This window comes from Geotrypetes seraphini, chromosome 1, assembly GCF_902459505.1.
Source record: "Geotrypetes seraphini chromosome 1, aGeoSer1.1, whole genome shotgun sequence".
In the NCBI taxonomy this organism is placed as follows: domain Eukaryota; kingdom Metazoa; phylum Chordata; class Amphibia; order Gymnophiona; family Dermophiidae; genus Geotrypetes; species Geotrypetes seraphini.
In genome coordinates, this window is record NC_047084.1 from 116,050,427 (window position 1) to 116,338,784 (window position 288,358).

General features: G+C 45.6%; 2 protein-coding genes across 3 annotated transcripts; both read right to left on the reverse strand.

The window, feature by feature from the left end:
- Nucleotides 1–17,348: 17,348 nt before the first annotated feature.
- IL11RA (interleukin 11 receptor subunit alpha) lies at nt 17,349–223,326 on the reverse strand. 2 transcript variants are annotated; one of them, XM_033936489.1, is made up of 12 exons: nt 223,196–223,326; nt 112,936–113,032; nt 111,656–111,716; nt 103,674–103,840; nt 98,390–98,504; nt 61,764–61,927; nt 52,432–52,595; nt 50,800–50,941; nt 47,608–47,700; nt 45,321–45,420; nt 22,993–23,072; nt 17,349–18,631 (listed from the first exon to the last, which is right to left on the reverse strand). In XM_033936489.1, exons 2-12 carry the CDS (start codon nt 113,030–113,032, stop codon nt 18,615–18,617), a joined length of 1,200 nt encoding a protein of 399 aa, XP_033792380.1. In that variant the 5' UTR covers nt 223,196–223,326; the 3' UTR covers nt 17,349–18,614. The 2 variants fall into 2 exon arrangements, with proteins under 2 accessions (XP_033792380.1, XP_033792390.1); XM_033936499.1 differs by lacking the exon at nt 223,196–223,326 and adding an exon at nt 152,733–152,862.
- Nucleotides 223,327–261,690: 38,364 nt separating this feature from the next.
- LOC117352667 lies at nt 261,691–272,148 on the reverse strand. Its single transcript, XM_033929246.1, has 2 exons — nt 269,049–272,148; nt 261,691–261,865 (listed from the first exon to the last, which is right to left on the reverse strand). The coding sequence occupies exon 1, from the start codon at nt 271,718–271,720 to the stop codon at nt 269,672–269,674; it is 2,049 nt and encodes a 682-aa protein (XP_033785137.1). The 5' UTR covers nt 271,721–272,148; the 3' UTR covers nt 261,691–261,865; nt 269,049–269,671.
- Nucleotides 272,149–288,358: the final 16,210 nt, after the last annotated feature.

Below are 288,358 nucleotides of genomic sequence, written 5' to 3' on the forward strand. Positions count from 1 at the left end.
TTGGAATGCGCTACCGGAGGAAGTGATCAAGCAGAGTACGGTACAGGGATTCAAACAGAGACTGGATGGATTCCTGAGGGATAAGGGGATCGTGGGATACTGAGAAAGCTAACCAGAAAATATATGCAGAAACCCAACCTGGTCGTGCAGGCAAGACCGGAGGGCTAGGACTTTGATAGGAAGATAGGACTCAATTAGGAAACCAAGGAGGCATGGGGGCCCCTTCTGGTGATTTAGACAGGTCGTGAACTGTTTGGGCCGCCGCGGGAGCGGACTGCTGGGCAGGATGGACCTATGGTCTGACCCGGCGGAGGCACTGCTTATGTTCTTATGTTCTTATAGAAGAAATTGCTCTGGCATTCCTGCAAGAGTCTACAGTATTTAAAAATCTCTGGTGACTCCAGAATGAGGCTTGGAATGCACATTTGGAGCACCAGCACAAGGCTTGGAACTTATGGAGAGTGACAATTGGAACACCAGAATGAGGCTTGGATTACACAAAAAAGCAATTGGAACACCAGAATGAGGCTTGGAATGAACAAAGAGGTATTTGGAGCACCAGAATAAGGCTTGGAATGTATGACGGGTGATAGTTGGAATACCAGACTGAGGCTTGGAATGAACAAAGAGAAATTGGAGCACCAGAATGAGGCTTGGAATATATGGAGAGTGACAGAACACCAGAATGAGGCTTGGATTACATAGAAAAGCCATTGGAGCACCAGAATAAGGCTTGGAACGTATGATGGGTGATAGTTGGAACACCAGACTGAGGCTTGGAATGAACAAAGAGATAATTGGAGCACCAGAATAAGGCTTGGAATGTTTGACGGGTGATAGTTGGAACACCAGACTGAGGCTTGGAATACAGAGCGAGGCAACTGGAGCACCAGAACAAGAATGGAATATATGGAGAGTGACAGTTTGGAACACCAGACTGAAGCTTGGAACACTCGGTTGAACAGTGGGTTGGGAAAAAGACACAGAGGACTGTGAGCAAGTAAATAATAGCATCCCCTCCTGTGGGTTTGAGTGGGGATGGAGGAGATTAATTGTGGGGATGGGTTGAGATGGAATGGATCTGAGAGGATATGGTTGTTGATGGTTAGGTTCCATTAGGAATGGGTAGGGTTACCAGATGTCCTGGAGAACCTGGACATGTCTACTTTGTAGAGGACTCTCCGGGTGCCTGTTGGGGTTTAGCCAGCTCTCCTGACTCCCCCACCTACCTTTTCCCCGGGCCTGGCTGCTGTAATTTAATCTTCGGGCAGCTAGCAGCAGCAACGAGGTGAGCCTGCTGCCCGGAAGCTCCTTCTCAGTAGGTCCCGCATACGCAGGAATAGGAAGTCACTGCAGAGAGGTGGCTTCCAGGGTAGACCGGTAGTAGCAGGCTCACCTCATTGCTGCTGCCAGCTGCCCAAAGATTAAATTACAGTGGCTGGGCCCGGAGAGGAGGTAGGTGGGAGAGTTGGGAGCTAGAGAGGTTATGAGGGGAAGCAGCATTGACTGCTGCTGCTGACCAGCCTGAAGATTACATTTCAGCGAGAAGGTAGGTGGGGGAAAGGGGAGAGCCATAGAGAAAGAGAGAAGCGCCATCTGGCAAGATCCCACCAGAGTACAATAGATTAAAAGTAAAACCTTCAAGTTGCATTGGGTAGTCTGGGGTGGGGGGTGGGGGAGTCAGGGTCTGCCAGACCTCCACAGACATTTTAGTTTGAGTGTTGAAGGGGGGGGGGGGGGAGAGAGGGAAGGAAGGGCAGGGGTTAGACCATGAGATATTTTTTTAATGTTTTGAATGTTGGGCGGGTGGGAGGTTAGAGGATCATCTCTGGAGGCCCTTGGTGGGGATCAGAGATCTCAGATGAAGTGTTTGCACTTGCACTTCATCTCAGATCACCCTCTGCTCCAAAGCCAGAAGGGAGTTGCAGGCCCTGGTTTGGCATTACAGTCCCAGCAATGTACTCAGCCATTCACTCTTCTGGGGACTTCTCTGCATCTGTGCTGAACAATGACTTCGTCTCATCATGTTTTAAAAATGCCTTGCACTGGTGTTTACTCCTTTTTGATATATTTATTTAAAACACTTGTAGCCCGCATATCAACCATCTATGCAGATAACAACAATACATACAGAATTAAAACAAAACATTACATACGTACTAAAACGGAACATATGTCTTAAAATAAAAAGCCAAGCAATTACAAGATTACAAAGTAACCAAATTTGAAAAGGCAAGTCGGAAAAAAATGGGCTTTCAATTTTTTCCTTCAGTCCATAGCCCTACTCCCCACTTCCTTTCTTTTTCCGGACAAGCTCCAGCTGTGTCTGAAGGGCCTGGAGCATGCACGGATGTGTGTGACGTCCTCCACGCATGCTCAGAGGTCCTCCAGACGCAGCTGGAGCTTGGTACTTTTCAAAACCCGGACAAATGCTGGGTTTTGGAAAGTCCGGGGTTTCCTGGACATCTGCTAACCCTACCCCTAACTGTATCCCCCACCCTGGCATCCTGTTTGTCTGTTTAGATCAGGGGTCTCCAAAGTTCTTCCTTGAGGGCCGAATCCAGTTGGTTTTCAGGATTTCCCCAATGAATATGCATTGAAAGCAGTGCAGGCACATAGATCTCATGCATATTCATTGGGGAAATCCTGAAAACCTGACTGGATTCGGCCCTCAAGGAGGGACTTTGGAGACCCCTGGTTTAGATTGTAAGCTCTTTCAAGGAGGAACTGTGTCCTTCGTGACTCTGTACAGTGCTGCGTACGTCTGGTAGCACTCTAAAAATAATATTAGTAGTAGTAGTTCAAGACTTTCCACAAGGTAAATGTGTGCGTAAATTCCCTTTCTGCATCTTACACTTACAAAATTGGGTACTAAAGCCCTGCCAATTCTGTGCAGAGCCTGAGGGCACTTTACTGCATGGACGATTCACTCATACTGAGCTAGAGCAGTTTTTACACCAGGGATAGGCAATTCCGGTCCTCGAGAGCCGGAGCCAGGTCAGGTTTTCTGAATATCCACAATGAATATGTATGAGATGGATTTGCATGCACTGCCTCCTTGAGATGCAAATCTATCTCATGCGTATTTATTGTGGATATCCTGAAAACCTGACCTGGCTCCGGCTCTCGAGGACCGGAATTGCCTACCCCTGTTTTACACCTATGTCAAGATGTTCTGGAGTCCTATCGATGTGTTCTTGATTCTGCACACTAGAGGGCACTGCTGACTGTACCAATGGAGACTCCTATTAATAATAATAATAACTTTATTTTTGTATACTGCAATACCACAAAACAGTTCAGAGCGGTTTAAAGGAGAAGAGACTGTACATTTACAGCGAAGATGCAGAGTCTGATTAACCAGGGTAAAGTAATCAGTAACAGTAACAATTAAAATTAAAAAGTAAGATAGGTACTTAGAAATTCCCTTACTGTCCCGAAGGCTCACAATCTAACTAAAGTACCTGGAGAATAACCAAGAAGTGAAAAATAGAGATAGAGGAAAAATAAGAAATAAACATTCTAACAAGACTACATTGATCTAAAATACTAGGCTTATGATTATGGGGATTCCAAAGAGGCAACAGCCTCATTCAGCCTGTCGGCAGACTCACTGATCTTTCGTCCCTTCTTAAAAAGTAACTGCCTTTTCACGGTAGATAATTTTCTGCAAACTTAGTAGCCCAATGTGAATTGCAGAGACACTGTGACTAACTGACTATCTATTAAAATCATTTTATTTCTGATTTAGAACTTCAGAAACATATGAGCGGAGGTCTAAACATGCATGTGTGTTACTGAAGGGCACAGCACTTTTAAATCACTTGGGCATGAGGACTGTCCTATTACATTTGTGTAGGCTGAAGCACAGGGAGTGTGAGACAAGAGGCATTGCTGGCATTAGGAATCGGGCACGGGAAATTAAATGACGTCTCAAAATGGCTAAAAGCAAGCCCATCTGCTGAAAACATCTAAATGTTGCGCTCTAGTCTACAAGTCTATCAACCATCACGTATGTTACATTCCATGGATGGGGCAAGATTGATGGTGCCATCCTTGACCTTTGCGAAGCTATCTGTGACTCGCAAAACTATAGGCTCCTTTGACTAAGGTGCGTTAGGGCATTAACGCGCGGAAGAGACGAGCAACGAAGCTAATGAAAAGTATGGAGAACCTGGACTACGAGGAACGACTTAGGAGACTGGGGTTGTTCTCCCTTGAGAAGAGGAGACTGCGAGGGGATCTGATCGAGACTTTAAAAATGCTGAAAGGATTCGACAAAATGGAGCAGGAAAAGCAGTTATTTACAATGTCCAATGTGACACGGACAAGAGGACATAGACTGAAGCTGAGGGGGGACAGGTCCAGGACCAATATCAGGAAGTTCTGTTTCACGCAGCGAGTGGTGGACACCTGGAATGCTCTCCCAGAGGAAGTAATTGCAGAATCCACCATTCTAGGATTTAAGGGTAAACTAGATGCACATCTCTTTAAGAGTGGCATAGAGTGATACGGGTAAGGGTAAATTAGATGCGCATCTCCTTAAGAGTGGCATAGAGTGATATGGGTAAGGGTTAAATTAGATGCACATCTCCTTAAGAGTGGCATAGAGTGATACGGGTAAGGGTTAAATTAGATGCACATTTCCTTAAGAGTGGCATAGAGTGATACGGGTAAGGGTTAAATTAGATGCACATCTCCCTTAGAAACATAGAACATGACAGCAGAAAAGGGCCACGTCATATCCAGTCTGCCCACCCTAATGGCCCACCCCCTAACTACCTCCATGAAGAGATCCCACATGCCAATCCCATCTTTTCTTAAAATCTGGCACGCTGCTGGCCTCAATTACCCATTGTGGAAGATTATTCCAGCGATCAACCAACCTTTCGGTGAAGAAATATTTTCTGGTGTCGCCATGAAATTTCCCACCCCTGATTTTCAACGGATGCCCTCTTGTTGCCGTGGGTCCTTTAAGGAAAAAGATCCTCTTCCACCTCAATACGGGCTGTGACATATTTGAACGTCTCGATCATGTCTCCCCTCTCTCTGCGTTCCTCGAGTGAGTACAGCTGCAACTTACCCAGTCGTTCCTCGTACGGGAGATCCTTCAGTCCCGAGACCATCCTGGTGGCCATTCGCTCCTTGAGGAGCATACGGTGATATGGGGACTAAAACTATGCCAGGGTACACCTGGCGGGGCCTCCGCGTGTGTGGTTCACCGGACTTGATGGACCCAGGGTCTGATGGCAATTCTTACTATTATTAGATAAGAGCTGCACGCGCTAGACCTTAACGCCAGCATTGAGCTGGCATAGTTCTAGCTGCTTAGCACACGCTAATATCCTGAGTGCGCTAAAAACGCTAGCGCACCTTAGTTAAAGGAGCCCCATGTTTTCTGTTCAGGGTCCGGTTTGCTGGGATGCTCTTCCTCTGTGGTTAAGGCAGGCTCCTACTTTGATTCAGTTTAGGAAAGGTTTGCAAACAGCCTTCTTTGCACGTGGTGGGTCTTATCGAATACCTTTCTTTGAAAGCTGTATGACCTGCTTTTCATGTTATGATGTTTTAAATTTATTTGAGCATTGTTGGATTTGCGGGATATAAATATTTTAAATACCGTATTTGCCGGCGTATAAGACGACTTTTCAGTACCTTAAAATCCTCCCCAAAGTCGGGGGTCGTCTTATACGCCGGGTACTGTTTACATCACAGTTCTTCAACCGGTGCCGGTCCGCAGAAAATTCCTGCCGGTCCGCACAGGACCGGCGAGATGGACCCGTTAAAATTTCTGCCCCGATGGTGTTTGCAGAAATCTTCTGTTCCTCCCAGCCTCGGGCGATCAAGACAGGCGGTCATTCCCTCTGTGAGTCTGGCCTATGCGGAAACAGGAAGTTGAAACAAAATAGGCGGGACTCAGAGAGGGAAGGTCCCGACGTTTGCAGCCTGTCTTGATCGCTGCCCCTGCTGAGTCGCCGAAGAGGGCCGCGGGGAAAGTGCAGGCAGAGAGAAGATGGTCAGCGTGCACGGGGAGGTCAGCGTGTCGATTGGGGCCATCAGCAGCGTTTGTGCTGAGTCTGCCCACGTGCAGGATGCGGCGGGTAGGGGCCTCCGACTCGTCTTGAGCGGCTGGGCCTGCGGTGCAAAGCTGTTTTTGCCGGCTTGGGGGGGGGTCGCAAATCGGAAGAAGGGGTAGTCTTATACGGCGAGTATATAACAAACTCTATATTTTAACTGTAAAAGTTGGGGGGTCGTCTTATACGCCCAGTCATCTTTTACGCCGGCAAATACGGTAAATAAAAATTGTGATTTTTGAAAAGGAAGAATGTGGACATTTTCATGGGGACAAATTTGTCTCCATCCCCGCGGGATCTCAGTATCCCCATCCAGTCCCCGTGAGTTCTGTCCCTGTCCCATTCTTGCAAACTCTGCCTTAACTGCACAAGCCTCGAACACATGATTTTAAAGTGTTCGAGGATTGGGCAAATGAGAGCAAAGCTTAGGCATTGGTGGAATGAGGCATTATGACATCACAATCTGAGCTCTAGAATGTTGCTACTTAGGATTTTAAAGTGTTCGAGGCTTGTGCAGATGAGGACGGAGCTTAGGCATTGGTGGAATGAGGCATTATGACATCACAATCTGAGCTCTAGAATGTTGCTACTTAGGATTTTAAAGTGTTCGAGGCTTGTGCAGATGAGGACGGAGCTTAGGCATTGGTGGAATGAGGCATTATGACATCACAATCGGAGCTCTAGAATGTTGCTACTTAGGATTTTAAAGTGTTCGAGGCTTGTGCAGATGAGGACGGAGCTTAGGCATTGGTGGAATGAGCCATTATGACATCACAATCGGAGCTCTAGAATGTTGCTACTTAGGATTTGAAAGTGTTTGAGGCTTGTGCAGATGAGGACGGAGCTTAGGCATTGGTGGGATGAGGCATTATGACATCACAATCTGAGCTCTAGAATGTTGCTAATTAGGATTTGAAAGTGTTTGAGGCTTGTGCAGATGTGAATGGAGCTCAGGCATTGGTGGGATGAGGCATTATGACATCACAATCTGAACTCTAGAACGTTGCTACTTAGGATTTGAAAGTGTTTGAGGCTTACGCAGATGAGAACTGAGCTTAGGTATTGGTGGAATGAGGCATTATGACATCACAATCTGAGCTCTAGAATGTTGCTACTTACGATTTTAAAGTGTTTGAGGCTTGTGCAGATGAGGACGGAGCTTAGGCATTGGTGGAATGAGGCATTATGACATCACAATTGGAGCTCTAGAATGTTGCTACAAAACCTTTAAGAAAGAAACTAAAACCCTACTCTTCAAAAAATACATAAAACCTATTTAACACGACCAGTTCCTACCAAAACCCCACCTACCCATTCTATACCCATAACAAATCTAATATTCTTCTTATTACGCAACATGTATCACCTTAAGGTCTCGACAACTCTTATGTAATTGTTATGTAACTCTTACGACAACTCTTATGTTATGTTACAATTCTTGTAACCTCCTGATAACTCTTATGCAATCCACCTAGAACCGCAAGGTATTGGCGGAATAGAAATCACTAATGTAATGTAATGAGGCTTGTGCAGATGAGGACGGAGCTTAGGCATTGGTGGAATGAGGCATTATGACATCACAATCGGAGCTCTAGAATGTTGCTACTTATGATTTTAAAGCGTTTGAGGCTTGTGCAGATGAGGACGGAGCTTAGGCATTGGTGGAATGAGGCATTATGACATCACAATCTGAGCTCTAGAATGTTGCTACTTAGGATTTTAAAGGGTTTGATGCTTGCACAGATGAGGACGGAGCTTAGGCATTGGTGGAATGAGGCATTATGACATCACAATCTGAGCTCTAGAATGTTGCTACTTAGGATTTTAAAGGGTTTGATGCTTGCACAGATGAGGACGGAGCTTAGGCATTGGTGGAATGAGGCATTATGACATCACAAGCTGAGCTCTAGAATGTTGCTACTCTTTGGGATCTTGCCAGGTACTTGGGACCTGGGTTGGCCATTGTTGGAAACAGGATACTGGACTTGATGGACGTTCAATCTGTCCCAGTATGGCAATTCTGATGTTCTTATATGCATTTCACTGCTTAAAGGCAGGATCCAGACACCTTATTAAATGTGCATTATCATCCAAATTGCCATTATTTGTCTCATGCACAACCTCTGATTATGGTTTTAATTCCTTTTTTAATATTTGTTCACTCTGCTGGAATAGAGTCTGTTTTCTGACCTCAAAGAGGGTGAATCAGGCCCTGGGAATGCAGTCATCAGAGTCCCCTCTACACCCGTTTTCACGTGACCTCCTTCAAACTTAGTCACAAGGGCAGGGGACCTCCATCCGGTTGTCTTGTACAGGGCAGTGTAACCCGTGGGCACTGCGTAGACACAAATAAGTCACACTGAAGAGCAGAGTAGTATTCCAGCAGTCACCCAAAAAAAACATCAACTTTTCTACATTTTATTCAGAAATATAACTTTAATAGCTGCTATTACAAAATATTACATAGCTTATTACAAACCAAATAGATTTATTATACACAACATGTAAAAGACAAGTTTCCTATGTACAAAGAAGTGGGAAACGATGCCCACCCCCAGACCTGGGATTCTGAGGTCCCAGGGAAGTTGGGGTTTCTCAGGTGAGATTCCACTGAACGCATCTCGTTGCAGAGAGAGCGTAAAATGAGGCTGACAATTATACTTAAACTTCAGGGGACCAGTTTTCTTTGTGAGGCAGGAAGAGGATATGGCTGTTGCTCCAGGAAAGAGCTAATTTCATTCACAGCTGGCAGACGCTTCGGTGACAAGGAGGAGACAAGACAACATTCTTCATGATAGAGAGCTAAAGACTGCAAGATCAAAGCAAAACAACCCCAGCGCCGCTATCGTACCCCTTCCAGGAGGGTCCTGGATTTCTACCAACCTCGTTCTGGTGCATTCTGGGTCCTACAGCATTGATTTCAATGGATAGAATCAGGGTCTTTATTTGCCGTCATCTACTATGTTACTATATTACTTCGGGATTTAAGTTTAAAGTCAGGACCGGCCAAAAAGTCTCCCTCCTGGAAAGGGTAACTTGGCAGCTCTGCGACCCTAGGGTTGCCCCTTCACCATTAGGATCACCAGATGTACGGATTTCCCCGGCGGCTTTTCAAAACCTGGCACTTTGTCCAGGTTTTGAAAAGCTTCTGGCAATGTCTGGAAGGCAGATGCAATGCAGTGACATAATCGTTGCTCGTGGAGGTCTAGGGGGTGGGGCAGAACAGGGCGTAGCTGGCTGGAAAAGGGCGGGCCTGGGGCAGGGTCATGAGTTCGGATTTTCAATTTAGAAAGTCTGGTAACTCTACCTTCACCCCACTGTACAAACAATTCTGTAACTCAGCAGCACCTGCGCTATTGCGCCACCTACAGGCCTAAGCGTATCAAGCTCACAAATGCTTTTCTATAAGGCATTCCCCAACCCAGTCCTTGGGACACACCTAGTCCTATCGGGCTTTCAGGATATCCACAGTGAATAGGCATTAGATAGACTTGCATGCACCACCTCAGCTGTATGCAAATCTCTCATGAATATTCATTGTGAATATCCCGAAAACCCGATGATGTGCCCTGGGGTTAGAAATGGCCGCAGGTACGTGTAGATGCAAGGGAGTGTTCACATAGGTGGAGCTTGAGTGTGTATCTCACCTATGCGTAAAACTGTGCGCATCCCTGCTGCATTTAACTTCCCAGTTATACCAGCTCTAATTGAAGGCACATTAGTTTTGTATAATGCCCGAATAAAATAGACATAGTGTAGCCAGCAGGGTGCAGTTGTACCCCCCTTAACCAACCAAAAACGAACGCAATGCTAAATGCATAGGGTCAGCCCCTCCAGGGCCTTTTCTCTGCTGTGTCACTTGTGAGGCGGCAGAGGAAAGTCCCTGGCAGGGATGGCCGCAAGCAGCCTATGTACAGCATTTCCTCTGTTGGCTGGCCACTGCTGTTACATTGGGAGGGTCCGCAGGTAGGAAATACCAGCTCCACATGGGAAGGGAGGTCGACTGGAGGCCAGACTCACACGGGGGAAGAAGGGGGTTGTCAGGTCAGCAGTAGGAAGGACTGGCTGATCCACTCCAGGACCTGCTTTAAAGCATGCAGTAAGATGGAGTTTTTATGCTGTAGGCAATAGCGGTGAATCACAATGAAAGGGATGGTATGGTTTAACCTCCCCTAAATGCCTTCTATATCAGTCGTGTTTACGGCCCTCAGAAGTGCCACCAAATGTTCAATAGACTTTCATAACAGTTGTCTTTATGCACCCTGTCGTCATCGGGTCGCTAATTTAATGGTATGAAATCTTCAATAAGTTAGATAAAACCGTCAGCTCAACTAAGTGATAAAGTTAATGGTACTTAGCTTGGGTGGTTGGCCAAGAGGGATAACGTCGCCAACATGTTTCACCCTTAGGGGGTTTCCTCGGGGCACAATCCCTCAATTTAACTCGTTACTTGGCCATGTGATCATATACCGGGTGGCCACGTCGTGAGTAACGAGTTAAATTGAGGGATTGTACCCCGAGGAAACCCCCTAAGGGTGAAACATGTTGGCGACGTTATCCCTCTTGGCCAACCACCCAAGCTAAGTTCCATTAACTTTATCACTTAGTTGAGCTGACGGTTTTATCTAACTTATTGAAGATTTCATACCATTAAATTAGCGACCCGATGACGACAGGGTGCATAAAGACAACTGTTATGAAAGTCTATTGAACATTTGGTGGCACTTCTGAGGGCCGTAAACACAACTGATATAGAAGGCATTTAGGGGAGGTTAAACCATACCATCCCTTTCATTGTGATTCAGAGCTATTGAACTTGATTGCACAAGTCTATTTGGCAATTTAGTAGGCAATAGCAGTGGCATAGCAGCTGCAGGGAGTGGCTGGAAAATTCCCTGGGCCCCTGTGCCTGGGGGGGACCCCTAACCCAGAGCTTGACAAACCCCTAAATGTCCCTGCCCACAGTCCTTTTCTCTCTCCCGCCTGGGTCCAGTCAGCTTCTCTCTACTTCTGCTCACCTCCAGTCTCCCATATCCCCCCTAGTCCAGGTCCTCGGCCTGTTTGTGTCAACACTTGAAGCAGTGGTGGCAATTAAGGCACACTGCTCTGGCTGCTGTCGGGGCCTTCCCTCTATCGGTCCTGCCTTCTCTGAGGTACCTTTCTGCTTCCGCGAAGGTGGGACCAGCAGAGGGAAGACCTTGACGCTGGTCATATCAGCATGTCTTAACTGCTGCTGCCGGCATTGACACAAGCCAGGCCAGAGGACCCAGGAGGAGGGTGTGTGTGTAGGGTTACCAGATTTCGTGAAGCCAGAAACTGGACTTGTGGCCAAACCTCTTTCCCTAAGCTTGGGGGCCACACCTGGAAGGCCTTCAAGCATGTGTAGATATGACACGATGACATCACGTGCATCGGACAAACGGTGACCCGTCAAATGAGCGCAGGACAATTGAGCGCAGGGACTAGTGCGTGGACAATTGCGACGGTGGAAACTTTTTGTCTTTTTTTTTGAGGGGGGACCCCCCCCCCCCACTACTTTAAAAATTCACTTACTATCTAGTGTTAGGGTAAGGTTTATATCATAATTATGGGAACCCTAATCATGATATAAACCTTACCCTAACATGAAGGCCCTGATTTGCTGACACTCCTCAGGCTCCGTCCCTTGGGAGAGGCTTGAGACGCCCGGGGACAGGACCTGAGGAGTCGTCCTGCGCATACTTCTCCCTGCATGCAATTGTCCTGCACTCATTTGTCGGCGTACCCGGATAAACAGCTATTTTTTAAAAATCCGTCCAGTCACCTAGACAGCCTCTAAAAAGAGGACATGTTCCGGTTTCCCTAGATGTCTGGTAACCCTAGGTGTGTGGGACAGGGAGATGGGCTGGACCTGAGAGGAGGGGGTTGGAGAGAGATGTCCTGGACCGGGAGTGCTGGAGGCTGAAGGTAGATATGCTGAAGCGGGGTATAGGGGCTGGAGGTAGAGATATTTATTTTCCTTAATATTTTAAGGGGGGCCCCTCAATATTTTTTCCCAAGGGCCCCTGATGTTCTAGTTAACGTCATTCGGCAACAGAATTTGTTCAGCCTGACCCTGATGACCTGAGGAGTCTTACAAACACATACTACGGACAAAGTTGCTTTGGTGCTTGGTTGACGGCCTGAAGCCAGGAACAAAAGAGCGGGCAATATCGTTCTGTTTTCCATGCAGAGAAAATCCCCCGAGTGCTTTAAAATGGGAGTTGTAGAAACTGGGGCTGTCTCGCCCATTGCTTAAGCCATGGAGCTACCAACACTCTCTCTGGCTCTTGCCCACTTCTTCGTGAATGTCTGCTGTTATTTCCTGGAATTTTTTTTATTTTTTTTTTTCCCTCCTACCACTTTACTGCCAAAAAGTCGTCATTCCGAGTTTCCATGGATCCGGTGGAATCTGGATCTGATTTGAAGCTTGGAGACACCGGTGGAGGTCACGCTTTGCCGAACAGACAGCCCAGTCTGGCTTGTTGCTGGGGGGGGTAAGACGAGACAACATGGCAAGGCGAAAAAAAGGGACATGAACGATAACAAGAGAGGAGGGAATATTAGAAAGAGTGAGAGAGAAAAAAAGGAAACAGAAGGGGGACAGGGACAACTGTGAATGTATTTGTTTCATGATGCTTCTGGCCCATCAATACGAATTAGCTCATTCCTGGTGAGTCACGAAAAATAAATTCAAGCGAGAACCTAAAAGACAGCCAGACAATTAAAAAGCATAATACGCTGTGTGAGAGAGAACAGAAAAAAGGGGGAGGGAGGGGATAAGACACAACAGGGAAAACAGAAAAGGGCTGATTTTCACCATTATTACTACTATTTATCACTTCCATAGCATTGACAGGCGTACGCAGTGCTGTAATAGGCGGACCCTGCCACTGAGCTATACATTGGGCATTATTCAGTAGCTGTTACGCAGGTAATTACCCGAGACCACCCACACACTGACCAGTTAATGTTGGGCAGTCTGGGAGCAGAGCTTGGGTCCACCTCCACCCCAGGTAAATGGCATTCCTGTCCCGGCGGGGGGATAAGAACACAAGCAGTGCCTCCACTGGGTCAGACCCGAGGTCCATCGCGCCCAGCAGTCCGCTCACGCGGCGGCCCAACAGGTCCAGGACCTGTGTAGTAATCCTCTATCTATACCCCTCTACTCCCCTGAGCTCCATCAACAGAAGACCTCCACTGTCCCGGAGCAGCTGCCGGCAGCCACCAGCCTCTGTGTGCGTATGTTAAGTTTTGCGCAAGCGTGAAAACTGAGCACGCATGAGGGAGGGAGTGGCCTGCCGCTGGGAACATCGGTGGCTCCAGGAAAGTGCTGACGACCGCCCTACATGTAAATTCTTCGGCAGGGAGGAGCTAAAGGAAATGACATTTTTGGTAGGCCTTAGCGCGATTTGGGAGGGCCCTGGCCCCACTCCCTGTGGCTACGCCACTAGGGTTAGGCCAACACTTAACTGGTTAGCGGAGATATTCAATCTAGTATCCAGTTAAATAAGAAGATAAAGTTCGATCAGCAAAAAGAGACTATTCTAACTGTATCCACCATGCTAACTGGACACTGGTCTGAATATCGGCCATTGTCCAGTAAACTTCCGGGTAACAGCACATGTTTAGATGGCTCTGGTGTTGAATTTCCAGGCTTAATTCACCCATGGCTCTCAGCGTCTTAAAAACCACGGACCACTGTGTGCTGGGTATTGGGCCCAAAGGTTGAGTAGTATTACCTGCGTAACACCTACTGAATATTGCCAGATGTACAGCTCAGTGGCAGGGTCCGCCTATTACAGCACTGCGTACGCCTGTCAATGCTATAGAAGTGATAAATAGTAGTAATAATGGTGAAAATCAGCCCTTTTCTGTTTTCCCTGTTGTGTCTTCTTCTGGCCCATCAATACGAATTAGCTCATTCCTGGTGAGTCACGAAAAATAAATTCAAGCGAGAACCTAAAAGACAGCCAGACAATTAAAAAGCATAATACGCTGTGTGAGAGAGAACAGAAAAAAGGGGGAGGGAGGGGATAAGACACAACAGGGAAAACAGAAAAGGGCTGATTTTCACCATTATTACTACTATTTATCACTTCCATAGCATTGACAGGCGTACGCAGTGCTGTAATAGGCGGACCCTGCCACTGAGCTATACATTGGGCATTATTCAGTAGCTGTTACGCAGGTAATTACCCGAGACCACCCACACACTGACCAGTTAATGTTGGGCAGTCTGGGAGCAGAGCTTGGGTCCACCTCCACCCCAGGTAAATGGCATTCCTGTCCCGGCGGGGGGATAAGAACACAAGCAGTGCCTCCACTGGGTCAGACCCGAGGTCCATCGCGCCCAGCAGTCCGCTCACGCGGCGGCCCAACAGGTCCAGGACCTGTGTAGTAATCCTCTATCTATACCCCTCTACTCCCCTGAGCTCCATCAACAGAAGACCTCCACTGTCCCGGAGCAGCTGCCGGCAGCCACCAGCCTCTGTGTGCGTATGTTAAGTTTTGCGCAAGCGTGAAAACTGAGCACGCATGAGGGAGGGAGTGGCCTGCCGCTGGGAACATCGGTGGCTCCAGGAAAGTGCTGACGACCGCCCTACATGTAAATTCTTCGGCAGGGAGGAGCTAAAGGAAATGACATTTTTGGTAGGCCTTAGCGCGATTTGGGAGGGCCCTGGCCCCACTCCCTGTGGCTACGCCACTAGGGTTAGGCCAACACTTAACTGGTTAGCGGAGATATTCAATCTAGTATCCAGTTAAATAAGAAGATAAAGTTCGATCAGCAAAAAGAGACTATTCTAACTGTATCCACCATGCTAACTGGACACTGGTCTGAATATCGGCCATTGTCCAGTAAACTTCCGGGTAACAGCACATGTTTAGATGGCTCTGGTGTTGAATTTCCAGGCTTAATTCACCCATGGCTCTCAGCGTCTTAAAAACCACGGACCACTGTGTGCTGGGTATTGGGCCCAAAGGTTGAGTAGTATTACCTGCGTAACACCTACTGAATATTGCCAGATGTACAGCTCAGTGGCAGGGTCCGCCTATTACAGCACTGCGTACGCCTGTCAATGCTATAGAAGTGATAAATAGTAGTAATAATGGTGAAAATCAGCCCTTTTCTGTTTTCCCTGTTGTGTCTTATCCTCTCCCTCCCCCTTTTCTCTGTTGTTCTCTTTCACACAACATATTATGCTTTTAATTGTCTTGCTGACTTTGGGAACAGTTTTACTAGTGCTTAAATCCCCCCATCAAAGTTTCAGAGCTGTGCACTGGTGTCCGTGCAAGGCTGAACTGAGTCGCACTTCAGTGGTCATCCAAAACGGGGTGACAAAGCGACACAGGATTTCTGCTCTCCAGGACAAATATAAGGTCCCTCAGCACTTTTTGTAAAATATTTTGCCTTCAGGAGTTCCACTCCATCCACCCTCCTAGAATATTTACCCTCCAGAAAACTGCCCAAAATTATAACTAGGTTAAAAGATGCACCATTTCAAATTGTGCAAATAGTGTGGTTACTGGGTTAGTCTACTCGGAGATGTAGTCATGAAGAGGAACGATCTATATGTGAGAGGTCTGTGCTGAACGTGGTCCCGCACTTCTGGAAGGTCAAAGGTTTATAACCATAACTACTGGTTTTAATTATATAGTTAGGATGGACTTTCGGTGAAACCTACAGACCTTTCACACCTTTGGATCCAGTTTTTCTAAGATCTATGCACTGCTGGAATTTGCCAGGAATAGTTAATCGAGCCTAACAACCTGGACGGCGTACAAGGGCATGGAAGATTCTAGAAAGCAGAACTAAGCACGACCCTCGCTGCCGCTCAGTTCCATCGGAATGCCAAGGTGGTGGTGGTTGTGTTATGGCAGCAGGGGGAGGAAAGGTGTCTTAGCCGTGTCTAGGACCAGCGATCTCTGGGTCAAAGGTTAGGGTGAGCCAAGAGAAGGTTGTTAGTGGCGGGAGTGGGTGGGGGTTATTACACAGTGGTGTCTGGAGTGAGTAGAAAGGTGGATTTGTTCTAGGGGCAACAATGACTTTTGATTTGCTGATCTTTATGCAAAGCCGTGTAGCTTTATGTCCGTTCTCTTGTTCCTTTAGTAAAAGAGCACACCTCCTGCCAAACATCTGCCAAACAAAACCATTGCTATCAGCGTAGGGAAAATTAGCCTGAGTCTCTGTCCAAAAGCAGTAAATTATTGGCAGTTACAGAGGCCCGGCTTGTACACGCCACCCTTCATCTCAATTTCCAGAGCCCTAGCAGAAGAAGGCAGCTTTGTCACGAGCGGTCACTGCGAGTATTCGGTGGTCCCAGAGTCTTGAGAGCGGCAGCTCCTTGTAATTTTTAAAAAGTTGTTCATATCTAAGCAAGTGGGGCACTTAAATCAGCACTCCAGTTCAGCCACAGTCGTTTTGTCAGTGTTAACGTGTGAAACCAGTGTTATGGCGGGCAGCTAGTGCTGGTGTACATCACACATTCTGATGTTCTTATGTAGTTTTTACCAATATCTCATGCCCACTAGCCCTGGTAATATTGTGGTATTCTGACTGTCATGGTATGTCAGAATATTTCATGGCTCTATTGTTATGGCAACTGAGGATACTCAGTGTATCTGGGAATGAAATGATGAACCAACATACCAGGGTTTAGTGCCAGGAAGTCAGTTTTTCTCTTGTGGAACTGCTGTGGTCATGCTTTGGACTTGGTGGTGTTGGTTGGCCTGTAGGGTTTCAGCACACTTTAACCTCTGATTACACCATGATGATAACATGTGGGGTTATAGACATGAGGTAAAGTAAGGCCCGTCTCAAGGAAAGATGGCAGTTTCTGCGGATTTTAGTCGGTTCATAGACAAAACCGCGGAAGACAAAGGCGCGCGCCGACAACTGAGCGCAAGACGGAAGCGCGCGCCAAAGAAAATGACAGTTTTTAGGGGCTCCGACGGGGGTTTTTGTTGGGGAGCCCCCCCATTTTACTTAATACAGATCGCGGCGGCATTGTGGGTGGTTTGGGGGGTTGTAACCCCCCTCATTATACTGTAAACTTAACTTTTTCCCTGTTTTTAGGGAAAAAGTGAAGTTTTCAGTAAAATGTGGGGGATTACAACCCCCAAACCACCCACAACGCCCCCACAATGCGGTGCGATCTGTATAAAGTAAAGTGGGTGGGGGTTCCCCCCCACACACACCCCCGTCGGAGCCCCTAAAAACAGTTATTTTCTTCGGCGCGCGCCTTCGTGCTGCATTCAGTTGTCGGCGCGCGCCTTTGTCTTCCGCGGTTTTGACCTGACACCATTTTAGTCATGTGAATAACTTTGGAGAAAATGATGTGTCCTTCCCGACAAAGTGGGATTCTTACATAGCCAAACCAACTCCAGCTACCTTCATATGGCATGCACCTCATTAGAATTAGTTAGAGCCAGCAAATTCTTCTCTTCCCCCCATCAACCCCTCCCCCCCCTCCCAAATAGTCCTTTAGGATCTCTATGGGTGGCATCCCCTGTTTACCTCAAAGAAAGTAGCACCCAACGGCAGAGCATAAGCACGGATTCATTGTTCATTGGGTCACACATTCATTTGAGTTCAACTTAGCCCCTGAACTACCGTGCCCTGAGCCGGAAGGAGCAGCGTGGTGGAGTTAATGCCCAAAGGACAGGAGGGTCCATGCTCTGCTCTGATGCAAAAATTCCAGCAAGTCTGTGCAGGCAGGTTCTCCCTGGCTGCTGGTCACAGCCCCTGGGGTTTCCGCAGCAGCTCAAGGTTTGCATACATTTGTGTAATGTGACTTTTTGTAATTAATGGGCTTGATATTGAGCCCGTGGCAGTCAGCTGCTCAAAGCCTCCAGATATTCACCTGGTTCTTGGAGACAGTTTGCTAAATTTCCGCCTGTATCTCATCACCTACTTTTCTTCCACATTACCTGTAGGCTGCTGTCTGACTGTGTCTCAGGAGGAACTGGTTACGTTGCGTTCATTCATATGATATTGTACATCTACAGGTGAAGCAGACATTAGAGACGGCCATAGAGGGCATCTGATACAACTAGATACCGGCCAGATAAAATCATCCTCAACCTCCTCTCGAGGGCTGCCTAACCAGCTCCAAGGATGACCTCAGACACAAGGCGTCATCAATTACTGCAGGTGGACCGGCCAGCACTTGTATGGTCTCCTCCTTTCTCCATCCTGTTTTAGTTAGGAAGAGGCCAAAATTTCTCTGCGCATGAGACGGGGGCTCCTCTCATCACAGTTCCGATATCGGCAGTCTTCGTTCTCCTCGTGATCAATGATTCTCCCTCGCTGGGGGTGTTGTAAGTGGGGAAGGAGAGTGTCATAGATTCCCAAGGCAGCTCCTGGGTTCCGGTCCAGAATGAAAGGGAAATAAAAGGGGAACCTTTTTCACTTTGAGAAGAAAGTATCTGGGCTGGAGCCGACTGTCCGATAATCTGGCCAAAAGTGGCGGGGTGGTGTATTTGGTTTTTTAACAGGTGACCCTATGAGGGCCAATGATATCACTATAAAATCTGCGTCCCTGCAGAGATAATAAAAGAAAAAAAAAAAAAAAAAAGAACATGAATCAGGTGACTCTCTAGCCACTGAAGGAATCCACTTAACAAAAAGAATTATTCATTCCCTGCTAAGAGCCCCTCTACTCTTCCCCCACCAAAAAAAACCATGTTATAAGTGTTCTAGGATTAGGAAAACCCCTGCACTGTGGTTAATATGTACTGTAATTACCAGTAAACTGTAATTAAACTCTGGAATTCAATGCCGAGTAATGTGGTAAAAGCAGTTAGCTTAGCTGGGTTTAAAAAAAGTTTGGCTAACGTCCTAAAAGAAAAATTCATAGGCCATTATTGAGATGGCTAGGGGAAATCCACCGCTTATTTCTAGGATAAGCAGCATAGAATCTATTTTACTACTTGGGATCTAGCTAGGTACTTGGGACCTGGGATGGCCACTATTGGAAACAGGATACTGGGTTTATTGGACCTTCGGTCTGTCCCAGTAGGGCAACTCTAATGTTCTCATGTGAGCCAAGTAGATGGACAATCAAGCCATTGTGACATCACTGATGAGGTTGGCTCTTAGGCATTGGTGGAATGAGGCATTATGGGAGGGTGTAGATGGGCTGGAGTAAGTCTTAACAGAGATTTCGGCAGTTGGAACCCAAGCATAGTACCGGGTAAAGCTTTGGATTCTTGCCCAGAAATAGCTAAGAAAAAAAAAAAAAAAAAAAAAAATTTAAATTGAATCAGGTTGGGCAGACTGGATGGACCATTCGGGTCTTTATCTGCCGTCATCTACTATGTTACTATGTTACTATCACAATATGAGGGGACATTGAAAAGTTTTCAGCCCCACCAAGAAGAGAACGACGTGGAGCCGTGAAACTTACAAGTTATTCCACACTTTTCTTGACATTTTTTGTTTCAATGACATGAAATAAAATGAAAAATGTCAAGAAAAGTGTGGAATAACTTGTAAGTTTCACGGCTCCACGTCGTTCTCTTCTTGGTGAGGCTGAGAACTTTTCAGCGTCCCCTCATAGACGCCGCTAGACATAATTCTATAAATGGTGCCACATGGTTGATTTACAATGGTGCCGTTTATAGAATCAGGCCCCTCCTCCTCCTAACAGGTCGGGATTGATGTGGGGAAGGAGAGCAAAAGAAAGAAAACCAATGCCTATTGTTGTTCCAATGGTGATTTCTTGGGGAATTCCACAGAATGGGTCAAATTTTGCTGCCCTTCCCACTGCAGGAGCATCCCGACTGGATCTGTACCCTATAGCGCCCACTCCCCTTATTGCCCCAATCCCAGCCACTGTGCTGCAACCAACACAGGGGACAGGGGGCAATTTTTGTGTCCCAGTCTTCCCTGTCCCTTCTGTCTGCACAGACTTTGGGAAGGCCCTTTCCAAAACTGTAGAATCATGGCAACGAGGAGCCTTGACTATATTTCCTAGGTTAAGGCACCTTATGATGTGATATTCCTGTGATAATACTCAGTAGCAGGCTTATAATAGTGTAGAATTATGGAATGACTTGCCTGGTATCTTGCGTTTCTTTACGGGGAGGATGAATTTTTAAAAAAATGTTGAAAACTCAATTATTTGCCAATGCCTTCCTATGCTGCCCCGCAAATTCGCGTTGCGGTCCCAGTCATTCACGGTATTTTCCGACCGTGAATGACCAGGCAGCCGGAGCGCCGGCGAGTGAAGGAAATCACTCGCGGTCTGCTCCGACCGCCTCTTCCTCTACTAAAGTGTCAAAGCAGCTCCTGATTGGTGAGGCCCGACTTTAGTACAGGAAGAGGCGGTCGGAGCAGACCGCGAGTGATTTCCTTCACTCGCCGGCGCTCTGGCTGCCCTCTCCTGTCTCCCCTGTTAAAAATCGTATTTGCGGTTTTTCAACATTTGCCGGGGTTCCTGGAACGGAACCCCCGCGAATATCGGGGGAGTACTGTATTTCAGTTGATAATTGCCTTTTAGAATTTTTTGACAGCAATGTATGATGGCAAGACAAATCATGGGCTGCATACGAAGGGGTTTCGTCAGTCGTAAGGCGGAAGTCATTATGCCATTGTATAGATCCATGGTGAGGCCCCACCTGGAATACTGTGTGCAATTCTGGAGGCCGCATTATCGCAAGGATGTGCTGAGACTGGAGTCGGTGCAGAGAATGGCCACCCGGATGGTCTCGGGACTCAAGGATCTACCGTACGAAAAACGGCTTGACAAATTACAGCTATACTCGCTCGAGGAGCGCAGAGAGAGGGGGGACATGATCGAGACGTTCAAGTATCTTACGGGCCGCATCGAGGCGGAGGAAGATATCTTCTTTTTCAAGGGTCCCACGGCAACAAGAGGGCATCCGTTGAAAATCAGGGGCGGGAAACTACGAGGTGACACCAGGAAATTCTTTTTCACTGAAAGAGTGGTTGATCGCTGGAATAGTCTTCCACTACAGGTGATTGAGGCCAGCAGCGTGCCTGATTTTAAGGCCAAATGGGATCGGCACATGGGATCTATTCACAGGGCAAAGGTAGGGGAGGGACATTAAGGTGGGCAGACTGGATGGGCCGTGGGCCCTTATCTGCCGTCTGTTTCTATGTTTCTATGTTTATGTTTCTATTTGGCATGTGGGATCTCTTCATGGAGGTAGTTAGGGGGGTGGGCCATTAGGGTGGGCAGACTAGATGGGCCGTGGCCCTTATCTGCCGTCTGTTTCTATGTTTCTAAAGCTTGCTTGTATTTCTGAATGGATTGAATTTGCGTTCTATCCCTGTCTACAACAGGGACGACCGTGAGGTTTGTTGAGACAGGTCTATGTTATATGTGGTAATCATAGAGAAACAAGATTTTATGTATGCGCTAAGGAAATTTTTTAATAAATAAAATAATGCTCACGTTGCATTGCTATATTGAAACGCACCAATAACACACTTATCACATCCTAATGTCTAGTATTTCTCTAACGCGGAGGTGTCCAACCTCGGTCATCAAGAGCCAGTCAGGTTTTCGGGATTTCCCCAATAAATATACCGTATTTGCCGGCGTATAAGACGACTGGGCGTATAAGACGACCCCCCAACTTTTAGTTAAAAAATAGAGTTTTGTGTTATACTCGCCGTATAAGACGACCCCTTCTTCCTTCTCCACCCCTTTGTATTCCCCCATGTGCTTTCAGCGTTCTTCTCCCTCCTCTGTCTTCAAGTGCTTTCAGAGTCCTTCCCCCCCCCTCCTGTCTTCACCATGGTATTTCAGCGTCCTTCTCCCCCCCTCCTTCTCTACCGCCCCGGTTGCAGCACAGCCGGCCAGGTCCCCTTACTTTTGTGGCACTTCCCCGACCGACCGACAACAGCCCCGGTCCGACAAACCTTCCTGCCCTTAACCGCGAATCTAAATTACCTTCTTACAGCTGCTGTAAGAAGGTAATTTAGATTCGCGGCTACAGGGCAGGGAGGATTGTCGGACCCGGGCTGTTATCGGTCGGTCGGGGAAGTGCCACAAAAGTAAGGGAACCTGGCCGGCTGTGCTGCAACCGGGGCGGGGCGGCCGCCCCTCTCCCTTGGTAGCCACTCGAACCGCGAGGCTACTCTCCTTCTCCTTATCTGCCCTGCCTGCAGCACAGAGCCGAACGGAAGTCTTCCCGACGTCAGCGCTGACGTCGGAGGGAGGGAGGGTTTTGTTTAAGGTTTGTTTAAGCCCTCCCTCCCCTCCGACGTCAGCGCTGACGTCGGGAAGACTTCCGTTCGGCTCTGTGCTGCAAGCAGAGAAGGTAGGGAGAAGAAGAGCCGCGTACATCCAGAAGACTGAGTACATCCAGCCCCGCGACCCTCGGAGGCGTCCCCACGGGATCCCCGCGACCCTAGGGGCGTCCCCGTGCAGCTCTCTAATGTAAAGTAAGGGCATGTAAACAGTACCCGGCGTATAAGACGACCCCCGACTTTGGGGAGGATTTTAAGGTACTGAAAAGTCGTCTTATACGCCGGCAAATACGGTACATGAGATTTATTTGCATGCACCGCCTCCATTGTATGCAAATAGACCTCCCGTCTATTCATTGGGGAAGTCCTGAAGACCCAACTGGGTAAAGGATCAAGGTTGGACATCCCTGCTTTAACTGATTCCGACTTAATTGCAGTTTGCTGTTCCTCATGGAAATACATCAAGCAAGCCCCAGGACATGTCGCTCATTCAGGGCAGATCTGACAGGCAGACACAAGTGTTCTTCATATTTTTCTGCAACTTGCCCCACTCGAGGACAGCACGGAGAGTAGCAGGGGGTAACTGTACACACATGATCTGCTGATGGTAAACGGCATCTGGCAGCAGTGGGATGCACTCGGTACACTGCACACTCATAATTCTAATAACCTGGAACTTACTGGGCAACGCCTTCAGGTGTACCACTGAAATAAAGTCCCGATTCTTTGCCTGGTCTTTTCCCTTTTTTCTCACTCGTATCCTGTAAATAGTAAGGGAGAGAGAGAGCATTAGGATGTTACCCAGAAGCTAATCTGGTGGTGCTGGGGAAGTTGCAGATTGAGAAGGAGGTTATAGGTACCATTAGAGAATGACACGGAGAAAAAATCTGTCCCCGTCACCGGACCATCGTCCCCTTCACCGCCCTGTCCCCACCGTCTCCGTCACCGCCCCGTTGTCCCCTTCACCGCCCCATCCCCGTCTCCGCAGCATCCACCTTTCCCTCTCGCCACCTCAATGCCCTTTGGCACCCCTCGCGCGGTCCGTGCATCTCCCTCCCTCCCCCTTACCTTCTCGGCACGTTTTAAGGTTTCAGAGTAGCAATAATAATAAACTGAATTCTTATATACCGCCCTACTAAAAAGTTCACAAAATGAAAGGCGCCGGAGTCTACGTGTATCATGTGCATGTGTGGGCAGAAGCTTCTCCTCTGACGCCACCGGAAGTTGCGTCCGAGGAGAAGCTTCTGCCCACACACGCATGCGATGCACATGGGCTCTGGCGGCTGTCAACAAGGACTCTGAAACCTTAAAATGCACCACAAAGGTAAGGGGAAAGGAGGGAGGGAGACAGATTCGTAGGAGGGAAAGGAGGGAATGGAGAAAGGAGGGAGGAGGCCGCACGCGATCGGTGACCGCGCACGTTCCCTCCCTTAACTGCAGGGACAAGGCCGTTCACCGCTTCACGGAGCAGTAGATGGCCTTGTCCCAGCGCCTGCGGTGAGCACCTTTCCCCCCTCCACTGTTTTAGCGGGTTACCCGCAGCTACTTGGGGCCAGCCGTGGGCAACATCCACCGTGTCATTCTCTAGTTACCGTGCAATGATGCCAGTTAAGTATTCGATTTGGTTCTGGGAGGAGGTATAAAAAAGCAATCCACAAAGTGTTAGGACGAAGGCTCATGAGTAGGGTTACCCTATGGCTCCAGAAAAAGGAGGATGGATTGAGACATCCGGGTATTACTTCCAATCCGTCCTCCTTTTTCTGGAGCCATAGGGTAACCCTACTCATGATCCTCCGTTTAGATTTAAACTGCATTCTGCTGTTATTTAGATTTTCCCTCATCCTCTTTCTTCTATTATTAATAATCATTTACAGTCCAATCAAATCCTAGACCTCCTTCTCTGTTATGTCCAAAGAGTTCAGTCAGTGAATCATTGTACAGAGCACCCCAGTTTCCTGATCTCGAAGGATAGACATCCTCAATCGATTACCAAGCACTCCACCACCTAGATTCAAATCTTGGTTCCCGTTGAGCCAAAGGAAAAAGAGGAAATTGGATTTTAAAAAACCAACCCCCCTCCCCCTTATACCTGGGGTAAAACTGCCACTAGGTGGATTGGGCATTTGCCCAGGGTGGAAATATTTGTGGGGCAGCAGCCTGACTCTGGCACAGCATTTTATATCTTCTGAGAGCTGGTGCTCAAATCCTGCCACATCTCAACCCCCAACTCCCCCCCCCCCCATCAACCACACCTGATAAGTTTATGTGAGACTTGACAGTGCCTATGCTGCAAAAACCCTGCACTGCCTCTATGAAGCTATAAAGTGCAAGCATAATTGGGACAGACCGAAGATCCATCAGCCCAGCCCATCTTGTTTCCAACAGCGGCCAACCCAGGTCCCATGTACCTGGCAAGATCTCAAACAGTAAAACAGATTTCAGGCTGCATATCGTAGGAATAAGCGGTGGATTTCTCCAAGCCATCTCAATAATGGCCTATGGACCTCTTTTAGGAGTGTGTGGCGCACTGCTTGGAGTTACAGCCTCAGCACCCTGAGGTTGTGGGTTCAAACCCACGCTGCTCCTTGTGACACCGGGCAAGTCACTTAATCCCCCTATTGCACCAGGTACATTAGATAGAGTGTGAACCCACCAGGACAGACAGGGGAAAATGCTTGAGGACCTGAACAAATTCATGTAAACCATTCTGAGCTCCCCTGGGAGAACGGTATAGAAAATTGAATAAATAAATATTGTGAAAAGTTTCAGCCTCTGATAACCAGAGCTGGCATTGTGACATCATAATGCCTCATTCCACCAATAAGAGCCAACCTCATCAGTGATGTCACAGTGGCTCGATTGTCCTATACTTGGCTCACTTTTGCTTCACTTTGATTTCTAGATTGGCACAGTGGTTAAAGCTACAGCTTCAGCACCCTGAGGTTGTGGGTTCAAACCCACGCTGCTCCATGTGACCCTGGGCAAGTCACTTAATCCCCCCATTGCCCCAGGTACATTAGATAGATCCACACTGCCCCTTGTGACCCTGGGCAAGTCACTTAATCCCCCCATTGCCCCAGGTACATTAGATAGATTGTGAACCTACCAGGACAGACAGGGAAAAATGCTTGAGTACCTGAATGTAAACCACTTAGGTTATAAGTGGTATAGAAATACTAAAATAAATACACGCTGGACCACCAAGTTAAAAAGGTACAATGATGGATGGATGGGCGGGAGGTTAAAGAAAAGGTGGTGTGACGGCAGTGGCAGCGGGCGGGTTTACAAAGGTGGTGCGGTGGCGGCAGACGGGTTTAAAAAGGCGGGGGGGGTAACAAAATTTGTATCTTCGCTGCATAAGACGCACCGGGATTTGCACCCACTTTTGGGTGGAAAAAAAGTATGTCTTATGGAGCGAGAAATATGGTAATATGTTAAAAAGCAGCGATCCCAGCACAGACCCCTAGTGAACCCCACTATTTACCCTTCTCCATTGAGAATGTTGACCATTGAAACCCACTCTTTTCTTTCAACCAGTTCTCAATCCACAAAAGGTCATTACCTCCTATCCCATGACTTTCTAATTTCCTGAGAAGTCTTTCATGAGGTACTTTGTCAAATGCCTTTTGAAAATCCAAATACACAAGATCAACCGGTTCACCTTTATCCACATGTTCATTCACCCCTTCAAAGAAATGCAGTAGATTGGTGAGGCAAGATTTCCCTTGACTAAAACCATGTTGGCTTTCTCTCATTAATCTATGCTTACGTATATGTTCTGTCATTTTGTTCTTTATAATAGTCTCTACCATGGGCACCAACGTCAGACTCACTGGTCTATAATTTCCTGGATCACCTCTGGAACCCTATTTAAACATTGGCATCATGTTGGCCACCCTTCAGTCTTCCGATACTATGCTGGTAATATCATGATTTGCAGTGTAAACCGCTGTTGAGAAATCTAGCAGTACTAACACCAAAGCAAATCCCCTGTCTCAGGGTAGGATGCACAATGCTCTGACAACACCGGAACAAAATACTGTGTTGGGACCAATTTTCCTGGTGCCTGCTCAGAAGAGCAATTCAGCTCCTTCTCCTGCCTGCAGCTGCCGTTCTCCCCGTCTGCCCAGCTGATGGCGGCTCCAGAGCTAAGAGTATATTCCAAATATCAACCTGTTCGGACACTATAGTTGTCGTTTCATCCAAGGATAGTCCAATGCCTCTATGAAGTTCTCAGCGGTCAGCTTTTTCTTGTCTCTGATCTCCTTTCAAACTCTGGGAGGTGTCATTTTTTTTTTTTTCAGGTGGTCACTTGGGGGAAAACCTAATTAGAAAATGGTCTGTCCACGATAGGGATGTCATTTCAATGCTGTTATCACAATATTCTGGGATGTCAACCTCTTGTACGTGACCCCTTTTTTCATGGGTTGAAGAATCGATCACTTGTTGAATCCTAGATCTGTCATCGTGTCCAGGAAGACAGCTGTGGTGGTATCTCGGGTTTTGATGTGTAGCTCGAAATCTCCCATGATCACCATCCCCAGGGTAATTCAGGGTTCTCTGTGTAATCAGATCAAAGAGTACTTGCACAGAAGATGGGATAGTTTGGTTTCTCCTCTTCTACTTGCATTAAAAGGAGCTCTGATTCATTTGGGGATTCTAAGCAGTTGGAATGTATTCAGGGTCACTTGTCTAATCTAATTTTCTATTTGTGCATCGTGCATTCAAGGTAACTTACAGAAAGAAGGAAGAGAGAGGGTGAAGCAGGGAAAGGAAGGGGGAGAGGGGAGGAGAGGAGAGGGAAAGTGACTGGCTAGCAGGAAGGATGTGGATCGAGATTCATTTGAAGTTCAAGCAACAAAGAGAAGGATTTTCAGTTTCACAAGATGTAGCTAGGCGCTGTTCTGATTGATTCTGCCAGGTCACTCCCAGGAAGGTTAGCATGGAGTGAAATATACATCTGTACTTTGGATTTTTTGTGGTTGGGAGATTTAAGAACATAAGAATAATAATAATAATAACTTTATTTTGTATACCGCCATACCCAGAGAGTTCTAGGCGGTTCACAGCAGTTAATAAGATTACACACGAGATAACATTGGAATTAACAATTTTTGGAATGTACATGTCGAAGTTTACAGAACAATTTTTTGTAGAGTACAGGTCAATGAAGTTGACATAATATACAATAGAGTACAGTAGGAATATTTAAGGAATATATAGAAGGAATATACAAGAGTATACAATAGGAGGGTTTTTATTTTTTTTTTACAGGGAAAAACATATCGGTCAGTGACGTTAATTGGTTTGGAGGGTACATTGGGGGGGGGGAAGGTGGAGGTTCATGTGTAATGAAGGGAGTAGAAGAAGCAAGTGGGAGTGTTAGGGATTCTGTCCGTGGAATAAGTGAGTTTTGAGGGTTTTTTTTAAGTCCAGGTAAGTGGGGGCGTCAAGTATAATTTGGGCAAACCATGAGTTTAGTTTGGCTGCCTGGAAGGAGAAGGTTTTGTCAACGAATCGTTTGAGATGACATAGTTTTAGGGAGGGGAAGGCGAACAGATGAATTCTGCGAGAGTTCTTATTGTTGTGATTTAATTTAAAGTGGGGGGATGAGGTAGCTTGGGGATAGACCAAATACCGATTTGAAGCTGAGGCATGCGAACTTGAACAGGACTCTGGATTCAAATGGCAGCCAGTGCAGTTTATGGTAGAAAGGGGTGATATGTTCCCATTTGTTTAGACCAAATATCAGGCGGACGGCAGTGTTCTGAATCAGTTTTAGTCTCCTGGTGGTTTTCTTCATGGCGCCTAGGTAAATGATGTTGCAATAATCGAGGATGCTGAGAATGGAGGATTGTACTAGCATTCGGAATGAGTTGTCATCAAAGTATTTTTTTATGGTGCGGAGTTTCTAGAGCGCCGAGAAGCATTTCCTGACGGTAAGATCCGTGTGCTTCTCAAGGGAGAGGTGTTTGTCTAGGGTGACTCCTAGTATTTTTAGGGTTTGTTCTAGGGGGAAGTCCGATCCATTCACTTGGATTGAGGTATTTTTGAATTTATCATTGGGGGAGGCCAGGAAGAATTTAGTTTTATCAGCGTTTAGTTTTAGTTTATAGGATAGCATCCAGAGTTCTATCTGCCTGAGTAGGTGTGATATAGAGTTAAGCAGCTCTAGGGTGAAACTGGTTAGTGGGATGATTATTGTGATGTCGTCTGCGTAAATGAAGAATTTTAGCTTGAAGCTGTGCAGTAGGTTTCCCAGGGAGACGAGATAGATATTGAATAGGGTGGGGGATAGAGGTGAGCCCTGGGGGACGCCACAAGAGTTGTCCCAGCTGTGGGAGAAGGAGTCGTTCTTGATCTCTCTGTAAGATCTATTTTTTAGAAACCCGTTGAACCAGCTGAGGACTTGTCCGGAGATGCCGATGTGTGCAAGGCAGTTTAGGAGAATGGTGTGATCAACTAGATCGAAAGCACTGCTTAGGTCAAGTTGCAAGATTAGGGCGCTGGAGCCCTGGCTGAAGAGTGAGTGCAGGTGGTCGAGTAGTGAGGCAATGATGGTTTCGGTGCTGTGGCCAGCGCGAAAGCCTGATTGATTGTCGTGTAAGATGTCGAATTTGTCCAGGTAGGTGGTGAGTTCAGCATTTACTGCTCCCTCAGTTATTTTGGTGACTAGTGGGATGCTGGCGATAGGCCTGTATTAGATGGGATGTTGGGGAGTTCTTTTGAGTTTTTTATAATTGGAGTTATCAGGATGTGGCCTTGCTCTGCTGGGAAGTTTCCGGCGGATAGTAGAGCGTTGACCCATGACAGCATGTTGGCTTTGAAGTGGGCTGGGGCTGTTTTCATGACATTTGGGGGGCAAGTATCCAGTCTGCAGTAGGAGTTGTTTTATTTGTTGTAGTATTTGCTAAAGGATAGCCAGTCTATGGATGTGAAATGGTTCCAGCTTAGGTCGGTTCTGGACCCTAGTGCACTGTTGGATGTGTTTGTGTCATTGAGGATTGGGAAGTCCCCGTGGGGGTTGGCAGGGGGCGTTATAGATGATCTTAATTTTTGTATTTTGGAATTGAAGAAGTCTTCTAGGGTGCTGGCTGTTAAGGTGGAATCCTCCCGGGTGTTCGTGAGTGTCTCGAGGTTGTAGAGGTCGTTGACCAGGTTGAAAAGGTTTCTACTGTTGTTTGTGACGTTTCCTATTTTTTGGGCGTAGAAGTTTTTTCGTTTTTCCTTGTTGAGGTTTTTGTAGCTTTTTACTTTTGATCTCCACACAGCCCTGTGCTCTTGAGTACCAGATTTAGACCACAGTCTTTCTGACTTTCTTACGTCTCTCTTTAGTAGTAGCAGCTCGGAGTCGAACCATCCCTCAAGATTTGTGTTTCTCATTCTGCGGGTTTTTAAGGGGGCAATTTTGTTTAGAATGATTGTGCTGTCCATAGTCCATGAGGACATGAATTGATCTGTTTCTGCATTCTGAGTAATGATATTCTCATAGTGGGACCAGAATTCTATTGGGTCGATCTTGCCTCTGGAAGTGTGGGTTTTATTAGTTCTTGTTTTATTGTTTATGTTGGTTCTTTGCTGGCAGTCAATAGTGAAGTTACATAGTCTGTGGTCGGACCATAGGGAGTCCGACCAGTTATCTTCTTTCCAGTAGAGTTTGGGGTTGATTGGTTCTTTAGAAGAGAAAGTCACCAGGTCTAACTGATGACCTTTTTGGTGGGTTTTGGTTGGGGGTGGTATGAAGTAGTCTAATTGAGAGATGAGTGACCAAAAATCTGAGATTTCTGGTTGGTCTGTTTGCTCTAGGTGAATGTTGATATCACCACATAGTAAGTTGTATGGGCTTGCTAGTGAGTTGGTTATCAAAAATTCCATGAAGTCTTCCTTGGCTAGGTTCCATTTTTTTGGTGGGACATAGAACAAAATAGTTGTTAGGGAGGCTGTTAGGGTTTTTGAGGTTAGCGATACTGATAATATCTCTAAGTTGGGCGAAGCTTCCGAGTTAAGAACAGCGCAATTTAAGCAGTCTCGGTAGATTATTGCTAATCCTCCTCCCCTTCCCCAGGTTCTAGCTAGAGTTATAATCTTGAAGCCTGGGGAGAGGCAATCTTTGATAATTATGTCGCTATCTGATAGTAGCCAAGTTTCTGTGAGTAGTAAAAAGTCCGGATTAATTGCGTTCAGCCAATCCTTGATCAAGATGGATTTGTTCCTCATCGATCTTATGCTTAGGTAGTAGCCACATAGGTTCTGATGGGCGGTGACTTCGTTTGGAAGGTAGTGGGAGTAGGTTAGTTTTTTTAGTGACCGCTGTTTTATAGTGCGGGGCTTGGAAGGAGTGTGGGGGGATGGTAGAGTTGTGGTTGGAAGTAGACCTAGCTTTGGGTAGTCATATGGTTTGTATGGTGGGAATGGTGGGAACTTGGGCTTAGCCTCACGGTGTGAGGTGTAGTGAATTGGTATTGGAGATGGGTATCGAGGGTTGGCTGTACAAATTCTGATGCAGATCAGGTATAGTAGGAGCAACAGTGCGCATTGATGGGAGTTTGGTAGAGCCATGGCTCCGATCTCTAAAGGGGGTTAACTTGATTATGCAGATGAGGTCAGGGGGTGAGGGAGGATATAGGGGGAGGTGGGCAAGATTAGGGAGAGGGAGGGTGACGGGAAGAAAAATAGCTAAATAAATAAATAAAAACCCAGTACTTGTCTGGAAATACCTGGCTTGATAGCCACGTATGACTGTCTGGCTAACAGGTCTGTCTAGTTATGCAAGCCTTGACGTGCTGTTAGACAGGATTCTGGTTGTACAGGTTATACAGGTTGTACAGGTTCTGGTTATACAGTACTTGATCGGCTATACAATACTAGTCAGGTAGGTCTTGTCAGGCAGAGCTTTGCTTGTACGGCTGTACGGTAGTTGTCTGGCAATGCCTTGCTTGTGGGTTGGTAGATTACATAGATTATTTGTGAAATATAGGTATACTTATCTGGTTGGACAGCTGGGTCTGGATCTGCGGTGTAGGGTGCCTGGACTGTGTCTAGTCCGGACGCTGAGGTCTGGGGTTGTCGTGGAGGTGGGCCAAATCCATGGATTGGGGTTTCAGATTTTCCTCTGAAGGTGATCAGTTTGAGTCAGCACCTGACTGGTGTGGTGGCCCCGTTGCGGGTATTGGCCAATGTCACTGAGGGTTTAAGTGTTGAGGGTTTGGTGACCTGATTGAAAAGACGGCGCTTCTGCACAGGCGCCTCGCACAGACGCTTCGCAAAGGCGCGAGCTAAGGCGCACGCGCCTTTGCCGTGCGCCTTCGTTGGCACGCCGAACGGCTGCATGCCGTTGGTGCAGCTGCTTTTAAAAGTTGATTGTCTCCTGCTGGATCGGGAGGAGGGCGGAACAGGGCTCCCACGCTCCTCTCCTCGGCGCGGGGGACCGGCAAAAAAGGCCACATGCCGTTGGTGCGGCTTCTCTTAAAAGTTGATTGTCTCCTGCTGGATCGGGAGGGGGTGGAGCAGGGCTCCCACGCTCCTCTCCTCGGCGCGGGGGACCGGCGAAAAAAAAAAAAAAATGTCCATCAAGCCCAGTAGCCAATCCAGGTCACCAGTACTTGGCCCAAACCCAAGGTGTAGCAATATTCCATGCTACCGATTCAGGGCAAGCAGACTATGAACTTTTCCTCCAGGAACTTGTCCAAACCTTTATTAAAACCAGCTATGCTATCTGCTCTTACCACATCCTCTAGCAACGCGTTCTAGAGCTTAACTATTCTTTGGATGAAAAAATATTTCCTCCTGTTGGTTTTAAGAGTATTTCCCTGTAACTTCATCGGGTGTCCGCTATTCTTTGTAATTTTTGACGGAGTGAAAAATCGATCCACTTGTATCCGTTCTAGTCCACTCAGGATTTCGTAGACTTCAATCCTATCTCCCCTCAGCCGTCTCTTTTCCAAGCTGAAGAGCCCTAACCGTTTTAGTCTTTCGTCATAGGAGAGGAGTTCCATCCCCTTTACCATCTTGGTCGCTCTTCTTTGAACCTTTTCTAGCACCACTATATCTTTCTTGAGATAAGGAGACCAGAACTGAACTAAATTCTCCTGATGAGGTCGCACCATGGAGCGATACAGGGGCATTATGACATTCTTACCCCCTCTTCTATTAAACTGCGCTAACAGTTTTTAGGGCAGAGAAACGCACTGAATGGCCCGCGCTGCTCCCGACGCTCATAGGAATTGTTAAAAAAGGGATGGTTAACAAGACTAACCCCCGCTTCTATTAAACTGCACCAGCAGTTTCTAGCATGGGGAGCCGTGCTTTTCCAGTCTATGGACTTTCACAACAAAATTCAAATTCTGACCAACTGACTTTCCCGCCAAAATTCAAATTGGTGGACTGCCCTGTCCCAATCAGGTCAATGAACTCACTATTTCCAAAGTCACACTGCAGACTTCAGAGCACACCCTGAAGAAAGCCACAGCATGGTGGCTGAAACATTGGTTTCAACCTGAAAATAACGCAGCGAGACCCGGAAACCTGCAAGAAGCACAATGCCAGCTGCGGAAACCCTTAGAGAACATCTTTAAACCTACCAGAGACCTTTTCCATTCTATGGACTTTCACAACAAAATTCAAATTTCTGACCAACTGACTTTCCCGCCAAAATTCAAATTGGTGGACTGCCCTGTCCCCAATCAGGTCAGTGAACTCACTATTTCCAAAGTCACACTGCAGACTTCAGAGCACACTCTGAAGAAAGCCACAGCATGGTGGCTGAAACGTCGGTTTCTACCTGACAAAGACGCAGCGAGACCCGGAATCCTGCAACAAGCACAATGCCAGCTGCGGAAACCCTGAGAGAACATCTTTAAACCTACCAGAGACCATTTCCATTCTATGGACTTTCACAACAAAATTCAAATTTCTGACCAACTGACTTTCCCGCCAAAATTCAAATTGGTGGACTGCCCTGTTCCCAATCAGGTCAGTGAACCCACTATTTCCAAAGTCACACTGCAGACTTCAGAGCACACCCTGAAGAAAGCCACAGCATGGTGGCTGAAAAAGTCGGTTTCTACCTGACAAAGACGCAGCGAGACCCGGAAACCTGAAAGAAGCACAATGCCAGCTGCGGAAACCCTGAGAGAACATCTTTAAACCTTCCAGAGACCTTTTCCATTCTATGGACTTTCACAACAAAATTCAAATTTCTGACCAACTGACTTTCCTGCCAAAATTCAAATTGGTGGACTGCCCTGTTCCCAATCAGGTCAGTGAACCCACTATTTCCAAAGTCACACTGCAGGCTTCAGAGCACACCGTGAAGAAAGCCACAACATGGTGGCTGAAACGTCGGTTTCTACCTGACAAAGACGCAGCGAGATCTGGAAACCTGTAACAAGCACAGGGCATTCAGGTTCATATCCTACTGCAACTCTTATTTTAAATGCTGCGCCCTCCCCTTCAGGCTTGCAAGTATCGTAAATTGAATCTAATCAAATCTGCAATTTCTGAGTCATTCTATGCCTAAATAGGTTCAAGGCGACAGAGAATCACAATATGAATACACTTCTCCCTCTGTATTCGCTGTGATAGGAGATTAACAGAACCGCAGATACAGAAAAACTGAAAATAACTTTTTCATATGTTATCCACTGTTTTCTATTAACCCTTTCAGGACCAAGGGACATATTTGTCCCATAACTTTAAAATCCTATCAATTTTGATTGGGATAGTCTACAGTTCTAAATTTGATACGTACGGATTCCATATGATACTGCCTTTATGTAAACAAACTGGTTCCGACATTCATTCATTAGCGTCGTTGCCAGATTGACGAGAAGATTCACTTGCCACACTGTCCATAAGCCAGAAGTGTGATTTTTTTTAAATAAAAATAATGATATTTCACAAAAAAAATCAATTTTTTTGGCATCTGCAAGCCCTTTTTACCATAAAAATGTCGTCAAAACCACAAAAATTGGCCTACGATCCTTATGGTCCTGAAAGGGTTAAAAACCATCGTGAATATGGTGAAACTGCGAATAACATGATGGGAGACCTGGCCTGTTTCTGAAGGAGAGGCAAAACACGGTGAAGAAAGTGCTGGGAATTGGGCGATTTCTCTATGCAAGCTGATGTAATTTGGGGGGAGGAGCCAGCAAGCCAAAAACCTTGAATAATCGAAACTGCGAATGCTGAAACCACGAATAAGGAGGGAGAAGTGTAGAATATGGGAACAAAGCAGAGAAATATTAAGAGGAAAATACTAGTGCATTTTCAAAGGTCATACTAAATGTTGAAACAATGGCAAAATATTTTGGATGTGGTGTGACATAGGTACCTAACAGGGGAAATTAGATACACTTCCCCCTCCGTATTTGCGAATTCCGTATCTACGGAATCGCTTATTTGCGGTTTTAAATGAAAAAAAAAAATTATTTTCATTTTTCGGCCTATTTTAAGCCCTGTACCTCCATGACCGCTCATAGAAACATAGAGTATGACGGCAGAAAAGGGCCATTGACCCAACAAGTCTGTCACTCAAAGAATCCTCTCTCTAAAAGAACCCTCCCCCTAAGCATTGCCCTGGAGCATACCCACATGTTTATCCCATCGTCCTTTGAAGTCGAGCACTACCTGACGTGGAAGACCATTCCAGCGATCAACCACCCTTTCGGTGAAGAAGTATTTCCTGATGTCACCATGAAGTCTCCCACCCTTGAGTTTGAGTGGATGCCCTCTTGTTTCCGTGGGGCCTGTAGGGAAAAAGATATCTTCTTCCATCTCATTACGGCCTGTAAGATATTTGAATGTCTATATCATGTCTCCCCTCTCTCTGCATTCTTCGAGAGAATATAACTGCAGCCTGCTTAGACGTTCTTCATATAGGAGATCCTTGAGCCCTGAGACCATCTTAGTGGCCATTCGCTGAACCGATTCTATTTTCTTCACATCCTTTTGATAATGTGGCCTCCAAAACTGAACACAGTACTCCAGATGAGGTCTCACCATGGACCTGTACAATTGCATTATAATTTCAGGCTTTCGGCTGACAAAACTTCTTCGGATGCAACCCAGCATCTGTCTAGCCTTGGTTGAAGCTTTCTCCACCTGATTGATGGTCTTCATATCTTCACTAATGATTACACCCAGGTCCCGTTCTGCGACAGTTCTTGTTAAGTTTTCACTATTCAGGGTGTATGTTCTGCAGGGGTTACCGCTACCAAGGTGCATAACCTTACACTTTTTGGCATTAAAACTCAGTTGCCAAGTATTAGACCATTGTTCCAGTAAAAGTAGGTCCTGCCTCATAGTGTCGGGCAGAGTTGCGCTGTCCACAACGTTGCTTAGCTTAGCGTCATCGGCAAATAATGTAATTTTACCTCGAAGTCCCTGAGGCAGGTCTCGTAACATAGTAACATAGTAGATGACGGCAGATAAAGACCCGAATGGTCCATCCAGTCTGCCCAACCTGATTCAATTTAAAAAATTTTTTTTTTTTTTTTTTTCTTCTTAGCTATTTCTGGGCGAGAATCCAAAGCTTTACCCGGTACTGTGCTTGGGTTCCAACTGCCGAAATCTCTGTTAAGACTTACTCCAGCCCATCTACACCCTCCCAGCCATTGAAGCCCTCCCCTGCCCATCCTCCTCCAAACGGCCATACACAGACACAGACCGTACAAGTCTGCCCAGTAACTGGCCTAGTTCAATCTTTAATATTATTTTCTGATTCTAGATCCTCTGTGTTCATCCCACGCTTCTTTGAACTCCGTCACCGTTTTACTCTCCACCACCTCTCTCGGGAGCGCATTCCAGGCATCCACTACCCTCTCCGTAAAGTAGAATTTCCTAACATTGCCCCTGAATCTACCACCCCTCAACCTCAAATTATGTCCTCTGGTTTTACCATTTTCCTTTTTCTGGAAAAGATTTTGTTCTACGTTAATACCCTTTAAGTATTTGAACGTCTGAATCATATCTCCCCTGTCTCTCCTTTCCTCTAGGGTATACATATTCAGGGCTTCCAGTCTCTCCTCATATGTCTTCTGGTGCAAGCCTCCTATCATTTTCGTCGCCCTCCTCTGGACCGCCTCAAGTCTTCTTACATCTTTCGCCAGATACGGTCTCCAAAACTGAACACAATACTCCAAGTGGGGCCTCACCAATGACCTGTACAGGGGCATCAACACCTTCTTTCTTCTACTGACTACGCCTCTCTTTATACAGCCCAGAATCCTTCTGGCAGCAGCCACTGCCTTGTCACACCTGTTTTTTCGCCTTTAGATCTTCGGACACTATCACCCCAAGGTCCCTCTCCCCGTCCGTGGCATATCAGCTTCTCTCCTCCCAGCATATACGGTTCCTTCCTATTATTAATCCCCAAATGCATTACTCTGCATTTCTTTGCATTGAATTTTAGTTGCCAGGCATTAGACCATTCCTCTAACTTTTGCAGATCCTTTTTCATATTTTCCACTCCCTCTTCGGTGTCTACTCTGTTACAAATCTTGGTATCATCTGCAAAAAGGCACACTTTTCCTTCTAACCCTTCAGCAATGTCACTTACATAAATATTGAACAGGATTGGCCCCAGCACCGAACCCTGAGGGACTCCACTAGTCACCTTTCCTTCCTTCGAGCGACTTCCATTAACCACCACCCTCTGGCGTCTGTCCGACAGCCAGTTTCTGACCCAGTTCACCACTTTGGGTCCTAACTTCAGCCCTTCAAGTTTGTTCAACAGCCTCCTATGAGGAACTGTATCAAAGGCTTTGCTGAAATCCAAATAAATTACATCTAGCATATGTCCTCGATCCAGCTCTCTGGTCACCCAATCAAAAAATTCAAAGATATTAAATAGTATTAAATAGTATTAAATAGTATCGGACCCAAGACCGAGTCATGCGGCACTCCACTGGTCACTTCCAACGTTTCTGAGGGAGTACCATTTACCACCACCCTCTGAAGTCTACCACTGAGCCAGTCTTTAACCCATGCAGTCAATGTTTCTCCTAGTCCCATCGTTTTCATCTTGTTTAATAACCTACGGTGTGGGACACTATCAAAAGCCTTACTGAAGTCCAAATACACGATAACCAGGGACTCTCCCCTATCCAGATGTTTCGTTACCCAGTCAAAGAAGCTTATCAGATTGGATTGACAAGACCTTCCCTTCGTAAATCTCAACTTAGGGAATGTTTTATAAAATTACTCTTTCAGTTTTACAAATTTCACTCAGGTTAGATTTTCAGCTCTGCAAAAGAAGCAAACATTTCAGGAAAATGATGCACACTGAGAGAGCACGTATCCCAACAACCAGAATTACTGGGACCAGGCTGGGGACTCACTGCTGGGGGTCATATGTGTGGTAAGACTGCAAAGCCCATGTGGCGATCCTGAATCTCAAAACCAGAGACAGTCTGCATTTTCTTTAATTTCCTGCAGAGAATTGATTTTCTGCCATCTCAGAGAACACACAGAAAGCTTTTGTATACAACACGCACACAAATCACCACTTGGGAAACATCTCAGCAATCTCACCATATTTTTCTTGGAAGCGTTTGTTGACTTATAGAAAGTCATCTGGATTTTAAATACAATTGAAATACTTTTTTACATCCAACATGAAAGTGGGATATTTAATTCTGAAGGAGAGTGTGGCGCAGTGGTTAAAGATACAGTCTCAGCATCCTAAGGTTGGGGGTTCAAATCCCACACTGCTCCTTGTGACAGCAAAGAGAGAATATGAAGAGAAACTTGCAAAGGAGGCACGGAACTTTAAACCTTTCTTTCGATATGTGAAAGGGAAACAGCCGGCAAGGGAGGAAGTGGGACCCCTGGATGAGGGGGATAGGAAAGGAGTGGTAAAGGAGGAAAAGGAAGTGGCGGACAGATTAAACACATTCTTCTCGTCGGTCTTCACAAAAGAGGACACATCCAATGTTCCGGAACCGGAAAAATTCTTCAAGGGGGACCAAGAGGAAAAATTATCGTGCATGGAGGTAAGCCTCGAAGACGTACTCAAACAGATAGATAGGCTAAAAAACTGACAAAATCGCCAGGCCCGGACGGAATTCACCCAAGAATACTAAGAGAACTTAGAAACGAAATAGCGGAGTTACTGCAGCAGATTTGTAACCTATCCCTGAAAACAGGGGTAATACCGGAAGACTGGAGGATAGCAAATGTTACACCTATCTTCAAGAAAGGAACCAGAGGCGACCCGGGGAATTATAGACCGGTCAGCTTGACCTCAGTTCCGGGGAAGATGGCCGAATCATTGATCAAGGACAGTATCAGTGAGCACATAGAAAAAAATAAGCTGATGAGAACAAGCCAGCATGGTTTCTGTACTGGAAGATCCTGCCAAACAAACCTACTGCACTTCTTCGAGGGGATAAGCGGACATTTGGACAAAGGTGACCCCATAGATATAGTATACCTAGACTTCCAGAAAGCCTTCGACAAGGTACCTCATGAGCGCCTTCTAAGGAAACTGTGGAACCACGGGGTGGAAGGGGACATACACAGATGGATCAAAAACTGGTTGGCAAACAGGAAACAGAGGGTAGGAGTAAAGGGACACTATTCTGACTGGAAAGGGGTCACAAGTGGCGTCCCACAAGGGTCAGTGCTGGGACCGCTGCTATTCAATATATTTATTAATGACTTGGAAACAGGGACAAAGTGTGAAGTTATAAAATTTGCGGATGACACAAAACTCTCCGGTAAGGTTAGATCTGTAGAGGAATGTAAAAAACTCCAAAGGGATCTGGACAAACTGAGTGAGTGGGCAGATAAATGGCAGATGAGTTTTAATGTGGAGAAATGTAAAGTTATGCACTTAGGGAAAGGGAACCTGATGTACAACTACATGATGGGGGGGATGACATTGGGAAAAGGCAACCTAGAAAAGGACTTGGGGGTTTTGGTGGATAAAACAATGAAACCGGCAAAACAATGCGCAGCGGCCTCAAAAAAGGCGAACAGAATGTTGGGCATTATCAAAAAAGGTATCACTACCAGAACCAAGGAAGTTATCCTCCCGCTGTACAGGGCAATGGTGCGACCGCATCTGGAGTACTGCGTCCAGTACTGGTCGCCGTACCTAAAGAAAGATATGGCGATACTCGAGAGGGTCCAGAGAAGAGCGACAAAAATGATAAAGGGCATGGAAAACCTCTCGTATGCTGAGAGGCTGGAGAAGTTGGGGCTCTTTTCCCTAGAAAAGAGGAGACTTAGAGGGGATATGATAGAAACTTATAAGATCATGAAGGGTATAGTGAAGGTAGAGAGAGACAGATTCTTCAGACTGGCGGGGGGCAACAAAAACTAGAGGGCACTCAAAAAAATTGAAGGGAGATAGGTTCAGAACAAATGCTAGGAAGTTCTTCTTCACCCAGAGGGTGGTGGACACCTGGAATGCGCTTCCAGAGGGGGTGGTTGAGCAGAGTACGGTTTTGGGTTTCAAAAAGGGATTGGACGAATTCCTGAAGGGTAAGGGAATCCAGGGGTACAATTAGAGGGTTACTATACAAGACAAAATGCTCTTGAGTAATAGATCACTACAGGTCATTGACCTGGGGGGCCGCCGCGGGAGCGGACTGCTGGGCATGATGGACCTATGGTCTGACTCGGCAGAGGCCATGCTTATGTGCTTATGTGACCCTGGGCAAGTCTCTTAATTCCCCCATTGTCCCAGGTACATCAGATAGATTGTGAGCCCACCAGGACAGACAGGGAAAGTACCTATATAAATTAATGTAAACCGTTCTGAGCTCCCTTGGGAGAACAGTATCGAAAATTGAACAAATAAATAGTGTGAAAAGTTTCAGCCTCTGATAACCAGAACTGGTATTATGACATCATAATGCCTCATTCCACCAATCAGAGCCAACCTCATCTGTGATGTCACAATGGTTCAATTGTTCTATACTCGGCTAACTTTTGCTACATTTTCATTTCTAGAGTGGCGCAGTGGTTAAAGCTACAGCCTCAGCACCCTGAGGTTGTGGGTTCAAATCCCATGCTGCTCCTTGTGACCCTGAGCAAGTCACTTCTGAGTTCCTTTTGGAGAAGGGTATGGAAAATGGAATGAATAAATAAATAAACAGAATGTGTCCAGGGTCATCCGGTGAAAGTGAAGCACCGAAGTCTGGTTCCAAGCAAAGATTTCCTACATTTGCAGGTGCCCACGCAGAAAAACGCCGTAAAAACACACTCTCCTGCTGCACTATTGGACGAATGGAAGGAAGGGAGGGGAGAAGCAACGCCGACTTTTATCAATTGCGCCTAAAACATGCCTTTCTCTCCCAAATGACTATAATTCAGATAAATCTTGTAATTTGTTTTAATGTAAAATGTAATCAAGACCCACAGCCAGAAACACACAAGACAAGGGTATCAGGTACGCGCTCAAGACAAACGTTGGCTTTTAACAAGCGCGCATGAAACATGCTTCTCTCTCCCCAAAACGCAAAAGAAGCGTGATTTTACTACCCTCCACTAAAACTATATAGATACACTTTTTTTTTTTTCATTAGCCACAGTGAAAACACAAGTGCTGGCACTGGAACGGCAACCCCTGGACCAGTCGCAGCTGTTTTCGCCAAAAGCCGACGCCGCTCTTTGAAATGACGCGGCGATTTTAAGAATCCCCGAGGGCTCATCTCAGTGGTTAAAGAGCCCATTCACATGCATTTGTCGGAGACTGTTAGAAATCTCGCTAAAGACCAGAGATTATCCGTTTTGATAATCTGCCGCTAGAACAGTTTAGCGACGGCGTTAAAGTTTTGAGAATCTTGCCCTGAGTCATTATACTGTAAAGATCAAGTGGATCAGCTGTTGAATCAACCTGTACCTTAGGATTCAGAACCACAGGAGACGAAAGAGGTAGTCAAAGCACTTTGAGGGGGGGATATTTAAAACGACAGATACATAAACTCACATTTGCAGATGCTCACATTTCTTGCTCAGTGCAGTCATATACAAGCTAATACCTCCACTGCTGTGCATGCTAAATCCACACAGAAACTCCCCCACCGCAGTGCTCACAATTTCAATGCAAAATGACGATACTAGAGAATGGCACAGGGACAAATTTTCCCCATCCGCGTGGGAACTCTTTTTCCCGTCCAAGCGAGTTCTTTTCCTGTCCCTGCCCCATTCCTGGAAGCTCCGTCCTCCTCCGCACAATTCTCAAACCCTTTAAAATCCTAAGTAGCAACATTCTAGAGCTGAGCTTGTGATGTCATAATGCCTCATTCCACCAATGCCTAAGCTCCGTCTTCATCCGCACAATTCTCAAACCCTTTAAAATCCTAAGTAGCAACATTCTAGAGCTCAGATTGTGATGTCATAATGCCTCATCCACCAATGCCTAAGCTCCATCCTCATCTGCACAAGCTCGAACACTTTAAAATCCTAAGTAGCAAAATTCTAGAGCTCAGATTGTGATGTCATAATGCCTCATTCCACCAATGCCTAAGCTCCGTCCTCATCCGCACAATTCTCAAACCCTTTAAAATCCTAAGTAGCAACATTCTAGAGCTCAGATTGTGATGTCATAATGCCTCATCCACCAATGCCTAAGCTCCATCCTCATCTGCACAAGCCTCGAACACTTTAAAATCCTAAGTAGCAACATTCTAGAGCTCAGATTGTGATGTCATAATGCCTCATTCCACCAATGCCTAAGCTCCGTCCTCATCCGCACAATTCTCAAACCCTTTAAAATCCTAAGTAGCAACATTCTAGAGTTCAGATTGTGATGTCATAATGTCTCATTCCACCAATGCCTAGCAACATTCTAGAGCTCAGATTGTGATGTCATAATGCCTCATTCCACCAATGCCTAAGCTCCGTCCTAATCTGCACAAGCCTCAAACACTTTACATCCTAAGTGCTCGAAGCTTGTGCGGTTAAGGCAGAGCTTACAGGAATGGAGCAAGGGACAGGGACAGTGACAAAACTCACAGGGACAGGCAGGGAAAATTGAGTTCCTGTGGGAATGGGGAAAAATTTGTCCCCGTGTCATTCTCTAATACCCACTGCAATTAACGTAAACTGATATTTTTCACTGTATCGTACACTCCCGTTCATGAAGGCAGCAGGAAGCTTAGCACTCGGTTCAGCTGAGGATAAAGTATGTTTTGCTGGGGTCAGCTCATTTCCAGCAGGCTCTGGATACCAGAATGATACGGTCATCCAAGGGACACTAATGTCATTTTCAGATGTATACTGGGGACTGTGTTTAAAGAAATCACTCTTTGTCTCATTAGCCCTCCCAAGAAGATTTTGCCTCCTTTCTCTATGTCCTAATATTTGGCTTCAAGTAAGAATTAATTAGAAGCAGCTTTTAAGATCCGCCACATCTGGCTGGAGATAGGAGACAGGGCTGGGGACCCTCGGGGCGGTGGCAGTGTGGGAGGAGTCTCAGCATAACCGAGAACAAAAGGAGGCCTGGGGGGGGGGAGACAGTCAAGACCGAGGGAGAAGGCAGAGACCCTGGGGGAGGGGCTAAACATTATTGAGAGCGGACCGAGATCAGTTGTTGGCATGTGGGGGGGGGGGGGGCAGGGAGAGAGAAGGGGGTCACCATTACTGACGGCAGCTTTTATTGCACTCAGAGCCAGATGCACTAAAAAACAGTTTTTAAGACTGTGAGGGTCTCTTTGGGCCGATTTCTAAACAGCGATTGATGTTCAAAGAGCTTCCCACGCAAAAGAGTCGTAATTCCATCCGATCGCTCGTTTAGAAACCGGCTCTCACACATGCGCAGAGCTGGTTTGGGGAAGCTGAGTGGCAGGGGAGCCCCAAAACAGCTTCCTGCCACTCAGCTGTTCGTGACTTTATTTTTTTTTTTTTTTGTTAAATGGCACAAATGTTGTGCATGTCTTACCTGTATTGATGTGTTAGTTGCCTTGTAGCAAAGAGTCATGTTACAAATGTTTTTGCAGTATTTCTAGTTCTCTGATTTTCACTAAATAAAACCCCCATGAGCTGGCACCCCCCACCCCCATGATGGCAAGAGGGGTGCCTACTCCCTCCTTCCCCCATACCACCCCCTACCCCTCCCGACCCCCCCCATATTTCTACATGAAGAAGATTCCGGTTGGCCCAGGCGCCTCAGGCCCCACCTGTGGGCGGGGTTTGAGGCGTCTGAGCCAATCAGGGCCTTAGGGCTCCTTTACAAAGGTGCGCTAGCGTGATTAGCGCACGCTACCTGAAAAACTACCGCCTGCTCAAGAGGAGGCGGTCGCGGCTAGCGCGCGTGACAATTTAGCGTGCGCTATTCCGCGCGTTAAGGCCCTAACACACCTTTGTAAAAGGAGCCCTTAGGCCCCTCTCCATGTACCTAGTAATAATGAGGTGGACTGGCAAAGGTACACATTTGGGGTTCAGTATTATATTAACAAGTAGTGCTACAGGGCGGAGTGAGGTGCACTAGAAGAGCTGTGGGCGGGATTCTTGGCATTAGAGAGAGGTGCATTGGCAGCTGGGATTAGACACTATCCCATTTCTGACTTTTCCCTTTCTCCCCGTGTCATACGTTGAATTTAAGAACTGTATTTTGAAACTTAATCCAATCAGAACAATCTTGTTACTTAACTCCTCTTCTACTTCTTGCAAAGATTTATTTCCCTTTTATTTTTTTTCCATCATTATCTCTCCTTAAACCATTGTAGTTCTACCCCTTTTTCCACCATGTTTCTGTGTGTTAGTGGTTCCTAAATGGTTTTGTTCACATTTTAATTCAATTGTCTGTCCTCCCCTAATTTTATTTTGTACTTCGCTTAGAAATTTTTACAAGCGTTTTTATCAAATTTTAAATAAACTTAAGTCACTCTTAGCGTTACCCTTCTCCTCCACTGCCAATTCCAGACTTCATTCCTTCATCTAGCTGCCCCCTATGCCTGGAATAAATTACCTGAGTTTACAAAATAATTCCCTAACCCCTTTATTATAGGTCAAAAATGTATTTTACCACATTGGTTGGAAGAAAGTCTACCCTCATTTTGGTCTTGGAGGCTCTTATGATTATGGAAGATAGGGCGACCTCCCCATCTTATAAAAAACAGTAAATTTTGGATGACCTGGGAATTATCAGTCAGAGCAAGCAGTTTTGTAATCATAAAGTGAAGCACTATTTATTAGTAATATTTGGGAATGGGATGGGTGGAAGGGGGAATGGGGAAGGGGGAAGGAGTGTTGAGAGGTACTGTATCGTGTTTGTATTGTGATGATAATTGATTGCTGATTTCTTTGAATTTATATATCTACAATGTATTAACTGAGTTGAGATGATATTCTTTGTAAGTTTTTTGTTATGTATATTTTATTTTTAAAACTCAATAAAAATTATTGATCATTAAATTACCTGAGTTTGTCCATCAAGCCACTTCTCTTGTTTAAAAGCAGACTGAAAACCCACCTGTTTGATATATCTTTCAATCCTTAACCCGACTCCTGTGCCCTCCAACCCAGCCAGCAGATTAACCGTTCCCCTTAACTGTATCCACGACATCTTGTTTGTCTGTCTTGCCTATTTAGATTGTAAGCTCTTTGGAGCAGGGACTGTCTTCTTTGTGACTCTGTACAATGCCATGTACATCTGGTGGTGCTTTAGAAATAATTCATAGTAGTACTAGTAGTGTGAAGAGTTTCAGACTTTGGGAAGCAGAGCTGAGATTGTGATGTCATAATGCCTCATTCCACCAATAAGAGCCAGCCTCAACAGTGATGTCACAATGGCTTGATTGTCCTGTACTCCCCTCTGCCCTCAAACCCAGCCAGCAGATTAACCCTTCCCTTAACTGTATCCATGACATCTTCTTTGTCTGTCTTGGCTGTTTAGATTGTAAGCTCTGTGGAGCAGGGACTGTTTTCTTGTTCTTTGTGACTCTGTGCAGCGCTGATTGTGTCTGGTAGCGCTATAGAAATAATTAACAGTAGTGGTAGTGGTCCTGCGAGGCAAAATTTCATGAAAAAAAGGAAGAGTTGGAAAGAAAATAACCCACCAGACTAAAACGGTGATGATCAGTGCCACCGACAGTATGATGAAGGCAAAGGTCCCCATTGACGCCAGAATGGCCACCTTCTCCAGGGCATCGCTGGGGTCTGCAGTAAGAGGAGAGAAAAAACAGCTCAGGGCAATGTAGATCATCACAGTGGCAGTCTAAAAACTTGAAATTCCCACCTAGCACATAAGACCAGTCATACTGGGTCAGACCAGTGGTCCATCTAGCTCAGTATCCTCTTTCTAGCAGTGCCTGGCAGAATCTCAGAGACTAGCAACCTTCCATGCTACTGATCCCAGAGCAAGCAGAGGCTTCTCCCATGTCTGTCTCAATAGCAGACTATGGACTTTTCCTCCAGGAACTTGTCCAAACCTTTATGCTAACCACTGTTACAACATCCTCTGCCAACAAGTTCTAGAGCTTAATTATTCATTCAGTGGGGGAAAAAAATAGTTCCTCTTATTTGTTTTAAAGGTATTTCATTGAGTGTCCCATAGATTTTGTAGACCTCATTCCCTTAGCCGGCTCGCAGGTAAAGCACTGACACTGGGTGACCAGAGAATTGGATAGAGGATGTGCGCTAGATGTGGTGTATCTAGATTTTAGCAAAGCCTTTGACAGTGTTCCACACAGACGTCTAATAAATAAACTGAGTGCCCTCGGGATGGGTCCCAAAGTGACGGGCTGGGTCAGGAACTGGTTGAGTGGAAGGCGACAGAGGGTAGTGATCAATGGAGATCGCTCTGAGGAAAGGGAGGTTACCAGTGGTGTGCCTCAAGGTTCTGTTCTTGGACCTGTTCTTTTTAACATTTTTATAAATGATATTGCTGAAGGGTTGTCGGGTAAGATTTATCTCTTTGCGGATGATACCAAAATCTGCAATAAGAGTAGACACGCCGGATGGTGTGAATAACATGAAGAAAGACCTAGCGAAGCTTGAAGAATGGTCTGAAATTTGGCAGCTAAAGTTTCATGCTAAGAAATGCAAGGTCATGCTGCAAAATCCCGAGTGAAGAATTTATGTGCACGACAGAAGAGCAGGACTTGGGTGTGATTGTAGGTGATGATCTTAAGGTAGCCAAACAGGTTGAAAAGGTGCCGGTGAAAGCTAAAAGGATGCCAGGTTGCCAGTAGGAAAAAGGAGGTATTGATGCCCCTGTATAAGACTCCGGTGAGATCTCATTTAGAATATTGTGTACAATTCTGGAGGCCACACTTTCAAAAAGATATAAAAAGGATGGAGTCGGTCCAGAGGAAGGCTACTAAAATGGTGCGTGGTCTTCATGATAAAGCATATGGGGATAGACTTAAAGATCTCAATCTCTATACTTTGGAGGAAAGGCGGGAGAGGGGAGATACGATAGAGTCATTTAAATACCTACATAATATAAATGCACACAAGTCGAGTCTTTCATTTGAAAGGAAGCTCTGGAATGAGAGAGCATAGGATGAAGTTAAGAGGTGATAGGCTCCGGAGTAATCTGATTAAATACTTTTTCATGGAAAGGGTGGTAGATGCATGGAACCTGGAAGAGGTGGTGGAGACAGAGACTGTGTCTGAATTCAAAATATTTTATATTTTGATGTATGCTAGGGTTTCGCTAGTTTTTGCCTTAAATGATATTCGTCATTGATGCGACGTGTATATCATATGCAATTTGATTTTATATGTAAGTAAGCAATTTGTTATAGTGTGTTTTTGTATTGATTTGTACGACAAATGTTAATATCTTATTTTGTATGTTCCTATGTAACTCGCCCTGGATAAGGGCAGGGGAGAAATAATAAAAATAAAAGGGCCTGAGATAGGCACGTGGGATCTCTCGGAGAGAGAAAGAGATAATTGTTACTGCGGATGGGCAGACTGGATGGGCCATTTGGCCTTTATCTGCCATCATGTTTCTATAACCATAAAGCTTTATGACCTCACAATGCAGGTGTAAAGAGCCTTAACCAATAGGAAGAGGAGATGCAAATGTTAAGAGCCTTAGCCAAAAGGGAGAGGAGGAGATAGTGGATGCTCTGGATGGGCCATTTGGCCTGTATCTGCCATCATGTTTCTATAACCATAAAGCTCTATGACCTCACAATGCAGGTGTAAAGAGCCTTAGCCTATAGGAAGAGGAGATGCAAATGTTAAGAGCCTTAGCCAATAGGGAGAGGAGGAGATAGTGGATGCTGCAGATGGGCAGACTGGACGGGCCTTTTGGCCTTTATCTGCCATCATGTTTCTATGTTAAAAGAAGACGATCCTCAAAGAAAAAGAGGAAATATCCAGGAAGCTCACCGAAGGGCTCTGTGTGTGGCACCTTTGAGGGTCCTTCACCAGGATCCTCCAGCTCTACTGTAGTGGTTTTATCGCTTGTCTCCTTAGTGGAACCTAAAAGGAAAGGAAATGAGAAAGATTAATGCAGCAAAAAGAACTGGGATATCTAAGCAGTGGTGGAAGGAAATGTGAGCTTCTATCCTAGGGAATATCACACACAAAAAATTGAAATACATAAAGAAAGTATAGGACTTCTCCCTGTGGATTTTCCTGGCTAGTTTCTGAGATGCTGCTATTTCTGGGACTTTAGTCTTTGGTCTTACACCAAAACGCTTTGGTAGAGTATAATGTAGGGGACGGTAAGATCTGCCCCCTCACTCACAACACAATTGGGTATCAGTGGATAAAGGTGAGCCGGTTGATATAGTTTATCTAGATTTTCAGAAAACTTTTGATAAAGTTCCTCACAAGAGGCTCCTGAGAAAATTAAAGAGTCGTGGGATAGGGGGCAAAGTTCAGTTGTGGATTAGGAATTGGTTATCGGATAGAAAAGAGAGGGTAGGGTTAAATGGTTATTTTCCTCAGTGGAGGAGAGTAAACAGTGGAGTGCCTCAAGGGTCTGTACTGGGACCGGTGCTATTTAACTTCTCTGGCCTGCTGCTCGCGACGACCTGGCTCCCCTCTGAAATCACTTCCTGGTTGTGGGGCCAGGAAGTGACATCAGAGGGAAAGCAGGCCGGAGAAACTGCTTGCGCTGGTGATGATTTAAAGAGGTATGGTGGGGGGAAGGGGGGAGCAAATGAGGAGTAGGGCACTCACCCTAGCCACCTCCTACCCTCGCAAAGCCACTGCTCCACACAATTGGCTCTGAACCCAGATATTCGATGCTGGGCCATTTCCAGTGATCAGCATTAAATATACAGTTTATTTTTTTTGCTGCTACAAACTTAACCAGCTAAATCGATATTCAGTGCTGGCCATCTAAGTTTATAGCAGCCAAAAATAGATCAGCCATTTAATTTGATTTGGCCGCTAAACATAGCTGGCTGGCGCTTTAAATTTCGTGGCTAGCTGGCTGTCAAAATGTTCTATAGCGTCTCAGGTTGAATATTAGTGCTTAGCTGGCTCAGTGCTATTTAACTGGTCAGGATCCATTCCTAGCCAGCTAAAGAGCACTGAATTTGGGGCGGACTGTGTTTTGGTGCATTGGAGTCAATTTCCAGACTGTCTTTTCTGTCACGGAATCCACGAGTTCAAAGGGAAAAGTGTGTAGAGTCTTTGAAACTCACCATGATTTTTTGTAGTTAGATTTTCTGTCAAAAATAATACATCAGAACTGGGAAATCTAACACAGTGATGAGACCTACGTGAGTTAGTTTCAGATCCCACCCAAAATACATCCTGTCCCAAATGGAGGTTAAAGGGATAGAATCTGATAAACTGCTTTTTCTGGGTGGTTACAATCTAACTCAATTACTAAACTAAACCTTAAGTTTGTACTGTATACCGCATCATCTCCACAGAAGTAGAGCTCGGCACGGTTTACAGGAATTGGTATAGAAAGAAACTACAATGAAAACTGGAAGGACTTAGAAAGAGAGGTTTAGAGGGTGTTAGTATATCGATGAGGGAGGGGTCATTGCATTTTAGAGAAGAGCCAAGTTTTCAGATGTTTTCGGAAGATTTGGAGGGAGGTCAGGCACCGAAGCGGGGTAGTAAAGCTGTTCCAGAGTTCGGTGATCCTGAAGGAGAGGGAAGTCCCTAATTTTCCTGCATGGGATATGCCTTTTAAAGAGGGGAAGGATAGTTTGAATTTTTGAGTGGATCTGGTGGTGTTGGGATTGGAGGAGTTCCAAGCTAGTGGAAAAAGGGGAGGCAGGATACCGTGAAGAGATTTAAAGGTTAGGCAGGCGCATTTGTAGTGAACCCTAAGAATTACTGGGAGCCAGTGAAGCTTAGACAGAAGCGGGGAGACGTGGTCAAATTTGCTTTTTGCGAAGATTAGTTTAGCTGCAGTGTTCTGGATCCGCTGGAGTCTGTGAAGGCTTTTCTTGGTCAGACTTAAGTAGATGGAATTACAGTAATCATATTTACATATTTTAAACAGGTCCTTATTTTGGACCTGGAGCAATGAAGTGGTAAGTGACTTGCCCAGAGTCACAAGGAGCTGCAGTGGGAGTTGAACTCGGAACCTCAGGGTGCGGAGGCAGCTGCTTGAACCAGTAGGCCATTCCACCAAGCATATAGTAGGGTGGGGGGGGGAGTCTTTTACTAACGGTTAGGTCATGTTATCTGCAGCAAGGTCTACAAGAATACCTGTGGGAGGTAACAGGAACTATTTGTTAGTTGAAGATTAATGATGTTGTTTAGACGTGTCTATATTATATGTGACCATCGTAGGGAAACAAGATTTTATGTATGTGATATGGAAACCGCATAGTTGTATGCGGTATATCATTTTTTAAATAAATAAATAAGATCCCTCCTTAGTTTCTGCTAGATCGAGGGAGAGCAGTTTTCAGATTGGCAAATCACTTTTAGAAGGTTTTGAATACAGAAAGTTCATGATGTTGAGGACGTCAACCGAAGCCCAATTTAAGAGAATGCTTAGAACTGAATTTCATATTTTACCATTAACTCAGCCCTTAAGGAGGGATATGGTGTCAGGTCAAAGGCGCGCGCAGACAACTGAGCGCAATGCAGAGGCGCGCACCGAAGAAAATGACTGTTTTAAAGGGCTCTGACAGGGGGTGTGGGGGGGAACCCCCCCCCCACTTTACTTTATACAGATTGCGCCGCGTTGTGGAGGGTTTGGGGGGTTGTAACCTCCCACATTTTACTGAAAACTTCACTTTTTCCCTAAAAAACAGGGAAACAGTTAAGTTTCCAGTATAATGAGGGCGGTTACAACCCCCCAAACCCCCCACAACGCCGCCGCGATCTGTATTAAGTAAAGTGGGGGGTTTCCCCAACAAAACACCCCGTCGGAGTCCCTAAAAACACTCTTTTTCTTCGGCGCGCGCTTCCATCTTGCGCTGTTGTCGGCGCGCGCCTTTGTCTTCGGTGGTTTTGTCTATGAACCAGGGATATTCTCCTAACGTTCAAATCTAAAACGTGGTATCCCTTTCCACAGGTTTGTTATTCAGGATTAAGAATGATATCAGTTACCACCCCCCCCCCCTTCCCCACATTAACACACGGCAGGGTCCTTACTGCTCCATGGCGTGGCTCTCGCTTCCGCAGTCCAGTCGCTCCAGCTCCCGGAATCTAGAAAATCCCTGGCGCTCACCTGCACCACATGCTCAGCTCCTGCATACGCGTCCGTGATGACGTAGGACAGATTCACAGTCTCCACCTGCTCAATTAAAGAACGGAAAAAAGTCCACGCTGTGAACAGCAGCTAACGTGACTTGGAACAATAAGATGCAAAGACTTGGGGCCTATCATGGTAACATTGTTGGGTGCCAAAAGGCTTGGGGAATGGTGCGAAGCTTCCATAAGACTGGAATACATTTCTTGAACAAAAACACACAGATCTATTGTTCAAGAAATGTATTTCACTCTTATGGAAGCTTCGCACCATTAAGAAATTTTTTGACGAACCTTCTTTCCGTCTACTGGTACAAACATCCATTTTGATTAGTTTGGATTATTGTAATATTATATATTTAGGGGCTTATAAAAAAACACTCAAAAAATTAAGACTTATCCAGAATTCCGCGGTTCGCCTTATCTTTGGTGTAAAAAAATGGGAACACATCACCTTTTACTATCAAAAACTTCATTGGTTGCCAATGGAGTTTAGAGTTCTGTTCGTTTTTCTGCATCAGTTACAAAAGCAGTTTTTGGGATGCTACCTGACTACCTTGCCTCTCGGTATTCCCTGAATAGTTCTAATACAGGTACTCACAGAATAAACCTATTCAATTACCCTTCTTTGAAATCATGCCAATACAAGAAGTTTTTGGATAGAATTTTATCATTCCAGGCCGCCAAACTGAATACGTGGCTTGGAAAATCAATTTTAGAGGCTACTTCTTACTTTGATTTAGGCATTGGTTTTCCAGAATAGCACACAAAAATGTGTCTGGGAGGGAATGCATGGATGGGAGAACATCGCAGGGGAGGAGACATAGGCATCCTGGGACTGTCGGCCAAGTCTCTTCCCTGAAGAAGCCCTTTCTGGAAACGTCAATCGCTCCTCCTAAACTTACTTGCTCCACTTCATCACTGACGCTGAAACCGTGGATTGAAGACAAAGTTTTATTTTATTTTTCTTTCCAGCTTATGATTTATCTTTAATCTTATCTATTGTTTTGCCTTTTGTCTTTGTTTTGTTCTATTTCTATCATTTAAATTTCTCCAGAATTCTACTGTTCAACGGCTCCCCCTTCTGCTTCTATTCCTTTCTCTCCTCTCTTCTACCTTCCAAAGTATTTAGATCAATGCTGTCTTGTTAAAATGTTTATTTTATTTTTATTTTTCCTCTAACTCTACTTTTCACTTCTCTATTACCCTCCAGGTACTTTAGTTAGATTGTGAGCCTTCGGGACAGTAAGGGAATTTTTCAAGTACCTTTCTTATTTCTAATCTTAATGTATATTTTCTGTAAACCGCTTAGAACCTAACGGATGTAGCGGTATATAAGAAATAAATTACATTACATTACAACCAGATGAGCAGACAGATTCCTGCTGGTTGTTACTGAGTATATGACAACAGGTAATGCCATGAGCCATGAAGGACCACCTTAGTATCACAGTGCACCATCTTCCCCACAGCAGTTACCAAATCTCTAGTCTATGTCTGGTACAGTCAACGTCACTTTGGTCTTCTTGAACTCACCACAGACCAGGAAGCATGGAGTACAGAGCAATACTGAACACGAAATTTCAGCTCGAAGTGAGATTCTTTGTGCCAAGTGACAGGACAGTCCCATCTGACCTGTAACCTTCTGGGGAAGAAAGGAACTGGCTGGACCACGAGAGCCTCTGGTGGGTCAGGCTTAACTGGAAGAACAAACGTTAGAGCCAGGCTTAGTGGATAAACTCCAGTTCTGTTGCCTCTGCCATTCATTACACTTAGAAATATATTGTGAAATGAGACATCACAGAATTCAGATGGTACTAGAAGAGGTTTCTAGAAAAGGAAGGGTAGAAATTTGTAAGGTAGTTTTATAACTGGGAGCCTGGAAGATCTGTCTAAACAATAAGGGCGGAATTCAGTGAATTAGACCCTGGGAAGCTTTGTAGTAAATTATTATTCTGCAAAGGGAACAATTTTTAAAGAATACAACCTTAGTGCAGATCTCGTACCTAACTGTGCGTGTGGCGCTTGAGCCTGCAGAAACCTGATACAAATGGTGGCATACAAAGAGTGGTGGTCGGGCTCACAAATGACTCTTATTCTAGCACACTGTGTTTATATTCTGGGAATGCCCCAACCCGCCCATGCCCCTTCCATGCCCATGCCTACTTTTCTAATAGAAAATAACACGGGGACAAATGTTTCCTCGTCCCCACGGGAACTCATTTTCCCGTCCCCACCCCATTGCTGCAAGCTCCGTCCTCATCTGCACAAGCCTCAAACGCTTTAAAACCCTAAGTCGCAACATTCTAGAGCTCAGATTGTGATGTCATAATGCCTCATTCCACCAATGCCTAAGCTCCGTCCTCATCTGCACAAGCCTCAAACGCTTTAAAACCCTAAGTCGCAACATTCTAGAGCTCAGATTGTGATGTCATAATGCCTCATTCTACCAATGCCTAAGCTCCATTCTCGTCTGCACAAGCCTCAAACGCTTTAAAACCCTAAGTCGCAACATTCTAGAGCTCAGATTGTGATGTCATAATGCCTCATTCTACCAATGCCTAAGCTCCGTCCTCATCTGCACAAGCCTCAAACACTTTAAAATCATAGGTAGCAACATTCTAGAGCTCAGATTGTGATGTCATAATGCCTCATACCACCAATGCCTAAGCTCCGTTCTCATCTGCACAAGCCTCAAACGCTTTAAAATCCTAAATAGCAACATTCTAGAGCTCAGATTGTGATGTCATAATGCCTCATATCACCAATGCCTAAGCTCCGTTCTCATCAGCACAAGCCTCAAACGCTTTAAAATCCTAAGTAGCAACATTCTAGAGCTCAGACTGTGATGTCATAATGCCTCATTCCACCAATGCCTAAGCTCCGTCCTCATCTGCACAAGCCTCAAACACTTTAAAATCCTAAGTAGCAACATTCTAGAGCTCAGATTGTGATGTCATAATGCCTCATTCCACCAATGCCTAAGCTCCGTCCTCATCTGCACAAGCCTCAAACGCTTTAAAACCCTAAGTCGCAACATTCTAGAGCTCAGATTGTGATGTCATAATGCCTCATTCCACCAATGCCTAAGCTCCGTCCTCGTCTGCACAAGCCTCAAACGCTTTAAAACCCTAAGTCGCAACATTCTAGAGCTCAGATTGTGATGTCATAATGCCTCATTCTACCAATGCCTAAGCTCCATTCTCGTCTGCACAAGCCTCAAACGCTTTAAAATCATAAGTGTTTGAGCTTTGTGCCATTAAGGCAGAGCTTACAGGAATGGGGCAGGGACAGCGACAAAAGTCACGGGGACAGGACGAGGAAATTGAGTTCCTGCGGGGATGGGGACAAATTTGTCCCCGTGTCATTCTCTACTATGTAATTGAGGTGCGCTGTTATATTATAGGGCACAGAAGGAAATGTTGCATATAGCAAAAGAAGCTATACCCCCTTTTTAAGGTACATTTCTTCAAAGAACATTTCTTTTTTGGGTCAGAAAGCTTCTGGGGAAAATAAGGAAATTGCCAGAAGGTAGTCTGGATGTTTTGAATCATTGGATTCTGAAGCAGTGAGCTGTGAAACTGTTTTGGTTATTTTTGCCATATCCTGAGATTGGTTTTTTCGTTATAAAAATATTGAATCTGTGGGACCAAAAAATCTGGATTTTTTCCAGATTTAACTAGAGCTACTCAGGAGAGAAGAAAGACATTTTGGTTATTCAATCTTTGGGGAAACACTATCCCTGCAGATGTGTTGTGGTAGTGTCAACTAATAGATATATATTTTTTGATCCCAATCAACTTTAGGTTTTGATTAAAACTAAAGAAATCAGGACAATAATTCTTTTAATTTCTGGGAAAGTTTGCTAAACGAATATTAGATGGAGTTCATAGGATTATTCTTTTTCTTTCTAAAGGCTCCTTATACGAGGGCCGTTCTTAATTTTTCTTACGTATACAAATAAAGCTAGGGAGGCGTGGTTTGGCGCATGTATCTAGGCATGCTTGAATTTTTTCCTGCCTACAGAAGCTGTCAGTTGCCGGCAGACCGCCGATGAGTGAGGAAGTACAAGTGAGTGCCGTCCAATTTTCGTTTTTGACAAAGTGACAGAAAAAGTTGAACAGCGCTACTGCATTAAATTTTGTGGAAATCTTGGCGATTCCCAAGTGGAAACGATCCGCAAGATTCAACAGGCCTTCGGGGACGAAGCAATGAGCACCACACAGATAAGGGAGTGGCACAAACGCTTCAGAGATGGTTTTATTTCCTCGTCACAGATTCTCTTTGCTTCGGGAATTATACTGTTCTGAGTCTGTGTAGCTTATTTGATTTTCTTCTTTAATTTTTGGTTCTTTGTAAGTTTCCTTATGCTTTTCCTATCAAGGGAAATGCTTGTATTATCCTGTATAATAAAACCCTAAGCGCACATGCACACTTACAATGCCGTGATCCCTGACAGCGTGATTTGTGACTCCGTGGTCGCGTTTGATTTGCAGTGCATGGCGCGTGCGGTGGCGTGTGGCGGTGAGAGCAATGCCAGGAGGGTGTCCGAGGTGCTGCGAGGCGTCCGGCTGCTACTGCTGCACAGGGAAGTGGAGGGGGAGAGGGAAAAGGGGCTGTTTTGGGGGAAGGGGTGTACTGGGGGGCAGGCAGCAATCTTGGTTTGCTCGGGGGGCCAGAGAGAGATAGGCAGGGGGCCAGGGAGAGAGATAGACAGAAAGAAAGACAGACAGACAAGGGGCCAGGGAGAGACACAGACTGAAAGAATGACAAACAGACAGGGGGCCAGAGAGACAGGCAGACAGCGGCCAAGGAGCGAGAAAGAAAGAAAAAAAGACAGACAGATAGGGGGCCAGGGAGAGACACAGACAGAAAGAATGACAAACAGACAGGGGGCCAGAGATACAAACAAACAGACAGACAGCGGCCAAGGAGCGAGAAAGAAAGACAAGCAGACAAGGGGCCAGGAAGAGACACAGACAGAAAGAATGACAAACAGACAAGGGGCCAGGGAGACAGACAGACAGACAGCAGCCAAACAGAGAGAGAAAGAAAAAAATAAAGACAGACAGACAGCGGCCAAGGAGAGAGAGAGAGAGAGACAGAAAGACAGACAGACAGCGGCTAAGGAGACAGAGAGACAGAAAGAAAGACAGACAGACACATCTATTCTAGTACCCGTTAATGTAACGGGCTTAAAGACTAGTGTATTATAAAAATTTAATTAAAAAATATATATATAATAGGGCACAGAGCAGATTTATGCGTAACTACTAACACCAGTTATTGTATACTCACAGATAATAATAATAACTTTATTTTTCTATACTGCCAACACCCAAAAAAGTTCACCCTCCAGGGATTCAAGACAAAGCTAGGCAAGTTCCTGCTGAACCAGAACGTATAAAAAGCACCAATACAGTAGCATCATCATCAATCAAGTAATAAATTTGTTAAACAGGTGGGTCTTAACTAGTTTTCTTTGCTCGACAGATCATATCGCCTAACCAGGATTGCAATTTACCTGCTTGAAAGGCTAAAGTTCTATCAAAAAACTTCTTATAGCGACAGTTTTTGGGATTAGGAAAAGTAAACAAGCAAGAACGACGAATAAGCTTAGCCGATCTGTACAACTCGAAATGAGGAGAAAGGTAAGTTGGAGATAATCCAAATAGCAATTTATAGCAAATTTGAATAATACTCTTGCTTCAACTGGTAACCAATGTAATTGTCGGCAAAAAGGGCTGATGTACTTGGGTTTTTTTCAAACCGAAAATTAAACGAGCTGCTGTATTTTGAATTAACCTTAATCTACCAAGGATTGTTTTATAAGATGCCAAGTAGATTATGTTACAATAATCAAGATCTCGAATCACTGCCCAAATTTGCATGCTCCTTATGACCCTGGGCAAGTCACTTAATCCCACCCATTGCCCCAGGTATCTCTTTTTGAATATGATAAATACATAGTTTTAGTTGGAAGAGTATTTGATTGACTAAAGGGTTTTTTGGAAAACAGAACTTCTATAGAAAAATATCAACATTTACTATCTAATTCATGGGGGATCCCATCGGGGTCTCCTTGAAGCCCAAATCTGTTCAATGTTGTCATGAGCTCTCTGGATAAATTTCCGGACAATCTGGAAGTAGTTGATATTACTCTAAAGTGTAAAACTTTTAATTCCAACATGGTCTGTCCTTGCTGTTGAATCGTCGTTCCAAACTATCGTCTTAAGCTAAGTACTGATAAAGCGAAAATGATCTGGCTAGGCACTTTCACACCACCACTTACAGCTAACGCACTCCCTTTAAGGAACATGCGCTTGAAAAATGAAACAACACTGAAGGAGCTTGGCGTTCCCTATGATCCTTTGTTGAATTCTTGAGTATGATGTTGCTCAACTGACCGAGCACATTTTCTGGCAATTGAGCAGAATACAAAGATGTTTCTCTTTTACCCAGTTCAGTTTAAGAGGCCGCACCCTTATAATTAACAAATCGGATTAGTGTAATTTACAATATGTCGGTTGCTCAAGGATGTTACGTAGGAGACTGCAGACACCGTAGAATATTGCAACTAGATTGATATGCCAGGCAAGCAAATAAGAAAGAACAACTCCGTCGTTGCGACAACGACATTGATTTCTTATAGAATCACGAATGCTGTTTACAACTAAACGGCCATGAATACCCAATCTCCAAAACCACAAACATACTGGGAATCACACTAGACACTCATCTAACCATGGCTGATCACACAAACTTAGTGGTGAAGAAATGCTTTTGCACACTGTGAAAACTAAGAACCATTAAAAAATACTTTGACGCTACATCCCTTAGATTACTGGTACAGTCTATGATCCTGTCGATGCTTGACTACTGCAATATTGTATATCTAGGAATCCCAAAGAAAACAGTAAAAAAATTGAGGATAGTGCAAAACACTTCAGTCCGCTTGATCTTCGGACTGAGGAAGAACGACCACATCAGCCTTTACTACAAAAGGTTGCACTGGTTGCCAATGGAGGCGCGAATACTGTTCAAGTGTGCCTTCTTACCTACTACCTCATTTCACACTGCAAAATCCCACACGACCAACCAAAAACCGAAACATATTTACATACCCAAAGATCACAGGCTGCAGATACAAATCCTTCTTGGACAGGTCCTTCATGTTCCAAGCAAACAAACAGCAGTCCTGGCTGGGTACCTACATCAATGGAGCCAGGCTGACCTACGGTGCATTCCGGAAATCATTCAAAACCGTACTCTTTGACAAATTCCTCTCCTAAACAAGATCTGCCTCAGGGACTTCGGGGTAAAATTGCATTATTTGCCGATGATGCTAAATTATGCAACATAGTGGGCGGAGATACCATGCCCGACGCTATGACACAGGACATACTTTTTCTAGAGCACTGGTCTACTACTTGGCAGCTGAATTTTAATGCCAAGAAGTGTAAGGTTATGTACCTTGGTAGCAGAAACCCATGCAGAACCTACACTCTGAATGGTGAGACCTTAACCAGAACTGTGGCAGAATGGGACCTGGGAGTAATCATTAGTGAAGATATGAAGGCAGCCAATCAAGTAGAGAAAGCCTCATCCAAGGCTAGACAAATGCTGGGTTGCATCCGGAGAAGCTTTATCAGCCGGAAGCCCGAGGTGGTAATGCCGCTGTACAGGTCCATGGTGAAACCACATATGGAATACTGGGTACACTACCGGAAGGATGTGTTAAGATTGGAATTGGTTCAACGATTGGCCACCAAGATGGTCTCAGGGCTTAAGGATGTCCCTTATGAAGAATGACTAGGCAAGTTGCACCTTTACTTTCTCGAGGAACGCAGAGAGAGGGGTGACATGATAGAGACATTCAAATACATTACTGCCGTATTGAGGTGGAAGAAGATATCTTCTTCCTTACAGGCCTTACGGCGACAAGAGGGCATCCGCTAAAAATTAGGGGCAGGAAATTCCATAGTGACACTAGGAAGTACTTCTTCACCAAAAGGGTGGTTGACCGTTGGAATGATCTTCTACTTCAGGTAGTTGAGGCCAGTAACGTGACTGACTTTAAGATCAAGTGGGATCAACACGTGGGTTCACTTCAAAGAAGAACTTAGAGGTTATTTGAGTGGGCAGACTTGTTGGGCTGAAGGCCCTTTTCTGCCATCATATTCTGTGTTTCTATGTTTCTAAACAGAAGCCTCACCACTTACAATGGTATTTTTTCTTCTACCAATCTTGGTGTAATATGCTGTTCTTTTAGCCTTTCATCTATCTCTTAATATAATAAGTTGTATCCTCTCTTCTTGCACCCTGTAATTCGCTGATTGTCCAGCCTTCTTCAGTTGTGAACTGCCTAGAAGTCTTTCGACTGTGGCGGTATAGAAGAATAAAGTTATTATTATTATTTACGGTTCTATGCCTTTGCTGGTCACATCGATTCTGTCATTTTCTTCCTCCAAGAAAAGCTGGGAGGCAACTCCTTTTACCTCTGGGTTCCAATTGACTGTTTAATCAAAATAGTACAAAAAAGTGAAAACGATTAACCACAACCAATCAGATCCTCAAAAGGTTAATCTACCAGGAGATACATTACTTAATTCAATGAAGGAAAGGATCTCAGAATTGCCACTCCAAGGATCATAGTAATATTATCCATATAAGGAATTGTGGCAGGAGTATCTTTCATCGATCCAAAACCTCATATTTTAAAAGTGACTATATATGACAATCAAAAGTTTTAATAATTACTACTCAAAATTTTGTTCAGATTATCTCACTCAATTTTGTGTTTATAAATTATTTTATTTCTTATATTAGAGAAAACTTTTTTTGAGAACTCTATAAATATTTCAATAATTTCATTCGGAAAACTGTGCTCATGGGCCGGAAATGTATTCTTACCCGGTGGCTTTCACCTCAACCGCCGACTTTCCAGCAGTGGAGAATATTGATGATACAACAGATGCTATTGGAAAGAAAGGCCATTACGGATCTGACCGCAAAAAAGGGTCGGTTGTTTCGTCTTTGCTGATATCCTTTTAGCCTGACCCTAACTCCTTTTGTTCAACGACAACTTTGGATAGACTGATTTGAATATCATTCCCATACCCACAGTGCTATTGTTGATTATGTTTATCTTGCTGCTGCTGCCCAGACGGGGTGGGGGGAAGGGGGATGGGGGGGATATGGGTTCTGGAGTTGTGTTGTGATATACCCAACCTTACTTGATTACTGTATTATTGTGTTTATTATTGGTTGAATAAAAATCAATTTACATAAATATTTCAACAGTTAAATATGGGCAAATAGCATTGAGCAAATGGCATCCTTTAGAATAGCCTAAATCTTTTGTATTATTAAAGCACAGCCAACTATTATGAACAAAAGCACTTATCTTTCAGCTTGAGTTCACGTAGAACGGCATTGATCAAACTGCCCCTACAGGCCCCATGTACTGTGTCCAACGGGGACCCGTTTCGCCGCTAACAAGCGGCTTCCTCAGGGTTTTTTTATTTCAGGCTACAGTTTTAGCATTAACATTAGGTGTTTGAGGTTCCAATTGACTGTGCCAGGGGTGGGGCAGTGGGGGGGGGGGGGGGTAGGTTGAGGCCAACCCTGAATCTCCCGCTGCTTGACACAGCTCTATATCCTGGCTCCCTCTTCTCAACAGCTGTAACCTCAGGAGACTTTCTTCTGGAAAGGAATCCCTTACTCTTAAGGCTAGATTTATGAAACTGGTCTACCACATTAGGGCATGCTAAGGCCCATTGTTTATCCCCTATTTCCTAACGAGACATCTGAAAATGTTAGTAAGTGCAAATGTTTTAGGGTACCATATATACTCGAATATAAGACAATCCAAATATAAGTCAAGGCACCCTTTTTCCCCAAAAAAGGAGGAAAAAAGGTTCACTTGAATATAAGCCGAGGGTGTGTGTGTTAATATTCATGTACCCAGCCCTGCCAGGATCTGCACCCAGCCCCCCTCACTCCCTGCCAAGCTCTGCACCCTGTTCCACCTCCCTGACCTGTACCCTATCTCCCCTCTCCCCCCATGTCCTGGAGACCTCCACCAGGCCTGCCATATGACCTAGTGGTCCATTGGTGAGTTGGGACAGGAGGGATCCCTCTCATCTCCTAAGCAAGCTTTCTGTGCTCCTGCCCTGCTTTCAGTTCTCACATCCCAGCGGTATATCAGACATGAGCAAGCTTTCTGTGCTTCTGCCAGGGCCTGAGCTGCTCCCTGAATGGCTGCCACGAGTTCTCACGAGTCCCGCAAGAACTCATGGTAGCCATTCAGCACCAGGCAGGAGCGCAGAAAGCTCACTCCTACCCAGTACACTGCTGGACTGTAAGAATTCACAGCAGCCATTCAGAGGGGCTCAGGACGGGGCAGGACCATGGAAAGCTCGTTCCTGCCCGGTATACCGCTGGACCTCCAGAGATTCAAAAATGTACGTGTGGGGAGGCAGGAAGGAAGTATAAAAATTTGCCAGTCAGTCGGGACAGGAGACAGGCGGGATCCCTCCTGTCCCGGCCCACCACTGGCCCACCAGGTCTTAAGGCAGGCTCGGTGGAGGCCTGAAACAAGTACAGGAGGAGGGCGGATAGGCGCTGACTTGAATATAAACCGAGACCCCCATTTTTGGGCCATTTTTTTTTTTTGCCCCAAAATCTCATCTTATGTTCGAGTTCGGATGGTAAGTCAGTAAATCTAGCTCTGAAACCCAAAAACATGTGAAGCAATCTTTTTCAGTCTGCTCTGTACAGACTTGATGGCAGAAAGCATGCAAATAAAACAAGGTGTCGAATGGGCTGGGCCAAGGCCTTTTCTGGTGGTATCTGACTGCACTCACCAATCGTATGCATCATTACAACCAACAGTTGGAAGCTGGAACCCAGGGGATTCTCTTCCGTGATGTTCATCCGGTATGAGCTCCAGATTTTCGGTTTGATAACAGAGCACATGTTGGGTCGGGCAGGGTCCTGTAAGCAGGGGCTGGTGGGGTGGTGCGTGTTCCTGAAAGCAGAGAGAGTCATGTCATGCCTCCAGCCTCTCTCTTAATTTTCTTTCAGGCCAAACCCCCCCCTCAATTAAATAATGAAATTCAGCAATCGTGATTATTTAACATCAGCAATCTCAGAACAATCCTGTAAAAATACATTTGGATGCAAACTCCCCTGATATCCAGCCTCTGGCAAACAGTGTTTCTGACTGCGCTGACCACTAAAGCAGAATTATGTCCAGACGGCACTAAGGCACTGATTCTCTAAAACTAGAGTTACCAGATTTTCCCGAAGGAAAATCCAGACCCATGGCCACGCCCCCGAGCCCTCCCAGTTCCGCCCACATCATGCCCCGCCCCCAACTCCACCCCCTAACCTGTCCGTGCGTTAGGACGGCATCCATACATGTTCAGATGTGATGCAGTGGTATGCGCGTGTCACATGACATCACCGTGTTGCATCTGCGTGTTCGCGGATGCCGTCCGGATCCCCGGACATGTCCTGAAAAGAAGGACATGCCTGGGTAAATCCAGACGTCTGGTGACCCTATATAAAATGTCCAGAGTTGGGCTTGTAAAGGATTGTTGTTGTTTTTTGTATTCTTTGTAGCATTGAAAAATTTTCTATGGAAACCTTTTTTTCCTTGATATCTTTTGATATTGTAAATGTATTAAATTCAAAAAAAAAAAAAGTCCAGAGTTAGGCATTTAGATTGGAATGTTTAGCCAATCTAGGCATCTAACTTACCGTATTTGTCGGCGTATAGGATGCACTTGCATATAAGACGCACACCCTTTTTTAAAACAGTTTTAAATTTAAAAAAAATACTTATGCACTTGTACAGTGCACCCTCCCTGCCAGGCACTGCACAAAGCCCCCTTCCCTCCCAAGCTTTCCATCCTGTCCCCCCCTCCCTGCCCATCTGTCTGTCCTACCTCCTCTGCCGCTGGAATCTCTGGTGGTCCAGAGGTGCAGCGGGCAGGAGTGAGCTTCCCGCGCTCCTGCCCCGCCGCTAACCCGGTCGGTCTATCGCTGCCGTGGCTGCCCCAGGTTCTGGCTTCTTCAGCCGCTGAGCGGAGAATTCGCGGAGCCAGTCAAGAAGCCACTCGGCAGCGAACAGGAGCGCCAAAGTATGTTCCTGCTCAGTGCCGCTCAGCAGCTGAAGAAGCCAGAACTCGGGGCAGCCAAGGCAGCGATCGACCGACCGGGTTAGCAGCAGGGCAGGAGCGCGGGAAGCTCGCTCCTGACCGCTGCACCTCTGGATCACCAGGGATTGCAGAGGAGGTAGTACGGACAGCGTGCAGAGCTCATAATTTATATAGATTATTGGCGTTTGGGAACAGCACTACAAATTGACTCTTCGTTTGTATATTTCTCCTCGGAGAGCTTTTTTGGTGGGGCTCTGCCCGACTGCAGACTGTCGACGTTGTGGTGCCCCGGATGCTGGTCTTGGCCACATGTTTTGGTCTTGTCCATCCATCCAGATCTTTTGGAACGCTGTTTTTCATTTTGTAGAGGATACCTGGCACATTAAAGTTCGGAGATCAGCTTTGGTATTATTCGGAGTCTCCTTACACTTTCATCCCCGTCTCCCCGGGGCCTCCACATTCCTGCGTTGGGCGGCAGTGATTGCTATCAAATGTCTTTTGCTTAAGTGGATGGAAGCGGAGGCCCCTGACTATTCCATTTGGCGCTGTCGAATTATTACATTGCTTTCTTGGGAACGGAGAGAAGTCCAAGACATTTCTTCCTTGCCTGGGCGTGCCTTTCAGCGAATTTGGGAGCTCTTTTGGAATACCTTGTCCCCTGTGGCTTGTAGCCGCCTTTTGAATTGTTAGCCACCCCCTTTATAATATTTTTTGTTTTGCATCAGTGAGAGTGGATGGGGGGGGGATTGGGTTGTGGGTTGGGCTGGGTGGGGTGGGTTTGTTGGTTTATGGTGTGAAATTTTGAGCTGCAGTGTTGCTCTTTGTTCTTGTTTCCAATGGTTGTTTTTCTTGAGGCTCAATAAAATATATTTGACGATAGATTATTGGCGTATAAGACGCACCCCTTAATTTAAGCTTATTTTGAGGGGGAAAAATGTGTCCTATATGCCGGCAAATACGGTAATTTTTTAAAATTGGCTTAAATCAGTGTTAATTGAAAGTGACATTAATTCCAATTAAAAAACAATTTAAAATCTTTCAAAATCTATATTCAAAATCGTTCTCCCAGAGCACGAAGTATGATTATTAATATTCTTCATTGAAGCTTTGGGATACATTCATTGCATCACAATACCTAGTAATATGTGTCATCTTCCATTCAGGGGGAGAGAAGGGAAATGGGGAAGGGAAGGGGGAAATCTTCCATTCAGGGAGGATGGGAAGTGGGGAAGGAGAGGGGAGTGGGATGGTATAAGATGTTTTTCAATGGGTCATTTGGAAAAATATTTTGAAGGAATGATAAAAATATGTATGGAAATATAATAATTGTGAATCTAATTGAAATGAAAATCTGTGTATATTATATTTTATTTCCTTCACTAAAATGTTATAAAGAAAAAATGAATTTGCCACTTCGAGGTAGACGTCTCCACCGAGGCTCCTACTGGCGCCTACCTGCAAGTAGGCGTGGTTAGGGGAGGAGTTTGGGCATGGATTGGTCTAAATGGCAGTGTAGCTAAGGAGTCAAAGGCTATTGGTGATTAAGAATGTGTAGGCGATTCTATAATCGCACCTAGTGGCTGATTAACAACCGTGCTCAACGGCATTAGATGTCATTTATAGAATGAGGACCTAAATATTTACATAGGTGCTTGGTGAAGCCTGGAAATTATCCGGGTACAGTTAACATCCTATTACTACTGCTACTGTGTATCACTTCTATAGCGCCGAAAGGCGTACGCAGCGCTAGACATTTTGACATTTAAAAGATGGTCCCTGCTCAGAAGAGCTTACAGCCTAACTTGAACAGACAGACGTGACATATAGGGTCAAGGATGCTGAACCCAAGGTGAGAGGAGTTAGGAGGTGAAAGCAGTCTCGAAGAGGTGGACATCCGGTACAACTAACCAGGCACGGAGTTTGGGGGCCTCGGGGGAGGGGGGCTCAAGGGGGTCCTGGCACAACTTTTTTTATTATTATTTTTTTTAATGGGGACAGATATTGTGCATGTGCAACACACACACAACTTCTGTGCCCATTAAAAATTTTTAAAAAGCTGATGTTTGGGGCGCTTTTTTTTTTTTTTTTCAAACACTACCGGCATCTCCAGACCTGTCAGAGAATTCAGAGCGTTAAAAACCGGCGCTTCATTTTGAGCATTATGTGGGCATCAATCAGAGTGCTCATTTTAATATTGATGAGCTCATTTTAATGTATTTACATATGTTTATCAGAGGCTGGAAAAGACTGCAATTTGCTGTTCTGTGCATCGATAGCTAGAATACTTCGATGTTAAACCAGTTAAAACTGGTTTAGCGACCATCGTTAAACACACGGTGAGTTCCGTGTATCTGGCACAGAGTTCCGCGTGTGCCTCAGCCAATAACGTGTTTCGACTGGAAATAGCAGTTGCACTTTGCCTCAAAACTGGATGTGCACAAGCGTCCACTAGGGGGCTCCATCCTACCTTGGCTGCTTGTACAGGAAAGAGTTTGAGACCGACACCTTGGCAATGTGCCCTGGCTCCTCCATGGCTGGTTTTACTCTGAGCAAAGATACCTCTCTGTCAGATTGGAATCCACTGGACTTCTGCCGCCCTTTCCCTTGCTTCTACAAACATTTATTTTCCTACCCAGTTTAATACAGCGTCTGTTCAGAATCTCAGCATGCTTTGCTCTGCAGAGCAGCACAAGTCCAGACCTGTAAAACCAGCAGTGAATCTGCACGAAGAGCCTGCAGACTTGGATGAGTTTTTGCAGAAACTTGGAGGCTTCTTTTTGAACAGCTGCCAGGAACAAGAACGTAGGGAGAGGGGAGACATGATTGAGACATTTAAATACATCATCGGACGTGTCAAGGTGGAAGATGATATTTTCTTTCTCAAGGGACCCTCGGCCACAAGAGGGCATCCGCTCACACTCCGGGGCGGGAAGTTTCAGGGTGACACCAGAAAGTATTTCTTCACCGAAAGGGTGGTTGATCATTGGAACAAGCTTCCACTCCAGGTGATCTAGGCCAACAGCGTGCCAGACTTTAAGAATAAATGGGATGCCTATGTGGGATCCCTATGGCGGTCGAGTTAGGGAATTGGGTCATTAGGTGAGATCTCTAGGAGAATAGACTTGGGGGGGGGTCAGTAGAGTAGGATCCCTACGAAGGTCAAGTTAGGGAACTGGGTCATTGGGTGGGGTCTCCAGGAGAGTAGACTTAGGGGGGTGGGTCAGTGGAGTGGGCAGACTTGATGGGCTATAGCCCTTTTCTGCCGTCATTTTTCTATGAACAGAGCAGCAATTGCTCCCCAACTAACAGTTTGGGGCACTGTTTAAAGGCTTCCAAAAAGTCATTTCAGAAGGCGATAGGATTACTGCAGTGCTCCTTGTTCCTTACAGCCTGGCGCTCTCCCACATACACTTAAAACATACAGGCTGCACACAAAGTGCTATTGAAACGGATGCGCTCCCGCGATGAATGTGTAACTTCTTTCTTCAGATAGGGGCAGATCACAGAGCGAGGAGGAGCCGGTCATACACGCGCTGGAATCTGTCAGGAATCTTGTAGGAAGAATACAATGGAAACAGTCATCATTTTGGCCAGAGAAAGGGTCTTCCTAGGAGAGAAGGCAAGCTGGCAACTCTACAGATTAGCATTCCCTTCTGCAGTTGTAGAAAGAGTTACACACGGAGAGACTGTCGTGCTTGAAAAGAAAGAGATTCAAATTATAAGAAACAGTTTGCGGACTGGTTTGATAATCTGAGCACAGTAGGGGCCTGGACTTGCCGTCTCAGCTGGTCACGTCAGGAAGGTGAGAGACTCCCGGTTCATAGACAAAATCGCGCAAGACAACGGCGCGCAGACAACTGAGCGCAAGGTTGACGGCGCGCCAAAGAAAAGCACTATTTTAAAAGGTTCCGACGGGGGGTGTTGGTGGGGAACCCCCCATTTTACTTAATAGACATCGCGCTGGCGTTGTGGGTGGTTTGGGGGGTTGTAACCCCCCTCATTATACTTGAAACTGAACTTTTTGCCTGTTTTTTAGGGAAAAAGCTCAGTTTTAAGTATAATGTGGGGGGTTACAACCCCCCAAACCCCCCACAACGCTAGCGCAATGTCTGTTAAGTAAAGTGTGGGGGGGGTTCCCCCCCCACACTCCCCGTCGGAGCCCTTTAAAATAGTGCTTTTCTTCGGTGCGCTGTCAACCTTGCGCTCAGTTGTCGGTGCGCCGTTGTCTTGCGCGATTTAGTCCCGTCACCGAGACTCCCGCCTGGCGAGGGTTACCAAACGCCCAGATTTACCCGGGCATTTCTGCTTTTTAGAGGACTGTCCGGACAATGTGGACGACTTTTCAAAACCTGGCACTTTGGACCGGGCTTTTGAAAAGCTTCCAGCTTGCAGTCTGGACGCCAGAGCCGGAGCCTGATGTTTCGAGTCAGGATTCTGGAACGTTGCTTTTATTTGGAATCCCCAAAGAGTAGCAACGTTCCTTGAAGAATCTCCAAATCATTTCTATAGCGCTACTAGACATACGCGGCGCTGTATATCAAAACCCAGAAGAGACAGTCCTTGCTCCAAAGAGCTTACAATCCAGTCAAGGCAGACAAACTGGACAAGAAGGTGCCGAGAGCATCATAAGACAGAAATTGGTTGGAGTTTGGAATTGAAGCAGCTTCAAAGAAGTGGGCTTTGAGTCTGGATTTCAATACCGCCACAGACGGAGCTTGACGCACCGAGTCAGGCAGTTTGTTCCAGGCATAAGGTGCGGTAAAGTCGAAGGGACGGAGTCTGGAGTTAGCTGTAGAGGAGAAGGGTACAGATAAGAGAGACTCACTTGATAAGTGGAGTGTCCGGGGGGGGGGGGGGGATTGGCCATCGTGAGAACAGGCTTGATGGACTATTGGTCTGACCCAGTAAGGCTATTCTTATGTTCTTATTTAATTTGTCGAATTTCTAGTCCGTCCTTCCAGAAGAGCCCAGAACGGGTTACAAGTTTACATACACAGTAGAGGCTTAGCAACAAGGTTACAACGCCACATACAGCAGATAGACAGAACGACAAGTTTAAGGAGGAAAAGCAAGAGTAGAAATTCCTATGTACATGTTTTGGGTACTGAGCATGGCAAATGATGGGCAACAAAGTTGAAAATTCACATATACGATGTACAGAACAACAGATTAAAGGGAAGAACAGCAAGAGAGGGATGATTGTCATGAACTGCATGGAGGAATGAATACATGTTTTGGGGGCTGAGCCCAGTAGCATGGCAGACACGAGTGCACCAGACTTCGACCTTTTTCCAAAGTTGAAACAACCTATGCGTGGACATCGTTTTGCACATCTGGAAGAGCTTTCTTCCGCCGGTACCCGAGCCATTCGGCAACTGAACCAAAACGGTGTCTTGGATGGAATAATGAACCTTCCTTGACGTTGGGACTCGGTCATTGCAAAGCAGGGAGACTATAGTTTCGTGGAGACGTCAGGAAGTACTTCTTCACGGAAAGAGTGGTTGATCATTGGAACAAGCTTCCAGTGCAGGTGATCGAGGCAGACAGCGTGCCAGACTTTAAGAATAAATGGGATGCCCATGTGGGATCCCTACGAGGGTCAAGATAAGGAACTTGGGTCATTAGGGCATAGACAGGGGGTGGGTAAGCAGAGTGGGCAGACTTGATGGGCTGTAGCCCTTTTCTGCCGTCATCTTCTATGTTTCTATGATGAGCCATTTGGCCTTTATCTGCCATCATGTTTCTATGTTTCTATAATCAGAAAGTTCTATGACATCACAATGCAGGTGTAAAGAGCCTTAGCCTATAGGAAGAGGAGATGCAAATGTTAAGAGCCTTAGCCAATAGGGAGAGCAGGAGAGAGTGGCTGCTGCAGACACCAGAAAGTATTTCTTCACAGAGAGAGTGGTTGATCATTGGAACAAGCTTCCAGTGCAGGTGATCGAGGCAGACAGCGTGCCAGACTTTAAGAAGAAATGGGATACCCATGTGGGATCCCTACGAGGGTCATTAGGGCATAGACAGGGGGTGGGTAAGCAGAGTGGGCAGACTTGATGGGCTGTAGCCCTTTTCTGCCGTCATCTTCTATGTTTCTATGATGGGTCATTTGGCCTTTATCTGCCATCATGTTTCTATGTTTCTATAATCAGAAAGTTCTATGACATCACAATGCAGGTGTAAAGAGCCTTAGCCTATAGGAAGAGGAGATGCAAATGTTAAGAGCCTTAGCCAATAGGGAGAGGAGGAGAGAGTGGCTGCTGCAGACACCAGAAGGTATTTCTTCACAGAGAGAGTGGTTGATCATTGGAACAAGCTTCCAGTGCAGGTGATCGAGGCAGACAGCGTGCCAGACTTTAAGAATAAATGGGATACCCATGTGGGATCCCTACGAGGGTCAAGTCAAGGAATAGGGTCGCTAGGGTATAGACTTGAAGGAGCGGGTCAGTAGAGTGGCTGTACGATTAAGGGGGTCAGTAGACTTAAAGGGGTGGGTCAATAGAGTGGGCAGACTTGATGGGCTACAGCCCTTATCTGCCGTCATCTTTCTATGTTTCTATATTGAAGGATTGTAAAGAACTAGTTGAAAAAAAAAAAAAATAGTGCGCATTATTTATGAAATGACCCTCGTACAATGTAATCGAAGGATGAGTTTTGGGCAGGTTTCCAAAATGACTTTTTTGTCTGTGTTGAAATAAACCCCCGTCTTTTACTAAGGTGCGCCAACCGATTAGCGCTCGCTAATCCAATTAGCTAAATGCTAACGCGTCCATAGACTAACATGCACGCATTAGCGATTAGCGTGCGCTAATTGGATTAGCGAGCGGTAATCGGTTGGCGCTGGACACGATCAGTCTGTGGGTGAGACCCCTCTTTGGCTGAGTGGGGCTCCCTATTCAACTTCATGACATCAGCATAGGGCCAGCTGGTCCCATAATGAGAACTTCTCCGATTGCCATAGGTGTTCCTTTGTTCACTGCAGTGTTTCTAATTAGAATTCAAAATGCAGGGATTGTTTTCTTTCTTTCTTTCACACTTTTCCTTTGACTGCCTGAGGCATTTATTTTCACTTTTTGTGGTCTGGCCTCAGGATGAATTGGGTCTTTATCTGCACTGCTTCTCGCCCAGAACTGCGAGCTGAGGTTTCCTATTTCCCACCGTTTTAAGCGCTAATGCTTCAGGTCTGGAATGCTCGGCTCCCCTTCCAGCCTCCCACCGAGGTCATAACTCAGATTCAGAGGAAATCAGCTGAAGGAGGTAGATCTGAATCAGTTTACCTAATGACACCAGAACCTCATGCCTAGAAATCCCTTCACATAGGAACTGGGGTGCTATCTATTAGTTTTGGTGGTGGTGGTGGTGGGTTTCATGTTAGATTTAGTATGGAGTATGACACGGGGACACATTTTTCCCTATCCCCATGGGAACTCATTTTCCCATCCCTGCCAGTTCTTTTCCTGTCCTTGCCCTATTCCTGCAAGCTCCGTCCTCATCTGCACGAGCCTCGAACATTTTAAAATCCTAAGTAGCAACATTCTAGAGCTCAGATTGTGATGTCATAATGCCTCATTCCACCAATGCCTAAGCTCCGTCCTCATCTGCACAAGCCTCAAACACTTTAAAATCCTAAGTAGCAACATTCTAGAGCTCAAACTGTGATGTCACAATGTCTCATTCCACCAATATCTAAGCTCCGTCATCATCTGCATAAGCCTCAAATACTTTTAAAATCATAAGTGTTCGAGGCTTGTGTGGTTAAGGCAGATCTTACAGGAATGGGACAGGGCCAGGGGCAGTGACAAAACTCACAGGGAAATTGAGTTCCTGCAGTATGGGGAAAAATTTGTTCCCGTATCATTCCCTACACTGCACCACAGTAGAAATCATAATGTAGTGAAAGTGAGCCAAGTCTAGGACAATGAAGCCATTGTGACATCACTGATGAGGTTGGCTCTTATTGGTGGAATGAGGCATTATGACATCACAATGCCAGCTCTGGTTATCAGAGGCTGAAACGTTTCCCACTATTTATTTATTTAATTTTCTATACTGTTCTCACAAGTGACATGGGGACAAATTTTCCTCCGTCCCTTCAGGAACTCATTTTCCCATCCTGTCCCTGCCCCATTCCTGCAAGCTCCACCCTCATCTGCACAAGCCTCAAACACTTTAAAATCATAAGTGTTTGAGGTTTGTGCAGTTAAGGCAGAGTTTATAGGAATGGGGCAGGGACAGTGACAAAACTCATGGGGACGGAATGGGGGGATGGGGCAAACATGTCCCCATGTCATTCTCTTCCCTAGCCTCTTTAGCCTTTCCTCATATGAGGGTTCTATATTATTTTGTGTATGTTGTGCTATTGAGTGTATGGGCCTTACATGCACTCTACAGCAATGTTCTTCAACTACCAGTCAACAGAAATTTTCTGCCGGTCCACAGGGCCCAAGACAGCATTCTTCAGCCACTGGTCCACAGTGCGATCAACGCGCCGTCTTCGGGCCGGCTTCCTGAGTGCTGCAGTGCTCAAAGCCATGGGAAAAGGCTCCTACGCGTGGCCTGCGCCTGAACCAGAAGCCCCTCTCTCTGACGTTGCAACATCAGAATGAAGGCTTCCAGATGAGGCGCGGGACGCATGTGAGGACCCGCTGCCCACAGCTTTGTGCAATGCAGCACTCAGGGAGCCGGCCCGAAGATGCTGCATTGATCGCACAGTGGATTGGCCCGAAGATCACACCGGGGGGCAGGCCAGAGGGCAAAGCACATGGAGGGAGAGAGACAACAACGGTAGGGGAAATGCTTTTATTTTTTTTATTTAGTGATTGATTTGTCTGTTCAGGAAGAAATGCATTTGTTTCTTTTCCTCTGGGGTTGGACTGCTTGCAGAGTTTTGCATCTTAGGGTTTGTTTGTAAAGTACTTTTAGTTTTCGGTCCTGCATTTGCATGGGGTTATCTGTTTTCTGGTAGGAATGAATGTTGAGAAGCATACAATGTGCTTTGTGTATTTTCATTTTGTGGTTAACCATTATGTGTTGTTAATACAATTATATTGTATGTGTGTGTATATGAAAAATGGATGGAAAAAATGGTGTTACAATTAGTACTATTATGGGGGCGGAGTCTGGGGCAGAGATTGGGTGGAGATGGGCGGGGTGTGGCCCACGACTTAGCCCAGTGTTCTTCATCTGCCGATCCACAAAATAATTATTTTATTTCCGCCAGTCCATAGGTGTCAAAAAGTTGAAGAACACTGCTCTACAACACAACTCAACAGGAGTGGCCTAGTAGGTTAGAGCACAGGTGAAGAATATTAGGTCCTTTGGATAACACTAAAGGTGAAGAGACCAGACCTCAAAGAAGAAAAATCCCCTTTTCTCCCTCCTGCACTAATAAATCAGTATATTAACAATGTAAAAGACATTTCTTACTACATTTGCCAGCTGTCATATACTGATTGGGAAATACCCTGCTGAGTTAACTGCTGGGCTAAGCGAAACTTATGAGAAGGAACAAGCAAGCAAGACTTAACTTTTTTGCATGGCAATAGGGCCTCACACCTGCCAGGATATTATGAAAAGATGAACACATCTCATGGTCGAGAATAAAATTCTAAAGAAAATTATTTAGCAAGAGTATCTTGTGATAAGGGCAGGGCTTGGAATTGCTGATGTGGTAGGATTAAAAGGACATATGCGGGAAAAGGATAGGCTTTCTGGTAAACTGGACATACGTACAGAATGACACAAATATTTTAAACCAATTAATGAATTAACAAATGTAATGACGTGTAAGAAATAACAAATAAAGATTTATCATGTGATTTAGACCAACGTGGTGCTGGCCACCAAGAAATGTATAAAAACAGGCATGTAAGAGGAAGTAGGTAGAACAGACATCAGAGGATCCTCAGGCCTGAAGATCACATTCTGTTACTCTATATGCTGAATGATTTATTCTTGTAAGCTGTTACTGATTTGTTAATAAATATACTTATTGATTGATACCAGTATATAGAGTGCGAGGTCTCTATCTCGGAGTAGGCCTAAACAGCTGGCCGACCTCAAGGGCTATCCCAAAAACCCGACTGGACTGATGGTCCTCCAGGACAGGGTTGGGGATCATTGGTATACAGTATTCACATGGCCGCGGCCTTAGCACGCCCTTATTGTGGGTCTTTCCCATACGCCAAGGTCACTTTTGCCATGGCCGGAAATAGGCCAATTTTCCTGTTTCTGGAATGAATGGCTACGCACTAATTGAGGAGTTAGTGCGTGGCCATTAAAAAATACGACCACGTGAGCCCTTACTGCCAACCGTTTTGAAGAGGTTAAGGGCTCACGTGCTAATCCGGTGGCGCACATCAATGCCCCTTGCGCGGATTAGCGCTGTCACGCCCAGTCTCCACCCCGAGACATGCCCCTTCCCAAAAGATAATTAGTGTACTGTATGGGCCCACAAATTGCCACACTTTACGAGGGACGCCTCAGCGCATCCCGCAGTAACCCTTTTTAAGCTGCGGAAAGCATGCGTCAGTGCTTACTGCAGCTTAGTAAAATGCCCCAAAGTCATTAAAATACCATGGACTTAGCAAGCTTTGGCACAGGAATAGGCTACAGTAAATGAATCTCGCCTTGACGAACAAAATTAATCGCAGAACTCAAAACTGACTCAAAAAATGAGCTGAATGAGTTTTGAAAAAGAGCTCTTCAAATGTGATTTCTGTCTTGCTCTAAGGCAGGGGTGTCAAAGTCCCTCCTCGAGGGCCGCAATCCAGTTTCGGTTTTCAGGATTTCCCCAACGAATATGCATGAGATCTATTTGCATGCACTGCTTTCATTGTTGGGGAAATCCTGAAAACCCGACTGGATTGCGGCCCTCGAGGAGGGACTTTTACACCCCTGCTCTAAGGCAATGTCCCATACGCTAAATGTAGTGGCTGCGGCTCGAGGCGTTCCGGAAGTGTGTGACGTCGAGTGACATCATCATGTCGACATCTGCGCATGTGCAAAAGCCCTCCAGACGGGCCCTGAGCCGCCAGTAGGGGGTGCTGGCAGGCAGTGCGCAGAGAGGAGGAGGGGCACTGGCGCCGGCTGATTGCCTACAGGATGTGCCTCTTGCCAGCCAACCGGCACCCCTACATCTCCCCAGTGTCTCGTCGCACACCTGAAATTTCAGGAGGCAGACTAGTGTGGCATGGCACACGGTTTACGATACACTGCTCTACGGAGAAGGGCCCATGGAGAAGGTATCCTGGTGCAAGGATATGGCAGGGAATTTCTACTATGTTAGTGCTAGCTAGAGAGAGGGCAAGAGAAAGAGGGAAAGTCAGAGACAGAGAGAAAGGGAAGCCGAGAGAGATAAGAACATAAGAACATAAGAAGCGCCATCTCCGGATCAGACCTTTGGTCCATCAAGTCCGGCGATCCGCACACGCGGAGGCCCTGCTAGGTATACACCTGGCTTATTTTATATCCAACCATATCTTTATATGCCTCTCTCAAGGAGATATGCATCTAGTTTGCTTTTGAAGCCTAGGACTGTCGATTCCGCAATAATCTCCCCTGGGAGAGTATTCCAGATGTCAACCACTCTCTGTGTGATGGAAGGCAAGAGTAGAGTTAAACCCTTACACTTCCAGGAACATTTTCTGTCATATTCTAAAGGGAAGGGAGATGGTTTTTGGCATGTCTGGAGACCATCAGGCCTTTGAACCACAACCCATCCTCCACAAATCACCATATATGGGACACAGACCATGCAGGTCTGTCCAATACCGGCCTTAGTTCTTTAATTTACATCCTTTGTTTTCTAATTAGAGATCCTCTATTTTTATCCCACACTTCCATCACTGTTTTCCTCTCCACCACTTCCCTCGTGAGGGCATTCCAGACATCTACCACCCTCTCCATGAAGAAGAATTTCCTAACATTGCTCCTGAGTCTTCCTCCCTGTAACCTCAAATTATGCCCTAGTTTTTACCATATTCCTGCAAACATTGTTTCAGGGAACACCCCCTTACCGATCACTTTGCATTGGCTTCCATTCAAATGCCATGTTCCCTTTAAAAGTTGTATTTTTAGAGTGTCAAGAGGAACAGTTCTTAGCTACTTAACAGACAGATTTGAAAGCTATTTACCCTTTATTCAACTCCACTTGAGCCAAGGTTTCCATTTGGCTCTTCCTTCAGCTAAGGGCTTCATTTTGGCTCCTACACAAGAGCGCTCTTTCCAAGTCAAAACAGCTCAATTATAGAACTCATTGCCTGCTGATTTAAAAAGTTGACTTCAAATATTTGTCCTATTTGGGAAAAGAAATGAGCACTTGGGTATTTAATAGCACAGCTTAAATACGAATGCACATCTGAAAATATATTCAAGCCATTCCTGAAAGCTTGTTCTGTTCAGAGTTTATTACCGTCTTTGTTTTTTCGGGAAGAGAGATAATTTTTCATTCTATGATGTTCATACTTTGTGGCAAAGATGCGTAATTAGTTAGCCATCCATATGGTTTTATTTATTTCTCTTTTGTTTCTTCCATGTGCAACAGGCATACAGATTCTGCCTGCATGGGCATAGTTTGGAGGGAGGCAAGGGGGGTATTGCCCCCCCCCCCACACACACACAGATCTGTCTGTCTGGCATCCCACCTCCCTCCCCCACAGCGGAAAACTTCTTTCCCTTCCCCATGCTGCAGGCTTTCAATCTTCAGACCACCGGCAGCGTCACTGAGTTAAACACAGTACCTTTGGCAGCCCCAAAAGCTTTCCCTTTGCTTCAATTTCCTGTCCCTGCATGGGCAGGATATTGCAGAAGAGAGAAAGCTTCTGGGTCCCCAAAAGCAGTGTATTTATCCCACTGATGCTGCCAGTGGCCCAAATATTGAAAGCTGCAGCATGCAGGGACGGGAAGGGAGAGAGAGATAACGGATCCCATGAGGGGAGGGGTGGAGGAATATAGACATGATGCACCCAATTGAGGTAAGGTGGGGGGTAAGGGAGAAAGCGCCATGAATCATGAGGGGGAGGAAGGAGAGAGATGCCAGACTAGGAAAAGGAAAGGAAGGGAGAGAGAGAGATACCTGATCATGGAGTGGGGGGGAAGGGAAGAAAAGGAGAGAGATTCAAGGCTACAGGGGAGAGAGGGAAGGGAAGGAGAGGAGAGAGATACTAGACCATCGGAGGGGAGGGAAAGAGGGAGGAGAAAGATGCCAGACCATGGGGGGTGGAGGAAGGGAGAGATGGAAGGAAAGGATACAGAGGTGTCAGACTGGGGGGAAAGGAGGGAAGGGAAGGAGAGAGATGGCAAAACATGGGGAGAGGGGAGGGAAGGAGACAGAGATGGCAGACCATTAGCTGGGGTGGAGTAAAGAGAGAGAGGGAAGGACAGGAAAGAGAGAGATGCCAGATCATTAGTGGGGGAGGGAGGAAGAGCTCAGATTGGGAAGTGAAGGGGAGACACGTTGGACCCATAGGGAAACGAGAAAAGAGTGAGAGAGATGCTGTGATTGGAGTATTCTGGCGGGGATTTGTGGCAATGGGTGGGATTTCTGTCCCCGCGCAACTCTTTAGTCTCCTTATTGCAAGAAAGATATAGCGGCGCTAGAAAAGGATCAAAGAAGAGCGACCAAGATGATAAAGGGAATGGAACTCCTCTCGTATGAGGAAAGACTAAAAAGGTTAGGGCTCTTCAGCTTAGAAAAGAGATGGCTGAGGGGATAAATGATGGAAATCTACAAAATCCTGAGTGAAGTAAAGCGGGTACAAGTGGATCGATTTTTCACTCCGTCAGAAATTACAAAGACTAGGGGACATTCGATGAAGTTACAGGGAAATACTTTTAAAACCAATAGGAGGAATTTTTTTTTTTTCACTCAGAGAATAGTTGAGCTCTGGAACGCATTGTCAGAGGTTGTGGTAAGAGCGGATAGTGGTTTAAAGAAGGGTCTGGACAATTTTCTGGAGGAAAAGTCCATAGTCTGTTATTGAGAAAGACATGGGGGAAGCCACTGCTTGCCCTGCATCAGTAGCAAGGAATATTGCTACTCCTTGGGTACTAGGGACCTGGATTGGCCACCGTGAGAATGGGCTACTGGACTTGATAGACCATTGGTCTGACCCAGTAAGGCTATTCTTATGTTCTTATAAGCTGTGGCTTTCCTCAATTCTGGAAACCCCCACCTTCAAAAAGATATAAACAGGATGGAGTTGGTCCAGAAGAAGGCTACTAAAATGGTGTGTGGTCTTCGTCATAATGTGTATGGGGACAGACTTAAAGATCTCAATATGTATAGTTTGGGGAAAGGCGAGAGGGGAGATATGATAGAGACGTTTAAATACCTACGTATTGTGGATGGTGTAAATTCGCATGAATTGAGCCTCTTTCAATTGAAAGCAAACTCTGGAACGAGGAAGAAGGTGAAAGGTGTTAGATTCAGAAGTAACCTCAGAAAATACTTTTTCACAGAAAAGGTGGGAATGCTTGTAACGGCCTCCAAGAGAAAAAAGGTGTATCTAAATTCAAAAATACTTAGAACAAGTACATTGGATCTACATGGGCCACATGGTCTTTATCTGCCTTCAGTTTTTTAACATAGTAACATAGTAGATGACGGCAGGTAAAGACCCGAATGGTCCATCCAGTCTGCCCAATCTGATTCAATTTTAATTTTTTAATTTTTTCTTCTTAGCTATTTCTGGGCAAGAATCCAAAGCTCCACCCGGTACTGTGCTTGGGTTCCAACTGCCGAAATCTCTGTTAAGACTTACTCTAGCCCATCTACACCCTCCCAGCCACTGAAGCCCTCCCCAGCCCATCCTCCACCAAATGGCCATATACAGACACAGACCGTGCAAGTCTGCCCAGTACTGGCCTTAGTTCAATATTTAATATTTAGGTTTCTAAGACAGAAAGAAAAGAGCCCCTAAGAGATTTGTCCCATGTGCTGCTCATGCTTTGCACCTCTCATGCTTACTACCATCTCCAGTGTTTAGAGAGTCGTTCCACCAGCTCAAAGTTTGCCAAAAACTCTGTGTATAACCAGAAGAGCAACGGTCCAGACTAAACACCAAGGCAGGGATGTGCCAAGAGAAAGCCAGCCAAGTGCAGTGTTTCCGCCAACTCTCTTTTTATATGTGGGAGAAGGAGACTGCATTCAGGAGCTCCAAGCGTCCAGCAGTGGGTTTGAAAGAACACGCATAGACAGTGTAATAAAACAAATCAGTCACAGTTTTTAGCTCTTGCCAAAAAAAAAAAATGTAGTCAGAATTGGCAAATCTTAGTTCTTGTTGCCTGGAGTCTGTAAATTATGCTGTTGGGCAAGCGATAGTCATTGAACATAAGCCCAATTGCAGAGCTCAAATTGGCTGTATCAATCACCAGGGAATGACACAATTGTTATACAGAAGACTATAGGCATGAGGGATGGAAGAAGCCACAGACTGAGGCTAGTACTCTGTTCTCAGTGTAATCAATTTGCTGTGGTTTATAGCCTGGTCCCGGAGGTTCTCCAAACTCAAGTCTCTCATGCAGTGCTAGGCAATCTCTCACCCAATTTCACCCCCAGTAGGACTTCTCTCTCTCACCAGCAGGAGAGGGTATTTTCTACCAGTAATATCTGCTACTTTCTTCCAGAGGTGTCAAGGGTGAACCATCCCAAAGAGTGGTTTTTGTGTGAGACTGAGAGCAGACTGATTGTACTTGGGACTGCACAGCCCACTTATACTACAGCCAAAAGTTTGTGTCTCAGTCGCCACCTGCTGGTCATGGTCAGCTATTACCCATCAGTTTCTGTGCCGGTCTGGAGGGATGATAAAGAATATCTGCTACTCTCTTCCAGAGATGTCAAGGGTGAACCATCCCAAAAAGTGATATTTACTGCCCCAAAGAGAGATATTTCCAGATGATACAGTGAGATGTTTTCAGATGACACAGGGTATACTGTAAGTCTAGAAAGATTTAAGTGTAATATTGCTTTGCAAATGGAAAAAAAAAAAAGTTGCACAAAATGATATTTGCTTTTCTTTGGAGGCAGAGCATAAGCAATAAGGGTAAATTCTCTTTGCTGCAAATTGCTCTCTGGTCTGTAGCTATCAGCAGGTGAATAATCTTCAGAACATGGAGATCCACGAACAGTGGATGGGGCAGGGGAAGGCAGGATGCAAGAGTGGGCTCATGTTTCTACCTTTTCTCTGGGCCTCTAGTTTTCTTCCTCTTAGGTTTGCCTCACATTAAAGCAGTGATCAATGAAACTGGCAATGAAACTCTGATGAGTGAAATAATGGCTAGAGAATGACACAGGGCAGGGATGGGGGCAGATCCCATAGGGCGGGGATGAGGACAGAGTCTGCGAGGACAGGGCACGGATGGGTACAGAGCCCGTGGGAATGGGGTGGGGATGGGGACAGGGATAGAGCCCACGAGAACAGGGACAAACTTTGTCCCATGACAGCCTCTATAAACTTGAGACTAGTATCAATATGTAAGAACATAAGAATTGCCGCTGCTGGGTCAGACCAGTGGTCCATCATGCCCAGCAGTCCGCTCACACGGCGGCCCTCTGGTCAAAGACCAGCGCCCTAACTGAAACTAGCCCTATCAGCGTACGTCCTTGTTCAGCAGGAACTTATCTAACTTTGTCTTGAATCCCTTAGATAATTGGCAACTGACGTCAATGATTAAAAAAAAAACATCTGCAGAAGCTGTTTTTGGATTTAAATGGATTTAAATGACATCATTTGTGTCTTGTCTGCCTTTGATGTGGAAATAAGAGTCTTGTCTGCTGATCAGACTCCTGCCATCTGCAACATCCTTCCATCATGTGCCCAGCTGCTCAAGCATCTTACTGTTACTGCAACAGATTCATCCATCATTGTTGGCATCAAGGAACATTTCCAACACTTTGGGAATGGCACTTCCCATTTTGGGAATGGCACCATTTTGAAACTTGGTGTAGTCGCAGCAGCGCTGTTCGTATGTTACAAAACCCCTGATGCAGCTTTGACCAGCGAAATGGGGATTCCCTGTTGGGCAATTTGGAAGGGGAACTTGAGGCTTGGAAATGGAGGTTATCGGCAGAGATTTTGATGCTGCTGGAGCCCGGACAAGAAGCCCTTTCAGTTTTTGAATGCAGTGCTGATATTACGTTGTCTCCTTTTGTGACTAACAGCACAATCTTGAATGGACATAGTCTTCTGCGACCTGACCCTTTTGGAGGCCATATTATCAAAAGGATGTGAAGAGAATGGAGTTGGTTCAGCGTATAGCCACCAAGATGGTCTCAGGACTTAAGGATCTCCCATATGAAGAACGTCTAAGCAGGCTGCAGTTATATTCTCTCGAAGAACGAAGAGAAAGGGGTGACATGATAAAGACATTCAAATATTTTACGGGCCGTATTGAGGTAGAGGAAGATATCTTCTTCCTTACGGGGCCCATGGCAACCAGAGGGCATCCGCTCAAACTCAAGGTTGGGTGATTTCATGGTGACATCAGGAAATACTTCTTCACCGAAAGAGTGGATGATCGATGGAATGGTCTTCCACGTCAGGTAGTTGAGGCCAGTAACGCACTCGACTTCAAGGGATGATGGGATAAACATGTAGGTTCGCTCCGGGGAAAAGCTTAAAAAGAGGGGTTCTTGGAGTGGGCAGACTTGTTGGGACGATGGCCCTTTTCTGCCATCATACTCTATGTTTCTATATAGTAATTATGAATTTGGAACAGCTGCAGTTGCAGTTTTTTTTTTTGCCGAGTTGCAACACCTTGTTTGGAGTTTTTTTAAGACCCATGAAGCCCCTTAACTGAGGTCTTTTATTTTTCCTCCAAAAGTTCTTTTTGGTGCTCCTCGGATATTTCAGTACATGTGCCCCCTTCTTTTGATTCTACACTTTTTGGATTTTTTTGGTAACCAGTTTGACTAGAGAGTGTGTCTAGCATATGATTATTTTCATGTATGATTTCAATTACCCCCGACAGGAGGTAAAATTCCTAGTGGAGGCACGAGTAATGTTTAAATTCTCATGCCTCTGTTTTAAGTCAGTTTGGGGATTGGCACCTAGATGCCTGCTGTCTCATCTTGTGTTATATAACCCTGTGCGGATAACCAGGAACTGCAACCTATTTGCTTACCCGAAGATTTTAGGCTGCAAATGTAGGTCTTATTTAGACAGGATGCTGGCTTTTCAAGTCCTGGTTGGGTAACTTTATCAGCGGAGCCATGTTGTCCTAGGGCGCTTTTAGAAAAGAAATCAAGCCAATATTCATCTCTTAATCTGTGCTTTTATCTTTATTTTTAAACATAACTAATCTTATCCTATCAATTTTAAACTTTTAATGTATTCATTTTTTACTATTTTGTATTTCACTGATTGTCCAGTTTTTCTCTTTTGTGGAAACCGCCTACCAACTTTCCGAGATTGGAATAGACTCCTCTGTCCTAAAGTGGTTCTCAAACTTCCTTCGCGATCGTTCCTACATTGTCAACACAAACGGCTCCAAATCCGCTTCGTGGACACCATCCTGTGGTGTTCCACAGGGCTCTCCCTATCCCCTATTCTTTTCAACATATATATGACCTCCCTGAAGCTCCTTAAACTATCCCCCCTTGAAACAATTTACACATATGCAGACGATATCCTCATCCTCCTCGAAACAGATCCAAACCTTACAAACCTCCAAGAGAACATCACATCATGCATAATGAGACTTCACGCCTGGTCCCTCTCAGTACAGATGAAATTAAATGAATCAAAAAGTTCAAGTTCAAGTTTATTTGATAAATCGCCTATTAATAACATTCTAAGCGATGAACAATATTAAAATAAAGTAAAAGGAAACAAACAAATTTTAAAACAATTTTGAGACAATGTGTTAGACAACAAATATTATTAAGAGACAAGTAAAAAGTCAAAGTCAAAATTACTTTGGCTCGGCCCAAAATTAGCTCACCTGCCCGCCCTCTTCACCCTACCCACAGGCCCTGCTCTACACCTTGAGTTCTCAAGCAAGGTCCTCGGCATCACTGTCGACTCCTCCCTCTCCCTTAACGATCACCTGAATTCCTTGGCAAAATCTTGTTTTTCAGCCTCCACATGCTGAGGAAAGTTAGATCCTATTTTCACCAAAAACACTACTGTCCTCCTACAATCCATCATCCTATCCAAACTCGATTATTGTAATGCCATCTACTTAGGCCTAACGAAAAAAAAAGTCTTCGCAAACACCAGCTTATCCAGAACACTGCGGCCAAGCTGATTTTTGCTAAACGCAAATATGACCACGTCTCCCCTCTACTTACCAATCTTCACTGGCTCCCAGTACTTTCCAGAATTCATTTCAAATGCTCCTGCCTGGCTTTCAAGATCATTCACGGCATCCTTCTGCCCCTAATCCCTCTATCCTTCCTCGCCCCGACACCAACTACCACCAGATCTGCCCACAGACATAAACTATCCTTCCCCTCTCTACATGGCATCCTCCACACAGGTAAACTGGGTAGATCCCTCCTCTCCAAAATCACCGGCCTCTGGAACGACCTCACTGTCCCGCTGCGGAACCTGGACTCCCTCCAACTATTCCGAAAACAACTGAAAACCTGGCTTTTCTCTAGCATATAACATCTCTTCTCCTGATTACATCCCCTCTTTTTATGCTTTGTAAACTCTTTCTCTTCTCTCTTCCCATATTTTTTAAACTTGTAAACCGTGTCGAGCTCCACTTCCGTGGAGAAGATGCGGTATATAAACCTAAGGCTTAGTTTAGTTTAGTTTAGGTATAGAAAAATAAAGTTATGTTATCTGTTATATTATGTAAGAATAGCGATTCTGGGTCAGACCAATGGTCCATCAAGCCCAGTAGTCCGTTCTCACGATGGCCAATCCAGGTCCCCAGTACCTGGCCAAAACCCAAGGAGTAGCAACATTCCATTCTATCAATCCAGGGCAAGCAGTGGCTTCCCCCATGTCTTTCTCAATAAGAGACTATAGACTTTTCCTCCAGGAACTTGTCCAAACCTTTCTTAAAACCAGCTTCTTGGAGCAACTGGTCCGGGAACCGACAAGAGGTCGTGCTATTTTAGATTTGGTCCTTAGTGGAATGCAGGACATAGTACAGGAGTTAACTGTGTTGGGTCCGCTGGGAAACAGTGATCATAACGTGATCAAATTTGAGCTGATACCGGGAGTGACGTCACAAAAGAAATCTATTGTAGAGCCAGTCCCTGCTCAAAAGAGTTTAAAATCAGACAGGTCAGACAAACAGGATGCCATGGAGGTAGTTATTAGGCCAGCGCGGGGGTTAGCACGTGATGAAAAGTCGCGCTTGATAAAAGGAGCCCTTTCACATCAAGCGGCATCGGGGTAAAGACCTAGATCAACTGCTTTTGCCCACTACTTATGAGGAATTCATAAAACGTCTAAAAACTCACCTGTTCCTAAAGTATCTAGACAACTGACCCACTCATCTTCTTTCTCCTCCTATTAATCTCTTTCTCCTCAACAACGCATTTCCGGTCCTATTAACTCTCCTCTTCCCCCCTCTTAAATTCAATCAATTTGTACCTCGCTTAATCTATTGTAAACCGCATAGAACTTAACGGTATTGCGGTATATTAGCATGCATGTTATTATTATTATTAAATGAATGGTTGGGTAATATCATCTTGCATCCCTCATCCTACTTTAGTTTTAGAAAATTAGTAAAAACAAAATGATTTAATCGATTTGTAAGTTAAGGATTTACTGTTTTACTTCTACACTGTATGTATGAATTGATGATTTTATATTCTGTTTATTCCCTGATTGTCCAGCCCTTCTTGTTGTAAACCGCCTCAAACTATTATGGCTTTGGCGGGATATAAGAATAAAATTATTATTATTAATTGGACTTAATTGAAAGTTAGGCACCTAACAAACCCCCCCCCCCCACACACACACACAGTTCTATAAAAAGTAAGTGTCTAGTCCAACATGCCTAACTAAAAGTGGGCGTGGTTAGGGGCAGATTGTGGGTGTGTTTTCAAGTTTGTTGCCTGTTTTTGATTTAGGTGCACACTTTAATCCGGTTCATAGACAAAATCGTGCGAGACAACGGCACGCAGACAACTGAGCGCAAGGTTGACGGCGCGCCGAAGAAAAGCACTATTTTAAAGGGTTCTGACGGGGGGGTGTTGGTGGGGAACCCCCCTACTTTACTTAACAGACATCGCACTGGCGTTGTGGGGGGTTTGGGGGGTTGTAACCCCCCTCATTATACTTGAAACCGAACTTTTTGCCTGCTTTTCTTCGGCGCGCCGTCAACCTTGCGCTCAGTTGTCTGAGCTCAGTTGTCGGCGCGACGTTGTCTCACGCGATTTAGTCTCGTCACCCTTTAATCCAAGTAAACCCTGGCATAAATACGGCGCGCCTAAAAGTTGGGATGCCTAAGGCTCAGTGTGCCTGACCTTTATAGAATCGCGCTTAGCGCCACGCTACTTGGTGTCGATGTTTTTAGGCGACCTATATAAAAATCATGGCTTACGTGGGGGGTGCTGAAAAGTTCTCAGCCCAACCAACCAACTTCCTAAATTCTGAGCGTTATTTTGCCACTGGAGCTGAAAAAAGCGTCATCTTATTTTGTTGAGGGTCAATTTGCAGAAACGGAATTGTTTCAAATGATTGATTGAACGATATCCACGTCATTCGCTTCTTGGTTGGGCTGAGAACTTTAAAGAACCCCCTCATAGTGAGTTTTAGCCTCTGATAACCAGAGCTGAGATTGTGATGTCATAATGCCTCATTCCACCAATAGGAGCCAACCTCATCAGTGATGTCACAAAGGCTTGATTGGCCTATAGTTGGCTCACTTTTATTACATACGAAGGGGTGATGAAAAGTTCTCAGCTCAACCAACCAACTTCCTAAATTCTGAGCGTTATTTTGTCACCGGAGCTGAAAAGGGTTTTTTCGTGAAGTGCCAATTTGCAGAAACGGAATTCTATGTTTTGACCTTGTTTCATTGACCCATATCCACATCATTCTCTTCTTGGTTGGGCTCAGAATATTTTCACACACCCCCCCCCCACACCTCTCGTAAGTGTATAAAAGTGTGTGCACAAGTTTATAGACTCAGGAGATGATGAAGACTTTTGTCTCTCTATACTCATCATCACCAGATGTGGCTTTTTTAAATAACATGGTCGGTATTTTAAAAAAAACACTTGCCTCCCTAGCTGAATACTGATCCACATTTGTTTTGTGTGTTTATTTTGCATCATGGCTGCTTTATCTCTGAATTCCTATCTAGAAACAAACTCCCATCCTCTCCAAGATACTCCTCAGGGCAAACGTACATCCACACAGGAAACAGGATGACAAGCAATTCTACCATGGCATAAGAAATGCAAGACCGGTAAACACAGATGCACAGAGATTAGCATGCTAATTGCACCACGTCGGATGAATCTCTTCATAAATCCCAATAAATAAATAAAAATAAGGAAAATCCCACAATCTAGTAAAGGAAAGGGATTGTTCATCTGCCAATCTGGATCTGTGGTGTTTCTCATCCAGCTCAGGCTTGTCAAAATAGGATGAACCGCCATTGAAATCCTATTTATTCAATTTTCTATACCGTTCTTTCAAGGAAGCTTAGAACGGTTTACATGAACTTATTCAAATACTCAAGCATTTTTCCCTGTCTTTCCTGGTCGGCTCACGCTCTTATCTAATTTACCTGGGGCAATGGGGGAATTAAGTGACTTTGCCAGGGTCACAAGGAGCAGCGTGGGTTTGAACCCACAACCTCAGGTTGCAGCTTTAACCACTGCACCACTCTAGAAATCAAAATGTGGTAAAAGTGAGTCAAGTCTAGGACAATCAAGCCATTGTGACATCACTGATGAAGTTGGCTCTTATTGGTGGAATGAGGCATTATGACGTCACAATACCAGCTCTGGTTATCAGAGGCTGAAGCTTTTCACACTGTTTATTTATTTGTTCAATTTTCTATTCTGTTCTCCCAGGGGAACTCAGAACGGTTTACATGGATTTATTCAGGTACTCAAGCATTTTCCCCTGTCTGTCCCGGTGGGCTCACAATTTATCTAATGTACCTGGGGAAATGGGGGGATTAAGTGACTTGCCCAGGGTCACAAGGAGCAGCGTGGTTAGAGATAAGGATTCAGTTCACAAGTGTTTTACCCAAATTAACAGGGCCGGCTTAACCACTGCGCAAACTAGGCAGTCACCTATGGTGCCAACTTTGAGGGAGGGAAGTGACAAAGAGCAGTCGCTGTTCATAAAGTCAAGCAAACAACATCTGTAGTTTTATCTTCAGGAAAGGAATAACTCACCCCCCCCCCCCCCCCCCCGAACAAAGAGCAACAGGGTGTGCCCAAGTTTCTCCTCAGGAATTTCAATACATCTCACCGCATGGTATCCTTAGTCATCAACTCCAAGATCACAATTTCTCTCTTCTGTTGATCAGATGTTCACATTCAGAAGAGGATTCACCTATCCTGTGGGGTGGTGGAGTAGTCTAGCATAGAGATTGACACGGGAACAACTTTGTTCCTGTCCTCATAGGATCTATCTTCCGCCCCTTCCCACCCCTGCGAGCTCTGTCTTCATCTGCAGAAGCCTTGAACACTTATAACCCAAATCACAGTTACTGGATGCTAGGGTCGACCTTGGAGGTTAGTGCCCAAGGATTTGGGTGTCATTGTAGACAATATGATGAAACCTTTCGCCCAATGTAAGGCAGAAGCCAATAAAGCTAACAGGATCCTAGGAATTATTTAAAACGGGATGGTTCACGAGACTACGAATGTTATAATGCCTCTGGATCGCTCCATGGCGCGACCTCACCTGGAGTATTGCGTTCAATTCTGGTCTCCTTATCGCAAGAAAGATATAGCGGCACTAAAAAAGGTTCAAAGAAGAGCGACCAAGATGATAAAGGGGATGGAACTTCTCTCGTATGAGGAAAGACTAAAGAGGTTAGGGATCTTCAGCTTGGAAAAGAGATGGCTGAGGGGAGATAGGATGGAAGTCTACAAAATCCTGAGTGGAGTAGAACGGGTACAAGTAGATTGAGTTTTCACGCCGCTGTCAAAAATTACAAAGACTAGGGGACACGCGATGAAGGTACAGGGAAATACTTTTAAAACCAATAGGAGGAAATTGGTTTTCACTCAGAGAATAGTTAAGCTCTGGAGCGCGTTGCCAGAGACGTGGTAAGAGTGGATAGTGTAGCTGGTTTCAAGAAAGGTTTGAACAAGTTCCTGGAGGAAAAGTCCATAGTCTGTTATTGATTAAAAAAAAAACATGGGGGAAGCCACTGCTTGCCCTGGATCGGTAGCATGGAATGTTGCTACTCTTTGGGATTCCGGAATCTTGCTATTCATTAGGATTCTGAATGGAATGTTGGCAGTCCTTGGGTTCTGGCCAGTTACTAGGGACCTGGATTGGCCACCATGAGGACGGGCTTCTAGGCTCGATGAACCATTGGTCTGACCCAGTAAGGTTACTCCTATGTTCTTATATTTATTTGCATACTTTTGTGCATGGGCTGGAATAATAATCTCCTCTGGACCGCCTCAAGTCTTCTTACGTCTTTCGCCAGATACGGTCTCCAAAACTGAACACAATATTCCAAGTGGGGCCTCACCAATGACCTGTACAGGGGCATCAACACCTTCTTCCTTCTATTGACTACGCCTCTCTTTATACAGCCCAGAATCCTTCTGGCAGCAGCCACTGCCTTGTCACACTGTTTTTTCGCCTTTAGATCTTCGGACACTATCACCCCAAGGTCCCTCTCCCCGTCCGTGCATATCAGCTTCTCTCCTCCCAGCATATACGGTTCCTTCCTATTATTAATCCCCAAATGCATTACTCTGCATTTCTTTGCATTGAATTTTAGTTGCCAGGCATTAGACCATTCCTCTAACTTTTGCAGATCCTTTTTCATATTCTCCACTCCCTCTTCGGTGTCTACTCTGGTGCTAGTTCAGTTCTAATTGGATCGAGCGCCGGCTTTTGGTACTGAGCATCGACCCATGTTTTCTCTCACTTCCCACAGCTGCCAATTAACTGAACTTGTTCCTTTCCACACCCTACCCTGCATTTTCCAATAATTTATCTGTGTGTCTCTCTCCCACCGCATCCGTCTTCTATGTACCCATCCTGAACATCATTTCCTGCATCTGAGGAAGAGAAATCTGGTCCTCGGAAAGCTTATGCCTCAGTAAATCGGTTCTTTTGCAGGGTGCCACTGCGCTTGTTAACAGCACCAGGACTGACACAATTACCCCTCCAAAAGGTTTTATTTCACTCTAGCTTACGAAAGAGACAGAAAGACTGCACCGGCAGTTTCTCATCGTAAGAGGAAGTGACCCGGGTAATACCCGGCGAGAGAAGTGTGGCTGAAACCAGGTGCCAAGCATTTAACCGTTTAAATATAATCTCACAGGAAAGATTCATCACATGCTAGACCACATTCGGCCCTGACACACTGCATGAACATTTTCCTACTGCAGAAATATCCCCCCCTTCCTCTTTCCAAGGACTTTAGCGTGCCAGGATGCTGGGGGTTTGGGGAAAGGAAGCTGTCTGAATGACCACGTGCCACATTTCCAAACATAGTAACATCTACCGCAGGGTAGTCTGAGATTTACCACTAGCGATCTTGCCTAGAAAGCTTCTGAAACATTTTACTTGGATTCCAGGCAACACTTTGAACCATACTCTTCCAAAATGTCTCTGCTTCCTGTTAACTGGAACATTCCCAGAGCTCCAGGTGGGGTCTCTAGGTTGCCCTCAACCCCTGGAAAAAAAACAAAAACCAACGTGGAGAAATGATGTTCCTGAGATGGACTTTATTAATATTAAAATAATATTAAAACTTGGCACACCACATAAAAACCTCTAGGATGCAGTCCGCTGAAAAGTTTTGGACCCTGGACCCATTACGGTCCGTGTTTCGACAGAATGTTTTTCACTCGGCTTTTTGAGCCAATGTCCTGCACACAGCTTTACGGATCAGTTTATTTCCGACTGGCATTTTTATCCAGGTATCTTTACCATAGGACTTCGTAGGGACCCCTGAAGAAGACATTCTGTCGAAAAACAGACCGTGTTGGGTCCAGGGTCCAAAGCTTTTCAGCGGACTGCGTTCTAGAGGTTTTTATGTGGTTTGCCAAGTTTTCATATTATTTTAATGTTAATAAAGTCCCTCCAAACCTATTAACTTCAATAACCGGTATATTCCTGAAAATAAAATATTACCTTCCTATTGTACATTCTTGTATATTCCTTGTATATTTCTGTACATTTTTGTATATTCCTTGTACACTCTTGTATATTCCTATCAACTTCAATGACCTCTACATTCCTAAAATGTTAATTCCAATGATCTCATCGTATGTAATCTTAATTAATTGCTGTGAACCGCCTAGAACTCTTTGGGTATGGCAGTATACAAAATAAAGTTATTATTATTATTAAAGTTATTATTATTATCATCTCAGGAACATCATTTCTCCACGTTGGTTTCTGTTTCTTCTTGGATTTGTCTCTGGAGGTCTTTGGGTCAATTCTCTTGTTTTCGCCTCAACCCCTGGACTCCACCTCTCTATCTATTTAATGGTCACGGCCAAGAGCCAGCAGATCACTCTTGCTGACTGGCACTAGTGGCGTGGTGAGGGTGAAAGGTGCCCGGGGCGGTGGTGGTGACCCGTCAAATGCACGCAGCACATTGGCGCGCTGACAATTCAGCCCCAACATTTGCATGCAGGACACATATGCGCCTCCCTATTCCTTCCATTTTCTGTTCTCAATGGGGGGAACCCCCCCACCTGTCATTCAGGGGGGTAGGCGCTCTTGTTCAAGGGGTGTGTGGGGTGGAATCTTTTACAATTATGCGCTCATGCGCTCTTGGGAGGGTGCCCAATACTGACGCACTCTAAATTAAAAGATTGCCTCAAACCCTCCCTCCACTACACTTATATTTGCGCCCTGACAATTTCGTCCCCTTCACTTGTCGCTGTGTGCATTTGACTGAGCAGAATTGTCGGTGCACCAATGTCCTGCGCGCTAAGGTCAGTGTACCTGCGGTGGCGACCCTCCCCTGCCCTCTTTTCCTCCCTTCCCCCGCAGCTCTTTAATGTTCCCAGTGTAAGCAGCAACCCCAACTACTAGGCACGGGTCCAGGAAGTGACGTCAGAGGAAGAGTCAACGATGGCACGAACAGCAGGTTGGAGTTGCCGCTCGCACTGTGAACGGTAAAGAGGTACACGTGAAGCGGCGCATGCACGTGGTATTGGGAGGGTGGGAAGGAGCATGGGGGTGGTGGAGAGAGGGATGGTCGCCAGCGCCCCCTCCAAGACGGTGCCCAGGGCAGACCCCCCCCTTACTACACCACTGACTGGCACAGTGCTCCTCTGTTCACAGGCCCAGGACTCACGAGGACCTTTGTTCTGGAAAGAAAAAACTTTTCCACCCTGGAAATCTCCAGTCTCCGAAAGAAATCCCTGAGACAACTAAGACTAATCAGACCATACTTTCACCAACATCACTTTGCTTTAGTTGTACAACTGATGATACTACCACAACTCCATTGTCCTCCCTACCAGTGGCATACCTAGCATATGTAAAAACAACACTTTCAATGGGAGACTAGTGTGGTCATAAGATGTTATAGTGGTACAAATTTTTTGCAGAAGCAATGAGAAACCGGTGCCAGCTCTTAATTGCTCAAAAAGAAGGAAAAAACCTCAGAGAAGGCCCTCCCACCGCCACAATAGTGGATGTAAGGTGGTTAAGCGATAACCTCATAGGCAAAACCTTCATTCAGAAGTGAGCAATTGAGTAAAAAACTGTGCTTCACATAAATGCTGAATTATAGATAGAGGAAAAAACCACTTATCTTGAGGCTGATCGGCACACCGACCGAGGCCAGCGTTTCACCGACAGGCTACATCAGGGTGTGACCCGACCGATCAGTCTGCAAAACAAAGAAGAAAAACAAAGGAACTTAGCAGTAAAATTATATATATATATATAAAAAATTGCAGAAACCATTTGGTTTTGTTAAAATTAAATAAAAAATGCATGTTTCGTTTTTATTTTTATTTACACACATATATTTTTTCTTTTGTGTTTGTTTTGTGTTTTTGTTCTTAGTTCATTCACTGGTGAAGATCATCTTTACAATTTTTGCCGATCTTTTTTGTCAGATTCTTCTCAGCTGCCACGTCATTCTTTAACTCACTTCCGGTGGTGACGTTTCCCACCGTGAAGATTTAAAATCCGAAATCCCGGAGCCGCTCCATGGGAGCCATTTTTTGGACTTTTTTTGAAGCGTTTGTATTCGCTCTTCATAAGGTACGTTCTAGTTCTGTTTATAGAAAGAAGTAAACTTATTGTGAAACGGCTAAGTTCCTTTGTTTTTCTTCTTTGTTTTGCAGACTGATCGGTCGGGTCACACCCTGATGTAGCCTGTCGGTGAAACGCTGGCCTCGGTCGGTGTGCCGATCAGCCTCAAGATAAGTGGTTTTTTCCTCTATCTATAATTCAGCATTTATGTGAAGCACAGTTTTTTTACTCAATTGCTCACTTCTGAATGAAGGTTTTGCCTATGAGGTTATCGCTTAACCACCTTACATCCACTATTGTGGCGGTGGGAGGGCCTTTTCTGAGGTTTTTTCCTTCTTTTTGAGCAATTAAGAGCTGGCACTGGTTTCTCATTGCTTCTGCAAAAAATTTGTACCACTATAACATCTTATGACCACACTAGTCTCCCATTGAAAGTGTTGTTTTTACGTACATTGGCTTTCAACACATCTGAGTTGTTTATACCTAGCATATGTGACACCCGGGGTCCATCATTTTTTGACACCCCCCCATCTGTACGAAAAACATGATTTTTAGTAACAAGCCACATGTCACACATGAGTACCTAGGAAAAGGCAGCATCTTACATACTGCAGTGAGCAGTACAACAATCAATACATCCATTGTAAAACTAAACAAGCCAGACTAACAGAATCCTAACAGAAAACCTTGTCTTTCGAACACACAGAACACAGAAGACACCTTCGCCTAGTATGGAATATGTAATCACAAACTAACCCCTCCCTCTTTTACAAAACTGTAGTGTGGATTTTAGCCACGGTGGTGACAGCTCTGACGCTCATAGAATTCTGAGCATCAGAGCTGCTACCACCATGGCTGGCGCTAAAAAACGCTTCACAGTTTTGTAAAAGGGGGGATAAAATAGAAATACATAGACAAAGGTTAAATTGAACCAGTAAGAAGCTGGACTCTGCATACAGTGCACCACAGAAACAGTGACACATGTCTCCATGTCTCCTAAAGCAATAAATAAATATAAATTTTTTTTCTACCTTTGTCTTCTGTGGTTTCTGCTTTCCTCATCCATCCACTGTCTGCCGTCTCTCTTCCCCTATATGGCATCTTCTCTCCTTCTATGCCCCTTCCAGAAACTGTATGCCTCCCCCTTCCATCTCTTCTTTCACCCCCATTGGTCTGGCATCTCTCTCCTCTCCTTCCCTCTCCCACACATCTCCTCTGCAATCCCTTACCCTTTTTCCCTCATTTTCCTTTTCAATTTATTTTCTGCATCTGTCTAGATTACGTTCTTACTACTCTCTCATCAATGTCCTTTTTTACTGTCTACCTAAAGCTTGCCACCTCTTTCCCTCACCCCTCCAGTGTTTCCCTAACTCAATCCTTTTCTCCCCATCATATGTCCTCCTTTTATTTATCCCCTCCTTCCATCATGTACCCTCTTTCACCAACCCTTCCATCTAGTACCTTCTCTCTCTGTCCACTTCCATCCAGCGTCTGCTCCCCTCTTTCTCTCCTTCCATTTCCTTCCTGCATTTGCTCCCTTATCTCTCCCATCCAGCATAGGCTCCCCACTACCATCCAATGTCTGCCCTTTCTCTCGCCATCCACCCCTCTTCAATCAGCATCTGCCCCCTTTTTTTCCCCCTTATGTCTCTCCCCTTTCTCTGTACATCAATTCCATCAGCACCACAGTGAAAAACGATGATGGTCCCCCAATGAACCCCAGTTTGGTGTTATCACCAGTCACGGGTTTTGGGTCTGAGATTTTCACAATATTTAATTAAATACAATATTATTGTAAGTTGAGCTGTGATTATAGAAGGTATTTGGCAAAAATTAATATACAAAAATGTTTTTTTACAGCTTTAATGAAGTGATGTGGATTTGATACACTGAAGAAGTAGCACAGCCCCTAATGAAACCAAGGCGTGAAACGGTTGAGTAACCGTCGGGCTAAAGTTAAGCACTTCTATTGTTTGAATTTTCGCATCATAAAAAATTCAACCCAAAAAATATATACACTTCTCCCTCCCGCATTTGGTGAAACCGCAAATAACAATCTCAGATTCCAAAGTGATGCACCTGGGTAAGAAGAACAAGGAACATGAATACAAAATGTTAGGTGCAGCATTGAGAAAGAGCGAACAAGAAACGGATCTGGGGGTACTGAAAGACAAGACCCTGAAGCCGTCGGCTCAATGCGCAGCGGCGGCAAAGAAAGCAAACAGGATATTGGGCATGATAAAGAAGGGAATCACGAGTAGATCGGCGGACGTCATAATGCCACTTTACAGAGCAATGGTCAGACCACACTTGGAATACTGTAGCCAACATTGGTCTCCCTACCTGAAGAAGGATATAACCCTGCTGGAGAGGGTGCAGAGGCGAGCCACGAAGCTAGTAAGAGGCATCGAGAATTTGAGCTACAATGAATGCCTCGGAAACCTGGGATTGTTCACCCTCGAGAAGAGAAGGCTGCGAGGGGACAATACTAAAAGGATTTGACAAAATAGAGCAAAAAAACATAGTTATTCACATTGTCAAATGTGACTCGGACAAGGGGTCATGGACTGAAACTGAGGGGCATCAGGCCCAGGACAAATATTAGGAAGTTCTGTTTCTCACAGCGAGTGGTGGACGCTTGGAACGCTCTCCCGGAGGAAGTTGTGTCGGAGACCACCATTTCAGGATTCAAGGGCAAGTTGGATGCACACCTTCTTGCAAACCACATTGAGGGATACGGGTAAACAAGGTCTTAGCAGGGATTGGCCTCCGCATGTGCGGGTCACAAGACAGGATGGACCTAGGGTCTGATCCGGCAAAGGCATTTCTTATGTTCTTATCCCTGCTCCCCCTCTGACTCAACCACTTTCCCTGTGCCGCGTCCCGCCTCCCCTCTTGAATCAACTTCCTGTTTCCGGAGGGATGGGATGCAGCAGAGGGAAAGATCCAGAGCTGCCGCAGGCAACCCCATGTAAACTACCGCCGCTGACGGCAATCTCAGAGACAAGTTTGAAGGTAGAACCAGTGGGGCTTGAGAATGAGTGAGAGATGCCAGACCTCAGTTGCAGTAGGAGCGTGGAGGGAAAGATACCAGACCGTAGGCAGGGGGGTGGGAGGGGGTGAGAGGAGGCATGCTGACTGGGGAGAGCGCAAATGCGTGTGACTTGGTCTCTTTTGACTGATTCTTGAAAAGAGGCTTCTAATCTGTGATTTTCTCTGTGCACGCTGCGAATCGGTGCTTGGAAAAACGCAGCAAAATTTTTCTCTGCAACCACGGATGACCTAATTCGGGTGGGAGGAGCCACAAGGCAAAAAAACCGCGATTGTGGAAACCGCAAATATGGAGGTAGAAGTGTATAAAAAATATGAATAGGACCATTGATGAATACACACCACCTCCGCAAGGACATGAAAGAAAATTGAATAATGTCCCGGGTGTATGAGGTCCTTCATTAGGTTAATTTTGTACAAGTTTACTCTTTATGTTGTTTGCAATCATTATTTTTTGAGTAAATTTAGATTCTCAGTTCTTTGGGATTTGGCGGGAACACCGGATTTACCGTCTACCCAGTGCACCCACTAACTGCTTGTTCCTACTTTAGCCCTTTCAGGACCAAGGGACATATTTGTCCCATAACTTTAAAATCCTATAAATTTTGATTGGGATAGTCTACAGTTAATTTGATATGTACGGATTCCATATGATACTGCCTTTATGTAAACAAACTGGTTCCGACATTCATTCATTGCCAGATTGACGAGAAAATTCACTTGCCACACTGTCCATAAGCCAGAAGTTTGATTTTTTTTTTTTAAAATAATGATATTTCACAAAAAAAAATCAATTTTTTGGCATCTGCAAGCCCTTTTTACCATAAAAATGTCGTCAAAACCACAAAAATTGGCCTACGATCCTTATGGTCCTGAAAGGGTTAAAGCTAGGTTGAACTTTAGGACTGACATGGATATCACTTAAATTCTTTTGTTCTCTCATTCAGTTCAAATTCCAAAAAAAGAAACCCACTTCCTTTTCATGAAACACCTGGAGGAACATCTGGGTAGAGGGCGGAAGCTGTTTCGGAAGAATATTGCATATAACAGTCCCTCTCTTTTGTTCTAAGTAAGAAGTGGAACGGAACAATGAAGGGAACTTCTGACTAGACAGCAAACAGATGCAGGGAGGCCTAAGAAGCAGGCGGCAGTACAATAACTTGAAATGAGTGAAAGCCGTTTAGGGGGAAGTCTCTACAGCAATCGTTCTCAACCCAGTCTTTGGGGTAAATCCAGCCTCAGGTTTTCAGGGCAGTCTGAGATTTATCAAACACAGCTATGTCAGTTAGAAAATGACACAGGGACAAATTTGTCCCCGTCCTGTCCCCACGAATTTTGTCACTGTCCCTGCCCCTATTCCTGTAAGCTCTGCCTTAACCCCACACGCCTCGAACGTTTACGATTTTAAAGCGTTTGAGGCTTGTGCAGATGAGGACGGAGCTTGCAGGAATGGGGCAGGGGGAGGAAAAGCACTCGCCGGGACAGAACGAGAACATGAGTTCCGTGGGGACAGGGAAAAATTTGTCCCTGTGCCATTCTCTATTCCCAGTTCTCAGGCTGTTGCACTAACCATCAGGCCACTTCTTGTGGAACTCCTTTTATTGAATATTAAGCTTAGCATGGATCTTTCCAGTCCCTCTTTGGGCGCCAAAGAATTCCACCCTTTGTTTTTATTTAAGCAGATTTTCAGCATTTACACACGTGCTCACATATTTGCATATATGTCAGTATTCTAAACATTTATGCACCTAATTGTAAGTGCCTTATGTATACAATTACTTCTTAAATGTTGATACATAGTTTAAGTTACATCACTCCAGAACACTTTACTAGACAGATTTTTAGGAACAGCCAACTTTTCCCCCCCTTATGCCATTTATTAACAATCCCATAGTTACCCACTAGGTGTTTGAATGTTTTCCTCTGTAAGTTGCACATTTGGCAGATGTAATATGAGTGATACAGTGTACCAGTGAAGGGGGCCCTTAAACATAGAATATCAGTGTGGGGTGGAATAAATTCAGCAACAAGGAGAGGGGTCCTTATAAACAAAGTACAGTATATCAGTGAGGGGACTACCAGTAGCATGTGATGTATCAGTGAGGACACTTATAGACACAATATCATATATCAGATGGAGGTGGGGGCTTTATCTGCAAAATGTATTTGAATGTTGTAATGGGCACCTTGTTAAGTGTTTTTGTTTAACCAGCAGAAGAAAGGAGGTGTTGATGCCCCTGTACAGGTCATTGGCGAGGCCCCACTTGGAGTACTGTGTTCAGTTTTGGAGACCACATATGGCGAGGGATATAAGAAGACTCGAAGAGTTCCAGATAAAGGTGATGAGAATGGTAAGGGGGTTTGAACCAAAGGGCGTACAAGAAGAGACTGGAAAATTTGAATATGCAAACTCTAGAGCAGTGGTTTCCAACCCTGTCCTGGAGGACCACCAAGCCAATCAAGGTTTCAAGCTAGCCCTAATGAATATGCATGAGAGAGATTTGCATATAATGGAAGTGACAGGCATGCAAATCTTCTCCATGCATATTCATTAGGGCTATCCTGAAAACCCGATTGGCCTGGTGGGCCACCAAGACAGGGTTGGGAACCACTGCTCTAGAGGACAGGAGGGACAGGGGAGATATGATACAGACGTTGAAATACTTAAAAGGTATTAGTACAGAACTAAATCTTTTCCAGAGAAAGGAAAATGGTAAAACCAGAGGGCACGAATTGAGATTGTGGGGTGGTAATGTTAGAAGATTCTTTTTCACGGAAAGGGTGGTGGACGCCTAGAATGTCCTCCCTAGAGAGGTGGTGGAGAGCAAGAAGATGGCAGAATTCAAAGAAACGTGGGACAAACAAAGAGGCTCTAAGGGTATAAACGGAAGAACTAGGGCACATTTATACGGTCTGTGTCCTGTATATGGCTAACTGGTTTGAGCTGAGCTGGGGAAGCCTTTGAGAATTCTAGCAATTTGGGATGGTTTAGCTTTAACGACATCTCCAGACTGTGGCCCAGAATTATAAGGCAATTTAATCATGAATTTATAATGCAAGTAACCATTGGGCAGACTGGATGGACCATTCAGGTCTTTATCTGCCATCATTTACTCTCTTATCTGAAGGTTCTCCCATGTTGCCTATGATTATGGCGTCATTCACACGTTGCTGATATTTCTCATATTTCTAGTACATGATTGCTCTAGGGGCGGTCTACAAAAGAATCAGCCTGGGCATTCCCAGAGAGATTACACTTCCCTCTCCGTATTTGCGAATTCCGTATCTACGGATTCACTTTTTCACGGTTTTAAATCAAAAAAATGCATTTTCATTTTTTCAGGCTATTTTAAGCCCTGAAAGCCCCCCTTAATCCTTACCTGGTGGTCTAGTGGGTTTTCAGGGGCAGGAGCAATCTTCCCACACTCCTGCCCCATGTAGATCGCTCACAGGAAATGGCTCGAGAGACTACAGGAGCTCAAGGCAGCCATTTCCTGTGAGCGATCTGCACGGGGCAGGAGCGTGGGAAGATCGCTCCTGCCTGAACACCCACTAGACCACCAGGTAAGGCTTAAGGGGGGGATTTCAGGGCTTAAAATAGCCAGGGGAAGCGGGGGTTAGGGGCAGAAATGGCCCGAATATTATTCACGTTTTTTTAATATTCACGGGCCAGCTCTGTCCCAACCCCCCCGCGAATACGGAGGGGGAAGTGTACAAGGCTGATAGATTGCCCTATTACTAGGTTTCAATTTGCCATGTCCAAATTTACGAGCCTCATCAAATGTACGAGTATTTATAGCTGGTCATTTTAATATCGTTATGCTAAATTGTAGTATGTTATATTCCACCTTCTTTACATTGGGTAAATCTCTCATAAAGGTGGTTAATAAATCCCAATAACTAAACATCGGTGTGGGAGGGAGGAGTCCTTACTTGTATGTTGTGATGTATCTCGTAGGAAGAAAAGTCTCCAAAGTTGATGTCCAGTAACAGGAGAAATTCTCATAATTTGAAGTGTGGCACAAGACAGATGGTTTCCCAGGAGGGTCTAAAGATACAAATGAAAATACAGCTTTGAACGATGGCTTTTGTCTCCTGTAACCTTTTTTCTTAACCTTTGCATTCCTATCAGGAAAGACTATATTTACTCAAACCATTGAGCACTAAGAAGACCTAAGGCCCTATGGAAATCTGCGGGTACCCTCCCTAGCAAGTCCTGTTATTTTCTGGGGGCGCTTGCCCTGCCTCAGCAAAAGTCTAGAGCTGCTTGGCAGGGGTAGGGATTTTCTCGGACATGTCTTTCTTTTGAGGACATGTCCGGGGATCTGGACGGGTTTGGAAAAGCTTTCCTCCACATCGCATGGCATCCGCGCATGCACGGACGTCCTGCCCGACGAGAGCAGGCAGCGGGGAGGGGGGGCAGGGATGGGTGAGCTGGGCGGGCCTGGGGGACGGGCATAAGGATCTGGATTTTCCAATCAGAAAATCTGGTAACCCTAGGCAGGGGGAAATGCAGCCTCTCTCATTCAATAATCTCAGATCCCATGAAATGTGCAAAGGCACAGTGATGCTCCCCATGGACCTCCAAACGTAAGCAAATTCAGTGTTAATACTGGCATAGTAAGGGGGAGGCTGGGGGTGTGACTTGGCAGGGGCACCAACATCTCTCTTCTCCCCTCTCTATTGAAGGAGTGTCTCTTAAAAATGAATTCCACCCCCCACCCCCAGTCCCTGTACCTCTCGTAGCTGTTACTGGCAGCAAGCAGGGTCTGCCTCATGCTCACAGTGGTCTCAGCCCTCCCTCTGATGTCATTTCCTGTTCCTGTAAACAGGAAGTTACATCAGAGGTAGGACCTCCTGCTCACTGCTGGTAACAAGCAGAAGAGGTATGGGGGGCGGAGATTGCTTTTTTAAGAAACCCCCCTCACAGGGAGGGCATGCTGGCACCTCCATCTCCAACCACCCCTTGCTACGTCTCATTAACCAACACCAAGTTGCCATTCTCATTTTGGTTTGCTTCTAACATTCGTTTTTAATGTGTATGTTGTCCTCAGACTCTAATAGCCAAATTTGGCTAATGAGTTGTTAACCATCAGTAACTAGCTACTTGTTGACATCAGTCGGCATCAATTAGATTTGCGCACTCACCTGGCTGAATTCCATTCTATAATGCTGGGCATCTAAATCCCAGAGTGCACGGTTCAAAAGGGGGCGTGGCCAGGGAAGGGGTATGAGCAGATCAAGAGTTGTAGACTTATGGGTCTCCACCCTCAGGTTTCAGCAGGCTTAAGTCTGGCGCTCAGATTTGAGCGTGGGAATTGGTGCTAAACACTGTTCTATAAAGAACAGTGCCCCCTACAGGTTTAGAATTCCCTTCTAGACGTGCGTTAGAACTCTAAGGCGTGAAAATTGATTGCAGATGCATTCATTGGCAGGCGTATATGAAGTGCACACTTTCTCGAGCTGCAGCACACTACGGGCTCCTTTTACAAAGCCGCGTTAGCGGGTTTAACGCGCGTAATAGCGCACGCTACACTTCCGGCCGCGCTAGACGCTAACGCCAGCATGGAGCTGGCGTTAGTTCTAGCCGTGTAGCTTCGTAAAAGGAGCCCTCAATGTAGTGGCCGCGGCTCGAGGCATCCAGAAGTGCGCGGTTGCCACTGTCACGACATCACGCGCATGCGTGACATCATCGTGTTGACGACCGCGCATGCGCGACGTCCCTCCAGATGGGCTCTGAGACGCCAGTGGGGGGTGCCAGCAGGGAAGAGGGTCAGAGAGAAGGCGAGGCGCTGGCACCGGCGTCTTTCCTCCACCCCAGTTTTCCGAGGCACACCTGAAATCTCGGGAGGCAACACCAGTGTGCCACGTCGCACCGTTTGCGATACACTGCACTAAAACCACAGAGAGGCTCTTCGAAGCACCAAGCAGCGATGCGAAGGAAGCAGATCCCAGACGGATTGCCCCGAAACAACATCTCTTTATCGAAACAATCACCTGATGTGGTCAACGTTTTGCCCGCTCTTGGGCTGCTACACTTCTCCCTCTTTATTCGCGGTTTCAGCAATCGCGGTTTCGCTAATTTGCGATTTTTACCTTGCTGGCTCCTCCCCCCAAATGGCTTGGAAGAATAGCTGAGCCAATAAACTAACGCCCAAAATATGAAGTGAGAAGCAGAGGAAACACGCCTTCAGTCCTATAAATAACCCAAATGCTGTTCCGGCCTTTCCTCCTCCAGCTCATCATTTTTTTGCGCCAAATATATACCACTGTCCGATTTTAAGCAGCTCTTAAAACACCCCCAAAATAACACAACCTCCCCCTCGAAACCACTCCCTACCCAGGAGATCTCGGCTCCGCCCACAGTTCTCCCAGAGTCCACCGCCACGTCCCGGTTCCTGAACCGGTTCAGCAGCCGCGAAGCATGGCGTTGACGTTGCATGCTCATGTCACTTATCCCAGGCCGGCTGCGGTGGCCAAGGTCATCCGATAGTGAGACAGAAGCAGTGCTGGAATGTGGGTGGGGAGTTGTGGAGGAGGAGGAGGAGTGAGGCCCTGGCTGTTCCTCACACCCCAAGCCGCCTCTCTGGAAAGCGGCAGTAAGCTTGGAGGTCCAGGGACCCCCTGGGGGTTGGGGGTTGGCATTGACGGGAAGGGGCGACGCCGGCATCTGGAGGTAGAGATTGGCGTTGGTAGGTCGTGCTGGTAGTGCTGGGTTTTTATTATTCATGATTTCATCATATTCCTGAGGGTTTTAAGAAAAAAAAAAATGCAAATAACATCTAAAAAGTTATTCGCGGTTTTTCCATATTCGCGGGTCAGCTCCGCCCCTATCCCCCGCGAATACGGAGGGAGGAGCGTACTAAAATTGTGAAGGCTGAAGGATTTGCGATCCCAACTGAAATGTACATAAACGAATGTTCAATGCTCACAGCAGCAGAGGGGGAGATTCTATAAGAGATGCCACGCGACAAAAGCCCTGGAGCTCCTTAAATCCCAATGGGCTTTGGGGCAGTTAACGCAGTGACCCTCGGTATCGGGTATCAGGTTAATTAGTACATTGGCTTCAGTAATAAGCTTTAATTGAGAAAACTAAAATTTAACTGGGAGACCGGTGCCTATTACATGGCGTCTGGCAGCGCCTGAGATGAAAGTAGGCGCGTTTAGGGGTAGAGAAAGACTTAGGGTTTTAAAGGCCTACATTAAAGGCGCCTATCTAAGAACATAAGAACAGCCTTACTGGGTCAGACCAATGGTCCATCAAGTCCAGTATTCTGTTCTGGCCAATCCAGGCCACTAGTATCTGGCCAAAACCCAAAGAGTAGCAACATTCCAGCATCTCAAAGAATAGCAAGATTCTGGAACCCCAATAAGAGCAACACTCCAGAGCTGAGATTGTGATGTCATAATGCCTCAGAGCCAACCTCATCAGTGATGTCACAATGGCTTGATTGTCCTATACTTGGCTCACGTAAGAGCATAAGAATGGCCTTACTGGATCAGACCATCAAGCCCAGTAGCCCGTTCTCACGGTGGCCAATCCAGGTCCCTAGTACCTGGCCAAAACCCAAAGAGTAGTAAAAGAGTGGCCCACGTTTCAGCGCCATGTACAGACTGCCCGCATGCTCAGGGCTAATTCTATCCTTATGTGCGTAAGTGGCAGCGAAACAATGAAGTGCTCTTCCGTATGGGGGCGTTTCTGTGGCATGCCATATAAGTGGAGCAGGGGCAGGGCAGGGGCGTGGCTGCCACCTGTGCGTACAAGTGCCTAAGCCTCTGCTGAATTTAGCTGTTTGCACTTATGTCAGGTGCAACTGGGGGAACCTAGGGGGCCAATATTCAAAGCATATGTTTATCCACTCCTACCTCGCGACCGCGTCGGCTCCCGCTGACATCACTTCTAGATGCCGCATCAGAGAGGGAGGACGCAGTCGCGAGGGGAACGTTGAAGTTGTTGGTCACCCTGTTCTTTTGGCCCCCCTGCACCCCCCCCACGTACCCCTTCCCTTCCCCCTTATCGCAATCTTGCTGCCCGCGTCGGTGTCAGGTCGCTCTCTGACTTCACTTCCGGGTCCTGTGCCTAGGAGGCGATGCCAGAGGGAAAGCCGACACAGGCAACAAGTTTGCGATGCTGCTCACGCCAGGAAAATTAAGGAGGTATGAGGGAAGGGGGGGCGCAATGGAGGGGAGGGTCACCACTACCCCAGGCGTCACTCACCGTTGCTACGCCACTGAATATAGCATACTATGCCATAATTTGATTGTAATTTGTGTAGTTTTACTGCTGTAATTGCCTATTGAATGGATAGTACCGTGTTTCCCCAAAAATAAGACCTACCCCGAAAATAAACCCTTGTCGCCAGCAGCAGCGCTTCCTCCCACTCCACTGTGCACCCCCCTCCAAATTCTTTCTACTTCCTTTCTCTCCCCCACAGGTCCTTCCCTCTCACCCGTCCCCTTGTGCAGTATCTTTCTATCCCTCCCTCCCATCCCCCCCTGCGCACCCCTCCTCCCCCCCCCCCCGCTGACCCTCCATCTCTCCCCCGCCAACCATGAGACCGAAATACCTTGTAACAAACGCAATGTCGGCAGCAATCTAGACAGGCTGCTTCGTGGCCTTCTCTCGTCCAGGTGTTCCTCTGCCGCATCACCGATGATGTCATCAACAGCATGGCACAAGAGCGCCCCGACGAGAGAAGGCCGCATCTAGATTGCTGCCGACGTGTTTGTTACAAGGTATTTCAGTCTCGCAGTTGGTGTGGCAGAGATGGAAGGGTCAGAGGGGGGGGGGCAGGGGGGATGGGAGGAAGGGATAGAAAGATACTGCACAAGGGGACGGGTGAGAGGGAAGGAAAGATGCTGCACATGTGGGGGAGAGAAAGGAAGTAGGAAGAATTTGGAGGGAGGAAGGGCAAGATAATCATTGTACATGAAATAAATAAGACCTACCCTGAAAACAAGACACTGTCTTATATTAATTTTGGGCTCCAAAAAGGCACTAGGTCTTATTTTCGGGGAAACACGGTAGTAGTATTCTCGCTGTGTATCGCTTTGAGTGAATTCCTTCAGAAAGGTGGTAAATAAATCCTAATTTTTTTTTAAAAAAAAAAGCAATTTAACTGGCCAGAAATGGCAACTGTCCTCTCTCAGGCCCAAAAGTAACAACAGAGCTTTCAATACATCCCAGGTTAAATGTGGTTTAGGGAATCTTACTTACACCCCAGTCGGAGAAAGCGGGAGCTCAGGAGTCGTCCGCGGTCATCGTAGCAGCTGTAGTTCCCCACCGCAGAAAGGTTGGCCTGGAGCAGGATCAGGCTTCCCAGCCGAGTGGAGGAGCGCTGTGGCAAGTCCGCTGACCCGTTAAACCTCCATTCCACCGGAGAACTGTGAGAACCAGAACCAGAACTCTGGATTACCACACCAAAGAAGGAAGAGAACTTTCTGAGCAAAACACTCACCCAGTCCACATGCAGCTGGTGGTACATCTAATATAGAGAATGACACGGGGAAAAAATCTGTCCCCGTCACCGCCCCGTCACCGGCCCACCATCCTCTGCACCGCCCCGTCACCGCCGTTCCCTTCACCGCCCCGTCACCGTCACCGCCATCCCTTTCACCGCCCCATCACCGCCACTGCAATCCCATTCACCGTCCCGTCACCGTCCCCGCTGCATCCATATAAGCCTTAGTACTGTACCTGCCAGTCCTTCCCTTTCTTTCCTGCTGTGGGTTTTTCTTTCCGACTTCATCCCCTTGGCCCAGAATCCTTTTCCCTTTCACTCCCTCCTTACAATTTGAGCCCGGAACACTAGCGATCGCACGGTCCCCGCAGCCACTACCTGCCTGCCCAATCGATCCTAGTGTTTAGCCAGCTCTCTCCCTTCTCCTCACCTTAGTTTATAGGTTTTCTTTTTCGGCGACCTGCACGCTTTCCCAAAGAGCCGCGCACGCGCGGCTGCTCAGTGTTCAATCTTCTGCTCTGCTGCAACTTCCTGTTTCCGGTTGCGTCAGAGCAGAAGATGAAACTGAGCAGCAGCGGGTGCGCAGCTCTCTGATAGCGTGCGGGTCGCCGAAAAAGAAAATCTACAAACTAAGGTGAGGAGAAGGGAGAGAGCTGGCTAAACACTAGAATCGATTGGGCAGGCGGGTGTGAGCTGCGGGGACCGCGCGATCCTTCATGCCTCACTGCGGGGACAAGACCCATTCACCGCCCCGCGGGCGGTGAATGGCCTTGTCCCCGTCGCCGCAGCGACTGCTAGTTTTCTTCCCCATTTTCGGCGGGTGACCCGCGGCTAAAATGCGGTGGCCGCAGGTAAACCGCCACCGTGTCATTCTCTAATCTAATATAATAAAACAGTAAGCCGCGCATGCACAGTTCCTATGCGTGCGTCCGTTTTCCGTGAGCTGTAGCTAGGAAGGCGCATGCGCGGCTTACGGTCTTCTTCCTCCCCCACCCCACCCCCGCCGAGATGGATGTCGGCCGCGGCGGCCCGAGGCGGATGTCGGCTGCGGCGGATGTCGGCTGCGGCGGCTGCTGGCCGCCCGAACCTCGCTCTCTCTCTTCCTCTCCCCCCCCAAGGCGAATGTCGATCGCGGCGGCTGCTGGCCGCCCGAAGCTCTCTCTCTCTCTCTTTCTCCCCCCCCCCCCCCCCCGAGGCGGATGTCGACATAAGTAGGGCATGGAGTTCAGGAGGAAGGTATGGGGGGAAGGAAAATACTGCACAGGGAAGTGGGGTGGGAGGGAAATGCTGCAACACACGGAAATGGAGGGGCAGAAAAGGGGTTGATGGACAGGGGAAGAGGTGCTGATGAACAGGGAGGGGGGCTGAAACATGAAGACAGGCCTACTGCTGGACAGGGGGAGCAGGAAGGAGGTGATGATGGACAGGGGGAGGTAAAACAAAGGGAGAAGGGCTTCTGCTGGATAAGGTGAGCAGTGATGGGGTGGTGGAGGACACAGGGGAGGTAAAAGGAAGGGAGAATGGACAGGGGGAGCAGGCAAGGGATGGAAGTGGACAGCCAAGGAAAAAAAAAAAAAAAAGACAGACAGAAATACAGAAAGCGGCTAAGGAGAGAGAAAAAAAAATAAAGACATACACACACACATATATTCTAGCACCTGTTAATGTAACGGGCTATAAGACTAGTATAGATATATTTTACACCCCCATTGGCCAGATGTTCAGTGCTGGGCTATGTCTACATATTGGATTCAGCAGCAAAACCGAGTACAGATGATAGTGAAAGCTGTACCCAGAGAGCTAACTGGGCATAGTTGGCACTTGCCATTTAACGAGTCTATTTGCCCGGTTAGCTGTGTGGGTACAGCCCTGGATATTAACAGTGTCTGCATAACTTCTGGGTCTGCCCCAACTCCACCCCTGGACTGCCAGGGCAGTCAGAGGGGATGCTGAGGGGCATTGCCCAGATAAGTGCTACTCAAATTCCCCTCCCAAAGCTGCTTATCGCATTTTAACTGTCCAGGAGCCTCTCTTGCATGGTGAAATCCTTTTGAATTTTGAACCTTCAGTCAGTGGCACAGCAAGGGTAGGAGGTGCCCAGGGCGGAGGCTAACCCCTCTCCCCCTTTGCTTCTTCCATGCCACCCTCGTGCCCTCCCTCCCCTCCCCGTACCTCTTTAAATCTTCCCCAGCGCAAGCAACTTCTCCGGCACAGCTGTGGCTTTCCCTCTGATGTCATTACCTGAACCCATGACTAGGAAGTGATTGCAGAGGGGAGCCAGGCCGGAGAAGTTGCTTGCACTGGCAAAGATTTAAAGAGGTTTGAAGGAAGGACGCGAACGTGGCACGGGGAGCGAAGAGTTGCTGGCGTCCTCTACCAAGACAGCGCACAGGGCAATTCCTCCCTCTACCCCCCCCCCCCCCACACACACACACACACTTACTACACCACTGCCTTCGATTATTTTTTTTTTTTTTCTAGAACTTGGGATTGAAAGTTCCAGAGATAAATTTTGGGGTCCTTTTATCAAAGCAGGCGTTAGCGGCTAGCACGGCAGGCGGTTTAACGCGCGGTATTACGTGCGTTAAACCCCCCTACCGCAGCTTGATCAAAGGACCCCTTTGTCTGTGGATCTATATTGGGTTCACTCCTAATCTGCACAGGATCTCTCTCTGCTTTCCAGCCTCCCTCCTTCCACCTTCTCACAGAGGTCTAAACAAGGCTCCATCACGCGCAGCCTTTGGCATCCCAGATGCTGATCTAGTGCAAGGCTCGTGGAGGTGCACACTTTACTAGTTTATGTGAGGGGGGTTTCAGTAGTCCCACGTGACGGGCCTCGTAAACAAGGCAGCGCAGCTTACAGGACATTCTAGCTGTAATTGGTTGCCAATATACATGAATTGACTAGAAATGACGTCCCATGATCCATTTTTTTTTTTTCTTTCCTAATGCAGAGAATAGGCACGCTTGAGGGGATGTCACAAACTGCCACTTTAGGGGGGAATTCTGCAAATGGCGTCTAGAAAGATAGGCGCCTATCTCTTGTCAATCACACTTAGGTGCTTATTACCTTAAAACGTTGGCGCCTGTAATGAAGGCCAGGGTTTTAAAAGCCTACATTAGAAATGCCTAATGGCCGGATGCACAGAGATCATCTTTAAAATTCTGTGGGTCACTGCAAGGCCAATTAATTGACCAATTAGAAAACGGCGATTGCTGTTCAAAAATTTTGCATGCAAATGAGTTTCCCAGAGTTCCGCCGTGATCCCGTCCGATCAGATGTCGGAGAAAGTGACTGACACAAGCACAAAGCTGGAGAGGCCGTAGGCACCTAGGCCAATCAGAGTCTTAGGCCCCTCCCAAGCATCCCAGGATGCACCTGGAAGGGGAAGGTCTACCATTTTGAAGAGGCCGGCCTGCCAGCAGGAGGGAGTGGGCATCCCTATTGGATTGCCATCTAAAAGGTGCATGGAGTTATGTATGGGGTATCAGGGGCTCAGGGGATGTCAGGGGTTCTGGTGGATGTCAGAGGCTCACGGATGCCCTGGTAGCGGGATGGAGTAGGCATCCTTCCTGACACTCTTTAATTTAAAGGTGGGGGTGTTGGCGGTTCACGGGGGGCCCAGCAGCAGGAGGGAGTGGGCAATCCTCTTGCCATTCTTCAATTTAAAGGTGGGGGTGTCGGGAGTTCGCTGGGGGGGGGGGGGCGGCAGCAGGAAGGAGTGTGCCTCCCCCTCCTGACATTCTTTAATTTAAAGGTGGGGAGGTCAGGAGTGTGGGGGCTCTTGGTGGCCAAGGCAGGAGGGATTGGGCTTCCCTCCTGCCATATCTTATTTTTTTAATTGTGGGGGGAGTTCCTTGAATGAGTTTTTAAAAATTTTTTTAATGGGGACCGATATTGTGTATGGCCCGCACAACATCTATGCCCATTTTTTAAAAACGCTTTTTTTTTAATGCTACTAGCACCTCCAGACCTGTCAGAGATTTTGGAGCATTAAAAAACGCTCATATTGAAAGGTCACTTTGGGCAGCCACAAAACTTAGAGACTTGAAGAAAGCGCAGATGTTTTATTCAGCATATGTGGACCCCTGAGTCCCAAGCTGGCTTCAGAAGTCCTGAAACCAGGAAGTTACAGAGATATTTATTCATTTTTCTGGCTATACAACTGAATTCTAGAAAAAAACTTTTCACGTGTTACTTTTCTTAACAATCATTGGTGCTAAGCTCACACTAGCAGGTCACTAGCAGGTGACTTATCTAAGCCCTGCAGTCTTTCTGTTACATGTCCAGGAGGGCGGAATACAATATCGTATGCTGAGATAACCATAAGAAGCTAAAACACCCAGTGCAGGCAGACTAGAACATGAGATAAGTTAGGTCTGCAACTAAACATAATTCAGCATTTTATTAAAGAGAAAACTTAGTTCAACACTTGGGAAAACCAGTCCCAGACTCCTTCAATATGTGCATCATATGGGTATCGATCGGAGTGCTCATTTTAACATTGATGAGCTCGTTGTAATGTATGTACATACGATTATCGGAGTCTGCTACAAACCACGGAAAAGACTGCGATTTGCATTTTGTGCCTTGCTAGATACAACGCTTTATCTCTCAACCTGTTAAGACTGGTTTAGCCACGACCGTTAAACGCCCAGTGAGTTTTGTGAATATCCCCCTATGTCCTTTCGAGAATCGGGCCCGGCAGCGCCCAGGTCTTTCTCCACCCCTAAACACTCCTAAGAAGATAAGCACCAATCGCCCAATTCATTTTAACTTTCGTTTTTTTTCAATTAAGAACTCGTTAAAGCTCACAATTGAAGCCAATGTACTAAATGCTAAGGAAGCCTACTATAGAATTTCCCCTGTAGTGCCTTATGCGCTGTGTGACCAGCGCAAACAGGCAGAACATGGAAGTGTCATGGACGTGTCGCCTACCAACACCCACACTGTATAGAAGTGCATATTGCAAGGCACATGTATGTGCAAGGCGCTATGTATGTTACTAGGATACATTTAGACTGGCCAGCTTATGTCAGCCATTGATGTGGCCTAATTTTCGGCTCTCCAGAACGGTTTTGCTCTACTATTCTATAATGGGTTAGGCCTCCCTTAACACCATTAGAGAACTGGCACTCAGACCCGTATGGATACTCGTGGGGTATAACACCTTCAAAGCAATCCCAGGAAAGGGACTTGAGAGTTTTGATCGACAAATCGATGAAGCCGTCCACGCAATGTGCGGCGGAGGCAAAAAGGGCAAACAGAATGCTAGGAGTGACTAAGAAGGGATCACGAACAGATCGGAGAAGGTTATCATGCCGCTGCACCGGGCCATGGTGCGCTCTCACCTGGAGTACTGCGTCCAGCACTGGTCGCCATACATGAAGAAGGACACGGTACTACTCGAAAGGGTCCAGAGAAGAGCGACTAAGATGGTTAAGGGGCTGGAGGAGTTGCTGTACAGTGAGAGATTAGAGAAACTGAGCCTCTTCTCTCTTGAAAAGAGGAGACTGAGAGGGGACATGATCGAAACATTAAAGATAATGAAGGGAATAGACTTAGTAGATAAAGACAGGTTGTTCACCCTCTCCAAGGTAGGGAGAACGAGAGGGCACTCTCTAAAGTTGAAAGGGGATAGATTCCGTATGAATGTAAGGAAGTTCTTCTTCATCCAGAGAGTGGTAGAAAACTGGAACGCTTTTCCGGAGTCTGTTATAGGGGAAACACCCTCCAGGGGCAGATAAAGACAGATTGTTCACCCTCTCCAAGGTAGGGAGAACGAGAGGGCACTCTCTAAAGTTGAAAGGAGATAGATTCCGTACGAAAATAAGTAAGTTCTTCTTCACCCAGAGAGTGGTAGAAAACTGGAACGCTCTTCCCGAGTCTGTTATGGGGGAAAACACTCTTCAGGAATTCAAGACAAAGTTAGACAGGTTCCTGATGAAGAAGAACATGCGCTGTTAGGGCTAGTCTCGGTTAGGGCGCTGGCCTTTGACCTAAGGGCCGCCGCGTGAACGGACTGCTGGGCACGATGGACCACTGGTCCGACCCAGCAGCGGCAATTCTTATGTTCTTATGACCCTATGGGCAGGGGAGAAAAGACTTCAAGTGTTCACAATGGCCAGTTGTTCGATGACTCTTGTCTGATCAGCCTTATGTGAGCAGCAGAATCACGCCTAGTGGCACCTCACGTGGACGTAAGGTTTTCTGGGCCTAAATACTGGTGCCTAAGTTGAAAGCATGTGCCTTCGTGCCAAACAGGCCCACAATCCACTCCCTAACCACTTTTGGTAGGCGCCTACGCCTACCACCCAATTCATTTTAATTTAGGCCAGTTTTTTAAACAATTACGTTAGATGCCTGTATTGGCTAGGCGCACCAATCTAGGCGCCTAACTTTAGGTGTCTTTTATAGAATCTGGGCCTATTTGCGCTTCTTTACTGCGCTTACATTTCGGACACATTTTATTCAATTGCCCCTATCAGCATAATCAGCCTCAGCATTCTGTTACAGTGGTAACAGAATGGAACAATCTGGAGCGTACCATTGGCTCAGAGCCTAACCATGAAAGACCAAGTAGACTCCTTAATCAGAAAGGGTTTCTTCACTCTCTGGGAGCTTCGGTCCATTAGAACAGTGTTCTTCAACCACCGGTCCATGGAACAGTGCCGGTCCACAGGGCCAGCACGTGCATCAGGCCCTAAACAGTGCGATCGGTGCGGCGTTATCTTCGAGCCAGCTCCCTCTTCCTAACTGATTCGGTGCACAAAGCCACGGGCAGTGGCTCCTACGCGCGTCCTGCGCCTGAACCGGAAGCCTTCTCTCTAACGTTGCAACGTCAGAGGGAAGGCTTCCAGATGAGGCACGGGACCTGCAAGGTGCAATTAGTACTATTATGGGGCGGGGTCTGGGGTGGAGATTGGGTAGAGATGGGCGGGGTCTGGCCCACGAGTTAGCCCAGTGTTCTTCAACCACCAGTCCACAGACCGATGCCGGTCCACAGAATAATTTTTTTATTTCTGCCGGTCCATAGGTGTAAAAAGGTTGAAAAACACTGCATTAGAGCATATTTTGATATGTCAGCATTTAGAATTCTGGTACAATCCCTCGTACTGAGTCAACTTGATTACTGTAATATCGCGCATTTGGCAATTTCCCAGAAGAATATGCGGCGATTACAACTGGTGCAAAATGATGATTTTTGGGTTGAAGAAGTTCGATCATGTAACGCCTTCCTACCGACTTCTACACTGGCTGCCGATGGAGGCGCGTGTGAAGTTCAAGTTTGGATGTTTTTGCTTTAAGGTATATTCGGTTTAGCCCTTAACTATATAACTGACCTTTTCTCTTTCTCAACCAACCAAGAGAAGCTCACACTTGACTTTTGTTTCTCCACCGGTTAGAGGATGTAAATTTAAAAGACATCATCACCTTCTCTCACATCAGGCAGCTTTATGGGGTAAAGATCTGGAACAATTGCTTTCGCCTACTACTTATGGGGAATTTAGGAAACGCCTAAAAACATATCTGTTCCTGGCGTATTTAGGCAACTGACCTGTACTATCTTAGTCCACAATAACTGATCTCTAGAGCTGTTAATCACTAGCTTTTAGCTTTGTTAATTCTACTCAATTTGTAGCATCTTTTAATCATTGTAAACCTCATAGAACTTCACGGTCCTGCGGTATAGAAACGGTTATTATTATTAGTAGTAGTATTTGTCGGATACCTTACCTGCCATTAGCTCTGTCACATGGTAGGGTGATGCTGGTTCCCAGCTGACCGTACTCAACTCCTGAAATATTAAACATCGTTGCGTTCAGTTACGGCTGTATTGAGGATCTAGAATTCCAAAAGCACTGGAGATCTTCTATCCTACGGAGCTCTAGATAATGAATCGGCCGATCGCTAGGACAGAACAGCGGCTGAAAACCAGGGAAGTTGGCGTTCAAATTCCATGTCAGGTAGAAGCTAAGGACTTCATATGCCAACTTATGTCAACAAGTTAATGTGCGCTAAAGTGATTTAACACAATTATATAATGAAAGCCCCAAAACGCTCAATGGGGCCTATTTACTGACATGTGCCATCAGAGAACAATACTTCAGGGTATTACTGCCACTTAGGCAGCTGCCCATTTAGTTAAGTGTTGGAATTCTGTACATATGTTCAAATATCACATCTAAATGTGGGCAGACCGTAGGTCCATCAAGCCCAGTATCCTGTTTCCAACAGTGGCCAACCCAGGTCCCAAGCTTGCTGGCTCCTCCCCCCAAATGACATCAGCTTGCATAGAGAAATCGCTGATTCCAAGTATTTAAAGTGAAAATTGCTGATTCCCAGCACTTTCTTCACCGTGTTTTGCCTCTCCTTCAGGAACAGGCCAGGTTTCACCATATTCACAATGGTTTTTAATAGAAAACAGCGAATAACATATGGAAAAGTAATTTGCAGTTTTTCTCTATGTGCGGTTCTGTTAATCCCCTATCACAGCGAATACAGAGGGAGAAGTGTAATTTAATATAAACCGTTCTGAGCTCCCCCCGGGAGAACAGTATAGAAAATTGAATGAATAAATATGATGTGGAGCCATGAAACTTACAAGTTATTCCACACTTTTCATTTCAATGAGTGAAACGCATCTAGTAAATGGGCTCAAATATAGGGAAACCAAGGCATTGTGACATCACCGATGTGGCTGGCTCTTAGGCATTGGAGGAATGGGCATTATGACATCACAGTAGGAGGGGCTGCTGAAAAGTTCTCAGCCTACCATAAAAGAGAAAGGGGAGAGTGTGGTGCAGTGGTTAAAATTATAGCCTTAGCACCCTGAGGTTGTGGGTTCAAACCCACGCTGCTCCTTGTGACCTGGGCAAGTCACTTAATCCCCTCATTGCTCCAGATAGATTGTGAGCCCACCAGGACAGACAGGGAAATTCAATAAAACTGTTTTGAGCTCCCCCGGGAGAACACTATAGAAAACGGAATAAATAAAATACGGACGATCCTCTTACCTTCCTCTCCCCACCGGGATGAAGAGACTGAAGTGGAAAGCATGGCCGCCGTGAGAGCCACCATCATCCTGCCAAGACATGCTCCACAGCTGGTCATCTGAGAAAGAAAATGAGAGAGACTCTTTCAGAGACAAAGCCTTCCTCTTGAACCAGCCGCCTGTGGAAAGTCTTAGTGAAACGTGTAAGGAGTGGACGGGGTGAACTGAATACCACCGAGTCCCGGAATTAAACTTTGTAACAGTCGGAGCACTTCAGCAGCAGGGTAACAGCAGCTGACTCCCTTGTACAAGTTGTATGAGGAGACAGAAGTGCTCTGGACGAGTAGCTGACCAATTCACGCTTACAGTTACTTTATTTGATATACAGTGTTCCCCCGCGGTTCGCGGTTCCACTCATTCGTGGTATTCTCCGACCGCCTCTTCCTGTACTAAAGTCGGGCTGCACCAATCCGGAGCTGCATGTCAAAGCAGCTCCGGATTGGTGCAGCCCGACTTTAGTAAAGGAAGAGGCGGTCGGAGCATTCCGCGAGTGATTTCCTTCACTCGCGGGCACTCCAGCTGCCCTCTCCTGCCTCCCCAGGCGAAAATATTCACGGGGGTTCCTGGAACGGAACCCCCGTGAATATCGGGAGAGTACTGTACTGCCATTATTAACAAAAAAACAGTCAAATCAAAGCGGTTAACAATAGATAAAAATCAAAGGGAAATAATTAAAAACGAACATTGCAGGTAATACAGAATGCCGCGGCTAGATTGAAAACAGGAACGCCAAGATGTGAGCACATTACCCCCCTGCGATCCATCACCCCCCCCCTACCCCCGACGCGATAGGGCATTCCCCTGCCACTATCCGGCACCCCCCCGACGCGATCTGGCACCCCCCGCCACGATCCGGCACCCCCCTCCGATGTGATCTGGCACTCCCCGCCACGATCTTGCACCCCCCGCCACGATCCGGCACCCCACCCCCGACACAATTGGGCACCCCCCGTCACGATCCGGCATCCCCCCCGACACGATTGGGCACCCCCCGCCACAATCCCGCACCCCCCCGCCACGATTGGGCATTCCCCCGCCACGATCCGGCACCCCCCGATGCAATCTGGCACCCCCCGCCATGATCCGGCACCCCCTGCCACGATCCGGCACCCCACCCCGACACGATTGGGCACCCCCCGCCACGATCCGGCACCCCACCCCAACACGATTGGGCACCCCCCCCCACCACGATCCGGCATCCCCCCCCGCCACGATCCAGCACCCCCCGCCATGATCCGGTACCCCACCGACACGATTGGGCACCCTCCCGCCACGATCTGGCACCCCTTGCCACAATCCGGCACCCCCCCCGCCACGATCTGGCACCCCCGCCACGATCCGGCACCCCCCCGCCACGATTGGGCATTCCCTTGCCACAATCCGGCACCCCCCCAATGCGATCTGGCACCCCCCGTCACGATCCAGCACCCCCCGCCATGATCCGGCACCCTACCCCAACACGATTGGGCACCCCCTGCCACGATCCAGGAATCCCCCCGACACGATTGGGCACCCCCCCCCCGCTGCTTCTTACCCTCATCTGGGCACCCCGAAGATCGGCCTCCTCGTCTGCTGGGCCTTGAGCATCTGCGCATGCTCAAGGCCTGCGAGTTCACGTTCAGATCGTGGCGGGGGTTGCCCGATCGTGTCGGGGGGGTGTCAGATCGTGGTGGGGGGTGCCCAATCGTGGCAGGGGGTGCCCAATCATGGCGGGGGGTTGCTGGATCGTGGCGGGGGGTGCCAGATCGCATTGGAGGGGGATGCCGGATCGTGGCGGGGGAATGGCCAATCGCGTCGGGGGGGTGCCGGATTGCGGGGGGAGGGTGCCTGTTCGCGGGGGGGAGGGTGCCGGATTGCGGGGGGGGGAGGGGGCGCTCCTAAATCGAGCCATGCTCGGTTTCCGAGGCACCGATTTTGCAAATGATTTGCTGGTCTTGCAAAACACTCGCAAACCGGTGCACTCGTAAACCGAGGTACCACTGTACTTAATTTGTCCAGCATAATCGTTGGTGTCCTGCCTCCAGCAAGTTTACACTGCTCTCAGATAACTATTTTTTACTTATTTGATATATTTTTTCTAAAGTAAGAATATGTGATCAAACAGGAGGACGGCAAAAGGGACTTTGAAGTGCTATGATGGTCCCTTTCTTACAACCATTGCTGGCATTTTTATGACACTAATTGGTTGGTGACTGAGCACTATTTATAATTATACACTGGTATATTTTTTGGCACGTATGAAGCTAAGCATTTATGATGTTCCAATATAGAGGAAAATAACTTGTGGAGTCATTGTTTTCAGTTTGATTTTTAACACAAGTTTTTATTCTTGCTCCTGAATTTGTTTAGTTATGCCAATTTTTACATGGCACAATCCCAGAATTTTTAAAGAGCAAGATGTTTGGTTAACAACCAACAAGATCATTGCGTTCGGAAAATTCTGCATTGTTGAAGACGGATATCAATCCAAAATATGTGGAAACCAATGCAATGACTTTTTCATGTGCAGGAGTAAAATTGTGCAATTCTCTTGTTGGGCAAATTTGGAAATGCAATGATAGGAGTTCATTCAGAAAGTTGTTGAAAACACAACTGTTAATGATAAATCAGTAGTCAAAGGAATGCGTCGTTGTAAGACATACCGTATGTACTCGAATATAAACCAGTAAGGAAGCCGCTCAGCGCCGAGAAGCAGCGCTAAATCGCGCTGCTGCGCGTGATGCTCAGATGAAGAAATTGGATCGTGCAGCCGGTTAGCAGTGGGGCAGGAGTTTGGAAAGCTTGCGCCTGTCCACTGCACCTCCACCAACGATCAGCAGAGGTATGAAGATAGGGCAGGGAGGGGGGGCAGAGGGCAGAGCCTGGGAGGGAAAGTGCAGAGCCTGACAGGGGAAGGAAGGAAGGGTGCTGGGCACAGAGCCTGACAGGGGAGGGGAGGGAGGAAGGAAGGGTGCTGGGCGCAGGGCCTAACAGGGGAAGGGAGGGAGGAAGGAAGGGTGCTGGGTGCAGGGCCTGACAGGGGAGGGGAGGGGAGGAAGGAAGGGTGCTGGGCGCAGAGCCTGACAGGGGAGGGGAGGGGTGGATGGAAGGGTGCTGGGCGCAGAGAATGACAGGGGAGGAAGAAAGGGTGCTGGGTGCAGAGCATGACAGGGGAAGGAAGGAAGGGTGCTGGGTGCAGGGCCTGACAGGGAAGGGGAGGGGAGGATGGAAGGGTGCTGGGCCAGAGCATGACAGGGGAGGAAGAAAGGGTGCTGGGCGCAGAGCCTGACAGGTGAGCGGAAGAAGGAAGGATGCTGGGCACAGAGTCTGATAGGGGAGGGGAGGGAGGAAGGAAGGGTGCTAGGTGCTGGGCCTGACAGGGAAGGGGAGGGGAGGATGGAAGGGTGCTGGGCGCAGAGCATGACAGGGGAGGAAGAAAGGGTGCTGGGCGCAGAGCCTGACAGGGGAGCGGAAGAAGGAAGGATGCTGGGCACAGAGTCTGATAGGGGAGGGGAGGGAGGAAGGAAGGGTGCTGGATGCAGAGCCTGACAATGGAGGGGAGAAAGGAAGGGTGCTGGGCGCAGAGCATGACAGGGGAGGAAGAAAGGGTGCTGGGTGCAGGGCCTGACAGGGAAGGGGAGGGGAGGATGGAAGGGTGTAGGGCGCAGAGCCTGACAGGGAGCGGAAGAAGGAAGGATGCTGGGCACAGAGCCTGACAGGGGAGGGGAGGGGAGAAAGGAAGGGTGCTGGGTGTAGTGCCTGACAGGGGAGGGATGGAGGGAAGGGGGCTGGGTGCAGAGCTTGGCAGGGAAGGGGCTGGGTACAGAGCCTGACAGGACAGGACACTTGAATATTAAGCCACCCGACTTATACTCGAGTCAACCATTTTTTTATTTTTATTTTTTTTCCTCCTTTGTGGGGGGAAAGGGGGAGTCTTGACTTATATTCGGATCAACTTATTTTTGAGTATATATGATAGTTCTGTCTGTTTCTACCTGTCCTGATTTGTTTTACATTTTATGTATGTAATCATTTTGCAAACCGTTTTGATATAAAACGGTATAGAAATTTTTTAAATAAATAAATAAAAGAAACACAACAGGGAAATTAATGCTGTACAATTAACAATACTAGACACAAAAGGGCAAATTCTATAAGAAGCGACCGAAAGTTAGGCCCTGTTCAGCGCGATTCGAGTCAAATTGGGCGCCGTTTAATGAATCACGCTGAGCGGAACCCATTTTGGAGGCGCCCAAGAAAATGGCCGGCTCTAGGCACAACTAAAAGTTAGACGCCTCGCTGAGCGCTTAAGCACGCTTAAGAGCAGCCATTCTGTAAGAAGGCGCCTCACACGTAGCCACGCCCACGCCTAACCTGCATAACGCCTACTTTTTGAAGGCTGCCTAAATCTGTAGAGGCGCCTTGTTACAGAATCGCGCTTTCTTGATAGGCGCCTAGGTTTCAATCAGCGCTGATTAAAAAGCTTAATTGAGCTTGTTCTTCGATTTCGATAGGAGCCTCCGAAAGAGGTGCCTGACATTAGACGCCGGTTACGGAATTTGGAGCCAAAATGACAATCAAGGACAGGAAAGATTTACAATATCAAGAGATAAGAACAAATAAGGTAAAAACAGGAGGATAGGGGGAAAAATGCGAGAAGAAGGAAGAACTAAACTGAAGTGTTAAGAACTAGAGTCAAACGCCAGTTTGAAATACAGTTCCCCCTCCGAATCCGTGGTTTCAGTACCTGCGGATTCGGTTATTCGCAATTTTATTTTATTTTTTTTAAACAAAACTCTGCATTGGACCTTCCCCAGACCTTACCTGGTGGTCTAGCGGCGACGCGGGGCAGGATCGATCGTCCTACGCCCCGTGCAGAGCCGTCATCAAAATGGCTGCAGGAGCGTAGGACGATCGATCCTGCCCTGCGTCGCTGCTAGACCACCAGGGAAGGTCTGGGGGAAGGTCCGGGACACGGGAGAGAGGCGGGGGCTGGGTCAGAGCCGGCTAAAAATTATCCACGATTTTTCAATGTTCGCGGGCCGGCTCTGCCCCTAACCCCACGCGAGCATTGAGGCTCTGCTGTAAGAGGCTTTCAAATGTGATTTAAATGATTTAAGAGATTCACTTTTCCCCTCCCCCTTTCCAATATGGCTCATGTCCACCTGTATCTTGCACAGATTCTATAAGAAACCCGAGCGCAGCCCTCTAGAACCAGTACACGGGCATAGGATGCGGCCCCAACCCAACCAGACATTTTGATAATATACATTCAACTATCATGATCACTCCACCATCGCCCCCCCCCCCCCTCACAACAGTCCTTTAAAAATACCTCAATGGACAGAATACTTAAATTCGATTGTGTACGAGTGTGTTGGTGTCAAAAATAATTCACCCAAGAAAATGGGCTATTTTTAAAACTGCATTCTCCACCAAAACCGTGATGAATTTTCACCATTCATCTTTCTTAATGTACTGTCATTTATTTATTTATTTACAGTACTCCCCAGGTATTCGCGGGGGTTCCATTCCAGGAACCCCCGCGAATATTGAAAAACCGCGAATACAGATTTTCGCCTGGGGAGGCAGGAGAGGGGCAGCTGGAGCGCCGGCAAGTGAAGGAAATCACTCACGGTATGCTCCGACCGTCTCTTTCTGCTTTGACACACAGCTCCTGATTGGTGAGGCCCGACTTTAGCGCAGAAAGTCCCGGTCGGAGAATACCGTGAATGACCTGGACCGCGAACCACAAACTGCAAATTTCCGGGGGAACTGTATTTTTAAAATTTTAAAAATCACTTAAATCTAAATGATATATTACTACTATTAATTATTTCTATAACACTATTAGACACACGCAGCACTGCATAGAATCACAAAGAAGAAGAAAACAGTCCCTGCTCCAAAGAGCTTACAATCTAAACAGGCAATGCAGATAAACAGGATGTCATGGATACAGTTAATCAGCTGGCTGGGTTGGAGGGCAGAGGGGAGTCCAGGACAAGCAAGCCATTGTGACATCACAGATGAGGTTGGCTCTTATTGGTGGAATGAGGTATTATGACATCACAAGCTCAGCTCTGCTTCCCAAACACTGAAACTCTTCACACTACTACTATGAATTAGTTCTATAGCTCTACTAGATGTACTCAGTCCTGTAAAGAGTGACAAAGAAGACAGTCCCTGCTCCAAAGAGCTTACAATCTAAACAGACAAACAAGATGTCATGGATACAGTTAAGGGGAAGGGTTAATCTGCTGACTGGGTTGGAGGGCAGAGGGGAGTACAGGACAAGTAAGCCATTGTGACATCACAGATGAGGTTGGCTCTTATTGGTGGAATGAGGTATTATGACATCACAAGCTCAGCTCTGCTTCCCAAACACTGAAACTCTTCACACTACTACTATGAATTAGTTCTATAGCTCTACCAGATGTACTCAGTCTTGTAAAGAGTGACAAAGAAGACAGTCCCTGCTCCAAAGAGCTTACAATTTAAACAGACAAACAAGATGTCATGGATACAGTTAAGGGGAAGGGTTAATCTGCTGGCTGGGTTGGGGGGCAGAGGGGAGTACAGGACAATCAAGCCATTGTGACATCACTGATGAGGTTGGCTCTTATTGGTGGAATGAGGCATTATGACATCACTATCTCAGCTCTGCTGCCCAAAGACTGAAACTCTTCACACTACTACTACTACTACTATTATGAATTATTTCTACAGCACTACAAGATGTACACAACACTGTACAGAGTCATAAAGGAGACAGTCCCTGCTCCAAAGAGCTTACAATGTAAACAGACAAACAGGATTCAGCCTCTGTGCCCGGAACAAAGCCACAATTAAACTAGCTGGCAAAAGCTCCCAAAAAAATAGAACTCCAAATACCACATATTCCTGGCCACTGATTTTCTACACATTTCCCCTATCAGGGACAGTGTCCCGACCATAGTTAAATGGACTAGGTTTGTTTCCTGATTGTAGCGAGCTCTTGAAGCATAGAGAAGAATGACTACAGTTCCCACAGCAACAGCTGTTATAGGGGAAAGCACCCTACAGGAATGCAAGAAAAGGTTAGATCAGTTCCTGCTAGACCAGAGCATACTCAGGTAAGGTTAGACTCAATTAGGGCACTGGTCTTTGACCTAAGGGCTGCCTTGTGAGCGGACCACTGGCCTGACCCAGCAGCGGCAAATCTTATGTTCTTATCTTCTTACAGAATTATTCAAATCTGAAACAAATAATAACCACAAAGTAATTTATTGGCAGGGAAGGAAAAGACTTCAGAAATTTCACTGAGGGCCTACAATGGAGTCTCGTGAGCTGGACTCTTAACTACTTGGATTTTTTTCTGGTTTTTGACTTAAGACAGCCAGGGACCCCATGAGGAAGGCATTTTCATTTTGCCGAGACACGGCACGAGACATTTTTTATTTTATACATTACCATAGTTTTCGTTCCATAAGATGCACTTTTTCCACCCCCAAAAAGGGGGTGGAAATTAGGGTGCGTCTTATGGAGCGACTAACCTCCATAGGCAGCCCAGGCACCCCCCCCCCCCCCAGCTCGCGAGAACTGACTGCAGCCAATTGGGGAGCGGCACCGGACCAGGCAGGAACGCAAAGAGCACTCGCCTGCCTTCTGCGCTGCTCTACCCGAACCGAAGAAGAGCCGTCCGGTAAGGAAGACAGGCAGGAGCACGGAAAGGGGACTTTAAAAAGAGATAACCAATAAGAGCCAACCTCATCAGTGATGTCACAATGGCTTGATTGTCCTGTACTCCCCTCTGCCCCCCAACCCAGCCAGCAGATTAACCCTTCCCCTTAACTGTATCCATGACATCTTGTTTGTCTGTTTAAATTGTAAGCTCTTTGGAGCAGGGACTGTCTTCTTTGTCACTCTTTACAGGACTGAGTACATCTGGTAGAGCTATAGAACTAATTCATAGTAGTAGTGTGAAGAGTTTCAGTGTTTGGGAAGCAGAGCTGAGCTTGTGATGTCATAATACCTCATTCCACCAATAAGAGCCAACCTCATCTGTGATGTCACAATGGCTTGCTTGTCCTGGACTCCCCTCTGCCCTCCAACCCAGTCAGCAGATTAACCCTTCCCCTTAACTGTATCCATGACATCTTGTTTGTCTGTTTAGATTGTAAGCTCTTTGGAGCAGGGACTGTCTTCTTTGTCACTCTTTACATGTGACTTTAAAAAGAGATACCGGGGGGAGTTCTGCCCGTGCTGCCTATGGGGATTATTAATCTATCACCTGTATACTGGTGTCTAAACAAAGCATTGAGGACAAAGAGAGGGCCAGGAAAATGCCACTTCTTTCCCAGTATGACCCCCGTGATTTTGCAATAAATAGTCTCATGACCCTCCCAACCTCTCAAGCCTTCAGTATGAGAGCAGGATGCTTATCACCAGGAAACAGAAGCTTAACCAGGCCTCTCCTTAGAAAGATGTGTCAGCTCGAAACTCAGACGGGTCCTGTCAACCCCGGATTTCCCCCTTTTCAGATATTTTCTTCGCTCCCATGACCTCCGCCCGACTCCCCATTCATCTGTCCACTTTGGCAGGTACTCCTCCACCATTAAAAGTGCTTGGCCACAGTGCAAAGCATGACGGATAAGAGGTTGGCGTCCACATCTCACAGAGGACAAGAAAGAGACAACAAATAAAAGCCAAAGACAGAGGTGAAGAAGTTGTCGGGTGGGGAACAGGGTAAGTGGAAGAGAGCGATTTAAATATCTCTGTGGCATAAAGACACAGGAAGCAGGTCTTTTTCAGTCCAAAGCAAGCTCCGGAATGAGAGGGCAGAGGATGAAGGTGAAAGGGGACAGACTGAGGAGTAACCTGAGGTAATACGTCTTCATGGAAACGGTAGTGAATTCATTGGCCTCCCAGTGGAGGAAGTGGAGGCAAATACACTTCCCCCTCCGTATTCGCAGAGATTAGGGGCAGAGCCAGCCCGCGAATATTAAAAAAACGCGAATAATATTTGGGCCGGTTCTGCCCCTAACCCCCACTTCCCCCGGCTATTTTAAGCCCTGTAAGACTCCCCTTAAGCCTTATCTGGTGGTCTAGCGGGTTTTCGGGGCAGGAGCGAGCTTCTCACGCTCCTGCCCCGTGCAGATCGCTCGCAGGAAATGGCTGCCTTGAGCTCCCATAGTCTCTCGAGCCATTTCCTGTGAGCGATCTGCATGGGGCAGGAGCGTGGGAAGATCGCTAGACCACCAGGTAAGGCTTAAGGAGAGGCTTACAGGGCTTAAAATAGCCTGAAAAATGAAAATGCATTTTATGGTTTAAAACCGCTAATAAGCGAATCCGTAGATACGGAATTCGCAAATATGGAGGGAGAAGTGTACTGTATTTGAACTCAAGAAAGCTTAGTGCATGGGCGGGGGGGGGTGATTCTATAAGAGGTGCATTAATAAATAGGCGCCTAAGTTAGGCATGTAACTTAATTAGTAAATTGGCTTCAATTATGAGCTTTAACAAGCTTGTAATTAAAAAAAAAATTAATTGGCTGATAGGCGCCTATCTTCTTAGGCGTGATTCTATAATAGATAGGCGGCTATGGCATGGTGCCTAGTGACACCTAACTCCCAAGTAGACTGTTTAGGGGTGGAGACCTTAGGCCAGGGGGCCGAATCCAGTTGGGTTTTCAGGATTTCCCCAATGAATAAGCATGAGATCTATCTGCATGTACTGCTTTCAATGCATATTCATTGGGGAAATCCTGAAAACCCGACTGGATTCGGCCCTCAAGGAGGGACTTGGGGGACCCCTGCCTTAGGCGCCGCTAGGTACGATTCTCTAGTCTAAAGGACTTACATTTTATTGTAAACCGCTTAGATTTACCTTGTGTTTTTTTTTTTTAATTTGCGGTACATTAAATAAATTGAACTTGAAGATATAATGTAGGCCTTTAAAACTCTGGCCTACATTATAGGCGCCTACGGTTTAAGTTAGGCGTAGGGTTACCAGACGTCCGGATTTCCCAGGACATGTCTGGGGGGGTCCGGATGGCTTTTCGAAACCCGGCACTTTGTCCGGGTTTTGAAAAGCTTCTAGCAACGAGCGATGGCGAAACGGCATTTGCGCGTGCGACGCGGTGATGTAACGCACAGGCACACAACGTCGTCGTGTCACGTCAGCGCACACGCACATGCTGTGCCGACGAGGAAACAGGTGGAGGGGGGCAGGGCTAGGGGCGGAGCCGGGAGGCAAAATGGGGCGTGGCCGGACAGAACGGGGCGGGCCTGGGAACGGGCCGGATTTTCGTTTATGGAAATTTGAGAACCCTAGTTAGGCGTGATTCTGTAATAAGCGCCTATGTGTGATTGGCAAGAGATAGGTGTCCATATTATAGCCATATATCTTTTGAATGCTATTTATAGAAGTTTCACCCGAGGGTTTCTAAGGGAGAGTAAGAGATGGCAGGAGATGGCATGAATAGGCCACACGAGTGATCTTTATCTGTTTTCAGTTTTCTCTGTTTCTATTAGAGAATGACACGGTGACAAAATTCATCACTGCTCCCATCCCCGCGGATAACCGCGGGAAATAATCCCATGTCATTTTCTAGTGTCTATTTCAACCTCAGTCCTTCTACACCAGCATTCTTCAAAGCAAAGCTTGCGGGTCAGTGGTTGTGGCCATTCATACTCTGATTCTTATGTGAGCCAAGGATAATGAAGCCATTGTGACATCACTGATGTGATTGGCTCTTAGGCACTGGTGGAATGAGGCATTATGACATCACAATATCTGCTCTGGATACCAGAGACTGTCATTCTGTAGTGTCTGTTTCAACCTCAGTCCTTCTACACCAGCATTCTTCAAAGCAAAGCTTGAGGGTCAGTGGTTGTGGCCATTCATACTCTGATTCTTATGTGAGCCAAGGATAATGAAGCCATTGTGACATCACTGATGTGATTGGCTCTTAGGCACTGGTGGAATGAGGCATTATGACATCACAATATCTGCTCTGGATACCAGAGACTGTCATTCTGTAGTGTCTGTTTCAACCTCAGACCTTCTACACCAGCATTCTTCAAAGCAAAGCTAGCGGGTCAGTGGTTGTGGCCATTCATACTCTGATTCTTCCCTCTCTCTTTAAAGAATGACATGAAGATGGCTTCCCGCGGTTATCCGCGGGGACGGGAACGGTGATGAATTTTGTCACCGTGTCATTCTCTAGTTTCTATATAAAACACAAGAGGTGGAGAAAGAGCTCCGTAGCCATGCCTTTTCACGTATATTTCATCGTATTTGATTTAACATCTGTTCAGTGCTCTTGGGCGTTCACAGAGCTCAGTCATGCAAGATGTACAGAAAATTGGACTCGGGACAAAATCTCCATGAGACACACAAATATTAGGGCCAGCCCAAGGCTATATTTATTTTCCTTTCTTGTAGTACAAGAAAAAGGAAAAAAAAACCAAAACCCTAGTAGAACCAAACAATGCCACATATCCAGCCATTTCCACATGACAGGGAACTCTTATAGAACTTGACGTCAAGGTTACAAGGTCCCGGCAACCCCCGCTAAGAACCTTGCGGCTCAAGGGTGGGCCGCCAGTCCTTGAGAAACGATCAAAAGCAAACGCCAAACATCCTCTGTCTAATCAGATCGGTGCTCCAGGAGCAGCCGCTCTACGGCATGACTCAAGTGTTAGGATGAGTGACGGGAGAAGAAAGGGAAGGACCCTCACAGAGACAGGCCCACACCAGGCATCCATGTGTGGAAGATGAACAAGGAAAGACCGTCTCAAGCATATATTGAAAATCCAAAGTGAGCTAAATTTCCAGGGGCATCTTGATTGCAATTCCAGAAGATGTTTCTACTGATAAGGAGGACCTGAAGGATATTTTGCGATCCTTGGCCTTAAAATTCAGCCTTAATTACTCGCAGAATGCTCCTTGGTAAAACGTTTGTGGTTGATGTGCAAACTGGAAGTTTTTGCAGCTGAAAAATACAGTAAGAAAAGATCGGGAAATCTGGAATTCTGTAGATTTGGTGGCTATTGCAGGGCTCAAAGTTACAACTGTTCTTTTGTGTTATTGGGGGAGTGTGAGGTGCAGTGGTTAGAGCTACAGCCTTGGTTGTGGGTTCAAATCCCACACTGCTCCTTGTGACTCTGGGCAAGTTACTTAGGGCTAGATTCAGTAAAGGCCCTGCCTGGATCGCTGTATAGCATCTGTAGATGGTCTGCACATGCCCGGCAGAGCTAAATTTTACTTTTTATAACTGGTTTTAACTTTTTTTTTTGCGAGCCCGTGGTTCACTGCAGGGAAGGGCAGGAGAGTCAGGGCGGCAGGAAAGATTTGGGGTGAGAGCAGGGTGGCGAGTCGGCGTGGCATGAGAGATTCAGGGCGAGAGCAGGAGATCGGGGCAGGCAGGACATTGGGGCTGAGAGCAGAGAAGCAGGGCAGAGAAGCAGGGCGGCAGAAGGCAGGGCAATCGGAAAGGACCTCGTCGCTTATTTTCGGATCGGCCAGCCCAGTCGGTGTTGCTTTTTTATTTTATTGAATCGCTTCCTCCCTACATTTGAATACCGTTCCCCCTCATTTGCATGCGCGGATCGGAGGATGATGAGGACAGAGGTTAGTGAATCGGGTCCGAGGGAAATCGGGTCGTAAAGGGGTCGCTAAGTGGGCGGAAGTTGATCGGTGGGCTTAGTGAGTCTAGCCCCCAGGTACATTAGATAGAATGGGAGCCCGCCGGGACAGTTAGGGGGAAAATGTTTGAGTACCTGAATGATTTGTAATCTGCACTGAATTGTAGGATATGTGGAATATTAATTATTATTTTTTTTTTAACTCTATTCATTTCAAAACTTAAAATCAAGTACAGTGGTGCCTCGCATAACGAACGCCTCGCACAGCGAACTTCATGTCTTGCTTCCTACAACGAACTTCGTTTCACACAACGAAGTCGCCCGAGCTGCATCCTTCCGCGCAGGCACTGCGCTTAACTGCCCTCTCTCCGCCTGGCTCCCTGTGCAGTGGCGGACCGTCGGCTCGCAGGGGCCCGGCGCCTACTGCTGATGCGTTGGGGGGGGGGCGGAGCTACTCTCGCCGCTTCCCCGATGCTAGAAAAAAAAAAAAAAATGAACAGTTAAGTCCCAGTTTTTGCCGCTGAGACTCTGCCCTCTCTCACTGTAAAATTAGACTCTACTTAGTCCGTCTTTAAATTTAAAAAATGTGTGTTGTTTTAAAAAACAATTATGTTTTTAGATGTATCTAAATAAAAATAATAACCAAAAATTTATCTTTTTTTATGTCATCTTAGCATATTTTATGCTACAGAACGAATTATTTTTTTTAACATGTATTGTTATGGGAAAACGCGTTTCACATAACGAACTTTTCGCATAACAAACTTGCTCCTGGAACCAATTAAGTTCGTTGTGTGAGGCACCACTGTATAATAATAACATACATCAATTAAACTTTCAAATACACTTGAAATCTTACAAATATTCCTCATAATAAAAATAATATCCCCCCCAAACCAATTATGTACATAAATATTATTTATCAATAATCAAAACAGAATTTCCACCCTCACCCCCCCCCCTCCTCCTACTGTCTTAAAAAATTTTTTTCAGGGAAAATAATTTCTAATCATTACAATATTCTATTAATGTCCTCCACACATTCTTAAATTTATTATAATTTCCTTTTTGGACCGCTAAGGTCCTTTCCATTTTATAAATATGACAAACAGAGTTCCACCAAAAACAATAATTCAACCTATTCCAATTCTTCCAATTATAAGTGATTTGTTGAATGGCAACTCCTGTTAAAATTAATAATAACTTATTATTATTAGATGAAATTTGTTTCTTTGCCCTCATTTCCATACCAAATAATACTGTGTCATAGGATAATGCCACTTGATTCTCTAAAAGGGAATTAATTTGATTCCAGATTGATTTCCAAAATTCTAATATATATGAACAATAGAATAACAAATGATCTTTTTTTAAAAATTGGATAAACTCTGCGGTACAATATCCTCCTACTTCACATATCAAATCACTAGAAAGACTACTGAACGTCAGGAAGACAATAAAACTCACTTCTTCTTCCAACCTTTCATGAAATAACTCCAGTCTAAATACCACTGTCTACGCAACAAGATCAGCAAGAAAGAAAGGGTGGGGTGGGGTTGGAAGGGGAGAGAGAGAGAAGCACTAAAAGGGTACTGAAGATGGGAAAGGGGCCTAATAAAATGAGTGGAGTGGGGGAGGGGCTGTGTGGAGCGGAGTGTGGGCGGGGTCATGGGTGGAGTGTGGGTGGGGTCATGGGTGAAGTGTGGGCGGGGTCTTGTGTCCTCTCTTTCTTTGCCTTCACAAATATGGTAACCCTCATTGAACTCAACAAACTTGATCACCTGAACATCACAAAACTGGACACTGGGGCCTAAATTCTTTATATGGCGCCCAAGAAAAGCGCCTTCTATATGCCGCGCTTACGCCCGGGAACCATGACTAAATTTAAGCACGGTTATTTGCCCCAATGAAAACTTGATGCAAATGTCCCTGCCTAAATTTGGGCACAGATGCCCTGATTCTGTAATTACACACGTAACTTAGAGGAACGCCCCCGATCCACCCGTGATCCGCTCATTTCTGTGCCCTCTTTTCTGACTCGTGTGTAAAACATAGACGCAGATTCTGCACCTAAATCTATGCGCATAATTTGTAATTGATTTTAATTAGCACCAATAATTGGCACGAATTAGTTTGTCATTCAATTAAATTGCACGCACAATTATTTAGCACTTCTTATAGAATTAAGGGGCTTGCCTTTAAATATCAACCTTTGCTTTGTACATATTCTGAAACAGAAACATGATAGCAGATAAAGACCAAATGGTCCGTCCAGTCTGTCCATCCGCAGCTTCTGCTGTCTCAGTGTATCGCAAACTGTGCGCCCCGGAGGATTCCAAGTCTGCCCCGAGATGCTGGCAAGGAGAAGAGGCACCGGTGCCAGCTGACTGTTTATCCGGCATGCTTCTTGCAGTGAAAGGCACATCCTACAGTCAGTCAGCCGGCTCCTGCACGGACTTCCTCCCTGTCCGACAAGACCAGGCAGGCTAGGGCGGGACTAGGGGATTGGAAAATCTGTCAACCCTACACATGCCTGTCCCAGGCTTTCTTGAATTCAGACACAGTCTCTGTTTCCCCCACCTCTACCGGAAGACTATTCCATGCATCTGCCACCCTTTCTATAAAAAAGTATTTCCTTAGATTACTCTGGAGCTTGTCACGTCTTAACTTCATTTTATGACTTTCATTCCAGAGCTTCCTTTCAAATGAAAAAAACTCACCTCATACACATTTATCACATGTTGGTATTTAAACGTCTCTATTAGAGTCGTAGTCGGGTCTTGAATAGACTCCACCTCTGAACCTGTGCTTTGCTGTTCCCTGCTTATGAGTTTATCTGTATCGGTGGGAGGATGGGGAGGGGTGGGTGGGGGGTAGGGGCTTCTTTGTTGGGGGGTGGGGGTATGGTGGGTCCGGGGAGGACATAAGAGTCCAGTCCTCCGCGGGTGTTTGATGAAAATGTATCCCATGGTTGTTATTGCCGTTGTATTTACTGTTGCTTAATAAAATAGATTTGAACTAAACGTCTCTATCATATCTCCCCTCTCCTGCCTTTCCTCCAAAGTATACAGATTGAGATCTTTAAGTCTGTCCCCATACGCCTTATCACGTGGACCATCGATCATTTTAGTAGCCTTCCTCTGGACTGGCTCCATTTTTGAAGGTGTGGCCTCCAAAATTCTGTGTGTGTTTAATGAGGGCAGTTTCCAGACCTGTACTGCCTATCATTCGTGTAAGAAGAGAGATGTGCGGATATGTTTGGCTGTGAGGACTGGTTTGATGGTACACAGTCAAAAGCGCGCAGGACTTTGGCGCTCCGACAATCCCGCAGCGACATTTGCGTGCGGGACATATGCGTGCCACCGCTTCCGCAGCTTTGAAGCCTTCCCATTAACACTGTGAATGGGGATGTGGGGAGACAAGTCCTCCCCGTTGGGGGGGATGGGGGGAAACCCCCCCCAAGTACACTGAAAACTCCTGTTCTCCTTTCCGTTTTCACTGTTTAGGAGTTTTCAGTGTGTCCCCTCCCCCAACGGGAGCACGAGGACTTGTAAATGTAGTGGGGGTTCCCCCCATACCCCCCCCCCCCTCAGAGCACTTATGGAAAGGCTTCAAAGCGGCGGCACGCATTTGTCCTGCATGCAAATGTTGTCGGGGGATTGTCAGCGTGCCAAAGTCCTGCGCGCTGACGGGTCACCGGTTTGACTGCAGTTGTTTTTGCTGTTTCTTAGAAACTGCCCCCTTCGGTGACTGCCTAGTTTTGCCCTGATGTTTGAAACAGCCCTGCATAAATCTACTGTGAAATCTCGGGATGTGAACCGTGGTGATATTACTTCCAATGGGTCAGAGGTGGAAGTCAGTGGTTTGTACCGGGGAGGGTGCATGGAAGTGAAGCACTCCCAAAATAAGCCCAGAAATGGCTCGGAGTCGTGTAGTGAGGTCAAGAGAGCGATGAGGAAATGTAATTCACGAGACAGCATTAGTCATTGTTGTAGGCTTCAGTTCCTCAATGAGCCCAGTCAAAGGTCTCGTAGCAGCCCACATTGTACATGCAGCTCTCCAAACCTAGAGCGCAAAGCAAAGACTATAAAACTGACAGCTGATCTGTACCATGTGGTGTGATAACCACACGGAGGATTTCTTTCTTTTGTCAAATTTCCATTATTTACCAAGCATTACATCTTGTACATAAAGAATAGAAAATGTACTTAAGCCCGTTACATTAACGGGTGCTAGAATAGATGTGTCTGTCTGTCTTTCTTTCTGTCTCTCTCCTTGGCTGCTATCTGTCTGTCTGTCTTTTTTCCTGTCTCTCTCTCTCCTTGGCCGCTATCTGTCTGTTTTTCTTTATTTCTGTCTCTCTCCTTGGCCTCTATCTGTCTGTCTGTCCTTTTTTTCTGTCTTTCTCTCTCCTTGGCCACTGTCTGTCTTTCTTTATTTTTGTCTCTCTCCTTGGCCGCTATCTGTCTGACTGTCTTTTTTTCTGTCTCTCTCTCTCCTTGGCCACTGTCTGTCTTTCTTTATTTCTGTCTCTCTCCTTGGCCGCTATCTGTCTGTCTGTCTGTATGTCTTTTTTTCTGTCTCTCTCTCTCTCCATGGCCGCTGTCTGTTTTTCTTTATTTCTGTCTCTCTCCTTGGCCGCTATCTGTCTGTCTGTCTGTCTTTTTTTCTGTCTCTCTCTCTCCGTGGCCGCTGTCTGTCTGTTTTTCTTTATTTCTGTCTCTCTCTGTGGCCACTGTCTGTCTGTTTTTCTTTATTTCTGTCTCTCTCCTTGGCCACTATCTGTCTGTCTGTCTGTCTTTTTTTCTGTCTCTCTCTCTCCGTGGCCGCTGTCTGTCTGTCTTTTTTTCTGTCTCTCTCTCTCCTTGGCAGCTATCTGTCTGCTGTCTCTCCCCTTGGCCGCTGTCTGTCTGTTTCTCGTGCTCCTTCTCCCACCTACCTGTCTTCTGTGTGTGTGTCTTTATTTCTGTCTGTCTGTCTATTTCCGTGCCACCTGCCTGTCTTTTTATCTTGGCCCTTCTCCCACGTACCTTTTTTTTTTTGTTGTTTAGAGTGCAAAGGGCAACCGGCGCACAGAAACCGCCGCTGGCTCAGCTGTAGGAAGTGTAATAGGAAAGCGCTGAAAACCGCCGCACGCACTGAAAACCACCACCCGCGCTCACGCATGCGCACGCGCCGCTACTACCATGTCTCTGCCTACTCTGCCATGGATCACGGAGGCAAAGATCACGGAGGTAGGAGTGCGCATGCGTGCTTAGGGTTTTATTATAAGGGATATTGACTTATCCTCCTTAAGTCCTTTCAAGATTGTATTACACACAAGTTATTTTTCTCTAAATATAGAACATTTCAATCTAAAAGTTAAAACTGAACTACATCTCATCTATTTAAACATCGGTGCTGTGCTCAGATCCGCAGACCTCAGTGCTCAAATGAAATCCAAGTGAAATCTCAAGCAGAGGCTGCTGGCTGGGACCATCATAACCACAGCACAGTCCCATACAATGACACTCACAGACCATATCCAAGCTGCTGACCACAACTACGGACTACAAAGCGTTTCGAAAAGATATAAAAACCATACTATTCAAAAAACACATCCCAATATTATAATCTACCATCATCTTCTCTCCCTTCATAACCTACTGCAACTCACAACCAACTGCAACTTCGTCCCCATAGGCAACATCTAATCTAGCTGCATCGGGCGTAAAGCCAATTCATATCTAGAAACACAGTCTCCCCAAATACCGAAAAAATCAGATATAGCAACCTAGGAACAGACGATTTTTTGGTAACATAAGATTATGCGTTGTAATATTATGTAAAGTAACATAAGGTTATGCGTTGTAATATAACATAAGGTTATGCTTTGTAATATCATGTAATGTAAGTTATGCAATGTACTGGAATAATAAGGTAAAATAACATAAAATAACTCTACGTAAAGTCTTGTAAAGTTATGTAAGATAAATTATGTAAGATAAATTATGTAAACTTAATGCAAGTTATGCAAGCACGGTAAGGATAATGTAAAGTAACACAAAGTAACTCCACGTAAAGTTATGTAAAGTTATGTACGTAAAGTTATGTAAAGTTATGTACGTAAAGTTATGTAAAGTTATGTACGAAAAGTTAAGTAAAGTTAGGTTTGCAAAGTTTGTAAAGTTATACAAATAATTGTATTGTCATCGCCTGGAAATGTCCAGCCATCTTCTAATGTAATCCGCTTAGAACCGCAAGGCACAAGCGGAATAGAAATCACTAATGTAATGTAATGTAATGTAATGTAAAAAGCTGGACTTATCTGGAGACAGTCCACAATATTAGGATCCAAGAATACTTCAAGTGTTTTAAAGAACTTCTAGAATACAGCGCTCCCCCGGTCATTCGCGGCCGACGATTTGCGGTCCCAGTCATTCGTGGGATTTCCCAACCACGAATGACCGGGCAGGAGAGGGCAGCCGGAGCGCCAGGGAGTGAAGGAAATCACTCGCGGTGTGCTCCGACCGCCTCTTCCTGCACTAAAGTCGGGCTTTGACACACAGCTCCCGATTGGTGAGGGTTGCCAAATGTCCGGGAAAATCCGGACATGTCCTCTTTTTAGAGGACTGTCCGGAATTTGGAAGGCCCTGAGCTCGGGGCCACGTCTGGAGAGACACCGAGCTTGCGCGGATGCAACGTGACAATGCCAGCACACAAATGCGCACATTTGTGATGTCATCATGTGTCATCCTTGCACGCTTGGAGGCCCCCAAGATGCGGCTTGGACCCAGGCTGGGGACGGGGTGGGGCTACGTGTCCTCATTTTTTGCATGAACAAATCCGGTAACCCTAAGATACGCAGGATAATGGTGATTTTCAGCACTGTTATTTAAACAACTATCTGGATAACTTAGTACAGCTAAAGAATGACATGGTGACAAAATTCATCACCGTTCCCGTCCCCGCAGATAACCGCGGGAAATAATCCCATGTCATTTTCTAGTGTCTATTTCAACCTCGGTCCTTCTTCAAAGCAAAGCTTGCGGGTCAGTGGTTGTGGCCATTCATACTCTGATTCTTATGGGAGCCAAGGATAATGAAGCCATTGTGACATCACTGATGTCACTGGTGGAATGAGGCATTATGACATCACAATATCTGCTCTGGATACCAGAGACTGTCATTCTGTAGTGTCTGTTTCAACCTCGGTCCTTCTACGCCAGCATTCTTCAAAGCAAAGCTGGGCCCATTCATGCTCTGATTCTTTTGTGAGCCAAGTATAGGATAATGAAGCCATTGTGACATCACTAATGAGGTTGGCTCTTAGGCATTGGTGGAATGAGGCATTATGACATCACAATCTCAGCTCTGGAATGTTGCTGCTCAATCTCAGCATTATTCAATGCAAAGCTTGCGGGTCAGTGGTTGTGCCCAATTATACTCTGATTCTTCCCTCTCTCCTTAAAGAATGACATGAAGATGGTTTCCCGCGGTTATCCGCGGGGACGGGAACGGTGATGAATTTTGTCACCGTGTCATTCTCTATACAGCATCAAAGCTATCTGGATTGTGGTTATATATCAACACAGTCCGGATGGCGCCAGCTCACCACTCTTTCTGGATACTGCCGCTCTCTGGATATTTTGTCTATAGCAGCCAGCATTTAGGGCTCCTTTTACGAAGCCGCGTCAGCGACTTTTCATCACGCTAGCCTCAAGAGGCAGGCGGTGTAGCGCGCGCTATTACGCGCGTTAAACCGCTAACACGCCTTTGTAAAAGGAGCCCTTAGAAAAAAAAAAAACAATGTTCGGGCTCAAGTTCAATTTATTTGATATATAGTACTCCCCCGAAATTCGCGGGGGTTTCTGGAATTTCAAAAAACGGCGAATGAGGTTTTTCACCTTTCATAAGGCAGGGGAGACAGGAGAGGGCAGCTGGAGCGCCGGCGAGTGAAGAAAAATCACTCGCGGTCTTCTGCTCCGACCGCCTCTTCCTGTGGTAAAGTCGGGCTACACCAGTCGGGAGCTGCTTTGAGACGCAGCTCCTGATTGGTGCAGCCCGACTTTACTACAGGAAGAGGCGGTCGAAGAAAACCGCGAGTGAGTGAGTCCGCCAACCGCAAATTCGCGGCACTGTACTGCAAATATAAAACCAAAGGTAAATCTATGCGGCTTACAATAAAAGTTTAAAATAAACAAATATAAAATACAGTTAAAGAGTCAAACCAACAAAGAAATCTGAGGAAAGGAAGGAGTCAGTAAGTTACAAGTAAACTACAAAGGTTGGGGAAAGGGAATAATAATAATAATAACTTTATTTTTCTATACCGCCATAGTCAAACTGACTTCTAGGCGGTTCACATACCCTGTTTCCCCGATGGTAAGACACTGTCTTATTTTTTTGGAAGGCCAAAATATGCTCTAGGGCTTATTTTCGGGGGGATGCCTTATTTACCCATGAAGAAGACTACAGTACACAGTTATTGTTGAAAAAAAAACAGAATTTTATTACGTTCGCGATAGGTACGTTCGCAATGCGTTCATTGGAGGAAGAAAACGGTCAGCTGAAGAATCGGTCGGCCGAAAAATCGTACCGTGTATGGCCAGCTTTATCCATCATACCATATATTGTACCATTTAATGTCCCCAATGTTCTCCATCAGGGAAACACAGTAAAGAGATTATTCTGTAGTGCAGCATCAGAGGGGACTTGACAATGTGAAACCATTGTTTATATACCGTATGCATTTTAAACAGGCTTTATATACAGTAAGTGGTATTGCTCACAGCAAAAGAAACCTGTCTGCGTGTCTCACTTTTGGATGTTCTGGCCGTGAACAAACTCCTGCAGTCTCCGTTAGGGAGGGATGAGGGAAGCTGCCTGTGTTTCCTTGCGTGGAGTCACACGCGCGCGCTGCAGTCCTGTCACTTCCTCCTCTTCACTTCATGACGAGGCGAGGCACGCAGCCATGGAGGCAAATACAGTAGACGGAGGGACCACACGGAGTCACCCACCGTACCACCCCTTATTTGCGGGGGGGGGGGGGGTGCCTTATTTTACATTTTTTTTCTAAAAAGGGGGGGCTGTCTTATTTGATGGCCCTGCCTTATCATCGGGGAAACACGGTAGAAAGAAGGCTGGACAATCAGCGAATTACAAAATGCAAGAAGAAGGAAGTTACATCATGAATTGGAGAAGCATGGGGGAAGAATACATGAGAGAAAGAAATTACCTAATACATTGGGTTAATAAAGGGAAGAATATCTGAGAGAGGTCGTCTGATTAGGCAAGGAATTTGCCAAATAGAGCGGTTTTAATTGATTTTCGGAATGTGTTGTAGGTCTGCCTGGCTCTATTTATGTGGTTTCCCAGCCAGGATTGCTGTCTGTTTGCTTGGAACATGAAGGTTCTGTCTAGGAAGGATTTGTATTTGCAGCCTGTGATCTTTGGGTATGCGAAGATGTTTTTGTTTCTGGTGGTCCGTGTGGGGTTGTGTAGAGTGAAGTGTGTTTGCAGGTAGGAAGGTGCTAGGCCCCAGACTTGTTTGTAACAGATGCAAGCGAATTTTAACAGTATTCGCGCCTCCATTGGTAGCCAGTGTAATTTTTTTGTAATAGGGGCTGATGTGGTCTTTTTTCTTCAATCCGAAGATCAAGCGAACTGCAGTGTTTTGCATTAATCTTAATTTTTGTACTGTTTTTTGGGGGGATACCCAGGTAGGCGATGTTGCAGTAATCTAGGGTAGATAGGATCAGCGATTGCACCAGTAATCTAAAGGATGTTGTGTCAAAGTATTTTTTGATAGTTCTTAGCTTCCACATCGTGTAGGAAGGAATGAGCAATACGGTAACGGGAAAAACGAAAGTTTGTTCTGCCCATATTAGTTGCGATAAAGCCTAAGATGGAACTTTAGAGAAAAGTTACGTAGAAAATTAAGAACAGAAAGCCAAGGAGAAGTAATATGCCTTTAATTGTGTCTTGAAATTCACAAATGATTTTTCTAAACGGAGATAAAAAGGCAGAGAATTCCAGAGAGTGGGAGCCATGACCGAAAAGGAAGAATTCCTATGAAAATCAAGGAAGAGTTGTCGGAATGAGGGAACGACTAATAACAAGAGCACCCTAAGTACAAATAAAAAAGCCAAAAACAGAAAACTATTACTGTTGGGGGATTCCATCATCAGAGGCATTAACCTTGGAACACAGGGCGAGGAGTCCAAAATAGTGAAATGTCTTCCAGGATCCTCAGCTACCAGGAGTTCAAGGCAAATACTGACTATAATTAAGGAAGAAACTAAGGATTTTAACACTGATGTTGTTATCCATCTGGGAACAAATGACCTGGCCAACAACTCCACACTTGCAGCACAGAAAGCTTTTCGGGAGCTTGGTGAGGGCGTGAAACCTTTTGTAAAGACTTTAGCTTTTTCTGAAATACTGCCTGCATATGGAAAAGGAGAGCAAAGAGTGAAAAACACAGAGGACTTTAATAGATGGCTCAGAGCCTGGTGTCATCAAGAAGGCTTCAGGTACATAGGAGGATGGGGAAATACATGGAAGGACAAGAAGCTATATTGCACTGATGGGCTACATATTACTACAGCAGGAAAAAGAAACCTTGCAGAGAAATTTAGACAATATTTTTCCAGGCATTTAAACTAGAAGGTGGGGGTGGGTGTATGTATGAAGGACAATTATAGAGACCACCCCCGGCAAAAGAAAAGATGTGATAGTAGTAAAGGCTTGCAACATAAGCAATATCAGCAACTCATTTCTTAGTATTGCAACGGAAAGTGAAACGACACAAAAATCCATACGAAAAAGGAGATTATCACTGGAAAAATAGCTGGAAAGCGATGACCACAAATGCTCGCAGTCTAAGCAACAAAGTTCATGATCTGCAAGCCCTGATATTAGAGGCAGATCTAGATATTGTTGCTATCACAGAGACATGGTTCAGTGAATCACATGGATGGGATGCAAACATACCGGGATATAATCTTTTTAGGAAGGACAGAGATGGTCATAAAGGTGGAGGAGTAGCTCTCTATGTAAAGATCAATATCCAAGCGACCGAAATGCAAGGGACCTGGGGAGAGGAAGAAGCGATATGGATTGCTCTGAAAAGAGAAGATGGAACTTCCTATCTACGTGGGTGTAGTCTACAGACCTCCGATCTCAATCGCAGCAAATTGATAAGGATCTGATTGTGGATATCCCAAAAGTTTGGAAGGAAAGAGGAGGTTCTGCTGTTGGGAGATTTCAACCTGCCGGATGCGGGACTGGAAATGTTCCGTCTGCGGAATCGGAAAGAAGTAGGGAGATTGTGGATGCCTTTCAAGAGGCTCTGCTCAGGACAAATGGTGACGGAACCCACAAGGGAAAAAGCGATATTGGATCTGGTCCTCACAAATGGAGAGAGTATCTCTAATGTTAGAGTGGGTGCTCACCTGGGTAGTAGCCGATCATCAAACGGTTTTGGTTTGATATAACGGCTAAAGTGGAGAGCGGCCACACAATACTTAAAGTTCCTAGATTTCAAACGTACGGACTTTAATGCAATGGGAAAGTACCTGAAGAAAGAGCTGTTAGGATGGGAGGACATAAGAGAAGTGGAAAGACCAGTGGTCTAAGCTGAAAGGAGCAATAAAAATGGCTACGGACCTTTATGTGAAGAAAATCAATAAAAACAAGAGAAAAAGGAAGCCGATATGGTTCTCCAACCTAGTGGCTGAGAAAAAAAAGGCGAAAGAGTTGGCGTTCATGAAATATAAAAAAAACCCAAGAAGAGGAGAGCAGAAAGGACTACAGGGTGAAATTGAAAGAAGCCAAGAGAGAAATACGTTTGGCGAAGGCACAGGCGGAAGAACAAATGGCTAAAAATGTAAAAAAAGGGAGATAAAAATTTTTTCAGATATATTAGTGAAAGGAGGAAGATAAAAAATGGAATTGCTAGGCTAAAAGATGCTGGGAACAAATATGTGGAGAGTGATGAGGAGAAAGCAAATGTGCTAAACCAGGGGTGCCCAACGCGTCGATCGCGATCGACCAGTAGCTCAGGAAGGCAACTCGAGTCGATCGCACTCGTGTTGCCGTCCTGATCTACGATTTCAGCCCCTAGCGAACTTATGCTCCGGGCTCTAACGTGTGCGTGCAGGCTTCTCTTCTCTTCCCTCCGAAACCGGAAGTTATGCCCGGGGAGGGGGAGGGGGGGAGAAGGGAAGCCTGCACGCACATGTTGAGAGCCCTGAAGCAAGCGTTCGCTACGGGCTAAGGCGGGAGACATGTTAGTGAGCATTTCCTCTTCTTGCTGCCGGGTCCTGCCTACTTTCTGTTTCCGCGAAGGCAGGACCCGGCAGCATTTCCCCCAACAGTTCCTCGCGATGCTGGTCGGGTCCGAAGCAGGGAGAGGTTGGGGCGGCGTCGGCTTTTGGGCGTCTTATTGGCGTCGGCTTTCGGGCCTGTTATTGGTGGCGGTTTTGGGTCCTGGTCCCCGATGGCAGTTTGGGTCCCCGATGGCAGTGGCAGTGTCTTGGGGGAGGGCAGGGAGAAAGAAAGAAAGAAAAGGGCAGGCAGGGAGACAAAGGAAAGAAGAGAAACAGAAAAAAAGGAAAGGGAGGCAGAGAAAAAAGAAAGGTGCAGGGAAGAGAGGAAGGAAAAGTTTGGGGGAGGGAATGAGGTGTGTAGGAGAGGAACATACAGGCTGAAAGAAGGAAGAGAAGACGGATGCACAGTCAGAAGAAGAAAGTAGCAACCAGAGACTCATGAAATCACCAGACAAGGTAGGAAAAAATGATTTTATTTTAAATTTAGTGATCGAAATGTGTCTCAATTTATATCTGCTGTCTATATTTTACACTAAGGTCCCCTTTTACTAAACCGCAATAGAGTTTTTAGCGCAGGGAGCCTATGAGTGTCGAGAGCAGCGCTGGGCATTCAGCGCAGCTCCCTGCGCTCTAAAAACTGCTATCGTGGTTTAGTAAAAAGGGAGGGGGGTATATTTGTCTATTTTTGTATGGTTGTTACTGAGGTGATAGTGCATAGAGTCATCTGCTTTGACCTCTTTGAAAAACCCTGGAATAGGAATGATAATTAACATTTTCTATGCGTACAGTGTGCGTTGTGTTTTTTTTAAATTTTATTGTTGGTAGATCATTTTGACTTGGTCATTTTAAAAGTAGCTCGCAAGCCCAAAAAGTGTGGGCACCCCTGTGCTAAACAAATACTTCTGTTCTGTGTTCACAGAAGAAAATCCTTGAGAAGGACCGAGATTGTCTGGCAAAGTTACACGAGAAAATGGAGTAGATTCTGTGCCGTTCACGGAGGAGGGTGTTTATGAGCAACTTGAAAAACTGAAGGTGGACAAAGCGATGGGACCAGACGGGATCCATCCCAGGATACTAAGGGAGCTCAGAGAGGTTCTGGCGAGTCCTATTAAAGACTTGTTCAACAAATCTCTGGAGACAGGAGTGATTCCTGGGGATTGGAGGAGAGCGGATGTGGTCCCTATTCATAAAAGTGGTCACAGGGATGAAGCAGGAAACTACAGGCGCTACAAACCCAAGCAGATACCGACAGCGTGGAAGAAATGTGGTCAACTTTGAAAACCACCATACAGGAAGCAACAAACCGCTATGTTAAATCAGTAAGCAAACGGAGTAGGAACAACAAGCCACAGTGATTCTCTATGGAGATCTCAGACCTCATCAAAGAGAAGAAAAAAGCATTCATCTCTTACAAACAATCAGGGACAACAGGACTCCAGAGTAGATTAATCTGACCAAATCAAGAGCCGTCAAAGCGGCAGTTAGAGAGGCCAAATTCCGCATGGAGGAGTCTCTAGCAAAGAATATCCAGAAGGGAGATAAATCCTTCTTCAGGTATATTAGTGACAGGAAAAAGAACTCAGGTGGGATAGTACGACTCAGAAAACCAGACGGAGACCATGTGGAGACGGACATTGGAAAAGGCCAACTGTTAAATGATACTTCTGTTCAGTCTTCACCCGCGAGGTGCCGGGAATCGGCCCTCAACCACATACAAGGATTAAATCAGTAGACCCGTTTAGTAATTTCAAATTTACACCCAGCAGCGTCTACTGCGAGCTGTCAAAAATCAAGGTCAACAAGGCAATGGGGGCCTGACAACCTACACCCTAGGGTACTCAGGGAGTTGGGAGATGTCTTGGCGGAACCACTAATCCACGCTCTTTAATCTCTCCCTTAGTACAGGTAACGTCCCGATGGACTGGAAGACGGCTAACGTCATTCCACTACACAAGAAAGGCTCCAGGGTGGATATGGCAAACTACAGACCAGTGAGTCTCACTTCAATAGTGAGGCAAACTAATGGAAACCCTAATCAAACACCAAATGGATAGGATCATGGACGAGGAGAATCTGCGGGATCCCCGCCAACATGGATTTACTAAGGGGAGATCGTGCCAATTCCAACCTGATCGGCTTCTTTGACTGGGTGACGAGGGAAGCTGGATGTTGGTGAGTTCCTGGACATCGTCTATCTGGATTTCAGCAAAGCATTTGATAGCGTGCCACACCGCAGGTTGCTGAACAAGATGAGTTCTTTAGGTTTGGGCGACACTTTAACCAAATGGGTTGGGAACTGGCTTGGAGGGTAGGCTTCAGAGGGTGATGGGTGAATGGCACTCCCTCCGAGATGTCGGAGGTGATAAGTGGCAGTGCCACAGGGCTCCGTCCTGGGCCCGATCTTGTTCAACATCTATATAAGAGACCTGACAGAAGGGCTTCGAGGTAAAATAACATTTGTTTGCCGATGATGCCAAACTGTGCAATGTAGTGAGCAAAAGCACAACAGACAAAAAAGCAATGACAGACGATATGGTGCATGTGACTTACTTCTGCTGAGAGCACTGGTTCTAGGTCCTGGCAACTCAGTTCAATGCCAAAATAATGCAAAGTCATGCACCTGGGAAGCCAGAATCCATGCAAGATCTACACCCTAAATGGCGAGATCCTGACAAAAACTGTAGCAGAAAGAGACTTGGGAGTGATTGTCAGGGAAGACATGAAGTCGGCAAACCAAGTGGAGCAAGCTTTCATCCAAAGCAAGGCAGAATCATAGGTTGCATACGCAGGAGTTTCATCAGCCGATAAACCTGAAGTCATTATGCCACTATATAGATCCATGGTGAGACCGCACCTGGAGGTACTAGTGTGCAATTCTGGAGCCGCATTACCGCAAGGATGTGCTGAGGACTGGAGTCGGGTCCAGAGGATGGCCACCAGGATGGACTCGGGACTCAGGAGCTCCCGTACGAGGAGCGGTTGGGAATTTGCAGCTCTACTCACTCGAGGAGCGTCGAGAGAGGGGAGATAAGATCGAGACATCAATAATCTCACGGGCCGCATTCCAAGGTGGAAGAAGACATCTTCTTCTTCAAGGTGTCCCGCGGCAACAAGGGGGCATTCGTGGAAAATCAGGGCTGGAAACTGCACATTGACACTAGGAAGTTCTTCTTCACTGAAAGGGTGGTTTGATCGCTGGAATAGTCTTCCACTTCGGGTTATTGAGGCCACCAGTGTGGCGGATTTTAAGGCCAGATTGGGATAGACATGTGGGATCTATCCGCAAAGATAGATAGCGAGGATCACTGGGAGTGGGCAGACTTGATGGGCCGTGGCCCTTATCTGCCAGTCTATTTCTATGTTTCTATGTTTCTAATGTGAGCCTCACTTTCAGTTGTTGGAAAAATAAATGGAAGTGTTGCTGAAAGAAAGGATAGTGTATTTCCTTGAATTAATGGGTTACAGGATCCGAGGCAACATGGCTTTACAAAAGGTAAATTCGTGCCAAACGAACCTGATTGAATTTTTTGATTTGGGTGACCAGAGAGCATGGATCGAGGACATATGCTAGATGTAATTTACTTGGATTTCAGCAAAGCCTTTGATACAGTTCCTCATAGGAGGCTGTTTGAACAAACTTGAAGGGCTGAAGTTAGGACCCAAAGTGGTGAACTGGGTCAGAAAACTGGCTGTCGGACAGACGCCAGAGGGTGGTGGCTAATGGAAGTCGCTCGAAGGAAGGAAAAGGTGACTAGTGGAGTCCCTTCAGGGTTCGGTGCTGGGGCCAATCCTGTTCAATATGTATGTAAGTGACATTGCTGGAAGGGTTAGAAGCGAAAAGTGTGCCTTTTGCAGATGATACCAAGATTTGTAACAGAGTAGACACTGAAGAGGGAGTGGAAAATATGAAAAAGGATCTGCAAAAGTTAGAGGGAATGGTCTAATGCCTGGCAACTAAAATACAATGCAAAGAAATGCAGAGTATGCATTGGGGATTAATAATAGGAAGGAACCGTATATGCCTGGGAGGAGAGAAGCTGATATGCACGGACGGGGAGAGGGACCTTGGGGTGATAGTGTCCGAAGATCTAAAGGCGAAAAAAACAGTGTGACAGGCAGTGGCTGCTGCCAGAAGGATTCTGGGCTGTATAAAGAGAGGCGTAGTCAGTAAAAGGAAGAAGGTGTTGATGCCCCTGTACAGGTCATTGGTGAGGCCCCACTTGAGTATGTGTTCAGTTGTTGGAGACCGTATCTGGCGAAAGACGTAAGAAGACTTGAAGGCGGGTCCAGAGGAGGGGCGACGAAAATGATAGGAGGCTTGCGCCAGAAGGATGTATGAGGAGAGACTGGAAGCCCTGAAATATGTATACCCAGAGGAAAGGAGAGACAGGGGATAGAATGTCAGGACGTTCAAATACTTAAAGGGTATTAAAGTAGAACAAAATCTTTTCCAGAGAAAGGAAAATGGTAAAACCTGAGGACATAATTTGAGGTTGAGAGGGTGGTAGATTCAGGGACAATGTAAGGAAATTCTACTTTACGGAGAGGGTGGTGATGCCTGGAATGCGCTCCCGAAGAGAGGTGGTGGAGAGTAAAACTGTGACTGAGTTCAAAGAAGCGTGGGATGAACACAGAAGATTTAGAATCAGAAAATAATATTAAAGATTGAACTAGGCCAGTTACTGGGCAGATTTGCACGGTCTGTGTCTGTGTATGGCCGTTTGGTGGAGGATGGGCAGGGGAGGGCTTCAATGGCTGGGAGAGTGTAGATGGGCTGGAGTAAGTCTTAACAGAGATTTCGGCAGTTTGAACCCAAGCACAGCACCGGGTAAAGCTTTGGATTCTCGCCCAGAAATAGCTAAGAAGAAAAAAAAAAACCAAAAATTTAAATTGAATCAGGTTGGGCAGACTGGATGGACCATTCGGGTCTTTATCTGCCGTCATCTACTATGTTATTATGTTACTATGTAACTGTTGTTGTAAAGATCTTATAGTTCTTTGTGGCGAGTATGGAACCAGGAAACGGTACAGAAAAGAAGGAAGACCCATCGATAGAATCTGACGAGAAAGAATATTAAATTTCAAAGGAATGTGATATGACACCGGGAGGATGGGTTCTGATTTTAGAAAGAGTGTAGCGTGATCAGACTTAAGACTAGATTCACAAAGCAAATTGATCGTGTACCGATCGGTTTGCAACCCCTTAGCGACCCCGGCCCGATTCACTTACCTCGCTTGCCGACCATCCACTAATCCCGCGCATGCAAATGAGGGCAACGCCAATGCAAAGAGGGATGTGATTCACTAAACAAAACCCTGCCACACCGACTGGGCTGGCCGATCCAAAAAAAGCAACTGCTGAGGACCAGTCGCTGAAGCCCTTTCCGGCTGCCCTGCCTTCTGCCGCCATGTTCTCTGCCCTGTTAGCCCCTATCCTGCAGCCCCAAATGCACCTGCCTGTCTGCCCCGAACACGCTGCCTGCCTGCCCTAAACACGCCTGCCTTCCTGTCCCGAGTACGCTGCCTGCCTGCCTCCCTTCCCCGTACTGCAAGCCCATGGGCTTAAGCGGGTTAAAACCACGGGCTCCAAAAACCATGGGCTTCAATAAAACGATCGCCTATTTATTTATTTATTTATTTTAATCTATGCCAACCCTGATGTCCAGCGCATACGCAAACCATCTACAGATGGTCTGCGCACGCGCTGGGACCGCTATCGAGCGATCCGGTAAGGCAGATGGGGGGCGTTCCTCCGATCGCCCCCATCTGCATATTGGGGCTTCGAGAATTCATCGGACCTGCCCGGATCGGGCCCGATCGGGCAGGTTCGTGAATCTATCCCTTTGAGCAGCGATGAAGTAATCTTACAGCAGTGTTCTGGACTAACTGTAAACAATGTAATTGATATTTCGGAAGTCCAATGAGAATAGAATTACAATAGTCACCATTTTGGTTTTCTTTAACATTGTCTAAATCACACGCTTGTACTGCCCCTTCTGCAAACTCTTTATGGTCTCAGTTTGAGCACAGGAAGTGTTATGTGTCTTAATGACTAACAGACAGTGCAGAGACAGGCATCTCAAGAGGCAGCCACTAGCAAGGACCCTTCTGCTTGTCTTAGCTGCCGACTGATTTATTTACAGATTCATAGGCCACACAATCTGCCATTCTCGGTGGATTACAAATTTCCAGACATGAAAAATAGAAGAAATAAGATCATCCAGATGTCATGAGTCATTTAAAAGAGTTTTTAAAAAGAAGACATGGGACTATCAAAGAAACTCCAAGAGACATTGATTAAAGATAATACAAACTTAAGAAGGAAAATTGAATCACTGGAGAATTTTTCTAGGAATAATAACTTGAGATTGATTAACTCTCCAAAAGTCCCTATGATAACACCTAGAGAAATGCTGAAACGATATCTTCAAGAAATATTGGAAATCCCCGAGTCTTCATTACCACCTTTCGCACAAGTTTATTACCTTCCGACTAAGACTCGAGATGCTCAACATGTGGCAAACCAAGAACCAATAGACATTTCAGCAGTATTAGAATCCTCAGATAGAGAAATGTCTGTTCCAGCTACTTTACTGTTGACACTCGCACTTACCCCCGATAAGAGTTGGCTCATGAGACTGTTTTATAAATATAGGCAAAAAGAATTTCTAGGTTACAAGGTACACATGTTTCCAGATTTAGCAAGGGAGATCCAAAGGCGTAGAAAAGAATTTCTTTTGTTGAAACCTGGTGTCTTGGCTTTGGGGGCAACTATTTTTCTTAGACATCCTTGTAAATGTGTAATTCACTATAAAACTCAGAAGTATGTTTTCTTTGACCCTCTCCAGTTGACGACTTTCCTGTCCCTGTCCCGATTGGAGAAGGAGAGTGCTCAATAGAAGAAATGCCCTTACTCTCCGATAGCTTATGATTTCATAAAGAATATTTTTCTTAGTTAACTCGCTTTTGAATTACATCTTGGATCAATTTGAGGACTTGAGAAGATTTATGTTAATATATTAAAGTTTATTTAGTTTTGGTGTTATAGTTAATTTTCTTGTCATGAATCCTCTTTCTGTACAAGTTTATCTTGATTGTATAATTGAAAACTTATAAATAAATTTTTAAAAAAAGTTTTAAAAAACTTATTTATTGAGGGAGGCTTATAAAAAACAAATGACATAATTTTGATGTTTAAGATACCGCTCTGTGCAGGAATTCAATAATATCAGGTTCATATTTGTTTTAACACAGCCTCCAGTGGGTTTTTTTTTGGACAGTGCTCACTAATCAACCAATGAGCATTCCAAGCCTCAGTCTGGTGCTCCAATTGACAAGCAGCTCCTGATTGGTGAGGCCCAACTTTAGTGCAGGAAGAGGTGGTCAGAGCATACCGCGAGTGATTTCCTTCACTCGCCGGCGCTCCGGCTGCCCTTTCCTGCCCGGTAATTCGCAGTCAGAAAATACCGCAAAGACCAGGACCGTGAATCGCCGACCATGAATGACCAGGAGAGCACTGTACTGCATTATATACAGATATTTTCTCTTTCCCTAGTGGACTCACAGGCTACATTTTGTACCTTGGGCAATGGATGTTTAAGTGACTTGCCTTGGGTGTCAGGTCAAAAGGGCGCCGGGACAAAGGCACGCCCAGACAATTGAGCGCAGCACGTGCCACCGCGCCGCTCTAAATTACTGTTTTTAGTGCTCTGACAGGGGGGGGCGTGGGGGGAACTTACTTAATAGACATCGCGCCGCGTTGTGGGGGCGTTGTGGGGGGTGTGGGGGGTTGTAACCCCCCACATTTTACTGAAAACTTCACTTTTTCCCTGTTTTTAGGGAAAAAGTTCAGTTTACAGTAAAATGTGGAGGGTTACAACCCCCCAAACCCCCCATAACGCCGGCGCGATGTCTATTAAGTAAACTGGGGGGGTTCCCCAACAAACCCCCCCGTCGGAGCCCCTAAAAACTATAATTTAGAGCAGTGCGGCGGCGCACGCTGCGCTCAATTGTCGGCGCACGCTTTTGTCTTTCGCGCCGTTGTCTATGAACCCTTGCCTTGGGTCACAATGAGCTGCACTATCATTAGACCACTCCCTACTCCACTGGGAATTAGGAATTCTGTGCAACCCTTATGCAACGTTCATCCAGGCAGATACCAAAACAGGCTAGGTCTAACCTACGACCAGGCAGAACAATTTTTAGTGCCAAGCAGACCATGTTCATGATACTCTGTTTTATAGTGAAAGGGAATGAGGGTTAGTCTTGAGCTCTCACTTCTAATCTTGCATCATACAACTTGAACTGGTCAAGAGGTACAAAGAACCAAGGAAAAATACTAAAAAAACGATGAACTTGATGCCAAGTCTTTACAATCAATCAACGTTATGTTAATGTGGTCCATGCTCCTTTATGATATATTCCGGCTCATGGGACCCTCAACCACCAGAGGGCATCCGCTAAAAATCAGGGGAGGGAAGTTTCATGGCGACTTCAGGAAGTATTTCTTCACCGAGAGAGTTGTGGATCATTGGAACAGACTCCCACTCCAGGTGATAAAGGCCAGCAGCGTGACGGATTTTAAGAGAAAATGGGATACTCACGTGGGATCTTTAAGGGAGTAAACTCAGGGGGGGAGGATACTTGGAATGGGCAGACTTGGTGGGCTATAGCCCTTTTCTGCCGCTTTTTTCTATGTTTCTATGTTTCTAACGTTGATTGATTGTAAAGACTTGGCATCAGGTACATCTGCAGTATTTTTCCTCGGTTCTTTGTTGTTCGTCTACTGCAGGACCGCTGGATTCTTCTTCTTCTGGTCATGAGATGGCCATATCTGCTGTAGAAGAAAGTTATAATAGCCAAGACATCTGAGGAGAGCCACACTCCAAACTAACAAGAGTTCTCCTGAGCTTACGCAAATATTTGCCATTAGCTCAGAGATTTTTAAAATCAAACCAGAGTTTAAATTGCTTACAGTAATACAGTAGACTTCTAGCAACAGTATTATTCCTGGGGGAGATCTGAATTCTTTGCAAATATGGCACGTGAGCTTTTGAAACATGGATCCCAAGTGCTAACTCTGCCCTATACACCTACCAATAGAACCAGGATTTGGAACTGATCCTCTCCTTCTTCCAATGGGTGCCCTTTGTTCAACTTAGCTTCCAAGAAAAGGACAAGCTAAGAACCTTCAGAAAATTGAGACTTGTCATCTATGGTCTGTCAAGCATTGCAAGGCGAATCCAGGCCAAAGCTACATGTGTGCCATAGATCTGGCCTCATTCTGAAGACTTACTAGAAATCATGTGATATCATTCTCTGCATCAAAGTAGGCTATAAATTTATTTAAAGCATCATACATATTTGTTCCCCGATATATCTCCACCAGAACCATCTGCTTTTAATAAAGGGGATGCTGTGGAGAAGGTGAGGAATACAGTGAGAAAGAAACACTCAATTAAAACAAACTCTACGTCTACTTTACCACTGCTTGCCCTGTATTGATAGCATGGAATATTGCTACACCTTGGGTTTTGGCCAGGTACTAGTGACCTGGATTGGCCACCGTGAGAATGGGCTACTGGGCTTGATGGACCATTGGTCTGACCCAGTAAGGTTATTCTTATGTTCTTATGCATCGGTCTTTATGGAAGAAGATTTAAGAAATCTACCTGAACTGGAAATGGATTTCAAGGGTGATGACGCAAAGGAATTGAAAGAAATCTCGGTGAACTTGGAAGACGTACTAAGCTAAATTGACAAGTTAAAGAGACAATCACCTGGACCAGATGGTATACATCCCAGGGTACTGAAAGAACTCAAACATGAGATTTCTGATCTGCTGTTAGTGACCTGTCATTAAAATCATCTGTAGTACCTAAAGATTGGAGGGTGGCCAATGTTACACCGATTTTTAAAAAAGGGTTCCAGGGAGATTCGGGAAATTATAGACCGGTAAGCCTGACCTCAGCGCTGGGCAAAATACTGGAAACAATGATAAAAAATAAAACATGAACATGTAGACAAACATGATTTAATGAGATAGAATCAGCATGGGTTCAGGCGAGGGAGGTTTTGCCTTACCAATCTGCTTGACTTCTTTGAAGGTGTGAATAAACATGATATATTGTATCTAGATTTTCAGAAGGCTTTTGACAAAGTTCCTCATGAGAGGCTCCTGAGAAAATTAAAAAGTCATGGGATAGGTGGCAATGTTCAATTGTGGATTAAGAACTGGTTATCGGACAGAAAACAGAGAGTAGGGTTGAATGGCCATTTTTTACCAATGGAGGAGGGTAAATAATGGTGTGCCGCAGGGATCTGTCCTGGGACCAGTGCTATTTAACTTATTTATAAATGATCTAGAAATTGAAACTACAAGCGAGGTGATTCAATTTGAAGAGTTAAAACTTTATGTGCTACACAAGTAAACTAGGACATTCGTGCAATCCCGAGAGCACCATATCATCTGCGTGCCTTATTGGACCACAATATATGCTACATCATGTAAATCATAGGCATGTCAGTTCTGTTTGATGAAGGGGTCTTGCAAGTGTTGGCTTTCAAAAAGCAGGCGAAAGACACACTTTTAATACACATGCTTTTAGACGCATGCTTTTGGGATCTTTTTTTTTCTCCCAAACTACTATAATTTATGTTAATAGTGTATTTTTTTAAATTTAACTTTATGATAAGCCACAGCCAGAAACACTCGCCTGAGACATGCTTTGCACCGTTCAGGCACCCCCTGGACCCGCCGGTAATTTTTGGCATCAAAATCCGATGCCACACTTGGGGAATCACCCAGCAATGATAATTGCCCGGATAATTGCCATTAAATATTGATTTCACCACCACTTTAATAATCATGATCTCGTTGTAATACATTTGCAGGTTCATAGTCTAAAGCGCGCGAGGACAAAGGCGCGCCGACCACCGAGTGCGGACAACTGAGCACAGGACTTCATCGCGCCGAAGAAAAAACATATTTTAAAGGGCTCCGACGGGGGGTGATGGTTGGGAACCCCCCACTTTACTTAATAGAGATTGTGCTGGCGTTAGGGGGGGTTTGGGGGGTAGTAACCCCCCTCATTATACTGGAAATTTAACTTTTTCCCTGTATTGGGGGGGAAAAAGTTAAGTTTTCAGTATAATGTGTGGAGTTACACCCCCCCCAACATGGCAGCGTGAGGCAGCGCGATCCCACACCCCATCAGAGCCCTTTAAAATATGGGTTTTCTTCAGCGCGATTAAGCCCTGCGCTCAGTTGTTCACCCTCGGTTGTCAGCGCGCCTTTGTCCTCACGCAATTTTGACCCGTCACCACATTTGCATGGCAGAGTCTGCCAGGAAGCTCGGGAAAAAAAAAATCTGGAGCCGGTTTAGCGACCATCGCGAAAGGCATGGTAAGTTTTGTTTGTCCTTCTGCCGTGTTCTGTGAGAGCCTGCAGCGCGAATGACACCACAGGAAAGGGCAACGTTTATGCTCAGCCATCAGAGTATCCCGTGGCTTGTGACGAACAGCTCGGGGATTGTGTTGGCTGAACACATTAGTGTTGATGGTCTCGTTAAATAGGAGATCCATAAATAATTCTATATCTACCCCCATAATTTGCATAGCATCAACAGAAAAAGTGAATAAACGCTTTAATCCTTATCCACGAAATATCTCTCAATTTTTTTAATGCCCACAAAAGGTGGCACAAAAGTTCAATGTTCTATAGTACTTTTCAATGTCTTAAAACAAAGAGGTTCCTTTTAACCCTTTCAGGACCATAAGGATCGTAGGCCAATTTTTGTGGTTTTGACGACATTTTTATGGTAAAAAGGGCTTGCAGATGCCAAAAAATTGATTTTTTTTGTGAAATATCATTATTTTTATTTAAAAAAATCACACTTCTGGCTTATGGACAGTGTGGCAAGTGAATCTTCTCGTCAATCTGGCAACGACGCTAATGAATGAATGTCGGAACCAGTTTGTTTACATAAAGGCAGTATCATATGGAATCCGTACATATCAAATTTAGAACTGTAGACTATCCCAATCAAAATTTATAGGATTTTAAAGTTATGGGACAAATAGGTCCCTTGGTCCTGAAAGGGTTAAGTGGGTTTCTTTTTTATTTAAAAATTACCCCAAACAGAGGAACATCAGAAACCTTTACCTGGGACAGGGATCATGGGGCCTCTTATAGCGCACAGCTCTTTCAGCACCCACTTCACCCAGTCCCAGTTATTTTTAATCATTTGTTCCCCCCCCCTCCCCCAACCTCCCTATTTCTATAACAAATGACAAAGGAAGAAATGATTAAAAACTGGCCCTGGTGAAGTGGGACCCAAGTAAAGGTTTCTGCAGCTTTAACCACACTGCGCCACTCTAGAAATCAAAATGTAATGAAAGTGAGCCAAGTATAGTACAATCCAGCCTTTGTGACATCACCGATGAGGTTGGTGGAATGAGGCATTATGACATCACAATACCAACTCTGGTTATCTGATGCTGAAATTCTTCACACTATTTATTTACTTAGTTTTCTATACCGTTCTCCCAGGGGGAGCTCAGAATAGTTTACATGGATTTAGTCAGGTACTCAAGCCTTTTTCCTTGTCTGTCCCAGTAGGCTTACAATCAATGGGGATTAAGTGACTTACCCAAAGTCACAAGGATCAGTGCAAGATTTGAACCCACAACCTTAGGGTGCTAACACTTAGCTCTAACCAGTGCACCACACACTCTTACCTTACGTTAAGTGCATATAAATCCATCCACCTCTGGGTTCTAAAAATGGCATCCAATTTTGGGTGCCCAAAATTGCGCACAATCCTGAGATCTGCATGCAAATAAATTAGTTAACAAACCAATCAATTCATAATTGGCTGTTAACATTCAATTACTGATGCTAATTGGCTCTAATTTGGATTTGCGCATGGATCTGATTGTGCACAACCCACAGCATTCCAAAGAATTGCGTGCATTATTACAGAATTTGGGGGCTGCGCACCAGGATTTTTTTTCCCAATCATTTTTATAAATTTTTCAATGCACCAGGATTTACACCAGGTTTCTGTTGGTATAAGTCATAAGAGTTGCTATACTGGGACAGACTGCAGGTCCATCAAGCCCAGTATCCTGTTTCCAACAGTGGCCAACCAAGGTCAAGATCCCAAAGAGATTTTATGCTGCAATCCAAAGAACAAGCAGTGGATTTCTCCAAGTTCATCTTAATAATGGCTTATGGACTTCTCTTTTAGGAACATAAGAACATAAGAAATGCCTCCGCTGGGTCAGACCTGAGGTCCATCGCGCCCAGCAGTCCGCTCACGCGGCGGCCCATCAGGTCCAGGACCTGTGCAGTAATCTTTTATCTATACCCCTCTATCCCCTTTTCCAGCAGGAAATTGTCCAATCCTTTCTTAAACCCCAGTACCGTTCGCTGCCCTATAACGGAAGTTATCCAAATCTTTTTTAAACCCTGCTAAGCTAACTGCTTTCACCACATTCTTTCGCAATGAATTCCAGAGTTTTAATTACACATTGAGTATCAAAGTTGGGTACTGGAATACGCACGCAGCCCACACAGCACCCTTCACAGAATAGTATTGAGCATGACTTTTTCCTAGCCTGCTTTTTGGCGCTATTTACTGAATCTGGCCCTCCTTGTGAATATCCTGAAAAACCAACTGGCTGGGAGTCCTCCAGGCATGTTTGGGAGCCAGTGCCCCAGAATCTGAAACACACTTTCTGTCTAGGAAACCAAATCAAATCGGACCGATCCCTGACAGAAAGTAAACGCCAGCAAAAACCTGAGCTTGGTCACGGGTGAGGAGTGCAGAGAACAAGGCACCAGAAAATTAGAAATACAAAAATGGAACTGGAGAGCCCAGACAAACAGAAACAGAATTCCGTTTCCGTTGTGATGTTCTTCTTTTTTTTCCAAAATTTTTCATAAAATATTCATGGAAAAAAATGTACTGTACATTTCCAAACACAAACAGAAAACATCCGAGACCCCCAAAGAATTCTGGTGACCTGAGAGAAACAGCAGCTAGAACAGCGTGGGAAGGACGGTGGCCGTTTTTGCACTTCTGGACTCACAAGAGAAAGTGAACATGAACTCAAACACTTTGCACTTGCCTTAACTAGGGTAAAGGCTGCTTTTTATTGGCAAATCAGATCCCCTGTATGCTCTTTCTGAGCCCTGGAATGTCTCTTTTCCCCTTCTTCGGGGGTAGCAATTTGACCTCCTTTTTCCTCCTTGAGCCAAAGAACTAACTGGACAACAAACATCAGGCAGAGGAGAATGTGAGACAGAAAAGTGGCAAAAAGAAATGCAAGATACAAGTGGAGAGACACCCAGGCAGGATGAGCGGCAGAGACAGAGGCAAAGGCTGAAAGAGAAACATAAGGGCCACGGCCCATCTAGTCTGCCCACCCTAATGACCCTCCCCTACCTTTCTCTGTGAAGGGATCCCACTGACGATCCCATTTTGTCTTAAAATCAGAGAAGTGCAAGCGATTCCCTGGACAGCAGACGGAAGATGAAAGCAATAGGAGAGGACATGGGAAAGGAGACCGAATATAAGCAACAGGGGGGAAAAAGCAAGCAAGAAAGAATGGGGACAAAAAGGCAAAGCAGACTTGTTTATACAAGAAAGAGAACAGAGACAAATAAAGGACATGCTGTGGATGATAGAGTTTTTTCCTGAAACCACAGGCTCCTTCCCTGTAAAGCCTGGCTTTGTAGCTGAAGCCATGCTGTCTGGGTCTTACTTTCATTCCTTCCCTCCCCCCCCCCCCCCCACTCAAAAAAAGAAACTTAAAAGCCCCCTGTCGCCTCTCACCTTCAGCTGCTTCTGCCCTATCCCATCTTCGCCCAGCCGCTGCGGATTCACCAAGATCTAAAGGCGACTGGCAGCCACCAAAAATTTTAAAAAAAAACCCACGACCAAAAAAACTTTATAAATCTTCCCTCCGCTCCCTCCCTCTTCCTGGCCTGTTCGCCTCTCAGCAACTTGAAACTTGAATCCAGTGCATAAGCAAAGCCAAAAATGCAAATACCATATACTCATCCAGAAAACAAGGGGGGGGGGAACATCTGAATTTCCACCCCCACCCCCCTCTTCTCCTAAGACAGGCTTTGCCAACACTGAACGCACGCACAATCATGAAGGCTGCAAAGAAAGAGGAAGATGAAATGAATGTGGTGGGTGCAGAAGTTGTAAAGCCGAGCGATGTGGGTGAAGAGGATGTAATTTTGAAGCTGGGACTGGGAGCAGTGACAGTGCAGCATTCCAGGTCTCTGTGGCTCATGGAGGCGCTCCTTAGCTTGAATGGCCAGGTGACTCACTAGTGTGGCATGCCTGATTCCCCCCCCCCCCCCAACCACCATTTCACTTTCTACTGATGAGCAAACAGGAATTGAGGCACAGGTGAAAGGAGAACGGCTCAGGAATAATTTAAGGAAATATTTATACATGAAAAGGGTGAATGCGTCGAATGGCCTCCCACTGGAGGTGGTGGAGGCGAAGACTGCGTCTGAATGGAAGAAAGCATGGGCCACTCACAGAGGATCTCTAAGGGAGAGGGAGGGAGCTTAGTAGTTGGTACGGGTGCTTTCCATGTTTCTAGTAACAGAGAAGTGGGTTCTGCATACCCAACCCTCTAAGCCATGTCTGTCTACCCAAGTTAGAATGTAAGCTCTTCTGAGCAGGGACTGTCTATTTAATTTCACAATGTGCAGCGCTGTGTGCACCCTTTAGCACTATAGAAATGTTAAATACTAGTAGTACTACAGTAGAATCTTGGTTAACCGGCACTCACCCAACCGGCAAAAAAAATGTTCCTTGAAGCACCAGCAGCAACGGTCCTGAGCCACAAACCCCCTCCCTTCAATGCCTCAAAGAACTTGAAGTGGTGACAGTCCAGAGCTGTGAACCCCACCTCCCTCAAGCCCCGAAGCAGCAGAAGCAGATTGCGGTCCTGAACTGCGGTCCATGCATAATTAGCAAGATTCCATGCATAATCCCCAAAGAGTAGCAAGATTCCATGCAGAATCCCCAAACAGTTGCAAGACTCCATGCGGAATCTCCAAAGAGCAGCAACATTCCATGCGTAATCCCCAAAGAGTAGCAAGATTCCATATGGAATCCCCAAAGAGTAGCCACATTCCATGCGTAATCCACAAAGAGTAGAAAGACTCCATGCGGAATCCCCAAAGAGTAGCAAGATCCCATGCGGAATCCCAAAGGGTAGGGAGAGTCCATGCGGAATCCCCCAAAGAGTAGCAAGGCACCATGCAGAATCCTCATAGAGTAGCAAGATTCCATGCGGAATCCCCAAAGAGTAGCAAGATTCCATGCGGAATCCCCAAAAAGTAGCAAGACTCCATGCGGAATCCCCAAAGAGTAGCAAGACTCCATGCGGAATCCTCATAGAGTAGCAATATTTTATGCGGAATGCACAAAGAGTAGCAAGATTCCATGCGTAATCCCCAAAGAGTAGCAAGATTCCATATGGAATCCCCAAAGAGTAGCCACATTCCATGCGTAATCCACAAAGAGTAGAAAGACTCCATGCGGAATCCCCAAAGAGTAGCAAGATCCCATGCGGAATCCCAAAGGGTAGGGAGAGTCCATGCGGAATCCCCCAAAGAGTAGCAAGGCACCATGCAGAATCCTCATAGAGTAGCAAGATTCCATGCGGAATCCCCAAAGAGTAGCAAGACTCCATGCGGAATCCTCATAGAGTAGCAATATTTTATGCGGAATGCACAAAGAGTAGCAAGATTCCATGCGTAATCCCCAAAGAGTAGCAAGATTCCATACGGAATCTCCAAAGAGCAGCAACATTCCATGCGGAATCCCCAAAGAGTAGCAAGACTCCATGCGGAATCCTCATAGAGTAGCAATATTTTATGCGGAATGCACAAAGAGTAGCAAGATTCCATGCGTAATCCCCAAAGAGTAGCAAGATTCCATACGGAATCCCCAAAGAGTAGCCACATTCCATGCGTAATCCCCAAAGAGTAGCAAGGCACCATGCAGAATCCTCATAGAGTAGCAAGATTCCATGCGGAATCCCCAAAGAGTAGCAAGACTCCATGTGGAATCCCCGAAAAGTAGCAAGACTCCATGCGGAATCCCCAGAGTAGCAAGACTCCATGCAGAATCCCCAAAGAGTAGCAAGACTCCAGAAGAGCTTTCCAGTTTTCCACCACTCTCTGGGTGAAGAACTTCCTTACATTTGTACGGAATCTATCCCCTTTCAATTTTAGAGAGTTCCCTCTCGTTCTCCCTACCTTGAAGAGGGTGAACAACCTTTCCTTGTCTACCAAGTCTATTCCCTTCAGTACCTTGAATGTTTCAATCATGTCCCCTCTCAGTGCCCTCTTTTCGAGAGGGAAGAGGCCCAGTTTCTCTAGCCTCTCATTGGACGGCAACTCTTCCAGCCCCTTAACCATTTTATTCGCTCTTCCCTGGACCCTTTCGAGTAGTATTGTGTCATATATGGCGACCAGTGCTGTACGCAATACTCCAGGTGAGGGCGCCCCATGGCCCAGTACAGCGGCACAATAACCTTCTCCGATCTGTTCGTGAATCCTTCTTTATCATTCCTAGCATTCTATTCGCCCTTTTTGCCGCCACTGCGCATTGCGCAGACGGCTTCATCGACTTGTTGATCAGAACTCTCAAGTCTCTTTCCTGGGAAGTCTCTCCAAATACCGCCCCGGACATCCTGTATTTGTGCATGAGATTTTTGTTACGAACATGCATCATGTGACCCAAGTGTGCTAGTTTCACCACTGTGGCATATTATGACCCAGACAGGACACCAAAATCATGTGCTCCTATCTAGAGACTGTCATGGGGACAAATTTTTCCCTGTCCCTGCAGGAACTCATTTTCCCTTCTTGGCGAGTTCTTTTCCTCAAAATTACATTACATTAGTGATTTCTATTCCGCCATTACCTTGCGGTTCAAGGCGGATTACATCCAAACTAAAACAAAATTACATTCAAAATTTGAAGGAATAGAATAAGCGATGACATAGAATTTTTAAGGTAATATATATATTGGGTAAAGAGTTACCAAAGGGAAGTGGAGGTCTTTAGGAGATAAGAATAAGGTGAAATTATGGGTTTTAGATAACATTTGGTAGATAAAAGAGTATTAGAGAGATCTAAGGGTAAATAGAGTGTTGGATATTGGGTTGGGATTGGTTTTATGTGTTTTTTGAAGAGTATGGTTTTAATGTCTCTCCTGAAGGCTTTGTCGTCTGTAGTCGAAGATAACAGAGTGGTGATTTGTCTGTCCAGTTTAGTCTGTCAAAATGTAGTAGAAGTGAGCCAAGTCTAGAACAATGAAGCCATGGTGACATCACAGATGAGGTTGGCTCTTATAGGTGGAATGAGGCATTATGACATCACAATGCCAGCTCTGTCAGAGGCTGAAATTTTTCACCCTATTTATTTATTCAGTTTTCTTTACTGTTCTCCCAAGTAGAGAATGACACCGGGGACAAATTTTTCCCCGTGCTCCCACGGGAACTCATTTTCCTGTCCCATCCTGGCGAGTTCTTTTCTTGTCCCCGCCTCCATCCCTGCAAGCTCCGTCCTCATCTGCACAAGCCCCGAACACTTTAAAATCGTAAATGTTCAAAGCTTGTGCAGATGAGGATGGAGCTGGCAGGGATGGGACAGCATTTGAGACAGATCTCAAGGGGGTGGGGGACGTATGTGACCCCATTGTCTCGCAAGCTTTTTTCAGCCGTGGCACATTCATCTTGGGGCCGCATGATGTCACACGCATGTATGTGCGTGATATTATCACATAGACATATGCGTGTGCTCAGAGGCCCTCCAGAAGCGGCCCTGAGTTCTGGGGCCTTTCAAAACCCGGACAAACTGCCGGGTTTCGGAAATCCCTCCATCTGGTCACCCTAAAATTTCGGTACGCCAGGGGAGGGGGCAGGGAGGAGGAGAGGCACTGGCGCCAGTGCCAGCAGCGCCAGAGGCCTATCTCTCGCAGCGCACCCGGAATCTCGCTCTACAGGGCTCACAGCTGACACGCTCTTCTTTGACTTAGCTAAGGCTTGCGGAGGCCGTGATCAGAAGATTCTCCCAGATTACAAAACGGCAGCAGACCTTATGTACTGACTTAGTTGCATTCAGATTTGAATAAAATGCAAGACTGGCTGGATGCCAGTAGACTGAACTTTAATAGCAGGAAAACAGAAGTAATGTCCTTTGCTGCTAGCGATACATGGGATTTACTTTCAAAAAGTTGGCTTCGGAGCAAATGACAGGTCACAGCTTGAATTACTTATAACTTCTAAGTATTTTGATGTCAGGACAGGCTAGCCCAAAATTCTGACTACTCTTTGTGTGCATTTTTTTTTTTTTTTAATCACAATAAATTTGGATCACCTCAAAATAAATGGTAGGTCAGCAGCAGGACTCGCCTTCAGCCATTCTGGTGTAAATGTGGATCGCATGCGTCCTACCTCACAGTTGGAAGCTGTCAGTTGCTCTACAGTGGAACCTTGCCCATCCACCCCCTTAAAACACTGCTGTTCGATTCAAGGTAAAAAACATGATTTGAATCGATTCTCCTTCCTATCTCCCTGTGTGGCAGCTTTCCATCCCTCCCATACCCCTGTGCAGCACTTCCCGATCAACCCCTCCCTCCCTCCCCCCTTCCCGGTGAGGCCTGACATACCTCCAGGACCTCCTAAAGCAGCGGCGGTGGCATTGGACAGCCAGCAGACGCAGGCTCTGAACAGGCTTGTTCGCGGCCTGCCCCGCCAGGCTTCCCTCTGCTGCGTCAGTGTTTGAAGCTTGTGCGGATGAGGACGGAGCTTGCAGGAATGGGCAGGGACAGGAAAAGAACTCGCCGGGACGAGACGGGAAAATGAGCTCCCGCGGGGAAGGAGAAAAATTTGTCCCCGTGCCATTCTCTATTTCAGAGCCTGAGAAATAGCTAACACCGGCTGGCCTTGGTATCGGACCCCTGAGACAGAAAGCCATGCTGGTAATGGATTTCCAGTGTGTACCCCTTGATCTTATATTGACAACCTGCCTTTCCAGCATGTAGTGTAAGGCAGCTAACACCCCTCAATCATTCCTAGGATCGCCAAAAACAGAATGGAGGATACTGGTAGCAGGTTATTCTCTGCTTATTTTCAGACCTGTTTAAGAATTTTAACCTAGGGAGACAACAGGTTTCTGTAATGAGTCCTTTGGCGTAAGAATAGCCTTACTGGGTCAGACCAATGGTCCATCAGGCCCAGTAGCCCGTTCTCACGGTGGCCAATCCAGGTCTCTAGTACCTGGCCAAAACCCAAGGAGTAGCAATATTCCACGCTACCGATCCAGGGCAAGCAGTGGCTTCCCCCGTGTCTTTCTCAATAACAGACTATGGACTTTTCCTCCAGGAACTTGTCCAAACCTTTCTTAAAACCAGCTACGCTATCCGCTCTTACCACATCCTCTGGCAACGCGTTCCGGAGCTTAACTATTCTCTGAGTGAAAAACAAGTTCCTCTTATTGGTTTTAAGAGTATTTCCCTGTAACTTCATCGAGTGTCCCACCTAGTCTTTGTCATTTTTGACGGAGTGAAAAATCGATCCACTTCTGCCCGTTGTACTCCACTCAGGATTTTGTACATTGCTCTCAAAATTTAATAAAAACTATCCTCCCCCCCTTTTACCACGCAAGAGATTTTTAGCGCCAGCCGGCACGCGGAATGCTCTGCGCTGCTCTGACGGTGCGTTGGAGCAGCACAGAGCATTGGGCGTGCTGGCTGACGCTAAAAACCTTTTGCGTGGTTTTGTAAAAGGGGGGTATATTTGGGGGTAAAAGTTATGTAATCGTACTCTGCAAAGCACATAGGAAAAAGAAAGCAAGGGGGGGATCCTCAGATAAACCCTCTCCATGTCAGCACTGTGCAAATTCAAATGAGCTCCTTTCTACATGAACCAGCTAACAGAATGAAAATATGTGAAGGAAAAAGGCATTTAACTCTGGAGTCCAGTCATGCCTTCCATGCCGGCCTTCATCCATATGGATCTCCAAAATAGTATCAGAATCACTGCCCATGCGTCTGCTGTGGCCGCTCACACTATAGCACTGAAAAATCCTTGAACTGTTCCTTCGTAACTCACGTTTCTAAACACACAGCAGTCCCCAAAACAGGCCAGAGTAGTTTGTGCAACCACAATGACATCTGTGGTCTGACTTCCTACCATGATATGCTTACTCTGTGTGACCACCAACCTCGCCTGCGACACGCATGCCAGGAGCACGCTAGGAAACAGGCGTTGCCATCACAGCAGCTCTCCCGTTGTAAATTGCTAAGGTATTTGTAGCCACAGCTCTGGCCACCATAATTACCAGTATCTCTGGCCCCTATGGCAACCTTTCCTCAACCGGCAGAGGGCCTGAAGGGTTTTACAATGGCCCAGCCCTCCACTCATGCAGCTTGCAAAAACTGTAAAAGCGGTCTCGCACATGATTCAGGTTGTGGCTTCATTAGAGGTCGTTCGGCATATTAAAATGGTTTGGTTTAACACCTCTAAAAGTTGTTCCTTGACAGCAATATTTTTGGGGGGACGGAGAGATGGTTTATTTATGACCCATATTTATGAAGAAAGAGTCACCCATTGTGTGGGTAAATGGACAATACTCGGACTGGAAGAGCGTCACCAGTGGGGTGCCGCAGGGCTCGGTGCTTAGACCCGTGCTTTTCAACATCTTTATAAATGATCTAGACATTGGTACGACGAGTGAGGTGATGAAATTTACGGACGATACAAAGTTATTCAGAGTAGTGAAAACACAGGGGGATTGCGAAGATCTTCAAAGTGACATAATCAAGCTTCAGGAATGGGCATCGACATGGCAGATGAGGTTCAACGTGGATAAGTGTAAAGTGATGCATGTCGGTAAAAAAAATCTCATAAATTAATACAAGATGTCCGGGGCGGTATTTGGAGAGACCCCCCAGTAAAGAGACTCGGGAGTTATGATCAACAAGTCGATGAAGCCGTCCACGCAATGTGCGGCGGCGGCGGCAAAAAGGGGCGAACAGAATTCTAGGAATGATAAAGAAGGGGATCACGAACAGATCGGAGAAGGTTATCATGCCGCTGTACTGGGCCATGGTGTGCCCTCACCTGGAATACTGCGTCCAGCACTGGTCACCATACATGAAGAAGGACACGGTACTACTCAAAAGGGTCCAGAGAAGAGCGACTAAGAACGTTGAGGGTTGGAGGAGCTGCTGTACAGCGAAAGATTAGAGAAACTGGGCCTCTTCTCCCTCGAACAGAAAAGATTGAGAGGGGACATGATCAAAACATTCAAGGTACTGAAGGGAATAGACTTAGTAGATAAGGACAGGTTGTTCACCCTCTCCAAGGTAGAGAGAATGAGAGAGCACTCTCTAAAGTTGAAAGGGGATTGATTCCGTAGAAACGTAAGGAAGTTCTTCTTCACCCAGAGAGTGGTGGAAAACTGGAACACTCTTCCGGAGGCTGTTATAGGGGAAAACACCCTCCAGGGACTCAAGACAAAGTAGATAAGGACAGGTTGTTCACTCTCTCCAAGGTAGAGAGAACGAGAGGGCACTCTCTAAAGTTTAAAGGGGATAGATTCCGTAGAAACGTAAGGAAGTTCTTCTTCACCCAGAGAGTGGTAGAAAACTGAAACGCTCTTCCGGAGGCTGTTATAGGGGAAAACACCCTCCAGGGATTCAAGACAAAGTTAGACAAGTTCCTACTGAACCAGAACGTACGCAGGTAAGGCTAGTCTCAGTTAGGGCACTGGTCTTTGACCTAAGGGCCGCCGCGTGAGCGGACTGCTGGGCACGATGGACCACTGGTCTGACCCAGCAGCAGCAATTCTTATGTTCTTATTGCCAGATACAGTATTCAGGTGCTAAGGTATTTTCCCTATCTGTCCCTTTAGGCTTACAGTTTAACTATGGAACCTGGGGCCATGGGGGGTGGGGTTAGGTGACAATGAGCTGCGCTAGGACTGAACCCACAACCTCACCGTACCGTGGCGGTGGCAACTCTAACCTCTAGGCCACTCCTCTGCTTCCCCCGCTAGCATAACGAAGCAGTTTACAATAAACATTAAGGGGGCCTTTTATAAGGTGTGTTAAATGCTATATTCCTATTGGCATCTTAGCATTTAGCATGCGATACATCAGTTAGTGCACCTCAATAAAAGGACCCCTAAATTAATTAAATTACATTTATAATAGGAAAGATAACACTTTTGTGAAGATATATCAAAGCGAGTTTCCCCATAGGAAGTAAGGGAAACTCGCTTGATTGGTTTGTCCCCCCCGAGGCCACCAGCATTGCTCGCTTCCACCCCACCCCCTACCCCCGAGGCCACTGGCATGCTTCCAACCCACCCCTGAGAACCGGCATCGCCTCCCCCCCCCAAGAATCGGCATCGCCTGCCCGCCCAAACCCAAACCTTTACCCCGATCTGGCACCGGCACACAGCACGTGCCGGTGCCAGAAGATCCTACCTCTTGCCGCCGGGCTGGGCCTTGGGCATCTGCGCATGCTCAAGGCCTTCTGGTTCCCGCTGTCCCCCGAGAATCTCTTGCTGGGGGTAGAACAAGGTGTGACTCGGGCAGAACGGGGGCGGGGCCACAAATCCAGATTTTCGTTCCCGAAAATCTGGTAACCCTAAAGAAAGGATTAGGGGGCACAGTTCCCTCTAAACTGAGCGGGAGTCCTCCAACTCTATTGCTGTCAGTGGGTGGTGATGTTTCAATGTTGTGTTTCCAATCGCTAGCACCAGGCAGACTCTTGTCCCTCACTATTGAAAAGGTGATAGTGACACAGCACCCCCCGCTGGCAGGACTAGGGGTGGCAGACTCCTGCTCAAGTTAGAGAGGAAGTGGTGATTAGGACGGGGGGGTGTTGAAACATTACATTACATTAGTGATTTCTATTCTGCCATTACCTTGTGGTTCAAGGCGGATTACATAAGAATTGTCATGAAATTAGGTAATACATAATGGGTAATTTGAACATTTTAGATTTGATAAGGAGTAGACAGGGTGGTAGGGATGGATCTGATCGTGTTAAATAGGTTTTATGTATTTTTTTGAAGAGTAGGGTTTTTGTTTATTTTTCGAAGGTTTTGTAATCTGTGGTCGAAGACAGCAGATTGGTGAGTTGTCTATTTAGTTTTGCTGCTCTGGTGGCCATTAGGTTGCCATATGGCCACCAGAGCAGCAAAACTAGACCAATCTGCTGTCTTCAACCACAGATTACAAACCCAGAATAGAATGAAAACGGAGTTAACCAGTCTTCCAAAAGACGGGAAATGCCAATAGATTATTTTCTTGCTTTGCTCCACACAAAAACCTCGGAGATACGACAGCATGGGTGTCTAGCAGGAGCCGAGAAAAAAAACAAAACCAAACCCCTTTCAGCAAAGGTCACAGTTCATGCAGACAATAAAGAAGCGAGTCTCACTAGCGCCCGTGGCCTCAACGTGACAATGAGCAACAGATGGGCTGCTTTCTTATTTTCACTATTGGAAACTCTGCCGATATGTGGAGAGGAAAAAAGAGAGGGGGGGGGGTGCCGAGAAGCTGTTTATGAGAGGGAAGGAAGCCTGCTTGGGTTACAAAACGTGGGACCGAGGCGCCGTCGCTCTGCCGGGACAAAAACTCAGCCCAGTTTGATGAGGTGGCAGAAAACAGATTCAGCAGAGAGTGTGGGGGTTGGGAAGGCCGCAGTGCCTTAAACTCCCAGTTACTTTTCTCCTTTGAGTGAGCGGTGAGCGCAATCCATCCAGCCCACTACTAATTACCGTTGCTACTAGGTTTACTTACTTATTTGATTTTTTGGGGCCCGTCCTCCCAAAGGAGCTCAGAATGGGTTACAAATTAGGTACTCGAGCCTTTTCCCTCTCTGTTCCGGCAGGCTCAGTCTATCTAATGTACCTGGGGCAGTAAAGGATTAAGTGACTTGCTCAAGCTCACAAGGAGCAACACAGGGTTTGAACTAGAGAGTTGCGCGGGGGACAGAAATTCCCACCCATCCCTGCCCATCCCCACCAGGATCCTCCCCGTCCCTACCCGTCCCCGTCAGGATCCTCTCCGTCCCCACCCATCCCCGTCAGGATCCTCTCCATCCCCACCCTTCCCCGCCAGGATCCTCTCCGTCCCCGTCAGGATCCTCTCCATCCCCACCCGTCCCCGTCAGGATCCTCTCCGTCCCCACCCGTCCCCATCAGGATCCTCTCCGTCCCCACCCGTCCCCGTCAGGATCCTCTCCGTCCCCACCCGTCCCCGTCAGGATCCTCTCCGTCCCTACCCATCCCCGTCAGGATCCTCTCCGTCCCCACCCGTCCCCGTCAGGATCCTCTCCGTCCCCACCCGTCCCCGTCAGGATCCTCTCCGTCCCCACCCGTCCCCGTCAGGATCCTCTCCGTCCCCACCCGTCCCCTTCAGGATCCTCTCCGTCCCCACCCGTCCCCGTCAGGATCCTCTCCGTCCCCACCCGTCCCCGTCAGGATCCTCTCCGTCCCCACCCATCCCCGTCAGGATCCTCTCGGTCCCCACCCGTCCCCGTCAGGATCCTCTCCGTCCCCACCCGTCCCCGTCAGGATCCTCTCCGTCCCCACCCATCCCCGCAAGGAATAACCTCCATCCCTGCCCATCCCCATAAAAAGCAGCAATTACTTCTGACCGGATCATCAATTCACAGTTTCTTTTGTGTTTGCGCTGCTGTTTTCCTTGTGGAATCTCTTTGGTGGAACCCTTTTTTTTGTTTTCTGTTCAGGTAATTAACTTATAAACCCCCTCTTTTACTAAGGCTGACGTGTCCATTATATTATATGGACAAACCCTGCTTCCAAAGCCTTCCATCCCCGTGGGAGTCCCGTGGGCCAGAGGGGGTCCCCGTGGGAGTCCCATGGGTTATGGGAGGATTCCCACGGGACCCCCGTGGGATCCGCGGGATTCCCGCGATCCCTGTTCCTGTGCAGACCTCTAGTTTGAACCCACAAGCTCAGTGTGTTGGGGGCTGTAGCGCTAACCCAGTGTCTTTAAAACCGTCTGCCCCTAAGAGATTCCAGAATTTGACTTTATTTTTAAAAATTTCCTTCATAAGTATACACTAGATAACATGTATGTCACATACGCAAGAGTCTGTCAATGTTATGAGCGTCTGTGTGTGTAAAGATACAACCGCCCAGACAAGCATCATTCTTTGGCGTTTTTGGTCCTTGAAAACTGACGGCAAATCATTTTATCTTTATTGTTTTATGCAATCGTTATCCTAACTTGAGCGACAAAACAATCGAGGCTTTGTTACCGTTTGGATCTTATCTTTGCGAAAATAAATGGGAAAAAATAGAATGACTGCAGATGGTGGACGGTGAAAGGCGTGTTTGCTTTATTGATTATTGAGCCGTGTTTTAAGTTAATTTGCACTCAAAACCACGCTCGTCCATCGCATTGATTAGCAATTCTATTCTATCTACTTATAGTTTCAAATTTACCCCCTCTTTTACTAAACCGAAATAACAGTTATTAGTGCGGTCCATGGTTTGTTATTGAGAAAGACATGGGGGAAGCCAGAGGATGTGGTAAGAGTGGATAGCGTAGCTGGTTTTAAGAAAGGTTTGGACAAGTTCCTGGAGGAAAAGTCCATAGGCTGTTATTGAGAAAGACATGGGGGAAGCCACTGCTTGCCCTGGATCGGTAGCATGGAATGTTGCTACTCCTTGGGTTTTGGCCAGGTATTAGTGACCTGGATTGGCTACCGTGAGAATGGGCTACCAGGCTTGATGAACCATTGGTCTGACCAAGTAAGGTTATTCTTATGTTCTTCCTGTAAAGTATTCCCACACCTCTTTTTGGGACATCCTGAGAGCTGTATGTGCAGGGCGACCACACAGGACACAAGGGAGATGGGGATGCAAAAATTGCTCCCACTCCATTGTTTGCACAGGGCGCACGCCTGATTTGGCATTCATTAGCTTGATGAGCATTTTGGACAGCTTCCTCTAGGTCAGTGGTCCCCAACCCTGTCCTGGAGGAACCTCAGGCCGATCAGGTTTTCAGGATAGCCCCAATGAATATGCATGGAGCAGATTTGCATGCCTGGCACTTCCATTATATGCAAATCTCTCTCATGCATATTCATTAGGGCTAGCCTGAAAACCCGACTGGCCTTGCGGTCCTCCAGGACAGGGTTGGGAACCGCTGATCTATGTCACTGTATTGTGAAGTATTTGGACATTTAAGATCACTTTACGGATTTTTATAAAGAGTCCAGGTATCGGCATATGGCATCCACAGACTGGCACGCACGCCAAGGTGCCATAGCAAATGCAGAGCCACGTCAGTGAGGGTGAAAGCACAGCCTTGATTGTAGATTTGCCCACTGTTACCAGCAAACTGCGGCACTGTTTACACTCGAAAGTAAAATGTTATAAATCACAGGGAGGAAAGTCATTGGGTGTTTATATAAAAATTAGGTCTAAACCAACAAAGTGGACCAGAAAATGTAATTATATGAATTTGAGATTGCTGCAGAGCTGGATGACTGTGGAGAAAAAATTTGTCCCCCATCCCCGCGAGCTCCATCCTCCTCCCCGTCCTGTCCCTGCGAACTCGGTTCTCATCCCCGCCCCTGTGAGCTCGGTCCCTGTCCCCACCCCCACCCCCGCGAGCTCAGTCCCCGTCCCCACCCCCACCCCCACCCCCGTGAGCTCAGTCCCTGTCCTCGCCCTGTCTATACGAGCTCAGTACCCAACCCCGCCCCCACGAGCTTGGTCCACGTCCCTACCTCCACCCCCGCGAGCTCAGTCCCCGCCCCCACGAGCTCAGTCCCTGTCTATGCGAGCTAAGTCCCTGCCCCCGCAAAGCGTCTGAGCCCATGTGCACAAGCCTCGAATAGTTATGATTTTATATTGAACTTATTTTGTTAAAATATAAAAAGAAACAATATTCTATCCAATTGTCATTTTATAAACACAAAACCCCTGTCTCCTGTCCCCTCCTCCTCACAAATATCCCCTCCACTATTGAGAAAACTGAACAAGCCAAATTACTATTTTATTGATTTAAAAATGTATATACCGCATATTAAGTAGGTGGTTTACAAATTACATACAAATCACCTTAAGATCCATGTACAAACAATAGAAACAAATAAATAGGAATACCATAATCAGGGAGATGTACTTTTAGTGTATTCTTGGACTTCATCCTCCCCACACTGTATCTTAAAATTCAAATCCCTTCTTTACAAAACTCCAGCTTTCATTTATAAGTTATTAATTCCATATACTTCCAAAATCCCTTCTTTACAAAACTCCAGCTTTCATTTATAAGTTATTAATTCCATATACTTCCAATGTTCTATTGGTTAAGATCTACTGAACAGCACTTGCTGACGATTCCCTCTCTTAGAATTATTAATACTAGACTGCAATTGATTTTTTTCTGATACAGCCCCCCAAACTTGGAACTCACTTCCTATTCACTTGAGGGAAGAAAACAACTTAGAAAAATTCAAAAGTAAACTAAAGAGCTTTCTTTTAAAGACGCCTTTGAAAATGAGCCATTTAGTCTTCCAACCAATTTTACTTTTTCTCTCTAAGTTTATTGAAGTAATTTTTAACTTCCCTTTCCCTCTGTATCTCCCTTATATGCCTCTTTAACTTTAAAATAATTTGTAGTTCTTATCCCTCTCTTCCCTTATGTTCTTAGTTTTGTTACGTTTGTCAATCGTCTTGTCAGATCTGATTTTTGTTATTTATTGTATTGTTCCCCACATTTTGTAATTTTATTATGTGCATCGCTTAGAATTATGATTAAGCGATTAATCAAATCTCCATTAAACTTGAAACTTGAAAACATGAACAATGGATAGAGTGGGAAGTTCCCCGGGTCGCAAGCAGCGTTAGAGCTAGGAGTGGGATTTAAACCCGGGCTTCTGGGTTTTTAGCTGCTGCTGGAACTACCAGGCAAATCTCACAATCTGCTCCTACTGAACTGGTTCAGGTGAGGTTTAAGTTTTGAGTTCAGTAAAACCCCACAAGTCAGTTTGCAAAATTTATTTTATGGAGCACGTTTCTGGCCCTAGGGTTTAATTTTTTGTAATTTCTTGCCAAACACCACGCTTGTTTTTTATTTTTTTTTAATATAATGGTGTCAGTGGCAAAGTGAGACTGGCAGACCTCCATCTAGAAACCACTCAGAAAGTGCTGAAGTGATGGGATCCTTTGGAGAGCTGCCTGTAGGGCCGAATGGTGAGTGTCGCTACTGGTTACAAATTATACAGTAGACGGGTGTTAATTGCGCCTCTTTTGGTCTGAATTCTGGGTCGCCTCTGCGTCCAGGTCCCTTTTCGCTTCACACCTCAGAATGGGCAGCTTGGAACTCAGTCAGGGAGAAAGGGGAAACAAGGCCTCCAGTGTCGTCTCAAAAATAGCCCTGAAAATTGGCCGAGCTATTTTTAACCAAGCAAACTGGAGCCTTCAGGCCCAGGGCACTCTGACCTCTGTTTTTGCCTGTGGATCCCTTCTCGTATTTTATGCAGACTCCATTCACATATAACCTCGGTTTGACCTTTTCCTATTGAAGCGGGTCTGAAAATATGAAAGACCAAGTTCAGAAAGAGTTACCAAAGGAATCTGTGTCACCCATGCATGGGGTGCGGAAGGAGGATTGGGAGTACGTGGCAGGGCTTCCACCTAAACCACCCAGAGACACTGCTCACTCCTCCAGAGTGGGGAGGCCGGGACTGCAGGATTAATGTATTATATTCATATCTGTTCTAAAGGTGGGTGTGACAAGCCGAGTGGTCACTTCCCATCACTTCACCACCAGGCTCCTCTGGACACACTACCCTGGTCGTTCTGGCCACCACAGATCATGCCGGTCTCCATCAGTCCCTTAGGTCACCACCGGCCACTCTAACCACCACTGGACTTCTGCGTCTTCTGGCTGCTTCTGGTATCATTACCAGTCTCTCTGCTGGTTGCCACTGTTCCCTCCAGTCCCATTGCCGCTCACTTGCCAGTCACCATCAACCATGATACCATTGATACAGTGGTTCCTGCAAACCTTCATGCCACTGGACACTCAGAGCCACAATACTACTGGTACACTGGTCCCCGCAAACCTTCCTATCACCGGTCACTCAGATATTCTCCCTGAGCACACTGGTCCCTCTGGTTGTTCTGATATAATTAGGCTTACCGAGGGTTATGCCTTTGCCAGCATTCCTTCCCTCAAGGGTCGCCTGAGCTCCAGGAGGAGCTCTACTTTTACAGGTTCTTTGGGAGTCTTGTTTTGTAACCCCTTTTCCACTCAGGGTGATTAGAGAGCTCCCAGGTATCTTTGCAGTATCCATATGCAAATGAGCTCCTTTTTCTGATTCTGAAGCTTCCCTCTGCTGGCTAGTGACATCCCGCCACCTACTTCCCTCAGACTGGGTATATGTAAGCAATCTTCTGCATCAGCCGGTTCCTTGTCTCAAGAGGGTGGATTTGGTATCCACTCTCTCAGGGTTCTCTGAATTAGCACTTACATTCTGGTCACTTCTATTCAGGTGTAACTTTTCCATCCAGGAGTCTTCTAACTCCTGTTGTGAACTTCACCTCCCCTGCAGTCACCCCCTTTCCTTCTCACCTGGGGCTCTATTTTCTTCTTCCTGGATCCTTCTTCACTGAACTAGTAGATAGTTTTGAAATCCCACCACTGCCACAAATTTTGATGGGCTAAGTGGTCACTTTACCGCCTGGCTCCTCTGGACACACTACCCCAGTCAATCTGACCACTACAGATTGTGCCGGTCTCCACCAGTTACTCTAACCATCAATGGACTTCTGAGTCTTCTGGCTGCTTCTGGTACCATTACCAGTATCTCCATTGGTTGCCACCAGTCCCACCATCAGCCACTGGTATACTGGTTCCTGCGAACCTTCCTGTCACCAGTCACTCAGAGCCACAATACTACTAGTCGTGCTGCCTGTTTCAGGGCAAAAAATTTTGATTTAATTTGATTTGGCTTACTGAATTGATTTTTCCATTCAATTCACTTTTCCCACCCAATAGGACTTATTTTTTTTTTTTTTTTTCCAAATGTCCTGGTGGATTTATTTTGTAGCCTTTTCACCCACCCCAGCCCCCTTTGCCCTCTCCAGCCCCAAGCCAGCACTGTAGTGTAAACAAAATAAACAAAAAATACTTTTCCTCTCTCTGCTAGGTCCTAGCTCATGCTCGCAGTCCGACACCAACTCTGGCAGGATACACATTTCAAATCTGACATTTTATTATCACAAAATAGAAAATAAAATCATTTTTCCTACCTTTTGTTGTCTATTCATTTTATTATTCAAATCATGTTGGTCCCAGGCTCTGGTTTCTGTTTGTCTTCTGTTAACTTGATCACCAGGGTCTCCTGCTCATTTGACATCTTCTTTCTCGTGCTCACCATCCATCTTCCATCTTTGTAAATTCCCTTCCACTGCCATATCCAATATTTCTGTTTCTTTCCCACTGTCTACCATCTCTCTCTCTTCCTGACTAGTGCCCTGGGTCAAACCTCTCTATTACCCTCCATGCAGCATCTCTTTCTTCCTGCCCTTCATTACTATGTGCATTATCTCTCCCTGCCCTCTACCCTATGTCCAACATTTATTCCTCTCTCTTCTCCATTTCTCCCTCTCTCTTCTCATGCATGTCTCCCTCCCCTCCAACATATGCAGGATATCTCTCTGTCACCCCTATCTACCTCTGTTGCATCTCTCCCTTCCTCTCTTCCATCACATCTCCACCAATCCTTCCTCTCTCCTCTTCTCTCTCCCTCCATGTGCAGCAGCTTTCCATCCCTCCTATCCCGCTGTGCAGCAGCTTTTCATCCCTCCCTCCTTCCATCCCTCCCCCAGCCCCCTTCGGGCCTCCTAAAGTAGGAGCAGTGGTGGCCACATCTAGAGGGCCTCTGCGCATGCACTTTTTTGAAACTGCTTTCAACTCTTAACTCCCGCTCGCTGCTGTCAGATACCTAGACCCACTATAATCTCCCCAACCCTGAAATGTCCTGTCTAAATTAGATTGTAAGCTCTTCTGAGTAGGGACTGTCTATTGTATGTTAAAATGTACAGCGCTGCATATGCCTTTCAGCGCTATAGAAATAATAAATACTAGTAGTAGTAGGGATGTCAACACAATGACATCACACACATGCGCCCATGCATATGACATCATTATGTCGACTTATGCGCATGCACAGAGGGCCTCCAGACATGGCCCTGAGCTCAGGGACTTCCAAAACCCAGACAAACTGCCAGGTTTTGGAAATCCCTCTGGGCACCCAGACAGCCATCTAAAAAGAGGACATGTCCAGGTTTTGCTAGATCTGCTAAGTCTCCTGCTTTTCTGAGTTATCTTCCCCACGCCTGCGGATCAGCTGCAATCTCCCACTGAGTGGCCTCCCGGTCCAATGGCAGCAGGAAACACTTCATAAAACATCATTTCCTGCTGCTGCTGCACAGCGAGGTCATTCTTTTTTTGCCTTTGTCCACCAATGAGCTGTGCCAGAGCTCTCCAGATTGGATTATTGCAACTCCATCTACTTAAGCCTAACTAAGAGAAACCTCCATAGACTTCAGCAGATTCAGAATGCCGCGGCTAAGCTTATTTTCGCAGAAAGCAAATTCAACCATGTCTCACCACTTCTGTCCAAGCTTCACTGGCTTCCAGTACCCTCCAGGGTCCTCTTTAAATGTGCCTGCTTTGCCTTCAAGATCCTACACGGCATCCTTCCTCCCGTTATTCCACTCTTTTGGAATTCCTCAAACCCTAATTCCACCAGATCCTCCCAAAAATTAAAACTATCATTCCCTTCCCGTGCAGGAAAACTAGGAACATCCCTCCCCTTTAGAACCACAGAACTCTGGAACAACCTTACATCCCCGCTCAGAAATTCAAGCTCCCTCCAACTTTTCCGCAAACACCTGAAAACTTGGCTCTTTTCCAAAATGTAACACCTCCCCCCTCTCTGGTACCCTGGCCCCTCTATACCCTCTTGGTTCCTATCCTATAACCCTTCATTGGAGTTCCTTTCTATCCTAACTCTGTAAACCGTGCCGAGCTCTACGCTTGCGGAGATGGCGCAGTATACAAACCTAAGGTTTAGTTTAGTTTAGTGGAAATAGGTGGAACAATGGGCAGTGGTGAGCAGAGCAATTGGTGGGGATGGGTGGAGGAATGGGCAGGGAGGGTGGAGCAATGGGCACGGAAGGCGGAGCAATGGGTGGAGTGGAGCAATGGGTGGAGTGGGTCAGGCTGGGGGCAGATCCTAAATCTCCTGCTGAGTGGGTTGGCCCTCTTTTTGAGAACATGCCTGGGGGTCCGGATGGCTTTTCAAAACCTAGCACTTTGTCTAGGTTTTGAAAAGCTTTCTTTCGCGCAGTAGAGCAACCATGCATGCGCGGATACAACGCGATGATGTCATCCGCATCTGCGTATGCGTGGATGCCCTGCCTGACGAGAGCAGGCAGCGGGGGCGGGATTGGAGGCAGGGCTGAGGCGGGACCGGGGTGGGAAATGGGGCAGGGCCAGGGCGGGACAGGACAGGGGAGGGTGGGATAGGATGAGCCTGGGGGGTGGGTCTAGAGGTCCGGATTTCCTAGTTGGCCCTCTTGGCAGCTCTGTTATAAACCACACAGGCAATAGGTTCAGATGTTCCAAGTATTGTTCCCCTGGGAGAAAGTTTCCCAGCTGCAGGAGGGAAACATTTTGGTCAGTCCTGGTTTTAAACTTATATCCTAAAGCAATGCGCCATTTGAAGTCTCTTATTTTACCAACTGAATCAAGTACTGCAGGTACGGTTACCATATGACTCCAGAAGGGCAGATTGAGACATCCAGATTTTACTTTCTCTGCTTTCAAAGGAACTAAAACCCAGATGTCTCAATCCATCCTGCTTTTTCTGGAGTGATACGGTAACCCTAGCTGCAGGTCCCACCAGGTTGAGGTTGCCGGAAATCCAGGACTGGTCTAAAATCTCCCTCCCGGGTACAAGTGGATTGATTTTTCACTCCGTCAAAAATTACAAAGACTAGGCGACACTCGATGAAGTTACAGGGAAATACTTTTAAACCCAATAGGAGGAAATGTTTTTTTCACTCAGAGAATAGTTAAGCTCTGGAAGATTGTGGTAAGAGCGGTTAATGTAACTGGTTTTTAAAAAGGTTTGGACAAGTTCCTGGAGGAAAAGTCCATAGTCTGTTATTGAGAAAGACAAGGGGGAAGCCACTGCTTGCCCTGGATCGGTAGCATGGAATGTTGCTACTCTTTGGGTTTTGGCCAGGTACGAGAAACCTGGATTGACCCCCGTGAAGATGGGCCCCTGTGCTTGATGGACCATTGGTCTGAACCAGAAAGGCTATTCTTATGTTCTCCCGCTGTTCTGTACAGCGCAGAATACCAGGTGAGCAGTGCAGAGAAATAACTTCCAAATGTTCAGCACTAATGACATGCAAAACATATGCACACTGTTGAGCATCGGGAAATTATTTTTCGTTACGGGGGAGGAATCTGCTTGGCACGTGCTCACAAGAACTGCATGGCAAGCAAAGCTCTTATGTGCATGCCCACTCATACTGGGGAGCCGGAGACGGGAGGAGGAAGGGAGGGCTTCCCAGGATTTGCTTCACTGATCGACCCTTCCGGAGGTTGTGGTGGTATGAGGGGGGGGGGATGGGGAGACAGAGTACCACCAAAAGACAACATGGTGCTGTGGAGGACCAGCTGCCCGCCTGCTGCCACCTGCACAACGAATCCCTGACCCCCGACTCCCAGCCGGCCCAGAAAGTTTGGCAATCACAGGGGCACAGCGCCAGCAAGTGAGAAGGTCAGCGTTTGCCCTTGATCACCTTAGCAGGGAGGGAGGCGAAAGCTGCAACCCTCCCTTCCAGGGCGAGGGAGTTGAATTTCTTTTTTTTTTCGGAGGGGTCAGTGGACAGACTGATCTTTTGTTACATTTTGCCGCCAGCTCCCTTCACTTTAGGCAACTTTGAGAAGGTGAGAAGGTCTGCGTTTGCCCTTGATCACCTTAGCAGGGAGGGAGGCGAAAGCTGCAACCCTCCCTTCCAGGGCGAGGGAGTTGAATTTCTTTTTTTTTTTCGGAGGGGTCAGTGGACAGACTGATCTTTTGTTACATTTTGCCGCCAGCTCCCTTCACTTTAGGCAACTTTGAGAAGGTGAGAAGGTCAGCGTTTGCCCTTGATCACCTTAGCAGGGAGGGAGGCGAAAGCTGCAACCCTCCCTTCCAGGGCGAGGGAGTTGAATTTCTTTTTTTTTTCGGAGGGGTCAGTGGACAGACTGATCTTTTGTTACATTTTGCCGCCAGCTCCCTTCACTTTAGGCAACTTTGACGCCTTCCTCCTAACGCCTGTTTCAAGCTGGCAGTAACGTTTCCAGCAGTAAAGGTGCCGTTTCTGAGCATCAGGAATGATTACTAAGCACCTCATTTACTTCTGTTTAACATTTCCCACGTATTGCGTGATCTTCAGCACCCACGCTGTTCCATGTGCTAGTGCCCGCTGAACATCTGCGCAGCATAATGCTGGCTCTATTCCGGCGCTAATTGCCTCTAGATCCGGAATTAGGTTCTGAGCATCGGCCTGTTAGAAGCTCAGCCTTTGATATGCCATAGGTGGTGGAACATAAGAACAGCCTTACTGGGTCAGACCAATGGTCCATCAAGCCCAGTAGCCTGTTCTCACGGTGGCCAAACCAGGTCCCTAGTACCTGACCAAAACCCAAGGAGTATCAACATTCCATGCGGAATCTCCAACAAGTGGCAACATTCCATGCTACCAATCCAGGACAGACTATGGACTTTTCCTCCAGGAACTTGTCCAAACCTTTCTTAAAACCTGCTACGCTATCCACTCTTACCACAACCTCTGGCAATGCGTTCCACAGCTTAACTATTCTTTGGATGAAAAAATATTTCCTCCTGTTGGTTTTAAGAGTATTTCCCTGTAACTTCATCGGGTGTCCGCTATTCTTGGTCATTTTTGACGGAGTGAAAAATCGATCCACTTGTATCCGTTCTACTCCACTCAGGATTTCGTAGACTTCAATCCTGTCTCCCCTCAGCCGTCTCTTTTCCAAGCTGAAGAGCCCCAACCTTTTTAGTCTTTCCTCATAGGAGAGGAGTTCCATCCCCTTTACCATCTTGGTCGCTCTTCTTTGAACCTTTTCTAGCGCCACTATATCTTTCTTGAGATAAGGAGACCAGAACTGAACGCAACACTCCATATGAGGTCGCACCATGGAGTGATACAGGGGCATTATGACATTCTTAGTCTCGTTAACCATCCCTTTTCTTATAATTCCTAGCATCTTTTTTGCTTTCTTGGCCACCGCCACACATTGGGCAGAAGGTTTCATGGTGTTGTCTACGACAGTGGTCTCAAACTTGTGGCCCGCCAGGTACTATTTTGAGGCCTTCGGTATGTTACCGTTGTTCTGGAACGTTGCCCACCTCACTGCTGTAACTTCATGCAAGCGCTTTCCTGCGTCTGTAGGTGATTGTGAAGTGGAGTGGAGAGGACAAGTCGGATATCGATTCTCCCCTCTACAAAACAGCCTAGAGGAAATTTTGTCTCTTGCAGTTGATACTTTAGAATCTAAATCACAATTTTGCATGAGGTTTATAAATTTTTCCTTAATTGCTTCTGATAATTTCAGCTATACACAGCTGAAAGCTGTGCAACATGTAGAAAGTGAAAAACTATCTAAATTTCTCTTTCTCAAGCAATTAAGGAAAGATTTATAAACTATAACAAGTTTTACCACATGCAAAGTTGTCATTTCTTTAAGAAGACATTAACTATTTTTTCTGCGGCCCTCCAAGTACCTATAAATGCAAAATGTGGCCCTGCAAAGGGTTTGAGTTGGTCTACGATGACACCCACATCCTTTTCTTGGGCGCTAATCCCCAAGGCAGACCCTAGCATCCGGTAACTGATTCCTAGGAACACCAGACCTACAAAGAAATAGAACTGGTCTCTCTGTATGGTTTCTCACTCCTCCGGGGAGAGATTCTGAACACGGGCTGCAGCCTGCCAGCCACGCCTGGCATTCCTCCTGTGAATAACCTGTGTAAACACAGAGAAATAGCTGTCAGAGAAACCGCAGCCTGGAATCTATTTTAAAACCTGACAAGGTCTTCTCTTTTTTCTGGATTGCTTCATTTCTGCCGGGCTTCTGAGGAATCCTCCAGGAATTTCAGAGTCTGACAGGGTGGGTAGCCAAGCAGTGACTGAATGCGTTTGGGCCCCTGGCAGAAATCCTGCCAAGTCTGCAAGGGGGAGGGCAGGGATCGGAAAGGGGAGGAGCCTCAGGCCTGTGAAACATGCAGAGCTGCCAAGTTGCCCAGTTCCAGGAGGGAACCGATCCTGGTTTTGAATTTCCATCTTTCCAGCAGTGTGATATTTGTGGTCCAGGATTCTGTCCCAAAATGCATCACGATAAGATTGGCTGAAATCCAGGACTGGCCTAAAATCTCCCTCTCGGAACTGGAAAACTTGGCAGCTGGGGATATGCGTGATCAAAATCAAAATTTGCTTTGTTGGTTATTCTGAACCTTCCCAATTTTTATTTTTTTTTTTGGGGGGGGGTTTCACGTGTATTTTTCATGCACGGAAGAACGAGACTTGGGAGTAATCATCAGTGCTGACATGAAAGCAGCCACTCAAGTGGAGAAGGCTTCATCTAAAGCACGGCAGATGATAGGTTGTATCAAGAGAAGCTTCGTCAACAGGAAACCTGAAGTCATGATGCCATTGTACAGAGCCATGGTGAGACCTCATCTGGAATACTGTGTGCAATTCTGGAGGCCACATTACCGAAAGGATATGCTCAGAATTGAATTGGTTCAGCGGATGGCCACCAGGATGGTCTCGGGGCTAAAGGGTCTCCCGTACGAAGAAAGATTGAGCAAATTGCAGCTCTACACTCTTGAAGAGCGTAGGGAGAGGGGAGACATGATTGAGACATTTAAGTACATCACGGGACGGGTCGAGGTGGAAGAGGATATCTTTCTTCTCAAGGGACTCTCGACCACAAGAGGACATCCGCTCAAACTCAAGGGAAGGAAGTTTCGTGGAGACGCCAGGAAGTACTTCTTCACGGAGAGAGTGATTGAGCATTGGAACAAGCTTCCAGTACAGGTGGTCGAGGCACGCAGCATCCCAGACTTCAAGAACAAATGGGATACCTATGTGGGATCCCTACGTGGTCATGCCAAGGGTTAGGGTCACTAGGACTTGAATGAGCGGGTCAGTAGAGTGACAGTATAATTATTGTACTTTAAGGGTCAGTAGACTTAAGAGGGTGGGTAAATGGTGTGGGCAGACTTGATGGGCTATAGCCCTTATCTGCCGTCATCTTTCTATGTTTCTATGTATTGTATGAAAGCTAGAAATTTTCTCACACGATGTATTGGATTACAAATCATTGTATGTTTATTTATTTATTTCAAGAATTTCCTACCCCCTATTCCTAGGGCATTTGTTGATGCCTTTTTTTTAGGTATTTTTGACAAAGTTGATGTCTTTACCCACATTATGGCATCTTTTTGAAGATTGTTTCTATGTTTATTTTATTATGGGCTCGTTTTACAAACGTGCGCTAGCGTTTTTAGCGCGCGCTAAGGCCCTAGCGCACCTTTGTAAAAGGAGCCGTATATGTTTTTTTTTAACTATCCGTTTGTTTTAATTATATGTTCATTTTAAATACTGTGTATGTAAATTTTGTAAACCGTTTAGTTTTAAACGGTAGATAAAGCTTTAAAATAAATAAATAAAATGGATACAGACAAAAGGCTCCTTTTATCAAGCTGCGCTAGCGGTTTAACGCATGTAATGGCGCGCATTAAACCGCCGGCCATGCTAGCCGCTAACGCCTGCCTTAGCAGGGGGTTAGCGCGTGATTAAAAGTCACGCATGCTAGCGCGGCTTGATAAAAGGATCCCAAAAAGGCACATTAAATAATTTCATACACGCAAACAACACATGCAAAGAGACGGATATATCAATAGCAATTACCTCATAAATCCTGTTTAAATAACCATTTAAATGCTTCCCTAAATAGAGTAGTTTTTAATACTTTCTTAAATTTCTGAAGGTCCAAAAGTGCTGTCAATGGTCCTGTTAAATTGTTCCATAAAGTCACTCCAGCAGAAGAAATCACAGATGTTCTCAGACTTTCATAATGAAGACATGTTAATACGTAAAAACACGCACGTACAATCGATTTGCGTGCACTAAACTTTTTAACGCAGCCAAATGGGCCAAACATACGTTACATAATAACATAAGCAATGCCTCCACTGGGTCAGACCCGAGGTCCATCGTGCCCAGCAGTCCGCTCACGCGGCGGCCCAACAGGTCCAGGACCTGTGCAGTAATCCTCTATCTATACCCCTCTATCCCCTTTTTCAGCAGGAAATTGTCCAATCCTTTCTTGAACCCCAGTACCGTACTTTGCCCTATTACGTCCTTTGGAAGCGCATTCCAGTTGTCCACCACTCGTTGGGTAAAGAAGAACTTCCTAGCATTTGTTTTGAATCTGTCCCCTTTCAGCTTTTCCGAATGCCCTCTTGTTCTTTTATTTTCTGAAAGTTTGAAAAATCTTTCCCTCTCTACTCTCTCTATGCCCTTCATGATCTTGTAAGTCTCTATCATATCCCCTCTAAGTCTCCTCTTCTACAGGGAAAAGAGACCCAGTTTCTCCAATCTTTCTCTCTCTTTCTTTCTTTCTTCCTCTCTCTCTCTCTCTCTATTTCTCTCTGTCTCCCTCTCTCTCTCTTTCTGTCCCTCTCTACTCTCTCTATGCCCTTCATGATCTTGTAAGTCTCTATCATATCCCCTCTAAGTCTCCTCTTCTCCAGGGAAAAGAGACCCAGTTTCTCCAATCTTTCTCTTTCTCTCTCTCTCTCTTTCTGTCCCTCTCTACTCTCTCTATGCCCTTCATGATCTTGTAAGTCTCTATCATATCCCCTCTAAGTCTCCTCTTCTACAGGGAAAAGAGACCCAGTTTCTCCAATCTTTCTCTCTCTTTCTTTCTTTCTTTCTATCTCTCTCTCTCTCTCTCTCTCTCTTTCTTTCTCTCTCTCTCTCTCTCTCTCTCTCTCTCTCTCTCTATTTCTCTCTTTCTTTCTGTCCCTCTCCACTCTCTCTATGCCCTTCATGATCTTGTAAGTCTCTATCATATCCCCTCTAAGTCTCCTCTTCTCCAGGGAAAAGAGACCCAGTTCCTTCAATCTTTCTCTATCTCTCTCTCTCTCCCTTTCTCTCTCTATTTCTGTCTCTCTCTCTTTCTTTCTATCTCTCTCTCTATTTCTCTCTGTCTCCCTTTCTCTCTCTCTTTCTGTCCCTCTCTACTCTCTCTATGCCCTTCATGATCTTGTAAGTCTCTATCATATCCCCTCTAAGTCTCCTCTTCTCCAGGGAAAAGAGACCCAGTTTCTCCAATCTTTCTCTTTCTCTCTCTCTCTCTCTTTCTGTCCCTCTCCCTTTCTCTCTCTCTGTATCTCTCTCTCTTTCTGTCCCTCCCCACTCTCTCTATGCCCTTCATGATCTTGTAAGTCTCTATCATATTCCCTCTAAGTCTCCTCTTCTCCAGGGAAAAGAGACCCAGTTTCTCCAATCTCTCAGCGTATGAAAGGTTTTCCATCCCCTTTATCAGACACGTCGCTCTCTGAACCCTCTTGAGTAACGCCATGTCCTTCTTAAGGTACGGTGACCAATATTGGACGCAGTACTCCAGATGTGGACGCACCATTGCCCGATACAATGGCAGGATAACTTCCTTCGTTCTGGTTGTAATACCCTTCTTGATTATGCCTAGCATTCTATTCGCTCTCTTTGCGGCCGCTGCGCAATGTGCCGCCGGCTTCATTGTTACGGAATGCACACTTGACAGTTCTGCACCACAGAATTTCAGAAGGTAAAAAGCCCTTTACAACAATTTGCCAACAATACTTAGCTGAGTCACGGTGCATAAAGACTGAACGTGGACAGCCAGCCCTAGTGAAATGAGCTGATAGCGTCAATCTGGCAGATCTTCCTGTCCAGTGAAGAGAGAGAGCGAGAGACTTTTGGATCAGTCCTGATTTTTTTTTTAAATGTGTTTACATCTCATTGTGTAGAACGGGTACAAGTGGATCGATTTTTCACTCCGTCAAAAATGACAAAGACTAGGGGACACTCGATGAAGTTACAGGGAAATACTTTTAAAACCAACAGGAGGAAATATTTTTTTCACTCAGAGGATAGTTAAGCTCTGGAATGCGTTGCCAGAGGATGTGGTAAGAGCAGATAGAGTAGCTGGTTTTTGGACAAGTTCCTGGAGGAAAAGTCTATACTCTTATTGAGAAAGACATGGGGGAAGCACAAGCAGCCCAGCACAGCTGTTTCAAAAGATAAGTTGCGATAGCTGTATTTATAAGCCTGTTGAAAAAGTGTTTGCTGGACTGTGTAGCGTTACCACAATTTAATGGACTTTAACGTTTATATCACTTTATTCAAAATTTAACAAGTATTTATCAATGCTGTTTAAGGAGGTTTTTTTTATAAGCCAGTGAGGTACTTACCTTTCCAGTCTTTCAGCAAGATTTCATCTGTCTGAAGACGGGGTTCTGAGGCTTGTTTCTTCCTTATATTAAATTCAGTAGTTGCAGTATTTCATGACATGATTTTCCAAAAATCTTTTTAGAGTTGAGTTGATATAGATTTTTTTCCATTGAAGAAAGCCCACTCTCCTGCATTTGGTTTATACAGGAAGCCACTGCTTGCCCTGGATCGGTAGACTGGAATGTTGCTATTCTTTGGGGTTCTAGAATCTTGTTACTTTCTGGGATTCCGGAATCTTGCTATTCTTTGAGATTCTGTATGGAATGTTGCTACTCCTTGGGGTTGCGGAATCTTGCTATTCTTTAGGGTTCTGAATAAAATGTTGCAACTCTTTGGGGTTCTAGAATCTTGTTACTCTCTGGGATTCCGGAATCTTGCTATTCTTTGAGATTCTGTATGGAATGTTGCTACTCCTTGGGGTTCCGGAATCTTGCTATTCTTTAGGGTTCTGAATGGAATGTTGCTACTCTTTGGGGTTCTAGAATCTTGTTACTCTCTGGGATTCCGGAATCTTGCTATTCTTTGAGATTCTGTATGGAATGTTGCTACTCCTTGGGGTTCCGGAATCTTGCTCTTCTTTAGGGTTCTGAATGGAATGTTGCTACTCTTTGGGGTTCTAGAATCTTGTTACTCTCTGGGATTCCGGAATCTTGCTATTCTTTGAGATTCTGTATGGAATGTTGCTACTCCTTGGGGTTCCGGAATCTTGCTATTCTTTAGGGTTCTGAATGGAATGTTGCTACTCTTTGGGGTTCTAGAATCTTGTTACTCTCTGGGATTCCGGAATCTTGCTATTCTTTGAGATTCTGTATGGAATGTTGCTACTCCTTGGGGTTCCGGAATCTTGCTCTTCTTTAGGGTTCTGAATGGAATGTTGCTACTCTTTGGGGTTCTAGAATCTTGTTACTCTCTGGGATTCCGGAATCTTGCTATTCTTTGAGATTCTGTATGGAATGTTGCTACTCCTTGGGGTTGCGGAATCTTGCTATTCTTTAGGGTTCTGAATGGAATGTTGCTACTCTTTGGAGTTCTAGAATCTTGTTACTCTCTGGGATTCCGGAATCTTGCTATTCTTTGAGATTCTGTATGGAATGTTGCTACTCCTTGGGGTTGCGGAATCTTGCTCTTCTTTAGGGTTCTGAATGGAATGTTGCTACTCTTTGGGGTTCTAGAATCTTGTTACTCTCTGGGATTCCGGAATCTTGCTATTCTTTGAGATTCTGTATGGAATGTTGCTACTCCTTGGGGTTCCAGAATCTTGCTCTTCTTTAGGGTTCTGAATGGAATGTTGCTACTCTTTGGGGTTCTAGAATCTTGTTACTCTCTGGGATTCCGGAATCTTGCTATTCTTTGAGATTCTGTATGGAATGTTGCTACTCCTTGGGGTTGCGGAATCTTGCTATTTTTTAGGGTTCTGAATGGAATGTTGCTACTCTTTGGGGTTCTAGAATCTTGTTACTCTCTGGGATTCCGGAATCTTGCTATTCTTTGAGATTCTGTATGGAATGTTGCTACTCCTTGGGGTTCCGGAATCTTGCTCTTCTTTAGGGTTCTGAATGGAATGTTGCTACTCTTTGGGGTTCTAGAATCTTGTTACTCTCTGGGATTCCGGAATCTTGCTATTCTTTGAGATTCTGTATGGAATGTTGCTACTCCTTGGGGTTCCGGAATCTTGCTCTTCTTTAGGGTTCTGAATGGAATGTTGCTACTTTTTGGGGTTCTAGAATCTTGTTACTCTCTGGGATTCCGGAATCTTGCTATTCTTTGAGATTCTGTATGGAATGTTGCTACTCCTTGGGGTTCCGGAATCTTGCTCTTCTTTAGGGTTCTGAATGGAATGTTGCTACTCTTTGGGGTTCTAGAATCTTGTTACTCTCTGGGATTCCGGAATCTTGCTATTCTTTAAGATTCTGTATGGAATGTTGCTACTCCTTGGGGTTGCGGAATCTTGCTCTTCTTTAGGGTTCTGAATGGAATGTTGCTACTCTTTGGGGTTTTAGAATCTTGTTACTCTCTGGGATTCCGGAATCTTGCTATTCTTTGAGATTCTATATGGAATGTTGCTACTCTTTGGGGTTCTAGAATCTTGTTACTCTCTGGGATTCCGGAATCTTGCTATTCTTTGAGATTCTGTATGAATGTTGCTACTCCTTGGGGTTCCGGAATCTTGCTCTTCTTTAGGGTTCTGAATGGAATGTTGCTACTCTTTGGGGTTCTAGAATCTTGTTACTCTCTGGGATTCCAGAATCTTGCTATTCTTTGAGATTCTGTATGGAATGTTGCTACTCCTTGGGGTTGCGGAATCTTGCTATTCTTTAGGGTTCTGAATGGAATGTTGCTACTCTTTGGAGTTCTAGAATCTTGTTACTCTCTGGGATTCCGGAATCTTGCTATTCTTTGAGATTCTGTATGGAATGTTGCTACTCCTTGGGGTTGCGGAATCTTGCTATTCTTTAGGGTTCTGAATGGAATGTTGCTACTCTTTGGGGATCTAGAATCTTGTTACTCTCTGGGATTCCGGAATCTTGCTATTCTTTGAGATTCTGTATGGAATGTTGCTACTCCTTGGGGTTGCGGAATCTTGCTATTCTTTAGGGTTCTGAATGGAATGTTGCTACTCTTTGGGGATCTAGAATCTTGTTACTCTCTGGGATTCCGGAATCTTGCTATTCTTTGAGATTCTGTATGGAATGTTGCTACTCCTTGGGGTTCCGGAATCTTGCTCTTCTTTAGGGTTCTGAATGGAATGTTGCTACTCTTTGGGGTTCTAGAATCTTGTTACTCTCTGGGATTCCGGAATCTTGCTATTCTTTGAGATTCTGTATGGAATGTTGCTACTCCTTGGGGTTGCGGAATCTTGATATTCTTTAGGGCTCTGAATGGAATGTTGCTATTCTTTGTGATTCTAGAATCTTGTTACTTTCTGGGATTCCGGAATCTTGCTATTCTTTGAGATTCTGTATGGAATGTTGCTACTCCTTGGGGTTGCGGAATCTTGCTATTCTTTAGGGTTCTGAATAAAATGTTGCAACTCTTTGGGGTTCTAGAATCTTGTTACTCTCTGGGATTCCGGAATCTTGCTATTCTTTGAGATTCTGTATGGAATGTTGCTACTCCTTGGGGTTGCGGAATCTTGCTATTCTTTAGGGTTCTGAATGGAATGTTGCTACTCTTTGGGGTTCTAGAATCTTGTTACTCTCTGGGATTCCGGAATCTTGCTATTCTTTGAGATTCTGTATGGAATGTTGCTACTCCTTGGGGTTCCGGAATCTTGCTCTTCTTTAGGGTTCTGAATGGAATGTTGCTACTCTTTGGGGTTCTAGAATCTTGTTACTCTCTGGGATTCCGGAATCTTGCTATTCTTTGAGATTCTGTATGGAATGTTGCTACTCCTTGGGGTTGCGGAATCTTGCTATTCTTTAGGGTTCTGAATGGAATGTTGCTACTCTTTGGAGTTCTAGAATCTTGTTACTCTCTGGGATTCCGGAATCTTGCTATTCTTTGAGATTCTGTATGGAATGTTGCTACTCCTTGGGGTTGCGGAATCTTGCTCTTCTTTAGGGTTCTGAATGGAATGTTGCTACTCTTTGGGGTTCTAGAATCTTGTTACTCTCTGGGATTCCGGAATCTTGCTATTCTTTGAGATTCTGTATGGAATGTTGCTACTCCTTGGGGTTCCAGAATCTTGCTCTTCTTTAGGGTTCTGAATGGAATGTTGCTACTCATTGGGGTTCTAGAATCTTGTTACTCTCTGGGATTCCGGAATCTTGCTATTCTTTGAGATTCTGTATGGAATGTTGCTACTCCTTGGGGTTGCGGAATCTTGCTATTTTTTAGGGTTCTGAATGGAATGTTGCTACTCTTTGGGGTTCTAGAATCTTGTTACTCTCTGGGATTCCGGAATCTTGCTATTCTTTGAGATTCTGTATGGAATGTTGCTACTCCTTGGGGTTCCGGAATCTTGCTCTTCTTTAGGGTTCTGAATGGAATGTTGCTACTCTTTGGGGTTCTAGAATCTTGTTACTCTCTGGGATTCCGGAATCTTGCTATTCTTTGAGATTCTGTATGGAATGTTGCTACTCCTTGGGGTTCCGGAATCTTGCTCTTCTTTAGGGTTCTGAATGGAATGTTGCTACTTTTTGGGGTTCTAGAATCTTGTTACTCTCTGGGATTCCGGAATCTTGCTATTCTTTGAGATTCTGTATGGAATGTTGCTACTCCTTGGGGTTCCGGAATCTTGCTCTTCTTTAGGGTTCTGAATGGAATGTTGCTACTCTTTGGGGTTCTAGAATCTTGTTACTCTCTGGGATTCCGGAATCTTGCTATTCTTTAAGATTCTGTATGGAATGTTGCTACTCCTTGGGGTTGCGGAATCTTGCTCTTCTTTAGGGTTCTGAATGGAATGTTGCTACTCTTTGGGGTTTTAGAATCTTGTTACTCTCTGGGATTCCGGAATCTTGCTATTCTTTGAGATTCTATATGGAATGTTGCTACTCTTTGGGGTTCTAGAATCTTGTTACTCTCTGGGATTCCGGAATCTTGCTATTCTTTGAGATTCTGTATGAATGTTGCTACTCCTTGGGGTTCCGGAATCTTGCTCTTCTTTAGGGTTCTGAATGGAATGTTGCTACTCTTTGGGGTTCTAGAATCTTGTTACTCTCTGGGATTCCGGAATCTTGCTATTCTTTGAGATTCTGTATGGAATGTTGCTACTCCTTGGGGTTGCGGAATCTTGCTATTCTTTAGGGTTCTGAATGGAATGTTGCTACTCTTTGGAGTTCTAGAATCTTGTTACTCTCTGGGATTCCGGAATCTTGCTATTCTTTGAGATTCTGTATGGAATGTTGCTACTCCTTGGGGTTGCGGAATCTTGCTATTCTTTAGGGTTCTGAATGGAATGTTGCTACTCTTTGGGGATCTAGAATCTTGTTACTTTCTGGGATTCCGGAATCTTGCTATTCTTTGAGATTCTGTATGGAATGTTGCTACTCCTTGGGGTTCCGGAATCTTGCTCTTCTTTAGGGTTCTGAATGGAATGTTGCTACTCTTTGGGGTTCTAGAATCTTGTTACTCTCTGGGATTCCGGAATCTTGCTATTCTTTGAGATTCTGTATGGAATGTTGCTACTCCTTGGGGTTGCGGAATCTTGCTCTTCTTTAGGGTTCTGAATGGAATGTTGCTACTCTTTGGGGTTCTAGAATCTTGTTACTCTCTGGGATTCCGGAATCTTGCTATTCTTTGAGATTCTGTATGGAATGTTGCTACTCCTTGGGGTTGCGGAATCTTGCTATTCTTTAGGGTTCTGAATGGAATGTTGCTACTCTTTGGGGATCTAGAATCTTGTTACTCTCTGGGATTCCGGAATCTTGCTATTCTTTGAGATTCTGTATGGAATGTTGCTACTCCTTGGGGTTGCGGAATCTTGCTATTCTTTAGGGTTCTGAATGGAATGTTGCTACTCTTTGGGGTTCTAGAATCTTGTTACTCTCTGGGATTCCGGAATCTTGCTATTCTTTGAGATTCTGTATGGAATGTTGCTACTCCTTGGGGTTGCGGAATCTTGATATTCTTTAGGGCTCTGAATGGAATGTTGCTACTCTTTGGGGTTCTAGAATCTTGTTACTCTCTGGGATTCCGGAATCTTGCTATTCTTTGAGATTCTGTATGGAATGTTGCTACTCCTTGGGGTTGCGGAATCTTGCTCTTCTTTAGGGTTCTGAATGGAATGTTGCTACTCTTTGGGGTTCTAGAATCTTGTTACTCTCTGGGATTCCGGAATCTTGCTATTCTTTGAGATTCTGTATGGAATGTTGCTACTCCTTGGGGTTGCGGAATCTTGCTATTCTTTAGGGTTCTGAATGGAATGTTGCTACTCTTTGGGGTTCTAGAATCTTGTTACTCTCTGGGATTCCGGAATCTTGCTATTCTTTGAGATTCTGTATGGAATGTTGCTACTCCTTGGGGTTCCGGAATCTTGCTATTCTTTAGGGTTCTGAATGGAATGTTGCTACTCTTTGGGGTTCTAGAATCTTGTTACTCTCTGGGATTCCGGAATCTTGCTATTCTTTGAGATTCTGTATGGAATGTTGCTACTCCTTGGGGTTGCGGAATCTTGCTATTCTTTAGGATTCTGAATGGAATGTTGCTACTCTTTGGGGTTCTAGAATCTTGTTACTCTCTGGGATTCCGGAATCTTGCTATTCTTTGAGATTCTGTATGGAATGTTGCTACTCCTTGGGGTTGCAGAATCTTGCTATTCTTTAGGGTTCTGAATGGAATGTTGCTACTCTTTGGGGTTCTAGAATCTTGTTACTCTCTGGGATTCCGGAATCTTGCTATTCTTTGAGATTCTGTATGGAATGTTGCTACTCCTTGGGGTTCCGGAATATTGCTCTTCTTTAGGGTTCTGAATGAAATGTTGCTACTCTTTGGGATTGTAGAATCTTGTTACTCTCTGGGATTCTGGAATCTTGCTATTCTTTGAGATTCTGTATGGAATGTTGCCACTCCTTGGGGTTCCGGAATCTTGCTCTTCTTTAGGGTTCTGAATGGAATGTTGCTACTCTTTGGGGTTCTAGAATCTTGTTACTCTCTGGGATTCCGGAATCTTGCTATTCTTTGAGATTCTGTATGGAATGTTGCTACTCCTTGGGGTTCCGGAATCTTGCTATTCTTTAGGGTTCTGAATGGAATGTTGCTACTCTTTGGGGTTCTAGAATCTTGTTACTCTCTGGGATTCCGGAATCTTGCTATTCTTTGAGATTCTGTATGGAATGTTGCTACTCCTTGGGGTTGTGGAATCTTGCTATTCTTTAGGGTTCTGAATGGAATGTTGCTACTCTTTGGGGTTCTAGAATCTTGTTACTCTCTGGGATTCCGGAATCTTGCTATTCTTTGAGATTCTGTATGGAATGTTGCTACTCCTTGGGGTTGCAGAATCTTGCTATTCTTTAGGGTTCTGAATGGAATGTTGCTACTCTTTGGGGTTCTAGAATCTTGTTACTCTCTGGGATTCCGGAATCTTGCTATTCTTTGAGATTCTGTATGGAATGTTGCTACTCCTTGGGGTTCCGGAATATTGCTCTTCTTTAGGGTTCTGAATGAAATGTTGCTACTCTTTGGGATTGTAGAATCTTGTTACTCTCTGGGATTCTGGAATCTTGCTATTCTTTGAGATTCTGTATGGAATGTTGCCACTCCTTGGGGTTCCGGAATCTTGCTCTTCTTTAGGGTTCTGAATGGAATGTTGCTACTCTTTGGGGTTCTAGAATCTTGTTACTCTCTGGGATTCCGGAATCTTGCTATTCTTTGAGATTCTGTATGGAATGTTGCTACTCCTTGGGGTTCCAGAATCTTGCTCTTCTTTAGGGTTCTGAATGGAATGTTGCTACTCTTTGGGGTTCTAGAATCTTGTTACTCTCTGGGATTCCGGAATCTTGCTATTCTTTGAGATTCTGTATGGAATGTTGCTACTCCTTGGGGTTCCGGAATCTTGCTCTTCTTTAGGGTTCTGAATGGAATGTTGCTACTTTTTGGGGTTCTAGAATCTTGTTACTCTCTGGGATTCCGGAATCTTGCTATTCTTTGAGATTCTGTATGGAATGTTGCTACTCCTTGGGGTTCCGGAATCTTGCTCTTCTTTAGGGTTCTGAATGGAATGTTGCTACTCTTTGGGGTTCTAGAATCTTGTTACTCTCTGGGATTCCGGAATCTTGCTATTCTTTAAGATTCTGTATGGAATGTTGCTACTCCTTGGGGTTGCGGAATCTTGCTCTTCTTTAGGGTTCTGAATGGAATGTTGCTACTCTTTGGGGTTTTAGAATCTTGTTACTCTCTGGGATTCCGGAATCTTGCTATTCTTTGAGATTCTATATGGAATGTTGCTACTCTTTGGGGTTCTAGAATCTTGTTACTCTCTGGGATTCCGGAATCTTGCTATTCTTTGAGATTCTATATGGAATGTTGCTACTCCTTGGGTTTTGGCCAGGTACTATGGACCTGGATTGGCCACCGTGAGAACGGGCTACTGGGCTTTATGGACCATTGGTCTGACCCAATAAGGCTATTCTTAAGTTCTTAACGTGTCCCATTCAGTCTCCTAGCAAAATAGTTAACTTTGTACCTGCCATGTAGTGCACATTACATCCCACATAGCTTTATTTTTAGGGCTTCCACAAATCACATAGTGCAGGCTACTTACCTCTGTTTTCGCGAGTTGTAGCACATAGTGCTGTGCTTCTCCTTCACCGTTGTTTTTTCGGTTGCTCCCCACCACGCAGTGCAAGCTACTTCCCGCAACGCCTTTGTTTTTGAGGTTTGAAATGGCATTTCGCAGCTGTTGCGACCTGAAGTGCTCTGTGTTTGGCTTTCATCCAGTACATTGTGCAATAGTTCCATTCTGGTTCTCCCATGGGATTTTAGTATTGCAGGAAACGCAATGCATCGGGAATCACTCGGGCTCCTGTTCACTAAAAGTGCATGGAGTGAGGGAAACAACTCCTCAGAGTGTCTTAGTGGGTTTGTAAGAGGGGCTGCTGAAAAGTTCTCAGCCCAGCCAACCGACTTCCTGAAATCTGAACGTTATTTTGCCACGGTAGCTGAAAAGAAGGTTATCTTATTTCATAAAGTGCCAATTTGCAGAAACAAAATTCTCTGTTTTGATTTTGTTTCAGATCATTGATTGACCCATATCCGCGTCATTCTCTTCTCGGTTGGGCTGAGAACTTTCCAGCACCCCCTCGTAGTGTGAAGACTTTCAGACTCATAACCAGAGCTGAGATTGTGATGTCATAATGCCTCATTCCACCAATAAGAGCCAACCTCATCAGTGATGTCACAATGGCTTCATTGTCCTATATTTGGCTCACTTTTATTACATACCAGGAGGTGCTGAAAAGTTCTCAGACCAACCAACTTCCTAAATTCTGAGCGTTATTTTGCCACGGTAGCTGAAAAGAGGGTTATTTTATTTTGCAAACTGCCTAATTTGAAGAATTGTAATGCTATGTTTTGATATTGTTTCAAATCATTGATTGAACCATGTCCATGAAAAGTGTGGAATTTTCAAGCATCGAACTCCAGGCCAACATGAAGTTCCTATTCCTGCAGAAGAAAACTCCAAAGGAAACCCATGAATGTATGAGGCAAACATTGAGTGACAAAGGCCCATCATACGTCACAGTGAAGAAGTGGTGTGTAAGCTTTCAGCGTGGAGATTTCGAGACGGAAGATGCAGCAAGATCTGGGAGGTCTCAAATGGTGCCAACTCCTGAAATTGTTCACCATGTCCGTGACCTGATTCTGGCGGTGACAGGTCAAAGGCGTGCCGACAACCCAGCGCAGATAACTAAGCGCAAGGTGGAAGCGCGCCAAAGAAAAACAGTATTTTCAAGGGCTCCGATGGGGGTGTGTGTGTGGGGAAACCCCCCCATTTTACTTAACAGAGATTGCGCCAGCGTTGTGGGGGGTTTGGGGGGTTGTAACCCCCACATTATACTGAAAACTTCAGTTTTTCCCTAAAAAAGAGGGAAAAGTTAAGTTTCCAGTAAATGAGGGGGTTACAACCCCCCAAACCCCCCATAACACCAGCGCGATCTCTATTAAGTAAAGTGGGGGGTTCCCCACCAACACCCCCTGTCGAAGCCCCTTAAAATACTGTTTTTCTTCGGCGCGCTTCCACCTTGCGCTCAGTTGTCTGTGCTGGGTTGTCGTCGCGCCTTTGTCGTCGCGCGCTTTTGTCTATGAACCGATTCTGGCAGATCAGCAAATATCGGCTAAAACAATCGCTGATACACTACAGATATCCAGGGAATGTGTTGGGTGTGTAATCCATGAGTGGCCGGGTATGCAGAAGCTGTCAGCCATATGATGTCGAGTGGACACTTCCACGTTGATTTGGCAGCATGTTCAGTGAGCTGGTGCCAACTTTTGGGAACGACTAGTTACTGTTGATGAAACATGGTCACACCACGATGATCCTGAGACAAAACAGCAGTCCATGCAATGGCGGCTCTCAGGTTCTCCGAGGCCAAAGAAATTCAAGATCCAAAAGTCAGCAGGAAAGGTCATGGCCACAGTGTTATGGGATCAGGAAGGTGTTGCAATGACTGACAATCTTCCAAGGGGCCAAACTGTTAACGCACTATACTAATGTAACTTGCTATGCCGATGAAAGGAGGCAATGAAAGAAAAAAATGAGAGGGAAGCTGAGGAAAGGGGGTTTCTTTTGGCAAGACAATGCACCTGCTCACAAGATTTCAAGATTTTATTTTGACTTGATGAATCGCTTATTTACGTTACTAAGCGATTTACAAATTTAAAAGGTTTAAGCATATACCAGTTTAATCTTTAAATATACAGTGGTGCCTCACACAACGAACTTAATCCGTTCCAGGAGCAAGTTTGTTGTGTGAAACGTTCGTTGTGTGAAACGCGTTTTCCCATAAGAATACATGTAAAAGAAAATAATTCGTTCTGCAGCCCTACATTTCCCTCCCTCCACCTCACCTTATATGCAGAGTTTGCCAGCTTTCTTTTTCACCCAGCCGCACGCTTTCAAAAAGCTGTGCACGCGCAGCTGCTGAAGTTGATCAATGTTCTCCTCTCCTGCAACTTCCGGTTTCCGGTTGCGTCAGAGGAGAAGATTGAACAACAGAGCATGCGCGCATGTGCTGCTCTTTGAAAGTGTGTGGCTGGCCGAAAAAGAAAGCCGGAAAACTCGGCATCTAAGGTAAGGTGGAGGGAGATGATGGAACACTGCATTCAGACAGGAGGGTGCTGCTGTTCCCGGCTCACATTAGGAAGCGGCGAGAGTAGTTCCGCCCCCCCCCCCCGGGCCCCTCGGGCGACTTCGTTGTGTGAAACGAAGTTCGTTATAGGGAGCAAGACAAAAAGTTCGTTATGCGCAGCGTTCGCTGTGCGAGGCGTCCGTTATGCGAGGCACCACTGTAATGGGTTAGACAAACAGGCTTACAGACTAACAGATACATAAGTTAAAAAGGGCAGAACTACAATTATTTATATTAAAGTATAGGAGAAGACATAAATGGACAGAACAATAGGGAGGTAAAGTGAAAAATAGAGAAAGAATAAAATAAACTTTGAACATAACTAAAGATTAAAGGCATCATAAGTTGGAGACCATTCTTAAGCAGAATTTTGTTGTCTCTGCCTTGGGGGTCCAGGCGGCTATTTGTGGGGGGGGGCTAGTGTCTCGCACCGTGTTACGGTGGGCCGAGCGTGTCCTGGATCATGAGTCTGATGACTGGTCCTTAGTGGATCAAAAGGTGGCAAGATTGAGATGGCTGCCTCGTTCCTCTCGGATGCTCTCTATAACTTGGTGCGGACATCGGCCAAGTCTATGGCTTTTGGAGTGGCGGTGCGGCATACCTTGTGGCTTCGCACTTGGTCGGCGGATGCCGCGTCCAAAACTAAGCTTACCAAATTTCCCTTTTGGAGGTCTTTTTTGTTTAGAGAGGACTTAGATAAGTTGGTTCAGACTCTGACGGATTCTAAGGTGCCCCGCCTGCCTGAGAACTGTGCCTGCCCGGCGTCTTCGGGCATCTGCGGGAGTTCCGCAAGTATCGCCCTGGGTGTGGGGCTGCTACCTCGGCTTCAGAAAATTGCTCAAATCTCACCTATTCCGCGAACAGGTCCCTTAACCCCCTTGCTCTCGCAATAAACCGACACCCCCCCACCCCCCTCCTACTGCTCTTCCCCTTCCCCCCGCCCTTATTTGGTCTCGCTCTCTCTCTCTTACCTTCCAACCTAACCTTCTTCGTGGCTTGAAACTCTGATAAAATGTTGTAAATCCGCGTGTCATCTCAGATCTTAATTAATTGATGTGAACCGCCTAGAACTCCTTGGGTATGGCGGTATACAAGAATAAAATTATTATTATTATTATCTTTAAAAAGATAACACTTCAGATTGCCTTTGAAGGGACTTAAATCATTTTCTTCTCTTATATATTGAGGTAAGGTATTCCATATTTGTGGGGCCATTACCGAGAACATGTCATGACGTCGAGTACCAATTACTTTCAATGAGGGAACTGTTATAAGTTTTTGATTGGTGGACCTAAGAGAGCGTGATGTATTATAAGGATTGAGTAGTTTGTTAATAAATTGAGGTTCATTAGAAGAGAGAGTTTTAAAAACTAGAAGTAAGATTTTGAAAGTAATTCGGTGATTTGATCAGGAAGGGAGTAACATGACCGTATTTTTTTCCATTATAGATCAATTTAATGGCGGTATTTTGGACTATCTGGTAACTCTTTACTATTAATCGTTACTCTAAAAGAATAGAGGCGTCTCCAGATAGACGCCTCTATTCTTTTAGAGTAACGATTAATAGTAAAGAGTTACAGTAATCAAGTTTAGTGATGACCAGAGAATGAATTAGTATGTTCAATGATTTTGGCTCAAGAAACTTAGAAATTGAGCGAATCATTCGGAGCCTATAAAAGCAAGATTTAAGAATGTTGCTTACATGTTCATGGTAGGAAAGCCTTTCGTCAATAGTGACGCCCAGTATTTCCAAAGATTTTACTAACTTTAGATGGGTATTCTCCAGGATGAATGGGGTAATCAGATTTATGTCTTTTTTTCCATGGGAAAAGTAAAGTTTGAGCCATTGCTTAATTTCCACCAATTTTCTATTAATCTCCATTATTTCTTCTTTGTTTTCTGGATTTAGAGGATGTAGAAGTTGAACATCATCGGCATTTGTAAAAAGTAGTGAAGCCTGGCAAAAAACGATGGATGTTTTGACGCAGTGGGGGTTTCAATGCAAAGACCTTCTACCCTATTCATCAGATCTTGCTCCATCTGACTATTTTCTGTTTCCAAATCTTAAAAAGAGTTTTGAAAGGGTGACAATTTTCGAGTGATTCGCAGGCGATTGCAGCAGTGGAACAGTATTCCAATGACCACACGTCGGAGCATTTTTGGAAGGGTTCCAGAAACTTCAGACACGATGGGCCATGAACTGGAGTGAACATGTGGAATAACAGGCAGATTTCATGACTCTACGTCATTCCCTTCTTGGTCGGGCTGAGAACATTTCAGCATCCCCCCCCTCGTACAGTGCTGGGTATGTCTGCCGGTGCTTGAGAAATCCTAGCGTTCTGTGGGCGTAGCAGAGACTTCACCAAAAGTGGGCCGGGATTCCTGAAGTTTTCTCATTCCTGTCCTTTCTCCCCTCCTTTTCGAAGAAGCCGTTCCTTTATAGTGTCATTCACGCAGGTGCTGTGGCCATCTGGCTCTGGTCTTTCAGCAAAATAATCCCAAAAGAAGGAAAAAAACCTCCACGAACAAACTAGGTAAACCAAAGGAGGGGGGAAGGGACTGAACACATCCACCTTAAGGAACAATACAATTTATATTATATGCAAAAATAGCATAAAATCATGTCATACGTGTAAAACCAAGCCTTATAAAAAGTCCAAGTCTTGTGAATTTGATGGACCCACCACGGTCGGTGTTTCGGCTTCCGTGGAGAAGCCTTCCTCAGGGGTCGGCCCAGTAGATGGCGCTCAATGAAAGACTCTTCAAAGGACAAGGCTTCGAGGCTGGTAAAGCAGGATCGAAGAGGGCATAAAAGCCACCAAAGACGCCGTGGAAGCTTGCACGCAGCCTTTAAGCCGAAACACGGACCGTGTTGGGTCCACCAAATTCACAAGACTTGGACTTGGCTTTACATATATGATATGATTTTATGCTATTTTTGCTTATAACAAAATCGTTGATGTGTTCAGTCCCTTCCGTACTCCTTCTCTGGTCTTTCAGCCGCATGATCGGTTTGGCCTCGTCTCTGCAGCCCTCTGGATCACTGGTTGTCCAAGAAATGCTGCCTCCCCTGAACCAGCCCCACTGCTGCTTTCCCCGCCTCTTTGGCCCTGGCTCTGGACTCTCAAGGGGCTTCACACTGAGCAATAACGCTGTGTGAGTCAACGACTCAACGCCGGCTGAAAAGTAGTTCAACCTCTGGTTTAATGCAGAGGTCAGATAGGAGCTTCTGTTGCAATTCACAAAGGAGAAAGGCCACTGGCCACCAAACAGCACTACTACTACTGCTGCTGTTTATCACATCTAAAGCGCTGAAAGGCATACGCAGAGCTTTTAACATTCAATAGGTACTAGGGACCTGGACTGGCCACAGTGAGAACGGGCTACTGGGCTTGATGGACCATTGTTCTGACCCAGTAAGGCTATTCTTATGACGGTCCCTGCTCAGAAGAGCTTACAATCTAATTTAGATAGACGTAGAGTTACCAGACATCTGGATTTCCCCGGGGGTCCGGACGGCTTTTCAAAACCCGGCACTTTGGGTTTTGAAGAGCCGCCTGGAATCGCGTCGGGCAGGGAGGAAGCGTGCGCATTCCCGGACTTCCTCTCTACCCGACAAGAGCAGGTGGCGGGGCTAGGGGTGGCATTGGGGCTGGGCGGAACTGGGTGAGTCTAGGGGAGCTCCGGCTTTTCCAATTGGAAAATCCGACTGGACATCTCAGGCTCGGAGAGTTTCTGATATGAGCACAGGTATCTAACAAGGGTGGGAGTTCAGAGTTGAAAGTTTGGACTTGAATACTGCCAAGACGATAACCATACAGTTTATTTGCGTCTATCAGGACGGGGATGTGCTTTAATAAAGCTATTCACCAGCCTTGTCAAGAGGTTGCAGTTCACGGACCAGCCTGGCATTCTGTAAGATACACAGAGAGCGTTTTATAGATGACTTGTGAAGTCTGTGACGCAAGTTCACTGGAGCTCCCTCTCTGCGGCGAGTACAATCATTCATTACCACCAGCCAGGGGAATTAAAGGGCTTACCATTTCCAAGAAAGGGAAGATTAGATGACCCAGCAGAGTGGGAAAAGAAATGTTTTGAATCCAAGCCTGAATTTTTATGTGTCTCTGTGTACGGCTGTCGCTCCTTAAATTGACAGCGGTTGTGGCAACCCCATTGGCCATCCGAACGGCCATCGCTCCAGGCCCAGCTCCTGCTCACTGGCAGTGTCTTAAGGTAGGAAGGAGCTGTGTGAGGAGGAGGAGGAGAGAGAGAACAGAAATTTTTCTCCAACCTCCCGTTGCTCTGTGCAACACTCAACTGCCGAGAAAACATTGAGCTGCAGAAGGTGGGCGACGCAGTGGTATTCCAAAGTGCTTCCTTGTAGAGAATGATACGGGGACAAATTTGTCCTTGTCCCTTCCCCATTCCTGTAAGCTCTGCCTTAACTGCACAAGCCTCAAACACTTGTGATTTTAAAGTTTTTCAGGCTTGTACAGATGAGGATGGAGCTTGCAGGAATAGGGCAGGGACAGGAAAAGAACTCGCCGGGATAGGACGGGAAAATGAGTTCCCGCGGGGATGGGGAAAAATTTGTCCCCGTGTCCTTCTCTACTTGGAAGAACAGTATAGAAAACTGAATAAAAAAATAGTGTGAAGAGTTTCAGCCTCTGATCACCAGAGCTGAGATTGTGATGTCATAATGCCTCATTCCACCAATAAGAGCCAACCTCATCAGTGATGTCACAATGGCTTGATTGAATAAATAGTGTGAAGAGTTTCAGCCTCTGATAACCAGAGCTGCTATTGTGATGTCATAATGCCTCATTCCACCAATAAGAGCCAACCTCATCAGTGATGTCACAATGGCTATACTTGACTCACTTTTACTACATTATGATTTCTAGAGTGGTGCAGTGGTTAAATCTACAGCCTCCGCACCCTGAGATTGTGGGTTCAAACCCACGCTGCTCCTTGTGACCCTGAGCAAGTCACTTAATCCCCCCATTGGCCCAGGTACATTAGGTAGAGTGTGAGCCCAACAGGACAGACAGGGAAAAAGGCTTGAGTACCTAAATAAATTCATGTAAACTGTTCTGAGTTCTCCTGAGAGAACAGTATAGAAAACTGAACTAATAGGGTGAAGAGTTTCTGAGCTGGCTTTGTGATGTCATAATGCCTCATTCCACCAATAAGAGCCAACCTCATCAGTGATGTCACAATGGCTTCATCGTCTTAGACTTGGCTCACTTTTACTACATTTTGATTTCTAGAGTGGTGCAAGTGGAGAAAATGACATGGGGACAAATTTTTTCCTATCCCCGCAGGAACTCAATTTCCCTGACCCCGTGAGTTTTATCACTGTCCTTGTTCCATTCATGTAACTCTGCCTTAACCGCACAAACCTCGAACACATGATTTTAAAGTGTTTCAGGCTTACTTGTGTGATTTGTAAAATTTTACACGGGATCTTTTCCCCTTTAATTCCTGTCTCTTTCAATTCTTGTTTACCTTTTCTTTGAAGAAATACTCAGAAATATAAACTTAGTTATCACATCAGTTAAAAGAATCAAAACTACACGTCCCCCTCCGTATTCGCAGTTTCCGCATCTAAGGATTCACTTATTCGTGAATTTAAACCTAAAATTCCTTTTTCTTTTTTCGGGCTATTTTAAGCCCTGAAAGCCCCTCTTAAGTCTTACCTGTTGGTCTAGCAGGTTTTCAAGCAGGAATGATCTTCCCACGCTCCTGCCCCGTGCAGATTGCTCACAGGAAATGGCTGCCTTGTGCTCCCGTAGTCTCTCGAGCCATTTCCTGTGAGCAATCTGCACGGGGCAGGAGTTTGGGAAGATCGCTCCTGCCCCGAAAACCCGCTAGACCACCAGGTAAGGCTTAAGGGGGGCTTTCAGGGCTTAAAATAGCCGGGGGGGGGAAGCGAGGGATAGGTGCAGAACCAGCCAGAATATTATTCGCGGTTTTTTAATATTCGCAGGCTGGCTCTGCGCCTAACCACCATGAATATGGAGGGGGAAGTGTAAATTCAATTTTTGCAAATCTTTTACTTTCTTATCTGCGAAAATTTGGACTGAGCTTCCTTCTGAGATTAGGTCACTCTCTCAAATAACAACCTTTCAAAAAATGTTAAAAACATATTAATTTCAAAAATCTCTGGTTGATTCTTCTGTTTTAAGATAAGTGTAGGATAGAAATTATCTTATATCTACCGGTAGTTGTACTTAAGAAAATTTGTTAACTGAGTCGAGCCTTTTTACAAGGGATGAATCGGTATATAAAGTCAAGGATTGGATTGGATTGGCTTGTGCAGATGAGGACGGAACTTAGGCATTGGTGGAATGAGGCATTATGACATCACAATCTGAGCTCTAGAATGTTGCTACTTAGGATTTTAAAGTGTCTGAGGCTTGTGCAGATGAAGACGGAGCTCAGGCATTGGTGGAATGAGGCATTATGACATCACAATCGGAGCTCTAGAATGTTGCTCCTTAGGATTTGAAAGTGTTTGAGGCTTGTGCAGATGAGGACGGAGCTTAGGCATTGGTGGAATGAGGCATTATGACATCACAATCTGAGCTCTGGAATGTTGCTACTTATGATTTTAAAGTGTCTGAGGTTTGTGCAGAAGAGGATGGAGTTCCAGGAATGGGGCAGGGACAGGAAAAGAACTTGCTCGGATGGGAAAATGAGTTCCCGTGTCCTTCTCTAGTTCCTTGTCCATTGCAAGTCAGCTCCTTTCATCCATCACTTTCTTTTCTTAAACACTACCCCATTGGTGGAGATATGGGGAGAAAAGGCAGGAAGAAAGAAGAGCAACGAGATGAGAAAGAAATACCAAACAGATACGTGATGCTCCTTTTTTTTCCCCTTCACTCCCTGCACAGCTAACAGCCAATTCCTCACAAAGGCAGAAGAGCGAGGAGGTAGCACAAGTGACAGCAGAGGACCACCGCTCCCCTCCTTTCTTCAGTATCGAAAAGGAGTCCCTCCACCTCTCACCAGGTTCTCAACACTGGAGACTGGGGGTTGTCTGATTACGGGCAGCAGAAGCACTGATAAACCTGAGATTAACTGGAGCCTGTACCCTGATCTCCCATATAAAGATGACCTGGAAACTATTCTTTCCTCCATCCCCTCCACCCAAGTTTCATTTTAAGCTGTTCATATTTTCCCATAGAGAGACGTGAAGGCCGATTTTCCATTTATTCAATTTTCTACCCTGTCCTCCCAAAAGAGACCAGAATGGGTCACAAGTTTACATACATAATAAAGGTTAGTGATAAGGAAGGAGTGGTGTAGGAGTTGAATTGAATCGGTTCAACGGACGGCCACCAGGATGATCTCGGGGCTCAAGGGTCTCTCGTACGAAGAGAGACTGAACAAATTGCAGCTCTACACTCTCGAGGAACGTAGGGAGAGGGGAGACATGATCGAAACATTTAAGTACCTCACGGGACGTGTCGAAGTGGAAGATGATATTTTCTTTCTCAAGGGACCCTCGGCCACAAGAGGGCACCCGCTCAAACTCAGGGGCGGAAAATTTCATGGAGACACCAGAAAGTATTTCTTCACAGAGAGAGTGGTTGATCATTGGAACAAGCTTCCAGTGCAGGTGATCGAGGCAGACAGCGTGCCAGACTTTAAGAATAAATGGGATACCCATGTGGGATCCCTACGAGGGTCAAGATAAGGAAATTGGGTCATTAGGGCATAGACAGGGGGTGGGTAAGCAGAGTGGGCAGACTTGATGGGCTGTAGCCCTTTTCTGCCGTCATCTTCTATGTTTCTATGTTTCTATGGAGTTAGAGCAGTGGTGTCCAACTCAAACCTTTTGCAGGGCCACATTGTGGATTTGTAGGTACTTGGAGGGCCGCAGAAAAAATAGTTAATGTCTTATTAAAGAAATGACAATTTTGCATAAGGTATAGTTTATAAATTTAACTACCCCCCAAAGGCCTGCGAGTTCCCTCCTTCTTTGCAGCATCCTCCAGCTTCCTCCCTGGCCTCCCGGTCTTAATTTCAGCTAATTACCGCAGCCTGCAGAGAGGATTGCTGGTGCTGTAGCGCTCCTCGCAGGCTGCCATTGGCCTCTGCAGCATGTTTCCTCCTCAGCAGTCTCGCCCCTCCTCTGACATCAGGGGCAGGATCGCAGCAGAGGGAACGTGATGCTGAGGACGACAGCAGCCTTCAAGGATCGCTACAGCACCGGCAATCCTCTCAGTAGGTTACGGTTATTATCTGAGGGTAAGAGTGGGAGGCCAGGGGGGAAGCCAGAGGACGCTGCAACGAGCGGGCAGCACTAGTACAGAGTGCGGGCCGCAAAACTGTAACTGGCGGGCCGCATGTGGCCCCTGGGCCGCAAGTTTGAGACCACTGGGTTAGAACTATAGCCTCAGCACCCTGAGGTTGTGGGTTCAAACCTCTTGTGTAAGCCAAAGTTAGATCATTAAATCAGAGACAAAAGGGTCTCAGTAACTCAGTGAACCATCCACAAAGCATAATTTTCATTCGCATATAAAAGGGGTTCCGTTGTCTATCATTGACCCAAAAAACCTCCTAATAATTCCCTATTTTTTTTTGTTCAATAATTTTTTATTAAAATTTCAGTGAAAAAAGAATACAAAAGAAAAACATAATAACACATTTTCACAGTTACAGGTGTACATTATGTGAGCCTTAAATATGCAAGAAGTTACATAAGTTCAATTTTTCATAAATTCATTTTTTTTCTTTTTTTGAACAAATAACTTTTTGATCCTATATTTATGTGCAAAACTCTTAAAAAAGCAGAATCTCATAGAACAAAATGACTGTTCAATGGATCCCCATCCCCGACGGGACCTGTTTCGCCTATATCAAACATAAGAACATAAGAACATAAGAAGTTGCCTCCACTGGGTCAGACCGAGGTCCATCTCGCCCAGCGGTCCGCTCCCGCGGCGGCCCATCAGGTCTGCGACCTGTGAAGTGGTTTCTGCCTATTTCTATAACCTACCTCAAGTTATATCTGTACCCCTCTATCTCCTTATCCTCCAGGAACCTATCCAAACCCTCCTTGAACCCCTGTACAGAGTTCTGGCCTATCACATTCTCTGGAAGCGCGTTCCATGTGTCCACCACCCTCTGGGTAAAAAAGAACTTCCTAGCATTTGTTCTAAACCTGTCCCCTTTCAATTTCTCTGAGTGACCCCTAGTGCTTGTGGCTCCCCTCAGTTTGAAGAATCTGTCCTTATTTACTCTCTCTATGCCCTTTAGGATTTTGAAGGTTTCTATCATGTCCCCTCTAAGTCTCCTCTTCTCCAGGGAGAACAGCCCCAGCATTTTTAACCTGTCAGCGTATGAAAAATTTTCCATACCATTTATTAGTTTAGTCGCCCTCCTCTGCACTCCCTCGAGTATCGCCATGTCCTTCTTGAGGTACGGTGACCAGTATTGAACATAGTACTCCAGGTGCGGGCGCACCATTGCGCGATACAGCGGCATGATGACTTCCTTCGTCCTGGTTGTAATACCTTTTTTGATGATGCCCAGCATTCTGTTTGCTTTCTTTGAGGCTGTCGCACATTGCGCCGATGGTTTCAGTGATGTGTCGACCATCACCCCCAGATCCCTTTCAAGGTTACTCACCCCTAGCAGTGTTCCCCCCATTTTGTCTGGAATAAAGGGGATATTGTCTGTGGAAAAGCCACTGCTCAACGCCAGCGTTTCTTTCTCTTCTGGTTATAAATTATAGTTTAATCTCTTGATCCTTCAGTAGTAAGTTGTGGGTTCAAATCTCACACTGCTCCTTGACCCTGGGCAAGTCACTTAGATTGTGAGCCCTCCAGGACAGACAAGGAAAAATTGTAAACCGCTTAGGTAACTTTGATAGGTGGGTCTGGATTTTCCAGATGGAAAATCTGGTAACCCTAGTCATGACGTGCTGAGTTTCAGTGGCATTTTAGTAAAGGATCTGTTGATGCTGATTTTTTTCCTAAAATACCTGCAGGAACTTCTGCCAGTCTGGGGACTCTCTGCTGTGTGGCAAACCGAGGTCACAATTTTGGGGAGGTAAAGCGGGGTCGGCAGGTTTAACTCTCTGGGAAATTCGTTCAGGGGTCCATATTTCAGCCCAGTAAAAGGGGCACCAGATTCGGCTCCACGCTTTCCCTCCCCTTCCTCCCCCCATAAATTAGTCGAGCTCTGATAGTGTTCGGAACCAAAGGTTTACTGAATCTCTTTAAGTTCTGCTGACAAAAAGATCAAACACTTGCAGTCACTTAAGTTGCTCTTGGACTCTGCCTTTACAGGTGGACAATCCTTTGTCTCATACTCCTTCCCCATAAAACATCATAGAGCCAGGGTCTGAACTCAGAATAGCCTTACTGGGTCAGACCAATGGTCCATCAAGCCCAGTAGCCCGTTCTCATGATCTGTAGTACCTGGCCAAAACCCAAGGAGCATATTCCAATGCTGCTGATCCAGGGTAAGCAGTGGCTTTCCTTATGACTTTCTCAATAACAGACTATGGACTTTTCCTCCAGGAACTTGTCCAAACCTTTCTTAAAATCAGCTACTCTTTTCGCTCTGACCACAACCTCTGGCAATGCGTTCCAGAGCTTAACTATTCTCTGAATGAAAAAATAATTCCTCCTATTGGTTTTTAAAGTATTTCCCTGTAACTTCATCGAGTGTCCGCTATTCTTTGTCATTTTTGACGGAGTGAAAAATCAATCCACTTCTACCTGTTCTACTCCACTCAGGATTTTGTAGACTTCGATCCTATCTCCCCTCAGCCGTCTCTTTTCCAAGCTGAAGAGCCCTAACCGTTTTAATCTTTCCTTATACGAGAGGAGTTCCATCCCCTTTACCATCTTGGTCGCTTTTCTTTGAACCTTTTCTAGTGCCGCTATATCTTTCTTGAGATAAGGAGACCAGAACTGAACGCAATACTCCAGGTGAGGTTGCGCCATTTTTTTCACTAGTGCTTTTTAAAATTATGCCATTTTCAAAACTGACACACCCTAATACCCATTCCTGCCTTTCCCCCACTCCCACCAGTCACAAAATGGACAGACCACAAATAGGCTGTAGCTTTATTGACAGAAATTATGGGGATACCCTCGACGAGATACATAAGAGCCACTATGCCAAGTCCTTAACCTCCAGGACAGTTGCCATATTCCTAGCTGAACAGTCTCCCTCGTGAGGTCCCTCAGTCAATGGCAGCAAACCCTCTAGTACCCTGCCATATTACTAGCTAGGTATTACCCCCTTGGAAATCAGTTGTATAGGGCACTTCTTCCTCTCACCACTTGGCTCGGGTGATCTGCTGAGAGAAAATACATACAAACCCCCAGAGGCAAGAACTGCGCATAACCCAAGAACTAGGAGGATGGAGGGAACATCTGTACTTTCATCTGAAAAGGAGATGGCTGCCCATCACCTTCTCTTTCCCCTTAAACCATGCACTCCCTCCTCCATCTAAACACCCCCTCTGTGCAATTCTACCACCTCAATCTCAGCTCTTCAACACTTCCCTCCTTGACCCTGTCCAGCTGCCCCACACAAATTAAACAAGAGGAAACATGACCTAATACAATGGTCTCAAACCTGTGGCCCCATCAGGTACTATTTTGAGGCCCTCGGTATGTTTATCATAATCACAAAAGTAAAATAAATCAGTTTCTTGATCATATGTCTCTTTACCTATAAATTATAATATTATTATTAAGACTTAGCCAAAAGGAAAGATTTATAAATTATAAAGAGTTTTACCTCATGCAAAATTGTCATTTCTTTAATAAGGCATTAACTATTTTTTTCTGAGGCCCTCCAAGTACTGACAAATCCCAAATGTGGCCCTGCAAAGGGTTTGAGTCTGAGACCATTGACCTAATACAAACTAATGAATCCGTCCCTGAGCTTTGTTCAGGATGCCCTAGATCAGCTCGTTCACTGAACTCTGTTACGTCCTTCTCTCAGGCTAAGTCCAGCTCAAACTTGACCTGTAACATTAGATAAAGATGGGAATGGCCCATCCAATCTGCCCAGAAAGAGCTGTACTGGTCTTTAGCGTTGTAATTCATGCTCTATGAATGTTATTTAACATTTTTTTTCTGTGAGAGAAAAACGCTTTGTACTTCTGTTCCATCTTCACGTCCTATAGGGGAACTGTGTTTCTCCCAGGCCTTTTTGAATTCTATTCCTGGCTTCCAGTAATTTCTAGGGTTCACTTTAAGGGTGCCTACCTAACATTCAAGATCCTGCATGGAATTCTCACCCCCCCTCCCCCCAATTCCACTATCTTGGAATTCTACGAGACCTGACACTACCAGATCCACCCAAAAACTTAAACTATCTTTCCCCTCGTTAAAAGGCATCATCTATGCGGGAAAATTAGGGAAATCTCTTTTCTTCAAAATCACTGAGCTTTGGAACAACCTTCCTGCCCTGCTGCGGAATCTGGGCTCCTTCCAATTATTCCGAAAGCATCTGAAAACTTGGCTATTCTCAAAAGTGTAAATCTCGCTACCCTCTTTACAATCACTAATTCTCATTATGTTTTTCCTTCCTTATTTTAAAATTCCTGTAAACCGTGCCAAGCTCTATCTTTATGGAGAGGATGCAGTGTATAAACTTAAGGTTTAGTTTAGTTCAACCCCACCAGTTCAATGAACCAGTATTCCAGGCATCACCTCTGTGAAAAAGTATTTCCGGATTTTGCTCTTCAGCTTTATTTCAAGTCCTCTGGCTCTTTGGCCTCTCTGTTTTAGTAAAAGTTTGTGTTGTTCCTTACTGTAGTGCAGGAATTTACATGTCTGTAATCATTGCTTTCCCATTTTCTCATGTTCCCTGGGTGGGTGGCCACTTACTGCATCTGTTCTGCCCCCTTTCATGTGAGCGGTTTCTTGCACAAGTTAAATATTTAGAATGCTTAAAGCATGTAAACAGAGTGTGTTCTATGGACTCAAAATCCTAGAGTGCTTGGCTGCAGACTGGGGGCTATAGCTAATGTGACCATACATCCCGTTTTGAACGGGACCGTCCCGTTTTTAGATCGCCTGTCCCGTTGTCCCCATGCACAGCTTCGGGACGCCGAAATGTCCCATTTTTGGAAAGAGCGTCCCGAAGCTGTGCGTGGGGACAACGGGACAGGCGAACTAAAGGCAACGCTTCTCCCTGCTTCGCCGACGCAGCAACAGATCCGGTATGTGCAGCAGCGACTGCACAAGCCTTCCCCCCTGACGTCAATTCTGACATCGGAGAGGAAGTTCTGGGCCAGCCAATCGCTGCCTGGCTGGTCTGGAACTTCCTCTACGTCAGGGGGCGGGGATAAGGCTCGTGCAGTCGCTGTTGCACACACCTGGCCTGTTGCTGTGGCAGCGGTGGCTTGGAGAAATTGGCGGCAGCGACTTGGGGGGGCAGCCAGGGAGACGGAAAGAAAGAAAAGGGGGGCAGGGAGATAGAAAGGATCCACTGGGGGCCTGGTCTCTAGAGCTGCGTGACAAGAGTGATTACAGCAATAATAGTTTTCTGTTCAGCTTCATGCTACAGCTTTATGGAACAGAGGAAAACATGATGGCCAGAAAGATAAGCAGCACTGTAGTGAGCAAGTGTTTGAGGTGGACAGTGGAGGGTGCATGTGAGGAGTGTCAGGAAAGAAAGAAAGGGGGGCAGGGAGAGAGAAAGAAAGACAGAAAGAAAGGGGGCAGGGAGAGAGAAAGAAAGAAAGGGGGCAGGGAGAAAAAGAAAGAGAGGAAGAAAGTAAGGGGGCAGGGAGAGAGAAAGAAAGACAGAAAGAGAAAGAAATGAAAGATAGGATACACAGTCAGAAGGAAATGCAACAGAGACTCATGAAATCTCCAGACAACAAAGGTAGGAAAAATTATTTTATTTTCAATTTAGTGATCAAAATGTGTCAGTTTGGACAATTTATATCTGCTGTCTATATTCTGCACTATATTAACGGAATCTGGGGGGGGGGGGGGGGGGGTTCCTGTCCTGTTTTGAGGAAAAAAATAAATGGTCACATTAGGTATAGCCTGCCCTTCTTCAGCTTCGGTCTGTTTATCATAATCACAAAAGTAAAATAAAACAGTCTCTTGATCATATGTCTCTTTAGCTATAAATGACAATATTATTATTAAGACTTAGCCAAAAGGAAAGAGTTTTACCTCATGCAAAATTGTCATTTCTTTAATAAGACATTAACTCTTTTTTTCTGAGGCCCTCCGAGTACCTCCAAATCCCAAATGTGGCCTTGCAGAGGGTTTGAGTTGGACACCATTGAATCAAGCCCTGTGAGACACACCTACTACTCCCCTGCCCCGCCCCCACCCTGCCCCCTGCGCTGCTGCCACCACATAATGACTCGGTGTGACACAGTGTGAAACCCAAACTCACTAGGGTTAGGTTCTGCTCTGGGGTCTCCTCTGCTTGTACTCCCCCAGTTTCTATCCATCACGGGAACTTTCCAGCTCAGCTTTGAAGCTCGCTGATAACTGACTCTATTCTCCAATTCCTGTATTGCAGCCTGTTCCTAATCCACAAGAGGGTATTTCCTCCTGCCCGATGACTTTTAATGCCCTGAGGAGTTCCTGATGAGTTCTAGCCTTCTCTTCTGCATCCCACAACAACCGTTCAATGTACTTGAACATCAGGTTGGAGCCCACAGAAAATCCTTGGACTCCACTTCCAGGATTTCAGTTTGGGATTTTGATCAGAGATTTAAGTGACCTCAAGAGGAGTTACAGCAGAGCAGGAGCACAAATTACTTCTGTGCCCAAACGGACAATTGAACCAGAAAGGGAAAGTTTTTGGGGTTTTTTAATGTGCGTTTTACTTATGTTTTTAAAATTTCATGTTTTCATAAGTTTTAAATGTCCTATTTGTTTTAAATACATGCACATAAGAAACTAAGAATAGCCTTACTGGGTCAGACTAATGGTCCATCAAGCCCGGTAGCCCGTTCTCACAGTGGTCAATCCAGGGCACTAATACCTGGCCAAAACCCAAAGAGTAGCAACATTCCATTCAGAATCCTAAAGAACAGAAAGATTCCGGAATCCCAAAGAGTAACAAAAGATTCCGGAACCACAAACTGTAGCAACATTCCATTCAGAATCCTAAAGAATAGCAAGATTCCGGAATCCCAAAGAGTAACAAAAGATTCCGGAACCACAAACAGTAGCAACATTCCTTGCTACCGATCCAGGGCAAGCAGCGGCTTCTCCCGTGTCTTTCTCAATAACAAAACTATGGACTTTTTCTCCAGGAACTTTACCAAACCTTTCTTAAAACCAGCTATGCTATCTGCTCTTACCACATCCTCTGGCAACGCGTTCCAGAGCTTAATTATTCTCTGAGTGAAAAAAAAATTCCTCCCATTGGTTTTAAAAGTATTTCCCTGTAACTTCATCGAGTGTCCCCTAGTAAAAAATCGATCCACTTGTACCCGTTCTACTCCACTCAGGATTTTGTAGACTTCCATCCTATCTCCCTGCAGCCGTCTCTTTTCCAAGCTGAAGAGCTCTAACCGTTTTAGTCTTTCCTCATACGAGAGGAGTTCCATCCCCTTTACCATCTTGGTCGCTCTTCTTGGAACCTTTTCTAGCGTCACTATATCTTTCTTGAGATAAGGAGACCAGAATTGAACGCAATACTCCAGGTGAGGTCAGGCCATGGAGTGATACAAAGGTGTTATAATATTCTTAGTGCTGTTAACCATCTCTTTTTAAATAATTCCCAGCATCCTTGTGTGCTGCTTGTTATGTCTGTCACAAGGCCACACACGCCAGCAGTCTGTCTTATGAAAGCTCTGGAGGACCTTTCTGTAAATTACTTTAATTTGCCTGGCATTAAGGACAGAGCAGCAAAGCTGTTCCAAAAGCAATACGCGGTTGGGAGATTTGCCAAGGTCGAGGGCATTGTGAGTTGAAGGGACAGGATTTGGACTCTCTCTGCCAGTGGGAGATATGGAATTTGAACCCTGGCTTTGCTGTTTATGAGCCTACTGCTCTGATCGCTAGGTTACTTCACCCCATCCCCTTTAATTCTGGGAGTCACACTAGACCGACATTTAACACTAGCAGAACACACGAACCTAGTGGTACAAAAATGCAGTGGCGTACCAAGAGTGGGGGGCGGTCCACCCCGGGTGCAGCCTTAGGAGGGTGCACAACCGGCCAGGTCCGGAAAATTCAGCGAATGGTGTTGGAAGTTGCATCAGAGACGACCTTTACGGCAGCCATATGCAACTACAACGCTTGGCTGCTGTAAGAAGGTAATTTAGACTTACGGCCCCAGGGCAGGGAGGTTTGTCGGACCGGGCCTGTTGTCGGTCGGGTGGGGGGATGCGCCACGAAGGTAAGGGGCAGGGAGGGAGAAAGGGAGGAAAGGTGGAGTGGAGAGGAAAAGATGCTTAAGGGAAATGGGTAAAACAAAGGGGGGAGAAGGACACTGAAAGCACATGGGGAAGATGAGGGAGGGAGAAGGACGCTGAAAGGACATGGGGAAGACAGAGGGGGGGAGAAGGATGCAGAAAGCACATGGGGAAGACAAAGGGGGGAGAAGGACGCTAACAGGACATGGGGGAAATGGGGGAGGGGAGAAGGACGCTGAAAGAAAATGGGGAAGAGAGAGTGGGGAGAAGACACTGAAGGAAAATGGGGAAGAGAGAGTAGGGAGAAGACGCTGAAGGGAAATGGGGAAGTGAGAGTGGGGAGAAGACGCTGAAGGGAAATGGGGAAGAGAGAGTTGGGAGAAGACGCTGGCAGGGAAGAAGACAGAGATGCCAGACTATGGGGGAAGCGGAGGGAAGAAGATGGGTGCCAGACCAATTTGGAAGGGGGGAGAAAGGGAGAGGCACAGTAACAGAGCAAATGGAAGACGCAGAGAGAAGAGAGACAGTGGATGAAAGGAATTGAATGAGAACATGAGGAAAGCAGAAACCAGGCAACAAAGGTAGAAAAAAAATTCTATTTCTTTTTTTTTTTTTTTTCTTCAGGATAAAGTAGTATATTAGTTGTGTTGATAAAAATTTATAAACAAAGCCCTGCCAGCTGAACATCTCTTTCTCCAGTTCAGCAGCCAGAACTTTGATTTATAAGGAAAGAATAAGCAACGTCAGAGGGAAGGCTTCCAGATGAGGCACGGGACGTGCAAGGTGCAATTAGTACTATTATTGGGGAGGGGTCTGGGATGGACATTGGGTAGAAATGGGCGGGGTCTGGCCCACGACTTAGCCCAGTGTTCTTCAAAGGCCGGTCCACGGACTGATGCCGGTCCACAGAATAATTCTTTTATTTCTGCCGGTCCATAGGTGTAAAAAGGTTGAAAAACACTGGCATAGACCATCAAGAGAAACTAGAAACTTCTACTTATTTGCTTATCCCAAAATTAATGGGTGCAGATATAAGACCTTCTTAGATAGGACCCTGGCATTTCAAGCTGGTAAGCAGCAATCTTGGTTAGGTAAATGTATTCAGCAAGCTATGTTATCTTATTGTTCTTTTCGGAAATTATTTAATACCACTCTGTTCGATAAGTTTATTACTTAATGAGAGTTTTATTATTGAAATTCTATTTTACAGAAATTTGTATTTCGCTGATTGTCCAGCTCTTTTTAGTGTAAACTCCCTAGAACTTTTGGTTATGGAGATATAAAAAAATAAAGTGATTATTATTATTAACTCACAGCCCTGATTTCTGGCTACCATCCCCAACCCATGTCTCCTTTTGCTTGCTTTTGTATCCAACATGGAAATCCAGTGTCCCATTGCCAGGCTCGAGTCCTTGCAGGTGAGAAGACTCACACCCCGGGCACATTATAGAGAAGGGGGGGGGATACTTTAAACAATCCTTAGCCAGCTCACACATCTGGTCTGGTAATGCAAGCCACACTAAACTGAAAGCCAGTACTAACATTTTAAAAAAGTGCACATAGCAAGCACCATATGTCAAAAACAGAAGCACGTGAGGGAGAGTCTAGTGTGGTCTTATTCCTAGAGCTTATCAAGCTAACGAAGCATTTTTGTACTTGAGCCAGATTGATGAATTATTCTCCTCTGCCGAAATCCGACACAGCAGTGGTGTAGCCAGACAGTCAATTTTAGGCTGTGAGCTCTTCAGAGCAGGGACTGTTTTCTTCTTCTTTGTCACTCTGTGTGCGTCTGGTAGCGCTATAGAAATAATTAACAGTAGTGGTAGTAGCAGTAATTTTGGGTGGGAATCTCTTTCCCTCCCTTCCCACCCCTCCAGCCCGTGAAACATTTCTATTTCTTTTTGATCGCTGGCAGCGGTCCCTCCCTACCCGCTGCCGGTGGCTGTCCAGGAAGCCTTTCCTCCGACGCAAACGCGTCAGAAGGAAGGCTTCTGGCTTGGCCACCGGCAGCAGGTAGGAACTGCTGACGGTGGCCTGTATGTGTTGAGCCCACCCTGGGCGGTCCAGGCCCGCCCCTGCTACACAGTATCGATTCCCTCCACCAGAAGAGTGTCTGATTCTCTGGAAACAGCACTTCTGGTGATCAAAGCCGCTCTGGGGTGGTTTTTAGTACCCAGAGATGCCAAGTTACCCAGTTCCAAGCCGGAAACTTTTTGTCCAGTCTTGGTTCAAAACTTACATCACATAGTATTATGGGATCTGAAGTGTTTGTTCCTGCCCATTGAAATAACTGCTACAAGTCCTATAATGCAACAGAATGGGGTGATTAGAAATCCAGGACTGTCCTAAAATCTCCAGCCAGGAACTGGGTAACTTGGTATCTCTGGAAACCAGCACTGGACATCGAGATCCACTCACTTTGATTTCTTGGTGCTCTGCCAAGTTATCTAGTACCAGGCTGGAGATTTTGGGACAGGCCAGGGTTTCTGACCACCCCATTCTGGTGTATTATGGGACATGCATAAGGTGACCATACATCCCGTTTTCGGACCGACCGTCCCGTTGTCCCGACCCACCACTTCGGGACACCGAAATATCCCGTTTTCAGGGACAGTGTCCCGAAGCTGTGCGCGGGGAGACCAGGATGGGCGATCACTTTCCCTCCCTGTTGCGCCGATTCTAATCCTGGGCCACCGCTGCTGCTTCTTGCCTTCTTCCCGACATCAATTTTGACGTCTGAGAGGACGTTCCGGCTGGCCCGAACTTCCTCTCCGACGTGAAAATTGATGTTGGGAAGAAGGGAAGAAGCAGACCCAGGGTTTGAATCGGCACGGCAGAGAGGCAGACTGGCAAGTAGCGGCCGGGCGGGCGGTTTGAATCCGGGGGGGTGGGTTTGAATCGCGGGGGGGGGGGGAGGTTGAATCCGCGGGGGTGGGGGGGGTGAATCAGGCACTAGAGGGAGGGAAGGAGGTAGGCAGGCAGGCTGGCTTCGGAGGAGGGACAAAGGCAAGGGAAGACATAGGAAGTAGGTACTGGGAGCACTATGGACATGGGAAGGAGGCATTGGGGGCACTAGGGACATAGGACAGAGGCATTGGGGGCACTAGGGACACAGGACAGGCACTGGGGGCACTATGGACATGGGAAGGAGGCATTGGGGGCACTAGGGGCACAGAACAGAGACACTGGGGGCACTAAGGACACAGGACTGAGGCACTGGGGGCACTAGGGACACAGGACAGGCACTGGGGGCACTATGGACATGGGAAGGAGGCATTGGGGGCATTAGGGACACAGAACAGAGACACTGGGGGCACTAGGGACATGGGACAGAGGCACTGGGGGCACTATGGACATGGGAAGGAGGCACTGGGGGCACTAAGGACTTAGAAAGGAAGGAGGGAGGGAATAGAAAGGGACAATTGTTGGGCCTGAGTGCAGAAAGAAAGAAATGAAAGAAAGGATGCACAGTCAGAAGGAAACGCAATCAGAGACTCATGAAATCACCAGACAGCAAAGGTAGGAAAAATGATTTTATTTTCAATTTAGTGATCAAAACCTGTCAGTTTTGAGAATTTATATCTGCTGTCTATATTTTGCACTATATTTGTCTATTTTTCTATAATTACTGAGGTGATATTGCATATTTTAAAGTCATCTGCCTTGACATCTTTGAAACCCCCCAATATAAATGATATAATTAACATTTTCTCTGCGTATAGTGTGCTTTGTAGTTTTTTTATTTTAAGGTTACCATTATGAATTAATATGAAGATATTATGTGTACATGAAAAATGAATGGAAGAAATTGGTATTGGGGGCGGGGCTAGAGTGGGATTGGGGGCAGGACTGACAATTAATAGATGTCCCCTTTTGATGAAAAAAATAAATGGTCACCTTAGACATGCAGCACTGATTTAAATGGACAGGATCAGGTGAATATGTATGAGATGGATTTGCAGGCACTACCTCCTTCAGATACAAATCTATCTCATGCATATTTATTGTGGATATCCTGAAAACCTGACCTGGCTCCGGCTCTCGAGGACTGGAATTGCCTACCCCTGTGTTAGGGTGAGCAGGCTACCCATTCCAGATAGGAGACTTTTTTGGCCAGTCCTGGTTTTAAAATTAAATCCCAAAGGAGGGTTACCAGATTTTAGTGAAATAAAAGGATGGAGTCAGTCCAGAGGAAGGCTACTAAAATGGTGTCAGTTCTTTCTGATAAGGCATATGGGGACAAACTGAAGATCTCAATCTGTATACTTTGGAGGAAAGGCGGGAGAGGGGAGATATGATAGAGATGTGTAAATACCTATGTAAGTCGAGTTTCTTTCATTTGAAAGGAAGCTCCGGAATGAGAGGGCATAGGATGAAGTTAAGAGGTGATAGGCTCCGGAGTAATCTGAGGAAATACTTTTCTACGGAAAGGGTGGTAGATGCGTGGAACAGTCGTCCAGAAGAGGTGGCGGAGACAGAGACTGTGCCTGAATTCAAGAGGACCTGGGACAGGCATGTGAGATCTCTCGGAGAGAGAAAAAAATAATGGTTACTGCGGATGGGCAGCTCTATGACCTCACAATGCAGGTGCACAGAGCCTTAGCCTATAGGAAGAGGAGATGCAAATGTTAAGAGTTTTAGCCAATAGGTAGAGAAGGAGATAATGGTTACTGCGGATGGGCAGCTCTATGACCTCACAATGCAGGTGCACAGAGCCGTAGCCTATAGGAAGAGGAGATGCAAATGTTGAGAGCCTTAGCCAATAGGGAGAGAAGGAGACAGTGGATACTGCAGATGGGAGATTGGATCGGCCCATTTGGCCTTTATCTGCCATCATGTTTCTATCATAAAGCAAATGAGACAGACTTAAAGATCTTAATCTGTATACTTTGGAGGAAAGGCGGGAGAGGGGAGATATGAGTGTCATTTAAATACCTACGTGGCGTAAAGGCGCATGAGTCGAGTCTCTTTCATTGCAAAGGAAGCTCTGCAATGAGAGGGCATAGGATAAAGCTAAGAGGTGATAAGCTCCGGAGTGGAACAGTCTCTCGGAAGAGGTGGTGGAGACAGAGACTGTGTCTGAATTCAAGAGGGCCTGGGACAGGCACGTGGGATCACTCGGAGAGAGAAAGAGATAATGGTTACTGTGGGTGGGCAGACTGAATGGGCCATTTGGCCTTTATCTGCCGTCATGTTTCTATGTTTCAGTGTACTATTTCTAGACCATGATTCTATCCATTGACATCAGTGCTGCAGGTCCCATAATGCACCAGGATAGGGTTACCATATTTTTCTCAGTGAAATGCTGGATGTATGACCCCCCCACCCTGTTTCACCCCCACCCGTGCCCTGACCCACCTTCAGCCTGCCCAATTCCTCCCCAAGCCCCTCCCCATTCCGCCTTTGGCCCTGCCCCATGCCTTGCCCCCAAAAGCCTCATCTCATTATTCCTGACCTCTGGGCCGTGTCTAGGGGCCTCCAAGCATGCGTAGACGCATGTGACATCATCCACGCATGCTCAGAGGCCCTCCACGCAGAGGCCAGAGCTTTCCAAAACCTGGACAACTACTGGTTTTGGAAAGTCTGTCCGGGAACCCAGACAGTTCTCTAAAAAGAGGACATATCCAGGTTTTCCCAGAAACCCTACATCAGGATGAGTCTGGCAGAAATCCAGGACTAGTCCAAAAGTCTCTCTTTTGGAATGGGTAACCTGGTCAGGATGCGCGGAGTGAGAGCTTCTCAGAGTCATCAGTGTGTGTGAAGATCGTTGCCAAAATTTCCTACTGTTTACTCGCATGTTCTCAGTTTCCACTATCCATTATCTAATCGTAATCCTGTATCTTTTAAACTCTTCCTATATCTTGCACATGGGAATGCCCGATATCTTAATTGTCATTGCAATTATCCTGTAAAAATCTTACTCTCATTGTAAGTATCATATTCTCATTATAAATATCTTTTAATAATTCCTACTCACATTGGAAATATCTTGTAAAAATCACCCTGTATCTGATTCACATTGTAAATACCTCCCTGTAAACAGCTCTGATCTCTTGAATCTTATGAATATGCCTTCGTTCTGTAACTTGACCCAAAACTTACTCACATTGTATCACCCTGTGTATCTGAGATATCTTATTCCAATGATTATGTATCCAAGTCTTCTGACTCCAAAGCCTGTATCCTATTTCCAGCTCCAAACATATGTATCTTGTTGCAAACATATGCCGTCCTTTTGTAAATACTGCTTGCTCTCAGCAGTGCTCTCATTGTAAACCGCTTTGAACTTAGGGTATAGCGGTATATAAGAAATAAAATTATTATTATTATAATTATTATCTGGAATAAATCTTCGAAGTCTGATCAACAGTTATCTGTATTCTCCAAAACTATTCCACCAGACCTCGGAAAGGAGCCTTTTTTTTTTTTTTTCTCTCTCTTTCTTTTCTTCTAATTATGTAACTTTACCCCTCCCTTCCCCTCTTACCATCACTCTCAAGTTCGTCCAGTTCATGTCCTTAATGTACACTTTTATTAACTCCTTTTATAAATATAATCTTTTATCTCTATTTTTAACATTTTACTGTAAACCGACTAGATACCAGTTGATGGTCGGTATATTCAAAATTAATAAACTTGAAACTTCACACACGAGGGCCAATACCCATAAGGCTAATGACACTGTCTCTTCTCGAAGGCCGTGCCAACCCCCCCCCCAAAAAAAGGGTGAAAGTGCACAGTGCCAGCTGATGATAACTCCGACTAGTTTTAACGCCTTTCCCTTGAGACTATCAACGGAATACGGTACTTTTCATGCCTCGTATCTATTTTGTCATCTTTGCTCATAACCAACCTGAAGAAGAAGGTTCTTCTGCTTTCACAGTCTTGACCAAATAGGCCTAAAATTAGTCCAATATAAAAAGTATCACATCTTTATTTTCTTATGCATTTAATAATCTGTGATCATTATTCCTTTGTGGATGCACTTCACACTTGTTAATGATATTGTTATAATGTGCTCCTTGTTGGAGCACTCACATTATTGGCTTTGTATTTTTTCTCTACTTATAAAATCAATAAAATATTTTGAACTAAAAAAAAAAAAAAAAAAGTATCATCTGATTTTCCTTTCATTCGTTTTTAGTATTTCTGGGTTTTTTTTAACCAGCCCACTCAGACTTTCCCAGATCCCAGTTGCCCCCCTCCCTACGGAATGGGGTAACTCATCCTGCTTGCTTTGACTGCCTTCGTAATGTAGACCTTAAATCTCTCTGCCATTGGACAAAGTCACAGATCTTTCCTATTTAAGTAAAGAGAAAAATAATACTGAGGGATGGAGAATTTACAGAACGCCGCCTACTGGTTTTCCTCTGGGTGATTTATGTCCCCGTGCTGGACATTGCCAGCCTTGCTCAGCGATGCGACTAGGTTTCTGGGGACACAGCACGTCCTACGCCGCCCACTGCTTGCTAACGCTGGCAAGAAACCACTTCAGAACAAGAGCAGAATTTTCACAGGGAGAAGACAAAAATCCAAGCTTTACCCCAGCTTTGAAGCAGTATAACTCACTTTATTAAAGTCAGATGGCGCACACACACGCACGTCAGTGATCTTGTAAACAAGTTGGGGGGTTTTTTTCTCCAGCGTTTAGGAGCAGAACTCATGGAGCCAAAAGTTTGTTTGTGACTGTAAAGTTGTAGCCTAGGAGGGAGAGCATGGCACTGCCAGGCAAAGCCCACCTTGCAAATTCTTTCTAACTCAAAAGATGCCAACTGTGTGTCAGATCAGCACAGTGGTGCAGCCGTGGACTGTGGCTGACCGACTACACACACATCTGCCCCTCTCTCCTGCAAAAGGAGCCGGACCACAAGGGGAAAAAATGCTTACCAGGATTTGTAATTGTCCATACTGTGCCATAGAATTTTATCACATATAATTGGAAAGACTGGTGGAGATTAAATTATAACTTTTGGTGGAATTCTTTATGCCATATCTATAAAATGGAAAGATTTACTGCGTTACAAAAGGAATATTTTAAGAAATTTCAGGATGTGTGGAAACCATTAACAAAATATTGTCAGGATTAAGTAAAATTATTTCCCTTATGTTTATTAGTTTATGAAGTAGGGAGGGGGGTATTTTATTATTACATATATCATACAATAATGGAGTATATGGTTGGGGGGATGGGCGAGGGATAGGGATAAGAATATATGTAATATACCAATGATTGTTTATAAGTGATGTATTTATTGTTACTGTGAATGAAAATATTAACACTTAATGTAATTTGTGAAAATGAATAAAGAATTATAAAAAAAAAAAAGAATTTTATCGTAGCATTATCAATATTTTGCAATGTTTTTCCTTTTATTTTAGGGACTTTGGGTCAGATTCTATATATTTGGCGCTGGAAAAATTGGCATGGAACAGAAATGTGCTCAGCACTCTTCTATAAACTGTACTTAAAATCAGGAGCGGTTTAGGGACTATGAATAGTGGCCGACCCCGTGACTTCAACAGATGTGACCATTTTCACCAGTGTATATGCACGCGCCTGAATTCTGTGTGGATCAGGCATATTCCAAGTTTAATAAAAATTTGATTTTGATCGCAAAATCTTTAATTCAATGCGATTTACAAGGGGTAATAAAATTGAGGTAAAAAAAAAAAAAAGAGAAAAAAACACATTACTCAAACGAGACAATTAACACAGACAAACACAGACGGAAAAAATGAAAAAAGGATTAAATACAACTTGTAAAATGTAATGTAATGTAATGTAATGTAATTTATTTCTTATATACCGCTACATCCATTAGGTTCTAAGCGGTTTACAAAAAATATACATTAAGATTAGAAATAAGAAATCAAATAAAATAAAATAAATAAAATAAAACAAATCAAAAAGGGCAAGGTGAGTATCCTGAGGATATAAAATAAGCATAACACAGTTAAAAGCTTTTCAGGAGACTTTTAAACTTACCGAGTAATTTTTCTTCCCTTATATTAATTGGGAGCGAATTCCAGATTTGGGGGGCCGTGACGGAAAAGATCGTGTCTCTCCTAGAATAGATGACTAGGAGGAGCGATTTCTCTTCCGATCTTAAAGAGTCTTAAAGAGATAGGAGTCTAAGGGATTAAGAGTCTTTCTAAAAATGCAAGAGCTTTGTTCGTTAAAATTTTGTGTGAGAGTAATGCTACTTTATATGTGATTCTATGGTTATTCTACAACAATGTGTAACATAGTAGGTAAAAAATTTGCCAGACAGTATGACACAGGACCTACTTCTGTTGGAGCACTGGTCATCGACTTGGCAGCTAAGCTTCAATGCTAAAAAATGTAAAGTCATGCACTTGGGTAGCAGAAATCCGTGCAGAACCTACACACTATACGGTGAGACCTTAGCTAGGACTAAGGCAGGACGTGATTTAGGAGTGATCATTAGCGATGACATGAAAACTGCCTATCAAGTGGAAAAGGCTTCGTCCAAGGCAAGACAACTGATGGGTTGCATCCGTAGAGGTTTTGTCAGTAGGAAGCCTGAAGTCATAATGCCATTGTACAGATCCATGGTGAGACCTCATCTGGAATATTCTGTACAATTCTGGAGACCACATTACCAGAAAGATGTGCTGAGAATTGAGTCGGTTCAACGAATGGCCACCAGGATGGTCTCGGGGCTCAAGGCTAAATAAATTGCAGCTGTACTCACTTGAGGAACGAAGAGAGAGAGGAGACATGATTGAGGCGTTTAAATATATCACGGGCCCTATCGAGGTGAAAGATGATATCTTCTTTCTTAAAGGACCCTCGACCATAAGAGGGCATCCGCTGAAAATCAAGGGAGGGAAATTTCATGGCGACTCCAGAAAATATTTCTTCACTGAAAGGGTGGTTGATCGTTGGAATAAACTTCCACTGTAGGTGATTGAGGCCAGCAGCGTGCCAGATTTTAAGAGTAAATGGGATTTACATGTGGGATCTCTAAGGGGGTAAAGTCAGAGGGGTGGGTCAATGGAGTGGGCTTTGGCCCTTTTCTGCCGTCATTTTCTATGTTTCTATGTTTAATTTATAGGAACACCCATGGCCCGCCCCTTCTGAGATCTGCACTGTAGAATGCAGAGTATACGTACCACTTTAAAGAATACACTTAGAAATTTGTACGTGTAAATTCTAATTAGTGGCAAATGGTGCTACTTGCTCGTTAGTGGTCAATTATCAGCACCGATTGGCTCATTAAACAATTAACTTATGTGTGCAATGATTTGGGATAATTTCATGGTGGATTATAGAGTGCATTCAAAAATATATGTGCGCAAACACCCAAATTCTGTACGTAGCTCCATCAGTTGTGCATCGGTTGTTTAACAAAACCAATTGGCGCAGATAATTGGCAATTAACACTTCATAATTGGGACTAATTAGAAGTTACACGCATTCTATAAAGTGCTGCATGTCCATTCTAGTGCAGAAAACTGAAAAGGGGGTGTGGCCAGGGGAGGAGCATGGGCACTTTGTGGGCATTTCTAAAAGCTATGCGCACTGATGTAGAATGCGCCTGATCCGCGCACAACGTAGGTACAGGCATTTAGGCCTGGGTTTTCCTTGTCCAAAATGGGTGCACCTTTAAGTTATGACATGCACTAATGCTAAGTGCGTTTCTATAAGGTGTGCGTACCTTTTATAGAATTGCGCTAAGTGCTGTTCTAATCAACACTGATTTTTTGGGGGGGTGTTATATATAGAATCAGGCCCAAAAATGACTTATAAAATTAGGTCAGACATAAAAATGTGCACATTGGTGCAGACAGTCATACTTTCACTGTAGGTGTTTTCAGGGGTGCAGTGAGGGTCGAGTCACAACGTACACATGTTGGCCCTGATTCTAATTTAATTGTTTTAATTGGTTCAATTGGCCTAGTAATTGACTGTGCCAATTTTTGAAAAACAAAGTGCTGTTAAAAAAATGGAAGCACTTGTACGTGTCTCCAAGAATGGTGCCATTGTCCCGAGTAAGGCGGTGCCTTACGGTGCCTAAAGCCACTGCAGACATGGTTAACGCTGGAAGTGACGCTAGGCGCCTCACTAGACACGATTCTTGTCAAAGGTACACTTCTTCCTCCGTATTCGCGGGTTTTGATTATTCATGGTTTTTATCTTGCTGGCTCCTCCCCCCAAATTACGTCAGCTTGCATAGAGACATCGCTGATTTCAAGCGTTTACAGAGAAAGTCGCTGATTCCCGGCACTTTGTTCACCTGTGTTTTGCTTCTCCTTCAGAAACAGGCCAGGATCGGGAGCGACGTTGACGACATGGGTCAATGACTGGTTAAGCGGTAGAATCCAGAGGGTAGTGGTTAACGGTACCCCCTCCAATACATCGGAGGTGACCAGTGGAGTGCCACAGGGATCGGTCTTGGGACCGATCCTTTTCAACATATACATAAGAGACCTGACTCAAGGGCTTCAAGGTAAAATAACACTATTCGCCGACGACGCCAAACTATGCAACATAGTAGATAACAACACCTTGCTCGACAGTATGGAACAGGACCTGCTCTTATTGGAACATTGGTCCTCGACTTGGCAGCTAGGCTTCAATGCCAAAAAATGTAAGGTCATGCACCTTGGCAGTAGAAACCCGTGCAGAACTTACACTCTGAATGGTGAGACCTTAGCTAGGACTAGGGCAGAACGTGATTTGGGAGTAATCATTAGTGAAGACATGAAAACTGCCAAGCAGGTGGAGAAAGCTGCATCCAAGGCTAGACAAATGGTGGGATGCATCCGTAGAGGTTTCGTCGGCCGGAGGCCCGAAATCATAATGCCCCTGTACAGATCCATGGTGAGACCTCATCTTGAATATTGTGTTCAATTCTGGAGACCACGTTATCAAAAAGATGTGCGGAGAATCGAGTCGGTTCAGCGAATGACCACCAGGATGGTCTCGGGACTCAAGAACCTCCCATATGAGGAAAGACTGAATAAACTGCAACTATACTCACTCGAGGAACGTAGAGAGAGGGGGGACATGATTGAGACTTTTAAATGTATCACGGGCCGCATCGAGGTGGAAGACGATATCTTCTTTCTTAAAGGACCTTCGACCACAAATTCAAGGCGGGCAATTTCATGGCGACGCCAGGAAGTATTTCTTCACCGAAAGGGTGGTCGATCATTGGAATGGACTTCCAGTGCAGGTGATTAACGCCAGCAGCGTGCTCGATTTCAAAAATAAATGGGATATGCATGTGCGATCTCTAGCGGGATAAAGTCTGAGGGTGTGTCACTAGGTGGACAGACTTGATGGGTTATAGCCCTTTTCTGCTGTCATATTCTATGTTTCTATGGTCTCCCACTGTTATTTGCGTTTTCACCATAGTCACGATGTTTTTTAATAGAAAATAGCAAATAACATATAAAAAAGTTATTTGCGGTTTTTCAGTATTTGGGGTTCTGTTAAACCCCTATCACAGCGAATACGGAGGGAGAAGTGTAGGCCTTTAAATTCCTGTCCTACATTTGCGGCGCCTACCTTTCACATAGCCACGATTTTCCAAACGGCACCGTTGTGTGACTGACACACGATTGGCGCTGCTTTTGTAAGCGGTCGCCTATTATGGCGCCATGTGGAGAATCTGGCCCATTGAGTTTTAAAATATGCTAATCTTCATATACTTGCATTAATCTACTTGCTAACATTTACACATACTCTTGAACCGGCATAATACGCCTTCACCACGGGCGCCAATGCTGCCGGATTCGCGCTAATTATTTTATAAAGATGAAAGGGCATCTGTATCGCTTTATAAAATAATGCCAAAATAGCGTCTTCCTGCCCAATTAACCTGGGAGCCCGGTTATAAATTACCGTCTTTCCCCCAATTCTCTAAACTTGTGCACACAAGTTATAGGATAGCAACGAATTGTTGGCTATAATTGGTGTTATTCATTGCTAATCGACCTAAGTCCGTATTTATTTATTTAAAAATTTATATACTATATATTATCTATATTATTTTAAAAATGTATATACCATATATTATCTATATCAGTATTCTTCAACCTTTTTACACCTATGGATCGGCAGAAATAAAAGAATTATTTTGTGGACCGCATCGGTCTGCGGACCAGCGGTTGAAGAACACTCAGACCCCGCCCATCTCTGCCCCAGACCCCGCCCCCATAGCACTAATTGTAACACTATTTTTTCCATTCATTTTTCAGATATACACAAACAACTACACAAAACACACGGTATGCTTCTCATTATTCATTCCTACCAGAACATAGATAACCTCTATGCAAATACGGGACCAAAATCTAAAACCCTAAGATGCAAAACTCTGCATGCAGTACAACCCCAGAGAAAAAGAAACAAATGCATTTCTTCCTGAACAGTGCAAACCACAGACAGCAGGTGTAAATTCCCCAAATTGACACAATTCAATCACTAAATTCAAAAATCAAATCATTCCCCCTACCTTTGTTGTCTCCTTAAACTAAACTAAACCTTATGTTTATATACCGCATCATCTCCACGGAAGTGGAGCTTGGCACAGTTTATGAGAACTTAAAATATAAGAAGAGAAAGGAAAAGGTTTACATGAGCTTATATATAGAATGGAAGAGTAAGGGGGAAAATAGAATTATATGTTAGAGAAGAGCCACGTTTTCAGTTGCTTGTGGAATAATTGGAGGGAGCCCAGGTTCCGCAACGGGATAGTAAGGTTCCGCAACGGGATAGTAAGGTTCCACAATGGGATAGTAAGGTTCCGCAATGGGATAGTAAGGTTCCGCAATGGGATAGTAAGGTTCCGCAACGGGATAGTAAGGTTCCGCAACGGGATAGTAAGGTTTCGCAACGGGATAGTAAGGTTCCACAATGGGATAGTAAGGTTCCGCAATGGGATAGTAAGGTTCTGCAACGGGATAGTAAGGTTCCGCAACGGGATAGTAAGGTTCCACAATGGGATAGTAAGGTTCCGCAATGGGATAGTAAGGTTCCGCAACGGGATAGTAAGGTTCCGCAACGGGATAGTAAGGTTCCGCAACGGGATAGTAAGGTTCCGCAACGGGATAGTAAGGTCGTTCCAAAGACCTGTGATTTTGAAGAGAAGTGATTTTCCCAGTTTACCTGCAGAGAGAATACCGTGTAGAGAGGGGAAGGATAGTTTATATTTTTGGACGGGTCTGGCCTGCTCCCGCCTGGCCGTTTTATGCCACCCCCTGGTGTTATCTTCAGGCCGGCTCCCTCTTCCTCACTGACGCAGTGCACAGAGCTGCAGGCAGCGGCTCCTTGCGCGTGCCGCATCTCATCTGCAAGCCTTCCCTCTGACGTTGCGACATCAGACAGAAGGCTTCCAGTTCAGGTGCAGGACGTGCGTAGGAGCCGCTGCCCGTGGCTTTGTGCACTGTGGCAGTGAGCGAGAGGGAGCCGGCCCAAAGATAACGCCGCATCAATCGCACCGTGAACCAACCGTTGAAGAACACTGTTTTGGGCCTGATGGACCGGCAGGAAATTTCTGTGGACCGGCACCGGTCCATGGACCGGTGGTTGTAGAACACTGATCTATATTATTTAAAAATTTATATACCGTATGTTATCTATACCAGGGGTGTCCAATCTGCGGCCCTGTGAAGTATTTTGGGCAGCCCCGGTCGAGGGCGATGCAGTGTTTTCCTCTGCTGCCCCTGGGTGTTTACCATCTTGCCGGCTCCATCCTCAGTCTTGCTGCAGCGTTTGCACGTTTGTACGGCCCAAGAAACATTTATTTTGGCCAAAACGTTGGACACCCCTGATCACAGTCATAAATGTTAGACAAACATTTTAACTAGTTGCAAAAAATGATACCATAAGATTCGATCATTAATCAGATAAAACATTACATTATGTACAATCTCAGCTCCCCAAGGCACTTGGAAACAATTGTGTCTTAAAACCCATTCTGGCAGTACCAAATGGCAAAACAGCTGGCAGGGCATTCCAAAGTCTCGCACCTCCCGCCGGTAACATAGCCACACCCATCCTGGCATGAGAGATAACCGTCCTCCCACCCAGGCGTACTTTCGTGTTGTTTTCTGACCTCAAACTCCTCTTTTCAAAACCTGGTACAAAACCTGATGTATTATGGACAAGACTTTGAAATGCAAAAGCCACAGCAGGGAGGAGGTTGGGTGGTTCAGAGATTTGCCATCTAAGACTACTAACATTTGCACACCTACCTGCCTCCACCAGCGTTTCACTCCAGCCCTCGCCCTTCCATAAGCAGCGGGGCATCTCCAAACATGCCATACCTAAAGTCACAGGGTTTTCCCCACTTCACAGCACATCTGTCCCCTTTATGTTTTTAGATGTGCAGAAAAATAAAATGAAGGCAGGAAACTTGCTCAGCTCAGTGCCCAAAACATATTTCCAGGTCGAGAATAACACAGAGACAAATTTTTCCCCATCCCCACAGAAACTCATTTTCCTGTCCCTGTCCCATTCCTGGAAGCTCCGTCCTCATCCACGCAAGCCTCGAACGCTTTAAAATCCTAAGTAGCAACATTCTAGAGCTTAGATTGTGATGTCATAATGCCTCATTCCACCAATGCCTAAGCTCCATCCTCATCCGCGCAAGCCTCAAAACGCTTTAAAATCCTAAGTAGCAACATTGTAGAGCTCAGATTGTGATGTCATAATGCCTCATTCCACCAATGCCTAAGCTCCATCCTCATCCGCACAAGCCTCACTTTAAAATCGTAAGTAGCAACATTCTAGAGCTCAGACTGTGATGTCATAATGGCCTCATTCCACCAATGCTTAAGCTCCGTCCTCATCCACGCAAGCCTCACTTTAAAATCGTAAGTAGCAACATTTTAGAGCTCAGACTGTGATGTCATAATGCCTCATTCCACCAATGCATAAGCTCCATCCTCATCCGCACAAGCCTCACTTTAAAATCGTAAGTAGCAACATTCTAGAGCTTAGATTGTGATGTCATAATGCCTCATTCCACCAATGCTTAAGCTCCGTCCTCATCTGCACAAGCCTCAAGCACTTTTAAATCATAAGTGTTCGAGGCTTGTGTGGTTAAGGCAGAGCTTACAGGAATGGAGCAGGGACAGAGACAAAACTCATGGGGATGGGAAATTGAGTTCCTGCAGGGACCGGGAAAAATTTGTCCTGACAAACCTTTTCTCCTGCTTTCTACTTGCTCTGGCTCTTTCTAGTCAGGAAACTTGCAAAAAAAACCTAGTGCAATGAACTGGAAAAGTGAACGAAGTAGTCTGACCAAGGGCAATAAGGAGCAGCAGCAATCCACGGGAACTGGACCTGGGGATTCTTTTTCCTTTTACTCTCACTATTACGCTGCCCTTTTCAACTGCACCGGTGATCACTTTTGCAAACAAACAAGAAATTGTTCCTGGGGGTCGGAATGTCTCTCCTACCTTCGGGAGCGTGCTGGCTGTCCTCTTGCATGGAGTCCTTGCTTCTGCTGCTGTGCACTCCTGGCTCCTCTTCCCCTTAACGCAGGGGGAGTGGAGCCCAGGCGGCTGAGGCTCTCAGGCTATTGGAGAGTTGAACATGCCAGTCTGCCAGAGGCACTTACCCTCGATGCGGGGGGAGGTGGGCAGAGGGCACTGCTGGGCTGTACACACCCCTGTGAAGCAGGAGAAGGGCAGGATGGGACTCTGCCCTCTTAAAGCTGAACACTGGGAGCTCTCTCCTTCAAAAACAGCAGTTTGTAATACCCGCCTACTTTGGTGGCATCAGGAGGAGGGCGCCCAAGCTAAAGAGTTTTGTTTAACGAGTTTCTTGTGAGGATGGGGTGGGGGGGGGGGTCAGGTAACAGCTGTCTGCAAAATTACTCAATAGAAACTGGTTCCAGTCTCTCAGGCACCTTAAGTGGAAATGCAAAATACAAAAAGGAAAGAAAAAAGATGAATCCAGAAGGGCTAATACCTCTCTTGGGCATTTTGCTGTTTAAGTTATGAGGCGAGCTCTCCCACTGTTCTGATGCATCTCAAGTGTGAATACACCATGGTCGGTAGATCAAAACACAGCCGTCCGCCTCATTTTCGGCCTGAACAAATGGGAACACATCACTCCTTTCTACCACCAACGACATTGGCTACCTTTCGAATCCAGAGTCCTTTTCAAGTTCGCCTGCTTCTGCTACAAAACAGTATTTGGTCTATCGCCAAGATACCTCTTTCCCCACTTCACTATGAATTGCACCAATAAGAAATCCCGCAGAATTCAGCTGTTTGCCTTCCCCCCCCCCCCCCCCCCAAATTATGTCAGCTCAAAAGATTCCTCGACAAAACCTTCGCCTTCCAGGCGGCTAAGCTGAACCCTTGGCTAGCCCAAATGATGCTCGAGGCCCCGACCTACCTCGACTTCAGAAAACTTCTCAAAACATACCTATTCCGCGAACAGGACCCTTAACCCCCATTCCCCTGCAATAAACCAACTCCCGCCCTCCCCCCTCCTTTCTCCTCCCCTCCCCCCTCCCCTCCTTTGATTCTCTCTCCCTCCAATCCAATCTTGTCGCTGCCTGTAACTCTGATAAATTTCTGCTAAAATGTTCCAACATTTCCTTCCTCGTTGCTTGTAACTCCGACAAAATGTTGTAAATCCGTGTTCAGATCGGATCTTAATTAATTGATGTGAACCGCCTAGAACTCTTTGGGTATGGCGGTATACAAGAACATAATAATAATAATAATCTTCATGGATGTGTGAAAACTGAACACGGCACAGATAATCGAAGTCGAAGAGCAGATGTTTCATCACACTGGTACATGCAAAACCCGAATAAATCAAACAGCAGGTGCCACACAGATGTTTGTGAGGCCCGACACAGCACGGACGACTGAAGCACTATCAGACTAGAATGTACATACACGGTGGAAGGTCACACTGATACACATAAAGCCTGCAAACAGCACAGACAACTTCAGCGCCCCCATGCAAGTGTCACACAGATATGTCGGTAAAGCCTGAACACAGCACGGATGTCTAAAGCGCAGATCATCAGATTGGAATGCAGACGTCAGAGGGATAAATGTAAAGCTTGGAAAACAGCACAAATAACTGAGGAGCAGGTCTTCTTCAGCATCCTATGCAGTTGTCACATTGATACTTATAAAACCTAAACACAGCATGCACATCTAAAGAGCAGATTTTTATCATGCAGATAAATGTACGGCATGAAAGATGGAGCGTGGAAGAGCAGGTCTTCACCAAAGCCCCATGCAGATGTCACACGGATGCTCAAAGTCTGAACACAGCACGGATGTCTAAAGCGCAGATTGCAATGCAGACGTCACAGGGATAAATGTAAAGCTTGGAAAAAAGCACAAATAACTGAGCGGCAGGTCTTCTTCAGCATTCTATGCGGTTGTCACATAGATACTCGTAAAACCTGAACACAGCACGGACGTCTAAAGAGCAGATTTTCATCACACAGATAAATGTACGGCATGAAAGATGGAGTGTGGAAGAGCGAGTCTTCGCCAGATGTCACTCAAAGCCTGAACACAGCACGGACATATGAAGAATGGCTCTTCATTAAACTAGAATGCAGGCAGTGGCGTAGTAAAGGTGGGGGGCGGACCACTCCGGGTGCTGTCTTGGTAGGGGCCCCAGCACCTCTCCTCCTCTCCGCTTCCCTGCTCCTTCCCACCCCTCCCTCAACACGTGTGCACCTTCACTTCCTCCTCTACCTCTTCACCGGTTCGAGCAAAAGCTCCAGTCATCTGCTCACGCCAGCCTCGGCTCTTTCTCTGACATCACTTCCTGACCGTGACCATGACCAGGAAGTGATGTCAAAGGGAGAGCCAAGGAAGGCGCAGGAAGCAAGTTGGAGATGCTGCTTGCGCCGGAAAGTTAAAGAGGTACGGGGAAGGGGGTGCCTCCCACCCTAGCTACGCCACTGAATGCAGGTATCACAGAGATATACGTAAAACTTGGAAAACAGCACAGACAGCTGAAGAGCAGATCTTTATCAGAGCCCCATGTGAGGTGTCACACAGATTCTCGTAAAGCTTGAACACAGCATAGACATTGGAAGAGCAGATAGTCATCAGACTAGAATGCATGCAAAGCCTGAAAACAGCACAGACAGCTGAAGAATAGATCTCCATGATACATGTAATCCTTGAAAACAGGTAAATCCAGAGTAATCATCCCAGGAACACGAAGACAAAAATGCAAACCAAACTCTCAAAAACTTTGCGTACATAAAATCTATGGGGATAATATTCAGTCTGTGCCAGCAAACAGCTTGTAAGCCACTTATAGCTTCTGGCTGAACAAATTCTGGCTATACAATGCTGGGGCATGCACAGCTCCCAGCATTGAATACCCAAGTATGTGTGTTGACCTGGAAGATAAACCAGCCACTGACCAATATTCAGACCAGTGCTTTCTTAACTTGGCATATAAAGTAAAGGCATGCTGGGGCCTAGGGCAGAAATTAAGGAGGATCACCTCCCCCTCCCCCTCAATTTCTCCCCTCCCTCCCTCCTCCCCTGATTTCTTCACTCCCCAAATACCCTCTCATCCAGCATCCTTCCCTTCATTTTTAAAATCAGCTGCTCCAAGGGACCCCTGTAGGACACGATGTCCTTTCTTTTTCCCCACCCAGTTCTAGGAAGGTTATAATACCCCTGTATCGCTCCATGGTGCAACCTCATCTGGAGTATTGCATTCAATTCTGGTCTCCTTATCTCAAGAAAGATATAGCGGCGCTAGAAAAGGTTCAAAGAAGAGCGACCAAGATGGTAAAGGGGATGGAACTCCTCTCATATGAAGCCTTGGACACCTTGCACTGCACTTTTAGTTGCTCTTATTTACTACCAATTCTTTTATTAGTTTTATTGAAGTTATTTTTTACCTGTGTATTCTTGTCTCCTGCAGTTTCTCTCAAGGCCCTTCTGCCGCCGCGAAGAGGCGGCCCGCTGTGGACTCCGCCCCCCTGCCGGTACATGCACTATAAAAATATCCACTCTGCGGCGCACGCTATTTTTCACTGAAGCCTTGGACACCTTGCACTGCACTTTTAGTTGCTCTTATTTACTACCAATTCTTTTATTAGTTTTATTGAAGTTATTTTTTACCTGTGTATTCTTGTCTCCTGCAGTTTCTTTCAAGGTCCTTCTGCCGCCGCAAAGCGGCGGCCCGCTGTGGACTCCGCCCCCCTGCCGGTACATGCACTATAAAAATAATGCTCCTTAATGCGCTCCTTTGTGCGCTGCTACAGTGCGCTTTCATTAACCATAACTCCTTTTCACTTTGGTCTACTGATCCCTTCTATTTTCCTAATTCACCCGCCCAAATTCTTAGACCAAACTCTAATTTTATCTATGTTATAAATCAACTAGCTCCTGATTTATTTCTAATAAAAATGGACAAATTTATCTCTCCAATATCTGCTCTATGGGGTCACAGACCCTACAATACAGCCAAACTTTCAGCTCACCCCTTCCATTCTGAACTTATCACAATTCCTTTAACTTCATCCAAAAACATTGCCATTGATCGTATCACTCCGTTAACAGCCTCTAATAGTTTGTTAACAGCCTCTAATAGTCTTTCACTCAGTATAGGATTAATTAATGTCCGATCAATTAAAACCAAACATCATTTAATCAAAGATATAATCATTCAAAATTCCTTTGACGTACTATGCTTAACAGAAACTTGGTTAAAGGAAGGTGAGGAAGCTTACCTTTCTTACAGCTGCCCCTCTGGATTCTCCTATCTATTCAACCACCGTTATTATAAACGCGGTGGAGGACTAGCCATTATTTTTCGCTCATCTTTACTAATAGGCATTGATTATTCCTCCCCCAGCTCTCCCATTGAATTCTTGCAGTTTTCTTTTCAAACCAAGCCTAAGCTCGACGCTTTACTTCTGTATTTGCCTCCCCCAATCAATAGTGAAAATTTAACTCAATTACAATCTCTTTTATTTGATTTTTGTTCTTCCACTTTGAACCCTTTAATTTTAGGTGACTTCAATATACACTTTGATGATCCCAATAACACTCAAACTAAAAACATCCTATCGCATATTGATCTCTTAGATATGGTCCCTATAATATCAGACCCAACTCACTATTTAGGACATTCCATTGACATGGTACTTATTCCAAATTCCCAATCAGACTACTACTCTTTTAATTTCAGTCAACCAGTTCCTTGGTCGGATCATCATTTGATAGCAATATCTTATTTTCTTACATCTATAAAATCCCAAACCTCAAAGAAAAAAGTTAAATTTAGAGATCTCAATAACCTCTCGTCTGAGACTATTTCCACTGCATAATCTCCTCATTTTTTTGACTTCATCTCCACTTCACTGGACGACTCTCTCCACCTTTGGACTGTTAACATCTGTCGTTTCTTAGATACAGTCGCTCCTCTTCAACTTAAATCTATTTCTGAAAGGAGATCTACCAACCCTTGGTACACAGCTGAGCTTAAACTTATAAAACAACAATTAAGATCTCTAGAACGAAAATGGAGGAAAGATAAATCATTAACTAATTTGGAATTATTCAAAGAACACTCTAAATTTTATAAAACCAAAATAAATCATGCAAAAACAAAATATTATTCAGGTTTGATTCAAAAAGCGTCAAATTCCTCTACTCTCTATCGCATATTAAATTCTATTACATACTCAAATAAACTGAACAACCAAGAAAATGAACTTAACCTCTCTGCCCAGGAACTAGCTAATTACTTCACCGAGAAAATTGATAAGATCAGATCAACTTTTACCTCAAATTCTCCCGGTCAAGAACCAATCGAGTCTAGCATACTATCTTCGAAATGCTCCACCTTTAAAATTCCTAATTTGACAGAGATAGAATCCACTATTAAATCTATCAATATAAAAGGTTCTCAAATTGACTCAGTTCCCCCTTTTTTTCTGAAGCGCTTCATTAGGATCTTTGGCCCTGCAATTCTTACTTTGGTAGGTGAAAGTTTAAAACAAGGCATCGTCCCCAAAGCTTGGAAATGTTCTATCATTCATCCTATAATCAAAAACCATAAAACTAGTGCTGAAGACATGTCAAATTACAGGCCTATTGCCAACTTACCATTTCTGTCAAAACTAACAGAGAAGATTGTATTCAATCAGATCTCAGAATTCATTGAAAAAACAAATATTCTTCACCCCAATCAAACTGGTTTCCGTCAACATCACTCTACCGAACACTCACTAATAGGCATGTCCACTATAATTCATTACTTCTTAGACCATCATCAATCTGTTCTGTTAATCTCTTTAGATCTTTCATCCGCCTTCGACACAATTGATCACGAACTACTACTTCATAGACTTCAATCAATAGGAATTACAGACCAAGTACTCGCCTGGTTTCAATCCTACTTTTCTGATCGTTACTCATCAGTTTCTTTTAACAACTCTATTTCTAATACTTTTACTTCAATTAATGGCGTCCCCCAAGGCTCCATACTGTCTCCACTATTATTTAATATATTTCTCGCTCCACTGTTAACTTTATGCCAATCAATTGGCTTCAATGTCTTCGCTTATGCTGACGACATACAACTTTTACATCCCATTGACATTGATAACCCTTCAGATACATCTGAGATTAATGCAAAATTAGAAAAAATACATCTTTGGCTAAACAATAATAGACTCGCATTAAACATTAATAAGACTAATATACTATTGTTTCCCTGGAAAGATAACCCAAAGCTTAAATTTCCAATTGCCATTAAGGATCATCCAATACAAGAGGTAGATAATATTAAAATATTAGGCGTCATCTTTGACCGTAAACTTTCCTTTCATAACCATATCAGCAATGTTATTAAGTCATCTTTCTTTAGGCTTCGTCAAATCCGTTCTGTTTCACAATTTCTTAACAATAATTCACTTAATATTCTCATCCACTCTCTCGTTTTATCCAAAATAGATTACTGTAATGCTCTCTTTAAAGGCATAGCTCAAAAAGAAATCAAACGATTGCAGATCATACAGAATACTTCGGTCAAGCTTATCTTTAAAGCCAAAAAATTCGACCATGTCACTCCACTTCTAAAGGAAGCCCATTGGCTTCCCGTTACTCACAGAATCATATATAAACTCAGTTTGCTTACTTTCAAATCTCTTTCTCTTAAAACTCCGGCTTTCATATATAAATCATTAATCCCTTACACCACGAATAGAACATTAAGATCTACCGACCAACATCTACTGACAATTCTGTCCCTTAAAATCATAAACACAAGACGCCAATATATTTTTTCCGTTACTGCGCCCCAAACCTGGAATTCTTTACCTTATCACTTGAGACAAGAAGTCAATCTAGAGAAATTCAAAATTAACCTGAAAACCTTTCTATTTAATGATGCCTTTTTAAATTAGCAATAACTTCATTATAAATCAATTTTAAGAACAAGCTTTACCCCTTCCTCGTGTACCTTCCCTAAATGTTATCCCCATCTTTATTTTTACATTGTAACTTCTTGCCCTTTCTTTCCCATATGTTTCTAGTATTGTCATTTTGTCTTAAGTTCAGTCAATAATCTTCAATGTATTACTATGTTATATTGTAATTTTTATAATGTACATCGCTTTGAATTAAGATAAAGCGATCAATCAAAACTGAATTAAACTTGGAAACTTGGAAACTTGGAAAGACTAAAAAAGGTTAGGGCTCTTCAGCTTGAAAAAGAGACAGCTGAGGGGAGATATGAATAAAGTCTACAAAATCCTGAGTGGAGTAGAACGGGTACAAGTGGATCGATTTTTCACTCCGTTAAAAATTACAAAGACTAGGGGACAGGCGATGAAGTTACAGGGAAATACTTTTAAAACCAATAGGAGGAAAACATTTTTCACTCAAAGAATAAATAGTTAAGCTCTGGAACACGTTGCCAGAGGTTGTGGTAAGAGCGGATAGCGTAGCTGGTTTTAAGAAAGGTTTGGACAAGTTCCTGGAGGAAAAGTCCATAGTCTGTTATTCACAAAGACAGCGGGGAAGCCACTGCTTGCCCTGGATTGGTAGCATGGAATATTGCTATTCCTTGGGTTTTGGCCAGGTACTAGTGACGTGGATTGGCCACCGTGAGAACGAGCTACTGGGCTTGATGGTCCATTGGTCTGCCCCAGTAAGGCTATTCTTATGTTCTGTTCCACAGCGTCCCCCTGGAACAAGGTCCAGGGCAGCTGCCCTGCTTGTCCACCCCTAACGCTGACTCTTCCTAATTTTGGGCACTTGCCTAGCTGGTTAGCAAATCGAATATTGTTGTGCTCCTGGCCGGTTAACAGAGATATTCAGCAGCATTGCCCGGTTAAGGACCCCATGCAATTCCTATGGGCTTTGGTGCATTCACTGCAGCGGCATCGCGGTTTGTAAAAGGGGCCCTAAGCGTTGCTGAATATCGGCAGCTGGCCAACTTAGTGGGACTTCACTGGGCAGAAGCCTCTCCCAACTGATTAAATCTCTTTGAAACTGGGCCCTAAGATACTATATTGTCCTCCTTTTAAAATTTCTAACGTCAGCTTATGCATGTCTGGAATATTCTTGCTAAAATGTCTGTGGCACAAACCTCGATTTCAGTCCCTTATCGAACAGAATACCATTTGTTCATGTAGAAGCCAGCGCTATCTTCAAAAATATAATATACTAGTATTTTAGCCCTTTACATTAACGGGTGCTAGAATATATGTCTGTGTGTCTTTATTTCTGTCTCTCTCTCCCTCCTGCTGTCTGTCTCTCTCCCTGGCCCCCTTTGTCTGTCTGTCTTTCTGTGTCTCTCCCTGCCCCTGTGGCTTTCTTTTTTCCTTCTATCTATCTGTCTCTCTCTCCCTCCTGCTGTCTGTCTCTCTCCCTGGCCCCCTTTGTCTGTCTGTCTTTCTGTGTCTCTCCCTGCCCCTGTGGCTTTCTTTTTTCCTTCTATCTATCTGTCTCTCTCCCTGGCCCCCTTTGTCTGTCTGTCTTTCTGTGTCTCTCCCTGCCCCTGTGGCTTTCTTTTTTCCTTCTATCTATCTATCTATCTCTCTCCCTGCCTCCTATGCAGCACCATTTCTCTCCCACCACTTCCCTGTGTGTGTGCATGTGCCCAGGCGGTAAGTAATGGACAGGCTGATCGGGTTAAGTTGCATAGTTTTTTGAATCAGTAGGGATTGGTCTTTCTGTAGCATGGGTTACATCCAGATCTTAAGGACTTCACTTATCATTCTTCTAAACATAATACTTTTTGTAGAATTAATCTCTGGCTAAGTTGTTTGGCATTTTTGGGGCAGGTGTTGGAGGTTTCTATTCAAGCTAACACGTGGTGGGATTGTGTCTCCCTTTTTTTTAGTTTTATCCTGTGAGTCTCGGGTTTGAGGTCTTAGAAGTTGGCACTTAATTCTTTTGGCGGAACCCTCACATTTACTGTAGCTCTTGTCCACCGCGGCCTGCAGCCGCTCCGGCCTGCCGCCGCCGACATCCGCCTCGGGGGGATTCTGGCGCATGCGCACTCCTACCTGCAGTGCCTTACAGCGCACGGAAAACGGAACGCGCAGATGGGAGTGCGCATGCGCGAGTAGGCTTTTATTATATTAGATGGGGAAAAAGCTAAGCTCATCAGAGTTCAAACGTTCCATATATAGGAGGCATGAAGGTACCCCCCCAAAAACAACCCTTATAAAGGGGTACCATATGTTAGACTATACTTTTTTGGGTGGAACTCTCTTTGCCCCTACCAAAGAGATGAACAATATGCTTTTGAAAAACAATGTATATCCAAATTATCTCCATGTTACTCAGGTCCCTCTTCACCTTGGAAATTTTATTCACTCTACTTAGCTGAGCACTCCTGTTTCTTTTTTTCATTTCTCTTCGTTCTTCCTCTCTCTTTTTCTTTCTTTCCTTTCTTTCTTCCTTTCATTCATTCTTCCTGTTGCTTCTGTCCCCTATATTTCTTAAGATGATTATTTAGTTTGACTTATTACATTATTCATATTGTTACCTACGAAAGTTCATTTTGTACGCGAATAGAAGTTCACTGTCTATTTTGTATTTTTATTTATGTTCTGTTGTTTATATGAAAAAAAACAGAGGACGGATTGAGACATCCAGGTTTTACTTCCATTAGGAGTAAAATCCGGATGTCTCAATCTATCCCTCCTTTTTCTGGAATCATATAGTAACCCTAACCTTATGTAATGCAATATTTGCACACGGCGGAGTGGCTTAGTGTTAGAGACCCTGGACAATTCATTTCATCCTCCATTGCCCCCGATACAAAACAAGTCCTCATATATATGTAAACCTAGGGTTACCAGACGTACGGATTTCCCCAGACAAATCCTGCTTTTGAGGACATGTCTGGGGGTCCGGACGGCTTTTCCAAACCTGGCACTTTGTCCGGGTTTTGAAACGCTTTTCTCCACATCGCGTCAGACAAGAGGGCATGCAATGATGTCACGCGCTTGTGTGATGTCATCACTTCGCATCCACACATGTGCGGATGCCCTCCTGCCCGTCAAGAGCAGGCAGCAGGGGACGGGGCTGAGATTGGAGGTGGGACTGGGGCATGGCGGGGCAGGGATGGGTGGAACTGAGCAGGTCTAGGAGTCCAGATATTCCAAACTCTCTCTTTCTTCTCCTTATTCCCATCTATCCTTAAGAAGCATTTTTTCTAAATCTCTTCCCTGCCACACCCATTGCTGTGCACCATCTCCTCCCTCTTTCCCCTTCCCTCCTCCTATGGTCTGGCATCATTCTCCTCTGCTTCCCATAGCCCCTGGAATCTCTCTCCTCTCCCATGGTCTGGCATCTCTCTCTCCTTCCCTCCCTCTTCCCGTGATCTAACATCTCTCTCCTTCTCTCCTCTCCTTTCTGCGGTCTGGTATCTCTCTCCACTCCTTCCTGCAATCTGCCATCTCTCTCCTCTCCTTTCTACAGTCTGGCATATCTCTCTCCCCTCCTTCCCTTCCATTCCGTGGTCTGGCATCTCTCTTTTCCCTCCTTCCATCAATCTTCTCTGGAATCTGACCTCTCCCTTCCTTGAGTTATCTCTCCTCCCTCCCAGTGTAACATTTCTCCCTCCTTCCTCTCCACCTCTATCATGTCCAACAATTCTTCCTCTTTCTTCCTTTCCCCATGTATACCATCACTCTTTCCCTCCCTCTTCACACACCTATGTCCAACAATGATCTTTTCCTCTTCCCTCACCTACTGGCAGCATCTCTCTTTCCCTCCCTTCCCAACCCCGTCCCAGCCCATGCAGCATCTGTTCTTCCCTTCCTTCCCAAACCCCTCCCAGTCCATGCAATATCTGTCCTGGTGTCCTTCTTGTCTTCTGACTCCCACACCTCCCCAGCCCATGCAGCATCTGTCGTTCCATCCATTCCCAACCCCAGCCCCCTCTCAGCTGGATCCTGTGGCACAACCTCTCCCCAGTCCCTGACTCCCCCACCTACTCCCTGCCACTCTAATTTAAAAATCTTCAGGCAGCTGGCGGCAGAACAAAGTGAGCCTGCAGCGGTTGGCCTGCCCCGGAAGTGTTCTTTCTGCAGTACTTCCTCTTCCCGCAAAGGCGGGACGCTGCAGAAAGAAGACTTCCAGGGCAGGCGAATGGCGAGAGGCTCTCTTCACTGTGCCGCCAGCTGCCCGAAGTGGCAGGAGGGTGGTAGGTGGGGGAATCGAGAGAAAAATACTTCCAATTGCCAATTTTGGGCGAGGCCAATCCCTTGCCATGCTGCCTCAGCAATGAGGAAGCTGGTGGGGTGCTTGTGTTGCAGATGCTGGCACTCAGAACTGTACTGGCACCTATGGATGAAGCAGCGCAGGTGGGGGCCTAGCCAGTGACTCTCTTCAGCTGGTGAGGCTTGGGCTTCCCTGATAGCAAAGGTTCTGTATGAGTGAGGGAAGAAGGATTGGGGAGATGAAATGTTTGGCCCCTAGTCTACCCCTGCACCTCCCCCCCCCAAAAAAAATGGACTTCTGGCTATGCCTCTGGCACCAAGTAGGCAAGATACCAAGTGATCCTTGTGCCCCCAGCTACCCAGTTATTTGCATCCTTTATTGAATTGCAAACATAGTAAATGACGGCAGATAAAGACCTGAATAGTCCATCCAGTCTGCCCATTAGTTATACCCATTAAAAATACATGATTAGATTAACTTGTCTCTTCTTTGATATTTCTGGGTCATAGACTGCAAAGTCCACTTGGGATTGTCCTAGGTTCCAACTGCTGGAGTTGCCATCTAATTAAGCCATTGTGACATCACTGCTGAGGTTGGCTCTTAGGCATTGGTGGAATGAGGCATTATGACATCACAATCTAAGCTCTGGAATGTTGCTACTCTTTGAGTTTCTGCCAAATAACATAGTAAATGACGGCAGTTGAAGACCTGAACGGTCCATCCAGTCTGCCCATAAGTGATACTCATTTTTAAAAATAGATGATTAGATTAACTTGTCTCTTCTTTGCTATTTCTGGATCATAGACTGTAAAGTCCACATGGGATTGTCCTAGGTTCCAACTGCTGAAGTTCCATCTAATCAAGCCATTGTGACATCACTGCTGAGGTTGGCTCTTAGGCATTGGTGGAATGAGGCATTATGACATCACAATCTCAGCTCTGGAATGTTGTTACTCTTTGGGTTTCTGCCAGGTAACATAGTAAATGACGGCAGATAAATAATAATTTATTTTATTTAATAATAATTTATTTTTTTGTATACCGCCATACCCAGGGAGTTCTAGGCGGTTCACAACAAATAGATGAATTACATACAGTGTGATTGAACAAGGAAAAACATAGCAACGGTCCATCCAGCCTGACCATAAGTTATACCCATTAAAAATACTTGATTAGACTAACTTGTCTCTTCTTTGCTATTTCTGGGTCTTAGACTGTAAAGTTCACCTGGGATTGTCCTAGGTTCCGAATGCTGAAGTAGCCGTCCAAGTTCACTCCAGCCTATCCAACCATCCCATTGTTTGCAGGATATCTACCATATAGTCTGGCCGGTAACATCCATTAGTGGAGTTCACATTGGTGCCCACCCCAGCCCACCCTATACCGTATCACCATATATGGGACACAGACCATACCAGCCTTAGCTCTTTAATTTACATCCTTCGTTTTCTAATGAGAGATCCTCTATTTTTATCCCACGCTTTTTTGAATTCCATCACTAAAGCAACCATCCTAAATCCCCCTTCCTGCACAAATCCTCATTGTGGAGATGGACTTGCCACTGTATGTCGTCACAGACTACCCCACACTACCCAAAGAGTGTCATGTCTGTCTGTCCAAGTTAGATTGTAAGCTCTTCTGAGAAGGGACCGTCTATAAATGTCAGCCCATCTCTTTGAGAGTGCTTTCGACTCCTAATTCCTCTCACCTTGGGTTCTGCATCCCCAACCCTATATGTCATGTCTGTCTGTCCAAGTTAGATTGTAAGCTCTTCTGAGAAGGGACCATCTATAAATGTCAGCCCTTCTCTTTGAGAGTGCTTTCGACTCCTAACTCCTCTCACCTTGGGCTCTGCATCCCCAACCCTATATGTCATGTCTGTCTGTCCAAGTTAGATTGTAAGCTCTTCCGAGCAGGGACCGTCTATAAATTTCAGCCCACCTCTTTGAAAGTGGAGTCCCAGGAGTGGAGAATGGGCAGCGTGGGCACTTAGCTGAACTCAGGCAGTCAAGGAGTGATGCTAAGCATCCTTCTCAAATGAGGCATCCCTCTAGCCAATGAGGGCTCCTAAAGCCACCTGGACAAGATATGTCTGGGGAGGTCGGTGGAAGTCAGACGCTGCCATGACAGAACATGGGGAACCACGAGGGAAAACAATTGGGTGGAAAAGTGTTAATTGCGTTTGAGTTAATGATCTCAACTTTGCACTCTACAAACAGGGGAATGGAAAGTGGTCCTTCACGACATATGCAATTTTATTTATTGAATTTTCTATACTGGTTTCAGGTTTCATTAAAATTTGATACACCGCCTTATCGAAAGTCAAAGCGGTTTTACAAAGTATTATGAAAAATAAAAAGGGATAGCAAAGGAACATCAAAAACATCAACAGAAGATGGACAGACAATGACTTACTGGAATGAGAGGTGATGGGGCGGGTGGGTTAGCTGAATGTCGTCCGCGTATGCGAAAGTTGAAAACCCAATGGATTGCCCTAGTTGATTAATGGAGCCAGAAAAATGTTGAACAGAAGAGGGGAAAGAATTGAACCTTGAGAAATCCCAAAATCATTGCAATCACTGTCAGAAGTAGAACCATTACACATCACTTTTGGTCGGAAATACCTATATCTTGAAGACAAATTTTTTTTTTTTTTCCAATTCTTTATTCATTTTCATATCTCATAACAAGTATACAATAATCATTCAATATTCATACAATTCACTTGTATACTTCATATAATATTAAATCTTATATTATCCCCCCTCCCCCCTTCCCTTCCACACATATCAACATTTTATTTGAATCTCACACATTATACCCTCCCAATCCCATATCATATTATTCTTCTATAAAAAAAAAGTGTCTAATCACTCGAATATTCAATCAATGGCCCCCAAATTTTTTTAAACTTGTTATAACTTCCTTTTTGCATAGCAAGAATTCGTTCCATTTTATAAATATAACATATAGAATTCCACCAAAAAGTATAGTTAAGTCTTGTATGATCTTTCCAGTTTCTAGTTATATTCTGAATGGCAACTCCTGTCATAATCATTAGTAATTTATTATTATTTGCTGAAATTTGACTCTTTGCTCTCATCATTGTTCCAAACAAAATTGTATCATATGACATAGCAACTGGATTTTCTAGAAAATAATTAATTTGAGACCAAATTGACTTCCAGAAGGCGTTAATACAAGGACAATAAAAAATTAGATGATCCAAAGTCCCTGCTTCTAGATTACAGTGCCAACATTTATTAGATCTAGAGCTATCAAACTTTTGTAAACGTATTGGGGTCAAAAGAGCTCTATGCAACAAAAAGAACCAAGTCTGTCTCATAGATGCCGACACTGTACATCTAATTCTCCAAGACCAAATTCGTGGCCATTGAGAAGCAGAAATTTGATGCTTAATCTCAATGCTCCAAATGTCTCTTAGACCCGTTTTTTGTTTTTTATTTGTAAAACCATATATCAATTTATACCACTTAGCGGCTTGGTGACCCAAGAAATCCGCCTGGAAACATAGGATTTCCAAACTATATTGATTATCAAGATCTTTCCATTCAGGGAACCCCTCCTGAATAGCCTGCTTCAGCTGCAACCATTTAAAACTTTGTGACTTAGTAAAATCATATTTATGTTGCAGCTGTGAAAAACTAAGCAGCTTTACCATTTGAAATAACATCATTATAAAGTTCTTATTCCTGCAATGATCCATTGTTTCCAGAGAATTTTATGACCGCCTATTTTAATCTTGGAGTTTAGCCAAATGGATTGATTTAATGATTTAAAAATTGGAATAGGTGATAATTTAGTAACATATCTCAATGTCTTCCAAGTATCAATCAAAATTCTATTCCCTTTGTATCTATTAGGCATTGGTATACTCAAAAGATGAACCAAATGTATAGGAAACATGAGTCGCCATTCTAAATACAACCAGTCTGGGACATTCTCCATGAGCTCTGGAAGGACCCAATACATACCCTGTCTTAAAATATAGGCTTGATGGTACCTATAAAAATTTGGAAAATTTACCCCCCCTTCCACAATTGTTTTTTTGTAACTTTACTAAAGCAATTCTAGGTCTTTTCCCCAACCAAACAAATTTTGTAAGAATACCATTCAACTTTTTATAAAATGACCCCTGAAAAAAAAACAGGTATCATACTCATTTGATAACAAACCACAGGCAATATCATCATTTTAATTGTTTGAACTCTCCCCCACCAAGATAAATATAAAGGATTCCATTGCTCACACATTTCCGTTACTTTCTTTAATAAAAGTTTTTCATTTTCCTTTACTGTATCCTCAATAGTACTTTTGATATTGATTCCTAAATATTTTAATCCATCTTCTTTCCAAACAAATGTAAATGAATCAAATAATCCTTTGGTACAATGTACATTAAGTGGTAGCACTTCCGATTTGCTCCAATTAATCTTGTACCCAGAAAACTTTCCAAATTTTTCAATCAGTTCAAGCAAACATGGAATAGTAGTCTCTGGTTTCCTCAAATAAAGCAGAATATCATCCGCATAAGCGGAGAGCTTATATTCCCAACTTGAAAACGGAATTCCTTGTATCTCCTTTGCCTGATTAATAGCTATCAACAAGGGTTCCAGAACAACATCAAAAAGCAAAGGAGACAAAGGACAACCTTGTCTAACCCCCCTTTGTAAACTAAATCTATCCGATAAATTTTTATTAATATATAACCTAGCACCAGGGGAGCTAAACACTGTCTGAATCATTTGAATAAAACCAGTCCCTATACCAAACCATTCTAATGCTTGATACATAAAAGACCATTCAACTCTGTCAAAGGCTTTTTCTGCATCCAAAGAAATTAAGAATGCCGGATCCTGAATATCTTTTGTTAAATTTAAAGTATGAAAAGCCAGTCTGGTATTATTGGAAGAATGTCTTCTTGCAACGAATCCTGTTTGGTGAGTATCAATAATAAAAGGGAGAGCTTTGGCCAATCTTAATGCCAAAACTTTGGCTAAAAGTCTACCATCTACATTAATTAATGAAATAGGCCTGTAGTTTGATACCAAAGTAGGATCTTTGTTTGGTTTTGATAAGACAATAATGAATGAATCTGCCATAGTACCTGATATACAACTTTTATTCAGTTGGTATTGATATAATTTTAACAAATAGGGTAACAAAGTATTTTGAAATAATTTATAGAACTCTACCGTATATCCATCACCACCTGGAGTGGATCCAACTCTAAGAGACTTCAATTGAAGACGATGAATTAGTAATTGATGATCTATTGTGTCAAATGCTAATGATAAGTCCAAAGAAATGAGCAGAACAGAGGTATGGGGTCATTTCATACATAATGCACACTTTTTTAAAAAAATTGACACTTCTCCCTCCGAATCCGCGGTTTCAGTATCCAAGACTATGTGAACTCACAGCAGCCATTTTGTATGATTGATCTGCACGGTGCAGGAGCGTAGGAAGATTGCTCCTGCCCCGAAAGCCCGCTAGACCACAGGTAAGGTTCCAGGGAATCTCAGAGGGCTTAAGGTAAGGTCCGGGATTCCGGAGGAAGGTGGGGGTGGGTCACAACCGGCCCAAATATTATTCATGGTTTTTTAATATTCGCGGGCTGGCTCTGCCCCTAACCCCCACGAATATTGAGGGAGAAGTGTATATGTTTATTTTTCTTTTTTCAAGTATTTCTTTACAATCCTTCAATGTAGTCTCCCTGCTTTGCAATGACCAAGTCCCAACGTCTGGGAAGCTTCATAATTCCATCCAAGACACCGTTTTTGTTCAGTTGCCGAATGGCTCGGGTACTGGCGGAAGAAAGCTCTTCCAGAGATGCAAAACGATGTCCACGCATAGATTGTTTCAACTTTGGAAAAAGGTCAAAGTCTGGTGGACTCATGTCTGGACTGTAGGGAGCAGGAGGTATCGCCTCCCGGCCGTAATTGTGTAGTTTTTCAATGATGAGTGGAGAGCTCCATCTTCCCCACAACCAAAAAAATTTAGACGAGCTCAATCAAAAGTCAAAAAATGATGATTTTTGCTTATGATCATGAAGGCATCATCATCACAGACAAAGTTCCATGTGGAAGAAGTGTCACAGAAGTGTATTATCATGATTTTTTGCAAAAAATGCGCAAAGCCCGACCTCAGTTGCTCTTGGCTGGGCCACTCATTCATCACGACAACGCTCGTCCGCACATAGGGAATGTCGTCATTGAAAAACTACGCGACTACTGCTGGGAGGTGTTACCTCATGCTCCCTACAGTCCAGACATGAGTCCACCAGACTTCGACCTTTTTCCAAAGTTGAAACAACCTATGCGTGTACATCGTTTTGCACATCTGGAAGAGCTTTCTTCCGCCGGTACCCGAGCCATTCGGCATCTGAACAAAAACAGTGTTTTGGATGGAATAATGAAGCTTCCTAGACGTTGGGACTTGGTCATTGCAAAGCAGGGAGACTACATTGAAGGATTGTAAAGAAATACTTGAAAATAAATAAAACATGTAAATTTAAAAAAACAAATAAAAATAGTGCGCATTATTTATGAAATTACCCTCGTATGATGGTCCAAACGATAGATGATATTGGTAGTCAACCCTAGTGGAGACAGTTCTGTAGAGTGGTGCTTACAGAAACCAGTTTGGTTAGGATGAAGAACATTAGTTTTTTCAATAAAGTCAGAGAGCATTTTTCTCTCTCTGTCCAAATGGGCTCATAATCTATCTAATGGACCTGGGGCAAGGGGGGGATTAAGTGACTTGCCCAGGGTTACAAGGAGCAGTGATGGATTTGAACACACAACCTCAGGGTGCTGAGGCTGTAGCTTTAACCACTGCGCCACATTTTCAATCAGCCCCCCATATTTCTACTTCCATCTCATTCCCGGATGCGCATCAACAATGGCCAACACTTGTAACATTAGCCAAAATTAATTTTTCTGGATTATGCAGTCGAGATGTCAATTAACAGGGCCCCGCCAAAAGTTATCAAGAGGAGATGACTCGGCTCTTCCAGGAAGACATACAAAACCCACTTGAGCAGATGATCTGAAATTGAAACAGATCCTTCAACTGAAATGGATGTCGAGACAGAGCTAATTCCTCATCCCCCCCACATCACCAGCAAAGATGGCCTGGCTGATATTAAAATCTAAAACTTGCATGATGGAGTTGGAACATTGGGAGAACTTGTGGCTGGACACTGGATGCTGGGGAAATTCTTAGAAAGGGAACTCATATACTCAGCTACTACTACTACTTATCACTTATACAGCATTGAAAGACATATGCAGCACTGTACATTTTGGCATTTATAGACAGTCCCTGCTCGGAAGAGCTTATAATCTAACTTGGACAGACAGACATGACATAGAGGGTTGGGGATGCAGAACCCAAGGTGACAGGAGATATGAGTCGAAAGCACTCTCAAAGAGATGGGCTGACATTTATAGATGGTCCGTGCTTGGAAGAGCTTACAATATAACTTGGACAGACAGACATGACATATAGAGTTGGGGATGCAGAACCCAAGGAGAGAGGAGTTAGGAGTCGAAAGCACTCTGGAAGAGGTGGGATGACATTTATAGATGGTCCCTGCTCTGAAGAGCTTACAATCTAACTTGGACAGACAGACATGACATATACAGTTGGGGGATGCAGAACCCAAGGTGAGAGGAGTTAGGAGTCAAAAGCACTCTCAAAGAGGTGGGCTGACATTTATAGACGGTCCCTGCTCAGAAGAGCTTACAATCTAATTTGGACAGACAGACGTGGGATATAGGGTTGAGGATGTAGAATCGAAGGTGAGAGGAGTTAGCAGTTGAAAGCACTCTCAAAGAGGTGGACTGACATTTATAGATGGTCCCTTCTCAGAAGAGCTTACAATCTAACTTGGACAGACAATAGAGTTGGGGATGGGTGAGGTGAGAGGAGTTAGGAGTCAAAAGCACTCTCAAAGAGGTGGACTGACATTTTTAGACGCTCCCTGCTCAGAAGAGCTTACAATCTAACTTGGACAGATAGATGTGACATATAGGGTTGGGGATGCAGAACCCAAGGTGAGAGGAGTTAGGAGTCAAAAGCACTCTCAAAGAGGTGAGCCTTGACCACTGCCAGAAGGTGAAGCCCGCCTTAGGGATTCAGGCAGCTACACAGGAAGTGCAGTGAAGAAAGATGAGGAAAACTGTCTTGGGTGAGGAATGATTTCCAGCTGGTGGTCATGCTTTATTGCTTGCAGCTGGGATCTACCTATAGCACTATGGGCAGAAATAACTGGGCAGACAGGTTGGTCTTTTTGTGCCATTACCGCTTATGTTACTACAAACTGGGAATATCCACATAGGCATCTGGAGAAACATCTCACAGTTGCCAACTAGCTCGAGACTAGCTGACACAGTGCAGGGTTTACCCCACTGCACACTGGGACTTGTAGTCTTGCTGTGTTTAGAGCCTGCAAGAGCAAAAATGGGGGGTAAACCCTGATGAACTCATACAGCGCTGTACACCAAACATGCAAGAGATGGTCCCCGCTCAAAAGAGCTTACAATCTAATTATGACAGACACACAGGGCAAAAAGGGTGAGTTAATATATGCTGCTCATGTAGGGAAATACAAGGGCAGAAGAGGTAGAGAGGTTAGGGGGCTCCAGAGAAAATGACAGACAATTATGGTGCTTTACAAATTGATAGGGTTAGGATTTAAACACTTATTCAAAAAAGTGGGCTTTCAGCCTGGATTTGAATACCGCCAGAGACAGAGTCCAACGTACCGAGCCAGGAAGGTGGTTCCAGCCATAAGGCACAACAAAGCAGAAGGGACGGAGTCGGGAGCTGGCAGTATAGGAGGAGGGTGCCGCTAAGAGAAACCTAAGGAGTTCTCGGGGCGATGTATAGAGAGATATAGGAGAGGTACAGATAGGGTTACGAGATTTTCCATTTGGAAAATCTGGACCCCTAGAGCCGTCCCCCAGGCCCACCCAGTTCTACCCAACCCCGCCCACATCACGCCCCAGTTACGCCCCCAATACCACCCTAGCCCTGCCCTGACGGCGATTTGATAGAAGCTTTTCAAACCCCGGACAAAGTGCCAGGTTTCGAAAAGCCGTCCGGAACCCTCAGACGTGTCCGCAAAAGGAGGACGTATCCCAGTGAAATCCGAACGTCAGGTAACCCTAGGTATAGAGGAGCTGCAGAGTGGTAGGTCAGTCAGAGGGGTTTGAACTATATGAGGAAACGGACAGGGAGCCACGACACAGGCGGAATGCGAGGCAGAATGAAGGGGTGACCTGCGAGAAGCAAGTTGCTGTGATCCAGGCGAGAGGTGACGAGAGCGTGGATGAGGGTCTTGGCGGCGGGCCAGAACGGAAAATCTGGATTGTAGCGATGTTGTATAGAAAGAAGCAAAAACAACAAGTCTCTCCTGACCCAAAAACAGGGTGAAGGGCAGAGGCATCAGAACCAAAACAACCTACTACGAATTATTAAGAGTGGATGGGAACACGTCCCTAATGCACCAGCTGTCACAGTCATACACCCAGAAGGGTATTAAGTGTGAAACATCCCTGGGCTGCCCATAGATTTGAACTAGTGCACAAGTGTGCTAAAAGTGAAAAGTAAATTTCAATAAATAATCACAAGAAGTGCTGTGGATTGGTTCAATTATCTCTGCCCCCCCCCCACCCCACCCCCCTCACCATCCGTGGGTCAAGTGGCATCCAAATCAGCCAGGCTGGCTCAATCACGAGCAGGACAAAGCAATTGAAAAGTGCTTAGCTTCTCCGTGAAATCCGGAGTAAAGGGTAACCAGCTCTGAAATGGCCATCGGGGCCCCGTGTCGAGGGAAAACCCCCCCTTCCTCAGGAACCAGCTGAAAATCGAAGTGTGCTCTCAAATAACCAGCCAAAGAATGGAAAGTCCGGATTGAAAATGGCGCTGACCAGAGGGGAACGCCTCCCAGCATATAGCTGCAGAGCGTCTGACGTAATAATGTAAACACACCACGTGATATAAACCCCGGGAAAATTTAAAACCAACCCAGGGTAAAAATACTCAATAAGATGGTAACATAGAAAATGACCCTGACAGAAAGCGTTCAAATGGCGCAATGCCACTTATTGAGCTCTAATGGGTGTAAAGAATGAAGCTCAAAGATCCAGTTTGGTTCTCTTCGCTGCAAATGGATCAATTTGTCACCTTCAAAGCTCTCAGAGACCTGCTCTATGATACCCCAGCGTAAATCTGCAAAGGAATGATGATATTGAACGCAATGGAGGACCATAGGAGAGCTCATGGATTGGGTGTTGATCCTACTCCTATGTTCAATGAGGCGAGTTCTTATAGTCCTCTGCGTGGCACGGACAAGTTATAACATATATGACCCGTGCCGATGTGCAGTGAGTAATTGACTTGAAAGCATAAGATTTATGGGTGCGTGGATGGACCCACTCGTTGCAGTCAATGGTATTTTTGCAAATATCACAAGTGTTATTACACATTTTATGATACCCGCTCTGGGTAAGACTCCTGGTATCAGATGAAAATCTAGAATGAACTACATAGTCCGCTCTGTTATATTTGTGTTTATTGTCAGAGGAGAAGCTTACGCCCACACACACGCGACTGCAGGGCTTCTCCAGCATCAGTTTCTTTTCTAAAGCGCCGCAAAGGTAATGGGAGTGGGAGATAGATTTGACTGGAGGGAGGGAGGGAGGGAAGGGGCCGCGTGTGCAATCGGTGACCGCACGCCTTCCCTCCCTTAAGTTTCTTTACGCCGCGAAGGTAAGGGGGAGGGAGGGAGATTCTCGGGCCGCTGAAGGGCGGTGAGGTGGTGAGAGGGAAGGGTGGAAACTGCGGGGACGAGGCAGTGAAGGGGACGGCGGGGATGGAGATGGGGCGGGGAAGGGGACGGCGGGTTTGGGGCCGGTCGGTGAAGGGGACAGCGGGGACAGGGCGGTGACGGGGACAGATTTTTTTCCCCCGTGTTATTCTCTATTTGTGACTCCTTTGCAACCCGATTTTACTCCGGCCTGATTCGCTTACCTCTCTGCCGATCCGATTCCGATCCGCACATGCAAATGTGGGGAACAGCATGCAAAGTAGGCAGGGACCCGATTCATTAAAGAAATCTTGCAAACCGACTGGACTGGCTAATCACACAAGAAGCGACTGCTGGGGACCAGTTGCAAATGTCCTTTCCGATTCTCCAGCTCCATTGCCGCCCTGCTCTCTGCTGCCCCGACAATATTTATCTCTCTGCCCTGAATTGAATCTCTCCTGCCTGCCGCCCTAAATTGCCGCCCTGCTCTGCCTTGAATATTTCCTGCCTGCCACCCTGAATCGAATCTCTCCTGCCTGCCGCCCCGAATCGCTGCCCTGCTCTGCCCCGAATCTCTCCTGCCCTTCCTCGCACTGCGAGCCCATGGTTTCAACTTGCGGGTTTAAAGCGGGTAAAACCACAGGCTCACTGGGCTAGTAAAAGTTTAAAAAAAAAAAAGTCGCGGCAGATGGTCTGTCCATGCGTCAGGATTGCACACTAGCGATCCATGCGGTCGGAGAGGGGCGTTTCTCTGATCGGCCTCATTTAAATTTTTTTGTTTTGGAAATTCATCGGGCCTGCATGCAATTGAGGTTAGGCGCAGGGGTGTCCAATATCGGTCCTCGAGGGCCGCAATCCAGTCAGGTTTTCAGGATTTCCCCAATGAATATGCATGAGATCTATGTGCATGCACTGCTTTCAATGCATATTCATTGGGGAAATCCTGAAAACCCGACTGGATTGCGGCCCTCGAGGACCGACATTGGACACCCCTGGGTTAGGGAATCTAGCCCTTAAATCTTCCTAATTCAAGCCTTAATCATAATTCTATTTGAAACCTAAATCTAATCCTCAACCTCATTTCCTTAGCCTGCTCTCTTACCCTAATCTGGACCTAAACCCTTAACCATGAGCCTAAATTCTAGCCCTAACCATGAAGACTTCTGCAACCTTTCCAGTCTAATCTTTTTCTTCAAACTAATTAAGGTGGACTATACCTTTAAACCCATCTCTCTCCCTCCCCATCCAAACACTGGCAAAGCAAATTGGAAAATAAAGACCTAGTTAAATATTTCTGCTCTTATCTTTGACAAACATATCTCCAGATTTCACTGCTGTCCTTTCACTAGACCAGGGCTGCTATATTAAATAAACAGGCAGCACAGCCTCGATATTTGCTTTGAGACTGGTTTCAGTGTCTTCCTGCTGGCTGGGTTCATGCTGTTCACTGCTGTTGCTACCCAGCAATCTCCAAGACAAGGGACTGCTTTTGCAATATGATGGCGAGTCGTGAAGGATTAAGGCGTAGGTAGGTTCTTAACAGCAAGCCGTGGGTCGCGTAGGTGGCCAGAAGGCATGTTGGTGATTTTGCAGGTGCTGTGTGTCCTTCAGTAGCTCGGCTTCGTTACAAGGAAGCAAAAAAAAAAAAAAAAAAAGGCAGGAAAGAGGAAAATCAACAGGATAAAAATGTTTGTACTGTTTCATTTTCCCTCGCACCCTGTATTCCAGAGCCAATTGCTCCATAGTGCTATGACACTGACTGTATCTCACTCTTCAGCAAGGGTAGCAGACAGAACAAGAGATTAGACAAGTTCCTGGAGGAAAAGTCCATAGTCTGTTATTGAGAAGACATGGGGGAAGCCACTGCTTGCCCTGGATCGGTAGCATAAGAACATAAGAATTGACGCTGCTGGGTCAGACTAGTGGTCCATCGTGCCCAGCAGTCCGTTCACGTGGCGGCCCTTAGGTTAAAGACCAGTACCCTAATTGAGTCTAGCCTTATCTGCGTACGTTCTGGTTCAGCAGGAACTTGTCTAACTTTGTCTTGAATCCCTGGAGGGTGTTTTCCCCTATAACAGCCTCCGGAAGAGCGTTTCAGTTTTCCACCACTCTCTGGGTGAAGAAGAACTTCCTTACGTTTGTACAGAATCTATCCCCTTTCAACTTTAGAGAGTGCTCTCTCGTTCTCCCTACCTTGGAGAGGGTGAACAACCTGTCTTTATCTACAAAGTCTATTCCAGAGGTGTCAAAGTCCCTCCTCGAGGGCCGCAATCCAGTCGGGTTTTCAAGATTTCCCCAATGAATATGCATGAGATCTATTTGCATGCACTGCTTTCATTGTATGCTAATAGATCTCATGCAAATTCATTGCGGAAATCCTGAAAACTCAACTGGATTGCAGCTCTCGAGGATGGACTTTGACATCCCTGGTCTATTCCCTTCATTATCTTGAATATTTCGATCATGTCCCCTCTCAGTCTCCTTTTTCCAAGGGAGAAGAGGCCCAGTTCTTCTAATCTCTCATTGTACGGCAACTCCTCCAGTCTCTTAATCATTTTTGTCGCTCTTCTCAGGACCCTTTCGAGTAGTACTATGTCCTTTTTCATGTACGGCAACCAGTGTTGGCTGCAGTATTCCAGGTGGGGGCGCACCATGCCCCGGTACAGCAGCATGATAACCTTCTCTGATCTGTTTGTGATCCCCTTCTTAATCATTCCTAGCATCCTGTTTGCCCTTTTCTGCCGCCACCGCCGCCACACACTGCGCAGACGGCTTCATTGACTTATCGACCAGTACTCCCAAGTCTCTTTCCTGGGGGGGTCTCTCCGAGTACCGCACCAGACATCCTATATTCATGCATCTGATTTTTGTTACCGACATGCATCACCTTGCACTTATCCACGTTGAACCTCATTTGGCATTTTGCGGCCCATTCCTCGAGCGTGTTTATGTCTCGTTGTAGGTCTTCACAATCCTTCTGTGTCTTCCCCACTCTGAATAACTTTGTATCGTCCGCAAATTGAATCACCTCGCTCGTCGTACCAATTTCCAGGTCAAATATGTTGATGAGCGCGGGCCCGAGCACCGAACCCTGCGGCACTCCACTCATGACGCTTTTCTAGTTCAAGTATTATCCATTTAGCCCCACTCTGTTTCCTATCCGCCAACCAGTTTTTAATCCACGTGAGTATATCACCCTCGATTCCATGGCTTGCAATTTTTTGAAGTAGTTGTTCATGCGGGACCTTGCCAAATGCCTTCTGAAAATCCAGATATACATGGAATATATATAGCATGGAATATTGGGTCACCTTGGGTTTTGGCCAGGTACTAGGGACCTGGATTGGCCACTGTGAGAATGGGCTACTAGGCTTGATGGACCGTTGGTCTGACCCAGTATGGCTGTTCTTATGCTCTTACGTGTGCCAAGTATAGGACAATCAAACCATTGTGACATCACTGCTGAGGTTGGCTCTGAGGCACTGTGGAATGAGGCATTATGACATCACAATCTCAGCTCTGGAATGTTGCTCTCATTGGGGTTCCGGAATCTTGTTATTCTTTGAGATGCTGGAATGTTGCTACTCTTTGAGTTTTGACCAGGTACTAGTGACCTGGATTGGCCACCGTGAGAATGGGCCACTGGGCTTGATGGCCCTTTGGTTTGACCCAGTTTAGCTATTCTTATGTTCTTACGTGAGCCAAGTATAGGACAATCAAACCATTGTGACATCACTGCTGAGGTTGGCTCTGAGGCACTGTGGAATGAGGCATTATGACATCACAATCTCAGCTCTGGAATGTTGCTCTCATTGGGGTTCCGGAATCTTGCTATTCTTTGAGATGCTGGAATCTTGCTACTCCTTGGGTTTTGGCCAGGTACTAGAGACCTGGATTGGCCACCGTGAGAACGGGCTATTGGGCGTGGTGGACCTTTGGTCTGACCCAGTAAGGCTGTTCTTATGTTCTTTTGTGAGCCAAGTATAGGACAATCAAACCATTGTGACATCACTGCTGAGGTTGGCTCTGAGGCACTGTGGAATGAGGCATTATGACATCACAATCTCAGCTCTGGAATGTTGCTCTCATTGGGGTTCCGGAATCTTGTTATTCTTTGAGATGCTGGAATGTTGCTACTCTTTGAGTTTTGACCAGGTACTAGTGACCTGGATTGGCCACCGTGAGAATGGGCCACTGGGCTTGATGGCCCTTTGGTTTGACCCAGTTTAGCTATTCTTATGTTCTTACGTGAGCCAAGTATAGGACAATCAAACCATTGTGACATCACTGCTGAGGTTGGCTCTGAGGCACTGTGGAATGAGGCATTATGACATCACAATCTCAGCTCTGGAATGTTGCTCTCATTGGGGTTCCGGAATCTTGCTATTCTTTGAGATGCTGGAATCTTGCTACTCCTTGGGTTTTGGCCAGGTACTAGAGACCTGGATTGGCCACCGTGAGAACGGGCTATTGGGCGTGGTGGACCTTTGGTCTGACCCAGTAAGGCTGTTCTTATGTTCTTTTGTGAGCCAAGTATAGGACAATCAAACCATTGTGACATCACTGCTGAGGTTGGCTCTGAGGCACTGTGGAATGAGGCATTATGACATCACAATCTCAGCTCTGGAATGTTGCTCTCATTGGGGTTCCGGAATCTTGTTATTCTTTGAGATGCTGGAATGTTGCTACTCTTTGAGTTTTGACCAGGTACTAGTGACCTGGATTGGCCACCGTGAGAATGGGCCACTGGGCTTGATGGCCCTTTGGTTTGACCCAGTTTAGCTATTCTTATGTTCTTACGTGAGCCAAGTATAGGACAATCAAACCATTGTGACATCACTGCTGAGGTTGGCTCTGAGGCACTGTGGAATGAGGCATTATGACATCACAATCTCAGCTCTGGAATGTTGCTCTCATTGGGGTTCCGGAATCTTGCTATTCTTTGAGATGCTGGAATCTTGCTACTCCTTGGGTTTTGGCCAGGTACTAGAGACCTGGATTGGCCACCGTGAGAACGGGCTATTGGGCGTGGTGGACCTTTGGTCTGACCCAGTAAGGCTGTTCTTATGTTCTTTTGTGAGCCAAGTATAGGACAATCAAACCATTGTGACATCACTGCTGAGGTTGGCTCTGAGGCACTGTGGAATGAGGCATTATGACATCACAATCTCAGCTCTGGAATGTTGCTCTCATTGGGGTTCCGGAATCTTGCTATTCTTTGAGATGCTGGAATCTTGCTACTCCTTGGGTTTTGGCCAGGTACTAGAGACCTGGATTGGCCACCGTGAGAACGGGCTATTGGGCGTGGTGGACCTTTGGTCTGACCCAGTAAGGCTGTTCTTATGTTCTTTTGTGAGCCAAGTATAGGACAATCAAACCATTGTGACATCACTGCTGAGGTTGGCTCTGAGGCACTGTGGAATGAGGCATTATGACATCACAATCTCAGCTCTGGAATGTTGCTCTCATTGGGGTTCCGGAATCTTGCTATTCTTTGAGATGCTGGAATCTTGCTACTCCTTGGGTTTTGGCCAGGTACTAGAGACCTGGATTGGCCACCGTGAGAACGGGCTATTGGGCGTGGTGGACCTTTGGTCTGACCCAGTAAGGCTGTTCTTATGTTCTTTTGTGAGCCAAGTATAGGACAATCAAACCATTGTGACATCACTGCTGAGGTTGGCTCTGAGGCACTGTGGAATGAGGCATTATGACATCACAATCTCAGCTCTGGAATGTTGCTCTCATTGGGGTTCCGGAATCTTGCTATTCTTTGAGATGCTGGAATCTTGCTACTCCTTGGGTTTTGGCCAGGTACTAGAGACCTGGATTGGCCACCGTGAGAACGGGCTATTGGGCGTGGTGGACCTTTGGTCTGACCCAGTAAGGCTGTTCTTATGTTCTTTTGTGAGCCAAGTATAGGACAATCAAGCCATTGTGACATCACTGCTGAGGTTGGCTCTGAGGCACTGTGGAATGAGGCATTATGACATCACAATCTCAGCTCTGGAATGTTGCTCTCATTGGGGCTCCGGAATCTTGCTATTCTTTGAGATACTGGAATCTTGCTACTCCTTGGGTTTTGGCCAGGTACTAGAGACCTGGATTGGCCACCGTGAGAACGGGCTATTGGGCGTGGTGGACCTTTGGTCTGACCCAGTAAGGCTGTTCTTATGTTCTTTTGTGAGCCAAGTATAGGACAATCAAACCATTGTGACATCACTGCTGAGGTTGGCTCTGAGGCACTGTGGAATGAGGCATTATGACATCACAATCTCAGCTCTGGAATGTTGCTCTCATTGGGGTTCCGGAATCTTGCTATTCTTTGAGATGCTGGAATCTTGCTACTCCTTGGGTTTTGGCCAGGTACTAGAGACCTGGATTGGCCACCGTGAGAACGGGCTATTCTTATGTTCTTACGTGAGCCAAGTATAGGACAATCAAACCATTGTGACATCACTGCTGAGGTTGGCTCTGAGGCACTGTGGAATGAGGCATTATGACATCACAATCTCAGCTCTGGAATGTTGCTCTCATTGGGGTTCCGGAATCTTGCTATTCTTTGAGATGCTGGAATCTTGCTACTCCTTGGGTTTTGGCCAGGTACTAGAGACCTGGATTGGCCACCGTGAGAACGAGCTACTGGGCTTGGTGGACCTTTGGTCTGACCCAGTAAGGCTCTTCTTATGTTCTTAGTATAGCAGCTGCCAGTTACACTCACAGAACGGAGACTATTACCAAAACTGCCTCATAGTATACTTAGAACTGGATATTTAGGGGTAAATTCTATAAACGGTGTCCCAATTGTAGGTGGCGGAAGGCATCCTCCTGCTGTCTAACCAGCCAATTGAGATGCACGGTTAAAAATAAAAAATAAAAAAATCCCGATGTTCTTTGTGAGGCGGGGGGGGAGGGGGGGAGGGGTTTCCAGCAGGAGGCACAGGGCATCCCTCCCTCCTGCCGATGTTCTTTGCTAAGGGGAGTTCCGGCAGGAGGGACTGGGCATTCTTCCTGTGGGAAGTTTTTTTTTTTTGGGGGAGGGGGGATAGGTCCCTGCCACGGTAGCTAAACTGATTGCAGCAGGGACATTCCCTTGCCGCGATTAGTTCAGCGGAAACCCGATTCTCTAACCAGCGACTGTGACATGGGCGAGGATTAGGGAATCGTGGTGTTAGGCGGGCTTAGGCATATGTCCGTGAGGACAGACGCAGTTCTATATAGGACACCCATGTGTGATTTTCAAAAGGCGGCTTCTGAGACCGGTGTCCTATACAGAATCCAGCCCTTAGTATTTCTGGAATCCCTCTCTTCATCTTGACCCCTGCTCCATTCTCCCTTCACCTCCCCCATTCTCATTCACAGTTTTCCATTTTTCCTCTCATTCTTAGCAGACCGGCCACCCAGACATTCGAGCAGAGCAGTGGAGCACCCTAGGGGGCGCTGCTGTGAACTTCACATAAGAACATAAGAATTTGCCTCCGCTGGGTCAGACCAAAGGTCCATCGCGCCCAGCAGTCCGCACTCGCGGCGGCCCATCAGGTCCATGACCTGTCAGGTTATCATGATTTAGCCCTATAGCCCTATATTGTTTTTATCTATACTCTTTCCATGCTGATATCTACCCCTATCTGTATCCCTCAGGAATCCATCCAATCCTTCTACACACCTCACCATATTGTGTGGTGAGCCCTCCAAAACTCACCCAAAACCTAATGTACTCAACTGTATACCAGGACAATAGTCCTTATGGCTGCAGGTGACACCTATATGTCAGTACAGTAGGTTTGGGGTGGATTTTGAAGGGCTCACACTCTCCACCACAAGTGTACTGGTTAGAGTGGGAAATGGGCCTGGGTCCCCTTCTAATAATAATAATTTTATTTTTCTATACCGCCAGAGCCATGATAGTTCGAGGCGGTTTACAACAAGATATGGTGGCCAAACAGCGAAGTGGCCACAATACAAAGTCATCGAATACAAGCTTACAGAAAGGAAGAAAAGGGAAGTTTATAAAAATTATTCGGTTACAAATCGATTAAACAGATTCATTTTTACAGATTTTCTAAGATTGAGGTAGGATGAGGAGAGCGTGATAACGTTACTAAGCCAATCGTTTCATTTGCCTGCCTGGAAGGCGAGAGTTCTGTCCAGGAATCTTTTGTAGACCTTTATTGTCGGATAGGTGAACAGATGAATTGTACGTGTGAGCATAATAGAACTATCCAGATTAAATTGAGAAACCAGGTACGTGGGGGCTAGACCAAATATTGATTTGAAACAAAGACAGAAACATTTAAACAGAACTCGTGCTTCCAGGAGCAGCCAATGAAGTTTTTGATAATAGGGACTTATGTGTTCCCATTTCTTCAGCCCAAAAATCAGTCGAACTGCCGAATTCTGAATAACTCTGAGTCTTAGAATGTTGGTTTTTTTTGAAGGATCCCAAGTCAATGATGTTGCAATAATCGAGCATGCTCAAGATGGAAGATTGAACCAATAGGTGGAATGATGCTGCATCAAAGTATTTTCTGATGGTTCTGAGTTTCCATAGTATCGAGAAGCATTTTCTAACCAGTAAATCTGTGTGAGCGTTTAGAGTGAGGTGGTGGTCCAGAGTCACTCCCAGAATTTTTATGGAATGGTCAATAGGGTAAAACCTGACCATTCAAGAAGATCGATGAGTCTTTAATTTTATCGTTTGGGCTTGCCAGGAAAAATTTGGTTTTGTCTGAGCTGAGCTTCAATTTGAATTTGGTCATCCATAATTCGATTTGCCTTAGAATGGATGATAGTTGATTCTTTGTCTCAGAAGTCAGGGTAGTAAGGGGAATAACTATCATGATATCGTCTGCATAGATATAGAATTTAACTTTTTAAGTTTTGCAGTAAGTTCCCCAATGAGGCAAGGTAAATGTTGAACAGTGTAGGGGATAGAAAAGAGCCCTGCGGGACTCCGCAAGAGTTTACCCAGCTGCAGGATTTTTTATTGTCACTATAGACTCGATATGATTTTTTAATAAAAAAAACCCTGGAACCATTTCAAGACATTGCCTGAAAGACCAATTGACTCCAGACAGCCAATCAGAAAAGCATGATCGACCAAATTGAAGGCACTGCTTAAATCTAATTGCAGAACTAGTGCACTTGTGCCTTGACTGAATAATAATAATAATAATAATAACAGCTTATATACCGCAATATCGTGAAGTTCTATGCGGTTTACAAAAGATTAAGCAAAGGTACAAATTGACTGACTTCAAGAGGGGAAGAAGAAAGAGAAGTCATTAGACAGGAAATTCATTGTTGAGGAGAAAAGTGATCAAAAGGACAGTAGGTCGCTATTGAGAGGAAAGAGATAAGTGGATCAGTTGTCAAGATGTTTTAGGAACAGGTTTCCTAAATTCCTCATAAGTAGAGGGCAAAAGTAATTGTTCTAGGTCTTTACGCCATGATGCTGCTTGGTGTGAGAGAAGGAATTCATGGTGTTTTTTTCAGTTTGCAACCTCTCACTGGGGGGGGAAACGAAGTTGGAATGTGAACTTCTCTTTGTCTGTTGGTTGAGAAGGAGAAAAAGTCAGTAATGTATTTGGGGGCAAGTCCGTGTAATGCTTTAAAGCAGAAACAGGCAAATTTGAACTTTACGCGTGCCTTCATCGGCAGCCAATGTAGCTGCCGGTAGTAGGGTGTCACGTGGTCAAATTTCTTTAGTCCAAAGATTAGTCTGACTGCCGCATTCTGCAACAGTTGTAGGCGTCGCATATTTTTGGGGGAAATTGCCAAATAGGCGATGTTACAGTAGTCAAGCAGGCTTAGTACGAGGGATTGGACTAGGATTCTAAAAACCGATGTAACAAAATAAGCTTTAAGGGATCTGAGTTTCCAGAGAGTGAAAAATCCCTTTCTGATTAAGGAATCTACTTGGTCTTTCATATTTTGGAAGAATGTTTTGACTGATAGCTCTTTTCCATAGAGCAGTTTTTCCTGCTTTCTTTACTCCAGGACCACACCTGAATATCAAAGTACTCAGATAAGTGACTTCTATTTTTGACAATTGTTGTTTGAAGAAAAGTAAAAAAATATATAAAACTATAAGAAAATACATAAAACTATAAGAAAATTAGAATAGAGGTTCACGCTCTAATTGGGAGTTTTTCTGACCAAGGATGTGTCTGCTAGGATTAAATTCTGTTTAAAACTAGCCTGTCTATATGGGAAGCTTAAAGAGCCCCTATTAGACACTGAGGTCTTTTCTCCCTTTTTGTAAGGAAAGGTGATTCTTTTGTCCTGTTCTTATGTTCTTACATGAGCCAAGTATAGGACAATGAAGCCATTGTGACCTCACTGCTGAGGTTGGCTCTTAGGTATTGGTGGAATGAGGCATTATGACATCACAATCTCAGCTCTAGAATGTTGCTACTCTTTGGGATCTTGCCAGCTACTGGGGACATGGGTTGGCTACTGTTGAAAACATGCAGGAGCCGCTGCTTGCGCCTTTGCGAAGGAAGTGCGGTTGGGAGGAGGCAGCCGGCCAGCAGAGGTAAACACCCGCGGGAGGGAGGCACGAATTTAGGATGCAGAATGGAGGGAAGAATGATGAGTGGCGCATTGGGTCACGGAAGGGAGGAGGAGGGTCGCGTTGGGACAGGAGGAGAGGAAGAAGAGGTGCGTTGGCACAGGAAGGGATAGGCAGGACCCCGGTTCTTACGTAAGTCAGCCGTTCTTAATCCGGGGACTGCCTGTACTATAAATCCCTCAACAAAGTTCACCGTGCTTTAACATTAATAAGAAGTGGAGACAATGTCCAGAATTATAATCTTAAATCATTCAGTTATTCTCTAAAATCATATAATCTGATACATTTTTCCAAGTAAACAGTCACCCTAGAACTGGCGCGCAGCACTTTATAGAGTACGCCGACCTAGTTGTGCGTGCAACTTTTAATTAGCGCCAATTAGCATGCATTACGAGGTGTCCGTTGGCAATTATTGGTGCCGATTAGGCTTACTAAGCAATTAGCTATGTGCAAATCGGCTGTGTGCACAATGTAAGGTGCCATATACAGAATTTGGGGGTGATGTCATACTTACCTAATACATAGGGTTGCCAGATTTTCCAATTGGAAAATGCAGACTCCTCCTAGACCTGTCCCAGGCCCACCCAGTAATGAACTAATCCCGCCCCCCCCCGCGGACTTCCTCCCTGCCCGCCGTAATTTCAGGAGGCTTTTCAAAACCCAGACAAAGCGTCGGGTTTTGAAAAGCCACCCAGACCCCTGGACATGTCCTCAAAAGGTGGCCATGACCGGGGAAATCCTACTAATACTGAAACGCAGCTTGCCCGTGTTTGGGGGGATTCATGGAGAGGGGAGCGAGGAAGAAGGCAACACTGCCTTATAAGATCCCGCTTCCCATCCCCTTCTAAAGGCCTGTGATTTTCTGATCAAGAGCCTCCAGCAGAACATAACTCTTACACCCGTTGCTTTGAAGGGCAGCTCTTCAGGATCTTAAAATTGCTGCTTCTACTGAGAGAGATAATACTGTAATGAGGCAGCCCCTGTACTTATAGGACAGAGCATTCATCGCATGAATCAGAGCCAGGCATTGCATGATAACCTGTAATCTGCTTTAAAGAGGAACCTTCAAAAGGTTTTCGAGTTGCCATAGTCCCTGGCCCTGTATGCCATTTCCAGTAACGTGTGGGCAAGAGTTAGAAGCCAAACAGGTGTTCCCAGTTGCAACTGTCCTCAAGCGCTTGCTGGGTAAATGGACTCCATGTTTGATTTTCCTTTGTTACAGCACATTAGAGTCTGGAAACACTGTCCTATTACGGAGGGCATTTATTTGCACTAGGTTTAAGAAGTGTTTTTGGATCTGGAATCTTTTAAAAAACAGCTCCCCACCCCTGACTGGTATCTCCTGTCCATGCTTCACTTTTCGTCCAAATTCGTAGGACAAGGTTGATCCAGCCCTGGTTTTATCCCAGTGCATGCTGGGACCTGTAGTCTGGGTTTTCTTCAGGCATGCAATGGGGTAAACGGTTCATAGACAATTGCGCGCAAGCCAATCGCACAGCAACCGAGCGCGAGACAAATGAGCGGAAGGCAATTGAGCGTTAAGACAAGTGAGCGCAAAGACAACCGAGCGTGAGACATTTGAGCGCAAGACAATTGAGCACAACTTATTTTCCGAAATGTGCACGAGCGGGACAACTGAGCGCAAGACTTGCGCTGAGTTGTCGCTGCGCTCAATTGTCTTGCGCTCAAATGTCTTACGCTGAATTGTCTTTGCACTTACTTGTCTTGCGCTGAATTGTCTTAGCGCTGATTTGTCTGCGCGATTTTGTCTGCGCGCGATTGTCTTGCGCGTTTTTGACCTGTCACCGGGGTAAACCTAGGACTGGATCAACCCTGTCCAGTTGGCATCCTTGATCAGCAGGGGCACTGGACATTTTTCCTCAAACCATGGAAATTTTCAGTGTTTTCTCTTAGTAGAGGGGGTGGGTATATGGCTATGTTTTCAGTTTTGTTCCATTGGCAGGGGTATTTTATTTAAGGCCAACTGGATCCAAATTCTTAGGACAAGGTTGATTCAGCCTCGGTTTTATCCTAGTGCATGCTGGGACCTGCAGTCTGGGTTTTCTTTAGGATTGCAATGGGAAAATCAGAACTACATGTCCCTGCATGCAACAGGGTAAACCTAGGACTGGATCAACCCTGTTCTGTGAATCTGGATCCAGTTGGCGACCTTAATTTTATTTTGCTTTTGTTTTGTTCTGGGTTTTTTTTAGTATGCCTTTTTAGAATAGCATGCTCTGTGACCAAAACTTAGTCACCTGGTTCAAAAATAGCTCATCCTCAGGGCCTTCTCTCACCTCACTCCCCCCCCCCCCCCAGTTACCCAAGATGCTAGGGTTCTCGCCCAGGGAAAAGAACAATCCCCAATGCTACTTAAAAATAGCACTGGCCTCAGGTCAACCAGCACCAATTTGAAATATAGGACCAGTGGCCAGGAGTAACTGGGAATTGTCTGTCATGTGTGGGGGTGGGGAACCCCAGCATCATTAGAAAGTTAAAGGGAAGATCTTATGGACCGGGGGGGGGGGATTAGAAAACCCAGGTGCCCTGTTTTTAGTAAAAGTTATCGATAATTTCTATTTCATTTCTGACTATAGCACATCCTAACGAAAAGGAGATCCAAATATTACACCATTAGGGGCATTTTCATAACACTACGAAATCCCAAAAAAACACAGCATAAATCGGCACTTGGACATTTTTCTTAGCAAATATCCAAGTGCTGGTTTTTGAAACTGTCTTTCTGGACATCTTGCGAGGCGTCCTATCCACTGTACGTCTAAAACTAAAGAAGCGTGTTCTGGGCTGGCTTTGGGATGCTTAGACTTGGACGTCCTGCAAGTTTCAAGTTTTATAAAAAATTTGATATTCCGCTTATCGAATTTCTAAGCGGAGTACAAGTAAATTTATATTAAAAAGTAAAATCTGAGGGGCACGAACGATAGAACAAACTAACCTACTGGTACACTAGGGAAGAGGGGTAGAACTACATAGCCTATAGCAGGGGTAGGCAATTCCGGTCCTCGAGAGCCAGAGCCAGGTCAGGTTTTCAGGATCTCCACCATGAATATGTATGAGATGGATTTGCATGCACTGCCTCCTTAAGATGCAAATCTATCTCATGCGTACTTATTGTGGAAATCCTGAAAACCTGACCTGGCTCCAGCTCTCGAGGACCGGAATTGCCTATACCTGGCCTATAGAAACGAGAGAAGGGAAGAGAAATTGGATGGGACCCTTCTGTAAGTAATAATCCTAATAAAGGGAAGTAAATGTGAGTAATAATCGAACCTTTTCCCAAAATGTCCTAGATCAGGGGTCTCAAAGTCCCTCCTTGAGGACCACAATCCAGTCGGGTTTTGCGGCCCTCAAGGAGGGACTTTGAGATCCCTGTCCTGGATGAACTTAGACGTTCTGAGTTAAATCTGTTTTAAAAGTGTCAAAGTGCTAACAAGACCAAATGGCCACTGGAAGGATTATGTTATGACCCCAGTGGTCACTGACTCCCTCCTACCCCCCACCCCCACAAAAATCTGAATAAAACAGTACATACCTGTCTCTAGATCAGCAGCAAACCAAAAAAAAAAACCCAAAAGGAATTGACCCCAAAATATCCACAAAGAAGAAAATCCAGAGAAAACAAAAAAAAAAAACAACTCTGTGGAGTGACGATGTTCCTAAATGGACTTTATTTGAAAGTGTCAAAGTTCCAAAGGTACACTGAAATCATCCACATAAAATAAATTCATCCACATAAGAGCCTTAAAGGACCTAGTCCGCTAGGGATACAGGACCCAACACGGTCCGCGTTTTGACAAAAAGTCTTCTTCAGGGGTCCCTGGGGGTCCTATAAAGGTGAATATATGGGAAACAATTGTGTGGTGAGCCGGAAGTGAGACACTGCTTGTGTTTGCAACATTCTAGAGCTCAGACTGTGATGTCATAATGCCTCATTCCACCAATGCCTAAGCTCCGCCCTCATGTGCGCAAGCCTCAAACACTTTGAAATCATAAGTAGCAAAAAACAAAAGGAATTGACCCCAAAATATCCACAAAGAAGAAAATCCAGAGAAAACATAAAAGAACTCTGTGGAGTGACGATGTTCCTAATGGACTTTATTTGAAAGTGTCAAAGTTCCAAAGATCCACTGAAATCATCCACATAAAATAATTCCATCCACATAAAATAAATTCATCCACACAAGAGCCTTAAAGTCCGCTAGGGATACAGGACCCAACACGGTCCGTGTTTCGACAAAAAGTCTTCTTCAGGGGTCCAATTGTGTGGTGAGCCGGAAGTGAGACGCTGCTTGCATTTGCAATGGAAAGGGGATCAGCAGCACCTGGTATGGGAAATCCTCACAGAGCATCACACAGGGGTCTTCAGTAGCCTGGTGAGAGGGCTAGTGAGCCTTAGAGAGGTGTCCCAGGCCCATAAGCCACTCTAACAATTACATTTATTGTGGAAAGTGTGAGCCCACCAAAATCTTACTATACAGCCATATAGGTGCCAACCTGCAGCCATAAGGGCTATTGAGGTGGTAGGTTTTGGGAAAGCTTTGGAGGGGTTATGTGAGATGTACTTCTGGCACCCTTTATGTGAAGTTCACAGCAGTGCCCTCTAAGGTGTCCCACTACCCTGCTGGCATGTCTGTGTGGCCAATCCATTGCAATGCTGTCCCCCTCCCACGTCCTAATGGTCTGGATTTGGACATTTTGAACTTGGACGGTTTTGTGGTTGGAAATGGTGAACAAAGTTGGATGTCCAAGTAGGCAATTAAAAAAAAAAAAAAAATGGATGTTTTGCAGTGAAGCAGGTTTCGAAAATGGTCATTTCTCCACCTTGGACTTAGATGTCTTATTGAAAATGCCCTTCCATGTATATTTATTAGTATTTTGTACTATGCTATATGTCTCTGAAGAGTTACTTTTGTCTGCTTCTACTGGCTCTGTAGTTAGTGAGCAGGCTGAGAGCCAGGGAAACTAGAGTTCAAATCCCACCAATACTCCTTGAACCTTGGACAAGTTTCTTCACCCTCCATTATTTCGGATAGAAGTTAGATTATGAGGCTATTTGAACAATAATGCAGACTATTAATGACGTAGGAAAACAAGAACAACATTTCACATTTTTTTCCCTGCCATTTCAGGTTAAAAATAACATGAAACAACACAGGAAACGTCTTTGTAAATGAATGCACATCTCTAGTCACAAATAAAAGATTGGTTGATTATTTTACGGTGTCACATGTTCTACTGTACACAGGAGAATTTGTAATTAGGGGCACCAAAGGTTTGCTTCTCTTTGGGTTTTGCCAGGTATTAATGACCTGGATTGTCCACTATGTGGATGGGCTACTGGGCTTGATGGACCATTGATCTGACCCAGTATGGCTATTCTTATGTTCTTATGTGTGCCAAGTTTAGAACAATCAAGCCATTGTGACATCACTGATGAGGTTGGCTCTGAGGCTCTGTGGAATGAGGCATTATGACATCACAATCTCAGCTCAGGAATGTTGCTCTCATTGAGGTTCCGGAATCTTGCTATTCTTTGAGATGCTGGAATGTTACTACTGCTTGGGTTTTGGCCAGGTACTAGGGACCTGGATTGGCCACCGTGAGAATGGGCTACTGGGCTTGATGGACCATTGGTCTGACCCAGAATCGCTATTCTTATGTTCTTACGTGAGCCAAGTATAGGACAATCAAACCATTGTGACATCACTGCTGAGGTTGGCTTTGGGTACTGTGGAATGAGGCATTATGACATCACAATCTCAGCTCTGGAATGTTGTTCTCATTGGGGTTCCGGAATCTTCTTATTCTTTGAGATTCTGGAATGTTGCTACTTGGCCAGGTACTAGGGACCTGGATTGGCCACCGCGAGAATGGGCTACTGGGCTTGATGGACCGTTGGTTTGACCCAGTAAGACCGTTCTTTTGCTCCTCTGGATAACCTGGCAGTGCGCTGTCTCATTTAACTTCGATGGAGCTGGAATCACATTGCTTACTGTCCCTAGGAAGGAAAGGGAGACAGGAAGTGGTATAAACATATGCCTGATTCATCACAATTACATGTCTGCACCAGTGATGTCAAAACACAGCAGACTTTGATCAAAGAACACAAACATTTCAGAACTCTGTGAAATGTAAACTGAAAACCCGAAAACAAATGGGAATACACTGGAGTGTGATTAACACTAGACGACTGGGAGACTGATTCGAGATTCAATTCCGTTCACCCAGGGCCCATCCGAAAGCAAAGAAGTGACTTGATCCAAGTCAGGCAGATCTGGGATTAGACCTGGGCCACAGGGGTTGGCCCAGTAGAACCTGCATGTGATGTGATGGAATGGTGCGCCTTGTGACCCTGGGCAAGTGTCAACTTTCATTTAAAATTTGATTTAACGCTTATAAAAACTTGTCTAAGCAGTGTAGAAAACTAAAATATTAAATATTAAAGTCTATTGCCCGGCCAACATATCAAAACAACTACCAACAGTACAAAATAGTTCCAAATTCATTTTAAAATTTTTATACCGCTTAATCAAATGAAAAATATCATAAAAACAAATTAAAATTAGAGATGCTAAACAATACCAGGGTATATTAAAAGAACACATGACGTGACTTATAGGATTCCAGTACTTCTTCGGCTGTGGTGACTGCTGCTCATGGTGTCTCGGGAGCACCTGTTGGAGTTCCGGGATAATCTACTCCGGGTAACAAGGCACCTGCTCAGGTTGCTGGGGAGGGGAGGGCGCGGCGCAAGAAGCGTCGTCGGAGGCATAAGGGGTCGTCTTCTTCGTCGTCCGGGTGTTCCTCGTCGGATTCGTCCTCTTCGGCTGCGGATCGTCCGAGGGGTTTGGAGTCTTCCATAGGGGGAGAGGGGAGGTTCCTCCTGGGGAGGTGCGGGGTGCGCCTGCGTTGGTGGCACTTACCGAGCTTTGGGAAAAGGTTCCATGGGAGTTACGGCGGAAGATTTGGTGGCGGTCGTGCTTGGATATTTCCCGGCTTTTGGAGGGTAGGGCTCATAGAAGGGGTCACAAGAAATCCAAGCTATGGTTACCCGTCTTCCTGCGGAGAAGGTATGTCAATTGCTCGGTCTCATTGAATAGGTGATGTCGGCACCGAAGTCCACTTTGCATACGGTGCAGTCCTTGTTGGGTTCCCTTAAGTTTGCTTGTAGGGTGTTGCCTATGGGCAGGGCCTTTTCTTGGAGGTTAGCAGGCTTCGACGGCATTTTTTTGCGTCTTCCGGCGAGTGTGAGAGCTGATCTTCGTATGTGGTCAGTTTTTCTCCATGAATTCAACGGGACTGTTCCTATGTTGGTGCCTGAGGTGTCCAGTGTCGATTTGGAGCTTTTTTCAGATGTGGCTGGGGGGGGGGGGGGGGTGTTTCGGCCTGTTCTGTGGTAGTGACTGGTGCGCTGAGCATTGGCCAGACGAGTGGGTCCAGTCTGGCATCACTAAGAATATTACTTTGTTGGAATTGTTCCCTCTCGTTGTTGCTTGTGAGCTCTGGTCGGATGCCTTGCGGGATTGACGCGTCGTGTTTTGGTGTAACAATTTGGGAGTGATGGAGGTTGTTAACCGGCAGGCGGCTCGCTGTCTGGCAGCAAACGCGCTCATGCGGGAGTTAGTCTTGCACTGCGTGCAGTTGAATTTGTTTATCCGAGTGCGACATGTTCCGGGCTTGCGGAATGGCATTGCTGACGCTTTGTCTCGTTTCAATTTTTTTTGCAGTTTTGTCGGTTGGCGCCAGGAGCTCGGACAGAAGGTTCGCCGACGCCAGTGCATTTGTGGAGCCTGGGCGGGAAGGAATCTGGGAGATGCTCCGTCTGTCGGTAGCAGCTTCCAATTGGTCTCACTATTCTGCAGGGTTGTTCCCTCTAAGCTGAGCAGGTGTCCTCCAGCTGCATTGCTACCACTAGGGGGTGGAATATTTTCAGTCGCTAAGGACAGGTATGTTCCCTGGAGTCCTGCAGAACTTGCCTGTCCCTCACAATTGAAAAATGTGACAGTAAAACAGCACCCTCTATTGGTGAGACTGTGGGTGGAGGACTCCTGCTCAGCTTAGAGGGAACAGTGCCCGCGGCCGGGGCAGTGGTGCCTGGGTGATGTGGCCGAATCCTTGTTGGAGGATTTCGTTGCCGTCCTCTTTTCAGGCTCGAGTTTCCAGGGGTGTTGTTTGTGGGCGCTGGGCAGGGTTTACATTTTTCTGTAGGGCCCTGGGTTGGGCTTGCCCTGTTTCTGGTTTTCTGGTCCAGCGCTTGCTGCGGGCCATGGGTCGTGTGCTTCCTCGCTCTCGTGACTTGCGGATGCCGATTACGCATGAGCTGCTCCTCCGTTTGTTGTCTGTGTTACCGGAGGTGGGCAGTTCGCCATTTGAAGCCTGTTTGTTTCAGACGGCTTTCTCTATTGCCTTTTTCGGAGCGCTGCGTGTCAGTGAGCTGGTGGTATGCCCATCTTCACCGGCGGGCCCTCGGGGTCTTCTGTTTCAGCATGTGCGCTTACAGGACTCGGTCTTACGGCTGTACATTGCGAGTTTCAAGGCGGATCAGTGTGGTCTTGGGCACTGGGTTGTTCTTCACGCAGTGTCTGGCTATTGTTCATGTCCGGTGGCCCGGATGCGTGCGTATAGTGCTGTTCGTCCTGCGGGCGCGGAGATTTTGTTTGTTCATGAGTCGGGTTCTCCTCTTATGCGCTATCAATTTCGAGCTGTTCTGAGTTTAGCCTTGGTGTGGTGTGGGGAGAATCCGGCAGATTTCGGGACCCATTCCTTCCGGATTAGGGCAGCCACAAGTGCTAGTTTGGCTGGTATGTCTGGTGAGGGCATTCAGAGAATGGGTCGCTGGGTTTCGGATGCTTTCCGGGGCTATATTCGACATGGGGGTTCAGGATCTCAGGGGGGGGGGAGTTCTGGGCAGGGTGCTCCTTAATGGGGGAGGGGAATTTTTGCAGGGTGGGTCATTCTGATGAGTGTTTTTGCTATTGTTGTTTTCTTTCAGTTTCTAGACGCCCTTCTTATTCTCTTTGGATTGTGGGCCATTCATTTGTTCACTGGGCTACTGAACGTGCGAGTATCCGCCCTGGAGGGCGTCATCTTGGTTTGGGTCATCCTGGACTCCGTGTTTCATGGTGGGGACAGCGTGGGATGCATTGGAGTCAGCTGCTGCTGTTACTGGAGGATTTGCGGTTTCGGAGTCGGCATCCGGATATTCTTCTGCTGCATTTGGGGGGGAGGGGAATGATGTGGATGACTGTCCGGGGAAGGACTTGGTTAATAGAATGAAAGATGATTTGCGGGTTGTGCTCGATTGGTTCCCTGGTGTTTTGCTGGCGTGGTCCGATATTGTGCCCCGCCCCCGGTGTATGGCGTCTCGGCGTTGGAGACGGGGCTTGGCTAAGCTTAATAGGCAAGTAGGAAAATGGGGTTGTGGGTCATGGCGGGTGGCAGATCTTGCATGAGTGGGTGGATGTGATGGTGTTCATTTGTCGGCGGTGGGCTGGGACCTTTTGCTGGATGATTTTGCGACCATTTGTGAAAGGTTCCTTCGTACCTGGTAGTAGTCGCAGCTCTTTTTCTTGGGGGGGAGGGGGGACGGTAGGGTACAGGCCTGTGGCAGGTCTCCGAGCTACAGAGTGCTGGGGCTCATCCGGCGATGAGCGGTGGGCCGGCTGGGAGCCGTGCCTTGGGGTCAGGTGACCCGGGTTAAAGGGGCATGAGGTCATGCCACCCCTGTTTGTGGCGGGGTCGGGGGCAAATGTTGATGTTTGCACTGGGTAGCTTGGGAGGAGCTTGCTGATGTTGTTCATTTGAGGTCATTGTGTTAATGATGTTAATATATGCAAAGTTAATTTATTTAATATTGTGGATTAATAAAGAGCTGCGGCTATGTTCCATATTATTGTGTGTTGTTTTATTAGTTGGTTGGATAAGTAAAGGGTGGGTATGTTTAGGGGGCGGCAGGGGCTATCCAGATCCCGCTGTTACTAAACCTTCCCGACTCCCCAGATCCGAATGCATTTTCCAACTATCAACCTCGTAATCTCCCTGGGAATGCCCACGCCAATTCTTTTATAAACCGCCTAGAACTGAAAGGTATTGGCGGAAAAGACGACACCAATGTAATGTAACATAACTAAGATGCAAACAATAGAAAACGCATATATACAAGCGGGAAAGGGGGGGGGAGAAATACAATTTATAATAGGACAGAACCAAAAAAAGGCCAGCATTGCCCCTAGGTACGTTAGAAAGATTGTGAGCCCACTGGGACAGTTAGGGAAAATGCTTGAGTGCCTGATTGTAAACCGCTTAGATCACCTTGATAGGCGGTATATAAATACCTAAATAATAATGATACTCCTGGGCTACAAAAGAGGGTGAGGGTGAGACCAGCACCTAGGAAGAAGGTCTACAAAATGGGCCCCAATTCTGAAATCCCATCTGTACACCAAGATGCCATTATAGAATATATGTTGGCATAGCTGCACCTCAGATTAGGGGCAACCATTTATGCTATGAGGAGAGGGTGGCATAGGGGTTAGAGCACCCTGAAGTTATGGATTCAAACCCTGCGCTTGCTCCTTGTGACCCTGGGCAAGTCAATTAATCCTCCACTGCCCTGGTACATTAGACTGTGAGCCTACAAAAAGGTGGTATACAAGTCCCATTCCCTTTCCCTGATGTCATAATGCCTCATTCCACCAATAAGAGCCAACCTCATCAGTGATGTCACAATGGCTTCATTGTCCTAGACTTGGCTCACTTTTGCTACATTTTGATTTCTAGAGTGGCGCAGTGGTTAAAGCTCCAGCCTCGGCACCCTGAGGTTGTGGGTTCAAATCCACCCTGGGCAAGTCACTTAGTCCTCCACTGCCCCAGGTCCATTAAATAGACTTTGAGCTTACAAGAAGGTGGTATACAAGTCCCAGTCCTTTTCCCTGATGTCATAATGCATCATTCCACCAATAAGAGCCAACCTCATCAGTGATGTCACAATGGCTTCATTGTCCTAGACTTGGCTCACTTTTGCTACATTTTGATTTCTAGAGTGGCGCAGTGGTTGTGGGTTCAAATCCACACTGCACCCTGGGCAAGTCACTTAATCTTCCACTGCCCCAGACTGTGAGCCCACCGGGACAGTTCTAATATCCAGCTAGTTTAACCTCTGGCACATCAGCACACACAAGAAGTCTCTGGTCCCTTTTCTGAGGAATTCCTAACTCCTAAATTCCTAAAATTCCTAAAATGACCTGTCTTCCTATCATTAAATTAAACTAAACTACAGCTTAACTTTGTATATCGAGTCATCATTCTGAAAAGGCTCGACTCGGTTTACAGAAATTAAATAAACAGGGATTGATTTACAAATGATAAATAGAAGATAATAGCAAAATTTCCAAATAATTAGTTAGGGTAGTTTTTAAAGATTTATGGAAAAATTGAAATGAACTGGAACTCCTTAAAAAAAAAAAAAAAAGGGGAGATCATTCCAGAGTTGAGAGTTTAAAGACCAAAGATTGACTGAAGATCTTGACTCCTTTAATCCCTTTTTTAGAAGGAAGGGAGAGTTTAAATTGTTGGAGAATCGGTAAAGGTTCCAAAATAAAGGAATAAATGGATTAAAGATACCATGTAGAATTTTAAAAGAAATACAAGCGCATTTAAATTGAATTCTAAAATAAACCGGGAGCCAAAGAACTCCCCAACCCCTATATGTCCTGTCAGTCTGTCCAAACTAGATTGTAAGCTCTTCGGAACAGGGACCATCTATTACATGTCAAAGGTACAGCACTGCGTGATCCTTTCAGCAGTATAGAAATGTTCAATACTAGTAGTAGCAGCAGCAAATGCTAATTTAGAAAGAGTTTGTAGTACAGAATTCAGAAAGTTACCTCTTGGCTTTGAAAGCTGCAGCTGTAGGTGAAGGTGGAGTACAGAGAGAAAAGGCTTTATGGCTGGGATGGGAGACTTGGCAGGTGGAAAGAAGCCGTTTCAAAGGCAAGAGCAGAAAGTGCTGGTCTCATCTCTTTCCTTTTTGGTATTGCAGGTTAGACCTCACAGACATCCTGTGTCGAGGATAATCCTCTCCTCCTTCCATCCCTGGATCCCTCTGGCTCTAGCTCCTATATTATCACACTGAGATTATCAGACGCTATGCCCCCCCTCCCCAAAATCTCCCTCCTGGTTGGTTGGTTGTACTTATATCGCACCATTGTGAGATTAAGTCACAATCTTGGATTGTAGCGTCTGTTTTATTCCAGAATTTGGAGGGGGCCGACATGTATGTGATTCGTAGGTTAAGCTTTGGGATTCTGGTTTGGTTTTGCCTTTGGCCCAGTTGATATTGAAGGTGTATATTGTGGTCGTGCCGGCGCCTGTGGATATAGTAGGCTCCGGTCCAAGCACACAAATACTCACACCTGACGTGCTTCCATAAAGTTGGAAGTCCTGCTGGGCTCAATGTTCATTGGTAAAGCATGAAAACAAAAATTCAAAAGAGTCAGTTTTATAGTTCATGCTACAAGTCACTTTTATTGGCGCTTATATTGGGAGCCAACTTCCCTTCAGTCTGTACTCCAAGTCACCAATACAAATACTTCAAAACAAAATCAGAGTTGATGAAAAACAGTATGTCTCAGCTCTCCTCTCCATGCAGGTAAGTAACCAAAACACTTTACAAAAAACGTTTGTCATCAGTGGCCAAGATAAATCTTCAAAACAATACTGCTATCTTCAAAAAGAGAGACAGTTAGCAAGAATGCTATTAGCACTGCCTGTAGTGCTGTATCCAAGCCTGAGAGGAACATAGGCTTGGCCCCAGCCAGCTCCAAAGGAGTTGGTGGGGGAGGGGAGTAAGCGAATCCACCAAAAATATCTGTTAACACAGAATGCCCAAATGGCCCCACAATCCCATCCAGTTGTACAGTGGATTCTCCCCACACTTACTTCCTCATTCTTTAGCATTCAAACACAAAAGTAAACTTAACAGAGCAGATTTCTTCACTTAAAGAAAAAACGTTTTTTCTTTTCAAAAATTCCCCTAAAGGGAGAAGTGCAGCACTGCTCTCTTTCTTCCCTCAAGTGTACACAGCTGCTGTGAAGCAATCCAAACAATTTGCTCACCTGAGCTGGAAGAAAAAACCAAAAGTTTCACAAACATGTATCCTATTATTCTTCCATAGGCATACCTTCAGGACAAACTGCAGATTCCTGGCAATCCATAAATTCAAGCTCTGCTGGCTGGTTAGTCTCAGGGTCAGTATCAAACTCTAGCATTTCCACATCAGCAGAGCTGTGAGGATCAGGAGCATTGTCCTGGATACCTCCTTCCTGAGCAGGCTCAGGGCAGACTGACTTCCTTCCCCTCAGAGCAGCTTCTATTACGTTCAGCCGGGCACGCCCAGTTCTCTGAGGGGGAGGGCCAGCCTGCAGCTTTTTCCTAACTCTCCCAGGAGCAGCAATCAGCTTTTGCAGCTGAGAGTTGGCAGGAGAGGAGGGAGTGTTCTCAGGCTGTTCCAGGCTGTTACATTCAGCATCTTTCACACCCTGGAGCTCAGCTACCTGAGATTTAAAGGGAAATGAACCATCTTCCCTATTCTTTCCCTCTGGCTTGTTACCTTGATCAGCCCTCCTGACAGTTGTAATAGGTTTAGACAAACCCCTGCCTGGCACAAACCGAGCTTTAAGGCTAGGGGTGTGACATACCCTCACCCTAAAAATGATGACCGTCCTTTGATTTAAGGAAAAGAGGGTCATCATCCTACCTTGTCCTAAAGTCTGGCCATGTCCTCTGGGCAAACAGGACCTGACGTTAGTAACGTCTCCTTGGTTTATTACCTTTTTTTGCTAGCTCTAAGGTTGGTGGATCGGGGTCTTCAAAGTCCTCGGGCCATCTCAAGATCGGTGGCTGATATGGTTTCCCTACAGCCTCATCAACCTGACTCTTGGCCCCTTCCAAACCATCCACCCTCTGAGCCAATGCAGCTATCACCTGAGTTATACCACCCAATTCTCCTTTCTGCATGTTTTCCAACTGCTGTCTCACTTCCTCAAGGTCCTGGTCCATATCTTTAAATGTATCCAGAACCTTTTCAAAATGTTGAGCGTGTTGTTCTATTTGCTCTTCCTGCAGCTTCTGTTTCGCCAACCAACCTTCTGTTGTGTCAGTTCTGGTGGTTAGCTCACCGCAAGTATCCTTAATTTCCCTGACACTATTTTGTATCACTTGTTGTTGCGTCTGACTTTCCCTAACTTGCTCTTGGACCACCTTGAGCTGGGAATTCACCTGATCTATGAGGTTAGTCAGTTTCTCCGCCTCCCTCTGGAATTGGGCAGTGCTTTCATCCCTAGCCTGCTGCCTATTCCTGTCCACCTGATCCGCCCAAGCTTGATCCTTGGTTATTGCTTGAGCTTTCCCTTTTACCTCCCAATCCTTTCTGGCTGCTGACAACTCATCTCTTAATTTAAGTATTTCAGCATCCAGGAAGGCCAGCTTAGCGGTCTCAATCCCTTCCTTTGGGTGGAGACTTAAGACTGAGGGTGTTCCTATTTCCAGTGTCTTCACCCCTGTGGACCCAAATCCCTGTTCTCCCCTTTCTGTATCTGGGAGTCTCACCCGTTGCTCCAACCTGGCGTGCCAAATTCGCTCGCACACCATCTGAGCGATGGGATCCCCGGGTTGGACACTGTATTCGGTATCCCCCTGGTTAACCAGTACCACTGCCAAGTTCCCTCTAAAGTCAGGGTCGATTACTCCCGCAGCCACATCTATGGAGTGTTTTAAGGCTAACCCTGATCTTGGCGCCACCCTAAGGTAAGCACCTGGCGGGGGCGACACTTGAATGTCGGTATTTATCAGGGCCCTTCCCCTAGCTGGGACAACTTGGTCATGAGCCGCATATAGGTCATAACCTGCAGCTCTAAGGTATGCCCGTGTGGGAGCCCTGGCCTGCTCCGACAGTGGGGCCCACCTAATCATAGGCTTCCACTGCTTTGGTTTCTGCGCTCGTGATTCACGTGCTTGGGCAGTTCCTACCACCCTTCCTCGATCCACTGAAGTTCCCCACACATATCCTCCCTGTCTTTCACAGCCCTTGAACCCCCCTGTCTGAGCCTGTACAAGCCAGTCCCGACCCAATATCAATGAGTAGGGTACCGCTTCTACCACGGCCACAGACAACTTCATTTTTATTCCCTTATACTGGAGGTTCAACTGTTTGAGAGGGTATTCGTAGGACTTCCCATGGACACATGTTATGGGAACCTTCTCCAGTCCTGGGCTTGGGCTTCCCCCTAACCGTTTCCACAATTGCCCTGAGATCACCGATTGCTCGGCTCCTGTATCCACCAGTGCCGATACTTCTTTGTTCTCTACTTGGACTTTTACCCGGTATTCCCTAGGGTGCTTGTCCGCTAGTCCCCGGGCGTACACAAAATCTCTTTTCTTTTTACAGAATCTTTGTGTATGCCCCTCTTTCCCACAGCAGAAACACCGTAGCCTCTCCCGTGAGACCTCCCTGGGCTTGGACCACCCCGTTTCCTGGGTCTGACCTTGGGATCCCGTATTCCTATCCCCCCGGGCCTGTTCCTTACTTTCTTCAGGGGCCTGTAAGGAAGTAGTCCTTTCTGTTATCAGTCTCTGGACTGGTCCACCGGCTGTACTTGGGAATGAGCACTGTAGCAGCTGAGCTAATAGCTTGGTCTGCTCACCCATAGCCATCACAAGTTCATTGTGCTGCTGCCTGGCTTGTTCCTGGCTGTGCTCCCATAAGTCCTGGGTCGCCTTGAGTACAGCCTGTAGGTCTTCGCTTTGTTTCTGTCTCTCCGCTGCCAGGAACGCCATCAGTTGTTGCTGGTCCATCTGCTCCCCGGCCTGAAACAGAAACAAAGAGAAAGACCAACCCAAGTGCGATACTTTTTACTGAGGTAGCCAATCTCCCTCACCCCCCCTGGTCAAGTACCTTACCAGAGAGACAGGTGAGTCTACGCCTTTTGTTTTTAGGCCTCCTTGGCCCCCAGTCGCTTACTGCGTTTTTGTCCTCTTATCAGTGTTGAGGTCCTCCTCCGACTCAGGCTCACGACCGGCACACTTGGATCCTTCTGGTCGCGTGTTCCCTCTGTACTCCCCGTCGTACGACTCTGGATACTGGGCACACCCGCACAGGAACCAAAACAATAAACTAAAACAACAAGCTAACACAACAAATTAGCCAAAGTCCAAAACTTTTTTTTTTTTTTTTTTTTCCTCCAATAATATCAACAAAATTTTTTTTTCAACAATTCTCCAAATGTCCAGCAGGAGGCGCTCTATCCCACTCCTGATACCAATTGTGGTCGTGCCGGCGCCTGTGGATATAGTAGGCTCCGGTCCAAGCACACAAATACTCACACCTGACGTGCTTCCATAAAGTTGGAAGTCCTGCTGGGCTCAATGTTCATTGGTAAAGCATGAAAACAAAAATTCAAAAGAGTCAGTTTTATAGTTCATGCTACAAGTCACTTTTATTGGCGCTTATATTGGGAGCCAACTTCCCTTCAGTCTGTACTCCAAGTCACCAATACAAATACTTCAAAACAAAATCAGAGTTGATGAAAAACAGTATGTCTCAGCTCTCCTCTCCATGCAGGTAAGTAACCAAAACACTTTACAAAAAACGTTTGTCATCAGTGGCCAAGATAAATCTTCAAAACAATACTGCTATCTTCAAAAAGAGAGACAGTTAGCAAGAATGCTATTAGCACTGCCTGTAGTGCTGTATCCAAGCCTGAGAGGAACATAGGCTTGGCCCCAGCCAGCTCCAAAGGAGTTGGTGGGGGAGGGGAGTAAGCGAATCCACCAAAAATATCTGTTAACACAGAATGCCCAAATGGCCCCACAATCCCATCCAGTTGTACAGTGGATTCTCCCCACACTTACTTCCTCATTCTTTAGCATTCAAACACAAAAGTAAACTTAACAGAGCAGATTTCTTCACTTAAAGAAAAAACGTTTTTTCTTTTCAAAAATTCCCCTAAAGGGAGAAGTGCAGCACTGCTCTCTTTCTTCCCTCAAGTGTACACAGCTGCTGTGAAGCAATCCAAACAATTTGCTCACCTGAGCTGGAAGAAAAAACCAAAAGTTTCACAAACATGTATCCTATTATTCTTCCATAGGCATACCTTCAGGACAAACTGCAGATTCCTGGCAATCCATAAATTCAAGCTCTGCTGGCTGGTTAGTCTCAGGGTCAGTATCAAACTCTAGCATTTCCACATCAGCAGAGCTGTGAGGATCAGGAGCATTGTCATGGATACCTCCTTCCTGAGCAGGCTCAGGGCAGACTGACTTCCTTCCCCTCAGAGCAGCTTCTATTACGTTCAGCCGGGCACGCCCAGTTCTCTGAGGGGGAGGGCCAGCCTGCAGCTTTTTCCTAACTCTCCCAGGAGCAGCAATCAGCTTTTGCAGCTGAGAGTTGGCAGGAGAGGAGGGAGTGTTCTCAGGCTGTTCCAGGCTGTTACATTCAGCATCTTTCACACCCTGGAGCTCAGCTACCTGAGATTTAAAGGGAAATGAACCATCTTCCCTATTCTTTCCCTCTGGCTTGTTACCTTGATCAGCCCTCCTGACAGTTGTAATAGGTTTAGACAAACCCCTGCCTGGCACAAACCGAGCTTTAAGGCTAGGGGTGTGACAATGTGTAATGGTCTGAACCGATGGATCTGGACCATTTTCCATTTCATTCCACCATTTGGAGATCAGCTTTTTATCTCCTTCCCCCCCTAAAGTCTAAAACTTCTTTAGTTTTTTTGTACTTTTCTTTTTAAAAAAAATATGGAGAAAAGATATAAAATGGATGGAATTGGTCCAGAGGAAGACTACAAAAATGGTGTGTGGTCTTCGTGATAAGGCGTATGGGGACAGACTTAAAGATCTCAATCTGTATACTTTGGAGGAAAGGCGGGAAATGGGAGTTATGATAGAGACGTTTAAATACCTAAGTGGCGTAAATGCGCATGAGTCGAGTCTCTTTCATTTGAAAGGAAGCTCTGGAATGAGAGGGCACAGGATGAAGTTAAGAGGTGATCGGCTCCGGAGTAATCTAAGGAAATACTTTTTCATCGATAAGATGGTAAATGCGTGGAACGCCCTGTGGAAGTGGTGGAGACGAAAAATGTATCTGAATATTTAAAAAAACTTGAGACAAGTATATAGGATCTGTAAGGGAGTGAAGAGATAGTAGATGGCAGGATCTTCAGGGCATTCACTCAAACCCCTGAAGGCCCTGAGGGCACTGCTCTGAATTTGATTGGTTGAGCAGGGAACAGGCAGAAGCTGCTCAACCAATCACATTCAGATCAGACCTGTCAGGGCTACAGCCCTAGAGCTCTACCTTTTTTTAAAAAAAATATTTACTTTTTGCTTGATACAAAAAAAAGCAGGGCTGTAGAGCTGGGGATTCACCGATTCCCCTGAAAGCCCTGGCCGAACACCACTAATAGATGGCATGGTTAGGCAAACTAGAGAGGCCATATGATCTGTATCTGCCTTCATTTTTCTAAAAATCTTCACTTCCAAACATTTGACCGTTCCTAAAGCTTGTAGCCACTTTTCATTCTGTCTGCTCCATGGAAGGTGTCCACTTTATTACAGATCTTTTTCTCGTTAGTAAAAATAAAAGTTGTCCTCCCAATTCTTCACCAAGATACTGAACCGAACCATCCCCTCAAGACTTATCTGCACTGCTCACCTTTCTCTCCTCAGTGAATTCTGGTTGTTTTGGTTTTTTTAATTATTTTTATTGAAAATATTTTGTGTTTAAACAAATACAAAAGATATTACAATGCACAGACAAAGAACAACCCAAGGAAAAACCTAACGATAAGTAAGTCTACCGCGTGGTTTCTTCACGTAGACCAAGGGTGTCAAAGTCCCTCCTCGAGGGCCGCAATCCAGTCGGGTTTTCAGGATTTCCCCAATGAATGTGCATGAGATCTGTTTGCATGCACTGCTTTCATTGTATGCTAATAGAACTCATGCATATTCATTGGGGAAATCCTGAAACCCTGACTGGATTGCGGCCCTCGAGGAGGGATTTTAACACCCCTGATGTAGACCGAAAGATCCCAACAGGACCAAACCAGAAACCCCCCTCCCCCCTGCCTTCTGGTATCTATCAGACGAGCAGTTTCTAATCCACAGCTCGTGGGAGGCCAGTTCTGATCACACCGGTGCACGGGGAAACTAGAAAGCCAAAAATAGATTTTTTAAAATACACTGGCAGGACACCGAGAGATAAGGTGACTTGCTCAAGGTCACGGTGGCAGCCCTACTTATATAAACGCAGCAAGTAGGACATCTGTTGGGGGAAACAGGAAGCTGAGCTGTGAGCCTCTAGACACTTCAGACAAACCCTCATCAAATATGGATTAAGAGACCAAAAACTAGACATCATACGAGGGGACGCTGAAAAGTTCTCAGCCCAGCCAAGAAGAGAATGATGTGGAGTCATGAAACTTACAAGTTATTCCACACTTTTCGTTTCAATGAGGCAAATGCATCTAGCAAATGGGCACAAGTAGAGGGAAACCAAGCCATTGTGACATCACCGATGAGGCTGGCTCTTAGGCATTGGTGGAATGAGGCATTATGACATCACAATTAAAGGGTCTGCTGAAAAGTTCTCAGCCCAGCCAAGAAGAGAATGATGTGGAGTCATGAAACTTACAAGTTATTCCACACTTTTCGTTTCAATGAGGCAAATGCATCTAGCAAATGGGCACAAGTAGAGGGAAACCAAGCCATTGTGACATCACCGATGAGGCTGGCTCTTAGGCATTGGTGGAATGAGGCATTATGACATCACAATTAAAGGGGCTGCTGAAAAGTTCTCAGCCCAGCCAAGAAGAGAATGATGTGGAGTCATGAAACTTACAAGTTATTCCACACTTTTCGATTCAATGAGGCAAATGCATCTAGCAAATGGGCACAAGTAGAGGGAAACCAAGCCATTGTGACATCACCGATGAGGCTGGCTCTTAGGCATTGGTGGAATGAGGCATTATGACATCACAATTAAAGTGGCTGCTGAAAAGTTCTCAGCCCAGCCAAGAAGAGAATGATGTGGAGTCATGAAACTTACAAGTTATTCCACACTTTTCGTTTCAATGAGGCAAATGCATCTAGCAAATGGGCACAAGTAGAGGGAAACCAAGCCATTGTGACATCACCGATGAGGCTGGCTCTTAGGCATTGGTGGAATGAGGCATTATGACATCACAATTAAAGGGGCTGCTGAAAAGTTCTCAGCCCAGCCAAGAAGAGAATGATGTGGAGTCATGAAACTTACAAGTTATTCCACACTTTTCGTTTCAATGAGGCAAATGCATCTAGCAAATGGGCACAAGTAGAGGGAAACCAAGCCATTGTGACATCACCGATGAGGCTGGCTCTTAGGCATTGGTGGAATGAGGCATTATGACATCACAATTAAAGGGGCTGCTGAAAAGTTCTCAGCCCAGCCAAGAAGAGAATGATGTGGAGTCATGAAACTTACAAGTTATTCCACACTTTTCGTTTCAATGAGGCAAATGCATCTAGCAAATGGGCACAAGTAGAGGGAAACCAAGCCATTGTGACATCACCGATGAGGCTGGCTCTTAGGCATTGGTGGAATGAGGCATTATGACATCACAATTAAAGTGGCTGCTGAAAAGTTCTCAGCCCAGCCAAGAAGAGAATGATGTGGAGTCATGAAACTTACAAGTTATTCCACACTTTTCGTTTCAATGAGGCAAATGCATCTAGCAAATGGGCACAAGTAGAGGGAAACCAAGCCATTGTGACATCACCGATGAGGCTGGCTCTTAGGCATTGGTGGAATGAGGCATTATGACATCACAATTAAAGGGGCTGCTGAAAAGTTCTCAGCCCAGCCAAGAAGAGAATGATGTGGAGTCATGAAACTTACAAGTTATTCCACACTTTTCGTTTCAATGAGGCAAATGCATCTAGCAAATGGGCACAAGTAGAGGGAAACCAAGCCATTGTGACATCACCGATGAGGCTGGCTCTTAGGCATTGGTGGAATGAGGCATTATGACATCACAATTAAAGGGGCTGCTGAAAAGTTCTCAGCCCAGCCAAGAAGAGAATGATGTGGAGTCATGAAACTTACAAGTTATTCCACACTTTTCGTTTCAATGAGGCAAATGCATCTAGCAAATGGGCACAAGTAGAGGGAAACCAAGCCATTGTGACATCACCGATGAGGCTGGCTCTTAGGCATTGGTGGAATGAGGCATTATGACATCACAATTAAAGGGGCTGCTGAAAAGTTCTCAGCCCAGCCAAGAAGAGAATGATGTGGAGCTATTGTTTTCTTTGGTTTTATTTAACATGCTTATGTTTTTATTATGAATGTTAAATTGAGAACTGCCTACTAGCATGCATAATGTGGTAGAGAAACCGTAGAAATAAATACATTCCACGCTTCCAATATATAATCAAGTACTGTGATGCACATTGGGAAGAAGAACCTGAATCACAGTTACCGGATGCTAGGGTCCACCTTGGGGGTTAGCGCTCAAGAAAAGGATCTGGGTGTCATCGTGGACAATATGATGAAACCTTCCGCCCAATGTGTAGTGGTGGCCAAAAAAGCAAATAGGATGCTAGGAATTATTAGAAAAGGGATGGTTAACAAGACTATGAATGTCATAATGTCACATAGTGCGACCTCATTTGGAGTGTTGCGTTCAATTCTGGTCTCCTTATCTCAAGAAAGATATAGTGGCGCTACAAAAGGTTCAAAGAAGAGCGACCACGATGGTAAAGGGGATGGAATTCCTCTCGTATGAGGAAAGACTAAAACGGTTAGGGCTCTTCAGCTTGGAAAAGAGAGGGCTGAAGGGAGATATGATGGAAGTCTACAAAATCCTAAATGGAGTAGAACGGGCACAAGTGGATCGATTTTTCACTCCGTCAAAGATTACAAAGACTAAGGGACACTCGATGAAACTGCAGGGAAATACTTTCCACTTTCCACTCAGAGAATAGTTAAGCTCTGGAACGTGTTGCCAGAGGATATGGTAAGAGCGGATAGTGTGGTTGGTTTTAAGAAAGGTTTGGACAAGTTCCTGGAAGAAAAGTCCATAGTCTGTTATTGAGAAAGACATGGGGAAGCCACTGCTTGCTCTGGATCGGTAGCATGGAATATTGCTACTATTTGGGTTTTGGCCAGGTACTAGGGACCTGGATTGGCCACCGTGAGAATGGGCTACTGGGCTTGATGGACCATTGGTCTGACCCAGTATGGCTATTCTTATGTTCTTACTGTATATACTCAAATATAAACCTAGACTTCTGGGCCAAAAAAATGGTCCAAAAGTGGGGGGTCTTGGTTTAAATTTGAGTCTTACTACTTAGCATTTCCATTGTGCCGATTTGTATTAAATATGTAAGAGACAATCCCTGTTCAATAGAGCTTACGATCTAAATAAGGCAGAGGGGCTTGAGGCGCCTCAGGCGGGGCCTGAGGAGTCTGAGCAAATAAGGGCCCTCCAGATATCCACTTACGGCAGATTCAGATTGGTGTGCGCATTTCACAGGACTCAAGGATCTCCCGTACGAGGAACGACTAGGTAAGTTGCAGCTGTACTCACTCGAGGAACGCAGAGAGAGGGGAGACATGATCGAGACATTCAAATATGTCACAGCCCGTATCGAGGTGGAAGAGGATCTCTTTTTCCTTAAAGGACCCACGACAACAAGAGGGCATCCGTTGAAAATCAGGGGTGGGAAATTTCATGGCGACACCAGAAAATATTTCTTCACCGAAAGGGTGGTTGATCGCTGGAATAATCTTCCACAACAGGTAATTGAGGCCAGCAGCGTGCCAGATTTTAAGAAAAGATGGGATTGGCATGTGGGATCTCTTCATGGAGGTAGTTAGGGGGTGGGCCATTAGGGTGGGCAGACTGGATGGGCCGTGGCCCTTTTCTGCCATCATGTTCTATGTTTCTATTTGGCATGTGGGATCTCTTCATGGAGGTAGTTAGGGGGTGGGCCATTAGGGTGGGCAGACTGGATGGGCCGTGGCCCTTTTCTGCCGTCATGTTCTATGTTTCTATTTGGCATGTGGGATCTCTTCATGGAGGTAGTTAGGGGGTGGGCCATTAGGGTGGGCAGACTGGATGGGCCGTGGCCCTTTTCTGCCATCATGTTCTATGTTTCTATTTGGCATGTGGGATCTCTTCATGGAGGTAGTTAGGGGGTGGGCCATTAGGGTGGGCAGACTGGATGTGCCGTGTCCCTTTTCTGCCGTCATGTTCTATGTTTCTATTTGGCATGTGGGATCTCTTCATGGAGGTAGTTAGGGGGTGGGCCATTAGGGTGGGCAGACTGGATGGGCCGTGGCCCTTTTCTGCCGTCATGTTCTATGTTTCTATTTGGCATGTGGGATCTCTTCATGGAGGTAGTTAGGGGGTGGGCCATTAGTGTGGGCAGACTAGATGGGCCGTGGCCCTTTTCTGCCGTCACGTTCTATGTTTCTATTTGGCATGTGGGATCTCTTCATGGAGGTAGTTAGGGGGTGGGCCATTAGTGTGGGCAGACTAGATGGACCATGGCCCTTTTCTGCCGTCATGTTCTATGTTTCTATGTTTCAATTGTCGTGCGCGCACTTATCCGTGCACGCAATTGGGGTGCATTTCTTGGGGCACAATTGTCGTGCATGGATTTGTCCGTGTGCCCTATTGGGTGGATCTGGATCCAGTCGGTAGAACATGTACAGATCGAAGAAATCAGACTTTGAATGATCATCTCTTCAGAGTCTGCTCTTTGGCACGCAGTCGACTTGCCCTTGTCTCTACCAGCCTGCACATCTGCGGTCGCAGGAAGCGCTAGCTTTAATGAATCAGCTGAGGTTCTGTCTTTCTGATGTCACTAATCACAAGAACCAAGGACAGGAAGGACTGTTTCTTTATCACGCAGCCGATGTGCAGCCAGGCATCAGCCATGTAATAGGCCAGGCTGATTTATGGCCGGACATGATCTGCTGAATGAGTCCTTGGCGGCCAGAGGATAGGGAGGCATGGTAGGATGGCAGTGCTTGAAAGTAATCACGATGAAACATATTTTGCGTAAGCTCTCATTTCATTACGCCAGGTCTGAAATATATGGCCTGCGTGGGCACAGTCAGCAGGAGAGAGTTTCAGATGTATACATATTTTAGACAATCGACATAAGAGGGTAAGAACTGTTCTAGCAGTGCCATTTAATTACCTGTGTATTGCTCGTATATCCTGCCCGCATGGATCTCATCAGGGAGCCGTCGTGCAGATTCGCTGAGAGTTTGCCCGTTTTCTTCACCCCGCACTGTGACAGAGGCTGAATCCATCATTACATGGTGGGCTTTAGCCCTCAGATTTCTGTATGGATCATGAATCCCAGATCTACAGGCAAACTAATTAATGAGACGTTATCAACCAATAATTGAAGTTAATAGGCAACCATTTGGAGTTACGAGGCTCTATTCCATAAGAACCTAAGAATAGCCTTATTGGGTCAGACCAATGGGCCATCAAGCCCAGTAACTCGGTCTCACAGTGGCCAATCCAGGTCCCTAGTACCTGGCCAAAACCCAAGGAGTAGCAACATTCCATGCTACCAATCCAGGGCAAGCTCTTTCCCCCATGTCTTTCTCAATAACAGACTATGGACTTTTCCTCCAGGAACTTGTACAAACCTTTCTTAAAAATAGCTAAGCTATCCGCTATTACCACATCCTCTGACAACGCGTTCCAGAGCTTAACTATTCTCTGAGTGAAAAAAAATATTTCTTCCTATTAGTTCTAAAAGTATTTCCCTGTAACTTCATCGAGTGTCCCTTAGTCTTTGTAATTTTTGACAGTGGCGTGAAAACTCGATCCACTTGTTCTACTCCACTCGGGATTTTGTAGACTTCAATCATATCTCCGCTCAGCCGTCTCTTTTCCAAGCTGAAGAGCCCTAACCGCACTCTTTAGGCTTTCCTCATATATAATACCTATCATACCTATTCTCTTATTCCCTAGAACCTCTCCCCACCTCCCACAACATAGTTTGTTCTTGTTATTCATGGTAGTATAGCTCCAGGGAAAGTCCGCGAACTGTGGAATTGCGAATAATGAAACGCTATGCCCAGGGGAAAAGAGAGGTTAGGTTCCAGTAGTACATTAAGGACTAAGCAGAATAAATTTTTTTTTAAATCAATCAATTAATTAATACATTTTGCATCTCAAAACTGCATAAACCTGCCCTATGACAAAACTATAGCGCCGTTTTTTGCAACAGCCACGGTGGTAAGAGCTTAAGCGCACATTAGGAATGCAGTAGGGGGAGAGTGTGGCGCAGTGGTTAAAGCTACGGCCTCAGCATCCTGAGGTTGTGGGTTCAAACCCACGCTGCTCCTTGTGACCCTGGGCAAGCCACTTAATCCCCCCATTGTCCCAGGTACATTAGATAGATTGTAAGCCACCAGGACAGTCAGGGAAAAATGCTTGAGTAGCTGAATAATCTCATGTAAACTGTTCTGAGTTCTTCTGGGAGAACAGTATAGAAAATTAAATAGATATGTAGCAGCAGCTGGTGAGCAGAGGAAACGCCGGTAAACAGGCAGCTTCTGTCCAGCCCCGGCAGGGCCTTTCCTCTGCTGCTTCGGAAATGATGGGTGAGGGCGGGAGGTTGTCAGGACCGGCTCTACTGCTTCAGGAACGGAGGGGGTTGGCAGGACCGGCTCTACTGATTTGGGAATGGAAGGAGGGAGAGAGATTTGTGGCTGCCATGATGCTTCGGGAGGGGGGAGGGGAGGGGAGGTTATTGGGACAGGAGCAAGGGAGACAATTTTTTGTTTTTTTTTTTTGCTGACAGTTTTTTGACGGTTGGTTGAAAGTGCCGGTTATTTGAATTTCGGTTAACTGGGATTTTACTGTATTATAAAAACACAGTATGGCAAACAATGTATTAGAAGCATGGCTAATCTAGTATGACACGTAGCAAGATCAAACCTGGCATGGTGTAGCAGACCTAGCATGAGAGATCGTAGCATGGTAGACCTAATATGGCAAACATAGTGTGGAAGATATGATGGATAGAGTGAGAGAGAGAGAAAAGGTGACAGCATGACAAAATGTGACAAAACAAGGCATGGTCAGACATAGTGGAAATCGGTGAACTATTGCAAAAATTTGCCAACCTGTCAATCAAAACAGGACAGATACCGGACGACTGGAAGATAGCGAACGTCACGCCGATATTTTAAAAAGGATCAAGAGGAGTACCGGGCAACTACAGACATGGGAGTCTCACGTCGGTCCCTGGGAAGATGGTTGAGGCGCTGATCAAGGAGAGCATAACCCGGCACTTAGACACACACGACCTGATGAGAGCCAGCCAGCATGGATTCAGGAAAGGGAAGTCATGTTTGACGAACCTACTTCAATTTTTTGAGACAGTAAACAGACAAATTGAGAGCGGAGAACCGGTGGATATTGTATACTTGGATTTTCAGAAAGCGTTCGACAAGACTCCTCGGGAAACTGCAAGGCCATGGAATAGAAGGAGACATACTAATATGGATAGGCAAATGGCTGGAGAACAGAAGGCAGAGAGTGGGCATAAATGGGAAATTCTCAGACTGGGAATCCCAGGGCTCGGTACTTGGGCCCATCTTATTTAATATCTTCATAAATGACCTGGAGGATGGAACATCTAGTGAGATCATCAAGTTTGCAGATGACACAAAGCTATGCCGGGCAATCAAATCACAGAAGGACAGCGAGGAACTCCAGAGCGACTTGAGCCGATTGGAAAATTGGGCAGATAAATGGCAGATGAAGTTTAATGTGGAAAAATGCAAAGTCATAAGGAACACAAGTACAGTATGTCAGACGCAACTCTGGGAAAAACCGAACAGGAAAGGGACCTGGGTGTATTAATCGATAGGACCCTGAAGCCGTCGGCGCAATGCGTGGCGGCAGCGAAGAACGCTATAGAATGCTAGGCATAATAAAGAAGGGAATCACGAGCAGATCGGAGAAAGTAATACTACCGCTTTATAGAACAATGGTCAGACCACACTTGGAATACTGTGTCCAACATTGGTCTCCATGCCTAAAGAAGGATTTAAAAGTACTCGAGAGGCTGCAGAGACGAGCAACAAAGCCAATAAAGGGTATGGAGAACTTGGAATATGAGGAACAACTTAAGAGACTGGGATTGATCTTCCTTGAGAAGAGGAGACTGCGAGGGGATATGATCGAACATAAGAACATAAGCAGTGCCTCCGCCGGGTCAGACCATAGGTCCATCCTGCCCGGCAGTCCGCTCCCGCGGCGGCCCAAACAGGTCACGACCTGTCTGAATCACCAGAAGGGGCTCCCCTGCCACCTTGGCTTCCCATTGAGGTCCCATCTTCCCATCGAAGTCCTAACCCTCTGGTCTTGCGCATGCACGACCTGGTTGGGTTTCTATACTTATTAGCTTTCTATACTTGTGTTACATCCCAGCTCCTCCCTCAGTATCCCACGATCCCTTTATCCCTCAGGAATTCGTCCAATCCCTGTTTGAATCCCTGTACCGTACTCTGCCTGATCACTTCCTCCGGTAGCGCATTCCAAGTGTCCACGACCCTTTGCGTGAAAAAAAACTTCCTTGCATTTGTTTTGAACCTATCTCCCTTCAGTTTCTGAAAGGAATCGACCAAATAGAGCAGGATAAAAATCTATTTACAATGTCCAATGTGACAAGGACAAGAGGACATGGACTGAAGCTAAGGGGGGACAAGTTCAAGACAAATATCAGGAAGTTCTGCTTCACGCAACGAGTGGTGGACACCTGGAATGCTCTCCCGGAGGAGATAATTGCGGAATCCACCGTTCTAAGGGTAAGTTAGATGTACATCTCCTTATGAGAAGCTTAGAGTGATATGGGGACTAATACTATGCCAGGGTACACCTGGCGGGGCCTCCGCGTGTGCGGAACGCCGGACTTGATGGACCTTCCTAGGGTCTGTTCCGGAGATGGCACTTCTTATGTTCTTATAATGCCTCATTCCACATTGCCTCAGAGCCAACCTCATCAGTGATGTTACAATGGAGTAGCAACATTCCAGAATCCCAAAGAGGAACAAAAGATTCTGGAACCCCAAACAGTATCAAGATTCCAGGCAGAATCTCAAAGAATAGCAAGATTCCAAAACCCAAAGAGAAGCAACATTCCAGAGCGGAGATTGTGACACGGACAAGAGGACATGGACTGAAGCTAAGGGGGGACAAGTCCAGGACAAATATCAGGAAGTTCTGCTTCACGCAACGAGTGGTGGACCCCTGGAATGCTCTCCCAGAAGAGGTAATTGCGGAATCCACCGTTCTAGGGTTTAAGGGTAAGTTAGATGTACATCTACTTATGAGAAGCTTAGAGTGATATGGGGACTAATACTATGCCAAGGTACACCTGGCGGGGCCTTGATGGACCTAGGGTCTGTTCCGGAGATGGCACTTCTTCTGTTCTTATGCATGGTGGAACCTTGCATAGCAATGGAGGCTATACATTATTCCTCCGGAGGGGACTTGGTTCAGGAGAGCATTATCTGATGGCACGGTAGGACGAAGCCTTTAGAGTAGAAAGCTGAGTGGCACCATGAGCATAAACAGGACTGTAAAAGATGATTCACGTGGTTCCGTTGTCCCTTCCCCAAAGAGCTTGGGTGCAGAAAGATAAAGTTACCTGAACCGGCCCCACAGAGGAGTGGCCTAGTGGTTAGAGCTGCTGCCTCAGCACTCTGAGGTTGTGAGTAGAGAATGACACGGGGACAAAATTTTCCCCGTCCCCACGGGAACTCAATTTCCCGTCCCGTCCCCACAAGTTCTTCTCCTGTCCCTGCCCCATTCTTGCAAGCTCCATCCTCATCTGCACAAGCCTCAAACCCTTTAAAATCCTAAGTAGCAACATTCTAGAGCTGAGACTGTGATGTCATAATGCCTCATTCCACCAATGCCTAAGCTCCGTCTTCATCTGCACAAGCCTCAAACACTTCAAAATCCTAAGTAGCAACATTCTAGAGCTGAGACTGTGATGTCATAATGCCTCATTCCACCAATGCCTAAGTTCCGTCCTCATCTGCAGAAGCCTCGAACACTTTAAAACCACAAGTAACAACATTCTAGAGCTCAGATTGTGATGTCATAATGCCTCATCCACCAATGCCTAAGCTCCGCCTTCATCTGCACAAACCTCAAACCCTTTAAAATCCTAAGTAGCAACATTCTAGAGCTGAGACTGTGATGTCATAATGCCTCATTCCACCAATGCCTAAGTTCCGTCCTCATCTGCAGAAGCCTCGAACACTTTAAAACCACAAGTAACAACATTCTAGAGCTCAGATTGTGATGTCATAATGCCTCATCCACCAATGCCTAAACTCTGTCCTCATCTGCACAAGCCTCAAACCCTTTAAAATCCTAAGTAGCAATATTCTAGAGTTCAGATTGTGATGTCATAATGCCTCATCCACCAATGCCTAAGCTCCGCCTTCATCTGCACAAGCCTCAAACCCTTTAAAATCCTAAGTAGCAACATTGTAGAGCTGAGACTGTGATGCCATAATGCCTCATTCCACCAATGCCTAAGCTCCGTCCTCATCTGCAGAAGCCTCGAACACTTTAAAATCCTAAGTAGCAACATTCTAGAGCTCAGCCTGTGATGTCATAATGCCTCATTCCATCAATGCCCAAGCTCCGCCTTCATCTGCACAAGCCTCAAACCCTTTAAAATCCTAAGTAGCAACATTCTAGAGCTGAGACTGTGATGTCATAATGCCTCATTCCACCAATGCCTAAGTTCCGTTCTCATCTGCAGAAGCCTCGAACACTTTAAAACCATAAGTAACAACATTCTGGAGCTCAGATTGTGATGTCACAATGCCTCATCCACCAATGCCTAAGCTCCGTCCTCATTTGAACAAGCCTCAAACACTTTAACCTCATAAGTGTTCGAGGCTTGTCGGTTAAGACAGAGCTTACAGGAATGGGGCAGAGACAATGACAAAAGTCACGGGGACAGGATGGGAAAATGAGTTCCTGCGGGGACGGGGACAAATTGTCCCCACGTCATTCTCTAGGTGTGAGCTCAGTCCCAGCCTGAGGGAGGAGGGAGTCCCTGTGACTCTGCGTAAGTTCCTTAATCCTCCATTGCTCCAGTTACCAGTTACATTGTGAGCCTGCTGGAACCGAGAGGGAAAATACGTACGAGCACCTGGTTACTATTCAATGTATTATAAACCCCCTTTGAGTGAATCTCATTAAAAGATGGTGAAATAAATCTGAAAAAAAGGCAGGGAAGGAAGATTTTTAGGCAGGTGTGTAGTTATCTCTCTGCCATCTCAGTACTGCATGGCTCCTAATGGGCCAGATAGATCATAAAGCTCGTGCTCTGAAGTCTGTACTGTACGGGATCTGTGCTCCAACCGGGAACTGCTAATCCTACATGAGGGGTTTCCCTTTGAAAACTGCCAGTGAGTACAAAGCACCCAAGGACTCCACCTGCTTTTATGGGGGCACAGTTTACTGTATATTAACAGAGATAAATTTGAAAAGCCAGTTTTCAACACTCTCTCCCCATGGTCAGAACACCTAATCTAATCTAATCTAATCCTTAGGTTTGTATACCGCATCATCTCCACGTTCGTAGAGCTCGACGCGGTTTACAGTAGGAGAAATAGGAAGGAACTACAACAGAGGGTTAGAGGTAGAAGTGCTATCTCCTTCTCTCCCTATTGGCTAAGGCTCTTAACATTTGCATCTCCTCTTCCCATAGGCTAAGGCTCTTTCCACCTGCATTGTGATGTCATAGAGCTTTATGGTTATAGAAAAAGAGAAACATGATGGCAGATAAAGGCCAAATGGCCCATCCAGAGCATCCACTATCTCCTCCTCTCCCTATTGGCTAAGGCTCTTAACATTTGCATCTCCTCTTCCCATAGGCTAAGGCTCTTTCCACCTGCATTGTGATGTCATAGAGCTTTATGGTTATAGAAAAAGAGAAACATGATGGCAGATAAAGGCCAAATGGCCCATCCAGAGCATCCACTATCTCCTCCTCTCCCTATTGGCTAAGGCTCTTAACATTTGCATCTCCTCTTCCCATAGGCTAAGGCTCTTTCCACCTGCATTGTGATGTCATAGAGCTTTATGGTTATAGAAAAAGAGAAACATGATGGCAGATAAAGGCCAAATGGCCCATCCAGAGCATCCACTATCTCCTCCTCTCCCTATTGGCTAAGGCTCTTAACATTTGCATCTCCTCTTCCCATAGGCTAAGGCTCTTTCCACCTGCATTGTGATGTCATAGAGCTTTATGGTTATAGAAAAAGAGAAACATGATGGCAGATAAAGGACAAATGGCCTATCCAGTCTGCCCATCCGCAGCATCCGCTATCTAATCTAATCTAATCTAATCCTTAGGTTTGTATACCGCATCATCTCCACGTTCGTAGCGCTCGACGCGGTTTACAGTAGGAGAAATAGGAAGGAACTACAACAGAGGGTTAGAGGAAGAAGTGTGAAGAAAATTTAGAGGACTTGGGATGCCAAGATATAAGAGTTTCCTTGATTCCTAAGTTGAAGGGAGACTTACAATCTGGCTAAAGGTCTTTGGGCTAGATTCACTAACGTCCCCTTACCGTTTCCGAGTCTCGCTGGGTGACCCATTCACTATACGCTCCCCATGCAAATAACCTAATCGGAAACACGTCCACAAGCGATCCCATGGATCGCTGAAGACCGATCGCGACACATGCGCAGACCATCATTGATGGCTGTTCATGCGATCCGTGCATGCGCCGCTCGCCTGCAACAGCGAGGTCAAAACAAAGGGGGGAAGGGTTGGGGAAGTAATGGCAGGGAAAGGCAGAGGCAAAGGCAGCCGCGGGCCCGATCTCGTCTCCCGACGGGACACGCTGCAGCCTCTTTTAAAAAAGCCGAGGGGGGGGGGAACAGCCAGACTGCAGAACACAACACGAAACCCTCCCCGACTCTCCTGTTCTCTGCTGCCCTTCTCCGCAGTGCGGGCCTGTGGTTTTAAAGCGGGGCTGCGCTGCGGGGAAGGGCGGCAGGGAGCAGGAGAGTCAGGGCGGCAGGCTTGCTGCTTGAACACAAGAGGCAGGCATGGCGGTGGAGAGTAGAATGTTTTCAGGGCTGGTATTTCAGCGCGGAAGAGAGCAGGAAAGGAGTGAGCAACTGGTCCTCATCAGTCACTTGGTTTTAGATCGGCCAGCCCAGTCGGTGTGCCTGAAAAATGTTGGTGAATCGCTGTCCTCCTAGATTTGCATGCCATTCCCCTCAGTTGCATGCACGGACAGGATCGACCAGAAGGTTAGTGAATCTGAAAATAATATTAAAGATTGAACTAGGCCAGTTACTGGGCAGACTTGCTCGGTCTGTGTCTGTGTATGGCCGTTTGGTGGAGGATGGGCAGGGGAGGGCT

Bases quoted from the DNA above. Each gene is read 5' to 3' on its own strand.
- LOC117352667 (XM_033929246.1), bottom strand. From the start codon at position 271,720: ATGGACCAGCAACAACTGATGGCGTTCCTGGCAGCGGAGAGACAGAAA.
- IL11RA (XM_033936489.1), bottom strand. From the start codon at position 113,032: ATGACCAGCTGTGGAGCATGTCTTGGCAGGATGATGGTGGCTCTCACG. The intron at 45,421-47,607 runs GTGAGCTTCCTG...CTCTTACTGCAG, and splicing joins GCCACACACAGAGCCCTTCG to ACCCCAGCGATGCCCTGGAG. The intron at 23,073-45,320 runs GTGGGTTATTTT...TACTATTTACAG, and splicing joins ATCATCACCGTTTTAGTCTG to GATACGAGTGAGAAAAAAGG.